Genomic DNA, 264455 nt, shown 5'->3' on the forward strand with positions numbered 1-264455 from the left:
ACTCACCCTTTCTTCTACTTCTTCAGGTATGGCTTCCCTCAGGTCATTTGGGCATATTTGAAATGGCTTACATTTAGAGTGGCAAGATAGCTTAGTGGGTAAAAGCACCTGCCATAAAAGCCTAATGACCTTAGCTCAAGCCCAGAAACCCACAGTGGAAGGAGAGACCTGGCTCCTGAAAGTTATCTTCTGACTTTCATATATGTGTGTGGCAATTGTGCACTCTAACTACACACACATACACAAGCACACACATGTGCGCACCCACCCACACACACACCACTGATAATAATAATGCATAAATATTGTTTAAAAATAGCTTAGATTTCAAGTCTCAAACCATCCCTGCATGCAAATAAAGTCTCTCCTTCCTTCCCTCACAAGTGTCTATAGTACAGTAGGAATTTGCTCTCCTTGTCAGCTCCTCCCTGGAGTCTCTCCTCCCTTCTGCTTTGAACAAGCAAAGATAGCATTTAGACATTTGATACTCTGCCCTCGAACTGAGCTCGCAGAAGCCCTTGGTGAGATGAGTTCCCCAAGAAAGTATTCAGTCCCTGGGGTAGGAGAAGGGATGCAGGTGGCCTCAGATCTCCATGTTTATTGGAGACCATGCCAAACTCTGCTGGGAGAGGACAAGTGTGGGAAGGTTGAAAATCAGGTCTGAAGTTTGAAAAATAAAAGGTAGTTTTTTGCAAAACAATGAAAGTAGAGTCTACAAGCAGGTGGCTGCTGGTTGGGATCAAACCCCCTATTTGGCTTCCAGGTTTTCCTCTGCCCCTGGGAGTACGATACCTCTCCTCTCTTCATGCTCAGCCAGGATCCAAAGCATTTGACTCTTAATCAATTAAGCTTTCCCTCCTTAGGATGGATGTGAGGATGCAAGAGCTGTCTGAATCTCCAGCACCCCTACCTTGCTACCTCTGTTGGTGTTTCTATTAGAGGACATATTCATTACCAGTAACAGCCACACCGGAGGACCTTCCACATGATCCATTTGGGCCAATTTAATCAAAATGTCCTACTTAGGAGAACATTGCTGAGAATGTTGGGATTTGGGGAAACCATATGGTGTTTGGCAGAGGACCTGAAATCAATGTGGAAACTGGAGAGTACAGGTGAGGTGGGGCCATTTATCATCCTGGCTGAATCAAGTCCAATAACCGACCCTTGTTCCTAGCTGGGACTTCATCAAGGCTATGGCTCAGATCCAAAAGGGTTATGTGCAGGCACTTGTCATGGTACCAGAAAGCTCCTCTCCTTACAAATGAGGACCCCGAGGACCAGTGAGACCGGTGTCATCATGATGAATTATGGCTGGGTCCATATGACCTATAAAAACTACAACTCATAAAAACTCTGCACTACTAAGCAAAAATACCTGAAGACTACAGACGGGGCAATAGGATTGTTCCTTTTAATACGGAATCAAGAATTGAAATACATCGGTATGAGATTCAGGATGCTATGGGCTTCATCATGGATTTTGGAAATGTGGCTATGGAAATACGATTCATTAAGCAGGTACACTAGGCCAAGGACAATGTTGGGGGTCTCAAGGACAATTCATGGGCTCTCCTAGCCCCTCTGTAATGATGCTAGTCAAATGGCTTGCTGCTGTGGGATGCTCATTCACACACTGACCACAGGACTCTAGAGAATGACAGACATGGAACTGAGGTCCCAAGGACAGGTCTATCCAGCTTTACAGTCTCAGTTTGGTCTACATGAGCTTTTGAGAGCAAAGCATCCTTTCTTTAGAATAAGTCCCAATCCCATGGGAGCTGCTGGGCTGGAGGCCCGGGTCCTACAGGCTGGGAATTCGGTGTGGGCAGACTCCGCTGGTTCAAATGAGGTACTCCTTCTGGCTTTAAAATGACATGCTGGGGAGCATTCCAGCTGCTGCGGTGCGATTGCCTTTCAGACAGTGTGATGCCCATCAGAGCGCTCCAGCTCATTCCCCACAGCCGCCCCAGCTGCTGGTAGCAATCCATTACCCCTGGGCAGCCCAACGGCTCAATTGACTTGGGCTCAATGCCCCGTGCATAGCAGATGCTCCCCTGCCCAGCTCGCCTTTGTCCTCCTAGTATGAAACCAGTTCTTCCTACCCAGCTGTGCTCATCCTGAAAGCTTTCTCTAGCTCGCAAAGGCCTGCTCAGAATAAGGCCCTAGGTACAAATTATGTGGGCTCTCTTACTCACTGTGGGCAAGGAGGAAAGGCAAGTGAAGAGTGAGGGAGAAAGTCTATCAACTGAATGGCTGCAAGCAAGTTGTAGCTATTACATTACAAGTGACCAGAGCTTTGGCAGGATAGAGAGTGGGGGAAGCACACTTGTAGATACCCAAGAGAAGTGTGAGGGGGTCACAGGTAAAATCGCCTCCCATTACTTCTTGAAGAATCAATTAAATCATGTTTCTTCAAACTCTGAACTTTTGCCTAAGCATGCTGTTTCTTTCTGCAGTACTTTGAAGCTGTGCAGGTCTGGTATCATAAATTGCAAGGTGTCCCCAGCAGAGTTCCAGTCTCCTTCAGTGCTGTATTTACCAGGGAGTAGTACAAAATAGATTCTGGGTGGGTGGACAGGCCAGAAAATACTTTAGACAGCCTCCTCCAAAATGACCCACCTTTATACACATGGTTTAGAGAACACTTTCACCCTGGGGGGATGAGAAAGTTCTAGAAATGGAGAATAGGAATAGCTCCATGTGATATTATAAATGTACTTAAAGGTATTGAATTATACATTTTAAGATGGTTTAAACTGTAAATTTTGCGCCCATTTTCATCACAATTTAAGAAAGACCATTTTTAGAAACATTTGTCTATACATGAAGAAAGGATTGATTTTTCTCCCATCTGTAAGTAAAGCCCAAGGGTACTTATAGTTGGTCTTGGGGTACATGACGAACTCAGGGAGTGCAGAGGAAAATGAGCACTTTCTGCCTTAGGAACTCTAAGACACACAAAGGAAATAAATCCCTAGACCCCACAAGGAACACACCCTGCACAGACCACTATAGCACCCACAGTCTTTCCACCCCTCAGACCTTTTCCAATACCTGGACTCTCCACACCTCCCTGGACCCTGCAGAGGAAGGCCCTTGGAGCTCTAGGCATACATGTTACCCATGCACAAGCTTCTGATTGTGATTTGCCGCCTCCATTTTAGGGTAAATCCCCCAACAGGAGTATCTATGGGGCCCCGTACCTTGTATGCCAACAGGAGGGTCTATGGGCCCCAGAGTATACAAGAGAGTGAGTGTATTGAGTAACAGTTCAAGAGCCAACTGAAGGGAGTCTTGTTGCTCTGGAAGTCCACGGCACCATCCACAGCAGAAACGCATCCAGAAGCACCCAGGAATGCTTGTGTTTTAAAGAGACTTGCACTGAAACCATCGCTGGCAAAGAAAGGCTGGAGACGGGGGAGGGAAGCGCATACTCCAGGGGCACAGGCAGGCTTTGGCATTAAGCTTGCTCTGAGCAGCTCCAGCGGTTGAGTTAGAGCCAGGAAGCAGAGCATACGGCTGATATATCTCCCGAGGGAATGGACCTCACAGAGCACTGATCACCAATGGAGTAAGCACTCCGAGTTCCCTGCTCCTGGGAACAGGAGCAATGGAAAGGATGAATCCCAAGGCTCACAGTCCTGTTCCACCCATCCTGACACCCAATGGAGGGAAAGGCTGCACCCACTTCCCTATCACCCTGGTTCTCTCCTTCCATCCTCTGTCCCCTCCTTCCTGTGGGTCCAATGTCGCAGAGGGAAGCACCTGGCCTGAGTGTCCCCCCAGAGAGCTCTACAGCTTTCCTGGTGTGGGCAGGGGTGCTGAATCCCCGCCAGGGCCCTTGCCAGCCTCTCTATTGTAGCAAGTGGAATTACCAGCTTCACACCATGGGTCTATTTAAGTCAGCCTTTCACATCTGATGGATTTAAAAATATGCTAGAAATTGACGTCTTGCATGCAGACACACACACACACACACACACACACACACACACACACACACACAAACAAGCAGGGGAGGCCGCTCTCCTTCCTCTTTGTCCTCCCATCTGAAACCCTTCCCTTCCCCACCTTGTAACAACCCAAAGCAGTTTCCATTCAAGAGATCTTTGACCCTGCTTCTGCCCATCCCTCTCCTCTCAGGCACAGAAAAATCTATAACCTGGGGATGGCCTCTGTTCAGCTCCATGAGAACCATAGAGAGAAAGCTAAGGTCTGACTGGTAGCCATTACCCAACAGGGGCCACTGGAGTCTCTCATTACTGTTATATTCAAGTGAAGACCCAGATGACCTGCCCTCACGGGTTTCCTTCAGGTCATGGGGACTGTGACCATGTCCTGATCAGGAAGAGGGATTTACCCAGGCTGCTATATCAATGAGCAGCAGCTGGCTCTGGTCCACAGCCCTTGCAGTCCTCAGCCTTCCAGAGTCTTCACTTGGTGTTCTAGCAAAGAGGTTTCACCACCACCACACCCCTCCCTGCCCAGGACACTCACAGAGAGCCTCAGCCCTACTGTTTCTTGTAAGGCATCTATTGGAGTACCGTAGACCACAGCAGTGCTGTTATCACTTTGTTGCCTCAGCTGGGAACTCGTCTAGGGCTGCGATTCACTTTCCTCAGCCTAACCCAGTTTTCTCTTGCTGTAGGTTAAACCATATCCACTCTGAGTCTGGGTATCGTCTACTCGAGGCTTGATAAGTAACTCCATTTCAAATGATTTCTGTCTGTGATGACCACCAGTGACCCAGCTAGCGCATCTGACATTGAAATCAGGAATGTGCCATTATCTGGTCATAGCACTACTGCCCCCCCACCCCAGCCAGCCTTCACCGTGCTGTCCCACAGCACAGCTACTACATCCAGCCCAGGCTGTGATCCTTAGCTCTGCTTCTCCTTAACCTTGGTGTGCATGTGCTCAACTCGTCTGGGAATTTAACTAGCTTAGTTTTATGCTACTTCTGATAGCTTTACTTAATTAAAAATATCAGTCCTTGTCACTCCCCACACCTAGAGATTTTGATTTAATTAGATGTTGGAAGAAGCCCAGCGTGGTGGTGGCGGCATTCCTAATAATCCTTACATCCAGGAGGCTGAGGCAGGAGGTTTAAAAGCTTAATGCTGAGGCTGCATAGATAGAAGCTGCCTCAAAAGCAAGCAAATCAACAACCTCTGGCTAGGTATCCTGTCATAGGCCTGTCATCCTAGCCACTTAGGAGTCTGAGGCAGGAGGATGATCATAGGCTACAAAGTAAGTTCAGGGTCAGCCTAGGCAGCAGAGTAGTACTCTGTCCCAAATTTAAAATATTTAAGACTGAGAGGATAGCACCGTGACAGAGGGTTTGCCTCCATGTCTAAAATCCCGAGTTCCATCTTCCAGGAGGATGCAAAAGTAAAGAAATACAGCTTGAAGAGAATGATAGAGCAACCTTAGAATTAGTAGCAACAATAACAGAATGGATTAAGAGAAAATGAAAGGTCTCAAAAGTGTGTGGATGTCTCCTTGACTTTGGGTTTGCTCTTTGATGTCACTGTCCTTGTCCAGTCAGGTCTAGACCGATAGGTCTCGATCCTTTATGAGAGCCTTGGTGACTTCTCTGTGAAATACAGCAGGTTAGTACAGTAGATGCCTAACAGGGTCCTCAATTTCCCCACACCTGTCTTGCCCACTCCGTGGCCAAGCCTGAGAACAGTCCATTCTGACTGCCCACATACAGTACGGAGCGCTCAGTGCCTGCCCTGAGCCTTGAGTGCGCCACACACATTGATGAAACACCTGCTGACTCCCCTTCTTAGCATAAGGTCATGTCAGGCCACAGGCCTCCAGACAAACTAAATTTTGACCCGGAGGGACACAGGTCACAGTTTCCTGCATACAGGTGAATGATCAAAGCTGGCTGTGGTTTGTGTACCGAGCAGGTGTCATAAAGCCCAGGTGCAGACCAAACTGCAGATATAGGTAGGGCATTGCCACAACATTCTGTGGAGTGGGGCGGGGGGGAACAGCCCTTCCCCAAATAGAGGCCAATGAGCCTCTTGCTTGTTCTCTGTTTCTCCACGTGCACCCCACATTTAGACCTATCCTGCATGGACCAAGCGTCCCTCACTCCGCCTTCCCCTACCCTGGGTACCACCCCAGCCTTCTGACCTCACAAAGCTCTTGAAACCATATCACAGGGTACCATCTCAATGGAAACTCTTGGCAGGGTGACACATGAGTGAGCTTCTAATCAGATAGGCAACACGAGCAGACACAAATTAACTCCCCACAGAAGAGTCACCAGGCGCTGCCAGCCAGTATCCAGCATCCTTAATTCCATTTCCTCTCAGTTATTAAAATGATTTTCCCCCCAGATAGCCTATCTCCATGGAGTCCAGACTAATAAGCAAAACCAAGGCCAGAAGACTCGCCTGCTGACTCATCTCCATTTCCTGTAGCTATGCATCAAAATGCCTCCAGGATGCCCTCCAGCCACCCTGGAAGAAACTTCTTTCACTCTTTGAATCTTTATCTATCATCCATTTCCAGGAAGAAGAAGAAGAAGAAGAAGAAGAAGAAGAAGAAGAAGAAGAAGAAGAAGAAGAGGGGAGGGGGAGGAGGAGGAGGAAGGAGAACAGGAGGAGGAGGAGGAAGAGGAAGAAGATCCCAATACCTATTGTACTTCCTCAAAGTAGAAGACAGGGCCTTCTTGGAAAGGCCTGGGTACACTGTCACAAAATAAAAACAGCAGAATCAGAAAGATTTCTCCATCTAGGTAGGGACCTGGAGATCACTCCAGGTTAGCACCTTCATCCTCATAAATGAGAAAACAGAGGCCAAGATGGTGAGTGAATAACTCAAGGTCACACAGTGGGTTCCCAAGGAGAAATAGAACTATGGGCACAGTGGCATAAGCATCAAGGTGACACTACATCTGCTTATTGGACAAAATTTGAGTGAACCAGGCTCTGTCTTCAATACTGAAAGGCATTGAAATGAGACGGTCTGACTTATGGAGGGAAGACAGACATGAAAACATTCTAGTGAGACAACATGGAACATGTGGGCACCAGGGTAAAGGCCCTCAGAGGGGACCAAGACATGTAATTCCTGGACTCGACCTGTGTGTGTATCAAGAGAGTAGCCACGGCACATGCTTGGGTTCACATTCGGTCCTTAACCCTTCCACTATGGGGTAGACAACAGGGTCACCACCAGTTTCCAAGAAAGAAAACCAAAACAGAGAGTGGCTACAAGGCTTGCTAGTGATTGGTTACACAACCTGTAGTGGGAGAGGAGATTTGAACTACGTCTTCTCACTCTACGTTCTTAACTACGCTTGTGTCCCTTACGCTGAGCTATCCAAGGTTTGCCAAGAAACCTGCCTAGTACCTGGTGGTACTGAGTACTAGGTGCCTCTCATCCCAGCCCTGAGCTGCGTTTCTGACCTAACCCCCCACAAAGTCTGGGCCTGATCTGAACTCATACAGGGTCCCAATCCATTCTCAAGGCTACTTTCAGAATTGTGTCCAGGTGGCAGAGGGTCACATGCCTTCTAGCTTTGCCCACAGCAAGCCAGCCTTCTGACCCACTGTAGGAAGATCTATCTTGGGGTTATCTCCTCTTTCCTCTTTCACTGGGAGATGCTTGAGCATCTATCTGTACTGTCTCACCTGCAGCTTTCAGTTCCAATAACAGGGAGAGGCCCTTTTTACATGCAGCTGTTGTGAGCCACTTACCACACAGGGAGCATCACTGTTCCCTCTCCTCATGCTGTATCACTTGATACTGGAACAACCCCGGGATAAAAAGGTTATTATCATTCCAATTTAACAGGGCAAGAACCCATACAGGAGCAGACACAACAAGCTAAGTAACATGCTGCAGGTCTCACAGACCTACGCTGGAGGAGGTTTATCTCCAAGGCTGGCAAGAGTATGAGGCATCACCCATGACTGTGAAGCTGAGCTGAGTGACTCTAAGAAGCCTGTGCTTTGGCTTCAAGCACGATGCGCTCTCCAGTTGAGCTAACCAACCGTGGCCAGAAAGCAATTGTCACCATATCAGAAACCCATTATGACCCACAGAGCCTCTGAAAGATGCTTCAAGAATACATTCTGTTGGTTAACAGTGATGCCAAGCATTAGACCTCTTTGGAAACAGCTACCTGGGTCTTGAAGATGGCCTGGCAGTCCCCAGATGGAGATCCAGACTTGTACAGATTTGCCTCCCAGATAGATATGCCCTCTGAGCCAAGGGGACGCTGTTCTTTCCCGGAGAACACAGTAACATGACACTGGAAGGGACAAAGCAAGCGAAGTCACACAAATTAGTCCATCACAGATTGCCTCTCTGCAGACCAGGCAATCTTAAGATGAATATATTGCAAACAGTTTTCAACCCCAGCAACCCCTAGGCAGCCTGGTTTGCCACCCTCCACTGAGCCCTGGAGCTTCGGCAGTTGCTTCATGCTTCCTTTCTGGGAGTTCATTTTCTTAAGTCGGCAATGGGTTAAGTCTATCACCAATTTCCAGGGGAAACGGCTGCAAATTGAGCTCATTAGGCGGATTGCATGTGTGGCATGCAAATCCTTTGCCATCACACTCCTGATTAAAATCCTTCAGTATCTTCCTGTTGCCTAGGGAAGAGGTGTCCTTGACACGGTTTGCAAAGCCCTTGACCTTGGAGCTGAGACTACTTGACTCCCCTTCCGTTGGTGCCAGTATGAGTCATTCCTAACATACTAAGCCTCAGCGGGGCCTCGGCAATGCTGTTTGCAATGGATCTTTCCTCCACGTCTCCCCCCATCTTTTACCCTTCTCTCTGCTCCCCACTTTTTTGAGTCTCAGATTAAAGCTGTGCCCTCAGGGATGGCTCTCCTGATCTTACCCTGGGACTTACAGCTTCATACTCGCTCTGCCTCTGGATTTTCTCTTTCATGATTTTGATCGGATCATTCATGTTTCATGTCTGTTTCCCAGACATGGGGAATCCCAGGAGACCAAGCTGCTTCCCAGTTTGTCCAAAGCTATATCCCCTGCGTAGCATAGAGTCTATGAAGACACAGCTCAAGAAGGAGGATGCTGGGAGACATCCTTCAGACATGTCATCTTGATTCTAACAGGGACTGGAAACAAACCACGAGGTTCAAGATAGAATAGTGCCATTGTCCTATACCCCTGGGACATGCAGCAAGGTACCTCCCTCCTGCCTTCAACTAGATCGTGGTGACCCTACTCCCAGGCCAACGTGTTTTATGAACAGTAGTGCTGAGGTTTGGATCTGGAGAGTCCTTTCTGAAGCCTCGTTGTGTTGATGACTTGGTCTCCAGCCTGTGTTGCTGTTGTGGGGAGTAGCAGAACCTTTGGGTGTGGGAAATAATGGATTACTGGGGGCATAGCTGTAGGATAATATTGGGGCCCAAACCTCTTCTTGTCTCTATGATTGTATCCTAGCAACCATAGGCAAGCAGCCTCTTCTGCCTGTACCCTTCACCTTAGCATACTGTTCCACTGTGAGTCCAAAGACAATAGGATCAAGTCAAGACCTCAGAAACCGGGATCCCAAATAACCTTTTCTCTTATTAAGTTGATTCTCTCAGGTATTTTTGTCGCAGTGTCAGTTATTTGTCATAGCCAATATCTATGTCAATCTCCAGGCGTTGATTTTTTTTTTTCTATACACATGTCCTCAGGAGACTCACTCCATCTCTGGCCTCTCTAGCCTTCCCTGGGGTCACTATAGTTCTGGTCTTCCAGTTCTTCTGACACATAATGCCATGTAGATGTGCCTTTGTCACATTACAGTTGGAAATTGACTGGTTATTTCCTACTAAAACTGGGCAAACATGTCTTCAAGGGCTTCCAGGGTTAGTGAGACCAATCAGCATTAAGTTCTCACCCTGGTCCCTTCCCTGCTCCCACCACTGGCTTCTAGAATGAACTGCTGAGCCACTAACTCTGGGCATCAAAAAGCACAAGTAGCCTGTATGTACAAACTCAATGCATTATTAACTGAAAGTAAATGTGCCTAGGGGAAGAATTCCCCTGGGAAGAGCTGCCTGCTCTGAATGCTAATGCCTAATGGTGTTTCAATACGCCTGCATTTCACTGGACGGCTCTACCCTGGCACTCAAAACGACTGGGCCGTGCCCCAGGGTTACAGTAGGTTCTGTGAAACTGGAAGTGGGCAAGGAGCCTGGTGGCAGGTCAGCCCAGTCCACAGTGTCTGGGGAGGATGTCAGAGGCTGACACATGACTGGGGCTCTTTCTTTGTTATAGGAAAGACATATGTCTGTGGATGCCAACCAGCCATCATGTGCAGGAGGCTAGAAAGTGGGTTTTAAGGATGCTACAAGCCTGTGTACTAATGAAGCAAAGCCACAAAGCAGGCCACTTCTGCTCAGGGCTCTGGTTCACTCCATAATACTGCCCCCAAACTCAAGGCCAAGGCAGCAGGCCTGGGACCTCAGCTATCACTGACTGAAGCTCTGCCTGTAATGCCTCTTGCCCTTCTAGACCTCATGAGCCTAGACCTCAGGACTGGCTTCCAGGCTGTGTCATGGAAGTAGAATGTTGCACGTGTATCATCTCTATCAGGACAGTGAGGGATGCCTGGAGTCTCCTTTGTCTTTGAAGCTCCTGAAATGCTTTATATTAATCCCATCCTTGGCCATCTCCTTTGCCAATGGTGAAGCTATAAGGCAATGGTTCTCAACTTGAGGGTTGTGACCCCTTTGGGGGTCAAATGACCCTTTCACAGGGGTCACCTATAAGACCACCAGGAAACCATATATTTGCATTAGAACTAATAAACAGTAGCAGAACTACAGTTATGAAGTAGCAACAAAAATAATTTTTATGGCTGCAGGGAGGTCACTGTCATATGAAGAGCTGTATTAAAGGGTCACAGCGTTATGGAAATTGAGAACCACTGCTCTAGAGTCTCATGAGTAAGTGGTTGTCGCGTCTGCTCTCGACCAGCAAGAACGACACAACACAGTCGAATTCTTCTCAACCGCCTTTATTGCAGGAATGCCTCAATGCTGCTACGGGGACCCAGGGAACCCAGGGAGGTATGCTTATATACTCTCCAGCACAGGGAAAGGCTTCATGGCCCCCTGGGATTGGTCAGTCTGCCGGCACCTAATTTGCATGCACCTGCTCGGGAGGGGTTGGCGCCAGACTCGGGGGGTGTGGGGGGGGTGTTACACCTGTGCTGATGTTGTTTATGACAACGGCACACCTGGCGCCCGGCGCCATCTTAGAGTTGGCTTCTTACAAGTGATTACTTTCTAGAAGCCACTTCACCAGGCAGCATCATTGCAGGGGTTTTTCTGGGTCCTTTGACTCATTCCTCAAGGAGAGGTGTCTATAAACTAATGACTACCATCAGAAAAGGGGATCGCAGAGGTATGAGTTTGGGACCAGCATATAGGAAGGATTCTCTGCTCTGTTTGCTCTGGCTGTCCTGAGGCTGAGGTGCTGGTAGATGTTTGATAAAGTTGCCTTAGCAGATGTTTTGAGAAGAATGGCTTTTTGCTGGCATCCAGAATCATCGCGGGTCTCTAAATGATGGGTTGGGGCACGGGCTTTATGGATCATGGGTGCGATCTGAGCATGTTTCCGAAGTCCCTCTGAGTGAAATGAGCTACGTCTCATGGTCAGTCTTCACTGTCAATCCTAGTGGATTTAGAATCAGCCCTGGGAGCATATCTCTATCTGTGTCTTTAAGGATATTTCCAGAAAGATTTAACTGAGGCAAGGAGGGCCACCCTCAGTGTCAGTAGAACCATCTCGTGGGCTGGAGTCCTGGGCTGAATAGAGGGGAAGGGCAAGCATTCACCCCCTCCCCCCTGTGTTTGACTGTGGATGCAATGTGCCCAGCCACCTCATATCTGCCACCCGGTCCCCTGCCATAATGAACTGTTCACACCCCAGCCACCATGTCTCCCCTGACATGAGGAACCACACATTAAAAATAAATGTATTGAGCCAGGCGTGGTGGCGCACACCTTTAATCCCAGTACTTGAGAGGCAGAGGCAAGCGGATTTCTGAGTTCAAGGCCAGCCTGGTCTACAAAGTGAGTTCCAGGACAGCCAGGGCTACACAGAGAAACTCTGTCTCAAAAAACCAAAGAATTAATAAATAAGTAAAATTTAAAAATAAAAATTAAAAATAAATGTATTTGTTTTTAATACAGCAGGAACCCTTCCCTAAGCTGCCTTTGCCCCCAGTGCTTTGTCACAGCAGTAAGAAATGTAACCAAGCAACTGTGTCTCATACTGGTCCTGCCCAGGGACTGAGACTCGCGTACACTCTCAGGGAGGGAGTAACCTAGGGGACTCAGGCAAGCCAGCATGAAGGAAAGCTGAGTGACTTTATTTCTTGGGATTTGTAAGAGTGAATCAAATCTCCCAGAGACTAAGAGGGTGAGGGAGTCTCATCAAGTTCCTGTGGGCTCAGAGGTTCAAAGTACCCCAATCGGGCCCATTACGTAGCTAACAATTATTTCTTGGGAAATCCTTTGATTAGAGAATACAAGATGTCTTGAGTCTTTGCTGAGTGTGAGCTGATGGCCACACCTGATCCTGGGCCAGAGTCCTTGGAAGCTTATCTTCCAGGCTTATCTCAGAGGCCGCAGGATAAGAGGCCCAGAGCTTAGTACAACAGTCGATAGTCCTGCAGGTTTCCCTCTTCTGTCCCCAGAATGTCCCTTTTCACTTAAATTTCTTTTTCTAACCCAAGGTTTTGTCCCTCTCTTAAGTTTCTTTGTATTTCTTGTCTGGCATATACAGATTAAATTATATAATTCCCACTGATGTTTTTTTCTAAAGACAGCAAGAGTGTGACTGTTTAGGTCGAGATTCTGAAGAATCAGCCCAGGGCAGGGAAGGGCATGCAGAAATGGGATCAAGCCTGATTCAGCTCTGCACAACCTCTGTGGTTTCTCTCTGGGTCCCAACATACCTCAGCTACAAAGTGGGTGATAAGGATTTTGTTTGTATCTTCCAAGGCTTTGAGGAAGTTGACAAATTTCCTAATAGAGTTCTAGAAATGAAAGAGACACTACCGTTGGGTTGCTTGTTATTAATCGAGGACTCTCCATGCAGAGACTTTATGAGACAGAGACTTTATGCAGCTCCTTCCATTCTAGGATAGATAGCCTTTGGGCTAACCTTTATCAGAGAAAAGTGTTAAAATCCCTCTAGTAGGGTACTCAAGAGATTGGAGGTTGAGGTTCTGGAGAGCGTTGTGGGAGCCTCTCATAGAGTCAGGCCATGCTGGGATATGTGGTCCCTGTCACCACCTCATATAACCCATTCTATTCAGACAGTCCCACCTGAAGCAATTCTTCACTGGTATGCCTTTCCCCTGCCTAGCAAGGCTCCCCTCTGCATCTCCTGGGCGCCACCAATCCACTAAGGACTCCATCTTTCAATGAGCCCCTTTGCTCCTCAACACTTGGAATGTCTCTCCTATGAGAGACTACAAAGGTGAGACTAACATTCCAGAGGCCAAAGAATAACCTAGAAACAAAGACCAAGCACTCTACCAAGTCTATCAAAGCACATCTTTCTATCTTGTGGAAATACTGTTTCCATATGCAGAGCAGGCCTGAAGCTTCTCGGTACATGTTCAGACTGTAAGAGGCTTCCAGGCTACATGAAAGCACTATTGGTCACTTTCTAACCCCCCTCCCAGCACCCTCAACTCCACAGCTCCAGGACCCACTTGACTCCTCAGGGCAGGACCTAGGTATCTACAGAAAGGTGTGTTCAGGCTAAGAAAATTATCAGCTGCTCCTTCAGTGAACAAATATAAACACTAGTAGGACCTATGCCCCATGATTTTCTGTCCTACTGTGGCCTCTTACTACCCACCGTCCCCCTCCACCCACCCTTACCCTCTAGAGCATGAGGGAAAGAAAGAGGTACTCATTGCTTCTTTCTCATGTGTGTTTATTGAGCGCCGACAGAGCCCGTGGTACTGTGCTCAGGATTCAGAGCCACAGTCTAGTCAGAACGAGACCAGAGCTAGTCCACAGAATGTTTCATAGCTGTGTAACATCTGTTACGGGATCAGGATGGGGAAAACTAATCACGAAACAAATTCCTATTCAAAAGCAACAGAACCTCCTCTGAGAGTAATATAGATTCTAGGCACACATACTCACCACACACACACACACACACACACACACACACACACACCCTCAGAATGAACACCCAACTATGCCCACTTAGTTGTATATGCATGCATATACAGATGTTGGTGGGCAAGTAAATTAATATATATGCTGTACACACACACACTGGCACACGCACACACATACACTCTCACACAAACCACCACACAGACAGAAAATCTGGCTTATGCTATCAAAGACACTATGTCTCCAGGTTCTAGCGGAAGTAACCTGTCCTAGATGTCTGCAGCATGCAAAACTTGAAAGATCCAGAGAGTCAGTTTAGGAGAACAATGGGGGCACATGGGTATGCTTCCATCCTCAGAGCCCCAGCCATAGCACGGAAGGCAACAACAAAGCCTTTGTGAAGGGCTCCAGGGGCAGAGCAGAGGACCTGGAGGCTCCCTGTGATGGCGGGGGCCCAGGAGAGCCCTGGGCAAGTTCGCCAATCTTCAAGGCAGAGTGGAAAGCTCTGGTTGGTGTGGTCCTCCTAACAGTATTCCTTGGGGCAGCGTGGCAGACTGAAGTGAGTGCCTCTTCTTGCTCGCTCTCCGCAGCTTCCCACGTATGCTAACGCATTTTGTAGTCATTAGATACAGATGTTTCACACAGCTGTCCCTTAAAATCCAAGTCTACTGTGAAATCGAGGTCTCGCTATGAGGAAAGAGCAAAGGGTCACAGAATGAGTCTGGGTAGGAGATTGTAGCCCTTCCCAGGCACAGAACTTCTCATGGTGCCATGGGGATAGGTAGCCACGGGAGTTCTAGCTAGGGGGACTCCAAGACCAGTCCTCAGGAAACCATTCTGGTACCCCATTATCCTCACAGAAAGGGCTCTGATAGCTAACCTAAGCCTTCCTGTCCTCACATGAAAGCAGTCCTGGCTTTTATCCAGGCAGTAACTGAGGTCGGTGGGTCTTCCTTGATATTACCCTCAACCACCCTGCAGACCTTCAGCATCTGTGCAGAAACAGGGGCATCTCAGAAAGGTCCCACCAGGTCAGCTGGAGAAATAAACCAGACACTTGCTTTTCCTGGCTCAACTCACCCTAAATGAAGCAGAACCCATTTATACAACATCCATTCTCAAAGGCTCTCCTGGGAGCTTCCAGGAGCTGTCCTCAAGGTTGAGGTCGGAGTCTAGGAAGCCTCTAGCCATTGGAGTTTGGAAGAGTCAAAGTTGAAGTCACCCAATTAGGCCTTGGTCACCTGCAAACACAGCTGCTGTCTGCCTCCCCTAGAAGTTGGTCCATTTGTACACACGGCATTAGACTAGGTGGGTGACTTCTGAGAGCTCCCTAAGAGTCAACTCTGTGTTTCCCTTGGCCCTGGCCATGCAGGGATTCCTAGACTCACCACATTTTTGGCATTTGGCTTCATGGATATGGTCCCGTAGATTTCCTCCCCTCTCCGGACAGTGAGGTAGTCTTCTAAGTAGAAGACAGTCTGCTTCCAGTGGGTGTAGGGGGCATCAGGGGCTGGAGGTGGATGAGAGAGAGGGAGAGAGAGAGAGAGAGAGAGAGAGAGAGAGACAGAGAGACAGAGAGACAGAGAGACAGAGAGACAGAGACAGAGACAGACAGAGACAGACAGAGACAGAGAGACAGAGATGAACAAGAGTCAGTTGAAGCCAAGAACCTAGGCCTCTGATTTCTGCTCACATCCCAACACTCAGGGCTCAGGTCCAAGACCCAGAATTCTCGACTCAGCCCAATGTCTGACCTCCCATCCCAACCCTAGTCCGACAGACAGAACTCGTGATCTTACTGAGGGGTCAGAGAAGAGACAGCTGGTATTCTTGAAGCTCCCTCAACAACTAACCTCATTAGCATAAGCAAACCTCCTCCCTGTGCTCCTGTGTTAGTAGAGAATCAGAGTGTGAGATGTACAGAGCAGGCCATCCTGTCTCCATCATTTTAGACTTATGACATCATTGGTGCTAACTCTACAGCTCAGCCCGTTTCCCAGCTTTACTGACACTCCCTTTCTTACCCTTCCCTCCTTCAGATAGCCTCCCTTGCCTGTGAGCTTGCCCTGTGTGGTACCCAGCACCTTGATCCAGTCCTGGTATAAGATTCCAGCCCTGCCTTCCCAACAGTACCAGAAAGAAATGGGAGCAGGGGAAGTCTTACTTCAGAGATCACCCCTCCTGCATAATTCAAGACCATTATGATGTGCGCACCTCTGTGTTATTTATCACTAAATTCCATGTAGTTTCCAGCTAACTGGGAGGGTCCTGTGTCCTGGGATGTAGCCCTTCTCTCGGGCAGTGACTGCCTGAAGAGTACTCTTCCTTTCCTACTCACAACATCCTCTTCCTTCAAGGCCAGCCTTCCTGGACCACTCCAACCTAAATCCAGCACTCCAAGGACATCCAGAATTGATGTCATCACAATGTCTGGTCAGCTTCAGAGTAAAGGTCTTCCTCTCAATTGTTTGCATCCTCTGTAGGCTCCTAGAGAGTGGGGCCAGGCCAGCCTTGCTTAGCACTGCTAAGCTCTCTCCACGTTAAATCTAGAAGCACTGAGCCTAGTGGCAAGTGGACAGTGTCAAGAGCCCAAAGCTCAGTACCCCATGATGTGTGATGTGCCCAAAGATGCTCAACTGAAACCTGTGGGCTGCAGAAGCCTCACTTTATAGTGAACTCCTCTTGGCTTAGACCGTTGTCTTCCCCCAGTGGACTTTTCTTCTTGCTTAAAACCAACATGAACAGCAACAGGAGTTGGGAAGGACAGGGGTGCCCTTCAGGCACATCAGAGACTGTTGCATAGGAGATTTATATGTGCCTTAGACGTGGCTTTGGGAATTACTAGGACCCAGAAGTCCGAGTGCAGGAAGAACTGGGGCTGCCTCACAGTCGTAGGAACTGAATTACTGGCTCCTTCCCAGGTGTTGAGGACACCACTGAAAATAAGTTCAACTGTCATGCGTCAAGTCAGTTGGGGTGACCTCAGAGATCTTTCAAAAACCCCAAGATCTATTTTAATGACAGCAAAGAGGCCTTTCCCCCTCCCCCGCCCCTTGTTGTTTGCAATGAGCTAGCTTGATCAAATGTCAGTGGTCAGAGAGAGGCTAGAGCAGACTTCAGTGTGTGCATTTGGGAATCAATGAAAACTCAAGGTCACAGGACAGAGCATCTGGAGGGGGAGTGGAGGGATGAGATGCCACACACAGCTTGTGCTTTGCAGAGGCTTGGGCCTCAAGCCCACCTAGCACCCAGCCTGCAAGGCGTGTGCTGCTGACGGCAGACCACCTGCTCTCAGCACGCCTGCTGCCAATTACCTCTAAATAAACTGTCAAAAGACAAGTTCTGGCTGTGAGTGCGGGAATGCGGAGTGTGACTGACAGCATCCTCGCCCCCATCTCCACCTCCGCCCACTCAGGCAGGTGTCTCTCCTGTTCCTAAAGACCTTCAGTGAAGGGGAGTCAAACTGCCTTCTCTCTCATCCAATAAGAAACCTTCCAGCTTCATTGGCTTAGATCTGCTGGCCAGCGAGGCCAGTCTGCCTCCAGTGAGTGGCCCCAAAGCATACATGCCATCCCTGGGTAGCAGAAACATTGTTTCAAAAGATTAAGAACCTCCTCCAAGCATATCATTTTCATAGTGGAGCCAGTGGCCACAGTTTGTCTCAGGGTTTCTCTTCTGAGTTTTCCACCGTGTCCCATAGAAACAGAAGAATTTAAAGGCTTGCATCCTATCTCTATCATTTGTAGATTTATGGCATGATATTTATCCCCTGTGGTGTCGTATGGGTAAGATAGCCAGTGAAGAGTGACCATATATCCCTCTATGCTTGTGGACATGGTTCCTCTCTGTTCGTGCAGTACTGTAATTCCTAGATCTCCTAGATCCACTTTGCATTTTTAATTCAATAATTCAGGGAAGGTGGGACACACAGGGGACAGATATGGCAAGACAGAATACCTGCCCCCGTAGCTAAAATGGCTGTCTTCTTTTGTGGGAAGAACAAAAGGGCCTGGTCCTAGAGTCTTCCTTGCCGCAGGTTTGTACTCTGACCCTGAAACTCCCGTGCCACCAGGAGTCAGCTAGCAATGCTGGAAGCCTCCTCAGCATGAAGGATAAGCAAGCCTCCTCCATATGCTCCTGTGTTAGTACAGTAAAGACTGGGAATGTGGGATACATAGAGCAGACAGACCATCCTGTCTCCATCATTTGTAGACTTAAGACATGATATTGGAGATGGTGAAGAGGGACTAGACATCCCTCTGTGCCTGCGGACATGGCTCCTGTCTGTTTATGAAGCACAGTCATCCCTAGATCTCCCCTTGGCTTGCCAAAACATCCCTCATTGAAAGCTGAATCATAGGGACACTCCACTTACAACCTATTAGTTATAACAAAGCCACACTAGGGACCTGCTAAGCCATGGCAGCTGGTGGTGCATTATCACATGAAGCGTCCGTCCGGAGGGATGCCCTCAAAGACACACTGCCTGACTCTGGTGCCCTGGAACATGCAGGTTATAACTGGAATGCTGCAGTATGCAGGGTGGCACTCATGTTGTGCCGTGAAGATGAGGCTATGCACAATGGCTCTAGCTCTCTTTATTGGTGATTAAGCTTTCCTCCCTCCCCAGCCCAAACCCACAATCCAGGATGGCACAGCTTTGAGTCATTATGAGGACGAGTTCCTCTCGGGAAGATTCTGGGTGTCAGCCCAGCCACCCTGCTTGTAGATTACTGAGGACTTCCACTCTGCCTTTTTGGGGTGAACATGATTAATACCATCTGCAGTGCTGCCGATATGAGAACAGGCGTTCAAAGGTCTTTGGATGTCAGTTATGTGCCAGGCGTCGCTCTGAATTTGTCCAACAATGCTCAAGGTGAGCCCAGCTTCACATGCCCACCCCGTCCTTCCTGAAGATCCTAGACTCTTAGAAGGCCTTAAGTAGTGGACAGTGCAAGCAGAGCTTTGGGATCTCTGGTCTTGGGTGAGGAGGGACAGCAGGGAATCATGGGAGCCAGTGAGAGTGGCCTCTCTTAAGGTTCTCCTCCTGTATGTTGAGGAAGAGAAGTGTGCCTCCTGTTTCACTCCCAAGGGGCCAAGTGATTAGTATTTTTGTTCGTAGGATATAATAATTGTTCTGGCTGCGCATTTAGAGCTGCATTGTCTAGTGAACATTTTGGAAATTAAAGACTGTGTACTGAGAGGCTGCTTTGACCTGGAAAATGACTCAGTGCCACGGGGTGGTAAATCTGGGAGAAGCTGCTCGAGACCCACAAAGTCTCCAGCTCAAGGTCGTTTCTGGTGCTGATCATCCTACCTTGGAAAAACTAATGTCTGGAGTCAGTTTCTTTTAGGGCCACTGCTTCCACCCACCCCACAGCCATCCTGGACTGTATGGCAGCACCAGATCTCCTCCCACGGCCACATAGTAGGAGTTCAAGGGGACAGGGACAGCTGTGTTCCTAGCTGGCAGAGCCTGGAGCCTTGGGTGCTTCTGCCGTGTGAGATAGCTTCTGCCTGGTGCTGTAAAGCAGCCAGAACCATTAGCGGGCATCATTTTCGAGCTACACAGTATGTGATTTGCTGTTTTGAGTGGGTCCCCCAGAGCTGGCTGCGCTGAGTCTAACATGGAAAACTCAGTGGGGAATCAGCAGGGAGGGGCGCCTGCCAGGGAGGGAGGAACGAGTCCACAAACTCCCACAACCAATATCTTGGTTTCACACATGCATGATTGTGTTAAAACTCTTTATACCATAGCCAGGACACAGGAACACTTAATTTAGGATAATGTTCATCTAGTAGCTTTATCGGTTGGATGAGTAGAAGTGGGACATTTAGGTTTTGAAAAAAAAAAAGAGAGAGATTCATAGCATCTAAGCCACTAAGTTCTGAGGTGGGCTTGCAGGGAGTTCTTCTGTGAGTATGAATTAGTTTATTTACATTTATTAATTATAAATATAGCGATATATCATTTATTCATTATCCATTTTAGCTGATATTTATATTTTAATTAAGTTTGCTCAACAACTCGGGCACTTACATTCCAACAGAAATAATAATAAATTTATTTCTAGCTACTCTTTGCATTGTAGTTAATAATTTAGTTCCATCCTAGTTAATAATTCATCTCCATCCTAGTTATTGAGTTGGGGGGGGGGTTCATGAGTACTCATTATATTAATAAACAAATAAGCCAAAAGTGAGTCATGTGTGGGTGGTCCAATTGTGCTGGGCTGCCTTGAAACAAACATTGGGATTGGTCAACTTGTATGCACCTGTGATCCTAAAAACCAAAAGAAATCCCTGTGCTAGGGAGAGACTGCAAAGTCTGAGTAGAGTCCACTGCCAAGTCCATAGGGTCTAATAAAGAAGTCATTGACACACTAGAAACAAAACTGATTCTAACCTCCCAAGAAGACCAAGAGATGAACTGACCGCATTGTTTCCTCTGGCTCTCAACCAGCAGGATCACCATTTACAAGAGGGATGGAGACTTGGTGAGTGCAGAGGGCATGCCTTGCTGAGGAGACAGGCTTGGCCTACCAGAGGGCAATCAGGCTCAGCTCAACTCTCAACTGCCTTGTTCAAGATGGACTTGCAGGAGAGCAGAGCTTCTCAAACTCAAGTAGGAATCATGGCCAACTGGAGGTTTTGCCAAGGGACAGATAACTGGGCGATGCTCAGAGTTTCTGAATTGATGATCTAGGGTGATGCCTTCCTAGGTAGGAGTGAGGCTGGGGCTATAGTCCACAGACTGCATGTTGCAAGTCACTGTGCAAGACACAGGAATCAGAGACTTGTAGGACTACAAGCATCCTTCCTGAGCCCAGCTTTATGGAGTTCTGCAAAAACAAGAGGGGTTATGGCTCGATACTATCTCAAAGGCAGAGGTAATGAGGGTGGATAGTCAATAGACAGAGTAGACTGAGCTTGGGGCTAGACACTTCAAGCCCTTACCTTCTTTAAGGAACCAGAGGCAACAGTTTTGAGTCTGTCCTGAGCTTTAACCAAATCTCCTGCTCATGGGGCCACGAGAATGTCACCCTGCCACCACAGAGCCAGGGAATCACCTCCAGACAGAAGTCCAGTAGGCAGAGAAGCCTTACGAAGACTGCAGTTACTAGGACTCACGTTTTAGAGACCTAAAGTTTTTTCCCAGCGTGCCCCCACTGGCTCATCACCCACAGGGTACTCTTGGATCTAGCATCATCTGAAGATGGGAGAGACAAAGCTAAATGCTATTGCTGCCTCACTACCAACCCTCCGTACCCACTCTCCCTGTCCGTCGCTACACTGAGTCTTTTTGTACTTCAAGTTAAAGCAGAATCTCCAGGCTGGTCCTGCCCAAGGGGAAAAAGAGCTCAGCTCACCTCCTGGTCCTTGAAGGAGGACTGCCTTCAACAATGGCCAAGATCAGGGGGATCTCTAGTTTTTCCAAAGGCAAGAGAGTACCAGTCCTGGCCCAGATGATACAGCCCAGGAGACGCTAGTCTTTGTAGTCAAAAAAACCCACTGAATCCAAAGCAAGACTTTCTGTACTTTGGCAGGATGTTTTAAGTGTGTGTGAGTTTGTTTGTTTGTTTGTTTGTTTGTTTGTTTGTTTTGAGACAGGGTCTCACTACAAATCCATGGCTGGCCCGGAAAGCGCTATGTAGATAAGGCTAACCTCAAACTCATAGAAATCCACCTGCTTCTGCCTCCCAAGTTCTGGGATTGAAGGTGTGCACTGCCACATTTGGCCAGATATTGGATACCAGGAGTATTCTGCCTCCTGTCTACAGGTTAAAAAAAATCTCCATCCCCACATATCCACATATCTAAGAAATAAATAATTGCGTATGGTAGAACATTCTCTCTGCCACTAGAAACTCATTTAGAGGGCACTCAACCTGTGGACCTTCATCCTGGCAACTCAAGTAAACTACCACAGAAACAAAGGGGTAACAAGTTCCCTTTGATAAAGGATCCTCTTATTACTGGGTCAATTCCCAAATGAACATGCAGAAGCAGTGACCTGGCAATGAAGTCCCCTGAGCCTAAGGCATGGGAGGGAGCTCAGGGTGGCCGTCTTGTGCACAGGAGTGATGGGAAAGAGCTTGGGCATGCCCAGAAAGGAGAAGTCTGAGCACCCACTGGAGGGCTAGGGCCAAATCCTGGAGCCCTCCCCTGCCAGGACCAAAGGCTATGAGGCACCTCTCAAGGCAGACTGGGCAGAGGACATGGTTTGAATGTGTCTGCCAAAGCTCGTGTGTTGGAAATGTGGGCTTCAGTGAGTGTATTGATGTTGAGAGTTGAAATCTTTGGGAGGGAGGTAATTGGTCTCAGACTCTATTCTCATGAATAAGCAAACCTATTTATGGATGAATGAATCTGTGGGTTATCATGAGTCTTAGTTACTGTGAAGAGACACCATGAACAAGGAAGCACTGAGTGGAAGTTCTAGAAATCCAGTAGCGAGCTCACCTGTAGAAAAACCCATTTTCTTGTGGCACTTGGTAAATTCAATATTAAAATAGGTGACGAGGGCATGGACATAGTCGTTGCGCTGGATCTGCAGGCAGAAGGCAGACGTGAAGGACAGCTCTTCCGTCTTCACAGTGTAAATGTCCACTTCCTGCAGCCCAGAGGAGAAAGAAGCCAGAGGCTTAAAACCTCTACCATGCCAGGGCCCGGTAGCCTCAACCCCTAGAAAAACTTGATTAGCCACTACTTTGGGGTGACTTCCAGGTGCACCCACCACCCTTCCAACTACCTCCTCCATCTTTTCTTAAGGTGGAGAATGCTAGGGGAGAGTGGTGCAAATGGAACTGAATCCACATCCAAGCAGAAGTGAACCAGGAAAGTATGTGTGCTGGGGGAGGAAACCATGGGGGCTGAAGATTGAGACATGAGGGGTTTAGGAGACCACATGTCCCTAAAGCAAGTTGGAGTGGCTTCTGGTGGCCAATCAAGCATTGCTACCTTCTTCCAGTCATTCACAAAGTGTGGGGCCCCCATGGTCAGCATCTTTATTACCTGGAGGGGGCAAGAATAAAAATAGCAGGGCCCCAGGTCTCCCAGGAATCAGAAGACTCATCCAACAGCCACCACCATTGTGTGTGTGTGTGTGTGTGTGTGTGTGTGTGTGTGTGTGTGTGTGTTCAAGTTCTTCAAGTCAGGAACACTAAATGTTCCTCAGAGCAAAGCATAACGGACTGAAGGAAGTTCCACTGACCATTTATAATAAGGCTGAATGGGTTTAAAAAATAAATAAGAAGGGAAAACACAAGGTGAGAAGTCTCAGTTTGGACCAGGGAAAGCAGAACACAAAGAACTAATAATTCTCACAAGTTCAGCTGGAGAGTGACTGGAAATCGATGTTGTGCGGGAAGCAAGCATAATGGAGAGACGGTTCCCCATGTGCTGTTCTTCTGTGTGGGAAGGATGCTGATGGACCTGCTGATCATTGGCTGTCCTGAGACAGGAAATCCTACTGGGGGCTTAAGAAGCATCAAGACAGAGACTCAAAGAAGAGCTTCCCTCGTGGTGGGGTGTGTAGCAAGAACCACTCTCTGGGGGACTCTGGAGATTACCAGACATCTGTGTGCCTGGTGACTCCAGGCAGCATTCCAGAGGCCCAGCAACAAGATCCACAAAGAGACAAAATGGCATTGGGTAAAGGGCTTCTTTACCCTTGGGGAAGGGGAAGCACTCTCTCCGATTGATTGGAAAGAGGGCAGATGCCAGATTAGAAAGTGAAGCTCTCTAGTAGTTGGCAGCAAGAGACTGAGATGCAGGGTCAGGTGGAGCCTTCCATGCGGTGGAAACTGCATAGGTTCCAAAGCAAAGATGGAAAATGGGAAGTAACAGAAGGGCGAGTCTTGGGTCAGAGGGAGCACCGTAGGTGATGTAAAATCTCCTATCATGATGAGCACCGTCTTGACCTTACTGACAGCAGTGATGCTGATCCTCTGTGTATACTGTGCGGTGCTGCCTACATGCGAGCATTTTTAGAAGTCATGGAAAGATCCCAGACCCGCTGTCCTGAGTTCCACTCACAGAGCACATTGGATGTCCACTCCAGCTGACGTAGGCCCTTTAACCTTCTCCAAGTGTGACCTGCTCCCAGCTTCCTGCTTGTTTCTTTTGTGATATCCAGCCCCTCGTCAGCCTAACATTTCCAACGTGTAACGTTGACCATATCAGTGCTGCAGGGTTCTGTCTGCATTCAAGTCTGGTCCCCACCCCCTCCCTTCAGCAGAGACACAGCCTAGGAGTGCAGGGGGTGTTGAGGAGGTTGTTCAAGGGAAGGAAACCTCTTCAGGGAAAGTGTCTGACAGACTTTCTCAGTCCTCTCCATCCCTCCAAGCCACACCTCATCCGCAAGTCCCCTGTAACTCCAGAACTCAAGACACTGCCTCAGGGGGTGCTGAGCAGTGATTCAGGGGGTGTGCATATGCACTTGGTGCCTTTCTGCCTCCTTCTCTTCCAGGTCCTCTCAAGGTCCCTGCATCTTTCTTTTGTGATCCTCAGCCACCAGCCTGGCTTGACTTCTAGTTCTTATGCTGGGGCCTCGTCACCTCCATTCTCAACCCTGCCACTAGAATGGATCCTCGTGGGGACAGAAGCTATACCTCATTGTCTTGTGTGTCCTTGGTATATAATTGCGCACCAACAGGCGTAGGCCCACCATCTTCCCAGAGCAGGTCTCCCCTCCTGGAGTCTTTCCTTCCTTCCTGGCCTTTCTCTCACTCACTCACTCACTCACTCACTCACTCACTCACTCACTCACTCACACAAACTGCCACTCCTGGTCTATAACCTTCAGAGGCTCCCTCTGACTTACAGGCAGACTTATAAAGCTTCCCACCTATCACTTTTTTGTGTGTCACTGTGCACATAAACACATGTGCGCACACCTACACACAGGCATGCACACACACACAGATACACACACAGACACATAAACCCATACATGTGCATTACTTAGGCAGAACTTACATAAGCGTCTACCTCCACACCCTCTAGGTGATTCTAAAACCATTCACCTGGGAAGCTATGCAGCGGTCAACGTGCTGCTGGTTTCACATGGGCTTTGCTATAAGTGACGCTCTGAATGAAGCTACCCTGCTGTGCAAAAGTTGCATTTCACTATCTAGTCTGATTATAGTTGCCTGTCTCTGGCCCTCCAGGTAAGGTGTTTTCTCTATCCCCCCTCCCCCCAGGGGCTTCCAGCAAAGTAGTCCCTTTGCCCTCTTTCCCATTCTTCGGGGGAAACAATGCTTTCTACGTTATCATTGTAGTTGCTGAATTAACTTCTCCTGGAAAAAAGAATTTAAGAAAAAAAACAGGAGTCATAGATTTGCTATCTTTGGTTTGGTTTTTGTTTTGGAGACAGGGTCTCACATAGACCAAGCTGGTCTCTAACTCACTAAGTAGATGAGGCTGGCCTTGAACCCTGGTCTCTTGTTTCTACCTCCCAAGTGCTGGAATTACAGGTGTCTCCCATCATACCTAGCAGTGACTTTCTATTCAGTAATTTTACTTTAGGTTTACAGAACCTACAACAGCCAGTGACCACAGCGAACAGCAGGCCACACATCAGAGAAGGTCACTAGTGACTTACGTCCTGAAGTCCACTAACCTCACGTGCCCTGTGTTTCCAATATCAGCCTGCAAACCCAAGGCAAGATGATCCTGCTGATGTTTGTGATTTCTTTTTTCCTGGCGCTAACAACCTATTCTGGCACTATTGGCCTTTCCAGTAGTGAGCAACAAGCTTGGGTTCATGGTTACACACACACACAAACACACACACACACACACACACACACACACACACACACACCACTCACATAAACTACCTAGTGGGAATCCCATCTCCAGACAGTCTCTCGGACCATCTGTCAACCAAATGTCAGCTGTCACATCTTGTGTTAGCTGACAGTGTTCCATGGGTCCTGGAGACATTTGCATCTTAATGGGGGCCTCTGAGGGAACAAAAGGCTTCCAGGCAAAGGGCGATGAAGCAGTGTATTATAGAGACAACAGCAGAGGCAGATGGGTCCCATCTGTGGGAGTTAGATCAGGCCCAGCGCCGCTTTGGGATACAAAGGCCCAGGGCTCAGGTGCACGTCCTGTTCCACAGCTCGGCCACAGTTATCCCCACTGATGCTCCAGAGCCCTAGCGCTATTGCTGAAAGGGTTCTTTGTCTCGAATTTGTACCCTTGAGACCTCAAGAAAATTCACTGCCTTGGCCTCAGGCAACCCCAGATAGCACAGGGATCCTCAGGGAATAAGCTTCAGAAGAGCTCCTGGCCTCTGTTACCCCACCTCTCAATAATGTCACAAATAGATGTCTCCAGGCAGAAGTCTGGTCAAAACAGAGTCTTAATTATAATAAAGTGTCACACTCGGCAGTGTTAATAGCTATGAAAACAGCAATTAAGTGTGTGAAGAAGGGCAAGTGTTTTCCCAGAAGGCTCAGTGAGATAGATACTGCTGCAAAGAAAGAGAGAGAGAGGTGTGGGGAGAGAGCACTGCGGGGGGGGGGGGGGAACGATCTCAGGAAACACTGAGAGGAAGAAGGGTCACAGGGCAGCAGCGAAACTGGGCAAAGGGGCATCACCACAGAGTGGAGTCCGTAGTCCCAAGACATATTCAGAGCACTTCTGGGTTGCAGGGGAGCAGATGTGACACCCATCCTCCCCAGTCTCTTTCTTTATCTAGTCTGGCTGTGTGGCATGTGAGTACGCCCAGTATCTAAGGTCATGGCAAGGATCTTGCTGGTACCCATCTAGGAGGATGGAAAACAAGGAGGAGAAAAAAAGAGGAGACACATGGGGGCTGAGGATGGGGCAAAACTTAACCAACCTGTGAGGCCACCAGCAGGCAACACACAGTGGCCACATTGCAACGGGCAAGGGCAAAAGGCCACCTGGTGCCCCAGAACACAGACAGATTTTATCTCTAAGCTAAGGCTGCGTCGCACAGCCACTGATGGCAGCTATGGTGGCTACATGTGATATCGGAAAATCAATAGCACTTGTTGACTTCTACATATTCTGAAATTAGTCTGTCTGTCTGTCTGTTTGTCTGTCTGTGGTACTGGGGTGGGGGTTTGAACTCTGTGGCTGGCACGTGCTAGGCAAGTGCTCTACCACTGAACCACTGCACTGATTTCTTCCCTTTCTAATTTTGGTTTTTATCACAGAGTCAAACCAAGTTGCTCGAGAAGTCCTTGGGCTCTCTGCCCTCCTCCTTAGCCTCCTGGAACAGAGACAGAAGAACTGAGCCCTGAGGCTCAGCACCTCTTCTGAATTTTGAGGGGCGTGTCCTGCCCTGAGAGTGAGCCTCCCTCATTTTCCTTGTTCTTCTTCAGAGTTCCAAGAAGGAAAGGCCTCAGGGATGCAGGTTGTAGGAAGAGGTGGCTGTATTTCCTCACTATGGCTCTGGCCAGTACCGGGGAAGGGATGTGCTGTGAGCTTGGGAATGAAAGGCCAACACCCAGACAGGAAGCCAAACTCTTAGGCAGGATGGTGCAAACTGAAGGTTATCAGGTGGCCCTTCTCAATGCCATAGGGATGGTCAAGACCAGGGGCTCCAGTGAATCATGTGTCCAAACAATGGGTTCCTTGTGTAGGCAAACAGCAGCCTTTCGAAACTCCCCCTCAACTTTGGAGACTGTGAGTTGGCCCCCTTATTTCTGCTAGAAGTGCCTCAAGCCACCAATTCCAAACTTCCAGAAAACAAGGGATGCCCCCGAGCAGAGGATGCCTCAGCAGAATGAGAGGCAGGTGGGCTGCTGAGGCTTACATAAGGAGCCACAGGTTTGCACCAGGAAATGAACTTGTACTATATGAAGTGGACACCTTTCAACCTGAAAGACTAGAGACAGTCACAGATCAGTTGTATCTGTTTCAATATAATACGTTAGCACACAGGAGTGCTAAAACAGAAAAGATCCATCTGGGCTTGAGCAGTGGTGGGTCCCTGGAGGAGCTGGGATGGGAAGAGTGGTGGGGATGGGTTTAATGCTTATTGTTACTCTTTCTAAATAGGCATGTTTGGGTATTTAATGATGATGATGATGGTGGTGGTGGTGGTGGTGGTGGAGGAGGAGGAAGAGGAGGAGGAGGAGGAGGAAGAGGAGGAGGAGGAGGAGGAAGAGGATTAGAAACCAGTAGAGCAAAGATGCTAACCAGCTAGTCATCTGCATTGAAGAAAACCTTGTAAGAATGTTTAGAGCACAGACCAAAGAGGAGGCTCCAGGATGGGGATGCAGACGTCTGCGCAAACCTGATGTGTACTTGGACGGGCAGTATCATGAGGTCTGAGGGTGGACAGACATTCAGCCCTGAATTGCCCACCTATCTTGAGTCTCCATATCCCTCCTGCCTCCCAAGCAGTGCAGTCTCTGACTCTCCTCCCCTTAGCCTCGCTCGCGTCACCAGGGCCACCACTTTGGTCCCCACTTCCAGCAGTGCCACCCTGGAGTTGCCTCCGCAGTTCTGCTCAGCAAGATCGCTAGCTTCTGACTTGCCACCAGGCTCTGACCAAAGAGGTCTTGGTGCCCTCGGTGGGAAGCCATGCAGGAACTGACATTACTCTGCTATTCAGAGTGGCACAGCTAGGCCCTTAGCATACCCAGGCCCAACCCTGATGAGTCTCCAGACCTTTATTAAACAGGCATTGGTCACCACTTGCTTTGGGTCCACGATGTCCACCAGGGGCTCCTTCATGGCAACATCCCGGATGCAGGTCATGTCAAAGCCATAGACATTCTCCCACCCTGAGGAAATAAAGCGAGTCATGAAGGCAGGCGGCAGGACCTCCAAGCTCACCTGAGCCCCTAGGTGCTACGGCGCAGCCTGCTTAAGACAAGGGAGCAGGGTGAAGCCTCTGTTCCCTTTGATCAAAATACTATAAGCATCCCTCCCCTGCAAGGGGAGCCTCGTCGTGAACCAGTTGCTCATTAACACCCCGTTCTGTTCGATCAGCAGAGGCCAGGCAGGCTGGAAACGTTCCCCAAGAAGTTCTCTAGAAGAATGGCATCAAGGCTAGGGCCATTACCCTCATGGTGTGTTACTTTTTCTGCCATGTGCTTTCTGTCTCCTCTCCAGGCCATTTGCTCTCCTGTTCCTGGGCCTCTGCCTAAGTGTCTTCTCCCCTAAAGGCTCATCTGAACCTTTAATGCAGCTGAGAGAAATCTTAACTCTTCAATGAAGATTCATGCTTGAGACCTGGCACCATAGCATGCTCTCTGGGCACTGGGCGGACTCCCTCCCTGGTCTGGTCTCTCAGAAGCCCAGCTTGCCCAGCAGGTGGATCCAGGAGAGTGCCCACTTGCTTTCCATGTCATTGGGCTGAAAAGGACTCACTGAAGGTTCACACACTATGTGGGTGACAACCATTCTTATGGGGCTCTGGGCCGCTTGGGCTTCTCATGAAATGCTCTGGGAAGAAAGCAGACTCAGGGTGGAGGAGTAGGTAAGTGAATTTGAGTCTGGTGGCCTAAGACCAACCTTCAGTGCTGGTGTTAATTGCTATTACTGATTAATTACCTTTGCTTAATGTACCCAACAACCCCTGGAGGGCACCTCCAGGCTACAGATGAGAAAACGGGCCCAGATAAGTTGGCATCTGGCTCATGCACAAACCCCAAGCCAAAGTTACACGCCAGCCCACTGACACCAACCTGAAGCTAGGAATCATCAAGATGACCCCTAACCTTCCTGCTGTGTGCCAGGGTAACAACATCTGGGCACGCAAAGTTCTCCCTGCCAAGAGAGAGCCTGGGCGGGGGCTCTGTTCACTGGCAAGCTGGGTCTCATTCATCTGTTTATTCTGAGGGGCTTAGAAATGCTTTGAAGTAAAGATGCTTCTGTCTAAAACCTCATTAAATGTGAATTTTCTTTCAGTGTTCATCACACAAATGGGGCCTCGGGGAACTCAGGTCCCTGTGTGTGTATTGAAGAGCGTGGGTGTGGAAGAGGGAGGTACAGAATGGCCAGTGAAAGAATGGCTGTTCTTTTCCAAGGTACACAAAGATCTCTGGGGTAGGGGGAAGCAGTCAGGGAGAACAATCATTTCCCAGAGGGTAAGTGCTGGTGAGCTCCTGCCTGCAGGGAAGATGCCAGTCATGGCCCATTCAATCACCGGAGGCTGGTGCCAAACTTGAGACCCACATTGTGGGGGCTGGGGAGGCAGCTCATCTGGTAGAGTGCTTGCCTGGCACAAGGAAGCCTTGGGTTCCATCGCCAGCACTGCATAAAACTAAGTGTGGTGGTACACAACTCTGATCCTAGCACTCAGGGGTAGAGGTGGGAGACTCAATAGTTCAACGTCAGCCTTCGTTTGATAGTGAGTTTGAAGCCAGCCTGATGACATGAAACTCTGTTTTCAAATAGATATATAAATGTAGAGGAGATCAATCAATCAATAGAAGATAGATAAATATAGATAGATAATAGATGGGTAAATGGATGAATAGATAGATGGGTAAATGGATGGATGGATAGATAGATAGATAGATAGATAGATAGATAGATAGATAGATAGATAGATGGGTAGATGGATGGATAGATAAATGGATAGATAGATAGATAAATAGATAGATAGATAGATAGACAGACAGACAGACAGACAGACAGACAGACAGACAGATAGATAGATAGATAGATAGATTGGATGGGTGGGTGAGTAGGTAGGTAGGTAGGTAGATGCACACATACATAATATACATACATACATACATACATACATACATCACATTGTAGGGAAGAAGCCTTCCAGTGAGAAGAATCTAGAGGCAGCTATCCATCCTCTTTCCAGATGACACATATGTACTGAGACACCCTACCTTAGGTTTAAACCCTCCACGAGAAACCCCATAGCTGTGCACCTTTTCTTTCAGTCCCTCCAGGAAAAATTCTACACAGGTGGTCAACACAAATCTTAGAGTTGGCCTGGGTGGTGGTCAATGATGGCCTGGGTGTCTGGAACTCAAACCTGTGCTCTTCCACTTATTGTATAACTTTACCCAAAGCATGGAGTGTCTCTCAGCCTCAGCCTCTTTTTCTTTAAAATGAAGCTGTTGATGATAGTCCACCAGGGCCCCTATGAGCATTGATGGGTCACTGTATGCAAAGTACCAGAGACAGTGCCAGATATACAAAGAGAGACCTTGATATATGGCAGTCCTCATTATGTGGTTTAAACACGGAGATGGGAAGCCCTGTGCAGTCAAGTCTCTTCTCTAGTCTTATGTGCAAAAGGGAGGGTTTGGCTGAGTGGTTATGTGTTCTAGAATCATCTGCAATGCTTTTTAAAGTACAAAAGCTGGGCTCTGACCAGATCTACTGGACCAGGATTTCCAAATGGGAGACTCAGGAAGCTAGACTTTCACAGAGATGGGAAACTTTCATGCTGGTTGATCTTTTTGAGGTCTTTTTTTGAGTCCTGAAGCCATGAGCTTAAGAGCTCATGTCCTTTGTGAGTCCTCTTCCAGCTACTGTGGGCTCTTCCATGTCCTTGGTCCCCATACCACGTGGTACAGCATGGGCTAGAGCTGGTGCTTTTCAAGCAGAAGGTATTCACAAATGGAATGCTATCTTTCTTTGCATCCTCTTCTTCTAGCTACCCCTCCTGGGGCCAAATATATTTGTCTTATATCCCCAGCTAGACTGTCTCACTCCAGCTATTTGGGGACAGGGCACCCAGCAATTTCAGAAGCAAAATTTTGGGGCTGGGGGGGGTGTCTGCTGTCCATTTATTTCCCATTAGCCTCTCTTAGCAAGAGTGAAGCAGAGATGAGAGGAAGTGAATCAGGTGTGTTAATTTCCTATTGCGAGGATACATTGTCTGTTAAAGTACTGCCAGTGCTTATCTAAGTAACATCAGAGGAGCTTACAAGTCTTTTGTCAACAGATTAACACTTATTCTGAAACAGACCTTGAGACACCATAATAAATCCTATTAAGGCACATCAAAGTCCCTGACCACAGGCCTCTTGACTGAAACCCCTATTCCCAAAGCCTGTCAGAGGAAAAGGCCTCTTTGCTGGGTATAGCTATCCCTCATCTCTCTGTGTTGCTGTTTAAGACAGCATCAGTACCCATCATCAGGGAGGACTTACAAGACACTGAAAAGATAATATTTAAAGGGAAAGAATAGGCCAGGCTCAGCTATAGCAAAGATGCTCTAATTGCCCAACCAACAGAGACTGTAAAGTAACTGTAACAAATATGCTAAGGAATCCTGGGGGAAGAGGAAAGAATGTGCAATAGACGGGCATAAAACTTCATCACTGAGAGGGAAACATAAAGCCCAATGAAGTTCTCTAAACAAGAATCATGTAGTCAGAGAAGAAGAATGCCTTTAATCACCTTGTTAGCAGAATGGATGGACACATTGAGGAAATAATCAATAAGCCTAAAACTGGTTCAATAAAAATAACCCAAACTTAGACAGGGTGAGAAAAAAAATATCCAACATCCACAGTATAATGTCAAACCCATGTGTAATGAAACTCCCTGAAGGTGAGAACGATCAGACAGAGAAAAAGACCCATTAGTATGATAATGCCTACATTTTTTCCAGATATAGTAATCAACCTGCAGACCCAAGCATTGTACAATAACCCCAATCAGGATGCATACACGGAAAAACACGCCCAGACAAATCAAAGGAAAACTTGAGAGAGGGAGAAAGCAGAGGAGAGGAGACAGAGGAGGAGGAGGAAGAGGAGAAGGAGGAAAAGGAGGAAGAGGGGGAAGACAGAAAGAGATACAGAGACACATAAACCGAGAGAGGGGGGGAGAGAGGGGGAGAGGGGGAGAAAGGGGGAGAGGGGAAGGGGAGAGGGAGAGGGAGAGGGAGAGGGAGAGGGAGAGGGAGAGGGAGAGGGAGAGGGAGAGGGAGAGGGAGAGGGAGAGGGAGAGGGAGAGGGAGAGTTTTAAAAGAAACAGAAATACATATCCCTGATAAGCAAACAGAAAACTCATTGCATAGTGCATAGCACAGCAGTTACCCCTCCTCTTTCTCTGATGAGAAAGACCAGAGTTTCTCTGTGAGGGCTGAAGGCCAGGGCTGCTGGCTCAGAATGCCTCAGGGAACAGAAGTACTTTGAAGCTCCATTTACAGCCTCTCTATGCAGAATGGAAGGTGTTTATACTATCCTCATGCATTTTAGGCTGCCAGGAGCAAAGCAAACAAGGGGGCGGGGAGGATTTCCTCACATAAAAACTGTATAGATCCAAGAACAGAGCTCTGGATGTAGGGAGTCCAGAGTGGAAAAACCAAACAGCCCTTCCAAGAGAGCCCATGCTTCAGTCCCCCAGCCAGTGTGGCTGCCTCTACACCAGTTCTGGTGCCCCACCCTCTGGTCTTCCACTGGCTGGAGATTAATGAGATGGATCAGTGACCCAAGTTTGAGACTCCATATGTCTCTGCAGTGGGGGACTGTTTTCTCTGATTGCTCTTCTTTCAGATTCAAGCGCAGCCTGCACATTCCTCTGATGGGTTATTGTATCCAACAAAACATGAAGACTCTGAGCCAGTGCAGGCAAGGCACCTGACCCTTTCTTCCAGCTTCCCCTTTAGCTGGTCAATACACTAAGGGTTGGACCTGTATTTTGTTATCTGTACATGGCCGAGAAAAGGGAGGAGGGGAGCAGAGGGGGAGAGAGGAAAGGAGGAAAAGGAGAGGAGATGGGGAAAAAGCTTTCAGCCATAACAGTTTACTTTCTGTAGGGATGGGCAAGCCTCACTCTTCCACTCCATGTTCACACTGCTCCTTCTGGTTCATGGGCCAATTGAAATTTGCCTGTAACTGTTCCCTTGATAACCAGCAACCAAAAGCTGTTATTTAAAAACATATTTCTGTAAATGGGCCTCTTTCATTTACCTAAAAAAAAATGTATCTTAAAAATAAAAAAAAAATTAAGTAGGAAACCTAGCTGTATCCTAAATAAAGTATAAATGTTAGAATCTTGTTCTTTGGGGGTTTAGGGTTTTGCTGATGTTTGTTGTTGCCTTTGTTTTATTGCTTTTTGCATTTTTTCTTGTGGTACTGGTGGCTGAAGCTGGGTAAGTCCTCTACCACAGAACTATAGTCAGCCTTTGTAAAAAGTACTCATAAGTAAACACTCTATAGGGGAAAATGGGGCCTGGCTTTTGGTTTTGTTCATCAGTTACCAGTTTTTGTTTAATTGGTTATTAATTCGTCTTTCTCCTTTCCAGAACTGTAAACACAGTGATAGGAACTGCAAGAATAAATTATATGTTCTCCATTTCTGTACTGGCCCTAAGTGGCAGCCACTGCCCCTTCCTCCCGTGGGTTCAGAATGGCTCCTTGCAATGTGCCTGCTCCAACTACTTCCAACTGGGTCTTCTCCAACTGCTTCCAGGGAGGGAAGGTGGAGGAGGTAAATTTGTTCTGGAAACTAGAAGGCAGCTCCATAAAGAGCTGTCCTAGGAGCACAATAAATATTTAAGTAGATGTGAGTGAAGAATGTGTTTGAATGTTCTTTCTACATGCTGCCCGGGACAATTACAACTCACAAGCCCCAAAATGTAGTTCTAGTGTGATCTGCATTCATTTTACACATACACTTGACCACCGTTGACCTCTCAGTGGTTTCTTCAGTCTTTGATGGGAAGATGTGTGGCCTAGATTCCAAGCCACCAGAGGCCAGCAGGCTTGGGAGAGTCCAGAGCAGAGTAAGTTTCTATTCCTACACACACCACATTCTGATTTAGCCCCTGTGATTCACTGAGATCGAAGACATCACCGCTCAAAGTCAGGGAACTAAGCTCAAGGTTAATCAGTCAGAAAATGGCAAAGCCCATGTGCAAAATCCTGGGTTGGGCAGGTGTCCCAACATTCACCCTAAGGCATCCCGCGTCTCTTGACTCTCATTCAGAGACTTGTGTCCTCCTTTCTTGGGGTTAAATATTAGAAAAAGCAGTGACCTAGAAGGTTTCCAGGGCATGGAGTTTTAAGCCATTCCTTCGTTTTTGCCTTCTGAACTTGGACTCTAAACTTTGCCCTTTGCCCTTTAGCTTCCAGAAGGGCATATGAATAGGCTGTGAACTGTCCACAGCCAACCTGTGGGCAGAAACCTGAACACACTGGCTTGTGCATCTTAGACCTCTTTCCTCTTGCTTCTGATTTGAATGCTGGTGTGCTGGATTGCTGAAAGGGCTCTTTGTTCCTCTGTCATGTGCAGTTCCTGGAGACATGGTCACATCTCACCTGACAGGAATATACTGGGTAACATTCCACCAAATACCAGGCCCATGTCACTAAGATATATATCTTTTAGAATGAAATAGAATAAAACAGTCCTGTTGAACTAAATAAAATATTGGCAAAGATTATTAAAAATTGTTTTTGTTTTGTTTTGAGACTTACTCTGTAGCTTCGACTGGCATTGAACTAGAGACAATCCTCCTGCCTCAGCCAAATGCTGAGATGATAGAAATGAGCTACCTATCACATCTGCCTCTTCTGTTGGGAGTGATATAGGGAGAGAAAGATGGGGTTTTGCTACGTAATCTAGGCTAGCTTCAAATTTACGATGTTTCCTTCGCAGCCTTCTGAGTGCTGGACCATAGGCGTGTACCACCACACAGAGCTTTTACCTAAGAGAAGATACTCTTCTAACTTGTAAGACATGATGGTTCTCTGCACAGACACCATCCCCACTGCCCAGGTGCCACACTCCACTCTCACCCCCAAGATGATTTACCAGCCACATTGTTTATGCACTCTGTAGAGCTCCAACCCTTGAGAACAGAGAGAAGGACTCCAGAGAGGAATTCAGAAAGGATCCCAGGACATGGACTCTTCATACACACACACACACACACACACACACACACACACACACACACACACTACACGATGAAAGTGCAAAAAACCTGGAATGTGACTTACAGTGGATTTTGAAGTCCTTGTACTGTCTGTCTTCGATTGCTACCACGTACAAAGCTGCCCGGTCTGGAAACATAAGCCCTCCAGGTTTCTGTTGATGAATTGTGGGGAAATGGGTCTCGTAATCTATTCACCTGACAAAGACATCACATTTTTGAACTGCACATAGAGTCACCGGATGAGCACCCCCTTGCCAGCATTTCTCACTCAGTGGACTGACAGTGTAGCTGGACATGGCAGGAACATCCCAAGTTTATTTGGAGAGGGGAGAATCTGAGGGTCCAGGGGAGCTCAAAGGACAAGTGAAGTAATGATGGCAAATCAAAGAGGGGCAGAGAACCAGCCTTGTGGTTCAGAGAAACCAAGGCAAAGCCCTGGTACTCTGGCAGTTGTAACAAATGAGTTTCTGCTCTAGCCAGAGAGGACAAAGTTAGACCTTACTATGTTATACATTCTGACAGTTGGGTACAATTGGACCAGGGTTGGTCACTCGGTCCCCTGAAGCGTTTGTGCTTTGAAGAGACAGGTGATCCTCTAGCCCACTCCTCTCTGAAGTTCTCCTATGTCTCCCAGGCTGGAAGCCACGAGAAATGTGGCGAGACAGCCACCAGAGTGACACAGGGCCAGCATGCGGACCACTTACCAACCACTTGTCCCTGGCAAAGATCACGGTGTTGAGCATGGACTCGTAGAACAGACAGTAGCCCATCCACTCGCTGATGATGATGTCCACCTTCTCCACAGGCAGCTCCACCTCCTCCACTTTGCCCTTAAATATGGTGATGACTAGAAAACAAGAGCCCAGCCTGCTTTTAGGATGTCACTTACCTTATTCTTAACCAGGGGAATTGACTCAGTCATTGAAAAATGCTAAGCTCTTTGAAAGCTACTGGAGTGTGACCCCCCTCACCCCCCATCAAAGGTACTGGACAGTTACTCTGCACCTGACTCTATGCTAAGCCTCCAGGATACACCACGTCCTGTAATCTGCTTTAAGAAGTGAGCACACTATCCTTATCATCTTCTCTCACAGCTAAGGAAACTGAGGTCTCGAGATGAGGTGGTGGCAGTAAAAACAGAGTCTGGGTCTGATGGAATGGGCCTGTAACATCCCTAGGGTGCACCCCTCTGCTCCATGTGAGGTGACCATGACAACTCAGATGCAAATTGAGCAAAGGACACTGTGTGTGTTTGCTCTTGAATGTGCGAACATCGAAGCAAGGCCTTGCACTCAGTGGGTGCCCACCTAGTGTCTGTGAAAGAAGCAAACTGATGTTTTGACAAGACTGTGGATTCAGCAGACAGAGAAAACCAGGATTAAATGCTGGGTCTTCTAATTAGCTCTCTGAGTTCACACACTTGTCCATGCAACTCTAATGCAATTCCCTGAAGAATACCAAAGAACATGAGGTCTCTGTCGGGGCTGGTTGTATTGAAGAGATGAAACAACACCTCAAAGTGCCAGGCCTGTAGCTGTGGCTCACTGGAAGGTAGACATGGCAGACACATTCCTTATTTAACAATAGAGGGAGGAGAGAAAGGGATAGGGCTCCCGTGAGAAGTGACTTTCAATCCCATTGCAGCAGGAGAGTGAGTGATCTTAGTTGGGCTTTCGATCAGTGGACACATTTTTTTTTTTATTCTTTGATGCACAGATGGAGAGAAAACACAAGCATAGCATGTGCTGTGGCACTGGAGGGATGTTGTATCAGCTGTCTGGTCCCTTCTGAACATCTCTCCTGAAAGGCCACACCTTGAAGCTCTCAAGCCCTCCTTCTGTGACAGCCCTGGGAAAAATCACAAAATACCCAAGCTTTGCAAACAGAACTGAAGGGAAGCCCAGACCTCAGAGCCATGGACCAAATAAACCATATCTGCCTTGAATCCAAGGCAATATTGACTGGAGGGAGGCTCCTCTATAGCAAAAAGACCCACAGGCCAGAGCCATTGAGTAGTATCTTCAGGGTCGAGGATGCTATCAGCTGCCTGATGGTAGCTCCCTCTTCCTCAGGGTTAATCAAGGTTTAATCAGACTTTATAAAGTGTGCAACATTACTCACAGTTATCCACCCTCACCACCCACCTGGGATGCCTGTGTGCCCCACCTGGGCACTACTCATGACCCCTCCCCCCCAGAAGGAAGAGCAAAGTAAAGCCAGCCTTCCCTAAAATTTTGGGACAAGTGGGAGAGTCAAGTGTTAAGCCTGTGTTTCTTTGGGGTCTTGAGACCCCAAAGAAAGAAGTTAGCTAAAAGAAGGACCCATGGCACATCTTGATAATTCCCAAGGGAACAAAGCCAAGGGCTTTGGGAAATTTCCACACAATCCCTAACTTACTTCTCACTGAAAAAGAGCCGCCAAGCACACTCACAGACTTCTGCCTGCCTATCAGCTTGCAGAGCCTGGCTTATTTTGCCGCCCACAGTTTTACACTGTTTAATAGCCTTCCTTTTTGTTTTTGTTTGTTTGGTTTTCTTTGCATGCCTGCTAATGGCTCTTTCCTCATGTTTCTATGTAGGTGTGAAGCTGTGGGTCTTTTGTTCCCCTGTAACATGGCATGGCCTCCATAGGCCAAGGATAAAATCCACTTCTGCCTCTGGGATGCTATAGCCCCACTCGGCTGCTTAATGCCAGGCTCTACTGAAGATGACCTCAGAGATACTTAAAGAAGGAAACTACTTAAGGAAGAAAGGGTTTACTCTGGGCTCATCGTTTGAGGACACAGAGTACTGGCAGGGAAACCATGGCGGCAGGAATACAAGGCAACCCATTCCACTGCATCTGCAGGCAGGAATCGGAGAATGAACTGGTTCTTAGATCACTTCCTCTCTTTATTCAGTCCTGAATTCTATCCCATGGGATGATGGTTATCCCATGGCTAATATGGGTCTTCCCACGTTGATTACTTTAATATAGAAACTCCCTCATAGACATGCCCAGAGATTGTCTCCTAATTCAAGTAGATAGTATTAACTATCACTCATTTATGTCTATATGCATGTATATACTATTATATGTATTATCTATCTACCTACCTACCTACCTAAGCTATCTACCTATCTGTATACTTACCTATTGTAACCATATTGATCAGAATATAGTAGCTAAGGAATAAGAAGGCTAGCCCAGGGAGCAGGGAAGGCACTCAAGAAATATTCCATACATGTGTGTGTATCAGACTAGACGAAAAGCACACATCCCCTGCTTCCTATAGCTCCATAATCAACTTGACTGGATTTAGAATCAGCATGGAACTATACCTCCTGGTGTGTCTGTGAGGATGCTTCCAGAAAGATTTAACTGAAGACGGAAGACCCATTGGAATGCTGGCAGTCGTATCCTAGGACTGGTTTCCCTGATAGTCCAAAGGGAGAATGAACAGGAGCGTTCATCTCCCACTGCTTCCTGACTGAAGATGCAACATGATCTGATCTCTTATTCCACCAACAGGCCTTCCTTCCCAGCCAGGATGGAAGTTACCCTCAAACTGTGAGCCACAAACTCCTCCTCCTTAAGGCCGGGAATTTTGTCACAGCCATGAGAAATGTAGCCAGACCCAAATACAGTTCACCAGAGATACTCTCTAGATGTCCATAGCCAACACCTGTAACACCTCAACATCCATGTTCAGTGTCATATGTCACAAGATGTGGCCTCCTGGGACAGGGTTCATGTTAGTGGCTGGGGGACTACTGACACTCATGAAGCATGAGGCTAGCTCATGGGATTGTGTAGTCAGGCATACAAAGCTCTGTTTCCCTTGTCCACAGAGAGGCTCTTTGAGGGGTAGAAGCAGTGACCCCACCCCCAAGGCTCTGAACAGCTGCAGACCCCTTGCCCAGTCTGGACCTGCATCACCAGGGCAGCATAAGTTCAAGGTGGCTTTGAGGTCGCTATTTGGAGCTGTGTTCCCAGGCCATAGTGTGATGGAAAGTTTGCTCGACTAGCGGCGACAGGACCCTGGCTCATAAATTCTGCAGTGATTAATCATAGCTGAGTGTACCGTGGGGAGCCCTCAGCTCTGACTGGGGAGCCTTAACCCTGTGGCTTCAGTCAGAAAATTAGAAAACCAGAATTTAGTTGTTGTTGCTTTTAATGGGCTCTCTCTCTCTCTCTCTCTCTCTCTCTCTCTCTCTCTCTCTCTCTCTCTCTCTCTCTCATTTTCTTTTTTTATTTGAGTGGTTATTATAAAGTAAACTAGACCAGTCTAAGCGAGTTTGGGATTTCAATGTATCCATCAAAATCAGATGCCTCCATAGAGTCTGAAGTTCATGGTCTGCCATTTAATTCTGTTTTAATTATCTATTTAATTTTTAAATTTTACTTACTTTTTTTTTAAAGATAGGATCTAATACTGTAGTCCAGGCTGGTCTGAAACCCACTATGTATCCTTTGCTAGCCTCAAACCTAGTCCTAGGTTCTAGGGAAATTCCAGCATGAGCCTCGTAAGTACTAGATTGTAGGCATTGAGCCAACATGCTAATCCAAGAGCTAATTCTGTCCCGTAGAAAAGTGAACAATAAGGTCACGTTCGCCAGGACAGAAAACCCATTGTGAGTCATGAAGTCCCACACATCTGTCACTGTAACCATCACAAAATCCCTGTTCCTTCTCTCCATGCACTTTGCCTGTCTCCTGGTACTGGTGACACCTACAGTCACCATTAAGCTCTTTAGACATCCGCCCATGGCCTCCTCACCTAGTTGCCTATTTTACCTCCTGTTTCTAACATCTAGCAGACCACATGACTCTTCACAAATCATTCTTAAACTTCTCACATGAGTGAACAGATGAATAAACAAAAACAAACAAGCAAACAAAATCAAAGATCTTCAAACAAGTCCTAATTATAAGAGTAAAAACTTTATCAGTATTTGGAAAGCAGCTTGAAGAACAATTTCCCATGTGTTGTTAACTTAGCCATACTCCCAGAGACAATGTGGCCTGCTTTCATCTGCCTACCAAAAGAACTGGGATATAGAAGAGTCAAGTTATAAACCCCAAACCTGGCCCGCCTAGTCACCTGAGTAACTCACACAGCCTCAGTGGGGCTCCTGCCCCTACCTCATGAATGGGTACAATCATTTCTGACCTTCTACCACCTGCGATGGTTGTGCACATGGAGCAGGTACGGGAGAGATGGAGAGGAAAGAAGAGAAGCACCGTACTGTCCTTCTCATGGCTGCTCATGGAAACAAAAGAAGGGCGGACACAACAATGGCAGGCAGCTAGGCTTAGCCAGAACTACCAGTCTTCCTTGACATTAACTCACACTTTCCCCCTGCGTCCTGTGTTCTGCAGGACACAGATACCCAACAAATCTCCTTCACAGAATCAGAGCCTGCACATAGACAGGACACTGGTGATGGAAAAGAAACCATCACAATCTTTATTTGCATGTCCAGTGGCACTGTATCCAACAGACCCCATTAAAATGGCACAGGTAGGTCCTCATGTCATGCATTCAGCAAGATACCCTTTCCTGGTCCAAATCCCTACTCAGTGGAGAGCAGGGAGCTTGAGATTCCACGCCTCCCGCAGGGCATGCTTCCCATCCTAGCCAACTCTGGATGGCTGCAGGACTTGGAGGACCAGTCTACTCAACTTGGGCTCCAAAGACCTGTTGGCTTTAGCCAGAGGCCTTTTTTTTTAAACTGAAGACAGCACCTGCTATGTATCCTACTAGAAGTGTATTCATGCTCTTCCCATCAAAGACATCCGAGGACTCCTCCCTACCCCAAGCCATCCCTGAACACCGAGAAGCATCAGGGTGCTTTAGTCTGCTTCACACTCAGTGTACTGGCTGAGGGTAGGTGACCTTGCAGCCTGTCTCACATGATTATTAAGAAAGAAATGGTATCAGGCAGAATGGCTTCCACTAGGCTCAGGTGTCCAGAATATCACACACGTGCACACAGACACACACACACACACACACACACACACACACACAGAGTCTCATTCTCACCCTATTAACCAGACCAGAAGTCAACAAAGGACAGAGGAAAAAAAATGCCCCTTACTTCAGGAGATTTACACAGATGAACCTCCACCACTGAAGGTTTTTTGTTTTTTGTTTTTTTGTTTTTTTGTTTTTTTTTTTCTTTTTTGTTTTTTGTTTTTTGTTTTTGTTTTTTTCCCACAGATTGGGCCGCCCAGGAATCGAGATTTGAAAGGTAAGTGGTGTCTGTGCAGAGCACAGATGTTATTGTCTTTATTCCCTAGGCAGCGGTCGTATAACAACTATTTACATAGTGTTTCCATGGTGTTAGATGTTCTAAGGCATGCGGAGAGGATTTAAAGTATGTGGAGGATAGGCACAAGAAACATTCAAAGTCTACATAGTACACACGCTATGCTGCTTTATTAAAGGGACTTGCTCATGCTTGGTTCTTGGTATCCTCAGGGGGTTCCAGAGCTAATCCTTCATGGGCATTGAAAGGCAACTGTACATTAGTCCCCCTTATGTAAAATGCTCGTCCTGTCCCCACAGTCTAGCTGGCCTCTGCTCTAAATCTGTCAGGTCCCTGCCTCAGAGCCCTCTCTTCCAAAAAGTATTCTTTTACAGCTAGTGCTTGTCACTGCTTAACAATCAGATCTGAGGGAGAGCGAGGGGAGGAGGCAGTTGGGGTACAGGGGGTGGTGGTTGGGGTTTTCGTAGACAACCTATCTATCTGCCAATGCCTTCCTGCTGAAGCTGACTGGGAACAGGAGGCCACTCGGGGCAGGGTTAAGAGAAGCGTGCGCAAAACCGGCTCTCTACAGCAGGCACGTGAGCTGCTCCCCCACGTCTCCATGACTGTCCGTGCTACTGCACAGCAGCCCCCAGCTGCCTCTCCTCTTCTTTAGAGGCACATTCACGACTTCTAATGACGCAGTAGTCTTTGTTCACTGCCTTTGTGACCATGCATCTTTTACGAGGCTAGAAGCTTCGGGACAGCACTGACTTTTGTTTTCCTAGTCACATGGTCAACTCCTGTCATACCTAGCATGAGGCCCGGCATATGGGACAATAATGCTCGAAAGGCCGAATCGATAAAATTACTAATGGATCGTTTCGCCGCAGTTAGGAAAAGGAGAGGCAATTGCCTGGAGCTTCGGGTGCAGGTTCATTCAAAACAGTTTTACATGATTAATCTCATTTCTTCTTCTGACAGCATTATTTGTCAAGCTAATAAATGAAATGATAATAATAACAATGGCTAACAGGAATTGGCTGCTGCTGTTCTGTCCCATACAGTGGTGTGCTAGAGATATTTGACTGGATCTCCTTAGAATTTCACAGTACAGGTTGTGGAAACACACAAGGGTCAGTTTCAAGTCACTGAAGTGACTGCATGCTTTCCTCGGGCCTGTGGACTATGGCCCTGCAGGCTCACATAAAGAGCTGCAATGGACTGTGTCAGCTTTACCTAAGTAACCACCCGGTCCCCACAGTGACACCATGAGGTCTGATTCACCATGGTCCCCATTTCACAGAAGAAGAAACTGAGGCGCGCGCACACACATAGTAACTCATCTTAGGTGGCTAGCTGCATTGGCCCAGATGGATGTGAGCCAGGAGTGGCCCCATGCAGTGTCCCAAGATGGAGACAGACAAGCATCAGCTCAAAGGCATCCTCATGAAGTCCATGCTAGCTTTTCCTGCAGGCTCACAAGCAGCCTGCTATTCCAGAGCTGATCACTGTGGCGCACACAACTGTAGGGATCCTGCAAAGACTTCCACATTCACCGTGGGTTGCTACTGAACATGCAGCTCACCTGCTGCTGGGAGCCAAGACCCCAGGCAAGGAGTAAATGAGAGAATCTTGGTAGTTGGTAGGGAAGACTTAACTGAACAACATGGATGTTTAAATGAATAAAAGTACGTCTCAGCTAGGCTTCCACCTGAGAGTCTACCAGGTAGGTAAAGGTTAGGAGACAGCCTGTGGGGAGACCACGCCCACACACAGTCATCTACCTCCCACCAGTAGCAATGCAATATGGACTTTGCCAAGGGACTCGTGAGAACTACCATGGACAGTGTGTGTGTGTGTGTGTGTGTGTGTGTGTGTGTGTGTGGCCCAGAAGAAAGGGGCTCAGCCAAGGCCCAGTGAAGCACAGACCGGGAGAGAGAAACTAGGATGGTAACCTGGGGATGTGGGAGCAGGGACAACTCTTTGGTAGTGTGGTCCAAGAGACGAGACCCAGAACGTCAGGAGAGCAGTAGGGATGTAGAATCCGCTTCAGTGAAGAGATGCTTTCTGATGACCGCAGCAGCCCAGGTGCCTAGCTGTGAGGTTTTGTCAATGGAGTGATCCTAAGATGGCGAAAGTGCCTGTCACAGAACCGACTTAACAATTACAGCAGCATCGGTCTGAATAACACACAGCTAACCTTTTTGGAGTACCTAATCTATGCCTCAAGCCATGCCTCGGGTGTACCTCCTGTATAGAGCTGTCTGTTCTTTCATTGTGCAGTGACGCAGCAGGGTCCTTCAGGGTTGGATTACAGAGACCCTTGTGTCCCCTGCACTGTGTTGTGTCAGCTACACTAAGATCTCTTCCATCTGGGACATGCATCCTTAGGCATACGCCCAAGGTGAAGGAAACAGATTATACCTTTGTGTTCTGTTTACAGAATCACACCAACTTTAATCCCTGCCCTGTGGTCAAGCTGCACAATGAGGGGACTTTCAGCAGCGTTTCTTCAGCCCCCTTCCCCATCCCTGGCTTCTGCCGTGGAGGAAATAATAGTTGCTGGTGTTTTAAGTCAGAGAAAAGTGGCTGAAACAGGCATGAGCCACGTGTGGATCGAGTCGCGTGAAGGTGGCCCATCTGTGCAGGTGGCTTTCAGTAGGTGTGTGTCTTCATGTGAGTAAACCCACCCCAGGAGCCCCCACGGAAGTGGAGAGGGAGCAGGTATTTTGTGTGCGTGTTGTTATTTATGGCCTGCCGCCCACACTGCCGACACTCATACAACTGGCGGCGGCACGTCTAACTCATCTCCATGGAAGCGCTCCTTCAGTCGAGCTGTCCTCTATTGAGGACACATGCCAAGGCTGAGTAAGCTGGTTCAGGGGATGTGGCCTGCTGCGGTGTCACCAGCCCCACCTACCTGTTCTAATTTGTAGAGAGGAAGAAATGAAGGCCACTGGGCCTGGGGCTCCCTTGTTGGGACGGTGTATTTGGGTGGGCAGACCTGAGACATAGGGGTAGCCCAGGGGCTGGGTTTAGTGACAGCAGTCTAGCCTTCACGGGCGTTTGCTTCAGTTAAGCATGAGACCAAACAGAGCCAAGTATAAGCTGTAACAATCCACAGCATGAAATGAATTGAAACAAGTGAGCTGGGGCCAAGCAAACTAGATGTCCCCATGCTGCTGGGGAAAGGAGGAGGCATAGATGCTATGGGGTGCAGTGGGGGATGGGAAAGCCTGAGTCAGGAGACAGTGGCTCAGCCTGGCCATCCATCACCAAGGTGGAAGAGGATGGCATTCTCGGAGGACCACTGTGGGTGGGGCAGTGGTGCTCCGGAATAGGAGAGGCCCCCTTTAAGGTGGAGGATGATGGTCCAGCACGGAATGGCCAAGTGAGTCAGGAGGTGGGGGGTCTCTGAGAGATTGGTTACATGGGAGAGGAGTGATCCAGTAAGCCAATATATCAATAACAGGACCATGGCTTTTCAATGTCAGAGGAAGGAAGTCTGAATATAAAAAAGGAGGAAATGAAGAGTAGACGCCTGGAGCTGCATTAGCAGTAGAGGAGTCACATGAGTTCGGCTTCAACAGTGCATGATGATAGAGATAGGAATGAGAATTGTATATATGTGTATGCACACATTCATCACAGACATGTGTGCACACATATACACATACTCACACAACACACACACATATACACACATGTAACACACAAACACATACATCTATTCTATACATACACACATGTTACACATACACCACACACATATATCAAACACATGCATGCATGCATGCATGCATGCACATACATACACATATTTACACACACATATTTCACATACATACTCAGGCCCTGGATCTCTGCAGTGAGACATCCTGACATTCTAAAGCTAAGAGGCATACCCCTTCTTAGTTTTTGGTTACTATTGTCTAGTCAAGGACCTTGGGGAAATGGCTGATTGAAAACAGAGGCACATGAAACAAAAGATGAGCCTGTAATAACTGGGACTGGGAAATCAGAATCTAGGAGAAAAGGGGAAAGTACTGGGGCCAGATCTAAGATGCTCTCAGAGACCCAGTCAGGGATGGATGGAGGTCAAAGTACAGATAGCCAGATAAAACCTACCAAGTACAGTATGGGTGTACAGTAAAAGTGTTGATAGTAACTAAAAATGTGAATAATTATAAAGAGAAATGATAACAAGATGATAGATGGTGAACAGACAGATCGATGATAGAAATGGATGATAGATGATTAATAGATGATAGATAGTAGCCATAGACGGTGTAGACAATGTGTTTATATGTATATAAAAATACTAGTTTTAATTTGTAGAGAGGAAGAAATGAAGTTAATGAAAGACACATGGTAGAGATGGGTAATACAAAGAAAATAGATACATGATAGATATGATAAATAGATATGATAGATAGACATAGAGTATATAGATAGGTGATTGATAAATAGATGATAGATTGATAGACACTGAGATATGATAGGTAGATAGACAGAAATAGAGTATATAAATAGATAGATGGTAGATAGATAAATGACAGACACAGAGATGAGAGAGAGAGAGAGAGAGAGAGAGAGAGAGAGAGAGAGCGCTACAACACATGGAGAATGAAATGTTTACAGGATTTCAAAGTACCTCCCCCAGAACTAACTTGCTCCAAATATATTGTGACAATAGCAAGAAAAGAAATTATTTCAGCCAGCAGCAAAAGAAATAATAATTAAAAAGTACAAGGGGGAAATAGACCCCAGAGGTTGGAAGTCACATACATACAAAGAAGCCTACAGAGGGATGAGGGTTGAGGGTTGAGGGGGGAGGGGTAGGGGGAGGGGAGGGGAAGGAATGGTCTGAGCACAGTGAAAGGCCCCTGGGGCTGAGGAATGACCAAGATCCCTCACAGTAAATCTGATTCTGTAGCCGGGCATGGTGGCGCACACCTTTAATCCCAGTACTTGGGATGCAGAGGCAGGCGGATTTCTGAGTTCAAGGCCAGCCTGGTCTACAGAGTGAGTTCCAGGACAGCCAGGGCTATACAGAGAAACCCTGTCTCAAAAAACAAAAAAATCAAAACAACAACAACAAAACCTGTATCTATCTACACTTACCCCTGTTCCCACTTCCAGAACAGTGGATGCAGGAAGAAGTGCTCAGGACAGTGTTCTGACTCCCACCCCTTTGTCCCCACCTGTCCTTGCTCCACTGTTGACATCTGTTAACTGGGAAGAATCACTTGCCTATTTAGAAGAATGGAGAAGGGACTGAGGGGAACCTGGGAATGGCAGGCAGGCTGTGTCACTCAGACACAAAAAGTGTGGCCTGGTTTCATTTTTTTTTTCCATATATAGAAAAGACACCTGTCCTCCCTCTATCTGAGTCAAGTGCTTTTTAGAAGAGACATGTCCCCAACCCTGCTGAGGGAGCTAAGAGATGATAGACATTTAGCCAAAGGTCAGGGGTCAGAAGTCAGAGGTTGGGATATTTAAGCAATATTTGCCCTGTTCGGTTTGAGGGCATTGCTCATAGCCATAAGAGCTACTGCCCATACAGTGCCCAACCTTGTACCTGTCACCAATGCCCTCCCCTCCCTTTCACTCTGCTTCCTTCTTCACCCACCTAGATTCTGCTACAGCTTGAAAATGGTTGATGCTTCCCCACAAGCCTATGTATCAAAGGCTTGGTCTCCAGGATAGCATTAATGTAAGGTGGTGGGCCCTTTAAGGGGTGGAGTCAAGTGCAATATCCTTAGGTCACTGGAAGCATGGGCTACATCTCTTGGCACCCTAAAAAGAAGAAAGCCTGTCCCCCAAGCATCCTTCCCCTCTGCTTTCTTGTTATTTTTACCTCCGAAATGGAACCACAAACTTGTGTCATAGATAGTTGGCCTCCGGTATTCCATTCCGGAAACAAAAGCTGACAAAACCACACTGCGTCACCAATTTATTATCATTGTTTCCAGGAGCCTCCCTCACGCTGGCTGCTGTGTCTTCTCATCAAACCCAGGCTGCCTTCAGCCTCAGCGCCACACAGAAGAGCCAGAGAGTGTGGAAAGAGAAAAGTCACAGAACAATGAGAGCTGGGCCCTCTGCACAGCGGGGAGCCCACAGCTCGCTAGGAGAATAGCACATTTCCCAGCAGCCCCCACTACCCCAGCAAGCCCTAGGAAGAGCTCCCAGCCTCTCTCTTCTCCCTTCCCTCCTCCCTATCTCCTCTGTCTTGCATCCACATTGCTGAATAAATGGAAATAACAAGCTAGAGGCCTTGGGCCACCAACCACCTCCATCTAGATGATGCCATTACTGTCTAAACTGTCCCTACTCTGTGGTAAAGGTCACTCCCGCCCCTAGGCTCTGCAGCTAGTTCTTCAAGGTCAGTGTCCTACCACATACCTCTTCCTGTATCTCTGTTGAATCACACACATTTTTTTCCCAGCTTCTTTTCCTCCTTGACCCCTATACCCTCTGTAGCTACCTCTTCATTTTTTTCTCCATTCCCCATTACTGAAAGAGACATCACATCACAGCCTCCCCTAATCTTACTCCAGCTGGATTCTGGCCCCTGCCATACTGAATACTCATTGGTAACTGCCAATACCTACCGTGTGGCCAAATCCCATTGCTTCTCTCTGGCATTACCCAGCCTCACCTCTTAGCGTTCCCTGGGCTGCTCTTGAATATTCACGAACCTCCTAGAAAGCATCTCCTTGGGTCCTTTGCTGGCCCTTCCTTCCTGCAGAATGTCCAAGTAATGAGTGGCCAATCAGCCCTATCTTTGTCTTGTTTCTTTACTCCTAATGGTTTGAGTAAACACCACCAGGGTGATGACCACGAATAGAAGTTTCTGGTGACTCCTCCTGCAGCCCTAAACACATACGTTCAAGTCTTCCTCAAGATATCCACTCGAGTACCCAAAGCAAGCTCTTGGTTACTCTTTCACTCCTGCTGCTCCTGTGAGCCCTCTGCCTGCAGACAGCCACCTTCAGTCTGTTTCTCCCCACAGTCTCTCTCCAACCCAGCAGCAGTGGGTCTTCTGGCCTTTGCTTCTGAGGCTAAGACTAAGACACAACTAATTTCTCTCCACCTCTATGGCTTCCTCTAGTGCAGCATCTCTCTCTCTGTCTCTGTCTCTCTGTCTCTCTCTGTGTATCTCTGTCTCTGTCTCTCTGTGTCTCTCTCTCTGTCTGTCTCTGTCTCTGTCTGTCTCTGTCTCTCTCTGTGTATCTCTGTCTCTGTCTCTCTGTGTCTCTCTCTCTGTCTGTCTCTGTCTCTGTCTCTCTCTGTCTCTCTCTCTCTCTCTGTCTCTGTCTCTCTCTCTGTCTCTCTCTCTCTAGCCTCCGGAAGCGCATTTGTGTTACTTGCGTCTGCAACCCATCCCGATGTGTCTGCCATCGGTGAGACTCCTCCCTTGCTTAAAAACCCTCCAAATGATCTCCTGACCTGAAGAAAGAAATCCAACTGTGTCTGAGAGTAGGTTGTGATCACTCTGTCTTCCCTGTCTCATCTCTTCCTTCTCTGGGCTGTGGCTAATGGGCCTTTTGTGCCCTGAGCATGCCCAGTTCAATCCTGCTCAAAGTTCTCTCCCTCTGAACTTGGTATTTTGGGTTGAGCATGGCCTCGGGAGTTCATGTGCAGGATTCTTCGTTCGTGTCCTTGACAGTGTTAGTAGATGGCACCCAGCAGAATGTCTGGGGTGATGGGAAGGCAGAACCAGAAAAATTAGTATTACTCTGGAGGGAAGGAGCAGTCATGTCAAGAACAGGGTTTTGGCCTCTTTTTCCTCACTCATTTCCACTGTGCGTTGGAAAAGTACAAGTCCCTTACCAGATACAGTCAGCCAGTCTGGGACTTCCAAGCATTCTAAATGGTGAGCCAAATTAAACATCTTCCCTTTATAAATTTCCCAGTTTCCGGTATTCCATTATAGCCACAGAAAACAGACAGTTGGTCAGCCTGTTTCCTTCATGTTCTTCAAACTTGAACATAAATGTGCTGGTCAGAGTGTATACAACCTAACCTGAGTGGCAGGTCCCCAGCATCCCTGCCACCACCAGGCTCATGGTGACACACAAAGAAGTTTGTGGACTGAATTATGCTCCTGTCTTTCATGGAGTCGGCAGCAACTGGGTCAAGCAGCAAACAGCACAGGTGGCAGGCTGGGTCCACACCAAAGTAGTTCTGTGACCTATTTCGAAATAGTGTGTAGTAGGAGGGCCACATGGAGCCTAGTCTCTCAGGTCAGAGCCACGGGGACATCTGGCACCTTATAGGGAACCAAAAGAGTTCTGGGATACAGTAGGAAGTGTATCCAGGGCACTTATAGGATAAGAAGGCTAGGCTAGCCAACTCTTCATTGCGCAGTGTCCCAGCTTTCTGTTGCACCCTGCTCCCAGGCCTGCCAATGAACCCAACCTACTTCCCTCTGGAACGCCCATTCCTTCAGGCTCTTTACTCCCCAGCCTTTGGAACTCTACCAGCCCTGCCTCTGTTCCAACCCACTCCTCACACTGTGGCTTCTGATCTACCTGCCACTCTCCCGACTCCACCTCTACCCAGCACCAGGCGTGTTCCCATAATGCCGAATGCCCTGGAGCCCATAGGGCATGGCAACCATAGTCAGTCCTGCTGATGGAGAAAGATTCTGAGGAGGAGGTCTAGTAGGGACCCCTGCAGGTCTTAACATACTGAGGATGGGCCTCTAAGGGAGGGGGCTGGGAAGGTCACAGATCATGGGACAAGAAGAGAACACATCTCTCCCTGTCATTGGAGTCCAACCCGAGCAAGGCTTCTCTCCCCAACATAACCTGATGGATGGCATACTCTATCAATACTGAGGCTTGTGCCAGACATTCTGGACAATACCCCTGGAAAGGTGACAGAAGAGGATAGAAGGGTATAGAGAATGAGGAAGAGGGAGAGCACCAACTGCCACCTTAAAGACTTGCCAGACTACAGCTGGGCACAGCAGAGGGCGTGGTGATGAGGACTTAGTTACAGACAGGGCTGGCTAAAAGCTAGGGTGAGACAGATGTAACCTGACCAGCACAGTAGGACAATGTCACACTCTAGGAGAAAAAATTGTGAAAGCTGTCCCTCCCCCAAACCACATGTTTTGTGTTCTCTCCTCCTACCCTGCCCATCTGTGCTACCTGGACTGTAAGTGCAACCCCCTAACCCACCACTCAGAGGTGGACCTTACCATTGTCCAGGTGATTGGCCTTAATGATCTTCTCCGAGTAGTCAGAAATACTGGAACATTCAATCTAGAAAGTACACAGAACGAAAGAGACCGGGGTTTAAAAAGCACAGTTGGCGGCCAAAGCTCTGAGCCCTCAGGGTCCCCAGAGGCTCATGGGAAGAGTCCCCCGCACATGACACTCCTGGGAAACAATGGGGCCTAGTAAGAGGAACGTAGGTGGCTGGAGACATGACCTCGGTTCCTCCTCTTCTTCCTCTCTTGGCTTTCTGGCCTCCGTGAGGGAAACAGCTTTGTTTCAGCAAATGATGTACAGTAACATATGCCTCACTACAGGCTCAGCAACAGGACCAACAAGCACGCACTGAGCGAGACCTCTGAAACGGAGTCAAAATAAACCTGTCTGCCTTCTGAGTTGATTGGCTCAGGTATTTTGCCATGGTGATGGTAATCTGACAAAACACCCGGGACCAACTGAAGGGATGGAAAAACTGTTGATGTTCAGAGAGACATACACGATCTTGGCCACAGCCACGCAATGAAAGCTTGATAGCTAGAAAACTAAAATCTGTCCCCTCTAGTCAGGTAGCCAGTGTCGTTTTACTAAATTGGCTACTTTGCCTAGAGACCAACTGTGGAGACCCTGTGCCTATGCTGGAGACTGAGGAGTAGCTGAGTGATCTCAGCATCCTGCAGAGAGGGGGATGAAACAGGGCAGAACGGACTAACCCTCTGAGGAGGGGCGGAGGGTTACCATGAGTCTCCCTCTATACCCCACCACTAAGTCCTGCCTGGGTAAAGAAATTCAGGACAGTTCTCTGGATTGGTCATAAGCTTCCCTTCCACCAAAGAACACACACACACACACACACACACACACACACACACACACACACACTAACTCTGAATCCTTGAGCAGATGTGGGTAAGTGTCCCCTAAAGGCCCCTGTGTTGAAGGCTCAGTCCTCAGCCTGTTGATGCAACTGACACTGGTGGAGTCTTTAAGAGGTTGAATGTGGTGGGAGAAAGTTAGGATATTGGATGCATGTAGTTGAATGTGATATTAGGATTATATGCCCTTCCTCTTCCTTCCCTTTTTTCCCCCTCCACCAGGAAGTGAGCCCAAACCAAGGAACCAACTGACCATGAAATGGAACCTTTGAAGCTGTGAGGCAAGCAAAACATCCCGTCTTTTGAAATTGACAGTCTCGGGTATTTTCTTATAGTAAACTAAGGCTGACTCACATAACCCTCTGTGAGTCTTCATTTGTCTGATAGAATCTATTCCCTTTTTCCTGGAAGTCTTTCCAAGATCCCAACATCTCTAAGAAGGGACTAAAGCCTTTGAGAAATAAATTTTCCATCAGCTGAGAGCAGGGCTTCATGGGGAATGGTTGGAGGTCAAGACGCATCCCAGAGGTTGGAAGCTTAGGCTGTGTTGTCAGAGGATTCTGGGAGCAGAAGGGTATTTCCCAGGACCTATTCTGCTGCTTTACCTGGCTCTCTCACAAAGAGAGTTAAGGTGCTGGGGCTCAGGAAGGGTCTGTAGAGGTTATTGCAGAAGGTCACTGAGGGGGTTACTGCTGGGGCCTCTGCCAACGCCCAGCTTTGGGGCTGGAAAGAAGTGGACATGAGACCTAAGGGACAGATGCCACCAGCTGTGCTCTGTGTCCCAGGAGGACCCACCCTTCCTTGGTTGTCAGGCCTTTGGCTTTCAGGTTTCATTTCTCAATGGGCAGTGTTCCTGTTCTCTTCTCCTTCTTGGCTCCCTGTCACCCCACACACATGTGGCTCCTGAGGTTAGCATCAAAGAACACAGCATCTCCAGATAGACAGCTGGCCACATCCTAACCGCCTTCCAGGCCTTTTACAATAGGCTTCGGCCCCTTTCAGGTGGTTGGATGAGGCTGAACTGCATCCAGGGCCATTGTGCACACAGATACCCGACCCTAGGCAACTCACAGGCCAGGCTGTGGACCTTGGCTCCTATTTTTCCTTTTTGGCTATCACCCTTTCCTCCCCCTCCTCCGTTTCTACTCTCATTGGTTGCTTTATTCTTCTTCACTTCTACTCCATATTCTTCTAGCTTTCCCCTAAGTCTTTCTAGCCCGTTTCTCACCTCACATCTACCTCCTCCTGTGTTTCTGTTGCACTTCCTATCTCTGACCATGGCTTCTGGTGTACCCCATGTCTTCTCTCCCTCCCCAGAGCAGTGAACTGTGCTCGAAGGAGAAGCCTGGAACTGGAGCAATTGATGAGCTATTGAGAAAGAAGCTGGTCAAACCTGGCAGGGCAGAGCCAGTTATGGCAGGCAGGCAGACTATGCCAGGTGGCCACTGCGAAGCACCAAGCAGGAGCCTTGGCAGAAACTTATCTGTAGCCCTGGATGACACAGGAGCCAGGGACAATGTCCCCAGATCAGCCCCACCAAGGTTGGCACTAACTTAGGTCTCAGCCCTGGAAGGGATGGTGTAGAGTCAGCAGATGAGCGCAAGACCACTGAGATTCATGGCACCTGGATTCTGTGCTGATGAAGAGGTTTGAGAGAAGGAAGTCTGAAGCAAGGACGGGGTGTGGCAGTGATGGCGATGGTGCTGCTGTTGATAGCGATAGTGGTGATGGTGGTGATAGTTGTCATGGTATTGGAACTGCACTGTGATTGATTTTCTCTGCTCCTCTAACAAGAGAGATAGACTGAGGCTGGGGAGGTGGCTTGGTGGAGCAATGCTTGCCTATCATGCACAAGGCTCTGGGTTCCATCACAGAACACCATACAAATAGAAAAAGAGGTGGTAGATCAGGGTGGGTCTTTGTAGAAAGGTCCAGAGAAAGCCAGAGTCAGGGACCACTCAGAAGAAGCCAACAGGAGGGGGGAATGACATGCTTACCCCAAACACCTTCTTGGCCCCTGCTTTGGCGGCAAACATGGAAAGGATCCCTGTGCCACTCCCAACATCCAGTACCACTTTGTCCTTGAACACATGCTTATTATGGTACATGGAGTTCCGGTACGTGAGTGTCCTCACCTCGTCTTTCAACATTTCCTGCAGTGGAAGGAAGAGAAAGATACAGTCAGGGGACTCATGAGCATCTGGGAGCACATCTGGATCACAGACAACTGAATCATCCCAGGGACATCTCCTGGAACTACTGACATCGGTGGGTCGATAATGAGGATGCTGTAGTACGTAAAGGTCACCCAGCTCATTCCAAACTGAGGCTGCTTCTAAAGTCTACTTGAAAGACAGCTGAGAGTTATAAGAAAAGGAGTTTGTGTCCAAACCAGCTCCAGGTTGCCCAAAGCCCAAAGGAAGGATCAATACAGTGCAGCACAGGAGATCCAAGAAGGAGTCATTAAGCAGTAGTCCTCCTTAGCTCCCAGCAACTCTGTGGTTCACGTCTTAAAAAGTTAGTATCCGGACATAAACCCAGAAAGATACCCAGAAAGGGACTCTATTCCAGGCTGCTGTCCTAGGCCCAACTCCAACCAGCAGATAGATGCTGAAATTTGGGCTGGTTCTTGGTGACCTGGAAGGTGACCTCCCTTTTTGAAGGCCTCACAGCACCCACCCTGTGTTCCGTTGGAAGTTTTGGGTCACCTTCTCCTGGCCCTGTCCTCTGAAGTCCTCTCTAAGTAAAACCATGGATGGAAGGAACAGAAAGGCCCAGGATCGTCTCTTGCATAGCACTCTTTCTGCCACCTGTCTTGTCTGTATTTACAGAATAAGCATGCTCTGTCCATTCACCCACACTGTGATTCAGCCACACTCTCTGACCGTCATTGTTTTAGTACCCTGTTGATGATCAGTGGACTACAGCACAGCCAGCTTTCTCACTCTGGGGACCTGGAGGCTCTGCCTTGAGTGTCCAGGAAAAGCATCTCTATGAGCCTTCTGGTGGTAAGCAGATCCCTGCTGCTAAATCACAGGGGATAGGTCTCTCTGCAAGGAGCTCCATTCAGCTCATACCTGCTCCTGTCTCCTTTCATATTCAGTGATCCAAGAAAGGGCAGGAATAAAGGCCAGTCACAGGGGTGAAGGCCACCTGTCTAGTCACACTGATATTAAAAGACCCTAGCCAGGTCTGGAGATGGCCTACAGAAGCAATGGGAGGGACTGAAAATGGAGGCACAGAAGCACTTCCCCATGAGAAGGATGCTAAGGTAGTGTTGGGTAGAGGTGTTATCTGTGACTTGTAGACCCTTTTAGTCTGCACTATGGCACATACAAGTTTGGGTTTTCTGCTAAAACACCTGACTGAGGGTACCCGGTCTAGTATCCAGGTGACAGCTCTCTCTCAAACAGGATCAGGCCAATCTCCCACACCCACATGTGACAAGTAGACAGATCATCAGATGATTAACAAAGCCAGTCAGAGCCAGGCTTGGAAGCTTAGTCTGCAATCCCAGCGCTTGGGAGACTGAGGCATGAGAGCTACCCCAAGTTCAAGGTCATCATGGCTATATAATGAGGCTCTGTTTCAAAATGCATACACACACACACACACACACACACACACACACACACACACACAAAGCCTTGACAATGTGCAAGCCCTCCGTCATAGCCAGAGATGTCAAGTCTTGAAAGAATTAGAAATAGTGTGGAGATACAGGGAAGGCTGTCCTCAGTGGGCCTGGGGCTAGTTCCCAGCAGGAGAGTTTCAGGCAGGCCAGCAGCCATTGGGTCCTAGATATAATTCCCAAGTGTGGTGGTTTGAGAGAGAGTGGCCCTATCGGCTCATATATTTGAATGTTTGGCTCCCAGTTGGTGGAGGCTTTAGGAAGGTGTAGGAAATGTGGCCTTGTTGGAAGAGTTATGTCTCTAGGCCAGGCCCAGTCTCACGGTGTTCTCTCTCTGTGTCTCTGTCTGTCTCTGTCTCTCTGTCTCTCTCATTCTGGCTCACTGGTTTCTGGTCTCATACAAAACCACATTTAGGACAAGGACCGGGTTGTTTTGAGGCCTTGGATCACCTGGGAACGCAGCAGCCGAGGCAGCATAGGGATAAGCTGGGGAGTAAATGAGCCAATAATCCAAAATGCTTGGAACAACACCCGATACACAATAAGCAGCTCACAACCTCAAAACCGCTGACTACTGATATTAAAAACCTCCCCAGCAGCAGCCTGGCAATTTGGATGGAAGCAGACCTTCCAGCACCATCTCATCGCCAGGGAGCCTCAGGAGCTGGTTTGCAGAGACATCTTCACAGCTAGAGCCAGCAAATGTTCACGCCTTCCTCACCTCACCACTTCCCTCCGTTTACGTTTACGGACGATGGGGACGTCTTCTTCACGAGGTTCGCAGGATGGAGTACAACAGATACGCAGATGACATGACTGGAGCCATACCCACCACGTGGCAAGCAGCAGACAACACTGACAGCATTGGGGGCGTCTTGGGACAATGTTGGAGAATTATATAATAGGGCATAGCACAGGACTCATCTCCTGTACCCACAACAGCCCTGGGGTTTGCTTCTGTTCTGGCACTGGGGATGGGCATTTGCCGGAGAACTTCCAAAGACGGAACCAGAGTGTCAGAGGCAAGCCTATCCACGAGGTCTCAGCCTCAGCTCTGGAGACACCACCGGGACAAATTAATAGGCATCACGACCTCCAGGAGGCCACATTAGCTTCGAGCACTTCAGCTCTTCGCCAGCATCACTGATGTGCGGGCTCCTCGGGGTGTCTGGGTCTGGCAGTTAGCGATAGACATGGGGCCAGAAGGTAAAAACAGATAGCTGGAAGCACCTCTTGGTTGCTCCCTGACCCTCCCCCAACACTTGTTGCCATTCATTTGTTTTCAAGTTGTAGTTTACTTTGACCAGGAGCCCACGGTGTAGCCCAGGCTGGTTTTAAACCCTCAACAGTTCTCTGACTGCACCTCAGCTCTCAAGTGCTGGGATTATATAGAGATAGGACACACAAACTTACCTGCTCCAGGCCCCGTCTTAACCACAACTGTCCCAAAGGGACCCGCGGGATGGAGAGAAAGTTCAGGGGCACTTTGTGTTGGTAGAGAGTTGGCCATACCTGCTCTGCCACCTCTACAAACAAGAACAAAATTACAGGGCTACACCTGTCCCACTGGTCCCCAGCCTGGGTGCGTTACCTCGTGGATCCCAAAGTGAGCGTATGAGTCGAAATAGTAATCTCTCGATGTCATCTCCTCGGGGTTCAGCAGCTTGGACATCTTGCCCCGTCCAGGGCAGCTGGGCTGTGTGGATACATGGTGGACACATTGCACAGGCTTGGCTGGAATGACAGGCTGAGGGGGCTGAGGGGGGGCGCTGCTCACCTGAAGGGAGAAAAGGTGCCCACATCAACCGTGCTTCAGAGATTTCTATTCTTCTTCCCTCCTCCTCCTCCTCCAGCCCAGTGCTAACTGGCTAAATGACTTTTCAACCATGTGACTGACAGTGGCCTACAGATGCTCCAAACAGACCCTGATTGGCCTCAGTTCCAGTTCTTACAAACTGAGTGGACTAAACTGATCTGGGTCTCAGTTTCCATATCTGTCAAATGGGGAAACACCGTCATCCTTTAGCGGGACCAGGAGGAAACATTCAGCAAAGGGAAGGATGGATATGTGGGGAAGGAGGGAGGTGGAGCTGACTCTCAAACAGCGGTGATTTTGGTATGGCTTATCTTATTACAGGCTTATCTGTGAAAGGCTCGTGTAGTTAAAGGCTTGCTCTGCATTGTAGCAAAGTGAGAGGCAGGGGAATCTTTAAGAGGTAGAGTGGCCAGGTCACGGGGACATGTACATGGACATAATTAACATCACAGTGGGTCTCTATGAAAAGCAAGGCCTTCCCCCGCCCTCCCCTCCCCCCACTGTCTCTGTCTCTGTCTTTTCAAAACAGGTTTCTCAGTATAGCCCTGACTGTCCTGGAACTCCTGTAGACCAAGCTGGCCTTGAACTTAGAGATCCGCCTGCTTCTGCCTCCCGATGACACTGGGATTAAAGGCATAAGCACCACCCCACCACCCCACCACCCCATCCCCAGTCTGTTCTCTTTTTCAAACTTGTATGTTTCTACTGTCAAGAGGCTCTCCTCAGAGCAGAAGATAACACCATGCTCTTGAACCTTCAGAACCACAAGCTAAAGAATTTTTTTTCTTTGTAAAGTACCAGCCTTGGATATTTTATCACAGCAGTGGGAAAATGGTCACTATATAAGTTGCACAATGTCAGGTGATGTTACTAACCACTCCACCCTGTGCCTTAGAGAACAAAATATCCCATACGTCTTAAGACGGCACTGAAAATTAGAGAAATTGGAATTGTTTAAAGAACCTAGAAAAGGGCTGGGTATTTAGGCATGTAGTAAATGTTCATTAAAACAAATCAAATGACAGGACAGGACTGAGCTTCAGAGACGAAGCCCCTGAGTTCATCTTACCCACCACATCATACCAGGCTACGGTCAGACTTGCTATCCTCAAATCTGGCCCTCCTGTGTTCTCCTATGCCAGGGCTGTTGCCTCAGCCCCTGAGGTTAGATTCTCATTCTCAGCCTCAGCACCACAAGCCCCCACATTGGCTGACCTCCTGCCTGAGCATTGCTAATTACTGCTTCTCTGGGTCTTCATCCTGACGGCTCTGCCCCAACCACAGCTACTTGGTCTTCACTCCTCAGGCTAAGGGAGGAGGGAGATGGAAGTCAGAGGTCACCCAAATGAAGGAGAGTAGTGCCAGAGGACTGCCTGTTTCTAGAATGTGTATGCTCAGATGCCAGGCACAGAAAACGCCTCAAAGCAAGACACACACTAGAAAATACCAAGACAAATAGCCAAGTGGGTTTTTCCGAAATGATGGTTTTCTTCAGTTGGGAGTCAGTCCTGACTCCTGGATGTGTGACCTTAGGAAGCTGTACATCACCAGTACATCTCTGTTCCCTCCTCAATAAATTCCTAATAAAATTTTCCAAGGAGCAGGTAAGATAGCTCAGGATATAAAAGGCCTCAGGGCCCATGAGCTCAGCGCCCATTTTACTTTATATTTTATGAATGTAAAATTTCAGTGTAATCCTATCACTGGCAAGGTAGGGACAGGAGGATTCCTGGGCTCTTTGGCTAGACAGCAGCATAATGGGTGAACCCCCCGCACCCAGAGAGAAGCCTCAAAAAACAAGGTAGATGGCTCCCAGGGAATGATGTGAGGTTGACCTTCTGGCCTACATACGTATGTGCATGTACAGGCACAGGAGTTCACTGTGCATGTGCACACACACACACACACACACACACACACACACATGCACACACACGCACATGCACACACACGCGAGAGAGAGAGAGAGAGAGAGAGAGAGAGAGAGAGAGAGAGAGAACCTCTCTGAAAGAATAGTCAAAATACCAGAATTAGTTTCTCAGTTTCTCTTAGCACTAGACATCAGCATAGTATATATACAATAAGGGCTTAACTATTGTTGCCAGTATTATTACTACCATCTGGATCACATAGAATATATAGATAGATATAGATATAGATATAGATATAGATATGGATATGGATATGGATATGGATATGGATATGGATATGGATATAGATATAGATATAGATATAGATATAGATATAGATATAGATATAGATATAGATATAGATATAGATAATTTTCCTGTCTTAATTTGTCCCTCCATGAGCTGGGTCAGCTCAGACTTACAGTCAAGGGGAAAAGTGACCCCTGGAACAGAGCAGATAGAAAGCGACACCACCCACACTCCTACATGAGACAGAGCCTCAAGACCGTCCTGTGCCTGAGTCTAGACAGAAAGGAGCTGTGTGGGGCAAGGGGTTTATCCCATTCTCAAGCTGCCTCTGGGCTGCCACCTCTAGGAAACAGCAGACTTCCCAGGTTAGCAACGTGGGCCTTCGGGTCGAGGAGAGGCCAGGCTGTCTGGCAAGCGAGGCTGCTTCATTAGAATGCTGCAGGTGTGCCCACCCTCTGCTTGGGATGTTGGTCACGGTCTCTGGAAGGCTAAAAATAGATCGTGTCAATTGCACACTCCCGTGCAGGCTGCAGAGTCACCTCCAGAGCTGAAGACAGCTGTGCACACAGTTGACCCCAGTATTGACTCCATTTAAATATATTAGGGAGAGAAAAACGCTTAACTGGTGCAGTCACTTGCGTGTCAAGGTCACGGGGCTTCCAGCACCCTTCAGCTGTCATTCAGCTCTGAGTGCAAGGACTTGTTTTCCTTGAAACTCACTGGCATTCTATCTTCACAGTCAACTTGGGAGGTAGCTTCTACATGTCACACAGTGTACAAGGCAATGGGATGAATGACTACTTGGCCAAGGACAAGGGAAGGACATTGAATTAAATAGCTACAAGACATGAGGACAAAGAGGTGATCATGGCTGGTGCGTAGTCCCAAAGGCTGCCCATCAGCCCAGCTCAGCCTTCTGCAACATAGACTTGTGTTCTTGCCCCTGGACTGACAGGTATGCCCTTCTTATGGTGGCCTTGAATTCCTGAGCATTAAGCTACACGAGGGTTGCTTTGAATTCTTACAGACAACTGCGGAACGCCTGCTGCTATGAGGCACTGCATAGAAGAAATGGACCTGGGAGGAGGCATTGCCCAGAGATTTTGCTTTCTAAACGCTGAGACCTTTAGCACCCTCCCCAGAGGCTTCAATAAAACACACTTGACAAAAAAAAAAAAAGAAAGCTCAAACACAAAAGAGGTGAATTCCCTTCGAGTGGGAGACAAGAAATTCTAGCAGAGTTGGCTATGCCACAAGCAGGGAGCTTTGTCAATGGATTTTGAAAGGGATAGGTGAGCTGGGTGAATTCCGAGAGGAAGAGGGGTGGTTGGAGCAAAAAGGACAGGGGGTGGGAAGGTGGTGAACTTGATGGGGGAGAGGAGGTTGAGATGGCAGAAGAGTCTACTGAGAAAAGACCATCCTCAGGCTAAGAGGGTGGAATTAAATACGGTAGACAATGGAGAGCCGCACCCCACGTATGCAGGGTCCCACATCCCCATATTTGGACACCGCTTTTGGAAATTGAGTGTGATTGTAGAGTACAGTGGGGAACAAGAAAGCAAAGGGCATCTATGGTGAAATGTAGGAGGCTATTTTCAAAGTCCGGTTAAGAAATAATGAACATGTGAACCCCTGGGGTGTTTGGAGGGGCTGCCTGCCAGCGCAGCACAGAAATAGAACCTATAGGGTTGGCAACTGGCAGAACATGGGGGAAGAGACAGGAGCTGGAAACCGAGCTGCCGTCCACATTTCAAGCCTGGATGAGTAGGAAAATAGTGGTGACATTAACAGAAATAAGCAAGTCAGCAGGAAGAGCAGGCTGGGGCGGGGGGAAATAATGAATCTCAATTTGGATACACGGGGTTTGAAATGCCATTGAGCCGCGTGAGAAAAGATGTCAAGCAAGCGGAGATGAAGGAGGGTCCAGTCAATAAACACCTTCTACGAGATGAAAGGGCACACCCAAACATATGTGGCAAGGAAAGGCTAATGTGTGCTTATGAAGAAAGCGCTGACAAACCAGTAATAAAGAGGGAGAAACCCCAACTTAATGGGGAAGAAGAAGAAGCTCACCAGTTGATGCACAAATAAAAACCAACAGCAAACGAACACACGGCTTAAACGCTGGGACCCGCTAGAGAGCAGCTTGATGACAGTTGATTATCGAAAACTAAATCAGGTAGTAACTCCAATTGCAGCTGCTGTACCAGATGTAGTTTCATTACTTGAGCAAATTAACACATCTCCTGGCACCTGGTATGCGGCTATTGATCTGGCAAATGCCTTCTTCTCAGTACCTATCCATAAGGACCACCAGAAGCAATTTGCTTTTAGTTGGCAAGGCCAACAGTATACCTTCACAGTTTTGCCTCAAGGATATATTAACTCTCCTGCCCTGTGTCATAATTTAGTTAGAAGGGATCTTGATCGTTTGGATCTTTCACAAAATATCACATTGGTGCACTATATTGATGACATTATGCTGATTGGACCAAGTGAGCAGGAAGTAGCAACCACTTTGGACTCATTGGTAACACATATGCGTATCAGAGGATGGGAAATAAATCCAACCAAAATTCAAGGACCATCTACCTCAAAATGGAACAAAACCTTACCTTATCCCTCAAACTGATCAATCCTGCATTCGCAAGATTCTTTGGGACAGGGGAAAAGAGGAGAGGGGGGAGAGGAGGCACTTTTGCACGTGTCTTGTAGAAATGTAATTAAGTCGAGACTTTTTAGAAAGCAGCTTGGTAAAAATTTATTAAGGGCATTAAAAAGCACAAATCCTTTAAACCACAAATGCTTTTCTTAAATGTAACACCAGGAGAGGACTATTTATCATCCTAAGTATGTAGCTCTCTGAATTTCACGATGGCCAAAACAAGAGTCAATAGATGCTTCACCAAACAAAATTGATCAGAGTAAGAGGTGAGCATCTTGCCATGAGCGATATGCAGCCCTTGAAAGTGTAGGAAAGGTGTTTAAGACCATAAGCTTGGGAGCACAATAAACTGTTGGTTGGGGAGGACACATGGGAGACTAGACTGTGTGACTGTGTCTTAATTAAAACCTGTTCACACTGGTGCATGAAGAGAGGAGACTTAGAGAAGGTACCAGAATTGTCAGCGGTTGTCACTGGGTATTGACTGGGACCATGAATAATTAATTCTTTCTGGCACCACTTTTGCAAGCAGCAGAAGTTAATATTACAGATGAATGTGAAATGCAACTCCAGACCCATGGAGGGAAACTGAGGCTGAGACTTTGTCTTGGGAGCCATTGGAAGGACAGAGTGAAATAAGGGCCTGCATGAGAGAGACCACAGGGAAAGAATGGGGGATACACCTAGGAAAAAAGACACCACCCTTTGAGGACCTGATTGGGCTCAGGGGACCCAGAGGAACAGGCATGGAGACAGGAAGACAATAGGGAGAGAAGATGTGTCTTCAGACAGCCCTTCTTCTGGGGACATGTGACCCAGGTGTTGACTTCAAGGAGGGGACTCTAAAGCAAAGCCTTCCTTCCTGCAGCCTGGCCAGTGCTTTCATCTACCCTGAAGGATAATGAGCTCAGCGGGCAGCCTAGAGTCACCCCCCAAACTCAAGGAGTTCCTATACATCCAGTTGTCCCCTATATTGACCATAGTCAAATAAAGAGATAGGAGAGACAGTTCCTAGCTTTGCTCAAGCATTGCTCCTGGTCAAGGTTCTCTGTCCTGAGGTCCCTGAGTCCCTTTCCTCAACAGCCAAGCATCTGTCACGTGCTGCTGCTGTACCCACGAGACATAGGAATTCATGAGTCAGGGGAAACAATGAACTTAATAGCCAGTCAGGGAGACAAAAACCAGGTTGTCCCTGGTTCTGAAGTCTGCCAGCCTCCTGAGAGGAGGTCTGCATTCTGCCTATGGACAGAGAGGCGTGCCCTCTCCCAGAAGTCTGAGGGTGAGTGGGCTGTATGGGTGTCGCTTTGCCTTCCACTACTGCCTGCTGAGCTGCAGACACTGCGTGTGCTTGGAAAGATTGGCGAGACAGAGGGGTCCATGGTGGGCTATGCAGACATCCAGTCTCAAAAGATGGTTTAGCCACAAATGAAGGTTCTCTCTGGGAGCTTGGTCAGGGTGCAGGCTCAGCTGTTTGTCCACGTGGCTCTAGAAACATGGAGAACATTGGCCATTGGTCCTGGTAGTCATCTCTGTAAGGTCAGAGGGCCCGACTCCTCCCTAGGAAGGAGGCTCAAAGAGGCTCTGGAATATTCTTTCAACTGTTTAGTAGAGTTTATGGCTGAGACATCAGCAGGGTTTGAGGGTATAGTGGCATGTAGAGTCCAGCCAGCCCCCAACGCCAGCACCTTTGTCTCCCATAGCCTTGGCCATTAAGCTCCAGAGTACCTCCCAACCCAAGTCCCTTCCCCATCTCTACTCCAGTAGGGATGGAGCCCAATCTACCCTCGACCCTGGCTCTATCTGCTCAAAACAGCTGTCCTGCTCAGGGAAAGTGCCTGTGAAAGATGGCCCTCCCTCATCTGGTCCTGACCATGGCTGGGGCCCCAGGTCACACAAAGGGACCTGCAAGGCTTATTTCTGCCTCCTCTAAGATGCTTGTGGTGCCACTAATTCTTGGTACTCTCTCCACACAGCTTATGATCTCAATTTGCTGAAACCCAGGCCCACTGCCTGCCAAGGCTAAGAAGACGATTTCTGGAGACAAAGTTTTGAACGGATCCTTCCAGGGAGGGTAGGACTTCCCCAGGTGGGGTAAGATGGGGGCATTTCAACCTAACCCTACCTCCACCTAGACAGGCAGGGGGATGGCAGGTGATGGGGGTGGGGCGGATGATGGTTAGTTCTGATTGAGGGCCCACTCTGCTAAGCACTTTGCACACATTGCTTGGCGAAGGTGTAGCAACTTGACAAGGTGCTGAAATACACAGACCAAAAAATAAATAAATAAATAAATAAATAAATAAATAAATAAATAACCTAAAGCTCTCAAGCTCTAGACTTACTGGCAAGAGTCCAGAGTTATCGAATCCCAGAGCCAGGCAGTAAACCAGTGTCCACAGCAATGTCAGGGTCCATGCTGTCTGTGGCAACACCACAGCATGCTTGGTTCAGCCCAGCCATGCAGAACCCAGCTGCTGCCTCGGCCAGGGCATGCTAGCCCAGGAAGGAGGCCCAGCACTCGGTGCAGAAACCGGGTGAGAGTCAGTGGGCAGCTCCAGAGATACACTTCAGAGGAGTCAGGCAGACACGTCTCCCAGGTTTCTGGGTACAGGTGGAGAAACTGAGGCCCACATAGGACAGGAATCTGTCCAGGGTGAACTGGAACTGGAGCTGTGAAAAGCAGGAAAGGCATGGAGAGGGGACAAAGGAAATCACAGGGCGAGCACAGGAGGAGGAAGGTAGGGCGCAGGACACAGAACTGTCAGTCTCTCCTGCATCCGGCAGTCAAAGCCGACCTGAGTCCCTCGGGCTATAAATGACTCCTCTTGGCCCTAGCCCAAGCACTCCCTGAAAACAGAGGCCCACTTCAGGATCTGTCTCCTGCTCTATTCTCCAAATGCCAAGAGAGCTTCTAACATCACACTCCAAACAGCCTGCGTGGCCTGTGGTAGCCACGGAAGAAGTAGAGTATGGGAGACAAGACCCTACAGGCGAGTGGGGTGCCCTGGCATCCCCCCAGTCTTCTCTCTCTGTTTCCCTCTTTTTTTCCATCCTCTCATCTGGTCCTGCCACCAGAATCACCTGTAGACACCCTCTGCACCCTCATGCCGCCGTCCTATGCACACTTCTGAGGCTGTGATCTAAGCTGTGACTGAGTCGTTGATAATGACATAAACAGTTAGCTGTGCTATCGCCATCTGTCATCATTATAGGGGCACCTGAGCTCCACACAGAGGGAGAGCATTCTCACAGCCGGTTCCTGGACCGTTCCTACGTCCTAAGATCATACCGGAAATAAAGAGCTTTCAAGAACAAAGATGACCAGAGTGCATTCTCCCATTGGTTGTTCTGCATCTATGTTTCCCATAGACAGCTGGGCTACAGGAGGGATCCCTGGATCCCAGGGGAGAGACCTCGTGGCCTGTGAACTTGGAGGGAAGCAGTGTTCGGTTGGGTTGGTCTCACTCACTGCCAGAACCCCAAGAGTCAGGGGCATTGTTGGGGTGGCAATGTTCAGATACCCCCCAGCTTTGCCTGCTACTGTCACCTCCTCACACCCGGCTACTGGATCTCTGGTTTGCTCAAGATTGGTCACCTGCAGCCTTTCGAATGTTCCCGCTAAATGGACTCCTAGGCACAGCCACGCCCAGATTTTCTCCCTAGGCCCTGAAGTAGGAGTACAGTCACTCCCTCCACACCCTGTCACCCCTATTCACTTGCCCTTTTGTGACCATGGAGTCAGACGCTGGATTCCCAGAAACCACTTCTCTCAAGCGGTCACACCACTTGCTGCTCTCTGTTCTCTGCACTAAACAAGCTGGGGTTAAGGGCATAAGAGGGTAAAGGGCAGTGGTGCTCAGAGTATGTGCCCTGGACCACCAGTATCAGGCTCCCCTGGGGGGGCTTAAAAGAAATATAAACTCTTGGGCAGCTCAAGATACCACTGCCTCAGAATCTACAGTGGGACTCGGCCATTTATGATCAGAAAGCTCCCAGGGAATTCTGATGTGCTGTCTGTCTGGTCTGAGAACTGCTGGTCCCTGTGGGTACTTCCCCACCTGGCATGTTATAGACTAGTGACTCTCCAGGGGAAGGTGGGGGGGGCGGGGGGAAGAACCATGGCCAACTGAGCTGACAGGCTAAAAAGAATTCTTTGTGATGATATTACAATAAAGTGTCAGTCTCAGAGGAAGAGGGTAGGATGTTCGCTGGCACTGAATTTCTGGCTGGAAATGCTCTTTTCCTAAGAGGTTAGTCGGCAGGGTCTGAGGGAGTGAACCTGGACTGTGATTTAGCTTAGTTTCTAGATACCAGTCCTGTGGACCCTCCCGGACCCCCCAGTGCATGGAAGCCGAACTTGTGGGGTGAGCCCCATAATCTTCAAGCATGCCAAGCTCCCAGGTGATGACACTCATGAACTCGGGCATTGACCTGCCTTTCTCAGCCCCTCTGAGCCCCTGAGCTCTTACATGGCCCTCAACATGGAAGCTGAGCACTACCCGGGTGCTACTAAAATTGACACAAGGCCAGAACAGGCCACAGAACCCTGGAAGGGAAACAGCTGAAGGTTCTAGAAAGCACATTAGTTCTGCAGTGGGTGCTTGGAGGCTGGATGGGTTCCATCACATTTGGGGCTGTGTGGCCCGGACTGATCCCTGACTAACTCACTAGAACCCCTTACGGTGCAACTGGAAGGCGGTAGTGGTGCTGCGCACGGTGTCCCGGTGCTTCCTGTCAGCCTCTGGCTGTCTCTTTGTGGCACAACAGCAATGCTTGCCTCAAATCAAAACCACACTGCTCCCACACAGCACTCCCTGTCTCCTGGATCAGTAACCGCTGCGAAAGCATCGCCTGGATTTGTTGGGCCTGACCTATTTTTTAAATAAACCGGGGCTGTTTTCCATTCTTAGTCACTTTTCTCCCAAGCATCCACATATTAAATTCTCCTCTTATCTCCTCAGATATTTGGGCTGCGAACGATGTCAGGTTAATTGGATGCTTGGCTCCTGGCTCTTCCTCTTCAATGGGCTTGTAAGCAGATTTCCCAGGCTAGCACCCCCTCCTCCTTCCTCTCCCCTCTGTAGGTCAACAGGATCCTCTCTCTCCACTGTGGATCGTCTCTCTCCAGGTGGCCTGTGCTCACCTGGCTTCTCCTCTGCCACTATGAGCAGATGCACACAACAGAGACGGTCTCCTCTCAGCCTTCTCCCTGTGGGAGTTAGGGAGGCCCTTCACTTCTAGACTTGAGTCACATCATCCCTATGGGATCTATACTGGACTCCTGAGTCTGGTCCTCTCAGGCTGGGATCTGAGCAAGGGGGGGGGGGGAGGGGGTCTGTCCTGAGACTGATTTCTATTGACACAGACACAAGACCTATGGATTCTGCTCTTGAGGGTCTCCTCAGTTTCATGTGGTCAGCCTTGGCAGACCATTGCCATTATCAACCAACTCTCCAAAGCTGTTTCCCCTCCTCTCCTGCTTCCACTTTGTAATAATAATGCATACTGTCTCTTCTCTGGGGCCAATAGGGTGACTAAAAACTCTGAATGTGCCAACAGATAGAGGAAATTCTCAAGTGTGACATGGGACTACGAGAGAGGATAGTTCCGGCTACCTGATTCCATGCCATGGTGCTGTTTTTGGATGTTCACTGGGCCCTTCAGTGTCACTGGGTACAATGTCTGTGGCTGCCCTTTGTGGACTGTTATGACAACTGTTGCACACACACACACACACACACACACACACACACACACACACACATGCGCGCGCGCCTACATTGTCTGCTCTCCGGGGGTTCATTCAATTCCTCATCCCACTTCCCACCATCTTCTGAACTTCCTGGATTCTCTGGGACTGATCCCTGCAGGAAAGGACCACCACTGGAAATCAGACCTTTCTGATCCATGGGGCACCCAAATTTTACCTGCTTCAATTCTGAAATTGGCTTAAAGCTGGCCTCAAGCTAGTGGTTCTGACTATGCCACAACTGTGGCTGTCATTTATCCAAAAAGGAATCCCTTCAGACTTTCAGACAGATTTCATATGGCTCTGGTTCCCTTGACACTCTATACACAGTGGCATGTTGACGGCACTGGTCTGTCGGCATGGCCATTCACCAGTGAGACCTCCACCTACATCCCTCTGCTCACTGCACTCCATGAGCCTTGCCTGGTCCAGACAACAGATGCCCCTTGAGAAGACAGTGAGGTGGCTGGAAGAAAGGCAAAACTGAGCATCATCGAAAGGAGGCCAGTGATGTGCTCAAATCCCTTTGGAGGGTCTACAGCGCTCAGGAGATTTTACCAGGAGTGTCTTACCCCAGGAAATTTCTAGGAGGCAAATATCTCAACGATGCAGCTAGCTTAGACTAAGACTCCTAACTCCATCCGTATAGACCACAAGTGGCTTCAAGTGCAGACTCAAGTGTATCTGTTAGGCCTTTCCAACCATCTCTTCACACTCCGGTGGCACAGGCAGAGGAGACACATGCTGGCTCAGCCCAGGATCTGGATCCTCACAGCCTCCAGGCTCTATCATTTGGCCGTTAAACTGAGAGCTCAGATTTTACTGTCTTTGGGTTTGAGGGTTTGGTTTTTTTTTTTTTTTTTTTGGTTTGTATTTTGAGACAAGATCTCACTGTGTAGCCCTGGCTGGCCTGGAATTCCTTGTATATATCAAGCTGCTCTTAAACGCACAGAGATCTGCCTCCTGAGTGCTGTAATTAAACGTACACCATGATACATGGCCAATTAATTTTCTTACCACATTTTAGTGTGTGTGTGTGTGTGTGTGTGTGTGTGTGTGTGTGTGTACATGTGTGGTGGGGGTAGTGCTTGCCATGACGCACATGCATAGACCTCAGAGGACAACTTGTGGGAACTGGTCCTTTCCTTCCACTAGATGGGCCCTGGGGAACTCGAGTCTTAAAAGTTGGCAGCATATTATCATGTTGGCCCTTGATAATTTTTTTTTAAAGAAGAGCTACAGGTTATGTAGTAATACAGACAGACATTTCAAGCGGCTGGCCCAGATGACAGCCACACAAGGTTAGACGGTTCCTGGTTCTCATGGATTCCTTCAGACTTGTTCCACCCCATCCACCAAGCTTCTTTTCCTCAAATAAATATATTTCCACCTGGAATCCCAGCAGGAGACGTTGACGTCTTTCATCAAAGAATCTAATATGAATATTTTTTTTGTACTGGCACACACTGGAGAGGAGTGAAGTCTGCCAGGGGGAACACAAACTTTAGATTTTTTTAAAAAGCATTCCCAGACAATCCCAACAACTATTTGAAAGGGCAAATGGAACATAAGAGACAAAAGGTTTAGGCTGAGTGCACTGGTGCGCTCAGGAGGCAGACATAACCTGTCTGATTTATACGCAGTTCCATGTTGGCCAGGGATACAGAATGAGACCCGTCTCAGAAGGAGATATATCGTTTTTCATGTTACTGAACACCAGGCATTGGAAAAGGCGAAGCCTGAGAGATGGATTGTCCAGTGAGGCCTGGGAGAAGGATCTAAGCACAGCAGAGAAGAGTCCACCCCAGGCAGAGCTGATGCACCACTGTTGCTGAGAGAGATGGAGATAAGGACCCCCATGCCGGCAAGGCAAGAGTCCCTAAAGCGAAGTCCAGGGGAAGCACACTCTTCAGAGAATGTGCAGCTCTGCTGAGCGGTCCCGAGGATTCTGCCAAGGCCGAGCACATCAAGAATGTGAAGGAACCACATAAAGCCAGAAGAAGCCCCCAAAGGACAGGGTTACAGTGTTCAGTGTACATCTGCAGTGTTCACAGGGTCTGGAGAGCTTCTTGTCCCTCCAAACCAATGTTGAAAGTCCATAATTTATGAACATGAAGAGTGTTTCATTTATTAACCCCCCAATACAAAATACCTAAAAATACCCACCACCCAACCATGACAGCAAAAAAAACCATAGTGTTCGGCATCCAGTAAAAAGTTATCAGACTTTCAAAGAAGCAGAAAAACACTGCACAAAACATCTACAGTTAGGAGCAAATCCTGCCACATGCATGTTTCAATACTCCCTGGAGGCACATGTATGTTTAGAGTGTATACTGCTGCCCTGTTTGGTTTCTTTTGTTAACTTGAAAAAAAGCCTAGAGTCACCTGAGAAGCGGGTACCACAACTGAGAGAATTTCCTCTATAAGATCTGGCTGTAAGGAAGCCTAGGGGTCTAGGGGACATTTTTTAATTAGTGATGATGTGAGAGTGTCGAGTCTGTTGTGGGTGATGCTACCTCTGGGCATATGGTCCAGTTCTGTATAAGAAAGCAAGCTGAGCAAGCCATAAGGAGCAAGCCAGCAAGCCGCACTTCCCCATGGCTTCTGCTTCAGGTCCCTGCCTTGGACTCCTGCCCATATGTCCTTCAATGACTATGATGTGTAAGACGAAATAAGTTCTTTCCTTTCTAGTTGCTTTAGTCATGTTTTATCACAGCCATAGAAGCCTAAGACAAAATTGATACCAGGTCATTAGCGATTAGGCCATTTATCTTTAGGAAGATTGAACTTAGGGCTGTAGAAGCCATTGAGGACAGGGAGCTCTTCAGGCTGTTTTGTGGGAGCTTTGAAGATAATGGAAAGCAATGCAGACAACTGAGCTACCAAGGCTTGTAGAGTCTCTGAAAGAAATTTGAGAGTTCTCCCATTGAGAGGGGCAACCTCAAAGACTATTGGGACTGGTAATGTGATTTGGTTTTAGTTTTTATTGTTTAGATTAACTTATTTTCTATTTGTGTGTATTGCTTGCAATGTTTGTCTATGGGGCATATGCATGCCTGGTGCCCTTAGATGTCAGTCAACAGCATCTGATTCCCCGGTAACTGATGTTACAAATGATCATGAGCTACCATGCAGGTGTGAGGAATTGAACCCAGGTCCTCTTCAGGAGGAACAAATGCCCTTAACCTCTGAGCCAATTCTCCAGCTCTCATTCGTGTGATTTTTTTTTAATGAAGAATCTATAATCCTGGTCATCTGGGGCTGAAGAACCAGCAGTGATTATCAACAGACCAGCACCACGGACTGGAAATGTGCTTTACTGGGAAGGATTGACGCTGGTCAGACAGTGTGAGAAGGTGGCAGTGATTAATAAGAGTCCAGCATTGTTGGGGTGAAATCTGGGGTGACTTCCTCAGGTTTAGCACACAGTAGTTATGTCCCAGAGTGGTTGTCTTGGCTGCATTTCATAGAGATGGTTGAACTTGGCCGTGTATAAGAGTCTCTCAAGTAGGAATGATTTTGAAGGCATGAAAGGGTCATGGAGAGCAGCTGAGGCTTAGCACTGTGAGAGGTTATTGATGAAGGGGCAGCTTCAATATCCATTGAAGGCTCAGGATTGAAAGAGTCATGGAAAGAGACTTTAGCAGGGTTGGAGTCCCTGAAGAGAACCCAGTAGAATCTACTAGCAAAGGAACAGCCAAGACAACCAACAGAACAGCAGTGGGGGTGGGAGTGGCTGTTCTGAGCCAATGGGCTGTGTGTGCTGTGGATGGCAGAGCTGAAGAGAAATGGTCTAAGCCCTTTGGAGCCTGAAGGATTGTGAGTAGATTCCAGAAGTCAGATACCAAGTTTTGCACTGTTAAACTTTGGGTTTGCTTTGATTTAATTGTGACTGTGCCCTGGTTACTCCCTCTTGGAGCAAGAAAGCATGTAACTTATTTGATTTTTCTAGGAGGTGAGACACTTTACATTTTAGAGAGACTTTGAATTTTTAAAAACTCTTTGGAGTTTGGGGAAAACTTTGGATATTTTAGAGACTTTAGATATTATTTTAAAGAGGCTCTGAACTTTAAGAGAGACTTTGAATGTTCTAAAACAACTTCAGACTTTCAAGATTTGTAAGTGTTGAAAATTTAAAGACTTTCAGACCTTTGAAAGTCAGCATAGTTTATATTGTGATACTAGTATTAGTATGAGATCTTAGGAACTAACAAGAAAGGAAAGGTTGTGGCTGAATAGTGGTGTACTTGTGTGTCAGGTTGATGAGGGTCAAGTGTCCTTGCTTGCTGTCTTTGTTGGTTTGTCAACTTGACACAGTGATAATTATCTGAGAAGAGGGAACCACAATTGAGAAAATGCCTCCATGAAACTGCCCTGGAGGCAAGCCAATGGGAAACATTTCTTGATTAGTGATTGACATAGGAAGGCCCAGCCTATTGTAGGTGGTGCTACCCCTGGGCCAGATATCCTGAGATATATAAAAAGGCAGTCAGTAGAAGCCAGTAGGAAGTTTTCCCTCTGCGCCTTCTGCTTCAGTTTCTGCTTTCAGGTTTCTGCCTTGAGTTTCTGCTCTGACTTCCCTCAGTGATAGAGTATGACCTGAGAGCTCTACAGTAAAATAAACTTCCTCCCCTGAGTTGTTTTTAGTCATGATGTTTTATTGCAGCAGTAGAAACCTAAAGCTATTGTGAACCCTAAAACGACCACTGAATGAAAGTAAATTGATAGACTACATGGTCTCCCCAAAAGGTAGAAAAGGAAGACTTGAGGTAACAAAGAATAGTGACAAAGAAACAAATATCAAGGTAAAAACTTAAACCTAATTGTGACAATGATTACATTAAATGTTAATGGTTGAAACAGCTCTATTAAAAGACATAGGTTAGGACAGTGGTGGTGGCACATGCCTTTAATCCAAGCACTTGGGAGGCAGAGGCAGGTGGATTTCTGAGTTCCAGGCCAGCCTGGTCTACAGAGTGAGTTCCAAGACAGCCAGGGCTATACAGAGAAGGCTACACAGATGAACCCTGTCTCAACCGTCCCCCCACCCCCAAAAGGCAGAGGTTGTCATAATGGATTTTAAGAGACAACCTGTTTGAGGTGAATTTTCATGTAAAAATATGTTAAGTGTTCAAAGCGAAGGGACGAGGGAAGTTCAGCAGCCACACTAACAGCAACACAGACTTGAAAGTCAATAACATCAGGAAGAAATACAATCTTTTTCACAATGGCCAGTTTACCAAGAGGATATTGCAATTTCATACTCTTATCTATTTTTAAAAATGTTGCAAAAGATATCAAGGAAAACCTGACATGATCATTTTGGAGAAAGTGAATCAAAATGCAGCGAGAGCTGCAGCTCAGGGGGCGAGCCCTCAAACAGCACGAGTGAGGTCCTGGGGTTCACCAAGATGGACCCCCAGCACTGGCAAAACAGACTGCAGTGAGTTATCCTCACTCCCACTGAAGACAGCAAGCGGTGATGAAACTGAAAACCTTGTGTGCTGCTGGTGACGGAGGGAGATGGTCTCGCTACCATGGAGAACAGTATAGTGGGTCCTCAAAAAAAAAAATTAAAAATAGAACTATGTATAATGCAGTGATTCATTTCTAGGCGTGCACTCAGAATAACTGAAAGCTGGGTCTGAATGAGATATCTGTGCATCCATGTTCGCTTTAGCATCATTCACAATGGCTAAACTATGAAAGGCAACAAGAGACTGCTGGTTCACACATACGATGGAAGTTTATTTGGCTTTTAAAAGGAAGGGAATCTTGCCCAGGGGTGTGGCTCCATGGCAGGAGGCTTACCTTGTGTGGCGGGCCCTGAGTTCAATCTCCAGCACCATCAAAAGCGAAAGCAGGAAAGTCAGAAAGGAAAGCTCAACGCATGCCACAGCACAGAGGAATTTTGAGCACACTGGGGTCTGTCAACTAAGACAGTCACAAATACCAAACACTGTACCAGTCCACCCGTCTGGGTCACTGGAGCAATCAATGGTATTAAGACAGACAGAAGGATGGTGGCTGCCAGACGCCGGGCAGAAATGAGAGAGGTGTGGTCTCAGGGCTATAATGTTTCTGCTTTGCAAGATGAAGAAAGCTCAGGGAAAGCTGAGTGAGGACAGGACTGCAGCGCAATCTGAGCGAGCTTGGTGCTGTAGTGCCCCACACGAGGTTAAGATGGTAAATGATGTGGCTACTTGTATTTCACCAAAAGAGAGAGGTATAGAGACAAAGTCTGATTGGAATAACAGGGAAAAATAGAGCAGTCCTATTATGGTGGTTTAAAGACACTCAAATAAACTGGCCTCGGATGAGAAGCCTGAAATCACAGCGCTGTTTCAGTCACTTTCAAACTCCCCAGTTAAGGACTGAACACCTTAGGGTGAACTCACTTATCAGGCCTCTTTTCTGAAAGGAGCAGGGAGTAGAAGGACCAGTTTCAAAGACTGTTTTCCCAAGGAATAGCTCAGATCCTGGATGTGGAGACAGTCATGTAGGAAGTGGAGTAAAGTCGGTGCGGAGAAGACCTAAGAAGGTCAGAAGTGACGGTGACAACCCTTGGAGTGTTGAGACCCCAAAGGCATGCAAACCCCTGTATCCTCTACACAACCTTAGGTGTTGCATCTTCCGCACCCGCCTGGGACTGTCTGACCTTTGTTATCCTGCCCTTCCTGCTGCTCCACACACACTACACACTCCTCCGCATCCAGGGACAGAGCACCAGCTACTGTTCTGGTCCAGATGCACTGGTGCTGAGCCCTGTGCCTCATACAGGGTGAGTGTTTGATAAATCCCTGTTCAGTATGTGAATGGATGGGGGATCCCTTAGCTGATTGCCGTGAGAGATGGTGCAGAGAGGAGCTGAGAACCCTAGAGACATGTTCTCGGCCTCAATCGGGACAAAGGACCCTCTTCTGTGCCCAAGCTGGCCTGAGCCCTGCCCTACCCAACAGATACAGATAGATCCATGAAGACAGAGGTGAAGCTGGAGTCAAGAGAAACCCACGGACAAAGTTTGAGTTCATTGGCGAAGATTTTTAAGTTGACTTCTTTCTTGGGCTTAGTCCCTTCTCAAAGGCTGCTCCGGTTCCACTGGCCTTCACTACATCCCCTTAAGACCATGACAGGCTTTGTGGCCTCTGCACCTTCCTTTGCTTACAACCACCACCTTCCCCCTCTCCGCAGTCCACTTACCTGTTCAGCTCACACCTGGATACCCTTGCTGAGTTTTCACGGAGGTTAGTTAAATATGAAGGGGTCACTTCTATGTATGTTACTATCCCCTCTCCACAGAGGGAACATCGTGACATTTCCTCTCCCAGCTGAACACAGTCAATCTGAGGAAGGCTTGCTGTGGCTTTTATGTGTCTCAAAATGGCAAGGACATGGTAGAATACATCTGTAAACCCAGCACTTGGAAGACTGAAGCAGGAGGGTTGCCTTGAATTTGAAGCCAACCTGGGTTGCAGAGTAAGTTCCAGCCTGGATGATAGAATGAGCTGATCTCACACACATGCGTGTGCACCACACACACAGACACACACACATGCATGACATTCTTACACACACAAGCTCGTACTCTTACACACAATCACACACAGACTCTTATACTCAATACTCTCTCTCTCTCTCTTTCTCTCTTTCTCTCTATCTCTCTCTCACACACACACACAAATACACACACACTCTCTTACACCCTCATACATTCATACTCTCTCATACACACACTCTTACACACACATTCTCTCATACACATACTTTTACACACACATGCACTCTTACACACAGTCATACACTCACACACATACTCCACACTCTCATACACATGCACACATACGTACACACACATGAACTCTTACATACAGTCATACACACACACTCACACACACTCTCTGTCTCACACATACACACACACACACACACACACATTTGGGGCATAGGGCCATATCTTAGATAGTTTTGACCATATTCTCTCATCATTAGAAACGACATGGGTGAGGACTCAAATGGATGGGTGGAAAAATAGCCCTGAGGAGGTGACTGAGGCCAAGCGACTTCACTCCCAGCCCCTCATCTTCAGAATCCACCACACCCTCTCTCCCTCACTCCTTGGGCATCATCCCAGAGAGTCAGGGCTGATATTCTGCCCTTTGCTTTCTTTGAGCTTAATTTTAGCTTGCAACCTGGATCTGCTTTTCGAGTCTCATATAAGAGGCAAGCATTTAGCAACCCCGAGCAACCGTCGCCATCACAACCAGAATGGCAGCCGCCCTTCCCTGAACAGCCCTGGCGCTAAAGGCTTTGTTAATGTTCCTTCATCTGACCCTCACACAAATCTTTCTGAAGGAAGAAGAAGGGAAAACGAGATCCAGGGAAAATAACTCGCTAACTCAAGGCCGTAGAGTTAGCAGATAGGAGAACTTCAGCTCCATCTTAAGAAACCACAAGCTTCAAGAACCTGCCAAGGCCACAGTCAAGGCCAAGGAGGGACCTTTCAGATATTCTGTCCCCTTAAGTAGGCTAGAGAATGGTATAATGGAGCCAGTGGGTTCCCATGAAGGCTAGCAATGGGTGCGGATAGATTGCAGTTCACTGTTGTAAGCTGATCATCGAGTGGCCATGAGAACCACCTACAGAGTAGATTTCTGACCCCACCTCTAGAGCTTTTGAATCCAGTCGGTCTGCTCTGGGAAAGATTTTTTTTCTGAAAGCTTCAGAAAATGTTGTTGTGACTGACACAGGGGAAACCAGAGCAACCAGGGACCATGCAGGTTTTAGAAGGTGACCGGCTCTCTTGAATCCAACTACATGACCCTAGATCTTGGGAAATTTTCTGAACCTATCTCGGTCACATCTTCATCCTCATCTATAAACTGGAGTTAGGATGCATATACACTCATGGGATTATTTAAGATTTAAACAGGGTGATCCCTACCAGGTGCTTTGAAAGGCTCCTACTCCTAGACCAGAGTGTGCTAAGTGAGCGAGGCTCATTATTCCTGTTTGTGAACGTGGCTTAGTGGAAGCTGGAGCTGTAGGAGCTCCACAGTTGACCCCTAGGTCTCAGGTGAGAGGAGAGAAGTTGCTGGAACTCAGAGCCCACGTCCCTTGGGGAAAGAGCTAGGTGACTTCACTTCATAAAAGTGGTCTGTAGGGAGCACACAGAGAAGGGACAAAGGGCTATTTACAGTTGGCTGTACTCTCTTCCATCCCTGATGCTGCCCCTGCCCCAGGAAGTTTCACAGAATGTCCTGGTGACAGATGGAGGGTGAACAGGAGGAGCAGACTTGAGATTGCAAGCCTGCTTCATTTCCTTCAGTGAAAACTATGTAGTCAGAAAGTCTCCACTGGCTAGGCCAGCTACTCTCCGCCCTCCCCCGCCCCCCACACTACCCCCACTCTGCAGCAGCAGCAGCCAGCACCAGTCTGTTCCCCAGCATTCCTGGCAGTTCTGACAAGATGAGCCAAGAAGGTCCTGGGGCCACAGCCAATCCCAACACTAAGCCAGCCAGGTGCTAGCCTCGTTGAGCCTCAAAAAAGGGACAAGCTACCTCCTCTTTGCAGGGCTCACTGAGTTCAGAAGGGCCTGGGAGATGAACACAGCACCTGACAGTGTGGCCCCAAAGCCAACTCTCTGACTCAGACAGAGCAATTTGTCATCAAGGGGCAGTCACATCTGCCCTGCCCCATTCTCTGTCCAGATCCTCTTTGTCCTTCTGGACTGAGGCTGGAGAAAGATCCCAAGATCCACTAAGTCACTATAGGCTCCTTAGAGGACACGCCACAGTGCCGTATTCATTAGCTAAAGCTGGATGGGATAAAAGCCTTTCGAAAGGTATATATGGTAGGGCACAGGTCTGCCTGAGCCAGGCATGGGACTGAATTTACCACCCCTATTAAACATACTCCCAGAACTACTGACATTTGATGCTTTCTTTCTTTGGATTCTAGCTCCCTTTGTCAGAATGCTTGAAAGGGGCCAGTAGTGGGGAAATGACATGCAAGAAGCTCTCAGAGCTGGATCTCCAAAGATGCCTGGAAACAATGAAGTACATACAGGCGATCTGATAGACAGCACCACGAAGAGCTGGCTGCTCTACTGGGGATTAGTTGGAGTCGCTGAAAACTGTTCTTGGAAGAACGGATTAATGCATGGGAACTCCAAAAGGGGCCTTCAGAAACCATGGGACCTGTCTTTTGCTCTTGAGTAAGATATTAAGCAGGTCTAAAGAATCTAAAGTGTCTTTACTTGCCAAAATGTAAGGGGACTTAACCAGGCAGAACCCGTACAGAGGACGCATGCTCTACTGAGTACTGGGCTAGCATCAGAACTCTGATGGCAGGCCAGAGGTTTTCAAACCTCAGACACCAAGACCCCTGGCTTCACAGCACTCTGGAGGGCAAACATAGTCTCGGCAAAGGCCTGACAGAGAGTAAGCAGTCGTTGAGTGGGAATCTAACTCCGGTTTCTGAATCCTGTGGACCTCATTCTAAAATTATTTGACTCCTACTAAGGCTTAATGAGCTGGCAGACAGTGGTCTCCCATGACATCACACTTTGCAAATGTTCTGATGCCGTTGTCCCTTGCTATTAAAGGGTCACTCCATAAAGCAGGATGGATAGGAACCACCATGCCTGCGTTTCACAGAGAAGCCACCATGCTCCCTGTCTGATAGCCTCCAACAACAGAATCCGGATCACCAGAGCAGGGCTTCTGCCTTTTAGTTGGTTCTCTGCTTTGATTATAGTATCAGGTACCACATCACCGGAGTGAATGAACTGGGGAGTGGAGGCAGTTCATCCTTGGGGCTCAGGACAGGTCCCCAGTGGCTTTGCCAGATCATGTGGTGTAGCAGGGTGCAGGGTGCAGGCTCAACAGAGCCTACGAGACAAGCCACCAGAGTGGCCTGCGGCAGAGATCACAGTGCTCTGCAGTGCTAGCTGCCCACGCAGTTTGGGTTTCTTTACATGGAAGAGTAGCAAAGATCTATTTTTAACTATGCAGATAAAAGAGTCAAAAAGCAATACTGAACCGAGAGCAGGTATGAATCAAAGAAGCCTGGACCAAAGTAGAAACAAAGTCTGATGGTGTCTGCATGAAATGGCCTCTACAGGCTCCTGTGTTTGAACACTTGATCCCCCAACTGGTTGCGCTGTTTTGAGGGGTCATGGGAACTTGGGGATATAGGCCCTATTTGGTGGAAGTGGGTTGCTGGTGGTACACCTTGAAGGTTGTATTTGACCCTTAAGTCTGGGCTGGTTCTCTCTGCTTCCTAATTCAGCCATGATGTGAGCATCTTGCTCCCACGAGCACAGACCTGGTCCACCATGCTTGTCTCACCATCGTAGGAGGCACCCTCTGAAGCGATGAGACAGAACGAACGTTTCCTCTCTTAAGCTGTATAAGTCAGAATGACAAGGACAGTGACCAGTGTGGGGCATCACATCCGCTTCCCTGGGCAGAGCCTCAGGACAATGCAGATCCCATTGTCCAATCTCTACATGGCCAGAGATGCTAGACCAGCAGAGGAGGCATACGGTAGATTCAAACTCTTAGCCCCTTGCCTCCAGCCAGGCTTTTCCAGGGCCTCTCTGGTTTTCTCCATGCCTCTTGTTGTGGCCAAAGGGCAAGGGGGTCCCAGTCACCACAGATGAAGCACTGGTTCTTGCTGACCCTTGTATCTTGACAGTTCTCCTGGAACATGGAAGACAGACCTGCGACTTTGGGGTAACAAGTACCTAAGACGCCTAAATGAGGTTCGGTTGATTACAAGATGGGTAAAAAGCACTTCCTATGCAAACTCCAGGACCTGAGTTCAAATCCCTAGCACCCTAGCACCATGTAAAAAGTGAGCATGACTGAGCATGTCTGTAAGTCTAACACTTGGAGGGGCTAGGAAGGGATCCCGAGAGCTTGACTGCCTGCTGTTCTTAGCCAATAAGCCTCTAGTGCAGTGAGGAACCTTGCTTCGAGGCAGTAAGGCACAAAAGGACAGTGGAAGACACCCCATAACCTGTCTTGCTCTGGCCTCTGCATATGCATGAGCATAAACCACATATACCTATGAAACACAGACACATGCATGTATACACATGCACATCCATGTACGCATGCATGTACATGTATATATGCAGATGTGTGTGGGAATGTATGCACATATGCGTGCATGCATACAGAAGACTCTGAAGCAGAGTCTTCAGGCTTTGCTGATGAGATAGGAAGGGGAAGATTCTAGGATTCTAGGTTTGATGACTTAATACACAGCTAGATTAGGACACACAGAACACAATCATGAATGAGTTAGAGGAAAGGAAGGCCAGACAGACAGCCTTCAGGAATTTTGGGGTTCCAATGAGACAACTGAGGGAAAGGGCCTGTCAGTGTCAGTCATATGGGGTGACCTCGGAGGAGAAAGCTCAGATGCTGCTCTGAGGTTGAGAAGCAGTTGCAGATGGACCAGAAAGGAAGCTGCAGAAGCCAGCTGTGCAATACTATAACAAAACACCTGAGGCAGGCTGCTCATGAAAAGGGACTTACACAGCTTACAGTTTCAAGCTTCAGAGTCTGAGGTTGGCTGCCACACTGGCTTGGCCTCTGGTGATGGAAGACCAGTTCAAACACACCATGGCCGTGGTACACAGAGAAGTAAACCGCTTCATCTCAAATTAGGCAACAGAACAAGACCATAGTCCCCTAGTCTGCTGAGAGTACTTCCCAGGAGACTCAAATGCCCCCCCACTCTGCCCCATCTTTCTGTTTCTGTAACTGTCGCATAGAGACGGGTTTCACGAAGATAATTTCTCTTACGTCTATCACGCGATTCGATCATCTTTATTCCCCAACCCCACCTCTCAAAAGTCCATCATCTCTTACCACCATTCTGAGGACAAAGCTTCCAAATGCATGAACCTCTGTACGCTAACCACACACAAACCAGGAGAAACCAGGAGCAAGGATGAGGTCACCTGGAGAAAGCCTGGGAGTGAGAGCAGGCAGCCCAGACCCCAGCCTTTACCTCAGGAGGACCATTGCACCTTACGACCCAAAATGTAGATTTAAGGCTCCGAAGCCTTTTGCACCCCAGACTCAGCTTTTTTCCCACGAGGCTGTGCCTCAGCTGTTCTCACTGCGGCCTGTGACAGTCCTTCTTGACTATCAACTTGACAGAGTCTAGAAATACCTACAACGCCACCGGGAGCTTCTAGATTGGTTTAAAAATGGGTGGCAGTGTCCCGTGGGTTGGGGGCCTGGACTGAATAAGAAGGGGAAAGCAGACAGAACACCAGCATCCAGCTCCTTTTCCGGACTGTGGACATAGTGGGACCACTGCCTCAAATTCATTCCTTCTCTGCCCCTTCCCCTCCCCTCCCCCACCCCTTCTCCCAATGCCACAGCGGGCTGTGTCCTCAAACTGTGAGCCAGAATAAACCCTTCCTGTCTTAAATTGCTTTTGTCCGGTATTTTTATCACAGCGACAGGAAAGATAACTAATTCTCCAGCCTACTCTAACCATGCCCCACGTGCGACACACTCCCCCATGCTGAGACATCAGACACCGCCTCTATTCTCAGAGGCTCTCGCCAGCGATTCACACTGCCCTCCTGCGCTGGGTGAAACGGATCTCAAGTCACATAGGGCGAGTGTGTAAGGATGCGAGGGAGCTCATCTGCACCCTGTATCTACCCCTTCAGACTTAGATGCATCTCTCCCCCACCCCCACAGCCCAACAGGGTTCTCTCATTCATATCAGCTCTCCCAGAACCTCCGAAGCAACTGCTCCCACTCTGAACTATAAATCTTCCACTAACAGCAAAACAAAAGCTGGGCGAGTAAAGTTCCAACCGGAAGGAAAAAGAGAAAACATTTGTGAGGCTTCTTTATGTCCAAAGTTGTTATTAAATGTGGTGCTTCTGGCTACCCCATAAAATGTGCTTTATAATCCCACAGGGATGAAAACGAGATAAAAGCTCAAAACTGGTGCCCCAAACCACCCTACTGCACATTGGATCCCTCAGCTATAACTTGAACATCAAAAGAGATTATAACAAAAGGAGGTTGTTACATATGTGTGGGGCTTGGATGCAACACCACTCAGCCACTAACTAGGCCTCAGATCGCCCAGTTTGCCTATGCACCTCTAGGCAAAGGAACGGATGCATGTGCGTTAATATTAACACAGGGTAGTCCTCAGTTAAGATCCTATCTGCACTTGTGATGGGCTGTAATCATTTGTGGATTCTCTGATTAAACCACTTCAGAGAATTGCTGTCATAACTGCTTGTCAGGGAGAGTTGGCGTCCTTGAATGGGGCGCATCTGCGGGGATTCCCAGTCTTTCATTTTCTGGGAGCCCCAGTCTTGAAAGGCTACCACTTTGCTTCATCTCAGGAAATTATCTCCCAAGATGCAGTGGCAAATGGGGCCCTAATTGATGAATTTGCTAATTGCCACTCCCTTTGTAGTGCCATTAGCCCAATTTGGTCCTACTTAACCAGGCTAGCCTGGGCCAGGCCAAGCACACAGTATTTCCTCCTAAGGGATTATGGTCAAGAGGGGAGGGGTCTTAATTCCTTAATGAACCATCCAATCTGTGCTGTGAGACTGGGCTTCCCTCTCCTGTTACTCTTCTCCCCTCCTCTCACGCCTCAGTTCTCTCTGTTAACACGAAAGTGCTACATTTGTACAGTGATGAACAAGCAGGGGTTGCCTATTTATTTGTTTATTTATTTATTTATTTATTTATTTTTAGGGGACAGGTTGGGGAAGGGCATTGTATGCTTCCTCAGGCTTGTCACAGTCTTGGCAGACTAACGTCCCATCTCTATTTCCCTCAGAGTGTGCAGGGATTTTACTTCTGTTGTAGCTGTTACAAGGTACCACAGTGCTGACCCTCCAGAGCTGAATATGAGCCCCCAGTGCAGTAGGCTGGCCTGTGGGTCACAGAGACTCCACATCTTCCCATGGCGAGGCTGTTATCACCGGCCCAGTGGACCCTAGGGCAACAAGAAACTGGAGTCCTGTCTCCAGCTGTCTTCGGCAGGCCTGAATTTGAGCCTTTTCTCAGCTGCTCAGCTCTCCCTTCTGCTGCCATGACTGCATGATGTCACCAGCTAAGGCTCTTTATTTCTCTGCTCCCACTTTAAGAATCTACCAGATAAGCCCAGGTGATTAATAATAGCTCGTGCTTCTAAGCACAAACCTCATGCTAAACACTGTATTTGTATGATCGCGCCCACAACACTCGGAATGGCCCCGCGGGATGAAGTGCCTGTTATAGATCATGGGTGAACGCTGGGCATGGATACACAGAGTCCACCTGTGAGAGCTGACAAGAAGCAAATAGATAAGGTCATACCTCAGGCAGAGAGGCCCAGAGCTGCAGTCAACCTTCACTCGAGGCCAAGAAATCAGTAGCTCGTGCTTTAACTTTTAAGAAGTACTGAGAGGCGGATCCTTACAGTCCAGCAGTAACTGGACTTCTCAGAGAGCTCACAGCTCTGCCACTAAAGCAACTCTACCGGCAAATCCAAAACAAATCCTCTGCCACTCCAGATACAAGGCTCTACAGATTTCAATCAGTTGTGAGCTCTTTCCCAAGCCTACAAATTTACCTGGTGGGTAGGAGCTGGTGGGGGAGGGGAGGGAAAAAAAAGATAAGGCGAGATGGAGGTTAGGAGTGTGAATAAAAGAGAGAGCAGAGTTGGGAGTGGAATTATAGGTAAAGTTCTTGTTGTGCAAGCATGATGACCTGGATTTGGACCCTCGGTGCCTAAGTTAAAAAGAGGGGCTGGAGACAGAGGGATCCCTGGCCTTGCTGGGATCCAGTTGATCTTGCTGGGCTGGCAAGCTCCAGGTTGAGGGGAAGGGTTGTGTTTTGTTTTGTTTTGTTTTGTTTTGTTTTGTTTTGTTTTGTTTTGTTTTGTTTTGTTTTTGTTTTTTCAAAAATAAGGTGGAGAAAGATAAAGGAAGACCCCTGACACAGGCACGTGGTCTCTAGATGTACACACAGGCAACATGCACTTGACACGTCCCCATGCATACAGCACACATGTGCCAAAAGCACAGCGAAGAGGGGGAGACAGAAACAGTCCTGTGTCACACCCAGAGCACATTCCAACTCAAAGCACCACAGCCCAGCTTCCCAGCAACTGTACACCCTTGGTCAAGACAATTAACCACCACAAGCTACGATTCCCTCAACTACAAACTGCAGTTGGTAAGAGCTGCTTTGCACTGCTGCTGCTAAGGAAAATGGTGTCCACACAGCATTTACTGTGCCCAATGGAAATGAAAATATAAACATTAAATAAACATGATAGAGCATATGATAATTGCTATGACTCAAGGAAGAGAGAAAAAAAAGAAACACAATAAGAGACCCTGGGTGAGGTGGGCAGCTTAGTGAAGGGAAAGAGATCACTGGGAGGAGAGGTAGGGGGAGGGGTGACAAAATAAGCTGCTTTGCAGACAGACCATCCAGGCATTCATCAGCCAGGTCTTAGGCTTACTATGCTGCGAGTATTATGTTGGGTGATCAAAAGATGTTTTGTATTTCTGAGCCCTGTTTTTATGTAAGTGACTGTCCTGGATAATCTTAGGGTTGTTTTGTTGTTGTTGTTGTTGTTGTTGATTGTTTGTGTGTTTATTTTGTTATCAACATAAGTTAGAGTTTTCTGGGAGAAGGAACCTTAATTGAGAAAAGACCTGTAGGCAAGACTGTGGAGCATTTTCTTGATTAATGATTGACTTGAGAGGCTCTGGCTCACCATGGGTGGTGCTGCCTTTGGGCAGGTGGTCTTGGATTATGTAAGAAAGTCAGCTTTTGGGGAATGAGCCAATTAGCATAGTTCCTCAGTGAGTGACCTCTGCTTCAGTTCCTGCCTCCAAGTTCCTATGTTAAGTTCCTGCCCTGACTTCCTTCGGTTGATATAGTGTGACTTGGGATTTCTAAGATGAAACAAACCCTTTCTTCCCTGAGTTGTTTTTGATCATGGTATTGTACCACAGCCATAGAAATCCTAACTAAGACAGTGACCTCATTTGGGATTGTAATCGGAGCAGAAATGATCAAGTTGGGATGAAGTCCCACTACAATGGGGGGAGGGGGCTAATCCTATGTGGCACATGGCCTTTTAAGGCTTGCACATACACACACATACACACACACACACTCCCTGTAAAGATGGAGGCAGAGATTGGAATGCTATGTCTACAAACCAAAGAATGCCCAGCACACTTGGCAACCCCACAAAGCTAAGAGAAAGGGAAGGAACAGGAAAGAATGCTCGCCAAAGCTTCCAGACTGAACCAACTCTACTGGCATCTGGATTGCAGACTCCTGGCTTCCAGAACTGTGAAAAAACAAATTTATTCTGTTTTAAGCTGCCCAGTGTTTGGTACTCTGCTACAACACCACTAGAAAATGCAAATATGTGGTGAAACCAAAAAGATCTTTCAAAGACCAAACAAATAGCAAAACTGTCTCTAGTGTACATGGCTTCCCCACCAAACAGCAGCTAGCTTAGAGTCCGGATGTAATGATGACGGCCTTGAGGTTAACTTCCAAAGGGGTGTGCTTTAGTAGACAGGAGTGCTTTTTCCTGGTCCCTCAACACAGTCTCCAGGATGAGTGCATGTGCACATAGAGGAAGGGGAGAGAGTTGTCTCCACCACACGTTATGATGTATCCTTGGGATGTTGTGAGGACTGTGGAGGTGAAGGTGGTAAGACAGGGGTGGAGACCACAGGAGGATTCCTAGCAAAGAGAAGTAGCCAGACATCTCTCTCTAGACGTCTCCCAAGCTCACAAGTCCTTATTTCTTCTAGTGATTTCTCCCTTCCTTTGTCTTCATCTTTCAGTTCTTGTTTAGACTCCTTTCAATTCTTGTTTAGGTTTTTACCATGTTTTGCCAGACTCAAAAGTGGACAAAATATGGGTCTTGGTGATTGGATAGTCAAAGTTTGAGGTCTTGGTCCCATCACAATCTCATTCATAGTAATTTCCACAATGGGAATAGCATGTGTCTCACAGTGCCCTATAGGATGGAATGTGTAATAGAGCATCTAAGGGTCAGGTAAAGATGACGGAGCTCTCTTTGTGCACAATTGCCAAGGTCTTTGTGGGGGAAAAAAAATCAAGCTTTGGATGATGCTATGGGTCAAAATGTACCAGAAAACATGCACAAAAAGTTGGACCCATGAGTCTGATGCTCTCTTTAGAAGGGGCGAAAGCATTATTGCTCTAAGACTAAAGGAGTTCACCAACAGCCATGACATGGAATAGTGTTCTCTCTTTATCTAAATGAGTTTGTTTCCACTTTAAGATTGTGACATTGTAAAAAGGAACAGATCAAACTGTTTGTATTCATCAAATAACACATTAAATGATGTGGATCTTTACTTATGGGTAGCCCATTAAAAATCTGGGAAATCCGTGTTGCATGAGAAACTTCTAATAACAAGTGAAATGTGAAAAGTCATTTGGGGTGTGAAAGAGCCAACCAGCTGGATGATAACGGAGAGAGCAGTCTTCTCACACGCTTCCATCTACAATGCCCCTGTGAAAAGGCCGATCACTGAGTAACAGAGAGAGAGGGTGTGGGATCTGAACGCAATCTAGAAAAGAAGTTAACAGGTTTAGCATGGGTTATGCTTTTAATCCCAGCATTTGGGAGGCAAAGGCAGGTGGAGCTCTGTGACTTCTAGCCCAGCCTGATCTACATAAAGAGTTCCAGACTAGCTGGAAGCACATAGTAAGACCCTATCTCAAAAAGGAAGAAAGGTTAGGAGGCAGTAGCTAAGCCCTTAGCTAGAAACCAAACCACCTAGCTTTACAAAGTTAATTGCCATCAGAATATAAGAGAAGAGACTCCAATTCTGGGAAGAACACCTCAATCAATGAGATAACTAGAAAACTTGGGAAACCATTTTCTCTGAAACCTTTTGACAAGAAACTCATGAGTGGGCCACTAGGTATCTTGGGTAAGAACATTCAGAGACAAGAGCTACAGCATAGCAACTTTTTGGAGGTCCCTGTCCATCCACTGACTGCTTCAGTTTGCATAGATGGAACCCCCGTGTCTCATACACACAATAGCCTCTTGCAGTTACCTTGGCAGCCCACACATTGTCAGTCTGCCCATTTCTTCCCTGCTGGCACAGTACAGTCCAAGGTGTAAGTAGTGTTTTTACAGATTTTTTTGCATGTTCCACACTGGTATGTGAGAATCACTTCACGTCGCAGTTAGCAAAGAGGAGGAAATGAAGCTCACTCCAGAACTGGAGACAGGAGTGTTGTGTTTCACCCTCTTTGACAGCCAAAAGCCAATTTAGGACTCTCTACAAAGCCAACTTTGCCAGAGGGGGAGGGGAGGACATGTGGGTATCTTCTTAATTCTCCCGAGCTCACTTCAGGGTTGCAATAGGTGTTTGCTGAAGAAGGGAAATGGATGTGGGTAATGGAAAGGGGGGGGTCATTTCAACAAGAGAAGCAAGGAAGAGAGAGCCCACCAAGACTGAACTCCTGGCAGGCGAGTTTCTTATAAGCCAGCAGGATAGCGGTCAAACACCAAGTGTTGGCCAGAAACAAGCCTGAATGTATTTAATCATAACAACAATCTTCTCACTGATTCAACCCACAACACATCTAGGGATTCTAGAACTGGATTGAAAAGCCAGCAGCTGGACTCCAGGGCCTGTGCAGGGAGTTGGTGTTTTCAGAGACACAGAGGCAGAGCATCCTAAGAGAAACAGCTACCTCTGCCTCTTACCCCACCTCTCAGTTTTCGGACATTGGTATAATGGGGCCACATACTTCAGCTGAAACTGAAGCGGAAGCTAATAGTTATTAGCCGGACCGTCCAAGTATATATACCACTGTGAAAATCAGCTCACTTATACTTTCACTCTAGGAGCGCTCATGGGTACCCAGACCAAGTCATCACTGGGTCTTCCTCAGCCTGTGATGATGCTCTTGCTGGGTTAGCAAGTCAACAGAACATTCCAAGAAGAATTCTTTGAAATGAGGATTGCTAAAGCTATTCTTTTCATCCCTGGTATTCTCCTTTAGGGTGATGGATCCCCAAACAAGGAGTTACCAGCCGTTAATAACACACCAGGTTTTCACCGAGAATCAGTAAAGCAAGAACAGAGAAGGGCCCATTAACCTACTGGCTCATAAGAGGACCTTGTGATGAGCACATTTATCTTCTCTTAGATGAATACCCCATGGCGAGAGGCAATGATTACCGAGTATTGAATAGGTCCATGAATAACAACAACATCCAGGATGCTTTTGGGTTTGAGCAGTATTTGCTCTGGATTTGCTCACTGATCCCCACTATTTTCAGGCTACACTGTAGATGATATATGAGCTAAAGCTCATTTCGCTATCACATTGGTAGGAGTAAATATAACATTTTCCCCTCAATACTTCCTAGGTCTTTCAGGAATACCCTGATGGTATTCTGACTATCCAGATGCCTATACCACATAAAATACAGTTTCCTCTGTATGGTCACTTATCTGACTTACAACATCTGGATCCCCAAAATCTTTGTCCATTGTGAGTTTTAAAGGACAGGACTAGCTCAAGCACATCTTAAGAGTAGAGATGGGTGCAGGCAACCATGGTGACCTAGCTGCCTTGAGAGCCATAGGTTTCTCATCATGGGGTCCCTTGCTCTTGGGCTACAATGTGCCTTCCAGTTCCTGAGAGACTGACACAGTCCTTGGTCAGTGACATGTTTTGGCCACTTTGTTTTCCTCTATGTTCCCCCAGAAGTCAAGGAAGCATGGAAGCCTGACAGAACAATTGGTCTTAGACTTTAATTTTGTGTACCCTGTAAAGTGTGCAAGCATGATTGTATCCTGGCAACTATAACTGTATTGATCCTAGAAATTGCCATTATATTCTGTTATAAAAAGTCTGATTGCTCTCAGTAAAATTGTCACAGCCTCAGTCTTACTGTGGCTCCTCCAACCTGCCTGCTTTAATCCCTTACAGTCATATCAGATGACCTTGGCCCGGTAAGTAAACACAGGTGCTTACAATTTCTGGAAAGTCAGAAGGCTTTAAAAATGTCTTATAATCCCACAAATCAGTTATTATTTGCCTTGTGGCAAAAACCATGCTAAAAATAAGACAAGTGAAAAAGAAAAAGAAACAAGGTTGCCTATTCAATTGGAGAAATAAACATATATAAAAGACAATTACCTCGTGATAGGAAAAGTCAGAGACAGGCAGCACAAATACCTAAGAAGAATCCATGGATTACTCTCCCTCGGGAGAGAGGTTAAATGAGAGATCTGGGAAGGCTGCCCAGAGGAAGCAACATTTGATTTGAATCTTGCAGGTTGAGGAAGACTTTTTTCCCCCAGAGAGGAGAACGGGAAGAAGCATTTTAGATGGATGGAGGATCACAAAAGTATTCAGCATACATTCGGCTGCCTTGGAGTCTCCCATAGGGCAAGTATTCAAGGGCCTTGTTTACTATGCTAAGGACACCAGTACCCTGTAGGAAATGAGGTAGTTCCTAAGTTTTCAGAGAGCTGACCTACCACAAGCAGATTTGTCCTTTCAAAAGCTAGCCCTGCAAGGATGGGGAGGCTGGACCAGACATGGCCAGATGCTGGGAGCTAAGGTTCTAGCATGGAGATAAAGGGCCTGCATGTGCGTAGGCTGCAGAGAGTGGGAGTGGAGGCTCTACAGATGTCACAGGAAGCCCCAGCACCACACTGAAGATGTAGCTCAGTTGGTAGAGTTTGCCTAACATTCACAAAACCCTGGGTTTAATCTCCAGCACTGTGTAAATCCCACTGCAGTGGGGTCTCATGCCTAAGCACTCAGAAAGTAGAGTCAGAAAGATAAGGAGCTCAAGGCTTGCCTGGGGTATGGGAGACCCTGTCTCGAAAGAAAAAAGTGGCCCTAGGAGATTCTGGGATGGAAGACAGAGCAGGAAGTGAGGTCGGGGACTGCCCTGATGTTTCCCTACACCATACACAGATTATTGGCCACAAACTGAATCAGCTCATGAACAAGTTTAAGAGACCAAAATCAAAGGGGTGGAAGGTGTACTCAAGCCACAACGCCTCACACAGGAGGCTCCATGCCCTAGTATCTCACCTTGTTCCAGGTCTGAAGATGGTGGTCACAGTATATAGAGTCACAGCCTCAGTCTCAATACTACATGCCTCACCACCACCACTACCACCACTGCTACCACCACCACCACCAGCAGCACCACCACCTCCCTCCCCTGCCTGATAACTGCCATCCTCTCTGCCTCCCCTCCCCACCTTCCCTCCCCACTGCCTTTCCCTTCCAAAGCAATCGTCTCCTCCCACTCGCATGCACTCCCATTCACACATGGCATCTTGCTAGAAATAGCAAGAGTGGAGCAAAGAGCAATGGATTGAAAGTGAGGGCAATCCATACCCCAAGCCCGATTTAACCCGCCAGCTGGCCGGAGTCACTGCCTGACCTCAGGCTACTCTGTGGTCTCCAAGAAAATGGGAAACAAATACTAACCTTCGCTTCTCTCATAGCCTTAGTATGAGCACAGAACACAAGTAGTATGCTACCACCTGCAAGACGCAGGGAAAGATGTAACCGGGCTCTCCAGTCACAACTGTGTTCACTAATTTGTGAGCTCTTTGAGGGCAAAAGCCAGGCCACTAGGGTCTTAGAAACCTACTTTTCCGGGTACAGAGTGAGTACCTGCTAGAGACTGGACAGCAACCGTTGTCATTCCCGCCCCTCCCCCCCCCCGCCCACACACTCCACACATCCACAAGTGTGCTCTTGGTACCCCTAAGATGTGCAGGCAATGCAACCCCCTCAATACCCCACTTTGGAAGCACCACTTTGCTCTTAGCTTATTCCAAAAACAGCCTGCCCGTTCCTGGAGGAAAACCAAGCAGTAGTCACGAGGCCTGTATGCCTCACTGGGCACGTTTGACCAAGTCTGGGTTGCATCCTTTCTCCAAGGAAGTTGCTGAGAGCTGAACCTTCCCATGTTCCGCTTTGATTCATTGTCATCTAAGGGGTCTAAGACCAGCTGGGTTCTCTCTCTCTCTCTCTCTCTCTCTCTCTCTCTCTCTCTCTCTCTCTCTCTCTCTCTCTCTTCCTCCCTCCCTCCCTCCCCACTCCGTCGTCCTCCCCCCCCCCCTCCGCCCCTGCCACCACCGCTTCTACTGCTGTTTTCATTGATGCCTTGAGCAGAGCTGGCATGTGCGACTGCTGAGAAGGGGGAGCTCAGAGCAGCGGGGGAAGCGAGTAAAAATAGCCTGTCGCGCGTCGCTCTGCCTGCTCCGGACGCCTTTAACCCTCACCGAGGTGGAGAGAGCCGCAGCCGCCACTGCACACTGCGGAACGTGGCCCGGGTCTGCACTAGACCCCACACGCCAGTCCGGGTGATTGTGGACGAGGACCCACGAAAACTTTTTTTATTTTTATTTTCTATTTTTTTTTAAGACAAGTGAAGATGAGGTGGGATAGGGAAAAAGCAGGGAAGAGCTATAGCTACTGGGTTGCAGGGACTGCTACAAGCTGGCTGGCCCAACACTTCACCAGTGCGCGGCCTTGAGACTCCAAGCTATTTTTAGAAACCTGTTCCGCGGGTGGGCGATCAGAGGGCGGAGGGGGAGGGGAATGCTGAGCGTCTGGTGCTATTACTCGGTTTCAAAGACTCTGCTCCCAGGTTGGGGTGGGGAAGAGGATGGTCCAAGGAACGACATGCAGAATGGCTTTGCCCTAACTCAAGGAGAAGACATTAACTGCTGTATGCCCCTCATCTTCCAGCCCCAGATCGTGTTTGTTTCAAAATCGACAGTTGCCAGAAGCATGCTGCCTCTAGTGTCCAAGGAATGGGTATTCTTAAGCTTTGCTGCCTATACCGTGAGGCGGGGAATGAGTTGTGACCTCTAGGAAAGAAGGCCGGGAAAGGTCTTCACGTTGTTTTTGCTTTCCCGCAAGGCCTGGACAGTCTCCGCGCCACACCCCCATCTCAGCCCCACGCTGCATATGGGTTACCGTATGTGAAATGTACGGCAGCCCCACCAGACACTGGGCTATTAATAGAGCCCCGGAGTTTGCTCTGTGTCTTTTTCCTGCCACCGAATAAGGGATGATCACACACACGCCCCACTCCACCCCCACCTCGGCGCACAGTTCCTCTGTGAAGGTAAGGGGGCTGCCCATGCCGATCCCCTCCATGACTACAGGTGCCCAAAACCAGGGAAAAATCCCATTGTGATGACAGCTGGGTCAGAGCGAGGCGAAAGAACACACTTGCTCGGGACGCAAAGACCCGCTGGGCTCTCTGCAGCTCAAGGCCAACTCCGGAGTAGAGAAAGGGCAGATACGGGGCGGCCGTAAGGACTGCCGAAGACGGAGGGCAAGAGTATCATTTGCGGAGCTAGAGCGGCCTCCTTAAAAGCTGCTGCGGGACAAGTGGCCGCAGACCGGTTTCGCGCTGCAGCCCAGGGCGCACAACCCCCGCTGCTTGTGCGGGCTAAGCTGCGGCAGGCGCGGGCGCTGTCCCTGGTGCTGAATGGGGCCGCGGTCGGTGCGCCCTCCCAGGGTTCCGCTCTCCCTCGGCGCCTTAAGCACCCTAGGACTGCAGACCTCCGGCCCAGCTGTGGACTGGGGACTGCGGGGGAGGTCAGGTGCAGGTGCTTAGTACTGCCACCAGGTCGGCCCCCTAAGGCCGGGAGCTCTCCGCGGTGTTGCAGGGACCCATAGCTTGGGGACCACCTCGAGCTTGAAGGGTAAAGCCCAGGTAGCGGTGGGAGATAATCGGTGCACTGCAGGGAGCAAACCTGGCCCTAATATAACCCACTCCAGCTCTTCGTAAAGCCGGGATCCGGGATCACTATCGGAATCCTGTGCACAGGGGCAGGGGAGCCGGGCTGCCCAAGGTTTGGGACTTAGGGGAACAGGAAGGGAGCAGAGGGTGGCAGGAGAGGGTGATGGGGCTGAAAATTTAGATTTTCAAGGGGGAAAGGAACTGAGACGTGCACCGTCGCCCCCCACACACACTCCTACACTTCTCTCTCTCTCTCTCTCTCTCTCTCTCTCTCTCTCTCTCTCTCTCTCTCTCTCGGCAGGGACAAGCGGGATGGGGAAAGTTTGGCACCACGGCGTTGGTGGTGGCAGCAAGCAGCGGCGGCACACAGGGGTCCCAGTGGGAGGCAGGGTCGCTGAAAACCCCGGCCCGGTCGCCTCCTTACCTCGGTGCTTTCGACTGCATTCTCCGCCATTTTCCTCCGGAGGAGCAGGCAGCGGGAGGAGTGTTTCATGCCCATAAGAGCCAACAAGGGTTTGGGGATTCGAGATAGTAAAGAACGAGAGACGGCTGATGTGGCTTTAAAAGAGAGCCTAAGAATGCAAGAGGAGGGGGGAAAAAATCCCAGCCAGCCCCTCTCCCGGAGCGTCCTCCGCGACAATCGAGCTCTGTGGAGTCCCTCCTGCGGTCGCCACTTTGTTCACGTTTCCTCGCTCTTCATCTGCCTCGCATCCCTTCGCACACTTGCAAGTTCTGGTCGCGCTCACGACCCCCTCCGCGCCCCTCTCCCCTGCGCGGCGGGCTGGGCGGGAGGGAGGGAGGCGGCCCCGCGGGCTCGCCGGCAGAGGCAGCGGCTCCGAAGTCCGGCAGGCGGGAGGCGGACGGCAACTCTCCCAACTTCTGCCGATCGCTGGGCGAAGCAACACGCGTCCTGCTCGGCGCTCCCGGGGGCTGAGCCGGTGAGTGGGGGCGGGGTGGGAGGTGCGCGGGAGCGAGCGGGTGGCGGGGCGCTGACGGCGGAGACCCCCAGCCCGCCCCCGTGCCCGGGACCGCGGGGTCTGGGGGCCGCCTGCGCTCCGCTGCGCTCCTGGCGCGGCGCACACCTGGCGCGGGGGCTAGGGCTGCGCGCACGCTGCGGGGCCGCGCGCCAGGCTCCGGGAAGCAGGCGTCCACGAGGCTGCTGGAGGGTCTCAGCCCAGTGCAAGTCCTTCTAACGAGGGCAAGCACCGGACAAGACTCAGCCACGGTTACCAAATGTCTACGCCCCTCACCCCTCCCCAGCCCCCCCACCCGGTCGATTCCTGGATCCTTCCTGCGCGGATTACTGTTTGGGGCATGAACAGGGTGGGTGTCTGGATGGGAGGGGGAAGTCCTCAACTCCTTCAACTCTAGGTCCTCTCTATCTAGCTTTTCTTCACCCTCAGGACCCAAGACCAGAAGGCCTTCAAACCCCTCTCAGGAGGACCGGGTTGAAGTGAAGGTGGCTGCCTGAGGTGGCTTGGGAAAACAACCAGGAACAAATCAATAAAAGGGTCCGCGGTCTAGCTCCCCTACCCCTGTCTAGCCTGTCAGCCCCCACTCCCGGGGGGACACACATCTCTCCCCCTCCCCTACAGCCCCTCCCCCACCTTCACCCTCTCCTGACGTCCCTTTTATGGGAGAGAGCCGTGAGGATGTCACGTACCCATTAGGATTCTCTCGATCCTTTTTTAAGGGAGAGTTTGGGCGGCAGCGGGGGGTGTGAATTTTTATACAATGCATTCCTGTCTTCACTTTGAGAGCTTTTTTTCTCTCTTTCGGGCCATCTGTCAGGCATTGAGGGATAGAACAATGGGGGAGGGAGGCCATACTCAGGACTCTGTAGCTGGCTATCTCCGGGAAAGCTGAACCTTCAGGCTTTCTGGCCCACAGGTCAAGGTCAGGGACCGCACAGATGTGCCAGGAGCTTTCTTCCCGCTTCATCTCAGTCCTTAGTTGAGTTATTTAAACCAATCGCCCTGTTTAGTCTGATCATAGCCTTTGATAGCCAAGAAGTGTAAGAGTGACTGTCCTCAACTAACCCAGGTTCATTGAGGAAAAGGGCCAAAACCCAGCTCGGCTCACGGTGATAGATACTTCTATCAGACCAAGATCCTCAGGCAAAGAGAAGAGACATGGCCGTGAGCAGAGGTGAGGAGTAAAAAACGGGAAGAGGAGGGAGATGAGAAGGATTAAAGAAAATATAGCAAGAAGCTTGGGTTAACCGCACTGATAATCCCAAAACAAGAGTAAATTCCCCTCAACCTTCTCAAACCACAGACCTGAATTCGAGTTGGGCATGAATGAGCAGTCTTTGGCAATGCCTGATCCTTCTTCACTCCCATCCTGCCATCCTGCCATCCTGCCACACACAGTATGGAGGAGGGGACATAACTGCATCTAAAAAATGACTTTTACCTCCTGCTTTTCTTCCCCTACTCGTCTTCTCTCAGATAAGGCTCTGAGATGCTGGATCAAAAGAGGCTTAGTACGTATGCAATCAAATAAGACTAGAATAGCAAGATTCCCCACCCACACGTTGGTCCAGTCCTCTTACAGGTAAGGACTCCGGATGAAAGAGAAGGGGGCAATTGTCTAAGGTCCCTCGACAAGCTGCAGGAGCTTCAGTAAACCAGCTCCCCAGCCTCTTGACTTCCAACCCAACCCTGTCCCCACCCCACACTCCTTCTGCTTGTTCATCCATTCTGTGACTAACAGGGGAGGAGGGGAGCTGAAACAGGCTCCCACCGAAATAGGCTGCTGTTGTGCGTGATTATGTTGCTATGAGAACCTCAGTGGGGGTGTTTCCTCAGTTCTCTGTTGAAATCTTTTTACTGTGCTTGGCTTCTCCCCAAGTACAGACACAGCTCCTGTTGGAATGGGAAAGGGACATGGAGAGCTGTGTTTTTACAGCAAGAGTTTGCTATGCCAACTCAAAGGCAGCCTGGGGCACAGAGGTATCTAGGCCACTAAGGTTGCTCTGCAGCGACCTGAGGAAAGCATGGTGACCTATCACAGGTGATGCTCCGACCCTCCTCGAACACTCTTGGATCTGAGATTTGGTCCCTGCTGTGCACCCACCTAATTACAAACTCACAAATCATTGAAAGGTAGAGTTTGGGGAGCCGTGTTACTCTTGAATGTTGCAGGTAAAAATGTAGAGGCTCAGGCCTCCATGTGCACGTGCGCGCACGCGCGCGCACACACACACACACACACACATGTATGCCCATACAAACATACAAGAATTACCTGAAGACTCACCTCCCGGGATTGTGAAAAATCCATGATGTATGAAAAACACACAGTAGGACTATTAGAAGCCAGCCCTTTTCTGTCTCTTTTGCATGAGTATCAGAATATTCTCTTATCAAGTTAGCTTAATTAATTATCTCAATTAATCCACATGATCCTCACTGGGCATCTTTTAGTGCTTCGTTCATAGCAGGAACTGGGCTTAACAAGGCGACAGAACACATCAGACTGTGACAAGTTCTCAATCTTTCATCACCGTGACTGTGAAGGGCAGAATGGAAGGCTGTTGGAGAGAGTTTAGTGACAAGTGCGAAGACAGAGGATGATAAAGGGGTTCAGCATTTGTCATGGTGTGCGTTTGATGTGTCCTGTGGCCAAGTGGTCCCCAAGATCCATTAGCTCGTTCCCCTTGCACTAGGCCTTCAACGGAACAGGCTGTGTTGAATGGCACACTTAATGGGCTCTGAACAAGGCTGACCCGATGGCAAGAGTACAAATATTATGCGAACATTTGCTGTGACTCGTCCTGTAGCCTGAGTCCAGCTTCACAGAGGGCTTTCCGCCTGCTGCAGTCTGCATCTGCACACCGTTCCAGTTGCTGTCCTTTTGGCTACTTTTTGAGATTTTGTGTTCTCCATGAACACAACACAGAGAAGATTCCCCCAAACAGACAAAACTCAAAAAATACTGCCCTCAGAATACAGTCAAGATGGAAGTCCGGGTTGCCTGACTCCATATACAACTCTAGGAGAAGGTAAATCAGCTTAAAGAACAGGACAATGGCTCTCAACCTTGGCTGCATGACAGAACCACCTGGGAGATTTAAACACACCAACGTTTGGTTTCCTCCTTCGGGGATCAGGGCATCAAGAGTTTTTAAGAGTTTAATTCTAGTGGAGTGCCATGTTTAGGACAAACATTCACAGATATTTGAGGACAGGAACTGTAGATGGTCTCTGAGGTACAGAAAAGATCCTTCCCACCACAGGGGCTACCCCACTATTGGAAGATCTGCCTCTAGCACACATACCTTCATGTTTTCCTCCAGTGCTGAGTTCCAGCCAGAGGAGGTGCTAGATCGGCACTCTACCACTAAGCCACAGTCTCAGCCCTGGGTTTTTGAGATAGGGTCTCTCTATGTGGTCCAGATGGGCTCTTCCTTTGCTTCCATGGTGCTGGAACTGCAGGCATGTTCTGTGATGCTGATACCAGTACTGGTTCTTGAGATCTGTGGAGTGAAGTTGTGTTGATGACTGGGGTGACATGTAGGATTGGAATAAAACCCTTGGGGAAGGGTATCATAGGAAAAGACTCTCTAGTGTTGTGAGATGCCACTGAAGAAGTGACCGGTAACCAGAGGAGCCCTATCTGTTCCCACTCTTCCTATTCTGGAACTCTATAATTCTGCCTGGGAGCCCATGCTGGGATCCCAGAACCAAACATTTCCTTGTCTACCTTTCCACTACTACCAATCCAGTGAGCCAGCATCAGGGTACAGCTTCCCTAGCCTACAGACCAGGCCACTTAGGAAGATTCAGGTGCAAACTCTGGTCTGTTCTGGCATGTAAGTTCAAACCATGCTATCCTCCTTGTCCCGTCATACATAGCTAGGGAGCACACACACTGTCGTGCTGCGTCTATGTCTCCTCAAGAATCAGGCCACAGCCATTATCCATCACCACATGTGGCAGCTAACCCAGCAGCGAGCATTCCAAGTATTGTCTGGGCCAGATGGCGTCCAGCCAAGGCTGCAGCAGCCCAGCTACCTGGCTAAGCTTGCAAGCAACCGCACACCTGGGTAGTTCTCCTGCATAAAAGCCTCTGCCTGCCTGTCTTTCTCCCTGACCTAAGCCCCACTGTTTTTTAAACCACATTCCAAAGAAAAACCTGCAGAAGTGCCACTAGGGCCTGCAGAAGTGCCACCAGGGTCTGCAAAGCAATTGCGTTTCCTTTTTTCCTTTTTGACATTAAAACCAGAGTATGACTTCTTTCTTCCCCTGACAGTGTCTGGTTTAAGTCATTGTGGTTTGGTGTTGCATGTGGCACTATTTGGTTTGGAAGCTTGATATTTGGGAGGCATTTTATTATAGCTCTGCACGGATAGGGTAATCTTTGGTGCTTCGCTCTCTTAAAAGTCCAGCTGCTCTGGAGATGAAGTGCAGCTCAGGGAAGAGGGTATGCCTAAGCCCTGGCTCCAATCACCAACACCACAAAAATAAAAAGAACAATGCCAGAGGCTGGTGAGATGGCTCACTGGATGGTGCCTGTTGTGTAAGCATGGAGACCCCAGTCTGGACCTCAGAACCCCATGTACAAGCTGGGAGCACTGGCAGGCGTCTGTAGCCGCAGTGCCGGAAGACAGAGTGGAGAGAAACCGGAGGATCCATGGAATTTAGTGGCAAGCCAGACTAGCCAGCTGATAAGCTCTGAGCTCAATGAAAAACCCTCTCTCAAAAATCAAGTGAGGCGTGGTCAAGGAAGACATTTGATATCCACCTCAGGCCTCCACATACATGTAGACATTCATGCATATCCACGCACATGCAGGTGCCCCCACGAACATGCACATAGAACACATCCCAACCACATATACCCTCTGCAATCTAATACCCAGGTTACCTACCTTTCCTTCTGGATGAGAAAAGCCCAAAGATACATATTCATTTTTCTCAATGGTTTATGGTGGAGTCTAAACTTCACTGGAGACACAGAAGAGCCTGAAGGCACCAAAATATTCCAACATGCTGCCACAACAGACGTGGCTTTTTCTACTTGCTGAAACCATGTCTTCTTTCCTTTTCAAGTCATTCATATTGTTTTACAGCAAACCCAACCACCCCCTATCACCACCAATACCAGCTGGCAACCATTTGCCACCCCCGGGGTGAATGCATATTTTTCTTAAGAAACCTGTGCAAAAATGACTATGGGTCACACATGTGTGAGGCCCTCTGGACTAAATGATGTAAAGCTGGGCACCTAGCCTGGTGGCACTCTTCTGGGAAGACTTGGTCAAATGGCCAACTCTAGTACAGTCTGTGTTCTAATAGGCTCTTATACTTCTGGAGTCTTGTGAATTAGTTCTTATTGCTTAAATACAGCTATGATCAATGGCTTATCAGGTGTTGCAATGAACGGGGAGACCCTAAAAATTATAAGGTCTGTACCAAAAACATAATTACTCCTCTGTGGTGGATTGAATATGCTTGGTCCAGGGAGTGGCACTATTAGGAGGTGTGGCCTTGTTGGAGTGGGTGTGGCCTTGTTGGAGGAAGTGTATCATTGTGGGCATGGACTTTAAGACCCTCCTAGTTGCCTGGAAGCCAGTCTTCTCTCAGCGACCTTCAGATGAAGATGTGGAACTCTCAGCTCCTCCTGCCCCATGCCTGCCTGACCACTGCCATTTTCCCATCTTGATAATGGACTGAACCTCTGAGCCTGTAAGGCAGCCCCAATTAAATGTGGTCCATATAAGAGTTGCCTTGATCATGGTATCTGTTCACAGCAGTAAAACCCTACTTTCCATTATAAAGATATAATCCTAGGAAGTGCTGCAGCCTTAATTCTCCAAAAAGGACTCTGATTTTGCTTGATCATCACACACGCTGTAAGACTGACCTCAGGTAGCCTGAAAACTCAGTGAGCCCATGCAGCCAAATAAAGTCATGAACGAGCTCACCCGTTTTCTTCATGGACCATCTAGATACCAGGATCAAGTTCTTCTAAACTGTGTTAGATTTTCATTGAAGACTTCACCACACTGCCACACTGGAGAGATAAGTCAGTGAAGTGCTTGCCTTGCAAGCATGAAAAGCTGAACCTGATCCTCAGACCTTATGGGGGGAGAGGAGAGAGAAAGAGAGAGGAGAGAGAGAGGGAGGGAGAGAGAGAGACAGAGACAGACAGAGAGAGAGAGAGAGAGAGAGAGAGAGAGAGAGAGAGAGAGAACTATTTGCTTATAGCCCCACACTGCAGAGGTAAAGGCCCAAAAGACCATTTGGACTCACTGTCAGCCATCCTAGCCTACTTGGCAAGCAGCAGAGAAGTGAGAGACACATCCCCCAAAAGCAAAGTGACAGCTACTGAGAAAACCCTGAGGTTGTCCTCTGGTCTCCACATGCACACCTACATGTACACACACGTACACATGTACACACACACACATATCTCTGTGTCACCATTGACATTTTCCTGTGTGGAGTTTAATTCCTGAAAGAATATGCAATGTGGGGGACACATGTGTGCATGTATGCATATTGTTTGCATATGTACATATTGTGTGCATATGTGCCTGTTGTGTGCATCCACACATGAATGTGTATGTGTATGCATGTATACACATGGGCTTATGGGCATGTGTGCAGAACACACGATTGCTATGGCAATTGCATCATTTGGAACTTGCCTTCCTAACAAGCCCCTTTCCAGGTTGTCACATATGCAATCAAGATAATTTTTAAAACTGTAAAGCTCTTGCATAGATGAACCCCACTTTTTAAAAAACAACCCCTTATTTTGTTTCAAGTTGTTCACTGTTTCTTGTCATTCTGAGAAATTTATAGTAAATGCTGATTTACACATACCACGAGAATGGGAGCCTTTATTTCCATGTGATGGTTTCCCCAAAGTAATATTGTCTTACTATAGATTTTCAAATCTTAACCACACTAATATCTAGAGGTAAAGCCTGAATCCTCAAAAGACAAAAACTCCACCTTGCATCCCTATCTGCCCTAAAGTCATATGCAAAAGCATACACTGCACTCAAAACTGAGATCAGGATCTAGAGGCAGAAGATCCATGACATCACAGTCGCAAGCCTGTCTGAAAGGAGTGTCCATAGCTCGAGCTTCTCAGTGCTAAGAAGATTCCGGGGAGCCATTAAGACCTGTGGTGCTTTTCAGTGGCCACCTTTCCAGAGTCCCAAGTGTTCCCAAATGCTGGACAACAGGTTTTGATCTTTCCAAGTCCTTCTGTGATCTGAAAAACAATAAAAACTTTTTTTTTAATTGGCATTCATCTTTTATGTCAAAAGATAGCCAGAACCAGTCAGGCACTCCCTGCTGCCTTTTCTTCCAGGCTAGGCTGAGGCAATGTCTAGATCAATAGTGGCTTCCACTAGTGTTTGTACCTAATAGAAACTTCACCACTGAGAACTGCTTTCTACCTCCGGGAGAGCTGTGCTCCACCCCTCTGTGGAGCAATGTTCCCTGTATTTAGGGTGGCCCTGTCAGGTGTGACTCACCTGTTATTTCTCCATACAAGGAAAGCTCACTTGAATCTATGCCTCAAAATAAGAGGTCAGGCATAGAAGATGGTAAGAGGAAGGAGACATTCAACAGAGCCTTTGAGAAACAGTTTTATGGCTTAGGCCAGTGAGTCAACTGTGCCCGTGTGCCGTGGGAAAATGACAGACATTGGCAATCAGAGGGTGCAAGGCACAGCGAGCTCCCAGGATAAGGTGCGCAAGCAGTACAGATCCTCCTTGCAGTGTTTCCTTCCTACTTTTGATTCTCAGAAGATAATATCTACTCTAGAGGGTAAAGGAAAGAGCAGTTCATCCTGACAGCAAGGCCTGTGTGCTGGCTGAATCTGGGAAAGTCGCCTGACACCTTAGAACCCATTTCCAGCTCTTGAGAATAGGGGTTTCCCTGAGAAGAGCCTACACTTCTGTTTCTGCTGTCACCTTATGCCTTCTGTGACAATCACAACTCTTATCATATGTTCTAGTCACCACGAAGACTGACCAGACACATCTTACACTCCAAGTCAACCCCAGTAGTACAAATGAGGGATGAAGATCAGAGACCCTCTCTCCCTCCCAGCTGTCAGGGCACTTACAGGCTCCGGGGTCTTAACACCTGTTTGCCAGCTGGTCATGGACCACTAGGCAGTAGAGCCTTGATGGAGGAAGTGGGTCACTGACAGCAGGCCTTGAGGCCTATCCACCTGCTCCACTCCCTCCCCATCTGATCTCTGCCCCATGTTCTGCAAATGCAAGGCTTCCCAGCTACAGGGTCGCACTGCCATGGAGCTGCTGTCACCATGACATCCCCTCCACCATGGACTGTGTATGTACCCTCAAAACTTGGGCTAAAATCTTTCTCTTCGGTTGCTTTCGTCAGTTATTTGGTTACAGCCGTGAGAAGAAAGGGAGCAATACAGAAAGGAAACCCAATTCCAGTGTGGTCAGAGGCTGATGGAGGCCCCGCCGCCTGTTAACCAAGGTGTGTATTCTCAGTGAGCCATGCCTTAGCCTTTCCCAAGGTCAAAAGGCTTTTCTTTTGTGTTACGAGAAGTATCAGTAACCAAGCTTCCCTGTGGCTGGTCAAGAGTCGATTCAGTGGGAAAACTGAAGGATTTCTCTGCAGGAAGGGCTATTGGACCCAAGAACAGCTCCTGATGAGACAGGTTGACACACAAAGTAATCCACAGATTAACTTGTTTCAAGTATCTGGGTACATAAAAATAAAAGTTGTGGCTGTTTTTTGTTTTTTTTTTTTAACTTGCCAATCAATCATTGTTGACATCAAAACTCATCGAGGCATCCGTATTGCCCTGTGTACACAATGAAAGCCATCAAAGATGCTCCCAGTAGCAGCCATCTGATGGTAAGGGAGTTGGGCAGGGATTTCCTTTTCTGGAAGCAGTGTTCCTGTAGCTAGCCTACTTGAAGGTGAAACAGACATGGCTTACTATCCTTGCTAAGCCCTCAGCCAGCACTCCCAGCCTGGTTAGGAGTAGTTCAAGTTATTCCACGGTAGAAACGGCACGACAATGTGAGGATACTCGAAAGCCACACAGTAGAGTAACAACATTCTGTTTCTTGGGCTTACCTGTATCCACGGAATCCAAGTACATCTCCAGTTCGCCGTAGCCAAGGACTGTCTTCTCCTGGAATGGACGCTTTCCAGGTAGATCTAAGCTGTCTTCCATGGCTGGGATTCTCCCTGACGCCCACCCAGAGGTATCATAAAGGCGGAGAGTGCCGTGTGTGTGTGGGGGGGGGGGGGTGGCAAGGACTCTCTGCAGCATGTCCCCCAATCACTCCCTGCTTCCAGATCCTCTTGACAGTCTAAACGGTCACTGTGTATGTCAAAGGCAGATAGATGGCTGAGAAAGGCTGAGAGGAGAGGCTTGAGCTAAAGGGCCAAGTCACATTTCTCACATTCCTCAAGGGGTCAGTTTCCCATGATGTCACAGACTTTGGAGCCACACTAGCTTGGTCTTAAATTTGGGCTCTGGTGTGTAACTCTGACCTTGAACACATCACTAACCTCTCTAAGCACTGTCATGTTGTCTACGATAGGGAGTAGAGGGCTGAGAAAGCCTGCTGTTTGCGGCTGCTATGAAGTACATAACCCAGAACCAAGCTCGTCGTGATCCCTAGTAAATGAGAGTGGGGACACACAGCATACAGTTGGATGTGACAGATCCACAAAGCTGCATCTGCTGTTGGACTATGGCACACAAGGACAAGTGAAAAAAAAAGTCTACCCTATCCCCAAGGCCAGAGCACCTGTCAACTTAGGAATGGCTATAGACAGAGTAACTGCACCTAACTGACACCTATCAACCTACATTCCTGCCCTCAGCACTGTCTGTCACATCTGCTTAGTAAGTTCCTGCTCTCAGGGGTGTTACTCAGATTGCATAATATCTTTGCAGGTATGGAAGGCATTGCTTGAGATATATATATATATATATATATATATATATATATATATATCTGTTGGGAAAATTCAGCTTATACAATGCCCATCCAAAGACACCAGAATTTAGCTAATGTATACTGAAAAATGTGGAATTTGTCACAAGAAGGAAGAAAAAGATCCAGCACGTGGACAAGAGGGTGGAAGAATGAGGATGGTGGTGTCGGGACAAATTGTGTGCCTGCGTGCCCATTCTCAGCTTGCAAAGATGGTCCTGCTACTTGGCTTATTTCTTATTTCTTCTCTTATCTCCCTCTTCATTCTTCTCTTCCCACTCCTTCTCCCCTCTCTCCTCTTCACTAATCTATCATCAACCCTTGCAGACACCATAGGCTACACTCAGTATCTGTTAACTTTTCTTCCTGGTCCAAGAATAATACCTTGAAACATTCGATTCAAAGTTTCCAACCCAAAGACTCTCCAGATCTTGCCTTCTCCCTTCTGCCTCTTTTAGTCTCTCAACAGCAAGAACAAAGAGGAACCGTTTCTCTTCCTTCTCCTGGTTGTGCAGTGGAGTCTTTGAAACCACTCTCGGCACGCCTCTTCCCCAACCTGGCCAGACCTGTAGACTCACAGCCTGCATTTTTCTCTGTGAGGAGTCATGCAGGTGAACAAATGGGCCCCTGGGTCTTTTTCTTCCAACATCTCAGGTACAGATCTATGACATCAGTAGGATACTAGAGCTTGTATCACACTAAGTAGCAATGCTCCAGGGACCCCCTCAATCCCTCTTCTGATGTGGTGCCTGTAAAGGTCTTCCTGGGGGCTTTTAGGAGACTCACGCCATGCATATTCACAATGACCTTGAACTCCCCTGGGTCACCTTCTGTAAATTTAGATTTCCCGGCTGCCACCTGCATTGACAATGACCTTCATAAGAATGTGGAGTCCCTTAGCTGCTGAATGGCCCAGTGAGGCTCCAGCATCCACCTGTGTGCTGAGGCTCAGAAAGTCTCCTGCAGAAACTACCGATTTCATCCCATCTCTGCCCCTAACCCATTCCTCAGAACAAGTGCAAATGCCACAGTCCAGAAGACACACAAAGAAAACATGTGACCTTTCTCATGGACATCTCTCCTGTCTTCTATTTACACAGTAGACTCAACACAAACACTGCTCTTTTTCAGCCACACCCAAAAGTGCCTTTAATGGTTCATCTACCTTGTCAATGCGACTGGACTTAGAATCACCCACGAGACATACCTCCACGTGTATCTGAGGATGTTTCCAGAGAGGTTTAACAGAAAACCTACCCGGAATGTGGGCATCAGCATCCTATGGGCTGGGATCCTGGGGCAAAGGAGGAAGCCAACTAAATGCTAGCTTGCATTCACCTCACTCCACGTCCTGGGTATGGAGGCAGTGGGACCCACTACCTCACACTCCCTCGGCCACTCCTTCAGCACCATGATGGATTGTACCCTCAAAACCCTTCCTGATGCTTGCTTTGTCAAGCACTTTGCCATTGAGCAAAGTAACTGATGTCATGCTCATACAGGGCAATTCACAGAGGATGACACTTTGGGTTGAGGGGAGGCCTGGTTCTCATCAAATCTCAGGCTCAGAATGTAGGAGCTAGAGCCCTGGGAATCTTCTGGTGGCCTGTGCATGTGGCCACTCCTTTCCCTCTGGGTTTCTGGTTTGCTCAGGTTGCATGTAAGTTATCCCCCCCTCTCTCCAATGTAGCTGAGTTACATTCTATGTTATATTTCTAGGGTGGTAGGTGTCCCCATTTGTGGGAAATCCTAGAGTGGGGACCGTTCTCTCTTAAGCTCTGTAATCATTCCTATTACAATTTCCAAAATCCTCTTGTCATGGCTTCTTCTCTGTCTCACCACCACCAAGGCCTAGTGACTCCCGGGGAAACAATCCTTTTTATCTGCGAGCTGCTCCCATCTATCTGCTGCTGATGGGTCGACATGTAATGAAGACATTTTGGAGGACTGTCCAGCTTCCACAAAAGAATGAATCTCTAATGGTGGGGTGGCGTAAAGCATCAGATACAGGGTGGTGCAACCATACCTTGGAGTGCTCCCAAGTGATCCCAAACCCATAAAAGCATCTTATACTTGTATATAATTGTAGTTACATAATTCTAAGTCCTTTTGCCAACTGCTAAGTTGTACCCTGGTGAATGAGCTTCAGACAAAGCAGGAAGCTATAGGAGGCTACTGTATAGGAGCAGAGAAAAATGTCAAATTACAGTCCCAGTTGTATACCACACATAGCTGAAGTCCCCAAGGTACTGGGTCAGTTAAGACAGAAAGACCCCCTGGGAAATTGGGACTGGCAGCAGTCTGGGTCTGCCCTTAAGGTCCTCTATACTACCAAGTTTCACGTCTTCAACATTTAGAGGTGTTTGGTCAAGCCAGATTTGTGGATCGTATTCAAGTCTTCAGTAGTAGTACCATGAGCCCTGTGACTGATGTTCAAATTACAGACACTGTTTCAAGCTCTTAAGGCAGGCAAAGGGAAGAGGGAGGAGGCAGTATTTAGGAAGCTTGACTACCTGGAGCTCAGGTATTGGGGTCTCAGAAGTATTCAGCCATACCTGTCTTCAAAGTTTGTCTTTAAAAAAAAATTAGATACCAGAAAAATAATCAGTCTTGCTGTCAAGTCAGACTTGAAGAGATGGACCCTGTGGAATTGGACCATTGTCCATGTACACTGGAAGGGATATTAGAGACATGCATCTGGAGACTGGCGCTTCTGGGTATCCATCCTACAAGGCAGCCCCTTTCATCTTCCTACTCCACTTTACAGCGCCCACTACCACATTGTATTCAGAGGCTTTTCAGTGGGGCTCAGGCACATTGAAGCATGCCTACAAAGCCGGGACGGGGAGCAACTGCAATAACCAGGAGGGCAAAGCTGGCAGGAGACCATGCTCATGCCTTCAGTCAGTCCTCTTGGATAGATGGGATAATTCTAATGCAGGTCCTATCCTAAGTTATAGTGGATCTTCACGGGAGACATTCAATTTCTCCATTAACAGCAAGAAAAGAGGGCGAGCTTTCCCGGTAGATACTGTAGCAACTGCTTCCTTAGGAGAGTTTCAAAAGCCAAAAAGCAAAGGAGGTGATGACGTGGCCAAGGGAACTGCTTTCAAGTTGATTCTGCCTGGAGCTAGAACAAGAAATCATGGCTCTGAAGCCTCCTTCTACAGTGTACATAAAAAATATTGACCAAGGGCACGGTACAACTTGGAGCACAACTAGTTATGGACAGTGTCTGCTTGCCCTCACATCTGGACAGGTGAGGACAAAGTGAATGGCTGGGGCCAGTGACGAACTGCAGAAACCGTCAGGGACCCACAGATTCAGGCTGGAAACACAGCTCCGCTTGGCTCTCCCAAACACAACAAACGGGAAGCAGAGGGCAGAAATTTGAAGGTGAAGAATTATTTTAATTAAACAGTTAAAAGTTGTTATGGAGCCTGCTCTGTGGAGAGGCTTCCTCAGGGATCCAGGAGGAATACTGCACCCTTCCTGGCAGCTCAACATGCAGCCAGACCAGCCTCCTTTCCATTCACAGCCCCAGCCAGTGGGTGCCCAAGGGGCAATGCTGTGGGTCAGCCCTGGACCAGCTTCCAGAGGCAACATCTCCCCCAAACAGGCCTCACATCTCCCCAAACCACTTTTTGACTGGCCTCTGCCTCCATCCAGCAGGGCTGGCCTTCTCCAGGATGCTCAGCCACTGGGTGTATTAAAAAGCCTCTCTTGATGCCTCTCTCCATCCAGTGCTGTACGTACCTATGGTCCTGGGCACTCAAGTCTGCCTCTATGCTTCATTCAATAAGAAAAGCTATTGAGGTGTATTTACTGCAAACCACAACTTCCATCTTGGGAGAAACATTGTTTTCCAATCTTACTTCTAGGTGCTCCAAGTAAATTTAATGGACAGTAAACATCTAACAAATGGTACAATTCTAGACAGGCAGTTGTAACTTTTTTCCCAAAGTATCTTTTATTGTTATTATTTTAATTATATGCACTTGTGTGTGCAGGAATCCTCTGGACCTGGACTTGCAGTTGTATGAGCCACCTGATGTGGGGACTGGGAACTGATCGCAGGTCCCCTGCAAGAACAGTATGCGTTCCTAAACACTGAGCTGTCTCTCCAGTCCTTTCCACACCAGGTGCAAAAAAATCCTAAGTGCTAAGCCAGAGACAAATCTTTTCTACAGTTTTCATTCATACAGTGCGGCTGCAAGACTGGCGGAGACTAAGACCTTTTACAAACACTGCTACAGTCTAGTCACTGATCTTGAACAGAACTCAGTCCGCACCTCCTCAGCCATCATCCCACTGCGGAGTACAGAAGGCTGCCTTGCTTTTGCTGTCTGTAAAGCACAAGTGTGTACAACTAGCAGAGTGACCTCTTGACTCCTTTTGATTTCCATGGTTTTGCTCTTAAATAATGACCTTTAGTGATTTTGTGTGTGCAAGCCAAGGAATGGTAGGCTCTGAGCCCCTGTTAGTGGACGTAACTTTTCAGTCACACATTTGGCGATCATTTTGATGTCTTCCCCAGTCCCACTGATTTTGTGGTTCCATCGCCCTTTTTCATGGACACTGTCGAAGGTCTGTTGTCACTCTTCAGCTTGTTTCTTCTTGCAAGCCCTTCCTGCCTCAACCCCCAACGGCCCCGTCTCTCTCACATTGTCTTGGCACCGTGATGTGTTCAGACATGGTTATATCCTTAAGCACACTACTTGGCTTCTTGGTCATGCTATTTATGCTTGGATTTCATTTCTGCTGCTTCTGCTTTTACTTCTCTGCTCTACCCTACTCTCTAAAACTCCTTACAGAGAAATGATGAACTGGCCAGATATACTTCCCATCTCAACTCTGAACTCTCCAGTCCTATATGTCCTCATCTTCTCAGGTGACATAGTCAAAGAGACTATGTTTCCACAGATTCTCCACATCTATTTGCTCTGCTATCTGGACGGATCTGTTGGTTCTCAATGTTGAGCTGTTTGGTTCCCAAGGCCTCTCTGTGCATCTGCCAGCCACGTTTATCTCAAAGCTCCATTCTGCTTACACTATTACCTTTTCCTCTGCTGCAAACTCTGATTAATCAGTACATCCTCACACATAACATTTGTGTGCATAAAAGGTTCTGTGAGCCTCGCAACCAGGAGAAAGGTGCTGTATGTACTGTGAGCAAGTTTTGCTTCCTTCCTTCCAATATAAGCAAGGTGCCTGTCACTGGTAGAGTGAGGAGGCAGCAGGGGTGTCTGGTTTTGGCTTACGTAGACTGAAGAGCTCCACTTGGATCCTGTGACCCAAGGTCTGAGATATCCATGTCCAGGGCAGTTATGGGACAATCACTATCTGTCTTGACAGCCACAGCCACTCACTCCATCCTGTGCTCTGGGCTCTTCCATCCTACCTCTGTCACTTACAAGCCCAACACACATTCTTCACGTGTGTAAATGGTCTGAAGCAATACTTCCTTCAGAAACTGACTCCATGGACTTTCCATGTTTCCGATATTTCTCCCAGTTTTACTGCATCAAAGACAGTTCCTGCTTTCTCTCCCCTGTTCATAGTTTTAAAACCTACACTGCTCTTCCTTGGGGGAATTTGACTGGAAAGGTGAGGCTGTCACTTTTGTTTAATCCCTCCTCTAGGGTGAAAATACTAGATATGTTCTCAATAAATAGTTGTTGGATGGATAAATGGATTTAACGCTTCCTCACCATTTAAAAGTTGTTCACCTTTGAAAAAGAATTGTTGCTTCATTAATTTACAGAACTGTTTTTTGCCTCTCTTGCCACTCAAATTAAGTGCAGAACTTAGTAGGATCCTAAGAGCCCAGGTAGGCAGAAGGTTTTTTTTTTTGTTTGTTTGCATGAATCTCTAGAAATTGCTCCAAGGATTTCTGGATTCCCCATGGATAAACCTGGCAAAGACCCTAAGGGCACTAAACAGGTGACCTGTGTGTTGGCTCCCAACTGCAAAGCCAACTTTTAACTTTCCTAACGTATTAGGGAAGTTTTGGTTCCAGAGGTGAGATGGGTCTTTGGCAGCACAAGAAGTAGATGAAACCAGTCTCTAGCCTTCAGTTTTGAGGTACACGTCAAAGGTCATGTCTCACTTTGTAGCATCTGAGCAAATGTCAAAGGTAGGCTTTCTTTTTTTCTGTCATTCACCTTCCCTGACCAGGCAGCGGTCAGAACCAGCTGATGTGCTGTGGCATCTCACAGAAGCGGGGGAGGGGGCAAGCCAAGGACCAAGATGTCCCAAAAGACAGATACGCACATACACGCACTGAAGGAAATTGCTCAACAAAAAGTGGACATATAACTACTTTTTTGCCGAGGAGAATATGAGGGGCACGCTACTCAATTTGTAGGGAAATTGTAACATCATTTTCCCCAATTCCCAGAATCTAGAAGATGAACCCTAGCTATGGACCGGCAACATGGTGGCATAGTATCACTTTGTAGCTCCACGAAGGTATCGATGAACATCTTGCAGTGATGCCATCTGATTCCATTGGAGAGTATAGTCTACCCTTGTCTTGAAAATGTGAGTCACTCCTCTCTCAACTCATCTGGGCCCTGTCTTAGTTAGATCCAGTTAGTTTCGTTTCTGTAAATCCTTCCCTGGGGCTGGCTTCTCAGCACATGAGGGTTCTCTCCTTGCCCTACTTGGCCCATCAATATAGATGCTACCACAGTCACTTTGACACGACAAGAGTTGGGGAACCTTAGTCTAAAGTTGTGTCCTTCAGCTCTGATTATGGAAAACATGGACAGTGGGGATGAACTAGACAGCACACACAGGGAGGGGAGATTGGCTATGCTTATCCATGAAGCATTCATCATGATCAAACCAAAGCTCCTTCACCTGGCCTTGGATACAAACTTTAAGTTTGCTCTTTAACCAAAAACAGGTTTCTCATAGTTGCGCCTCCATCGCCATTTCTTAATGGGGATAGTCCGTTGGGAGGTAGCCACGGTGAGAGCCGTATACAATGAGAATACAGTGGCTGTGCTTCTCAGACTCACGGAACCAACAACTGAAAAAGTTCAGGAACATTCAAAGAAGGGTTGAATTAGGACCACATCATCTAAAGCAGGTAAGACTGTCCTGAGAACTCTGTTTTCTAAGTCAGAGTGGGGCGACCTTTTTTGAAGCTCCCATCCTACGTCTTTGCATAAAATGTTTCTGAACTTTCTTATATGACAATTCGACAACTAGAAGACAATAATATCCACTGCAGAAAAAAATCAAGATGCAAGAGGAGATGAAAGCCTAGCCAGCCAATCCCTCCCTGTGTTGCACAAGCTCCTGGTCACAGCCTCAGTTATAATCTCCAGAGAGCAGAGCCACACCTTCGTTTTATCCATCTCAATACTCAAAGCAGCATGACGCACATAGTAGGTGCTTTTAATTTACCAGTTGAATGAATGAGTGAATGAATGAACACATATCAGTAACTTAGGCCCTCTGCCTCTCCTTACTCTAAAACACTTTTGGACTAGGAAGCCTTGTCAATAAAGCAGCTTTAAGAGTATTGATTTGAGGACCCCATAGCCACCACCACCCCCCCTCTCAAACCACAGAGGCTGATGATTCCCTTTAAATTGCCACCCCAGGTTCCCCAGGTGGGGGTTCTTGAGGACCAGCTCCTACAGAGGCAGAGCCTTTTCCTTCCATCTCCCATCAGATAGACAGACTCTCAGCCCAGTTCCCATCAGCTCACAGTGTGGCTACATGCTCAGATGCTCACAGTGTGGCTACATGCTCAGATGCTCACAGTGTGGCTACATGCTCAGATGCTCACAGTGTGGCTACATGCTCAGATGCTCACAGTGTGGCTACATGCTCAGATGCTCACAGTGTGGCTACATGCTCAGATGCTTACGTCCAGAACCCCAGCCGTAGCTGCAGATGCTTTACAGGTAGAAAAGACAAGCTACCCCAGGAGTTGCTGTCAAATTTAATGTTCTGTCTTCATGGGGTACGGGAGTACGCTTAACAAAAAGTTGTTTTGCAAGGACTTGTCTGTTCTGCCTTGTCTTGTGACTTCTCTAAAGAACACTAAGACAAACTCTTAACTTTAAGAGATTATGAGAGAAAGATAGGGAATGTGTGTGCCAACAAGATAGGAACAAGGTCCAGAGGCCAAGAGAGTTTAAAAGCCGTGGCATGGACCTGCTAGCAGGCACTTCCCTGGTTCACTGTTTATGGGCCTGACTTCTTGAAGGAAATGGTCTAAAATGGTCTACTTAGGACTGGCTGGTTCAGACACCATGGCCCAGAGAAGAAAACTTGTGTTCTTTATTAAGGACCTCCAGAGAAAAGGACTCCCCCATGCCCAGACACACGACTGCCCCAGCAAGAAGAGCTGGTGTCTCTAAAGTGTGACGATCCCTTAGAGCTGAGATCCCTTCAAATACTCTTAACACTCGGCCTCAGAGGGACTGGAGAATGTTTAGGTCTTTGTCCTGGACATTCAGAGTGTTGGGAAGGCAGAGAAAGTGAGTTTGGAGTAAAGCTGCTCTTAGGAACAGCTACCCAAAGGAGGGGCTTCCCTCCAGATCATGATTATTTTAAAGCATCTAGACTCGTCTCTCTTCTTTATTTATGACAGGTAATAAGGCTCTTTCATGGAGAAAGGTGTCTAAAAAGAGAACTCGAGGCACAAAATTTCTGACTCTTCAGCCCCTCTTCCCCCACATCCCTTTTCTGCAACAGTACGATTTGGTTGGAAGAGAATAAGAGGATACTGGGATGAAACCCGACGTACCCGTCCTAAGAATCAGCTGCCCTAGCTGCTCATTCCAGGGCAGGGGGTAGCTTGGCTTTCCCACTGTGGCCAGAGGCTATCTCACCACTGGGGCCTTGCAAGGCAGTAGACCTAAAGGCAGACAATATAGATCAAGACTTGCTTGCCATCTATCTGTCCCTAACTTCTGCTAGAGACCCAAGCAGCAAAAACCAGTCATGTCTAGCAACATGGAAATGATATAATTGCCCCCATAGGGTGGGGTCCGGCAAGGAGGCTTAGCCAGATGGCAAAGCTGAAGAGATTCCCAAGGGGGAAGGCTTAGCAGTGGCTAGCGTGGCAGAGACTCTCAAACCTTTTAAAACAAAGTCAAAGTCCAGGATGGAGGCTTAATAACCTCTGTGACAAATTGTCCATGGGAGAACACAGAGGCAAATCAAGGATCTGCCAGGCCTCCAGAGAACCCCAGGCAGCCAGCAGGTGAAGCCCCACTCCGCTCTCCAACACTACTCAGTCTCTCCTCAACCCTCAAGTGTCTATGCTTCTTCCTCCCTGCACCCATGAGCACCACCTTCCTCCAACCCTCTCTTGGCCACCCCAGGATCCCTCTGGAGCCACTGGATTCAATCAGGACAAAGGTTATATAGAACTCGGTATCACCAATCAGGAGTTCCCTCCTTCCTGGGACTAACCAAGCAGTCAGTAATGGGTGATCTGAGTCTCCCATTGCCAGTTCTCCAGGTCACCACGCTGCTGCAGTGGGCCTGGCCCTGGGGGACTTGCCCTTCTAAAATTGAGCTGATATGGCAGTTCCTTCACCTAAAGTTGAGCTGACGGTTCTTTGCCGCCAAGGGGAGTAGAAAGGTGAGTAAGAAACAATTGAGCAGAAGTTTGAACGCCTCCTAGAAACATTGCCAAGTTGGAACTGCTTCATTTTCATGTGTCTGATAGCCTAGCATGTCCAAGGACAATGCCAGGTGTCCTAGGGATATAGAGATAAATAAGACATGATCCCTGTCCTAGAGAGCCTTTGCCCATGCGATAACACTTGACTGAAAGGTAATTGCCAGATAGGGAAGTGAAGGTCTTGGGAGGCCATCTAGGAATAGCATCTCAGAGAGACTTCCGTCGTGTAACTCCTGAAAACTACCTTAAGCAGTGAGGACAGTTAAGAAGAGGAAGCTGCTGGACTAAGCATGGGCTTGAGGTGGATGGGGTATGGGCATGGGGCCTGCATATGGATGGAGACAGGGAAATGTCCACTCCTAGGAAGGACCAACCCCCTCAGGGTAGAAGCAGCAGAGGGGCAGACATTGGGTGCAAAGCTACCAGGAAGAGTGGGCCCCACTCACTGTGCACTTACAAGTGAGGCAGATGCAAGCAGAGTATACAGAAAGATAAACACCTACGTGACTTCATTCTCTTCTCTGGGTGCTCGGGAAGGCAGGCACCCTAACCTTACCCAGAGATTCAGCAGCTCCTTCGAAGACACCCAGCACAAATGTGGCTAGGCTAAGAAATGGGGTCTCTTTGAAGCCCATTCTCAGGAGCACTGTGTGGTGGGGAAGGCCCTTGGACATCCCCATGGAGGAGTTTACACTTCATCCTGATGCCTGGGAGCCCCAGTGGGTTTTAAAGAGAAGGGAAGCGCTATAAGATCTGCATTCTTAATGACACTGCCCACTGTGCTGTGGGTAAACTGAGGGCCCAAAGAGGTAGGGGGTGGCTGTTGTAAAGAGGCTGTGAGCTAGGAAATGCAGACGGGCATACAAGAAGAGCCCTTGTGAGCAGTCCGAAGGGGAAACCAGTGAGACAAGTGACCACATAAGAGGAGTCACCAAAACGAGAAGGAGCTGTGAACTTGGCCAGCTGGGCTGAGCACTGGTCAGGGTCCCCATAAAATGTGGACCTCGAGCGGCTGGAGACAGTATTTACCAAGACCACAGGTAATAAAGGAAAAAAAGACAGAGGTGTGGAGTTACTCCAGGCAGGGAAAACAACTGTGATTCATGTCACAAGCACTGCAGACTGAAGCTGCCAGAAGCTTCCACAAGATGTCTGCAAGCTTCTAGTCTTCCAGTGAGGCAGGGAAGAGAGGACGACAGGGAGACGGGAAACCGCCAGCTAGAAAATCACAGGCAAGGGCGGAGGTGGCGCTGTCACGTGCATTTTGCAACCAGTCCTCCATGAGCCTTTCTGGCTTTTGAGACCTGAAAACTAGAGTCCACCGGACCTGTGATGCAAAAGTCAGTCGTGGTGCAATCCAAAGGGTCGACAGAGAGTACATGAGTCATAACGGTTGAGAAGGGGCGGGGAATCCCCCAGAGACACCGACTGCAAACAGTACTTGTAAGTACTTGACTTTTATAAAAGGAAGTGGTGACAGGCCAGTGTCACAGAGTTTAGAATGGTGAGTCGGAGCCTGGAGAAGAACAGGTAATGAGGGGGACATTAAAGGGGGTGAGGGGAGGTAAATGATGTAAGCTCCCTAAGAAAGGGCTAGCTTTAGTCAAAAGAAAGAGAACTTTCTAGCAAATTTTGGAAGGAGATGCTACCGGGAGGCATGGACAGGAAGGGGCCCAGCAATTAGAAAGCTCTTCCTCATACAACTAAAGTGACTTTGGCCTTGGGATAAGGGGGTGAAATCTGTTTGAATCACAGGAGCAAGCTGGCTGAAAGTGGGCTGAGAAACCCAATGAGAGGGTCCACTAGCTAACGCAGGGGACAGATGCAGAGTTGCCTGGATGGAGGATGAAGGCTTTGGGCAACTCCAGGATAAGCCATGGTCACAGGGTCTGCACTGGCCACAGTCACTCACACTGTGTGATCTTTGGCAGCTCTCAGTCACCCCAACAGGAAGCAGAGGTTATCTGAGGGCCGGGACCTCATGTCTGATAGCACAGGGATGAGGACAGGGGGCTACCGCAGACACAGAGAAGTCTAGATCATCTAGGCCTCACTGGTTCCGTGCCTCTAACCCAGAGACCAACCTCTCCTTCCTTGCCCACGGCTGGCATTGTCATAGATGTTGGTCTGTCATGGGTGCATTCTCTACTCCATCCCCGCACTGTTCTTCCCCCCAAGATCTGGCTCCCTCAACACATTTTCTCCCTCTGCTGCCAGGCACCTCAGTCATGCACCTGGTTATATACTTGTTGCTTCTGTTTGGGCCTCTACAAGTCCCTGAGTAGTGAAGATCAGATGTGTGTCTAGGTGACAGGCCTCCCCTCAGCTCCCCCCTCCTTCCTCAAACTGCCCATGAACTGAGCAAAGCAGGCTCCATGGGCTGAGGAAGCTGCTCCTTATCTCTATCCTCTTCTGCTAGCCTATCATTACAGTGCTGTATAAACAGCCCCGTGCTAGGGGTCGGAGAGAACGCCACTTGGACTTTCCAAAGATCTTTGGCATGGACAAAGTTGAGGAAAGGGAGGCTCAGAGAAGTTAAATAGCCGGTGTCCTGTGTCACACAGCTTGTTAGTGGCTGCCCTGGGATTCAAATCCAGGCCTGACTTCTACAAAGGCAAGCGCTCGTCAGCCTCTTTGCCCACACCTGCGTCCCCAGGCAGAGCTTTTGACAAACTCATGCCGCCATTCATTTGTCCATCCACATAGCTGTTGGTTCTTTGGTCAAGGCTGGGCATTTCCAAAGCTGGCTGCAAACACTATCTTAAGACTCAGAATGGTCAACTCTCTGAAATAGAACCCATTTCTTAGGGTTATCTATACACCACCTTCCACATCCGGAAAGGACTCCACAGACCCTTCCAATCACCCTTTGTTCTTGCTTACAGAAGATGAGAGTGTGAGAGAGAGAGGGAAAGAGAGAGAGCTTATAGGAACTGCACAGTATGGTGCTATTGTCCCCCACACTCACTGTGGAAGCTTTAAGTTTTCCCAACAGTTTTTCCAAAAAAAAAAAAACCTCCATAATTTTTATTGCTGGGACAAATCTTCAGGCCTTGGGAGAGCAGGCCTTGGGAGAGTGTCAGTCTCCCACTTGCTTAGCATCCCTGCTCACAACCCCCTCCACACTCCCACCTTCACCTCCACCCTCACTCCCACCTCCACCCTCCCTCTACCCAGACTTCACCTCGAAGGGTCCTATCCACCTAAACTGGGAGGGGCCCTGAGCCCCTGCTCTCTACCCTCCAGGCTTGTTAGACAAACTGGAGAATTGAGTTCCAGGATGGGGTCTGAGCATCAAAGTGGCTACTGAATCAGTATGGCCAAGAGGCTCTGTTTCCAGAGTGAGGGAGATCTGGGGAACACCAGAAATCACAAGATGGAGAAAGATGGCTGAGAAGTATTCAGAAGCAGGAGAGGCTCCTCCGCCATTTGATAACAAAATATTGTGGGGGTTTTTGTTTGTTTCTTTTCCTGGCAATCCTCTCCAGATCCAAATGTTGCTTCTTTGAAATCTCTGCAACCACACTGGTCACACCTGGTCCTTGGGAAGATAGGCTAAAGAGGGATGTTGTTCTGGCCACACCAGCTGACCTGCACCTGCTTTGCAGGGACCACTTAGCTCTACATCATGAATCTGCCTGTCCCAAGAGTCCAAAATCTTGCTGTTGCTGGGCTAAATGCCACGTATTCTCCCCAGCCAGGCTGTGCATGCACTGGGGTCATGGTTAATGTAGACATCAGGCTCAAGGGCTTCTGCCAATACATTAATGTATCTTATCTGCCCAGGACAACTGTTAGAACCAATCGGGTGGATCCAATCACTGTCCCTCCACTGGCCTCGGCGGTCATTAAAAATGAAAACGTCCAAGAACCTCCGCCAGAAGGAGCCACATGAACCATGAGAGGACTACCTTTGCTTACTGTGACTTCAGTTCCCACAGCAGCTATTAATTCAAGCAGTAAAGATAGTTTGAATTTGGTTCTGATCCTGCCAGACAGCAGCATATAGGACACAGCCTCTGCTGGAGGCGGGGCAACAAATCAGTTTCAACTTCATGAGCCACGGTGGCTGATCCCAGCCAGCCATGTCCCTCTGCTGCCCTTAGGTCCTGGGATAGAACCCTCTGCTCCAATACTTCCTGATGTTCTCATATCAACGCTACAAAGTCAATATGGCACTGAGGACAACTTTACTAGTGAGGAGCCACCTGACTCTCTAAAGCAGACCCAGACAGATTCTTAAAACACTTTTGTTGCCTCAAGTTTCTGATTTGAGTTGTTGGCACAGGGGCAGATCACTCTTTTGCTCCTCATAGTGGCCTGTGTTGAAATCAGATGGTAAGGGTGGCTAAGGGTCAAATCAGAAAGTCAACTCTCTCCCTGTAACAAAAGCTACCAAGGGTGGACCCTACACTCCAACTATGCAAACTATACTGGAATCACTTCTGGGTTTTAAGACAAAGCATTAGCTGCAGTCAAGAGCTGGATGTCAAAGGTGAACGACTCACGACGATACTTTTTCTCCTTTGGCTGGGGTTCGGGGCTAGGAGTGAGAGTGACATTCCTTGTTTTTTTGTTTATTTTGTTTTTGTTTTTTGTTTGTTTTTGTTTGTTTGTTTGTTTTACAAAAGCAAACAGGCTTAGGGAGATTTCGTGGCCTTCAATAATGTGCAGATCTGGTCAGGGGCAGGGACAAATATGTATCTTGTTGTATGGTCTCCCTTCTCATCACTGAAAGAAAAAACTGGGAGTCCATCACACCTGCCATGCCAGACCAGCAAGCAGTCTCCATCAGGACTCTAAGCCCACAGACAGCATAAGGCAACATTAAAGGCCATCCAGCCTTAGCCCTCTGTTTACAGATAAGAGGACTCAGGCCCCAAGAAGAAAAGTGACTTGTTCAAGGTCACACAGCAAATTAGTGGCAATGCCCAGGCTTCAAGTCACATTGGCAGAGTGCGGTGTATGCCAGCAGCCAACCTTCCCCTCCAGCAGATACACCTAGACTCTGTGCCTGGATCACATTACGGTCTCCTGTTTCTCTGTCACTCTTCTTGGGGGAAGGAACAGGTCTGTACTGGAGTAGCTAGGGCTTCCTTTTCAACCAGGTGAAAGCCCCCTCTCCCAGTCTCTCCAGACATTTTAGGTGGAGGCGTTTACAGTTCTTAAGTGTCCATATCTGTCTCCGCCCCAGAGATAAACCACAGAAGAATCCAGATCTTCCTCTTTCATGTTTGCAGCTGTCCTTGCTGCACAGAGGGAAGGTAGGTAGGAAATAGCCGATGCCTTTATAATTCAAGACGACAAGGTAGACTGCTCTTCCCCGCTGGACAGCCTCAAGTCATCCCTAAGTCCACCAGTGGCGTTATCGTTTATAGTCCCCTCACAGAAACAAAAGTTCAGATTTCAGGATCTGATGTCACACCTGACACTGATGCCACTCCCGTCTAGAAAACTAAATGTCCTTACTCTGCCTCCTGAACCTAGTTGTGTCCTGTAGTCTGTCACTCACTGATTCCATGTTAAGCTTGCCTGTCTGTCTACCAGAAATCCTAGAATAAAGCTCTGCAATCCCTCCTGACCCCGTCCCATCCCCAAAACCTTTTATCTCCCTCTTGACAAATCACTGTCTACCCGGATTCCGTTACAGTGTTTGGGTTTGTTTTTATTGCTGTTGTTGGTTGCTTGGTTTTTGTTTTGTTTTTTCTTGGTTTTTGCTTGGTTTTTTTTTTCTTTTCTCCTTAAATGCAAAGAAAGCCTCTTGGATTATTTTCACCATCCACACCTAGCAGGGAGCTCAGAGCATAGAGTAGCCCTGAATAAATAGTAAATAAAGGAATTAGTATGTACTGTGGAAAAAAATACATTCTCCCTCTATCATTCAAGGCCTGGGAAGAATCAACTACTACAGAAGAGAAAATAGGTGTGGGAACCTACAGAAAAAAAAAAAAAAACTCAGATGAGAGAGCAGATCAAAGGAAAGGAAGGCACCTCCTCATGCTTGGTACCTCCCTTAGTCTTTCTTAAACACACCAAAAAGTGAAACCCCTGTCCCATGGGTTGGAGAGGAGAAGTCGTGCAGCTTCAGTACACTTTGTAGCCAGCATCTGTGTGGTTAAGGAAACAAAAGCCATTCCTTGGTCAGGGGAAATGTGCTCTCTGACCCCTTTATGGCTTAAAGAGGTGAAATGTGCTCCACCCCTTCTGCTGTGACCTCCGTTTTGTTTTGTGCTCCTAAACCAAAGTCACTCACTGTTCACAGTGCCCCCCAAGCATGAAGGGATCCACCCCACGCCTTCATTTGGCTCAACAGCCAAGATCAACAGTGCAACAGATGGGGCCTCCCTCTGCTCCATCCCATGTCTCCTGCAAATGAAGCAGTAGGTGGTGGGTCTCATCAAGAAGAACTCATCATCTTGCTAAGAAGAATTCTCTCCTTTAGGAAAGAATGTGCACCAGCCACACCAGGCTCTTGTGTAAAGAACATCAAGACTGGGGGGGGGGGTCCTCTTTATAATTGACATCTCTTCTCCTGGCTAGTCTCCTCCTTAGCCATTAAAGAATCTTCAGAACACAGCTCTCCTACAGTACAGGCTTAGCTGAGCCAAGAGGAAAAGTTAAAACCAGGGCTTTCCCTCTACGTTGCTTTGAAGCCCTCACTAGGATTTCATGGAAGTCCAACTTCTTTAGGTTATGGAGAAAAAGCAACTATAACCTTCCTTGATATTTTAATCTACCTCCTAATCTCCAGCCTGGAAAGAAAGCTTCATAAGAAGAAGATAAGGACACCCATGTACCAGTGTGTGTGTGTGTGTGTGTGTGTGTGTGTGTGTGTGTGTGTGCGTGTGTCCTTGCCCACAGCCCACAGCAAATGAATGACTCAGGAGACACTCTCAGGACATCTTCTTTGTCTGTCATATTGAAGTCTACCTTTCAAAGCCAATCATTAACAATATTGTCTCCATCCTCCCAGATGGCTCTGTCTTAACAAAACCAAACCCTGATCCCAGAGCTTTTCTTCTGCTAATTTCACTCTTTCTAAACACATTTCCCCAGATATGTGCCACTCACTGCCTTCCAACGGGAACTGACTCCTATTGGCTTAAAGTAATGAATACTTTCATCTGCCTCCAGTGAGGCTACTAGATCACTAGGGAGAATAATACATATATTCATCTGACTTAAACTGGTTCCCACTTCTCTCAGCAGGAAAGTCAATAAAGCTGGTTGAAGCTGGAGGACAGGTGACCCCTGGCTAAGCATTTTTTTTATCTCTTTGCTCTTTGACCACTCTCACCAGCCTCTCCTATATGGCATCATTTGTATACTTGGTATGGGACAAATAGGTCCTTCACAGGAATAAATGAATAACTCCTTCTCTGTCTGATGCTTGTACCCCACACAAGAAGACTGCCTACTCCAAGATAGTGGGGAGGCTACTTCAGAAGAAAGAGAAAGAGGAGTTGGTGTCTGCTGACACGGTGGGTTCTATCCAATGAGGTCAGAGGAGGGCTGTTGGCAGCTTCCGTTAAATTCTGTTGGGGCAGGCAAGTGGCCACTGGCAGTTAGTTCTGTGGTGAAGCTAAGGATGCTGGGATAGAGTAAGTGAGAAGCTGGCCCTTACATCATGAGCCTCACACAAGTGCCCAACGAAATGGAAAACAAGAGTGAAGGGTAGTCACAAATGATGCCAAGGCCTCTTGTTAGTCTTTGGCTTCCATATCCTTCCTCAAAACTTCAAGTGCTCATGACCCAGTATCTCCATCTCGTGCCAAGGCCTGGGTGCCAAGGCCTGTAGGTAAAGCTGAGGAGCAAGGAGGACAGAGGATGCAAATATCGCCCCTAAGCTACAAAACACATTGTAGTCAGGACACGGATGTCTGTAAATGAGTCCCCTCAGGCCAGATCTACTGAGAAAGTGCAGTCTCTCAGCCTCAGTAAAGTGGGCAAGTTGAAGTAAGTCCTGACTGATTTCAGGGGACATCCTGTACTCCTTCCCACTTAGTGCCAGAAAGTCTCATGAAGATCAGTCCATCAAATAGCAAGCTCTGAGCCTTTTAGACACTAGTCTTCTTGGAAAGCTGGTTAAGTTCTTTACTAGTGTGTGGTACTGGAGCTCCAGCTCTAAAATAAGAAAGCCCTGAATTTTTATTCTGGATCGCGTTAGGAACTGGATAAAGACTTTAAACAAGTTACTTAACCTGTCTAAACCTCAGTCTCCTCAATCTGTAAAATGGGGATAGTATTGGGTAAAGCACTAAACAGTGTAAGGATCCTGTTCAATCCATGGTTACCTTCCATACTCCTGTGTCCCACTCTGCTACTCTCTCCTTTCTTCCTCTCCACAACTCCTAACTACATCATTGCCTATAGTCAGCAAGAAGGGTTCCCCCTCCAAATTAGGCAGTCTCAGACAGTCTAGAAATGTCTAAGCAGACCTGACAGTCCAACCAGCTGCCTGGGTTTTTGAAAAGCCTAAGAAGCTGGTGATGTCCAGAATGTCACGTGGATTTCCCACTAAAGCTCGTTAGGTCTTTTAGAAAATGACCCTCAACCCTTCCTCTAAAAGAGCCACAAGGTCATTTTGCTCATTTGGTACCTGAGATGGGGGCTGGATTGTGGAAAGGGTCAGCTGGGCAATGAGTGACATTACCCAGCACCCAGCCTGTGTCTGTGAGCCACTTCCGAGTGCCTTGATCCCTTGACAGAATCTTCACACTTCAACACTTCAAGTTTAAGTGGTTCAGTGATGGCCAGATGGAGGTCACAAACAAAACCCTGATGGGGCACAGGGAACGCTTTCATTAATGATTCATAGTTAATTGGTGTGTTTGTGTGTGTGTGTGTGGTGGTGGTGGGGTGTTTCTCTCCCTCATCTTCAATACGATGATTCCTTTTCCAAATTTATGTAAATTTGTGGGTAGGTAGCATTTTAGAGACATTGTTTCTAATTCTTTAGGAGAAAACCACAATGGCTACCTACATTCTCTATCAAAGAAGGTTTTCAGGAGACTATGCAAGTTGAGTGCTGGTGACTGGCACGCACAGAGGCTGGGCTGATAATTGGTAGGGACAATTTGGTTTTCTGTGTTTCTTCCTTCACCACTCAGGAAATCTCAGCTCCTTCAGTATTGGCTTGAAACGAGACTTAAGAGGCTTCAGGGAGGGACTGGCAATACAAGGAAGAACGTGGTACCCTGTGTTCCACTCAAGAGTATGAAAGGATTATGGCAAAAATGACTCTGGAGTACTTCTCAACAGTGAACGTCTGCTGTCGCCATCCTGATGTTCTTCAATTTCTAGTTCACCCACCCAGGGTCTGATTTCTGAAGTAAGGAAGGCTAAACCCTCCAATCGTTTGGGAAATGAAGGTATCTGGTGAAGAGACAAAGAGTCAGAGCAGCTCCTTTGTCCTCAGCTCTCAGGTCCTCTGCCCACTCCATTGAAGAGGAAGCACGTGAAGGGAAGAAAACAGAGTAGAAAAGCAAGTGACGAGTGCCAACCGAAGAAGTCTAATCAGCTATGTGTGGAGAACACTATTGAGCAACTTGGAAATGAAAACAGGGCTCAATGCCCCAAGCCCCCAAAACGCTTGAGGCTAAGAAGAAGCACCTGGAAAGGGGGAACTGCCTATGGATCCCAAGCAGGGATGACTGGAAAGAGGCTCAAACCATGGGAGAACCCACAAAGGCCCACCCAAGCAACTGACAGCAAAACTTCAAACTCTTCCCCACAAAGGGGAGACCCATCTCCCCTTTGAGCTCATGGGTCCTGTCTGAACCCAATGCAGATGAGAGAATAATAGAAAAGGGAAAGATTTGTCTACAGTTCTGATTGGCTCAAAGGACAACTTACACAGGCATTTATTTAGGCCGGGGCTTGCACTATAGCAGCACAGGCAAATCTCTCAAAAGTATGTCTTCAATAATGTTGCAGGGTCTCTTGTGCCTTATGGGGAGATATTTTTTCTTTGACGTTCAGTCCAGTGAAAGGATTCCTGAAGGTTCTGGGCGTAAGCGGGCTGCATAGCTCAGGGTCTGTTGCTTCAGCTCTCATCCCCACTCAATTCTCTGGTGGTTGGCGAAGTGTCTCTCCTATGCAAACATTGGCTAGCTCTTGATAGTAGAAATGTTCCTAAGCAGCAGAACTGGAGGACAGAGAGTCTCAAGGTCCAATAGGTTGAAGAATGTATGATTGAAATGCTAGTGAGTGGAGACAAGGTGGAATTAGAGCTATCAATGCCAATAGTCTCTAAATCTGGGTATTATAGGTAATAGTAATCTCTTCTGTAATGTTTATTTGGTGCATCAGTTCAATGTTCTAATATTTTCCCTGCTTTCTACAAGGTATGATTTTGAGCTCATGTAAATTTGTTGATGCAGCAAGGATGAGCTCAGGGTTAAGGTGGAGATAGTCAAAGGTGTGCTTAGCAAAGTCTAGACATTGCCTTAGCCCAGGAGTCAAAACAATTCAGGTCTTTCTTGGGAGGCCCTTTGCTGGCCATAGCCCAGGGTGTCATCTGAAGCCTCTCTCTCTCTTTCCTGCCTCTGGAAACACAGCTACTCACAGCATGAAAACTGGGATGTCTGCACACTCACTCTTACAAAGCTCACTCATCTACTGACAGATGAACAAAAGACAACAGAATCACCTCCCCCTCAAAAAGAAATACTGAGTTTGTGTTTAAAAAAGAGGGCTCTTCTCTTTTCCATAACTGGCCACAGCACAATCCCATGAAAACCCTATTTCTGTGGCCCTCATGCTGTTAAAGCGGCCCTGCCAGGAGAGCAGCTTCTTGCCCTGCCCCGCCAGGACCTTGCACCCAGCCGGTCTGTCCCCTTGAATTAAGAGAACCCACAGCTTCTGTTCTTTTGTTTGCCTCCTTTCCCTGCTGGAGGATTTCAGTTCCTTTGACCTGGTGACATATTTTTTTTCCTTCTTGTACAATCCTTGGAGGAGGGGTGGCCATTTTGGGTGTTTCAGTCCCTTCTCAGCTGGTCCTCACTGCTACTATATCTCCTGGGGATGGGTGGATGCGTACAGCCCCATTCTGCAGCCTTCTCTCCAAGGCGCCTTCCTGACCCCCTTCACTTGCACTCCTTACTCTTTGTGCTCACCCCACAGGGTCACTCCCTTGCTTTTGGTGTTCACTTACATATCAGGGTCACCCCCTTGCTTTTAGTGTTCACTGTATCCAGGGTCATGCCCTTTGCTCTTGATGTTCACTGTATCGAGGCCGATCCTCTTGCTCTTGGGCTTTACCTCGTCAGGCTAACTCAAAAGGATGGACCGCGCGGCCAGTTCCTAGGGAAAACACTGAGTTGGATCCTGAGCGGGCAATGCAAACCAGGCACTGGGCTCTGTGCCCTCACGGACTAACAATTATATATGGGAACAGATCTTTGCACTTGGTTTCAGCTTTCTGGCATTTCCCAAGGCTCTGCTGAAAACAGTGTGGATGGCAAACTTTGGAGATTTTCGAGTGTCCCTTTTCTTCTTGGCAAGGGAAGGGCACAATCGTTAAATGGTTAGATCTTTGGTCACCCCCTAAAATGTCCAGGACATTTCACTGAGGGACTCTGCTCTCTAATCACTGTGGCAAAAATTATAGAGCCCAAGGGAGGCTGGATCAGGGTGCGGGGAACGCTTCTGTGGAGGTGTGGTAGGCATGGCTTCCCTAGGATGCGTGGATATAGTCACAGGGAGGAATGCCACACAGACTGCATATCTAGCTCGTGCTCTACACTGGGACCAGTGGTTATTCTAATTCTTCTTCACTGTAAGACAGGCAGGCAGGCCTTATTATCCTCATTTTACAAATGAGGAACTAGGCTCAGGGACATCAAGGAGTCTCCTTTATGTCACAAAGCTAACAAGAGACAGACCTGGACTAGGAAATTGGACCAATGGACTCAAAGGTTCATGTTCCTTTATTCCCTTACGTACTAATCACTATCCATCCCATGTCACTGGTGGGGCCTACAAGGCACAAACAGCCTAGGCTGATCACCTGTTCTCATAAAGGTTTACATTCTCATGTGTTTAGTAGAACTTCTGACTGTTCCTCTTCGTTCCTCCTGTCTGGCTATTTTTAAAGGAGCAATTAAGGGAAGATAAGAGAAAGCTAGGCATAACTCTACCTTCCCTTTGGCAGACAAAGGATGCTGCAGGAGAGGGACTGGAGGTGAGGGCCATTGGCCAGCTATATACTCAGGACAGAGCTTGGTGACCAGGCTGTGTCTCTCACCCCCTCTTCTGTGAAAATAGGTGGTGGGAAGAGCCTGAAATGGGGTGGGCAAGGGAATAAGAGCCAAGGGAGCAGGCATTATGCCAGGCATGTATAATATAGATGACGTAGTCTTCCTCCAAAGTCAAGGTGGAACAGAGAGAAAAGTGTCCACACAGAGGCCAAGAAGCCAGTGTGGCCACTGCTAGGGATCTGATGACCCAAAATGAGCTTCAAACCATGCTTGTTGCCTGAGCTGACTGACGACTGAGCCCTCAGAAGGCTTTGACCCTGCATCTTTTGCCTGGGCCCTACGGGCACCTTCTCTTAAAACCACGATGAAGTCTCTCCAGTGCATGCTCCACTCCAGAGATGGCAGCACCGGCATCCCTTAGACACTGGCCACCATGCTTTGTACCCTGTGACACCACCACCTTAGTTAACATAGATTTTCTAGTAGGCAGCTGGCATCTACGCAAGCCACCTTGTGACCACCCAGCAGAGTGACTGTGCCAGAGCATCTAGTGCGCAGTCCCCAGCACATTCTCCCTCTTAGGAAACTGCACACTGAGACCCAGCAGAGGAGCAAAACCAAAGACAAGAGGTGTCCGGTGGGAATGGCAGGCAGTGGGGTTTAAAGGCCAACGAGATGACCATGCTGACAGCAAAGCTGAAGGGCTGAGTCATTGTGGAGGGTGGTGTTAATGGTGCCTAGGGTTCCCTGAGGTTCCCGCTTGAATTTCCTTGTCTAAGTCTATATCCTTCAATAAGCCCATGTCACCTAAAGAAACCCAAGTACAGCACTGCTCTGTGATACTAGAGAAGGTCCCAGTGAGTAGCTGTAAGAAGCCCACCGCAATGTCTATGAAGTGACAAAGACAGACCTCCATTTTAACATCCCGCCCCCGCCTCCCTCCCCGCTGGAGTAGATGGAACAGGTGCAGAAGGACAGAAGAGAGGACACAGCCGTATGAAGGGCTGGCTGGCCAAATCAGAACTCAAACTAGCGTGGCCCTAGCCAAGAGGTGTGAGCAGAGCAAACAGGCGAAGATGCTGACACCATCCCGGAGATCAGAGCTTGCTCCACTCGTGCATTTGTGGAAACAAAGATTTCCCTGTGAGCTGGACAAGGGCTGGCTCCCCTGGGCATGGAAGGGTATCCTGAGAAGTGTGTGACAGTTGGTTACCCAGGCGAGCTATTCCCCCCCCCCCCCCGCGCGCCATTTCAAAGTGATGCTGGAACGTGAAACACAGCATCTGCATTCTCCCGGAGAAAGGGAGGTCTTTGAGGTCAGAAGCCAGAGCTCCAAGCCTCAGCGTAGTGGCCGCAGAACGACCGAACAGCTTGAATTCAACAGGAGCTGACATGGGAGTCTAGACTCACAAGCATTCTCTACTGCCTACACTAACACTCAGCAACATTTGCAAATCTCTGCGCTTAGAGTTTAGCCACTGGGCTCCATTCAGTGCCCGCTGAGAGGCATTGGGTCTTCAAGAGTTTTTTTAAGGGGGGGGGGTTATCATGCAAGGGCTGTGAACAGAGCCCTAGACGGGGGAAGGGGCAAGGAATGGAAAAAAGTGATGACTTCCTCCTTACCCTTTGAGAATCTCCCATTCCTCTTGATTGACGCCTTAAATCCAAGGGGTTGCCATCCTCAAGGCTGTCTGATACCCTCTCTTCTCTGGCCTTCCTGCCGCAGCTCACTGAGTCTTGCTTTAAATCACCCTGAGGGCTTTTAGTTGTTCTGTTGTACAAGTTTGGAAGCACTGAGCAGGCAGGTGTTTTATCTTCCATGGGCATCCTCCCCCAACCTCACCTCCACTCCAAGTCATAGAGTGGGCCCAGGAGTCCTCTTAACTCTCCTTTTGACCCTGCTCTTAAAGACACAGCTTAGGTTTCTCCACAGTAGCCTTAGGGGAGCCAGGCCTAGCTCCATAGTGGCTGGAGCTGTTAGACTGTCTTCTTTAAATACCTACCCCCAAAGATCAAGTAGTTTTGAAGTCTGCATCTTTACCATTTGGGGGACCTATCCTAGGAATCCCAGTTTAATAAGGCTGACTCCACAGGACTACATTCCCTGTTCCTGAATGCAGGGAATCTAGAGCCAAAACTAAGACAGTGTGCTTCAAGGTACAAGGCTGCCAAGATGTGGGGTCCTTAGTTACCAGTGCTGGACATGGCTAGAAAAAACCACCTAGCCTAGTCCTTACCACCATAGATGATTCTTAGCCTGAGGAATTTTGGGAGAACACCTAGGACACGAAGTCTTGGATCCGTGTGGAGAAAGAAATGTGGTAGACAGAATTCTTGGAGGTCTCTGTTAGCTCACTTCTTTTCACGCCACTTGCTTCTTACTTCTCTAAAGTTGTGAGCACCGAACAAGAGGGCTGGTGTTCCTATGACTGTTGCCCGGGCAACACTGGCTCCCAACCAGGAGCAGAATGAGGATAGACATTGGCTCACTTTTCCTGTGGCAGCCAAGGGGTCCATGTCAAAGAGATTTCTCTCCGCTTCCACTATTTAAGTACAACGAGAGCAGGATGTGCACCAGGACCCATAAGACTGACTAATTGTTTTGGAATGCCTCGGAGGAGGGACGTTTACTTAAACCATTTGTGCATGCCCACCAAGTGGTCTAATGGGCATAAAGTATTGCTGTGGGTCAGAATAACTGGGCAAGAAAATGGAAAATTGGCCTAGAGCGTGGAAATGGCAAGCACTGGAGTAAAGCGAGGACTTTAAGTCAAGAAAAGGCCTGGAGAGCAGGCAGATTCCAGCTCCCTGGATGTCCCCCAGTGTTAGCTTAGGCTGGCCCATGTTACAGTTGGCTTTACTTATTGGTGAACTCATGATCTGCTTGGTCCACCGCCCTACATAGTAAGGGGTCAAGGGTTCAGGCACAGCCAGCAACCCTGACCAATTCCAAGCTGGGAATGGTTAAGTAAACAGTGAACCTTGTCAAGAGTAGAGGATATAAAGGGTTCCCAGCCCCAGGGCTGGTGAGAACTAGGGTTAATATTTTTGGTGTTGATTAGAACCAATCTCATGGGAGGAACCATTGGTCAGGGTTGGGGCTTTCCCCTCAAGATGTGTAGGAGGCCTGTTTTGTCTGGGGGCCCGGGGAGGTTGCCTCCTCTAAATGGTAAACTTAATCCTTTGGGTCCCTTTTGGTAGCATAATAGAATCTTATTTCCCAGGTTTTTCCATGTACCATAGAACTGGACATCCCTATATTCTCCCCAATCTCTGTCTTACTGTTATGGGCTTATAGGTAGGTCTCTGTCCTGAAGTGTTCCAGAGGGAGCCCTATATGTAGTTGCTGGTATGCTTCCAGGGAGTCTCAGTTTCATAACTCATTTTCAAATTCAGTTTGGCACGATTGGAATGCTGGCCCATCCTGGCCCCTGACAATAGGAAGGGATTCATTTGCAGGGCTGAATAGAACTGGATTTTCTATATTTTTTCAAAAGTTAGGTCCTCGCAAGCACTCCTTCTATAGCTTAACCAAACTCCAAAGGTGGGCGTAAAAGAACAAATGTCAACATGGAACCTGGAGTTGCTCAAATTGACTGCCACCTTTCCTGTTTCTATTATTCCTGATTCCCAAGTTCAGATAAGGGAACAGGTGAGGCTCCCATGTCCATATAAAAAGAAAGGAAAGGGGTTAATTACCTTACATTTGTCTTTAAGAATCCAAAGTCCTAGCAATAGTACACTTGTCACCAATGGCTTAGGGTTATTATTGCTATGATGAAACACTATGATCAAAAAGCAAGTTGGAGAGGAAAGGATTTATCCGGCTTACCCTTCCATATTACTCTTCATCCTCAAAAGAAGTCAGAACAGGAACTCAAACAGGGCGGTAACCTAGAGGCAGGAGCTGATGCAGAGGCTGTGGTGAGGGGCTGCTTATTGGTTTGCTCCACATTGCTTGCTCAGCCTGCTTTCTTAAAAGAAACCAAGACCACCAGCCCAGGGATGGAACCACCCACAATGGGTTGATCCATTTCCCATCAGTAACTAAGACTATGTATGCCTTGCAGCCTGATCTTATGGAACCAGTTTTCTCAACTGAGGGTCCCTCCCTTCAGATAACTCTCTCTAGTGTGTGTGTCTAGTTAACACAAGAGCAGCCCGAACAGTCAGTCATCCTCAATGGCTTTCTTTAATTGGGAGTGATAACTTCAAGGGACGACACTAGCTACTTTCACAGCAGTTGGGATGGTGAGGATGACAGGGCTGGGTCCCTTCCAGGCAGGTTCTAGAGTCTGGACAGGTATCCTTTTGATCCAAAGTTTCCCCGGCTGGACTGGTGGGTGGGTTTAGACATGGGAGGTGGCAGGATTTCCTTCACAGTCTGGCCAATCGCCTGTCAAGATTCCTGCAAAGGAGAAGGGAGGGATTAGACATTTCTACCTGGGGAATCAGAGTTTGGGGAGAATGGGAGGTGATCTTGGAAATATAACTTTGAAAGGAGGAAGCCTCTTCCAGTGAGGAGCACGTCTGGCCCGAAGCTGGGCAAAGGAAGGAGGTCGGCCCAATTTGCTCCAGTTTCCAGAACCAATTTGGTCAGAGTTTCCTGAAGAGTTCTATTTATCCTTTCTACCTGCCCTGGGCTCTCTGACCTATATACACAATGTAATGTTTAATTAGGATTTAATGCCTTTGTCAGATTTTGAGACGCTTTGACTGTGAAGACTAGGCCATGGTCTGATCCCAAAGTTAGGGGTAGCCCAAACCTAGGAATTCTTTCCTGAAGAAGTTTCCTAGTAACTGCTAGAGCACTGTCTGGTTAAGCGGGGTGGAACTCCATCCATCCTGAGAGGGTATCTGCAAACATCAACAAATATTTACAGTTTACAAATGGTGGGCCTGATTTCGGGCAAGTCCAACTCCCAATGTTTCTAGGCCCATTTTCTCAAGCTTGGACTCCTTGTGGGATCTATCTCCCTTCCGAAATTTCCCCTTTGGAGTTTATCCCTAGGGAAGGTGGCATATCTAGAAAAATGGTGTCTTTAATCAGACTTTCCAAAGTTGGAACCTTAATATCCGAGTCTAAACAGCTGAGCTGTTTTTATAGCCCCGAGGTGAGTGGCTAGATGGAGATGCATAACCAGTTGCCTTAACCAGACTCCCAGGGAGGATGGCCAGTTCTTGGTTAACCCGGTCAGTCTTGCCTGGGTGATCTGGTAAATGGGCTCTGGCAGGGCTAACAGGACTTGGAGAGACCCCACTAGTTCTAAGGGTATTTCCTGAATGACCAAGTCAGTTGCTCTGTTGTTGTTTCTGGCCTCTGGGGAATCGAATCCCCTCTTCTGTGTCCATTGCAATGGGCAATGGCCATCCTCTTGGGGAGCCAGATAGCTTCCAGTCTAGCTAAGATTTCTTGTCTATTTTTAATTTCTTTTCTTGCTGAGGTTAGCGATCCTCTTTCCATGTATGGCACACCACGGGCATGGGCTGTCGCTAAAGCTATGGTATCTCAGTAACAGCACCATATTGGAGTATATGGTGATACCCTTGTCTCCCCACCTCCCAACCCCCACGACGTGCTTGAGCCAAAGCTAAAAGCTCAGGTCGTTGAGCTGAAGTTCCCCTGCGTAAAGATGGTGCCCACACAGTCTTATCTTGGGTCACCATCCCTGCCATTGCATACCTGATCCAGTCTTTGACAAAGCTGTTCCCATATGTGAGCAAATACCTCATCAGGTGTCACTAATGGGACATCAGTAAGATCAGGCCAGATGGATTGGATTAGGTCAGATACCTCAAGACAGTCATGCAGAGGACCTGAGGAGCCATTGTCAGGAGCCTTGCTGAGTAGAGAGCTGGCATCTTATGGAGTCGAATGCAGGGTTGATCCAGAGCAGAGATTGGTGTTGGGTCACCTGGGCATTAGACATTCATCTCTTGGGTGTACCCCTCAAGAGGACCTCAACATAGCATGGGGTTGTCAGGAATAGTTTGTGCTCTAAAGTTAATTTGTCAGCTTCTTTTACCAGTAGGGTGGTGGCAGTTATAGCTCTTATAGATTCTGGCCATCTAGCTGTGACCAGGTCAAGTCTCTTGGACAGATTGCTACCATTCTTTTCCAGGGTCTCAGGGTTTGCATGAGGATCCCCTAGGCAATGACTCTGGCCTCATCCACATGTTACTAATGCCTGAAAGGGCTGGGAAAGTCAAGTCACCAGGGCCTTTTTCAAGGCTTTGAAAGCCCTCTGCTCAATTTCAGTCCATTCCAAAGGCTGCTGCATACCCTTGGTGTTAGCAGAGGGGTTTGGCTATCTCAGCAAATCCCATTATCCATAGCCAGAAGTATTCAACTGTACCCCACACCGGCTAGAATTCCCATGCTTGTCTTTTCAGTGCGGGAGGGAGGAGGTAGAGCATCTTGGGAAACCTTTCTGTTAGGTTGTACAGCCCAGGTATATGAAATTAGGGACCCACAGCTGACCCTTTTTTGGCTGAGACTCTGTACTGCTGAGCTTGGAGGGTTTCTAAAACGCCTTTTGTTGCCTGTCTACATTCTTCCTCAGTGGTCAAAGCTATGAGGAGGTCATCTATACACTGGAGTGGAGTGCTTTGTGGATGTCTTTATCTAAAGTCCATCAGACCTGCCCTCAGGTTTTCATCAAACACTGTTGGTGAGTTTTTGAACCTTTGTGGCAACTGCGTCCACATGAGTTGACCAATAGAACCACCCTCTAGGTTGGTCCATTCAAAGGCAAATTTGCTTTGGTTGACTGGGGCTAGCAAGAGACAGAAGACAACATCTATTACATTTAGGACCACATTGTTATTCCTTTCAGGGGATGGGGGCAAAAACCTTAGGAGAGTATAAAGGTTTAGTATCATGGGGTGGATGGTTTTCACTCATTTATTGACTTCTGTTAAATCCTGTACTGATCAAAGTCTCAAGTATTGTGTTTCAGGACAGGGAGCAAGAGGATGAATGTTCCATGAGGAGTGGCAAGGAACAAGAATTCATGCCCCCTCAATCAATTAGTGTTTTTGGCGATCCTTTGCTTGGCTTCTTGGCCCATTGGGGTACTATTTGACCCATACTGGCCTTGCAGAACATAATAACTGAACTATGATGGGTGGCCAGTATGATGCTAATACTGGTGAGTTCCACTCAGCCTAAACATCAGGGTACCTTGCTTTGAGTTCCTGCGGGTAGCCTGAGGATAGGTCTTCCTTTCTTGTGACCAAGTCCTCGTATAAGAAGTACTCCTTGGTGGAGGACAGGTGACCAGAATACTGGTAGGGGCTTGGCCTGAGTCCAGAGTTAGACTGGCCAAATCTTTCCCCCAAAGAGATGGTGACTCTGGGTTTTTGTAATAGGTCCCTTCTTGATCAGTGGGTCTGAGCAGTCTGGCATAATGAGAATATCTCACGGTATCTTGTCCCTAGTTCTACTGTTCTACAGGTTGTCTATGAAAATAAGCCATTTGGCCTATTGCTCCTTGGACTGCTGTCTTCCAGATTACAGAGCTACAGATTACTAGGGATCCTGTTAAAACAGGAGTGTGCTGTTTAGTGTCTATTACAAAGTTGATGGACTTGCCCCCTATTCTCACTCTCATCCTGGGCTCCTAAGGGCTAAGTCACGTGGAGGCCTGGCCCCATCCGATTTCAGCTAGCTGTAGGATTGGGCAGCTCGCCTTCTCTTTCTTTCCTGCTAGGGCATTCCTTCTTGCAGTGGGCCTTCTGCTTACAATAGGCAGACTGGTTCTTTCCCCTTTCTCCTGGTCTAGCTCCCCTATTTCCTCTCTTGTCTGTTTCCCTGAGGGCAGTGATCACCACCCAGAAGAGTTTCTTTCCCTGTCCTCAGCTGAATCTCAGCTGTGGTAAACTTTGAAGAGTTTTCAAAGTTGAGAGCCATTCATTCCTCCAAATTCCTCTAATTTCTGGAGTTTTCTCTTTATGTCTGGCTGACTGCATAACAAAGGCAGTATTAGTGGCTCTCTAGTCTCTGGGGTAGGGGTATCTAGGTCTATGTGGGTAAGTACTTGCTGTACTTCACAGAACCTTTCCAGAAATCCAGTGGGTGATTCAGCGGGTCCTTGAGTAACTGACTTACCTTGGGTAAGTTGGTAGATTTTCTGACTTCTACATTTAACCCTCCCAATAAAGTTTGGTGAAAAGTATCCAGTGCCCCTTATCTGCATGAATATTAAGATCACAAAAAGGTCAAATAAAGGGAAAGGTTTGCTCTGTCCGGGCCTCTGCATCTGGAAGTGTCCTGTTGCCCAACCCCAGAGCCAACTTTCTACTTTCTCGCTCCTCTGCTTCCTTCAGGGTGGCCAGGAGGTGCTGACAGTCATCCCAAGTCAACTGGCTTGTATAGACAACAGTCTCTTAACAGACCAATGAGGACATGTGGCTTCTAGGAAAAAGAGAGGCTTGTGGGTCTTCCAATTATAATGAATCATTGGTGGAGAAGGGAACATACCCCATAAATAGAGTCAGGGGACCTTTCCCTGTTTCCTCATCTTCCTCTTATGTGTAATAGGGTCCCAGTTCTTCCTTCAATGGGAGAAAGAACAATGGTCACGCAGCCTCAGACAAAGCCTGCCTGACCTCCCCATAGGCAGAGCTGCTCCTTGTGCACAGCGGACAGAAGGATCGGTAGTAGTAGAATTGGCCCTCTGTCCTCCCTGCTGCGGAGAACAATTTCCTCAAGAGCTCTTGAATTTCCCACTGGTCCACTCAGAATATAAATAAGAGATGTACGTCTATCTCTTTGGGTGGAGCAGGGGAAACCTTTAGTACTTTCTGCTTCTCTGAGTATTCTGGCCTGATCAATAGGAACCCTGACTCCCAAGGAAAGAGAATAAGTCTTCAACCATGGGGTTGGATGAAGGAAAAAGGTTGCCGATCTAAAGATTCCTCAGGCAGCCATCCTCCTTCAAAAGAGGGCCACTCAAGTTCACAAAGAGGGTGGAGTCTTACTGGAGATAAATGAACACTATCATTGTCCCCAGGCAAGAAGCCCTTTCAAGAGTTTTTAACATATATTTTAGAGGGGTCCTTGGGAAGCTCCCTTGATTCTCCTATGGCAAAGGCGAGTGACAAACTGACTTAAAAAGACAGGGACAATGCAGATACAAATAACAGCCACCAGATAAGTCAGACAAATGCAGGTAACCAGCTACCAAACATTCATCTGTCCAATAGACCAGGGGGCTCCAGTGATGTCTCACAAGGACCCCTGACATGGGATCTACAGTTTCACCAAATCTTTCCTCTTGTGTCCTAGTCAGATGGTGCTTCCACAGACTAAACTTAATCTCCAGAGGTGTTCAGAGTAGATGACTTTCAATTTGCCTTTTTGGGTGGTACTGTTGGTTGCCTCCAGCATGATTATCAATGGTTGGTTGTGGGGATTTGGGTTATACACAGACAGTCTGGTCTCCAGTCGAGTTGAGGTTTGAACCCCGGTAAAACCTGGTGGTGGTAATTCCCAACTACATGGGACGGAAGGCGGTCCCTCGTGTCTCCTGGACCCCTGGCTCCTGTTGAAGTTACCGCTCCCACAGTCCCCACAAGAGAAGCATGTGGCTAGTAGTCATGTAGACAATGTCCCAAGCTTCTGACCTTCAGGCTAGACTCCTCCCAGTTACCTAGCAACAACAAGATAACACAGCCCATTATAAGAGGGGCTGCTTAGCCCCACCTCGATCTCTCCCTCTCACTCTCTCCTTGCTCTCTTACTCTCTCTCCTTGTCCTCTCCCCCTTACTCTCTAAACTCTTACTCTCTAGCCTCTTACTCTCTAGCCTTTCCTCTCTCTCTTTTCCCCTTCCCTCCTTTCTCCCTGCCTTTCTACAATAAAGCTCTAAAACCATAGACTGTCTCTGTTCATCAAGGACCAGACTAAAGACTCTGGCCTGCATGGGAATCTCTCTCCCTCTGCCCTCTTCCTGTATCTCTGGGGCCAAGAGTGTCACCCTGGGGCCCCTATTCTGTTCTTGTGTCCTCTGCTATACCCAGTGTAGGATGCAGGAGATTGAGACAGGGGCTGGTACAGGGGCTGCCCCTTGTCTACCCCACCCCCCCCCGGCCGAGTGGGGTCAGTGGCTTCACTCAGCCAGATGCCCACCCGGGGCCAAGTGGAAAGCATCCTGCAGTCCTCCCGAGTCCACCTGCCCAGAGCACAGGAACTCTGGCCGGACATGGGCTCTCCCTGTCCCCTCTTCCCCTACACCCACAGCCCCACAGTTGGTCAAGAGAGGATTTTGCTGGAGACCTGGAATGTCTCAGGATATGCAATGTCTAGGAGCCCTCCTCAGCTGGAACACTCTTCTGCTCCTGGGGGTCCCGAGGCCTCTAAGTGCCAGAGTCCAGTCTCTGAAGATTTCAGTGGGGCCTTCAAAATGCTACAGAGAACTCACCAGAGATGGTTACTCAGACACACTGTGTAGCCAAGCTTGGACTGCATTCTGGTATTCAGGACCCAAAGTATAGAGCTGACTGTTTAGAGTAAGGAGATTTTAAAGGCAAAAACCACATCCTGTTATCTCATTGGGCAGCTGCATTGGGGAGGTTTTGTGCAAGCGGGAAATTTAACAGAAGACAAAATAGATTAGTTGAGAATTTTGACCTTGGTTGCAGAAAAGAGTTGGGTAATTTTCCACAGGACTTTCCATCAAGAAGATTAGATTCCAGTCAAACCTAAAATGGCTTCAGCAAGAATAAAAGATGGAGGAACCTCTGCACTCTCTTGCCCTGAAACAATACAAAACTATAAGAAGCCAAAGTATGAGGGCACCAGGTATAACAGACATGTTGGGGTTTGTCCACATGACAAAATACGCAGTAGTCTGCTTCTCCTCTCCAGATCCCTGACCTACAACTAACTATTTGAACTGGCCACCAGGCATATATGGTATACCTTGAAAATGATTGTCCATGAGAAAGAGTGAATACAATAAATATGGAAGTTGGGTTTCTCAGGCTGGGGACATACCTTGAGGAGAGAGAGGTACGGGTGCTTGATCCCAAACCTTAATAAACCGAGTTTAATTCCTAAGACCCACACAGTGGAAGGAGAGAACCTATCCCTGCAGGTTGTCCTCTTGATACATATGCACCCACATGTGTACACGTGCACCCACTCATGCATACACACAAACTGTTAAGCGTGTTATGTGGGTGGGGCAGGCTGGAGAGATGGCTCAGTGGTTAAGAGTGCTTGCTGCTCTTACAGAGCATCCCACCATGTCAGCTGGTTCCATGTCTGCTGTTTCACAACTACCTGTAACTCCAGCCTCAAGGGATCTGATGCTCTCTTCTGACCTCTGACCTCCTCAAGCATCCACACAGCGTGGCATACAGATCCATGGACCTACCCAAAGAGATAAGCAAATAAAAATAAGTTCAGTTTCTCTTATTATACTCTATTTCCTTCTGGTGCCAGGGAATGGAAGTCAGAGCCTTATGCTTGCCAGGCCAGTTCTCTCTGGCTGACTAGACCCCAGCTGTAAAATTTTTAAAATAAAAATAAAAATACCACTTGTTGAGTTTTGGTGTAGTAAATAAGAATCACTGCACTAATTTTCAAAAAGTTATCAAAACACTATTATCTCTCCCTTTTCAAGTGTGCATCGCTGGAAAACTGAAGTTAAATTGCATGCTTCAGCCAGAACAAGCTCAAGACAGAAGCACGTGTAAAAGCCACGTGTCGTCTCTCAATTGAGGCATTTAAAATATTTACGAAATAATCAAACAGTTTCTCCCATCTGATGTGATGCTCTCTCCCTCCTCCTGCCCCAGGGACGTTGGGCAACCCTTTGGTTGTCCCCTGAGATCCAGGAGGAGGGTTTGCTGCTCACTTGTGCAGAGAGGTGGCCCTGCACCTGGGGCCTCGCAGAACAAGAAATACCTTGTCAAAACTTCAGCCCTGCAGAGGTAGAAGGACATCCTGATGAAAACTGACCCCTCCCCCAACACCCTTCTTGTTCAGTGTGTGTTCAAATATATAGGAGTATGCAACAGGATTCTCTTTAAATAACTTCACAGTTTAAAAACAAGTCACTATTTGAAAGTGTAATGTCAGTGGGTATAACCCACATAAACAAAAGCTCTTTGGGGGTTCTCAATATTTTTTTTAAGAGCTGAAGGGATCCCAAGACTAAAAAGTTCAAGAAATTCTTAAAACTTATGGAGACTATAGATTACATGATGACACCTATTGAATGGCTCTTACACACCAGCCAGGTTAAAAACAAGGTGTTCACAGCAGGCATGACAATGAGTGACATGTGGCTTCCTCAGAAGGAGGTACACTGGCCAATAAAGAGCTCAGATCCAGAGGCAAAGTGTGCCAATCCAACTATCTCTTGGATGCTCCACCTGAGCAGACACATCCGCCAAGAAAAGTCACCTGCGGTTCCCAAGAGAGCTACTGTCTAGAAGGGACAAGGGACAAAGGACACAATGAACATTTCCATTCAAATGGAACTGTATATGGAACTGGAATGTGAAACCCGGAAAGTGCCTTCTCAGGAGGAGGGACAAGGAGGAGGATGAGGATGCCCTTAGGGCCCAATGTGACACCAAAGCTGAGTCTTGAAGGATGAGTAGGGATTTGGTCACTTAAGAAGAGCAAGGCATTTCAGGAGATAACTGGGGTCAACTGTGCCTTGGGCAAAGGCCCAGAAGCATAAAATCACATGGTGTATTTGAGGTGGTTATAAAAGGGTATAAAAGCGAAGATGAAAGGCAGTCTGTGCTGGCTAAAGAAACTCCGATTGGTGCTGGGCATCCATCTTCATACCCGTCAATCATTTGTCTCTGACTGCAGTCCTGGAAGATAAGTTCCCAGTAACCCTAGATCAGTGACCCCACTCCACTCCAAAAACAGTACAGCTGTGACTATCCACTTGTTATGACTAACTGCTCTCCCCCGCCCCCCCCCCCCCCCCGCCACACACACACACAATTGTTTTGAGTTGCCTTAACCACGTGGCAGAACAGAATAGTTTTTGCTTGCTTGCATAGATATTGAAGGTCTTCATGTGTTGGGCTTTAAAAGTCCCTCCCCAGACCCTTCCTTCCTTCAGAGCAATCTCAAATCTGGCTCGGAGTCTGTTCCCTCTTTTAATTGTAAATGGATTGAGTCTGTAGTCTTTTACAAGGGGTCACAAACTCCATAACAAGATGAAGTATATACCACCCAACAAAATAGTCTCCAGTAGAAGCAAAAAAAAAAAAATTAAAGAAATAGAAGCTTTGAGTTAATAAACCTCTTCTGTCTTTAGAAGCAGCTGGACTGACTCCTGACTTCCCACCCTGGGGCAGCATGAAAGGGTCCCTGCCCTCCCTCTGGTAGGCTTCCTTGTCTTTACACTAGCGCTTTCTCTGACTCGGGTGCAGTCGGGTGGTGCTGATGGTAGTAGCTGAAGTTCCTTCGGACCAGAGAAGGAGAACAGAAATGGCCTGTTCCCTATCTTGCATGTGAAGCCAGAAAGGCTGGACATTCCCTGGATTAAGTGTCTTTTAGGTACCCTGTCAGGTGTCATTGTGGTTCCCATTGTGGGGAATTGGCCAAGATGGGTGAGTGTTCATTTCAGAAGCGTCCATCGACCCCTTTCTGAAACCGCTGGAAAGGCAGGGAGGGGGCATTAAGCCAAACCAGAGGGGAAGAGAACAGAAATGTTTTTCTGGTGTGCTGGGCTCCACATATCCTCACTGGCAGTCTTCATGAAAGATTGAGCCAGTCTCAGACACCTATCTATTGCCCAGGGCCCTAGGAAAGGCCTGCCCCATAGATCAGGCATTGAACAAGGAGCAGAAGCCATGTAACCGTGGCTGGGAATCTTATTTCCAAAAGTCTGGTGGGATTTTAATTCACAACTGTCAATGGGAAGGAGACAGCAAAATGGGCAGGGGCTGGGCAGTGAGCTGGGTGTCAGGGAGAGAGTCTCCCATCAGTCTATTGGTCAAGGTTATTCTACAAACAGAAGAGAAGCAGGAGGCCCCAGAAGCAGATAGAGCTAGGGAGTCCCCCAGCAGACTGGGCCGACAGTAAGTGAGGGCTCCTGAGGGGAGCTGGGGACCTGACTTGGTCTGACCTGAGGATAGTAAGCTCTTGAGGGCAAATGATGCTTGGGCACTGTACTGTACCGCTCTGGCCAGCAAACCTGGGTTCTGGTACAGCTATATATAACCATCATCATCTGTGGGTCAAGGCACACGAGAACCCAGACTTTCCCTTTCTTTTACACATGTGGGCATCCAACACGTGAGCAAGACACCCATTGGGTGCAAGCTCATTGTAACGCCATCTAATCCAGATGAAACCGCATCAGAATCCCCATCGTTAGGGCCACGAGGTAGGAGCTGCAGGAGAGTGCTCATACCTAAACCCCAGTAAATTTGTTTTGTTTTGTTTTGTTTTGTTTTTGCAGAGAAATGGGTTCTTGCTTCAATGCACCTGAACCACTGAGTTTGGAGTTCTTTACCAAAGACCATCTATCCACAACAGCCCTGGTCACTTAAAGTGCTCCCAGAGCTGGTTCCTCACACTGGTTACCATAAGTTGGCAATCTGGGTGCCACAGCTGTTTGAATACTTTGCTTTTGATACAGGGAGAGCCAGGTGCCAGGCACTGTTATTGTAAGACCTTACAAATATTAGTCCGTAAAACTAGCAGTAGTTGATAAGGTGTTATAATAAGCAGGTGTCTGGTTACTCAATAAAACAAATTATAGTGTCAACTCAGCCCTCCCAAGAAGGCAGTAACGAAGCCACTGGCCACCTCTTCCTCACCTGGCATGGCACGTGCCTCCTTTGCCAAGGTCCAGGACAGTGCCTGTGTCTCCCTTTACTGCCTTTCTCTAAGCAGCAGCGGTGGCCCTGAGAGAAGCCTGTGTTTATTGTTCACATTTTTGGTCCACTGAGAGGACACGGGGAAGGATTGCCCACCCCTGCAGGTCTCAGCCAACCAGCTCCCAGTAACATTTTTTTTTTAGGCTGCACTTAGTGCCTCTTCCTGAGAACCATTCCTGGATAACAGAGCCTACCCTCAAACCACACCCAGAAACCTTCCCCCAGGGAACCAAGGAGCCTCAAGGTGTGCAATTTGGAATCTCTTTTTTCTTTTCTGCCTCTCCTTTCCTCCTGCCTTGGAGGAAGGCAAAGCCCCTAAATGAACCATCAGAAGGCAGAGAAGCCCGATCCCTCTGGCCAGCTTCATCTCTCTCCCTCGCTCAGCGCTCCTCACGTTGGCAGACTCTCGCACTGACCTGCCTGGGTCTCTCCTCGTTTGTTTTTATATGTCTCGCTGCCTAGTGCCCTGGGCAGCTTCTCTTGGGATGCCCACCCAGCTCCTTTGGTGGAATTTGGGAAACCTAACATAATCTTGAATGTACCCCTCTTGGGGATGACAGATGAGACCTCCAGATGTTCCCTCTGAATGAGACTTCTACTTCCTTATTTACCTATCACCAAACATGGGTAGTAGGTGACTTTGAAGAGAATTTACTTCTTCTAGGGTTCCCCACCCCCACCCCCGCCCCGGCAAGGCCAGTTCTGAGGTTGTGGCAAACAAGGGATCCTAAGGCCGATACCTGGGCCGAATAGCCTGGTCTCCCATTCCCTTTAGAGGTTCATGAGGTGAAAAAGAACAGAAAGCAAGACGGCAACATTAGAACCAAGATAGTCTTGTTTACAGGGCTCGAGGGGCTGAGAGTTTTGTGGTCCAGAAGAGACGTACTCTGTGGGTTTCTGGGGGCCAGAATGTTCCTGGATCTAGAAGGGCCAAAAGAGGGCTCCACAGCATATCTGATAAGAAAGGAAATTAACCCAAGCCCTTGCCCTGGCTCTCGGCAATGAGGAATGAAGGGAAACGAAGTGACCATCAGTGACCATGTCTTTGGTTTATAGTGAACGGAGAGCTGAATATGGCTTAGTGCAAGGCGTGCTGAAAACAGAACCGGAAAAAGTATGAGGATAAATGGGGAGGGGAGAGGAGAGGAGGGAAGGGGAGGGGAGGGCAGAGAAGGGGAGGGGGAGGGGGAGGTGGAGGGGGGAGGGGAAGGGGAGATGACACAGGAGGCTGAAGTCTGACAACTCAAAGAAATTTGCCACCATGGAGGCTGATGCAAGTTCCCAAGGCAGGAATAAACTTAGGGAGCAGACACCAGGGTGATTGAGGTTGGTGCCTGCTATGGAAGTCGGTGGAAGGCAGATGCTGCACTGCCTGACTGGACCCAGCCTTGTGAAGCCAAGGCATTTACTTACACACTGGGGGGGTGGGGGGGGTGGGGGGTGGGGGGGTGGGGGGGTGAGCCTTCCTTTGGGAGGCTTTAACCAAAGAGCCAGTAAGTCCTTTTTACAATAGGTCCATGCAGAATGGGGAAGAGGGAGGTGAAGGAGGAGGAGAAAGAGAAGGAGGAAGAGGAGGAGGAGGGAGGAGGAGGAAGAGGAGGAAGAAGAGGAAGAAGAAGAGGAAGGGGGAGGAAGAAGAGGAAGGAGGAGAAAGAAGAGGAAGAAGGGGGAGGGGAGGAGGGGAGGGGGGAGGAGGAGGAAGAGGAGGAGGGAAGACTCTCTAGGAGGCTGCTGACAGCACCAACAGGGGAATGTGGATGGCTTTGCCTAGGATGGCAACAATGACTGTGGTCACTTGGTAACTACTGAGACCCTCTGGTGGATTGGATGTGAGATAGATAGGAGAAGGAAGTCGGGAGTGAAGACTACCAGGGACACTGAGCAGTGGTGGGGCCCCTTAGCTAGATGGGAAAGAGAAGGGAAATAAGCGTGGGTGAGGCCCTGACGGAGGCCATAGTGAGTTTGGGCAGGAGTGGATTGGTACCTACTATCATAGGACTCACTTCGCCTCACAGGGATGGTGGCATTTCTCTGGTGGTTCCAGCTCCACTGGGGAAACCATCAGCTGAGCCTATAGGGCATATGCCATGTTCAAGGTCATAAAACAGTGACTTTGTGCATTCACTCATTCTTTCGTTAGTTTGTTCATTCGTTCCACAAACACACCTATGTACATACCAGAAGGAATAGCTGCACTTGCCTTGGTCTTCAGAACGATCAGCCCATAGAGGCCTTCCCGCCAGAATCTGCTGCTTCTTTTAAAAACAGTCTTCTTAGTAGACACAGCCTCAGGAATTTATAAATAAGGCCGAATTGTGACTTCCACTTCCACAATAGAGAAACCATGTCTACAGGGCAACCCAGGACCTACTGCCAGGTGTCCCTACCTCTGACCCACTGCCAATCCTGTCACAGGCAGTGTCTGGGACTCTTGTACTTCCTGTCTCAGGAAACCAGCTGAGTTATCCGTAAGGGTGAATCCATAAGAGGTGAATGATGGAGTCACTCACACGATGGCAGGCTGGATCACAGGATGGCAGGCTCTCCCCTGGTGGAGATCCCAGGGGAGAGCTGTTCTGACCACCCAGCCGTCCTTCCCACCTTTAGGGCTTAAGAAGTTATTTGCCTCCAATACTTTGGTTTTTATATCCTTTCTTTGTTCCAACTTTCCCTTTTAGCCCTTTCTAATAAACAGAAACCAGAATAGCAGCCCAGTGTCTGCTCTGGACTCTTTGCTCTGCCTTTAAAAGGATCATTTCGCTTGGGGGTGGCTCCAGTGCTGTTCTTCCTTGTCATTCTGGCTCAGGTTGTTTACTTGTTTGGGCTTTCTGTCTTTATGGTTTTTTTTCCTGGAAGCCAGACCGTCTGGCTCACTTCCACACTTGCAGTTTTCATTGTTAAGTATCAAAGGCCCCTTTGGATAGCATTGATAACAGTCCACAATCTTGCCATGGTTGCAGGGAGGGGGGTGGGTCCTCTTCTTGCTTGGGCTAGTTTTAGAGGCACTCTTGTCCCACGTTCATTCTGGCAAGTTGTGAGACTTCCACAGTTACTGTTTTTGCTCCATTTTTGTTGTCTCTGACTTTTAATGTGATTTGGGAGGAAGACCAACTCTGTTAGAGACTTATATTTTCCAAACACATTTAAGGTTAATGTAGTTTAAAGAACAAATTTCAAGGGATGTATGTACAGGGTCGTTCATTTTGGTACATAATTTTGGTTTCATTGCACAAAGACTCTATGTTACAAGAAGTTTTAAAGGATTCTGTTGGAGTCATCTGCTGAGCTGCAGAGCATTAAGTGTGACTAGAACTGTCTCTACTTCAGTCACTCGCTCATTCATTCATTCCACAAACAGGTATGGAGCACAGAGAGCTGGGAAGGGGGGAAAGAAGCCCACTGGGCCCAGCGGATAAGCCGCAGCTGCCTGTGTAGATAGTGACAACCACATCTTTCCAGGGGGTGGAACCGGAACGCAACATGGAGTCAGGCCAGAGTTGGGGGTACAGGACCTCCCACAGCTTTCTAGTCTCCCTACTTCCCAGGTGCCCTGTGACCTGGTTGTCTGCTAGTGTTAGAAGAAATCATGCAAAGCCCTCTGTCCAGCTGGCCTTGGTAGCTACAGGGCACTCCTTAGGTGGCCGGAGCGAGGAAGCATCCTGCTGAGACCCTGTGCTCCTGGGGAAAGACAGTTCCTGCAGGACTTTGTGGAAGAAATGAAGTATCTGGCCACAATGGTCAGTCGCAGTCCCCACTGGGGACTTTAGCGAGGGGTGGCAGAATGACTCATGGCTTCCTGGTGGTAAAAACTGTTTTGGACAAAGAGTTGAGCACAGTAATAGTAGGCCAGCATTAATGAACACAGCTAGGAAAACCCTAAGCCACGCACAAGTGGTCACCTGCAGTGGAGAAAAAAAAAAAAAGCTCACAAGTGCTCAGCATTGGATGTTAGCAAGAACAACAAGAACAACATGGCGGACTTTACTTTTTTTTTTTTTAAGTGTTTTGAGATGCACCAAGCCAAGCATCTCCAACTATGACACTGTTATTGACCCGTTATTGTCTTGTTTTCTTCAAAGGACTGTGACAGCTGACATAACAATGCACAGTGGTCAGTGCCACACAGATGAGAGGCTAATACACGAAGCCATGTTTTCAAAGGCTGAGGATGTTTCAAATCAACTCCTTGTACGGCCCAATTAGATCTTTTAAACTCATAACGAAGAAATTGCTCGGGGTGCAGGAAATGGGTGGATTCTGCCCTGTTTTGTATTGTTCCCCAAGAATCTTTAGCTATTCAGCTCTCATGAAAGTCCATTTGGTTCAACCTCGATGACACATTGCAATGGGGTGATTCTGCACAGTGTTGCCATATATGTATGTTAACAAAGGATGCTCAGGAGGTCACTGCCAGCATTCTGCAAAAAGAAACTTCTTTTGGTCACACACCCAAAGTGACTGCTTGGCACAGGCAAGCAACAAGTCATTATACTGTATATCCTTTTAAAGGTTAAATAATTACCAATAGATAATTGTTATCATATCGTCATTTTGCAATTGCATAGCTTTTGGTGGCTTTTGTTACAAGTAAGGGAGCCAATCTGTCTTCCAGATATGGAAAGATGGGACACAGAGATGTGGCCTCTCACTCCAGGTTACATGATTGGACATCACAAACACAGAGCCCACTGAGCTAAATGCAGGTGCTCTCTCCTCACTCTGTGGTGCCAAGTCCCTTGATCCACAAACACGAATGAGCTGTTTCTGGCATTGATTGGGGCCCTTGGTTCCCATGGAAACAACTCCAAAATGAAAGCATCACATTTCACACAGGGGAGCTCTCAGATGGAGGAGAGTGGGTCTGTACAGCAGCAAAGGCAGGGGAGAAGGCATTGGTTTTGATTCACTATCAGATTAAGTCAACCCTACCCATCTCTCAAGCAAGCCATTCTTCAGTTAAATGCAAACAATTGTTGCTTTAGTTGAGTTTGACAACTGAAAAGTACAAGTTATAGCAGTTGTTGGGTGGGAACCTTATAACAAGTAAGCTAAGAGTGGCATTTTATGCTAATGAATCCATCAGAAAAGACATTGGGGTGTGTCTAAGGCTCCAGAGAAGTGGAAAGTAATTAGATGTATTCAATTGATTTGCTTTTAAGGGATCACATAACTGACAATAGGACTAGGTATAGCATTGTCACCTCCCAAATTTCTGTAACTTGTCAAAGGACCTGTGAGCCTATTCTATTGACACCAAATACTATTAGAATAGTATTTACGAGACACTTGAAATTTGAAAAAAAAATTAAATCATGAGCCTTTAGGACCCTACCTAGAATTACCTGCATTTTTGATCTGTCTAACGACTTGAAAACAAATTGGCAAGTGGAGGCAGTATAGTTCAGACTTACTATGGGTAAAATGGAAGTGTTGCCCAAGCTTGAAACACAATGGGAAATGCACTTAGACCTTGCTTCCACTGCTCTCCCCACACAAACTATGTAAAGACTTTGTAATAAATGTGTAGCATCCACAATGTGCACTGAACAGTGTATAAAATACGTAAAGTCAAGTGATAATGTGATATTCTTGAATATTCCTTAGGAGTTAATGCTTCTACAACAAAATACCTTGCAAATCAGCATAAAAAAACATCAACATCCAGGAGGATACAGGCAGAATTCTTGAGCCAGAAAATAATCACAGAAATTAATTTTAAAATAGCCTTTAAAATTAAACACTTCCATTTGTAAAAGAAACTACTACATTTAAAGTGGGGGGAGACATATTAATGCCAGGAAAGCAATATGCATCCCAAGGGCCATAAACTCACTCAGCATTGTGGAAATATATCACTCTGTCTTTATTTTTCTCATTTTACCATGAGCCAGCAGCTGAAGACAGTCTGTGACCTGCTATTTGGATCAGCTTTTTTGTTTTTTGGGTTTTTTTTTTTCTTCCAAGACAGGGTTTCTCTGTATAGCCCTGGCTGTCCTGGAACTCACTTTGTAGACAGGTTGGCCTCGAACTCATCAGTGATCTAGAAAATTCTGGCCACATAGAAAAGCCTCTACAAATTGAAGAAGGAGTCATGGATAGTTGAAACAGTAAAGGAGACCACCAGGAATCAATCTCTCTCTCTCTTTCTCTCTCTCTCTCTCTCTCTCTCTCTCTCTCTCTCTCACTCACACACACACACACACACACACACACACACACACACACACACACACACACACACATACACACACACACACATTGCTAAGGAGGCTTCCAAAGTCAGCACCATGATCTTGGTAAGAAAGCAGTTGTGGTCAGAAAAAAAAAAAAAAGCCCATCTTAAGCCATATCCAATCTATTCTAAGTTTTTCAACACAGTAGTCTACTGAAACAGGATGGGTTTTAATGACACTTGAGGGCTATGGAAGCCGAGTAAATGTTGAATGACAGACAGCCACGGCCAGACAGAGCCATTGGCTTTGGTCATTTACACAGGTGTTTGACAGTGGCTACAGCTCACCAGCTACCTGAAAAGAATATAAGGTGTCTAAAATCGTGGTGTGAGGACCCCTCCAGAGGGTCCTTTCTCTGATCACAGATTCCCCTGTCCTCATCCCCAGGAGAGGTGGAACTCTTTAAAGTGAATCCTAACTGAAGAGAGGCAGGAAACCCACCTCCCATCTAGAGCTGTCCAGGGACAGCCTCCCTGGCCTCTGCTTCACTTTGGAGGCTGTGCCTCTGGAGATAGGGTAGACTTAAATCAGGCTGGACCTGTGCTTCTCTAACACCGCCCTCCTGAGACCACCCCCACACGATCCTGGGCCCTTCCAGCCATATACAGCAGTGAGAACTTTGGTGAGGCAGCAGAAGGACTTAACAAAGCCCAAGCCACCACAAGGGCTGACCAGGGGACATCTTCTCCTTCCAGTACCACCATGTCACTGCAAGCTGGTTAACACCCTCACTTTTGCAGTCAGAGACATGGACATTAATTGGGTTTAAGAGGAGTTACCTAGTACCACACAGTAGATGCCAAAGATGTGACTCAAGCCTGCTTCAGTCTACTCCCAAAGTCCTCATTATAGTCTCAGAATAGATGAGGTGGGGGAGTGGCATGAACACCTAGAAACAAACCAAATGGACACCAGAAGGGGCATGACTAAATATATATCGTGTGTATTGTGCTCATGGCGTATAATCACGGGCAGGGGAAGTAAGAGAAAGGGCAATAAGCTAAGATTTCTTTCATAAAGTTTGATCACAACAACTGAGATAAAAATGACTACTATATTTAAACAGTGTAGTCCAGTGATTGGCTCAAATAGTACGATAAGGAGATTCATCATGTAGTCAACTCCCTGTCAGGTCTTAAATTCTACTAGCCCATTTGGATTGCAAAGAGACAGACCCATCCCTTCCCTAGTGTGGTGTCCCTCATAGACACAGAACTTAAGCTTAAATGAGAGCTGGAATTGTATCAGAGTCTGAAGGAGAGAGGTTTCTGATGGAGTTTGTCCAGCTACGGCCCCTAAGTCCTGGTCTGTGGCTGCAAATACTTCCCCAAGCCAGTTTGCTTCTTGTCCTGACACCCCCTCACTTCTTAAGCAGTGTTCTGAAGGTCATCTTCTATCTCCCTCCTCCCCATCCTTCAATGTAGGCAGGGAGTCCATATCTGAGTTGCTATCTCTGAATGATCCAGAAATCTTTGTCTTCATCATATGTGCAACGTTCTGCAAATTCAGGAATTTTCTTGGTCTTCATGCCCTCAAGCCTTGAGGCCTTGGAGTGAGGGAGTTAGCAGTGTTTTCTTGTAACTCTTGAGGAATTTTCTGGAAGGAAACTGCTTCTGCTCCAACTCCAGTAGCATAGCACTGTGAGACAGTCTGTCAACACCAGTCTCCATTGACTAATAAAGACTCCACCAGCAGGACCCACAGTCACATCTCTCTCTGCAGCCAGCAGTGTGGACAAAGTCCGCATGTCAAGGCCATGATGGGATAAACACTGAGTAAGAGTGGGAGGAGCCTTCTATACAGACAGAATCCAGAAGGCTGGAGGGGTTGGACCCTCAGCTTTACATCACATACAGTGCATTGAAGCTTTTGGTAACCTGATGGAGTAGGCTCTTGAGGTTGTGGGATCCCTGTGCCACCTAAGTAGAGGCCACCAGTGGAAGGAAAAGGCATCTCACCTGCTCAGTCCATTACCTAGGTCTCAACCCATTGGCTGAAAACCCGTTTGCCTTGGTGAGGTGATTTTTGCATTTCTAGGCAGACCAATTAATTATGTTATCTTTGAACACAATCAAAGCTATGCACACAGGTGAGACTTCTCCATGCAAAAGGAGGCACCGAGCAGGGCCAGGACTGCATTACTGCCTGTGTTGCTTTTGGACAAATCTTTAGTCTATTAATAGAGATCCTAAACGTGGACAATAGCGGCTCCCAGGGCTGTGCTGGATGAGACTGGAGTGGCATCCCCAGTGGCTCAGCCCCTGGCTTACTCAGGTCTACTGGTGGGGAAGGGAAGAAGAACCCTTGCCTTTCAAAGACCTGGCTGAACTTAAAAGTTGCCCCCACCCCCACCCCACCTCTGGAGTTCTATAGTAACCATAGAAAGCTGTGTGCAAAGCAAATGCCTGACAAAGACGAATGGGATGAACGGGAAGCCAGGGTTTTCTCCAGACTCTGAGCTGAACTTAACACATAACTGGATCCTAATTGTCTTCAAATAACTAATTAGAACATTCAAGCAAAGCTTGAATAGCTTCCTATAGTTGATAAAAAAAAAAAAGTCATTCCAGGTGTCTCTAATTCAACATCACAGATGTTAGGGTCAAGGCCTACAACCAGTCACACCACCTTTGTAGACTCCATAAACTCAAGGCACCTCCCTTGGGCTGCAGATCAACCCTACTTCTGGAGCAAAGGATGGGGTCTCTGTTTCCTTGCTGACCCAGGAATCATCTGGGACATGTTCCTTCACATCTTAGTGACAAAATAAAACAAAAGAAGCACCGTGCTGCACCTGACCTCGTCAGTTGGCAGCTCACAGGTCACCCACAGCGGGCCGAGGAGCTCCCCAAACTCAGATGAAACACAGCAACCTCTGCCTCGACACAGAAAAGAATTGTGGAAAGAGCTGGTGAAAAGCAAAATCGGAATTTATTTTAAAAAAGAAAACAAACTTTTTTGTGTCTTTTTTTTGGGGGGGGGAGTTATTTTGTTTTGTTTTGACATAGGTACTAAGCATGAAGTTAAGAGAAAAAAATTAGGAGACAGATCCACTTGAGAGCATAGGTGTGGCCACCTTAAAAGAGAGATCTATTTCGTTGCCTTTACAGTAGTCACATATATAGTAGGTAGAGGGGGGCGGGGGGGGGCATCTCCAAAGAGTTGCTAAAAAACTTAAGTGAGATTACAGGTGAGGGCTACTGTCTAAGTCACTCTGATTTAGAGTGTTAGAATATTGTTACTGTAAACAAAGGTACTCTTGTTTAGAAAATATCTGGGTGTAGTGAAAATGTTGTTTTCTTTGAAAAACACAGAAATATTATGGGAATATATTTTGGTTTTAGTCCCAGGTGGGATGTGAGGCTGCTTCAGACTGCCTCTGCAGCACGATGTTGCCAGCGGACAGGTAGTTTGTGCAGTTGTGTTATGTGTGTGGTGTTTGACTTCTCAGAGAGTATATAAATGCCAGGGCCCCAACAGGCTTGGGTTGTTGTTGGTTGGTGGTTGGTGGCTGGTGGTCAAGGTTTGTTAAGTAGTCATGCGCAAAGAAGAAACAGGAAGAAGAAATTAGATCAAACTTGCCACAGGAAACTTGACGCCCACAACCAGCAGGAAGTAGTCTAATGATAACCCTTTCCCCACCCCTATCCTTTTTCTGGACTATGTCGAGTTAGGGTGGAAAGGGGGTGGAGAAGGGTGGAAGAAAAAAGAACCCACAAAGTAGCCATGTGCTGGCTACACCTGGGAAAGAAGTAAAGCCATACTTGAAGGTCACACAGACATAAAACATAAGGAATGGCAGCCGCTGTGCTCGTAGCCTTTATAGGAAATGTTCCTTGTGCTGGAATTCTTGGTTCTTGGTTGCCAGGAAGCTTCCACACAGACTCTCAACCGAGGGACTCTTTCTTTCCTTCCTGTGACCCATCCTTCTTTCTGTCTTTCTATCCTACCTTATCGTGGGATATGACCTCCAGTTTTTGTGGAGCTTGAATATGGTAAACACGATTTCCTCCTCATTCAGACTTGTAATGAACCCGTGAGCCTATCCAACACAGATGAGCAAGGGGTGTGGCACTTTACTGGTTGGGAAGCCTTTCTATTCCGTGCTCTGGGTGACAATGACAAAATGCCCTCTTCCCTGGAACAACAGGCAGCTGTGGTGTCATGATGCCTGTTTGATACACAAAAGGCTCAAAAAACAAAACAAAAAAACCCAAAAACCAAAAAACAAACAAAAGAAGCTGAACCAACTCTAGAGCTCCTTCTATTTCCCAATCCAGTGTTCTTCCTATCACACAGAAGGAGCAGGACCATGCAGACTTCTCCAAGGGTGCACCCAGCCCTACTGCTGACACTTCGGTCTGGCCTGCACGAGGGCACCTGGCCCCGGGTGAGGCATTGAGGCTAGCTTGAATGCCACTGAGAACGGCCATTCCCACTCCTGTCCTATTGAACCTCAGACCCCAATTTCCATTGCCCTGGAAAACCACTGGTTTTAAGAAAAGGGAAACATTGCATTGGGCTTCCTTGGGATTGGAAATGCCAAGTGAGAGGCAGTAGGAGACCTCACAGCTGCCCTCCTTAGTAAGGGAAGGAGGTGAGGGCTGCTGGGCTGTTGATGCCCATGAAGAGACAGTCAATTCCTCCTTGTAGAGCACGGCTATCTTACAGATTTGGGGTTTTACTTTGGGGTATTGCTGCTGTTTTGTTTGTTGGTTGGTTGGTTTTTAATCTGTTGCTAGCATGAGTTTTGGTCAGAAGAGTGGGATCTGGGTTGTACCCTTGGCCCTGGGTGGAAACATGGAACTCTAAGCTGCCCAAAAGGTTTTAAGATGACAAAAGACATTGCTTCTGCCCCCTCCCTTAAGAGTTAGTCCAAATGAACCAGCCAATCACCTGGACAGGAAAATGCTGCACAGAAAGCCGAATTTTGAGGGCTGGAGATAAGGCACTGAGCAGTTAGGATGCTTGCAATCATGAAGACAAGGATTTGAATCCTATTACCCAAGTAACAAACCAGGCATCCCACAGGCAGACAGACAGACAGACAGACAGACACACAGACATCAGTATTTTTTTCTTGTTTTCTTTTTTTAAGCTGTATCTTCAGGAAAGATAATCTAGCTGAAAACGTGTTAAAGAAGGTGGAAAGGGTAGCTTCTCCTTCATGAGTTGGGTACATACGCTCCCAGAAGCTCCTGGCTCCACGGAGCTGCTTTCAGACCCCCCACTGCTAACCCTACCCAATTTCCTAGTTCAGAAAGCATAAAACTTCTTTCCCTCTTTCTGTCTCTTTTTTCCAGACACCAGTAGAAATGCTAAGCCTGCTTGCCCTAACATTCTGCGCATCCTCACTCTCCAAAGACTCTGCATGCAGAGGCTCAAAGACATGCATAGAGCATCCAGTGTTATAATCTGTTTGTCACTCAAGGAGCCACCCAGCTCCTCCTCCTCCTGGGAATCAGGTCTCCCTCCTACCTCAACTCCCAAGAATCTCAACAAAAGGAGTGGTTCTGGGGACAGACAGCCTTGCTGCTCACCCAGAGCACCTCTGCCCTTTTCTTCTACACTCAACCTTTTGCCATCAACTACGTGTCTATGATTTCTCCGTTGTTAAAAGTCACCAGAGCACACAGTAACACAGCTGGCTAGCCAGCCAGGAGGCAAGCTCCCCAAAGGGGTCGTCATAGCTCATTCCTCTGACCACTTGCCTTTCTTGTGGCTATCTGTAGAAGGCACAGAGTAAATGGTTAAAAACCCCTAGACTGTTCACCATTTAAAGCTATCCATAATGGGGCATCCAAATATTAGATAGCAATATAGGCTTTGCCTAGCACAAGGCAGATGCACACATCAGCTGAGTCTCATTCTGTGAGTACACATAAGTCTGGCACTAAAATGGAAAAAGAAAAGTATTGCTTGCTTTACTTTTCATTCATCAGAAATCCCCCCTCCCCCACCCCCCACGCGTGCCTCTTTTCTTTTCCTCTGAATCAAGACATGGGTTCCCAGTTTTCCAATTTCACGTGTAGACTGAGATCAGAAACTCCGTTCATTGCCTTTGTTAGAAGGCCCCTGTAGCCACTTGCAGCTACAGGGTTCTTGAAAGGGAGGCTGGGACCATATGGGAAAGAGGTGAGAGAAATAGGAGACCAAGACAAAGATACTGACCTAGGCCCAAAGTTTACTGAGTGTGAACTTATAAATGGAGGGGGCCTATCCCCCACCACGCCAGGCTCTCTGTGCTTTGTCGCCAGGCTCTTGTCACTCTGTCCCCAGGCTGATGCTTATTCAGGGTGGCCTCAGGAAGACAGGTCTACCTCTCAGCCGGTAGCAGCCTCTTGGCGAAAACCACAGAGGCTACAAAACAATAGCTCCATCTAGGTTGGAGACTCCACCCTAGGTGGGCCAGCTGACAATGGTAGAACAGGTCTGAACCAGCCTGCTCAAGGCTGGGGGAGGCTACAGGCCCCAATTATTATCCAGGTCCAGAAAAAAAAATTACCTTGCTGAGTTAAACTTACATGCCACCTTCTGAAATCCCCATCCCAAACACGAGTGACTCTCAAGAAGTAGGAGACATTAGGATTTACGGCTGGCTAAGTCTTTTGGACCTGGCAAATGAGTTCTTCCTACGCTGAGGCAGAATGTTCAGTTCTTTTGGAGTTGAGGTTGTTTTGTTTATTTTCACTTAAATGTTTTTGTTGAGGGAGAGAGGTTGGGGGACGGGCAGAGGATTGGCACAGGCGCCAAGGTAAGTCTGTGGAAGGAAGCTAGGGGATGGCCTACAGGAATTGGTTCTCTCTTCTGTCCATCTGAGTCCCAGGAATCAAACTCAAGTTGGCAGGCTTGGCAGCAACTTTGCTCACCTCACAAGCCCCTGAGGCCCCTGACTCAACCTGTCATTGCTATCTATTATAAGAGCCACCTGGCTCTTGTCTTCAAAAGAACAAATTCAGTCAGGAGGCAGGGACAGTCTGACAAAAAAGTTTATTTAGCAGAGGCTTAAGCAAAGCAAGCGTTCTGAAGACAAAGACACACAAGAGTCTGAGTTGAGTAGGGATGCTCTTGTGGATATTTATGAGGTGGGTGCCATATTCAAGGGTAAGGTGACCCTTTTTTGTGCCCCAAATCGTAGTTGACAAGATGTTCTTTTGGGAGTGTTTTTCTCCCCACCTCATTTTCACAAAAGAAGGGGGCATCACAAATGGTGATGGAAGTAACAGAGTGATATCAGGTCCTTTGAGGACTCTATCCTCTGCTAGGGTATGGGGATAAGTGGCCCCAGTGGCCCCATCATAGCTCTACTGCTCTTTAACCATGAAGGGGACATTCTGACAGTGGGAAGACACAGTCACCTGGGTGTGTAACAGCAGCTCTCCCCATGACCTCATGTCTGACTCCTTGCCTTGGGGTGGTCTCTTTCCTGGACGAGGTAGAGGCCTTCTGAGAAGTTGTTCTTACAATTTAGTCTGTTGCAATTAGATACATTACTCTGTGAAAGGACAACAGTGTCTTGTATATATTCTTCAGGTAGAAGCCTGCCAAAACTAATTGTGATTTTCTCGGAACCCTGTCTTTACTTTGGTCTGATCAGCTTGGCTATCTCATACCCAGATGCTAGCCTTCTTATTTACCTTTTTGAGTGCTTGTGACTGGCCGTTTGACTCTGGATATCTTAGCATTCATGTTAATCCACACATTTGTTTGTGCTATAACACTTCCCACCTCTCTCTCTGACTATCTTAAGGAATGGCACCGGGAGGATGTCAGGCAGTCAGGTTGCCATTGTACACACCCAGGGATGTCCCACCTGGAACAAGAAACGAGTAATGGGGAAACTTCCAGATAAGATTGGAGACTCCCAACTAAGAGAGATTCCAAAGAGGGGAGCCCCTGGCATCTTCAGTATGACCTGCTTCCCCAGCCCTTCCCCGGCGTGGGAAAAAGGCCTCCAAATGTCCATTCTCCTCCTCTTCTCTTCCAGCAGACTCCACCCTCAGGTTTCTCCTTAGCCACTGGCGAAATTGTGTTTTACTACAATACTGTCTTGCTTCCAAACAAAATGGGGGATGGAAAGAAAAGGCCTCAACAAAACAGTCTCAGTGAGAATATTATTCTGCAACTAGATCTATTTCATTAGGAGGTGAGGAAAATGGTCTGAGACTCTGTGTCCAGGCCTTCATGATTCTCTATCAGGATCCATTGGTCTGTCCAGGACACAAAGAACCAGATGAAATGGGGAGAGCGAAAATCTTGGATGTTCTAGACAACCCACTCCTTCCACTTAAGAGTCTGTCAAGGGGAACTCCGGTTCTCCCTCACCGAACCACTCTAATCACCACGCCTCCTGAACCTGACCCCCGATGTCTCTTTTCAAGTTCCCAACATGTGGATAGTAGAACCCCACATTCACAGGCATGAACAGAGCCCCTGCCACTGAAAGCGGCAGCTGGAACTAGCAGGGCTGTTTGGTTGCAGGTGCCCTTTCTGATATCCCGCTACGTAAGGGGAAAAAACCAGAGAAACTGCCTTAAGAACCCAGAGACGTTTCCCAGTGGCTTACAGATCCGTTTATGCTGGAAAATGATCCTCTTGATCCACAGAGATTCCTAGGACTGTTTAGACTTTACTATTCCCACCCCCTCACCCCCACCCCCACCCCCCGCCCCCCACACACACACACACTGGTTTACTTGTTGCTTGCTTGTTACTTTTGTTTGTGAAAGCTTTATTGACTTTAGCAGCCAAGCCTCTTTGCCAGGGAGAAACTTGATGATAAAATTCAAGGTAATTTTACAAATTTAAACGGTCCCGGGGGAGTGGGAGAAGGAGCTCTCCTGTGGTCAGAGGCTGGGCACCCCCGCACCCCCCCCCCCGCACCCCCAGATAGACATCAGGCTGCTCCTTGAGCTTGGTAGCCTGGGTTTGGGACTGATAAACACAGCCACGTCCATTCAGATCTCCTTGCAAGACCTCTTCCATTATCCTGCCAAGTCAGGAAGACAAGAAAGGGATTTCAGCCTGCCCTAAACCAGTTCCTAAAGTTTGAACTGCAAACCCCCTGTAATCCTCACTCACATCCTCCTCTCCTGGCCGTGAGACTATCAGTTGTTCCAAGAGCTGCGCATAATGAGTTGAAGCCATGGTCCCTACCCACCTCCTCTGATGATCTTCATATACTCCTAAGGCAGGCAGGCTCTCAAGAGACACCTGAGGGTTTTCAGGGTCGGATAGAAAAGATGCCTTTTTATTTCTCTACTCCACTACGTTCAAGACTCCAGTTCCTACTGGCTTTTGAATGAGAAGCTCCACTGACTATGGAAAAACAAACAAACAAACCCAAAGACGAACCATAATACTCATGTGCAGTAAGTACTTCCTTGGGTCTTTGAGGATATCCCCCCCCCCCACACACACACATACACACATACACACACACACACACACTTTTGTGTCAGGGGATAAGGAAGAAATTTCAGAGACTTGAGATGCTAAAAGAGGGGACAGTCTTACAGGATGCAGGTGGTCTGATGATCTCATATTATTAAGAGCCCAAATTTCTTGGCAGAGAGGGGATAGAAAGTGTCATTTTTTTAAAGGCATAAATCTCAAAAAGGTAACAAACCTGGGACACACCTTTGCCCTGCCCTGAGAACCAGGCAGCTTATACCTGACTATAAGCAGCTTATACCTGACACACAGGGTCTCCAGTCAGCCATAACATTTCTTTGGAGGGATGCAATTTTCTAATTTTGGTGTCCCAGCTTGGGGCTTATAGTAGAGCCCTATCTGAGGTTACTAAAGGACAAGAAATTAACCCACTTGTACTATAGACTTCAGAAATACAGACAGCCCTCCAGAAATTCAAGGCCCTAGAGCAGATTTTGTTTGGGTTAGGACCTTGTTCAGGGAAATACCTGGCCCAACAATACCTTTCACTGTTTTTAGCCATTTAGAGCTCTATCCCTGCTGCTAGGTCCCAAATGCTGGAAGGTGGCCTATATAGTCTAGAAATCTAGACAAAATCTAGGCAGAGATGGTTTAACTGCCCAAGGGTGACAGTGCCCACTCCCCTCCACAAGGCTACCAAGATATTTCCAAGACAACCACTGGAAGTTCAAAGCTCCGTTAGTTCAGAGGCATCCTAAAAGTGACATGGAACATCAGGAAAGCACAGGAAAGATTTGCTTGATACAAGCCACTCTCCCCAGATAGTTACCCATATGTAGCAAGACTTTAAAACCTGCTCACTTTACACACCTGTCACGGGAAGCCAAACATTCTCGTGGACAGGTTCTCTCTCAAAGAGACGCTCACACCTGACACAGGAGAGCAACTCTGGTCCACTCCAGAGGAAGAAGGGTACACTGGTGGCACTAGTTATGCTCTCCAGGATAAAAAAAAAAAAAGCTGGATACAAGCTGACCCAGTCATGAGCTCTATCCTCTTGCCCCAGCTGGACTTCAGCTCAAGTGGCTGAATTGATCACCCTGACCTGAGTCCTTACTAGGTAAGGGGGAAAGACTAACATTTATACTGACTCCAAATATGCCTTTATGGTGTTACCCACCCATACACCCATATGGAAGGAACGAGGGTTGCTGACGAGGAAGCAGTCCACGCTAAAACACCACAAAGAGATTCTTCAGTTGCTGGAAGCTGTTAATCTCTCAGAGAAGGTGACAGTGATCCACTGGAGGGGGCATCAGAAGGACCACAGCTCAACCTCTGAGAGAAATCAAAAAGGATGGCAGAGAGGCAAAAGCAGGGGTGCTGACACGCCCCCCACCACCATGCCTGTCCCTGTTACCTTTCAATAAGACACGACTCGATGCACTGTGACTATGGCCTCCCAAGTTAATGTGTATGTTGCATTGCATTTTTGTGTGTGTTCAGGGATGCTCACCTGTGTGCACATATACAGAGACCACAGCAGGACATCTGGGGTCTTCTCTTGCTCTTCGCCTTATTGCCTTGATGGTCTCTCACTGATCCAACAGCACACTGGTTTGTCTAGGCTGGCTACCCAGCAAACTCTCAGGATCTGCCTGTCTCCGTGCCCTGACGCAGAGGCTACAGGCACACACAGTCATACCTGGCTTTTAATGTGGATATTAGGTATTCAAACCCGGGTCCTCCAGCTTGCACGGCAAGTGTTCTCCCTACCTACCAAGTCCATTTCCCGAGCCCACCTCCTGTCTTTTGATAGGTATCAGCTTAATGACAACCACAAGCTCATGTGTCAGACATGTCCCCTCCATGAAGTTAACAGCCCAAGACCAAGAATACCCTCCCTGATGTAACTCTATTAAAAAAATAAATAGTTGTCCAGGGAGGGGCTGGCCTGACTCTAGGCACTACAAGCAATTCCTAGTATCAGCAGATACTATATGGATGGAAAGGCTAGAAGGTGGTTAATGGATTCCTCAGAACAATCATTTTCAGATTCAGCCTCCCACGATCACTCCAAAGCAGTCATGGGCTATCACCCTTGACCTCTCAGGGAACCCCTGGGGGTTGTTACAACAGTAACACTTACACTCTGCCAGCACACCTCAGTTTTCTGGAAATGCAGAAAGGGCCAATCAGACTTTTAATTGTTGGTTGGCTAGCTTGTGCCAGGAGACCTTAGAAAATGGTTCACCTATTTTCCACAGCCTCAATGAAGATGAGAAACACACAGCATGAGCTTAAGGTTGACCCCTCTGAAATGCTGTGCAGGGGGCTCTCTCTTTGTAGAGGTCTGCTCATTGACCCTGACGCCACCCACCCACTAAGGTACCTTATTGACTTCGGTCAGTGAGTACAGGACCCCAAGCCCCTTCAGCTCTAGACCCTAACCTTATCACCCCTGGTGGTCAGACAAGGGGAGTAAGGGGGAAAAACTTGGGAAAAGGGTTCTCTAGCTGTTTGTGGCCACTTTGGCAGCCATGTAAATTGCTGAAGTGCTCAGCTGGATTCACCTCTCTAGAGTCAAACCACCCCCTCCCAGATGCTTCTGTGCTGGAGGAGCCTACCACGGGGCCTCAGATAATGTGCTCTTTTGAGCCACAGACAATAATAAACTTCTTCCTTACATGGCACAGTGACCAAACAGATGAATGACGGTTGGTCAGTGTGCTCTGAGATGGCCTCTATTCGGGGCAGAAGTGTCACTGGGATTGTCCCCTCTTCCACTAGATTTGATTGTGAGTTCCTGCTCACTTCCTCTGGGGTTGAATTGTTTTTTAACACACCAGGCTTCCCTTCAAAGAGCCTTCCTCTGCCTTTTGTAATCACAAACACCCTAAGAAACCTTTCTTTCGACTCTTCTATTCCCTCCCATGTTACATCTTAAAGAACCCACTGCTTATGGCCTAGACAGTCAAACTGCTTCCCTTTGAAGTCTCACCCAACCCCCTGGCTTCAGGCTAGAACTACATACAGCCAGCGTCAGCCCAAGAGTGGGCTTTAGGAAGCACAAGGACAGGGTATGTGAGGCTCGTCTTTCTGGTCTTCTGCCAATTGGTGGCTACTGTCCCAGAAAGAAAGAAAGGGAAAAAAATTACCGGTCCACTCCCATATGAATTACAAGTGGAAATCTTTCCCTCTCTACAGGACTGTTGTTCATATATCTAACCTGGGAAGCAACTGCCAGGTTCCCTTCCTATATATGTGATATGGTGAAGGTGGGACTGGCCTGTGAGTGGGACTGCCTTTCTTTGCTAAGCTAGTTTCCTGCTGAGGATTCCACAGCTATGTAATCATTCCACTGGGGTTAGCCTTAAAGATAGCTGTAACAGCTCTTATCTTTTCTCTCTGATGTCTTAACAAACTTCTAACTTATCAATAATTTAGTTCCCATTTTGTCCTGAAAAAGGCCTACCTTGAGGTTATCCTAAGCCTACAAAAAGCTACTAAGGACAGTTATTTTCTCTTTACTGATAATGGGACAGGCAAGCATAGGGGATAGTTTAGCAACCTAGGACTCCACTTGACTTAGGCTATGCACACGCCCCTCTTCTAATGCTGTACTTATCAGCCAAGACCTACTTGAGCTGCGTGCACTGTCCATACACATCCCTCTCTATGAACATTGTCCTTGCAACTTCTCAGCAACCCCAGACCCTCATCTTCATGGACCTTCATACACACTCCACTCTGAACAATGGGGTAAGTTTCTCTTCCCACCAATGACCAACCTCAAACTTAGACTTTGTTTAATCATATTCTTCTTGTGTCCAGGAATACAAAGGCATATCTGACCCGAGCTAGTTTGGGGATGAGTATGTGGTAGGCAAACTGTGTCCTCATTATGAATTTTTAATGAGAATCCCCAATTTACCATTTTATGCCTATGCATTAATTGCACCTGCATACAATTAAAATCAGATGCACTGTGGAAAGGGGCAAAACACAGTACAGAAGTGGCGAGATATCTTCAACTGTCCATCAAAAGAGAGAACTGCCCAAACTGTGCCCCTAGAACCAAGTTCTTCCTCCTCTTTCTCCTCTTGACCCCCATAAAAGGAAAGTCTCCATAGTAACCAGGGCCCTTGGCTTGCAGGCTCCCGGTCAGTCTTAAGAATGCAGTCTTCCTCTTGTGTGAGCACCGAGTAAAGACTCCTTGCTACTTTGCAGTCTGTGTTCTCCTTTATTCAGGCTTGAATAAGATACCAAGGACCCGGAAGCACCTGGCCCAGAGCCCCACCACTGCGGCAGCTATGACTTAGGTTCCTCCCAAGTCCCATGGGGTCCTGAAAGAGGTACTTTGCATTTCTAAAGACTAGAAAACCAATCCCAGCCACCACTCCTAGAGACATTTTTCCCCTTGGTGGAGTCCAATTTGACAGCTCACAGATTAATTCTACGGGGCCAAACTTGGGACAGTATAAACACACCATTTACTCAGATCCATATTTGGTTGGATTTTTGTTTTGTTTTAAGAATTTCATACAAATACATCATTTCCACTCTTTATATGTGTATATAAATACGGACTGATGCACCCTCTTAATGCTGCTAGTATATGTTTATGTTTGGGGATGACGAGTTGAAACCGGTGAACCTATCAGGTGCTCATCCTTAGAAAAGACTGATTCTTCTCCTTTCAGGATCTACTATCTACTCACTGCCTGAGGCTCTTCATCTAAGGGCAGGGCCTTATTTCGCCCATGTTAACTGGTGGTGTCATTGTGCAGGTCCTGTTTAGGCAACCATATTTTTGAGATTTCATGGGTGCCGTTTCTCTGACATTATATAGAAGACATTATCCCACTGCAGATATTCTGGTCCTCTGGCTCTTAGAATCTTTCCACGTCCTTTTCTATAGAATTTTTTGATCCTTGGTTGAAGGGGGTGTATTGTATCAATTGGGCTTGGGTACCCCATAGTCAGTTTGTCTTCTACTTGCTGACTAGCTTGTGGCTATAAAACAGTGGTAGATTCTCCTTTAGGATCCATGGCATCACCAGCCATGGGGTATTTTACAGTACCAAGCATGTATTCCCTCCTACTGAGCAGGCCTTGGGGCCAATCAGCAAGCCGTTGGTTGTCCTCTAGATGTACATACCACTACTGCACCATTCTGGCCATTGCTGTGGCTCATAGACTCTTTGGCTACAATGAGAGCTAGTTCTCAGGGAAGAAGCTCTCAAACCAGCTCCACCTTAATTTCTCTACATTCTGTGTCCAAAGTGTGTGGTGTCTTCCGCAATAGGGCCTTGCCTTCAAGTTCTTCGATTCAATCAGGGTGGGGGTGGGGGGGGAGGCAATAGAAATAGCCCACGTTTTCTTGGGAGTCCTTTCACTTCACTGACCAACAACTCAAAGAGAGGTTTCTCATGGTCAACACTAAAGATTTTCTTAGTCTATGGCTTTTGTGGATAGCATTCTCACCCTACATGAAACAACTTTATTCAAACTATGTCTATATGCCTATATATGTAACACACATGCGCATATGTATGGATCTTTAAATGACTAGAATTTCACGTGTACAAATGTTTTGCCTGCATTTAAGTACGCCATGTGATAGATACAGTGCCTGTGCAGAGACCAGGAGAGGGCATCAACCCCCACCCCCACCCCCACCCCTGGAACTGCAGACAGAGGTGGCTGTGAGCCACCCTGTGGGTGCTGCGAATTAAACCATCCTCTGTAAGACTGCAAGTGCCCTCAAGTGCTGAGTCTTCTCTCAAGCCCCTACATTTTATTTTCCCCCATGGCTTTTGCAAAATACCCTTAGTGGTATATTCTTCCTCCATTTCTCACCTAGTATCGGCCTCTCTCCCCACTTCCAGTTAACTGCCCCGTTTTTCTTATCTCCCCCGTAACAGCCTGTAGGCCTTCTTTTCTTCTGTTGCCCTTACCCATGGTTCTTGCTTGCTTTCCTGGTTTCTATGCTGACTCCAGGAAATATTGGAAGCTTGGATCCACAAATGAGAGACTGTGTGGTGCCTGTCTTCTGAGGTCTCGGTTACCTCAGTATAATAATTAGGGATTCATCGGAGAACCTGACCTTATTAAGACCTTGGACTATTATCATCTCTATAAGCAAAAAGCAGCAGATTTTCAAGGTTAGTACTGGATATGTGGATGTAAGGCCTGTCCCGCATGATCTTTCATGTGGAGTAGAGCTTGCTCCTTGGAAGTTAAGACACCAGACAAGTCCTTGACCAGGAAAAGGCTTCTTTATGTTTTCCTATATAGAAACATTCCCTCCCAGCTTCCTCGTGGATGCCTCTCTGGGTGGATTACTTACTTACTCAGCCTCCGGCTAGCAGCCTATCCACTAGGAGAAGTTCTCCAGGAATCTAACAGCAACAACTACCAAAAGAGACAGCCAGGGGCTTTTAGAGAAATAGCATAGAGGTTCACCTACATCCAAGATCAATTAGATTTCCCTTGCAGAGGTTGTCCTTCAAAGTAGATGGGGCCCCGGGGATGGAGCAATAGCTCCGCTAGCAGTTAAGGGCCCATATTGCTCTTTCAGTGGACCAGAGTTCAAGTCATAGAACAAGGGGCAGGCAGCTCACAAGCTCCAGTACCGGAAATATCAGACACCTCTAGCCTCCAAAGGCACCTATATTTGTGCACATATGACACACACACACACACACACACACACACACACACACACACACACACATTTTTAAAATAACAAAAATCTGAAACTAACAGCAGGGATGAGCCTTGGGCTGACTTCCTTGGGCTGACTTATAGGAGGACATGAGGTGACCTATTAATCCCCCCAGGTGAGAATAAGACCACTCATATAATTTTGAGCCAATTTTGAAGTAAGCTTTAATTAAGCACTGGCCAGGATGATAGACTCTGGCCAAGTCCATTCCCGGGTTCCCAGAAAATGGTGATGAGTCACATTTTACAGAGGCTTACAAAGGTAAACCCATAAGGCCATGCATTGTCCATTTAGGTCCAATTGGACAAACGTATACCCTGACATACTTCTTTTTCCCTACCTCCTGCCTCCATCGGTTTGGGGCAAGCATATATCCTGGCATATTTCCTGCCTAGCAGGATGTGATCAAGTACATCTGGTGCAGTTGGGTCAAACAGACTCATTTAGGGGAATGGAAACATGTGACCTGGTATCTTTCATAAACAATAGCCCCCAGCATCTCAGGTGGTGTCTGTCCTTGGCCAAGTGGCTTATAGGTTAGAAGCACTCTTGTTCCATGGATCTGTTAGGCACAATAATTAAAACTTAAAACTTAACTTTGGCTCTCACAACCTGCTTGTTGTGAGAAAATATTGCTTCTAAGTTAACAAGTAAAGTCTAATAAAATGTCAATAAAATGTCAAAAATATCCCTGAAGGTGGTACCGTCAAGCACTTGAGTAATGGACCTTCCCCAGCACAGGTTGGAGAGCTGGGATCTTCCCAGCTCCTTCCTCTGGTTGTGTCTGATCTATCCTTAATTCTTCTGCTGACCCTTGCCCTTCCCCACGTCTTCTCAATAAACAGTTCTCATTTCTTCCAGGATTCAACAACTCTAGCTTCCAATGACATTATAACAAGACCTCAGCCCAATTCCAGAAAGAAATCCAGAAACATGAATGGATTATCCTCCTGGGCCAAAACAGCAACCTGACAGTTCAGCAAGGAGAACACCTCCCCTCCCCCCCCCACCCCCGTCCCCGTCCCCAAGCTTGACCCCCTGTCAAGGAATGCAAGATGCAAGGAATGCTTGGACAATTTTCAGTCCTACCCAAGGGAGCCTCCCTTTAGGAATGGTTGGAGAGACTGTCTGCTGATTGTTAGAGTCCTCATTTCAATGAAAAGCAGCTACTGAAACTTTACCCTTTTGCATGCTTAAAAGATGTAAGGAGCGAGTTCTCTCTGGGGGGCAAGTTGAGGCAGGATAGTGTAGCAGCAAGGCCAGAGACTCAGTCCACTCTGTCTGAAAAGAGTATGTTGTGTGTCCCTTCCCAGCAGGGCAACAGTTCATCAGCAACTAGTATTTGGTTGGGTACCTGCTCATAGAAAAAGGGGGGCCAGTGTAAGCCAGTATTTAGTGCAAAGAGGACAGGTGGGGCCCTTGAAACAACCTGTCAAGGGAAAGCTCTCATTACCACCTCATGAATATGCATGAGTAGGGATATTTGTCTAAACTGAAGAGCCTGTACCCACATGGAACATCCAAAGTAAGTACGTTTACAATGATGGGGTTTGCACAACATCCCAAGTTATGCGATAATCCATCTGCCAGTCAAGCCAAGGGGCCACCCAGTTTCCACCCCTGGGGATCAGCTCCTTTCCCACCCCTAAACTCAAAATAAAAAAATCTTTGAAAAAAAAACAAGTAAGGAACTCAACAGCTGTCTGGCTAGATCCTGACACTGGGCTTGCAGCAAATCTTCTCTAGTGTTTCTTTCTCTCCTAACAAAACCATTATCAGTTGTGTATACTTTCTCGATTGTTTGATAAAGTCTCCAAGAACCTGGAACTCGGCAATCACAAAACTCCGCAGTACCAGCACTGCTTGTCCCCCCTGAGACTGGTCCCTTGGAGTGAGGCTCCAAAGACTGTTCTGAGTTAGGCTCTAATTGTCCATCCATGCAAAGCCTTGCCAGTCAGTGGCTCAGACTCTGAGCAGTTATGGTCTGATCACCAACGCCGCCATCTCTAGCACACCCCCTGTGCTCCTGCCTCTGTACAGTGTCTGAGAGCAGCTGCGAGTCCTGGAACACTCCATCCGGAACTTAGTACATCAGCCGTGGCCCACAGTGAGAGAGAGAGAAACACCCACATCACGGCTGTGCATCTGGAAGCAGAGCCGCTCTGTGTTGTGTGTGTTGAAATAGCCCTTGCTCCTTAATTTTGTGTTGCTTGGGGTTATGTTAAAATTAGTATGTCCAGAATATAGCAGTGAGGAAAGATGGCCCAGAAACCTTTTTTAGACAGGAAAGGGAATGCTGGCCTGCTTTTCTCCGTGTGCAAAGAGACAGATCACAAAGTGAACCAGAACTGACAAAGACGTGTATTTCTTTGTTGCTGTCTTTTTGTGCCTGGCAAGAAGGGTCTCCCTACAACACATTACGGTCACTTTTCTCTAAGGGCTACCTTCCTGCATCCCTCAGTGTCCCAAATGGGCTTTCAAGGCTGTGGCTTTCCCAAATTCTGAGTCCCTTGTGCCCTCTAGGCCACAATAGATACACAAGTCATTGTATAAAATCTCCTGTTTTTCTTTTCGTCTTCCTCTTGCCCCACCCCCACCCCCACACCCTTCTAGGGACTCGTTCAAATGCCCTTGGGAATATCTCCAGCCTCTGGATGACAGTGACTACTGCATGAGGGTGACACCAAGTTATGTGTGCTGCTTAACAACTGTTTGCTCACTCATTGGTTCTCTCCTTCCACCCCACGGATCCTGGGGAATCAAACTCAGGCCATCAGCCTTGGTGGCGAGCGCCTTTACCTGCTGAGCCAACTCAACAATCTATGCTTCACATTTCTATCAGTGTTATGATTTCAAGAGTTTGCTGCTGAAGCTTCTGGCTGCACAGAGCACAGTCACCTCCCAACCTAAGAGGTCGTCTTAGTTAGGGTTTCTACTGCTGTGAAGAGACACCATATATATACACACACACACACACACACACACACACACACACACACACACACACAAATACTGTGGTGGTCAGTCTTGTCACCTTGGCAAGATATAGAAGTCACTCTGTCAGTGAAGTTGTTTCTACCAAGGGTTGACTGAGGTAGGAAGACTCGCCCTGAATGTAAGCAGCGCCATCCCACAGACTGAGAGGAAAAGGACAGAGCAAGCCGAGTACCAGCATTCTTCATTGCCTGCTTCCTGACAGCCGGTGCGACGGACAGGCTGCCTCACAGTCCTGCTGCTCACTCTCACTGCCAAGAAGACCTAAGCCAGCCCTCACAGTAAACCTTCCCTGCTCCAGACGCCTTCTTGGGCACCTTTGTCACAACAATAAGAAAATTAACTAAGAGCCACATACATATATGATAAGAGTTTAATTTTTGTTTTTTAAATATTTATTTTTAATCATGTGTATGTGCCCTGCATGTGTGGATGTGACTAAGGATGTCCAGTGAGGCCAGAGGGGGACATCAGATTCCCTGGATCTGGAGTTACAGACCCTTGATATGGGTAGTGTATGTATTCAGTATGAACAAGCTGGACAGAGGACGGCTCACTTCCCAGGAAGGGCATTACAGGACAATGTGTAAATTGAAAATAAAATTACAATGTATGTATGTACTGTTTTCTTGTAGAATTTTCCACATTAACGTCTTCAGGCTGCGACTATCACCACGTGGTAACCACTACCACCTAATCAGGTAGCTAGCTGAGAGACAGCATCTTGTTTCGTTCTCTGGTCACTGGCGAGTTTGAGCATCTCTCTGTGTGTCCCTTAGGATCTTGTGACTTCAGGTTAGTTGCCTGACTTTGTAGCCAGTTTCCTGTCTTTTTCCTTCCTGGTTTGTGGTAGTCACTGCTGTGCTCCTCAGACCTCCAAGTCTTGGCTCTTGCTGTCGTCAGTGTTCTTTAATTTGTTGTCTTTTGGATTTTGTTTGTGTTTCCGTTGCAGTGCCGGAGAGTGATGCACGTGGCTAGGCACGACTCTGCCACTGCCCCTTGTTTATATTTTGAAGTGGGGGGGGGGGGGTCTCCTTAAGTTGGCCAGGCTGGCCTTGAACTCGCTCTGTAGCACAGGCAGGCTTTAAACTTTGGATCCTCTCGCATCAGCTTCCAAGTAGCTGGAATTGCAGGCCGGTGCTACAACAACCCAGCTTTCAGGTTTAAAAGTTGTAAAGAACTTCATTTCTATCACCCATCTGTCACCTTGGTCTTTTATTAAACACCACTCCTCTGCATTTTATTTGCCCCCTATCTCGCCCCCTTACCATCACCACCACCATACACACAAAGGGACGGACAGGCACAGAGATAGCACCTCCATCATCGCTCATAACAAGAACAAACCTTCTTCCTCTCGCATACAGATGTACCTCTGGGGATGAGAGAATATTACCTGCGTGCACGCCCCCCTAAGCCTTCACTAATGACCTCCACACGCTGTAGCACATTACACTGAGTGACAGGGGAGTCTCATTTCCACCTTTTCAAAATCATCCGAGGGGTCGACAGATCCTTGTCTCGAGCGGTTCAATATTTGGTAAGGCACTAGAGAGACGGTTCAGCAGTTAGGAACACTTGTCCCTCTTGCAGAGGACCGGGGTTCAGTTCCCAGCACCCTCATGGCAGCTTGCAACCATCTGTAAACTCTGGCTCTGAAGATCTGATGCCCTCTCTGCCGTCCATGGGCACTAAACACACATGCTACACATGCGAACATCCAGACAAACACACACATTCGCATAAATAATCCTTCTCGCTGTCTAAACCAGTCCCCCACCCTCTGCCATTCACTGTTTTTAAAGTAGCCCTCTAGGGTGGCTTCATTTGGGAAGTTTCCCACATTGCTATGAACATAGTCCTAGGTCTTATCACCTTTAATAAAAGTTAAAATTTCATCATTAAAAGTCACATTCTTTGTTAGACTTTCCCCAAGGAAATCATTTCATTTTTTTTTTTTTTAGTCCTGAAAGTAGCACCCATTTCTCCTCTTACATATTCTAGCTGGCTTGAAAGAAAATTTGATGCTTTTTCTTTGTTGTAAGTGATCTTCTTGGCTAGTAACTTTGCCAACATTTTATTCTAGTGATTTCTCTCTTGATTCTGTTGGATTTCCCATGTCTCTAAGAGACTTTATAGTATATTAAAAAGTAACCCGTGTTTTGTTCCAGGTCATAAAATAAGATCATTAATAGCCTCCCTATAAATGTACACACTCACAGCAAATTTGTGATATGTCAACTTTATCGCTGTTTCCTATCATAAATTTCATGATTTTGAATGGCACTTGATTGTTCACAAATTTACTTCTAGAGTTAATCTACCTGACCATTCTATACTTTAAAATATACTCTTGGATTCAGGAGTTAATATTTAATTAGGAAATCCAAATTAAGTAGACAATAATATTCTTTTGCTACTTTATCTGATCGTGAAGCCAATGCCAGCTAGTACTGTAAAATATGTGAGGCAGAGAGATCTCTTCCTGCTTTCTGAAATATTCTGGTTCCTTAAATTTGGTGAGACTGGCCTAAAAACTGTGGGTGTGGGCCTTTAATCCAGGGAATAGGGCATGGTCTCAGTTTTCAATTCCTTTCATAGCTCTATGCTGTATATATTTTGTTTTCCTAGATTATATATATTGTATATATCCTAATATGTAAATGCTTATTTTTTATTTTTAATTATACCATATAAATATATATTTATACGTAACTATATATATATATATATATATATATATATATATATATATATACCTTCTCATTCCTGGCATTCTCCCACCTTTTCTAGCTTGTCATGTGTGCCAGCCCAACTCCTCCCTCACACTCTGCTTTGTTTCTGTGTCACTTGTTCCTGGTCACTTTTGCAATTGATGTCCTCATTTTCATTGCTTGGCAGTTTTATCTGGTGATGAAAATGCATCCTTGTAAGCACTGGCTGTCCCTGTTCCTTCCTGGCTTCTTTTCTTTCTTTACTCTTCTTCGCTGTTTTGTATTTCCCTATAGAAATGCCTCTTTAACTAGAAATTATTTCCAAAGAGGTGACCATTTTCATAAACTGAACCTTTATTCATAATTACTAGTTCATGCCATGGTGATCTGAGGCTCAGGGCTCACCTCGCTCTCCTTACCCTTAGAACTGTGGAAATTTAATAGAGGTTTGCTGCTGATGACCCATGTTTGGCTGTTTTGGGTTTTGGGTTTTCGGGGTTTTTGGCTGTCATTTGTTGTTGGTTTTTTTGTTTGTTTGTTTGTTTTGTTTTTGAGGCAAGAACTGATTATGGAGTTCCCGCTGGCCTCGAGCTCTCAAACCTGCCTCAGTCTAGTCTCCTACGTGCTGGGATTACAGACCCAATCAGAGCCTGTGAAGAGTCCCTGTCCACAAGACAAATGTCCATCTGACTCTTGATTTTGAGGGAAGAAGTGTTTGTTTCATGTTTAGCTTTGTTCTATTGGGATTGTTAAGGTTTATTTTCCATGTACGGGTGTTTTGACACCCACCCACCCCACCCCCGTGTGTGTGTGTGTGTGTGTGTGTGTGTGTGTGTGTGCATGCACATCACCTGCAAACTAGTGCCCTCAGAGGTTCAGAAGGTGTCGGAGACAGCTGTGAGGCAGGGTTTAAATGCTGGAAACCCCAGCCCCATTGCTTGTTTTTCTGTCTGTTGGTTAGTTGACTAATATAAGAGAAGTTGGTGGTAGTAGTTTGGTCTGGGTTGGGTTGGGGGGGGTGTAGTTAGTGAGTTGTTTGCATATTCTTTATTCAAGTTCATATTCCTAAATTTTATCACAAGGGTATCCACAGAATTTTTTTTTTAATTTTACCTATAGCACCGGGCATTCTATGACCTCTTCCAATATGAAGTCTTACATGCATCTTTATTTTTTTAAATGTAGTCATTATATACACTTGTATCTCTTTTTCTGAGTCATCTTTCATGGACCTTGGCATTTCTTCTTCATCTAGTCTCCATCTTCTGTTTCCCCCTTATCTCTCCCCCTAATCCTCTAGGACACTTCCCAAACTCCATCTTCAGGCTCATGGAAGTGTTCTTGGTGCCTTTCACTGAGTCTCCCTCATAAACTAGTGGGTCTTCCAAACTGCTTGCTTTTTCTGCTTCCCACTTAACCACATCCCCAGGGGGTTCTTTGAAGATACAATGTTCATTCCAAATTCTTATTTGCTCAGTGCATCACTCCTGTTCCTTCTAGTTCTAACAGCCAGCTCCTTTCCTATGGACCCCTTGACCATAGGGGAAAGTGTACTTCTGGGGTTCCACTGCTGAGTCATCAGAGAAGGCCAGGGGTTCTTGTCTTGAGGCAAAGCCTCCAGGAGGGTGGCTTGAACTCAGAGCAAGAACCCGACTCTCAAGGAATCTCCCAGTTCAGTACTTTTCTTTCTTTCCAATGGTTTGGGGAAGAATCAAAACGGAAATCGCAAGAATGTAACAATTACTGTTACATTGTTAACCTGACAGGATCTGGAATGGCCTAAAGCAAGCCTCCAGGTGCACCCATAAGGGATTATCTAGATTAGGTTAATTGAGGTAGAAAAAGGAAGAGGCTAACTGAGCTCAGCAAAGCATTCACCGTTATCCTTCAAAATTCAGAAGCAATGACCAGCTGCTTCAGGTTCCTGCCGGGGGTGACTTCCCAGCAGTGACAGATAGCACCCTTGTACTGTGAGCAGAGGTCAAGTCCTTCATCTCTGAATTGCCTTTGTTCAGGTTATTTTATCCCAGAAAACCAAACTGTGTATATGAGGACTCAGTCCTGTTCCTCTTGCCTTTTTACTCCACTCCAGTTCACTTCACCCTGTCTTGATGCTGATCTCCACCCAGAGCCAGGAGTGTGCATCTGCAGAGCTACACTTCCATCCAGGGTGACAAGAAGAAAGTACAATCTCATATGGAGAAATGGAGAGTGGCTTCTCCTCTCAGCGCAGGCCCATCTCTGCGCATGTTCTTCATCCTTTCTACCTGCACTTGCTACTTCTCTCCCAACTCAGATCCTCTGAAGCCCTCAAACCTAGCAGCTTCAGTTGCATCCTCAGTTGCGCTGGGAACAAGGACCAGCTTCCCGGTCCGCTTGGCCATTTCTCCTGGATTTGAGATGGCTCCTTGTACCTGTGCCCATCAAGGTCCCTTTTGGAGCTAGAAATCAATTCAGATGAGGTCACCAAGTCCAAAAGACAAGGAGTCCCTACAGCCTATGGCCTCTTACCACAATAGACTTTCTTGCTTTTCCACTTCTCTTTCTATCCATGTTATAACCCAACACTTAAGTCCATAACCCACTGCCTCGATATCTAGGAAAGTGAAAGTGAGCATGTGTCTGACAGTCTGATGTTTTTATAAGAAGCTGTGACCAGATGAGACACGAAGATTTGGCTGTGCTAGTAATCACTTGTTTTCCGGGGACAAGGTGACTAAGCCTCCAGCAGCCTCCCTTCTCAAATTGCCAAGTCACACTATTACAGCAGCCATCCACCAAGCAGTATTTGCGTGGCCTTGGCTGCCCAAGGCCACCAGACTTCCCTCACAGGAATCTCCACTCTCCGTTGCCTTTCACATAACCCCTTCTGTCGTTGGTGCCTTTCCCCAAACCAGAATTCTCTTTAAAAGTTACTTGGGAGGTCTTTACTCCCTCGTACACAAAACTGTGGCATCCACATGGTAATTTAGTGTGTGGTGGTGGGTCTGGAAGTGAGTGTCTGGAGTCAGTGCTCTCTGGTGGACTATCACCTTCTCAGGGCCTCTCCTGCCTCCTAACCCTTAGGAAGGAGTGTTCCTCAAGTCCCCAACTCCTCCCTGCCCTCTGTGCCTCTTGATCCTAATTTTCTCAGCACTTCCTCACAGTGACTTTGCAACCCTGAGCTGCCGCCTCTGCCTTGAATCTCTTATCTACCTGGCCCTCTCTGAGATGGCCACTGTCTTAGAGTCCACTGTCATTGTGACTGACAAGAGCCCCGAGAACAGCTGCTGTAATTTCCCCAAGTGCCCTTGAAACCTCTGCTCTTAGCTTCTCCCTGCCCAGTCTCTGAAATGCAGGTAAGTGGATATTTCTCAGTCTATGGCACTCTCTCCTGTGTGAGGCTACGTATCTGTTGACTTCAAAGTTGTCAGGAGCCATAATGGGACAAGCTAATAACTAGCAGGTGATCGCCCTGAGATGGCCTGCTTCAGATTATTATATAATCTGTGACAGGTTCACCCTTATTAAGCGAGGCTGTAAGGAATTACTTAGTGATTGTTATATATATTTAATAATAACAGTAAAAGCATACTAGTAGCAGGAATCTTCCCTAAAATTATTATTAAATATATATAACAATCACTAAGTAATAGCACACTTATTTGGAGCAGATCTCTGCAGATCCACGAAGATGCACTGTCTTATAGTGATGTCATATAGACAAATAGATGACTTAAGACAACTATGATCCTATAAGAATTTCTAAAATTGTATCTGTGATCATTAAGCTCTTTTATAATGTGACTGCTATTAGGTTCTTTTCTGATAGTCAAAGCTGCAAAGAGAACTCTGTCAGTCTCCCAAGTGTCACCAGTTAACTGCTCTTAGATGGTAACCAGACTTTCTCCTACTCAGAGCATACTCCAAGAGGTTGTAAAACTATTAACCAAAGGTCATTAGAAGGGAACTAATGATTTATTATAGGTGCAAGTCAGAAGATAAAATATTGACTGAGTTTTGTATAAATAAACCAAGTTATGGTTTTAAACCTTCAGTGAACCCGTGGAGCGGAGACAGGTGATGGATGTTTAGCCAGATAATTACTCCGTGGATATGCATGTCAACATTCACTGTGGTAAACTTCTATTTCAATTTATGATTTGATTTTTTGTGTGAACTTGTGAACTTGGTTATAACATGTGATCATGTATTCTGAAAGATGTATATGTACAGAGGACAGAGAAGGAGAGAGAGAAGAATTTTTTGCCTTTCCCCTCTTAGAGTAGAAATGGTTTCCCTTTCTCCACTTAGACAAATTTTTCCGTTTCCTCACTTAGGATCTTTCTGCTTTTCCCCTTAGATCGCTTTCATAGGAAACTTTTCACAACTTCATAATAAATGCTATAATCATTTTCCAAGTGTCCTCCTCTGTTAGGCTACAGGTGTTAATCACCTAAGCCAGCAGTCTTTCACCCTCAGAAAGAGCAAGAAAGTTTTTAGGACTTTTTAGAAGTTATCATCAGCATTTCGGTACAGTTCGAGAACTAGGACGTCCTGGGACCCTCAGATTTTAAAGCCATCACCAGAGTCCTACTCTGTGCCCTCATCAATACCCTCTCTCCAGGCTGGGGGCTCCTGGCACAAAGTCAATTCATTACAGGGCAGTCCCAGCCCGGGGACTGAAGCCTGAGCCCTGACACCTTCCCTGAGTCCCCTCTGCCTCAGGGGAGGAGAGAGGTTGTTCTTCATCTCCCAAGAGGCCATGGGCCCCGCTTCTTTCTGGCACCACATCCTGAGATGAGGATGTCAATGCCTTGTCCTTTGCTTCTGTTTGTCTAGCAAGTCTTGTAGAGCTGCGATCTACAGAAAGATTAGGTGAATGGATGAATGAATGAGTGAGTGAATTAATTAATTAATTAATTAATTAATTAATCAGTGTTCTGCTCTGTAGCTCAAAACCTGCCTCCAGTGTACTAATAGTTACAGTTACAGCTTGGAACCGTATCTCAGAGTGGAAGGTTAGGTATTTTGTTTTAAAATTATTTTATTTGGCAAGTTCAGGAGATGGGGAGGACGAGGATATTGGAAAGGACTGGACTACTTATCGGCCAGCTTCTTAGAAGGGGTCTTTAGGAAGTGCTATAGCACCTAATCATGGAAAACTCCCAAGAGGGTTTGGTTTTGTTTTTTCGTTTCTTGCTGTACTGGTGAACAGAACTCAGCACCTTGTGTGCCAGCAAGTTCTCCAGGAGAAGAGGCCTGTCCAGCTGTGATACCTGTCACCACTTGGATAACTAGGATTGACGTAGATCATCTGCGGGGCTAAGGTTTCCCCTTCCTCGGTGCTCATGCATGGCTCTTGCAAGCCGAACTCAACTGAAGAAGACAACCTTTCCTAATAGGAGGGGACAACTCTTTGGTCTAGGGCACGTGAAGATCTGAGTTCTCCTGCCAGAACCTCTAAAGAAGTACTTGAGATAAGTGTCCTACTACTGAGTTAAAGCTAGAACTCCCTAGAATAGGTTGCAACCAGCGTTTTCTGCATTTTGTAGATCTGGGATTAAGAAACAGAAAAGGTATCTCTGCGGAGGACACACAGCTAAATGGCCACACCCCCATATTGTGCCTGCACAGGTTCCTGTGTAGCATCCCTAGAACCATGCTCTTCCAAAATGTTACCTCTCGTGATTGCACAAGGGGCCACACAGGTTGAAGAGTTGGGGAGTTGCTAGAACGGTCAGAGGCAACACTAATGCCAGGATCTTGATAAGAGTCCAGAGGTTTCAGCTAACACACTCACAGGGATTCAGACATAGTTCTGGGAACGGCTCAGAGGCCGTGCTGCCCAGCTCTGTGTCTAGCTGGATATGCCCATGAGAACAGGTAAGGTTATGGTAACCTCAGGGGCCTGAGATGTTTCAGGGTGTCATTTCAGAGAGCTGTCTTCCATGACTTAGATAGGGGTCAGATTTCTTCTCTCTACAAGGAGGAATTTTCTCATCTAGGCACAAGGAAAAGTCCACAGAAGTGGGAGGAGACAGACTCTGTTCATCACCCCTGCTGGGACAGAGCCCTTCGGGTACCAGTATTTGTCAGGCTGGGGGAGGAAGGGCAGAGTTGGAAGCAGCAAGCATCACTAGGTTTGCTCCTGCCAGCAAGCCTGTGGTCTGATTCACCGGTGGGCATTAAATAGGCGATATAAATAATGATTTTTTTTCTTCTACTTTTTTCCCAAGGTGACAAGGATGAAGGTTTCTAAGTGTGGTTTGAATGGATCGATTTTTAAAGCTGAACTACCTTCTGTGAGGCAAAAAATGGCTGCCCTGGGCTGTTTAGCACTAACAACAGGCTTTTTTTCTGTTTACGTTTCTGCTTGGAAGAAAATCAATGACCTTCGACAGCACTTTTAGATCCGATGGTACTATGCATATAACCAAATAAACTTACATCATTGAAACAGGATATTTCGGAAATGGTTTCTAGAGATGTGTTTCTGTTCTTGTTTTTCTTATTTTGTTCCTTTTCTTACTGTCAATCAATCAAACGGCCCTCTGGTACTGCCTTACTCTCTGATGGTCTGAGACTGGGGACTCGTAGGCATCTAACCCTCCCTCACCAGTTGGGTGGGAGACAGCAGCAGGTAGCCAGTGATGTCCAGGTAGCTGCTGCTCCTGCTCTCCTTTATTACCCAATAAACCCAAAGGCACTGAGGCATCTGTCCTGAGGGGACCTCAGGCACAGCCTATTGTAATGACTGATGATGGAGAAAGCACCTGAGAAACCACAGAACTGCAGTCTGGCATTTCAGAAGCATGGGAGACGTAGATGCTAGCATTAGAGATGAGCTTGGGGAATGTCTGTTCTTCAGCATTTCCAGATGAGGGAACTGAGGCCTGCACAGCTGAAGAGAGCACTGCCACACCCCAACTCCAGGTGTGCATGTACCAAGGTCAGCACCCCAGCTCAAACTACCTCTAACTCTCCAACCCTACCACTCCTCAAGAGAGGGCAGCCACTTCCCCGGGCTACAGCTCAGTGATATTTTCCACATAGAAACAAACCTTCCAAATGTTCTGCCATGAAGGTAGCCTTGGCCTTGGCCCCTGGGAACACTGAGTCTGGACTTGAGGTACCATGATTGCATACAAGTGCCCCTACGCTTTGAGCCATCTCCTATCTCTATAGGTTTTTATCTGTTTGTTTTTGTTGTTTTTTTTCAATGCTTGAATTAAATACTGTACCTTTGAAGAGTTTCCTCTCTAGCCAGAATAATGAAGAGAAAATGGATGCCAGGGTGGGGACCCCAAGGTACATTTTGTCTCCAGGGAACGCACCTGTGACTCTTGCACCTAGACATTCTCAGATGTGTCAGAAGAAGTACTCAGACCACGAGAAAGGCCCCACCAATCACAGCCAACCCCACAGCAGCCTGTTGTTCTAAGAGCTGAGCATCTGGATAACAGGAGCTCACTCAGCTCCCAGATAGGGTGGATAGGGTAGACAGGATGGAGAGACGGCCCTTAGGGATCCATGCTTCAATATGGGAAGGTTTCCACCATGGCAAAGCCTGGAGCATGGGCAACCAGTGGAGTGTTGTTCTGTCTTTTTGGACCACAAGATAAAGGTAACAGAGGAAGCTGCAAAGACAAAGGTCCTTGAAAGCTGAGCGCCCCACTGCAGGAAATGAATGCTGACGTCTATAGCAGGAGTCTAGTCAAATGGACATGTGCCTTTGCCCATTTTGGTTTAGCCAAGGGTGTTCTTACGCTAAATTTAAGACATGGAGGAGGAAGAGTGGGTGGGCTCTCTACTGGGAAGATAAGAAGGATGCCTTGTATCTTCCTGTCCTTCTCACAGAGCCTCCACAATACTTCAGCCCACACTAGAATAACGGATGTCATATGGGCTCATTCTGTTTTGTCTTTGTTCTGGGTTTGGGGGACAGGCTCTCACTCTGTGGCCCAGGCTGGCCTTCAACTCAACAGATATCTTCCTACCTCACCTCCCAAGTGCTGGGGCCCAGAACTGAACTGGATGTATGGACCACCTCACCTGGCTTTGATAAGATTGTCGGCTTGGTCATTCGAACTGCTATCATTTCAGCTTTTTGTTTATATGCATGTACAATAGATGCTGTGGGCTGAACCCAAGGGCTTTGGGCCTATACCTCACTGGAGTAGCCTCACCTACAGATCTTGTCCCGATCCAGGCACAAGAAAAACCATGAATGTTTTGGCCAAGACTCTTGGGTCTATCACAGACTTTGACTCTGGTCAATCCTGGGAGACACCAGATTTCCTCCACAGAATTCTATTTGTAAGTTGGCCAGACACATAGAGAGGGATGGGCAAGGGCAGAAAAGGCTGATGAGGAACTGAGGTAGTAGACAGCAGTGGTAGCAGAGAGAGAACAGTGGGGGAAACAAATAGTAAACAGATACCTTAAAGAGTAAACAAAAGCCTTAAGCACTGAAGCTGGAGAGATGGCTCAGTGGTTAAGAGCACTGACTGCTCTTCCAAAGGTCCTGAGTTCAATTCCCAGCAACCATACAGTGGCTTATAACCATCTGTAATGGGGTCCGATGCCATTTTCTGGTGTGTCTGAAGACAGCTACAGTGTACTCATATACATAAAATAAATAATTCTTTTTAAAAAAACCCACCACATCAACCTTAGTCACCAATGACACATAGGGTGGTAGTTGTCAGAAAAAGGAAACACTCTTGGTCTGCAGTGACATTCACAAGAGCTAAGCAGGTGAGTAAATAAAGGGTTTATGAGAATGAGGTTCAGAAAGGGACTTTAGACTCTGTCTTTCAGTCTCCTGTTGCTGCAACAAAATGCCTGAGATTATAGACTTATAAAAAAGGAAAGGTTCCTTTGGGCTCACAGTTTTTTATGTTCTAGGACATGACCCATTTGGTCCCTTTTCCTTTTCCTCTGACCTCATTGAACAAAAGAAAAAAACAAACTCATTAGGACCCCACACCCCATTCAAGGGAACCCCAATGACCTAAACTCCTCCTCTCTGCTGCTGTCTTCTAAAGTATCACAAGCCCTTCACCCCACAGGTCCCTTGGAGTCATTCCTGATCCACATTGACGATCCTGGGAAACCTCTTTCCTGGTCAGTGTGGAGCTCTCCCCCACTCTCCCTTCATTCCTCCACTAAAAGGCACAGCTGGCCAGCCACCTAATCACTGGGTCAGACGAAGCTAAATAAGCAGGCAAGGTACAGGTACAAGTCCCCTGCAGCTAATCATACCATACAAGTGGACCTGGATCCTCTCAGCTCTGCAACAAACTGCTTCTGGCCATGAGTAAATCCTTCTTGGGTCTCTGTTTCCTAGCTGTTGCCAATGTTCCAGGGCTCTGAGGACCTGTATGTGAGGAGGTGAAGGGCTGTATAAATGTTGACTGCTAATAACAGCTCGTCCACAGAACGTGTGCGCATCACCTGGGCAACCCGGTGGCTTTGACAATCCTAAGTGGCTCTTGTTCTGATTCATCGCCTCAATCTACGCATTTCACTTCCAGAATAAACTTAGCCCTCGAAATATCTTGGTACATTTTCTACCCACCCCTTAACATTTAAATACTCCATTTACCAGGACACTCCACCATCTCTTCTGCATCACCTGCTCCCTGGCACACCTAAATCCCTTTTCTCCTCCAGCCACCAACCTGGCCCACCCAGGTCCTCCAGAGAGGACCAAAGCCACCAGAGCAAGACTTGCTGGGCCAGCAGGACACCGGTAGGGGAACAGAAGAAATGGTGGAACCCAATGAGCAAGGCTAGAATTAAAGCCAGCCATTAACAACAAGCCCCACCCCCTTTTGCTGTAGGCTTGTAAACACAGACTATATGAAGACTGACACAGGATATAATTTTCAGCGTCTGTTTAATTCTTTCCAGTCACTGACTTGAGCCCTGGCATCGGTAGCAGTGAGGTCATCTCGCGGGCTCACACGAAGCTTATCAGAACACTGTGGGGTGGGCTGCCTTATTGGAAGCGTTTTCCCTAGGAATGCACAGTCCATGCCCTCCCCCACTTCTTTTAATAATAAAAAAAAAAATTCTTATCAGCTCCAAGATCGTAAGCACTGGGGTTAGGAAAAGACGACTGAGTTGCTAAAGAGAGGGCTGAAGAGCCTTTCCGAGTGTTTGCTGCAGAGAAATGAGAAACGGGAACATTTCCTCCTCTTGGAGCCTTAGCCACAAGCTCCTCCACACTTGGCCAGGGCTCTGAAGGGAAATGGTTTCAAAACAGCAGGGGACCACAGTCTCTGAAGCTAATGAAAGGGATAGAAAACACATATGTGCTTGATACACACCAGGAGCTGTTCTAAGCATTGCACATGAATTAACTCAGTTAATCCTCGCAACCCTGCAAAGGAGGAAAGACTATTTTGTCTCTAATCTCCCCACCTGTCTCTCCAGCCGCTGATCTAAGCCCCTCCCTGAACAGGAAGAGTAATTCCACAAGTTTCCTTTGAGGGTGGAGTGAGGTCAGGATGTAGCAAGTGCCGCCTAGTGAAATTCAAGCCTGGAAAAGGTTATCCACCCCTTTCCACTGTATCAAACTGCTTTGCTTACAAGGCGCCCGAAGTTCTCTCTGTCCTGGCACCTCGGTCCCACTTGTCTCAAACATTTCTATCTCCAGAATGAAGCACTTCTCATAGTCTTTAAAAACCACTTCCCAAACCCACAGAGTCCTTGTTTTTAGGTAAATAACCTGAGAACAGACACTCTTCCCTGTTCCCCACACTCTCTCAGATCTACTTAAATAGAGCAGCCAAGGTTTTTGAAAAGTTAACCCTTGATAGCCTGGCCTATGTGAATCTGTCCAAGTCCTCCAGCCTGGAGAAAGGTCAGATTCACCCTGCCATTCCATCCCTATGTTGATGTGAATGAAATAAAACTCTCTTCTTTATAAGTTGCCTGGCCTTGGGTGTATCGAACCCACTCTCAGAAAGCAGAGGGATGGCGATGAATGCAGCCTAGTACTCAACCCACTTTCCCCTTTTTATCCCATCCAAGGTCCCCTTCCTGTGGAATGGCCACACCCACGATTCAGTTGAGCATGCCCGTGTCAATCAACATTATTGACAACAGTCTCAGAAGCTAGCTAATCGTCACAGGTGTGCCAAGAGGCTTGGTGCATAGATGATTCCATGAACACCACCCAGCACACTGCCTAGCTTTCTGATGCAGTCCATCCATCCTCCTCGCTAGACACTTCCACCACTGCACACACTGTGCACCGCATTTCCTTATCTTTCCTGGGTTGCCTTGGGTTGCCTTTTTGTTCACTTGACACAAGCTCCGGTCATCTGAGAAGAGGGGTCATTTTCAATTAAGAAAATGCCCCTATCAAATTGGCCTGTCTGTAGGGTCAATCTATAGAGTCTATAGGTCATTGGGGGTGGGGTTGATTTATGATTGATATAGGAGAGTATCCACCACTATGATGGCACTACCCCTGGGCAGGTGGTCTTGTGTTTGGAAAAAAAAAAAAAAGAAAGAAACAAACTGAGCAAGCCATGAGGATTAAACCAATATCTGGAGGCCCCTCCACTGTCTCTAACGCAGTTCCTGCCTTGAGTTCCCGCTCTGCTTTCTTTTCACAATGATCTCCAACTGTAAGGTCAAATAGACCCTTTGCTCCTCACGTTGCTTTTGGTCATGGTGTTGTATCACAGCCAAAGAAACCCAACGAATACACTCCTCTAGGGGACCGCAAGCTCCATTCGAGACATTGCGGTCCTTTTTTCCACTGCTCCGCTTGGAACAGCATCTAACACATAATGGGCATGGTGGGACACCACCCAAGTGTCACTCTGTTGGGAGAAGGGCTCACTCAGAGGGATTCAGCAGAGCACAGTGCCCTGCTGTAAGAAGTCATCCCATCAGCTCGCCTCATAGGCAAACAGATGTTCCCTAATTGGCTTAGACTGTGTCGTCAGTCAGCAGCAGGGACAGAAAAAAAAAAGCAGCCAAGACTTGTCGCTCCCAGTGCCTCAGTCTAATAAGCCCTGCATTCTCTGTCCTGCCTGCCTGTGTAGAACAGGATCTGGGCTTAGTATGGATCCCATAACTAAGGAGCCATTATGTAGTGTGCAGCCCAGCAGGCCGGGAGATCACAGGGCCTCCTGCGGCTGTGGCCACAATTAGTGCCCTCAGGCAATTATGGCCTGGCTCCTCCTGGCTTCCCCCACCCTCATTACTTCTTTCTTGGCTCCCACACCAGGCCAGCACAGGACACGGTTCCAACTCTCACCTAAATGTTTGAACTGAGCAGAGCCAAAAAGCTGCTCTTCCCTTCCAGTGCAGACAGCCAGAGCAGAGGAGCGCTATCAGTTCCACAGGGTCTGCGGCTTAGAGCACTGCTTCTAGACTCTTCCCTAAATCTCTTAATGCCCTATATTTCTGTGCCTTGTCTCCTGTGTCTTATATCCCTTTGGAGGTACCATGTTGCCCGGCCAGCTCAAAAGTAGCATCCTTTCTGTTCTGTGACTCAAAAACACTAAATGAGTGGCATCCAGAACAGCTCGTGGCAACGGGCTAATGCTTGGTTCACTGAATCCTTGAATTCAACATCTGTGGATCCAACCACCATGAATCTAAATGTTCTAGAGCACTGTCTGTACCTAACACATGAGGCTTTCCCCCTGTTACTTCTCGCTTAATAGTACAGTGTAACAGCCTTCGAGTTGTATTATGAATAACTTAGGTTTAAAGTGTACAGGAGGATGTATGTATGCAATGTGCAAATGCTGTGCCATCTTATAGAAGGGACTTGAGTGTCCTCAGATGTAGCTGTCTAAGAGCCAGTGTCCAGTGGATGCTGGCTGGTGAGTTATCTCTAACCCTCTCAGCACAGGCCCCTAAAGACTGGCACTGTTTCTCTTTGTTCTGGTCTCTTATGCCTAGCACGAGATTTGGTATCTACTAGAATAGTAGATTTGGAGTTCTAGTTACAAGAGAAGGAAGGGAGAAGGGGAGGGAGAAAAGGAGAAAGGGAGGGGGGGGAGGGGGAAGAGAATGAATGTTTTCGAAGCACTAGTCCAAAAATAGTAGACAAGGGGACAGGGTGACAGAAGAATAAAGCCTGAGAAAGCTGGGCAGTGGTGGCACACACCTTTAATCACAGCACTTGGGAGGCAGAGGCAGGCGGATTTCTGAGTTTGAGGCCAGCCTGGTCTACAAAGTGAGTTCCAGGACAGCCAGGGCTATACAGAGAAACCCTGTCTCAAAAAACCAACACCTCCCCCCCAAAAAGAAAGGGGTTGGTTTTTGTCCTGGACAAGGGTCAGACAGGGCCCATGTGACATGTGAGCCTGGAGGCCAGCAATCCCAGATCCTTGTTTACCAGGCTCCCCTTTGTTGGACTCCTTTGTCCCCTACAGCTCTGTCACCTGCATAAGTGGCCAGCAGCTTCAAGCAGCTATCAGAGCCCTTCCAATTTAATGTGTTACAGCTTTCAAGCCCAATTTTTAGCTGGCAAACTTGATACTGTTAGGAAAATATGCCCCTGTCCACATTTTAGGGTACCCTCCCCCTCCCTCCCGGGGGGGGGTGTCCTTTGTAGACAACTAAGGACAAGGACCCTGCTCCCTGCTGCTAGTCCTATGGTCTGAGTTATCCAGTGAATGGAAACCACCCCTAGGTGATATTAGCACTCAGAGTGGGGCTGGCCAGGACTCCATAGTTTTGAAGCCTTTGCACAAAGGCTTCATTGATTCTTCATGTTCTGGATACTAGAAAGGAAGGAACTGAGAGCCATCGTACTTCAGAGGGGGAAAATACCTGGGGAATAAGAAGGAAGAGCTTGCAGAGATGAAATGAATTGTGTCTTATATGATCTCAAATATCACATTTTCCTTGTCTTGCCTGGAGCAAAAGAGATGAGAAGCTCGCTCTACGTAGCACAGTAGTGAGAGGAAGGACTAGACACTGCCAGACCCAGGGGAAATCCTGCCTCTGACTCTCTCTAATCAGCAGAGGGACCTTGAGCAAATGTCTCAGTCCTAAGGATCAGAGTGTGGGTAAGGGGGTCCTGGAGGGTGGGGTGGGCAGTGACATAACATTTGCCAAGTATGAACAAGGCCCTGGCTAGCTTCAATCCCCAGCTCCTCGTTGAGAAAACAAAAATGTTCTTGCTGGGTTTGGTGGCACGTCCCAGGACTCCAGAAGCTGAAAACGGAGGGTTCCAAGTTAGAAGTTAACTGGGCTACAAAGCAAGAACAAAGGAGTGTATGTTTGAGAGAGGTCCAGGGAGATTATACATCCCATAGTGGTCTGATAGCCTTGCTGGTAGTATGTGGACATTCTATATCTAGAATATGGCCCTGCCATCAAGCAGCATGTGACTGATGACATGTGGGTGATTACAGCATCTTCCTCAAGGGGTTATGGTGAGAGACTAAACTGTGGATACACGGTTGTTCTGTGTAGATGCCAAGACTGTCGGAGGGTAGACACACAGCGGCAAGTGGCTCTCCCCAGACTACTCACTAACCACAAAGCAAAGCACCTCCATCATTCAGGCTTCCGGGAAACAGCCCCTAAGCCCAGGGAGCCCAGCATCATCGAGGAGGGGACACGGTGACATTTTACACCTCCTGAGGTGATACACTGAGAAGAATAGAACACTCACGTGGCTTCTGCCGATAGTATCTGATTGGATGTATCCTGTGAGATAGCATCGCACAAATCCAGACCGCAATCTGGCAGAGTGGCTCACGTGCATGCTTTGAAACTTCAGGGCCATGCAAAGCAGGGCGTTGGAAAGGGTTCTATCTAACGGCTAGAAGCACGGGGGAAAGCGTGCCCAGTGTGATGGCAAGATCCTGAACTGAAAGAGTAAAACAGAAGAAGGGAGAAAGAGAGGGAAGAGCAGAGGTGATGGTGGAGAAGACGTTAGAGATTGGCGTGAGAATCGATGTGGTTTGGAGACATCCTCCAAGTTACCTTCTTCAAAACTGAATCCCCACCCTCCCCCAACCCCAGGGCATGGAGCCTTGCAAAGGTGGCTAGGTCACAAGGACTCTCCCCAGATACAGTAATGGTGGATTCCTGGTGAAGATGATTCACCCAGTGTCTAGCATTTTACCATGATGACAGACATGGGAGGTTCTCCCCCAATTTCAGAGTTCCCAAGCATCAGAACTATTTGTAATACATATATTGCAATATAGGTAATTTATAAACTATATGTGTATATACATATACATACATATATTTAATATGTATCTCTGTGTCTATATAATATATATGTGTGTCTATATATGTATGTATATGTATGTGTGTATATATGTATGTATATGTATGTGTATATATATATATATGGAGAGAGAGAGAACAAAATATGAACCTAAGTATAAGTATGGGTCTTTTGACTGCATGTATGTTAAGCCCATAGAGGTCAGAAGAAGGCATCAGATCCCCTGGAGCAGTAAAGTGGGTGGCTTTAACCCCACTCTCTATAGCTCTCTACATCACAGCGTTCTGTAGTTTTGTTGTTTTTTTGTTGTTGTTGTTTTTGTTTTGGTTTTTTTGATCATTTTGGAATAAAGACTTGAGGGCAGGGCACATATAAAGTTCCTATCACTTAGCGAGGGCTGGATTGGTATAAACACGACATGCTGAAGTCACAAGAGAGTAGAACACTCTAGTATCCTCTTTCATGTGCTGACAAAAGCACTGTTTTTCTATGGTTTTTAAATCTACCTATGGGGGAAAAAAAAACAGTGTTTTCTTTTAAAAGGAAAGTATGCCCCCTTGGGTAGACAATGAAAGAGCATCCCCATATACAGTGGAGTTACATTTGTGATCTGTCTCGTGAGCGCTGGGAACCAAATCCAGGCCCTCTGAAAGAGCAACAAATGCTATAACTGCTGAGACAGTTCTCCAGCATATAGATATAGATATAGATATAGATATAGATATAGATATAGATATAGATATAGAAATAGAAATAGAAATAGAAATAGAAATAGAAATAGAAATAGAAATAGAAATAGAAATAGAAATAGAAATAGAAATAGAAATAGAAATAGATATAGATGATATAAAGATGGAGGTGGATATATATATATATATATATATATATAGAGAGAGAGAGAGAGAGAGAGAGATGATATAGATATAGATGGTGCTGGGATGTCAGGAATCTCACAGCGCCAGCTATCTCTGTCTGGTTTTATTACTCACTCTCCTTTTCGATCTGTTCCAGTCTCTTGCTCTCTGCTGACTTCAACCGTTCTAGAACATTACCCGTGAGGCATTGTCTCTCAGAGACAGCCAGGTCATCTTCTGTTCTCTGCTGTCATCTGCCTTCACAACCTGTAAGCCATCACCTGGTTAGGAGCAGCTCAAGTCTTCTGTGGGTGTGGCCTGGGGGGATACAGTCCACCCACTGTAGTGGAAGAGAGGAGGCTGGATCCTACAAATACTTGCTGTACCTCCCTGCTTCCTTGTAGATTCTTACACCCTTTTTGTAGGTTTTTTTTTGTTGTTGTTGTTGTTTTTAAATTAAGATTCGACGGCAGGACAATGGATGTAAAGTTCTTACCACTTACAGGAGGTTGGATTGGTAGTAAGTAGGATTTGCTGGCTATGATGGGATTAACATAATGAGGATCCAAAATACCTGCCACATGCTGACATCACAGCTACTCCCACTTCTCATGGGGTGTCTCAAGCCACTGGTCTATTCTGGGGTTCAGTTTTCCCATATGTGGAGCAAGGGAACCATCAGAGTTGTGCATGGGGTGGCAAAGAGAAAAGGAATTATGGGAGGTTAATAAGATGAACTGTGTAAAGGGTACATCAAATTATTGGAGGAGTAGACGGTAAATCCGCCCACCTCGCTGCAATATTACGACCCCCCTCTGATTATTCATGAGAACAGCATCCTCATGTGTTTCACTTTCTCAAATCCTTTTTCATGCTCTGATAAAAGTATTGTCTCTCTGTGCTTTTTAAATGTCCTATGAAGCTTCAATGGAGAAAAGCAATGTTTTAAAAGAGAAGAAGGGAAGAAGGCCCCACTGGACAGACAATACAACTCTGAAAACACCAGCTGGATAAAGGAAGAATTGTAGGGTCTCTCTCTCTCTCTCTCTGTCTCTCTGTCTCTGTCTCTGTCTCTGTCTCTCTCTTTGCTATAATGGATCACAAGTTATCAGGGAAGAAATGCATAATCAATAAACCAGGCAAGCCATTCCATCTCATTGCTGAACACTGTATTCTGTAAAACAGAATAAGTTCATTGTAAGCAGGTGTCTATCTACTGGGGCTGAAGGGATCCTCAGCCGCTAAAAGCACTGGTTGTTCTTCTATGGGACCCAAGTTGGAGTTCCAGCACCCAGTTGGTGGCCCACGACCATCAGCAACTCTATTCTGAGGGAATCTGACACCCTCTTCTGACCTCCACGGGTACCAGACACACATGTAGTGCACATACATGCAGACAAAACATCCACACACACAAAGATAATAATAGAATAATTTTAAAAAGAAGGTATCCACTAAATTATGGATTAATAAAAGACGAGATGAATGGGTAGATGGGTGGGTAGATGTATTAATATTGATAGATGAGTGGGTAGGTGTATGTATGTATGTATGTACGTAAGTAGTAATGTCCAGAGAAATGTTTCCTTATCAATATGTCTACACCAAAACCTACAGTAGCTGTCAGAGCTCCTGTATTTTTGCACAGGGAAAGAGGCTCACAATTCCTAGAATCACTTGGGAAACAGAAGGAAGCCAAAGCTTAGACACAGCATAATTTAAAATGGTGCTTGGGTGAGAAACTGATACTTGGTGCCATATCTTAATTTTGTACTAATCATATCTTTTCCTAAGAAGTGCAAAGCCTGGGTTATAATTAAGACATAGCCTAATAGTTACACTGTTGATCTAATAATGAGTTTTCTTTCAGGAAAAGCAAAATAATATGGCTGAATCATCCTCTTCATTCCTTACCCCTCCCGAGTCCTGCAGAGCCAGAAGTAAATTCATTCCTCTTCCTTCTTAAGGGAAGAGAAATGGTTGTGTACACCCTGGGAGGAATCACTTGGCCTTTGGAGAAAGTTTGCTGCCACGCGGAATGCAGGACAATGAAGACAATAAAGGCTTCTTCCACTGGGGGACCGTGCAGTACAGTAACAAAGGAGGCTGATTCTAAAGGAAACGCCGGGTAATCTACTCAGCCTTTCTTAACATCAGTTTCTTACTGTAACGGCCAATCCTCACTGTCAGCCTGACGGGCTTTAGCAGATGGTGAAGCACACCTCTCGGCCTCTGAGGGCCTGGTCAGAGAGGATTAACTACAGGAGCAGAGTCACTCTGATCTAGAGTGCCACCATCCTGTGGATTCCCCGAGAGAATAAAAGGAGAAAGGGAAGGGTCAGTGTGTGCCTCCTGCCCTACTCTCCTCTACACCTGTTCCCTCCCCCGTTCTGTTCCACCTTAGCACCCGGGCCAGGCAGCCATGGACTGGATGCTCTAAAACCCCAAGTCAAAGAAAACCCTTGCTCATGTTGGGCCATTGGTTATAGTGAAAAAAAGTCATTAAAACATTTACTCTGTGAGATGGGGGAAATGAAGACATATCCCATGGACATGTCATAAGAATCAGAATTATAGCCGGGAGTGGTGGCACACACCTTTAATCCCAGCACTCGGGAGGCAGAGGCAGGAGGATTTCTGAGTTCGAGGCCAGCCTGGTCTACAAAGTGAGCTCCAGGACAGCCAGGGCTATACAGAGAAACCCTGTCTCAAAAAACCAAAAAAAAAAAAAAAAAAAAAAAAAATCAGAATTATAAAGAATAGCAATTGCTGCACTGTATCACACAGTAAACCTGCCAAAATGCTAGACATCACCAAAACATGAAAATGAAAACCTAGAAGCTAGAGGAATGGCCCAACAGCTAAGAACACTGGCTGCTCTTGCAGAGGACCTGCATGGTGGCTCATAACCATTTGTAATTCTAGTTGCAGAGGGTCTTACATCCTCTTCTGGCCTCCTCTATACACACACGATGCACAGGCGTGTATGCAGGCAAACATTCATATACATGAAATAAAACGAAATACGCCTATTTCTTAAAAGAAAGGATAGACAAACATTAGGAGCTCCACATACACAATTCAACTAAAAGCGGCTTTGGGTTGTCACTTCCTTGGCCAATCAGGACCCCGCTGCACTCTTGGTTCAGAACCTTCACCGGGAGAATAATTCTCACCACCTCCAAGGACCCTTCAGAGATCACTGTTAGAACACGATCCCAGAGGAAACGAAACAAGCCTGATTAAGAAGACACACCCAGGGGTTAGAGAGATGGCGCAGCAGTTAAGAGAACTTAATGTTCTTACAGAGGATTGGAGTACAGAGCCCAACAAAAATATTTTTCTCTCATCATTCTTTTCCAGCACAGGACTAGAGGCAATTCAATACAAGAGCAACATATAAGACAAAAAGTATCTGACAGGAAAAAGAGAGAAGTCTGCTTTGCACATGACGTAGTGGTAATAACTTCTGAAACTCTTCCAACCTGTGGCTCCAACAATGTTTCAAGTGGCAAAATAAATGCATTATGCTTCTATCTGCTACTGGAGAATACCTGGGCACCTGAACAAAACAACGGCCATCTTTACAGTCACTCAATGAAAACAAAACAAAACAACAACTTTTTGGGTGTAACTGTAACAAAGCACGGTCAGGACTTTGGCTCAGCTCATTTGGGATGTTGTAGTAAAACCCATCGGCCAGGGTGGAATCCATTTTTCATGGTCTGGGAGGCTGGGAAGTACAAGATCAAAACACCAGCAGATTCCGCAGACGTCTGGAGATGGCTGCTCTCTGCTTCACAGATGGCAGTCTCCGGCTGTGTCCTCACAGGCAGGACAGTAAACAAGTTCCCCGTGTCCTGTTTTGTCGGGTTATTATTATTCCTGTACTACTCGGGGTTCTCTGGGAGAACAGAGCTGATGGAATTGATGCAGAGGCTATTTATCAATTCAGCTTGTATGATACAGTCTTGGATAGTCCAACGGCCACCATCGACATAGCAGAAAGGCTGAGCCTAGCCTCCAGTCAACAGAGCTGGGTTCTGAAATCACTGACGGGGTGCAGACAGTGTCAGCAGTGGAAGCAACAGAAGTACGTGAACTCAACTCACCCGTTAGATGTGAAGCCATGGGAAAACAGCAAAGCTCTGCCTTCTGTCCCTCTGTAATCTAGACTGCCATAGAACGGTACCACTCTCACTCAGGGTAGGCTGCCCCCCTTCAAATAATCTGGTTAATAAAATTCTCCAGCAGCTCATCTCTCCGCTGATTGAAGATCCAGTCAGGCTGAAAACCAAGACTAACCATCATCACAGGCACTGGCCCCAACCATGCCCTAGTCATCTCCCAGAAGCCTCTGGAACCTCTTAAGATGATTATATTCTCGATTGTCGACTTGACTGTATCTGGACTGAGCTACAATCCAGAAATGGAGGGCTCACCTGTGATCCAGATCTTGAGGCAGGAAGACAACAAGCCTTTGATCTGGACTGTGAGGAACACAGTCTAGATCTGGGTCATGCCTTCTGCTGGAGGCCTACAACGGACAACAGAACAAGGAAGGGTTGGTTCCTTCTTCACCTGCTCACACTCACTCTGCCAGCACATCTGCTGGAGCCTCAGCCTCAGCCTTGTGGGACTGAGTAAGTACTAGATTCTTGGACTTCCCATCCACAGCTGGCCTTGGTTGGATTAGTCGGACTGAAGACTGTAAGTCATTCCAATAAATTACATATATAAACATACACACATATTTATATAATGTAACATATATAGACACATATATATGTGTGTGTGTATACAGAGAGAGAGAGAGAGAGAAAGAGAGAGAGAGAGAGAGATTGATTCATCCACACCCATAAGTTCTGTGACTTTTTTTTAAAGATTTATTTATTTATTATATGTAAGTATACTGTAGCTGTCTTCAGACACTCCAGAAGAGGACGTCAGATCTTGTTACAGATGGTTGTGAGCCACCATGTGGTTGCTGGGATTTGAACTCCGGACCTTCGGAAGAGCAGTCGGGTGCTCTTACCCACTGAGCCATCTCACCAGCCCGTTCTGTGACTTTTTGAGAGCCCTGACTAATATACATTGAGAGCCAGGCAACATATTAATTTATGGAGTCTATTTACTTTGTGTTGCTATGGCAAATATACTTAAGGAAGAAATGGTTGGTTTTAACTTACAGTTACATAGAATTTCAGTTTATCTTCAGTGGAGAAGGTAAGGAAAATGGTGGGAATATTTAGCAAAAGTTCTTCACATCCTATGGACCAGGAGGCAAAGAGCATCAGCACAAGTGCTAGGCTCTGAAAGGTCTTGTGACTTCCTTCTGTTAGCCAGGACGCCCCACCCATTCCCAAAACAACATCATTTACTGGGAAATACAGGTTTAAAACATAAGCCCTTTCCAGACTTAAACTCTAACCTATCACCTTTGTTGTTTAAAGTTTTATGTCACCTCACAATGCAAAACATACGCAGGAAGAATTCATGAGTCACCACGGTCCTGACCCTTGGACGCTGAAATCCAAGTCTCCTGAGACTCAAGCCCCTGTGAAGTCACAAAGGGACTTGTGTGCTTCCACCCTAAAGTGGCACAAGGCACACATCCCCATCCTAAAGGAGAGGAAGAGAAGGATAACAAGGAAAGACTGGACCAAACCCAGCAGGAAAGACAGTAAACCCATCAGCTCTGTTTCCAGCACCAGAGCACATTGGTTTGGGACTCCATCCATCCACAGCATTCCCGATCTCCACAGCCCACTTGGGCTGGCTCTCAGTGCCTGCAGTGTCCTGGGAAGACACCCCATGATCCGGCATCTAACTCCAGCATGCTCAGGTCTCCGATGCAGCTTAGGGTTCACCCTCAGGACTTTATTCATCTAGTTCTCACGTGTCTGTGCAGGAATTCTGCCCCCCCCCTAGGCTTTTCCTCCCAAATCTACAAAACTTCTATGGCTCTATAACTCTTGTCATCTTCATGCCTAAAAAATTAACATCACGCCGGGTGGTGGTGGCGGCGGCGGCGCACGCCTTTAATCCCAGCACTTGGGAGGCAGAGGCAGGCGAATTTCTGAGTTCAAGGCCAGCCTGGACTACAAAGTGAGTTCCAGGACAGCCAGGGCTATACAGAGAAACCTTGTCCAAAAAAAAAAAAAAAAAAAAAAAGTTAACATCACATAGATACTGCCAAGTTCTACTGCCAGCTCAAGACATAGCCAAAGCCTCAAGACAGCAGCCACAGCCTTGGAGGGCTTGCGTGTCTGAACATGAAGAAGATCCCTGGGTGGCCCTTTTCCAGAAGAATCTCCCAATAATAAATAGTCCTTTCAAAGGAAAAGTTCCAAGTGGGTTTGCCTTTTTTTATATCCCAGCTTTCGATGGAAAGGGGTCTTACCCTGAAGGCACCCTGCCTGCCACCCCAATACAAAGTACATGGCTTGTTTTTGACAGCACTTAGCTCTTTGGCAATACCAGATGCGTGTGTTTATCCTTTGTCTACAGCTGTAAACACATTCCCTAACTATGTGTTTATCAGAACCTTCTGGTTTGCTTTTGTTCTGACTCTCACCATAAACTTGACTAAAAGTGCCCAGCTGTAATCATGCCACAGTCCGAGTATTGTACTGTCTTAAAATTCCCTCCATTAATTTAATCGGCTTCTCAATGAAATTTTCAGGTCACAGGCAGATTATAGCTATTGTTCTGGTTAGAGTTTATGCTGGCTTGCCCCATGCCTCATAGGAGGAGAGGGAGCCCCAATGGAGAAAATGCCTCCATAAGATCAGGCTGTAGGCAAGCCTGTTGGACATTTGCTTAATTAGTGATTGATGAGGGAGGGCCCAGCACATTGTGGGTGGGGCAATCCCTGGGCTAGTGGTGATGGCAGACTGAGCAAGCTATGAGGAGCAAGGCAGTAAGCAGCAGCCTTCCATCAGCTCCTGCCTCCAGGATCCTGCCCTCTGTGAGTTCCTGTCCTGACTTCCTCCAGTGATGAACCATGTTGTGGATGTAAGGAAAAGAAACCTTTTCCTCCCCAAGTCACTCTGGTTTTGGTGAGTTGTCCAAGCAATAGAAAGCCTAACTACGACAGCCATATTCTTTGCCAGAGCATAATACAAATAACCACAGTTTGAGTCTTAAGAGACTCCTTGCTCTCATCGGAAACCTCATTAGCACATTCTTTTCTGCCCACATTTCTGCCCATGGTTTGGAATACTGATCTCCCATCAGAATCACCCATTAAGCTCTGCTTACAGCATCCTGGGGATTCTCTAGCCTGCATCTCTAAACTCTCCCATGAACCATTTCCAAAGCCTAAAGAGTGCAGAATAAGATGTATTACAGAAACACCTGTCCCCTAGACAATTTGTCTGTGTTGGGTTACTTCTCAGTTGCTGTAACCACAATACCTGACCTACACAGACACCTTAAGAGATGAGCAATTCCTCTTGGCTCCTGCTTCAGAGTGTCTCAGCCCACGGTGGTGGAGAAAACCTCGTGAACACAGCAACGGAGGCAAGTGATAGAGGCTGCTCACGTCACCGCAGACCAGCAAGCCAAGAAAGAGCCCGAACTGGTAGACTGGACCCTTCAAAAGCCTAGTAGCTACTTCCTGCAATGGGGTCCCACCTCCTAAAGACTCCACAGACTCCCAGCTGGGGATCAACATCCAAACACACGAACCCACAGAGATGCAAACCATACTGGAAGAACACAGATGCAAACCATACTGGAAGAACACAGATTACAGCAAATTCGCATACTGAAAACTGTGAGATTCTGTTAGGAGAAAGCAAAGATCTAAGCAAGTGCAGAGACGTGCTGTGTTTATAGTTTGGAAGGCTTAATAGAGAAAAGGATGTTAATTATCTTTCAAATGTATATACAGGTTTAACATAAATCCCATCAAAATCACAGAATTTTCTTTATGAATATAGACAAGCTTACTTTTCATATGGAAAGGGAAAGAAACCAGAAGAGCTGGAACCACTTAGAGATGGGGAAATGGAGTGGGAGGAACACAACTTAAGACTTACTATCAAAATAGAGAGCTGCAGCCGTCAAGACGGGATGGTGTCATCGGTGGGACAGGCATGCGGCAACCGCACAGAACCAGAGAGACCCACGCAGCATGTCTGAGTTTGAGATGGTTGTGGAAGCAGTTAGATACAAGGGAGGAAGTCTCTCCAATGGGTGGTTCTGAGCAACTGGAAAATTTCATGGAAAATCAAAAGGCATCTTACCATATACGAATTTACCTGGAAGACACCACATGCTTCTATACAGTTGTAAACCTCCTAGGAAGGACAGGGGGAGAAATACTTCTATGTTCCTTCACACTCTAAGGTTAGACAGAGAGCTCTCAGCCATGACACCAAAAGCATGAACTGAAGAGCAGACCGATCATTAAGCGTCACTTATTTCCGACAGCTAGCCTGTGTGTGTGTCTATGTGTGTGGTGTATGTGTGTGTGTGCACTTGGGTGTGTGCGTGTGCCTGTGAGCGTGTACTCCTGCATATGTGCACACGCATGTGTAGTCCACAGATTGATACCATGTGTCTACCGCAATCACTCTCCAACTTAGTTTTGAGCCAGGGTTCTCCCTGAACTCAAAGGTTCCCCCAATTGGCTGGGCTGGCTGGCCAGGCAGGCTAGGGATCCCAGCTGTCTGCCTCCCCCGGACTTGGGTCACAGGGTCGCACAACCTTCCCGGCTTTTATGCAGATGCTAGAATCCAAACTCAGATCCTCGTGCATGGTTCAGTGCAGAGCAGACACTTCTGACAGACCCCCAGCCCAGAGAGAAAAGGAAGAAAGAGGAGGAGGGAGGGAGGGAGGGATGAAGGGAGGGAGGGAGGGAGGGAGGGAGGGAGGGAGGGAGGGAGGGAGGGAGGGAGGGAGGGAGGGAAACAGAGGAAGTCAGGGAGGAGGAAAGAGAAATTATTTGAAAACCACTTGTCTGAAAGGGACTAGTATCTAGAAAATATGTAAAATTGTTTAAGATTCAACAGGAGAAAAAAATCCTCAATTTAAAAACATGCAAAAGACAAGAGCAACCCTCACACCAGAGGCTGCCCAGACAAGAAAAAGGAGACTGCAAAGAAACTGGTAGGAAAGCTCATTCAAACCACAGCACACACTCCTGTCAAACGGACAGAACCAGGACAGCACACAGAGGTTAGATTCTCTACACAGAACTGTTGGGGTTGCGAAATGGGACAGTCACTTGCAGAGAGCATTCTCCAGTTTCTTTAAAAGTGTAACTGGTGTGCGACCCAGCAGAGGCACGCCTGGGCATTTATCCCAGAGAATTGAAAATTCACGTTCACGGGGGAAAGAAAACACAGGTCTTAGCTGCTTTATTCATAAAAGCTCAAAATAAAGATAGCTCTGATCCCTTCCACGACTAAGTATCTCAGCAAACTACAGCCTACCTTGGCATGCTACTCAAATGGAAAGGACTATTGACACAGGCCATAAGCAGAATGAGTGACAGTTATACAAAAAGCCAATCACAGACGGCCCTGGGCCATATGTTTCCATTTGTGGAGTGCTGAGTTTGGACAAATGTTGCCCAAGGGCCCACATGGATTTGTTCCCACAGTAGCACTCCTGAGAGATGGTGGAACCCTTACGGTTGGAACCAGAGGGGCAACCTTGGTCACTGAGGTCATACTCCTGTTCTTTCTCCCTCTTTTCCTTCCACAAAGTGACTGCTTGGCCAGGAGCTCAAAGAACCTTGACCCATCAATCATGGAACCTCCAAAACATTGAGCCAATACAAGCCTTTTCTCTTTCTAAGTTGATTGTCTCGGGTATTTTGTTACTGTAGTGAAAAGGTAATACACAGTTGTAGCTTTCCAGAAATGGCCATGTGGCAGTTGCCAAGGATAAAGCAGGGAGACAGAAGGAGGAGAGAAGTGGGCATGGCTATTTTACTTTACAGATCCTAGGACAAAATGCTGGTTCTTGACTGAATCAAGGTCTTTGGTCTGGTTGTGCTATGATTTGTTAACACCAAAGGGAGATGGATGCAGGATCCATGAGACCTCCCTTTGTTGTTTCTTACCATTGTGCCTGAATTTACATTTACCTCAAAATTAAAAATTTAATGTAACAAATTCCCCCAATATGGAACCATGAAACTCACAGCAGTTCTGTCAGAACTTAGAGACAAGGAGACCATGGAGGAGACCAAGGGGAACCCAACAGCATCAGCCAGTTTCAGGACCATGGGTGTCCTGGTTTTCACCTGCTGAGAGACGGCAGGAAAGACATTACCACAAGAGCTGAATTAGAAATCTCTCCCAGCCTGAACCCATCCCAAGCTGGCCCAGGTCAGAAACAAGTCCCCACCCCTCCCTGGCTCAGGCAGGGGCCTCTCTCTGACGCAGCCTGAGTAATTGGATCCATTGCTCCACATGTGTTTGCAATCCAAGGGCTTCCTGTGTGTTCACGGACCCTTAAATAACTTTGCTTACGGGAAAGTTTTGGTTTGGAAAGCCAAGCCAGGCTGGAGTTGGAGGGAGAGGCAGCAGTTCAGAAGCAATGGTTTTTAAGGCCCCAGCCAGGAGGCTGGACAAGAGACAGGGGTGGGGTGGGGTGAGGTGGGAATGGGGGCAGATTCAACGGCATGCACGTGGGGGCACAGGGGCGCAGGAATGCAGGGCAGGGGGGAGGGTGTGGAGATGACTAGTGGGAACAGCCTTTCAATAGGCTTCAGAGAAAGAGCACTTACTGTGTTTCCTGGGATCTGAGAAGAAAAGTCAGTGTTTCTTTTGTAGTTCTGCACGCCTGCCTTTGCACCCCACCTGGCCAGAGCCCCTAGTCCTCCTGAGCCACAACCTGGAAGACTTCCCTTCTCCAGCTAGAATAGCACTGTACCCCGTGCAGCCTGACCTTTGCACACGGCCCATTTTACTTGATTCACAAATCAAGAGGCACATGGGTCAGAGATTTCTTCTCTGCCAACTTCTAACTCTTAGGACTGGAGAATTGACTCAACACTTAATAGTGCATAAAAGGGTCTAGAGTTCTGTTCCCAGTACCCACTTCAGAAGGCTCCAAATCCACTGGGATATGCTGCCCTCTTCTGGTTGCCATAGGCACCTGCACTTATGTGTACATGCACACACAGATACCTTCAGGTATATGTAATTTTAAAACAAAATAGGGGCCAGAGAGACGGCCCAGTGGCGAAGAGCACTTGTCCTTGCAGCAGAGCGGAGATAAGTTCTCACTAGACACATGGCAGTTCACAGCCATCTGTAACTCTGGTTCCAAAGGATCCAATGACCTCTGCTGGCCTCTGTGGGCACTCCATACATGGAAGCAGAAACCTCATACACAAAAAGCCAAAAATAGAAATAAATAATTTAGAATAATGATAAGATGAAATAAGAGATAACTCCTAACTGATGAGTAGCATGGTCTGAAAGCTGGCAGGCTGCAGGCAGCCGGCATGACCTTCTTCACGGCATCAGATCTCATGTCTTAGGCACAGCACAGGAGTTAAAACAAGGAAACATTGTTCTGTGAGGCTGAGCAAACCACCACCAGGCTGGTTAGCCACCGAGAGCCTGGCTATGAGTCACACGATGGAATTCCGTGTTCTGGCAAGTCAGGTAAGGGTCAGGGATCAGTGTGACTGACTGTCCAGTTGTTCAGCCCATCCCTTAGCCATGGCACGAAGGTCATGTGTGGGTAGGAAAGCCACACAACAAGTGAGTTGCTCCCCTGAAAGCTCAGCTAGCCTTCCTGATCCATATTAGGGAAACACCTTCAATGGTATGTCTTGAAATACTGATTGTATTTACCATGAAAACCAGGCTTGCACCAGGAGCTAGACTGAATCTTCCATTCTCTCCATCCTTAGCCTACCTGATGGAGTGCCTTGCCTCGTGGTTGCAAAATGGCTGCTATCTGCCAAGGCATCGCATCTGTATTACAGGCAGGAGGAGAAAGGCAGGAACGTAAATCAGGGTTTGCTCTTCTCAAAGCCTTCTCTTTTGAGTTAGGAAGAAATGCTTTTTATGAATTTTTGCTTATATACCATCACTTGTATCATGCGATCGCCATCAGAGCACTGGGAATGTTACAGCACAGATTTCCAGGCTGTGTAGAAGAGGAAGGTAAGCAATGTGGAAGGGGATATTTCAGTAGTAGATGGCTCCCCGACTGTGGACGCAGCTGTGGGTTCTACCCAGCATTGCAAAATACAATATAAAATAAACATTTTAATAGGGAGGAAAGGGAGAAAGGCAGAGTGGGCCAATCTAACATATCTGCCATGGTCTTTTAAATCACTGGCACACTGTGGCACACAGTGGGTGCTCAATAAAAGGTCATACACAAACATAAGTGCACATGATCTGTGCCGGGCAGGGCAGGCTAAGCCAGCTCACCAAATGGCTTCACTCTGGGGAAAACTGCAGACGATTCCATGCAGAAGTGACTTTTACCAGGAAGGCACGCTTCTCAGCTCCCCAGCTCTGCAGAACTGCTTCACAAGCCTTGTGTACCTGAAGAGCTGGGGACGAAACGAGTCAAAAATTGTTTGGCCTTCCTCATCGATGAGCTGCCATGACTTTCTTCCACCAAGAGAAGCCTAGCCCCCACCTTGGCTGTGTGGTGGTCGCAGGTCCTGAAGCTACCCACTTCTGCCAACTTCACTGGGAACAGTCTGTGGGCTGGCATGCGTGACTCAAGCTAAGACAATAGGAAAGGGGTTGGCAGCTACCTGCCTCACATGCGTTAGCTCATGTGGATCTGTGAGCAGGGTCTTTGCATCCCATATGCCAAAGCTGGATCTTATTGAAACTGGGAAAATGGTCAAATCATCCAGCCGGTAAGCAAGGAGCAGAGACACCAGCCTGTCTGGAGCCTTCCTGCCTCCAAAAGTATCGCTTTGTTTTTAGTTCTCAGTTTTAGGCCAAAAAAAAAAATTTTTTTTTGTATTTAATTGCAGACATCTCCTCCAACATCAGCATCTGGTAGGAGGGTTGTTATAGTGATGTGAGAACTGGAAGAGCTACAGATTCGGCCACCCCAGAGCCCCTGGTCCTCCAGGAAGGCTGGCCTCATGTGTGGTAGAGGGGACACACTGGGTGGTCTCTAAGGCCAGATTCCATGAAATCCCAGTCCATCAAAAGGAAGAGTAAGAATCAGAGGCCCTGAGAAATCGGGAAATGGCACAGTTGGTATCAGGTTCCACAAAACGTAAAACAAACTTTAAACTACAAACCACTATGTCAACTTGGTCATTTGCTATGAGGTGAAGTAAATATGAGAAATAACAAAATCTAAATTCATCAACTCGTGCTCCTTGGAAAATGCATTCCCTCTTTGGTAACCCTCAGTCTGGATCATTAAGGGAAAACCATTCGCGTGTTTATATTGGGTTTAAACTCGCACCCAACGAGCACTTCCACATAACACGTGCTCAGTAGCTGGACTCGTTACTCTTCTCATCACTATGACAAGTCACCAGACAAGAAGCCACTTAAGAGACAAAGGGTTTATTTCAGCTCACAGTTGGAGGGGAAACAGTCCCTCCTGGTGGGAAAGTCCTGAGTGGGGAAGCTTGGGGAAACTGGTCACTGTGTCCAGTCAGGAGGAAGAGAGAGTTGAATGCCCACACCCAGACAGCTTTCCCAATTTCCTGAAGTGCGGGTCTCAAAGCGGGGAAATGGTGCTACCCTCCCTTAGAGGAGTCTTCCACCTCATTTAACCTAACCAAGATCACCAAACAGCCTGCTAGCAAAGGCTCACTTAGTCCAAATAACCTCAAACAGTTGATTCTGGAAGGATCTCGTCAAGTTGACAGCATTAACTACCACAGCCATCTGCTATTTTGGGTTATATCATTTTTCAAACTGATCATCAAGATTAGATAAATGACAGACAGACAGATGATAGACAGACAGATATAGATAGGTGATAGGTAGGTAGGTAGGTAGGTAGATAGATAGATAGATAGATAGATAGATAGATACGATACGATATGATACGATACAATATGATAGATGATTGATTGATAGACACACACACACACACACACACATGATCTCTGACCAGGTGTGATGGTACATACCTGTGTCCCCAGCACTTGAGAATCAGAAGTAGGGAGGATGACAAGCTGGAGGCCAGCCTGAGTTGCACAGGAGACTCTGTAGCCTGGGTTCCTTAGGAGACACCCACTTCGGCTGCTTGGAATAAAGTATGAGTTAAGTGAACTGTGTAGGCAGGCACTGCTGGGACTGGTGTGCTTCTTGCCATTGTAGACCTGGCAATCTCAAGGCTTAGGTATACATCAAGCAAGGGGAAAAAAATGTAATAAGGAACTGAAGAGGTGGCTTAGTGTTGTCTGCTCTTTCAAGGACTCAAGTTCAATTCTCAACACCCACATTGGGTGGCTTACAACTACCTGTAACTCTAACTTCTGGAGATCCCGTGCTCTCTCTGGCTTCCCTTGGCACCTGTACCCCTGTGCACATAACCTCCAAAACACAAATTGTGGTGGTTTGAATGAAATTGTTCCTTATAGTCTCATCTATTTGAGCATATGGTCCCCAGTTGGTGGAACTATTTGGGGAGATTTAGAAGATGTGGCCTTGTTAGAAGAAGCATTCACTGGGGGCAGGCTTCTAGAGTTTAAGGACCCATGCCATTTCTAGTTTGCTCTCTCTGTTCAGTGTTTTCAATCCAAGATGTGAGCCCTCCCTCAGCTTGCTGCTCTGGCAGCCACGGACAGCTTGCTTCCAGGCACTCCTATCCCTCTGGAACCACAAGTCCAAATAAACCCTTTGTTCTGCAAGTTGCCTTGGTCTTGGTGTCTTATCACAGCAAGGGAAGTGCAACTAATACATACATGCATGCATACATACATACACATATACTTACACACACACACATATATACACATGACTAAATAAATCTTTAAGTTTTATAGTAACAATTACTGTAAGCAATGGGAAAGAACAGGGGAAAGTAATTAAGATAGCCCCTCTTCACTCACAAGAGTTGGGTAGAGCCTCTGGGGAGGCTTTATGAGAGCCCAGGGCCACCATGACTGCTCATATAGATAGCCCATTGCCACCACGAGGGATCATGTCAATAGCCCAGGGTCACCATGATGGCTTGTGTCGATAACCTAGAGGCAACATGACGGCTCGTGTCAATAGCCCAGGACCACCACGGCGGCTCAAGTCCTGCCACTACCACGCATTGTTCTCCTCTCTCGTCTATCTGCCAAGGGAATACTTGCCCGGGGCTCACAGTCTTTCACAGTTATCCCTCCTCTCAGTCCCCTGTGACTAAACCCTATGACTTGTGACTCTCAGTACAGACTGGGGTGGGGGTGGGAGAGGTATCCTTAGTGAAGGAATGAATGGAAGACAGAAATGTCCTGGGTCTCGGACAGGCATAGAAGCCCTGGCTTGAATTTCACATTGAGTTACATTGCATTTGTGACCTTTATAATCACTCCCAGGAGGCTTGGATTCTTCTATCTATGAATTAAAAGGAAATCCATGTTCCTGGAATCCCTAAGCAAGCTCCAGAGTCCACCTTCCTGTGCAGATGTCCTTGGAAGTTCCCCCAGCAGAAAAGCTGACTCCCAGGGCCATAAGAGCAAAGAGACAGAGCACAGGGCTGAAGATCCCCGAGCCCTGACATAACCCTCCATCCCCTGTGCCGTGGCACTGCCAGAGCCCATGTGTACAGGTCTCCAGGGATTCCTTGTAAAGCCTGGGTACCGGCCCCTCCTTGTCGCCATCAAGGTCTCAAGCCACACAGGAGGAGATGAGGCACACAGTGGAGTTCTGGAGCTGAAGAAAGTGGGCGGATTTGGCTTCTCGACACTATACTTGACCCTCAGGACCCCCTGCCTCCTCTGCAGTCCTCTCCCTGAGTTGGCCCTCCCTCGCCCCCAGCCTCTATCCAGAAGGCTCCGCTTATCAGGACAATCTAAACGATATCATATGATGACTCTAGAGAGAAGCCCAGGAGGCTCTTGGCAGTGCAGGGTGGGAAGGAGCCAAACTCTGCTGCCATTGGCTAGTCTTCTGGTCCTCTGCTCGCCCGTCTCGGAAAACAGACTTGGGAAACAGATCCAGATGTGTAAAGGAAGCTGCAGCGACCAGAAGGAAAGGAGGAAACGAAAGCACGCAGCATGTCAGCTTCTCTCCTGGTTCCATGGTAGAGACAACTTAAGGGAGCCAGGGCTTCCTCTAGCTCATTCCAGGTTACACCCATCAGAGCACGGGGACCCTAGAAACACATCACATTGATAGGCAGGAATGGAGAACAGCAGACCTTAGCACCCACCCTGCTCGCTGTCCCCACCGCTCAGCCCACGTCCCACCCACAGTTAATAAGGGTCTTCCCACATCAGCTAATGTGAGCAAGGCAACCAACCCCAGAAGTCCACCTCCCAGGAGATTCTAGGTCCTGCCAAGTTGACAAGTAAAACTGACTATCATACTTAGTCATGGGTGGTAAGGGATTGGCAGCCCTAAGTGGCTGCTGGCTGCCGTTTGATCACTGGCTGACAATTGCTGTCGCCTTTCTCTCTTGCTCTCTTGCTTCTGGATCATAAACGGTCTCTCCGTCAAGTTAAGTTCACGAAGATCTCCAAACACGCGGTGGATGGTTGTGGTGCTTGCCCTTCACGATCAACTGAGAGACACCTAGGACACCCTGGGTAAGTCCGTGGGAGTGTTTACAGTTTTACTGATAAGGGGAGACCCACCCTGATCATAGAAGGATCCTGGATTAAATAAAGGAGGGTAGAAAATCAGATGAATGCCAGCATTTGTCCCCCTCTATAAGCAAGCAGCCCCCGCACTCTTGCTTCCTGTCAGCTATGTAGTTTACTTCAGTGAGAACAGGCCTCCCTTCCACATTCACCCTTATGTGCAACAGAGGCAACGGAGCAGGGACTCACCATCCACAGATTTGATAAAGAATGAGTCAATGCGGCAGCCCCAGCCTCTCACGCAATAACAACGACCTTGAGAACGATGCCCACCGAGAGCTTGGCAGGCATGCTGCTGTGGATTTCTGGGAACTTCATGAACATGAAGGATCCAGGGCCACGTACGACGTGGGTGGGCTGGAGCAGACTGAAGAGTGGAAAGGACAGGAATCTCCCACGTCCTATCAGTGTGCTGGACATCATGTTTAGGAGCCAGCAGACCAGCCTGGGAAACGCCTTTCAGCAACAGCCAAGTCACGCTGCAGTGTTTTAGCAGAGTCTGCTTGAGCACTCTATAATTCATTCCACATTCGCCAGCCCATTAGCAGCCAGCACTGGACTGGAAGAAGAAAGAAAGATGGGTGGAACCCAGGCTTTGCTCTGTATCAGTTCCCTACTGACCTGATGTGGTCCCAGAGTGCCCCGAACCAGAGAGGTCTCAGTTTTGAATGCCACTCCTGTACAACATTTGTGGGTAGATGTAGTCCAGTGGGAATAGCCTACTAAGCACCAGTACTACCTATTAAGCACAGTACTCCTGTGATTCAGAGCCCTCTCGCAGTTAACAACCTCTGCAACCGATCCTGATCACAGGGGGCTGCTCCATTTCAGTCAAAGTCTCAGCCATGAGTTTGTTCTGTATGTTAAGTAGCGGTAGCTCGTGCAGAGCCACATGCGTTGTCACCTGGTGGAGGGAAGCTGGGTGAGCTGACTTGATTGGGACATAAGAAAATGAAGCACACAAGACACGCAAGCACGTATTAAAAACAAGACAGCCGGAAGAACGAGGGATAACATGGCATAGTGGATGCCTTGTAGTCTCTATGAGACCCAGTCCTACTGAAGCAGTGGGGTGGAACTATGGGTAAACACACTTGTCGGGCAAGCATGAGGACCATAGCACAAATCCCAGGGACCCACATCGAAGCTGGACACATGGTGTGAGCATTTGTGACACCAGGGCTCCTGTGAGGAGACAGGAGGCTGAGACAGAGCAACTCCCAGGAGGCCATGGGGCAGCTGGCCTGAGCATACAGCCAAAGCCTCAAGATGGGAGACAATAACCAAAACTGTTCCCTGACCTCCACGTGCACACCACGGCGTGCGTGTGCTCCAGCTCCTCCCTCCCCCACACCCTCTCTCTGTGTCTCTCACTCACTCTCCCCTTCTCTCTCACACACACTCATATTGGAGACTTACTGTTTTAGAAATCAGAAAGCAAACAAACAGACATGTCCTAAGCCCTGCCTCACAAGGTCAAGGTCAAGGAGAACTGACCATGCTGACAGAGCATAAGGGTATTTCTAGACACAGGAGCCAGCTAGACAAACAGGGAAGACAGGGTGAGTTTTCTGTTCTGAGCAGCCTGCGGTAGGACAGGAACCTATGGCCCTGAGAGCAAGCAGATTCGACAAGGAGGACATGTTACCGCTGAGCACCCACAAACTCAGCCCACAGCCCCACCACAGCCAGTCAGGGCTTGTGTTAGCTCACTCTGCAGCCCTCATCTTTGGCTTGTCACTGGGATAAAGAATGCATGGCGCCAGCTAAGGGGTATGAAGCTGTATCAGGACAGGACACGGCCTTTATTCAGGACCAGTTTCCTGGTAGTTACAATGTGGGTTAAAAGGGCAAAAATGGAGACTTTTGCTCAAAATTGTCAGAAATTTCAAAACAGTCAGTGGAGGTCTGGGTGCATCTGAGCCTGGAGCATTGTTAAGTGACTCTGTGGCCGCATGCCCACAAAGCCAGCATCACTTATAGTTGAGACCAGGGACCTTAGTGGAACATTTGATTAAGAAAGGAGGAGGGGGAAAGTTAAGGGAAAAGGGAGACAATTAAGTTATTAAAAACAAACAAACAAACAAAAAAACAACAATAACAACAAAAACAACAACAACCTGTAATGGTTTGAGTAAGAATGACCCTGATAGACTCAGATATTTGAATGTGTAGTCACCAGGGAGTGGAACTGTTTGAAAAGATTAGAAGGATTAGGAGGTGTGGCCTTGTTGGAGGAGGTGTGTCACTGGGGGTGGGCTTTTGAAACCCACAGCCCAACCCCTGCTGCCTATGGCTTAGGATGTGGCTCAAGACTACTACTTCTCTCCAGCACCATGTGTACCACCACGATAATAATAGACTAAGCCTTTGAAACTGCAAGCAAGCCTCCAATTAAATGCTTTCTTTTGAAGAGTTGCCTTGGTCATGGTATCTCTTCACAGCAATAGGACAGTGAATCCCTTTTTAGGTGAAATTCCAAAAATTCTGTTCCTTCTCATGAGATGACTCCATGATTAAAAAAAAAAAATCCCTTGCAGCCATGCAGTTCTTCCGAGTACTGTGTCACTGAAACACACACGTATTCTGCATTGTTCTTCATGATACAGCAGGGCTTACTGCACTGTGAAACTGTTATTAGGGAAGGTGACTGGTTCTAAGATAAATATCCAAATCGGCATCTTGACACAGAACAGAGATTATATTGTGGAAAAGGAATAAACGTGTAGGGTCTGAAGAGACCGTTTAGTGGTTAAGAGCACTTTCCGCTCTTCCGGGGAAACATGGGTTCAGTTCCCAGCACACTTATCAGGCAGCTCATAGCCACTTGTAACTTCAGCTCCAGGGGATCTACTGCCCTCTTCTGGCCTCTGTAGGTACTGCATTCAAGTGACAGACTCACACAGGCACATACATAAAAATAAAAATGAACCGTTTTTAAAAAGAATAAATGAGTGATACAGCTGGAAATGATAGAAGGCTGCTGCTGCTGACTAGAAATACCAATGTTGGATACTTAGAAAGTAATATTAGATTAATGAGGGAAAAAACCTCCAGCCAAACATGAATAAACTTCACAAGAAATGAATAGTGTCAGGCAACCCCCAAGTTTGAATTGGAAGGGAAAGCCTTGAAACTCAGTATCATCAACTGGATAAGGCAGAACACGTGGACCGACCACCAATGCTGCCCCACCCACCGGTGCTGCCCCGCCCAGTTCTCACAATAATGAAGAAATCCACAGACAGGTTCTTCCCAGGCTAATCTGCTATCATTTGCTTTGCTGAGGGGCCTTCAAAAGCAGCATCAAACCATGTGAGTTGGGAACACAAGACAGTGGAGAACCTCGGATAACTCAGTCCTGAAGAGAAGCAGAGCCTGATCTTCAAGGTCAGGCCACAGACTTTGCCCTGAAAAGGCCGGTTCTCAAAGCCACCGTGGAGGGCAACAGTCCTTCAACACACACCAGGAAGGTGCATTTAGCCCAAGAAAAAGCATTGTGGTTAAATACCACAGCCTATGTAGGAGCTATTTTTAGACACGTTTGAGATGGTCCTATGGTCAGGTAATGGATCAATTTATAAATGTTACTCAGAGGAAAAATGTGTAAAAATCCAAGTGAAAAATGTTCTTCTATACAATTTCCTCATTTCTCACTTCATGTCAGTTTAAACCCGTTTCCTTGCTGCTCAGCCAAAGAACAATGTGAACAGTCTTGTTTTTGATCTCTAGTAACCATTCACACTCGAAGAAGAAGGAGGAGGAGGAGGAGGAGGAGGAGGAGGAGGAGGAGGAGGAGGAGGAGGAGGAGAAGAAGAAGAAGAAGAAGAAGAAGAAGAAGAAGAAGAAGAAGAAGAAGAAGAAGAAGAAGAAGAAGAGAAAGAAAGAAAGAAAGAAAGAAAGAAAGAAAGAAAGAAAGAAAGAAAGAAAGAAAGAAAGAAAGAAAGAAAGAAAGAAAGAGAAAATGGCAGGGCAAGATTAATTTGAAAATGTCTTGCTCAACTCATACCTAAATTAAGACCTTTTCATTGAGTGATCAATGTTTTAAAATATTAATGAAAAATGTAAAACTTGTTCCAATTTGCAGACATTTGCTGTGTATTTTACCCCTAGGGTGCAAATCAGCCAGCACTCATTCCAATGTGATCAGCAACGTGGTGGCCAGCTACTGGCCAGGCTATGTGACTAGGGGCTGCTCAGCTGGACAGTGTGTCCCTGAAACCTTTGGTTGTGTTAGGTCACTTGCACAGCCATCGTTGCTGTGTTGCCGTTGGAGCTACTGTGGAGTTTGCCTAATGAATGACAGACTCTATGGCTGTGACGTGCCTTGTGATTGCTCCCTGTCTGTGCCTCTGGACATGTCACCCTCTCGGGCATATTGTTATAGCAAGGGGAGAAAAGCTGATGTGTTACCTAGTCAGCATTGGAATCATTTTAATCCTGGGTACTGGTATATTGGGACTTATGGCTTTACACATTTGAACTTCCTGTCTGTGGTGTTTTTCTGTTCTCTTCTCTTTCTTCCGTGCCTGACTCTCAAATGGATTAAAAGTGAGATTTTTAGGCACTGTGGATTTTTTTTCTTTTAACAATTTTGGTATTTATGTAACTTAGTTATAATTCTTTTAGTCATATTTAATATTTTTCAACAGATAGCTTTAATTCTAGTAATGAGTGACCATCAGTGGATAACGAATTCTTTGGTATATATATATATATCCTCTCATACAACACACACACATACACACACACTTGAGTGTCTAAGAAACAAACCATTTCTCTCTTTCCATTTTTAGGAACTTATCTGAAAAAAAATTTGATAAGCTGCCAACCATGTGAGACTTTTAATGTGATTTACTATTCAAAGGATGTTTTCTCAGATAACACAGCACTAATCTTTGATTCAACCTTTTAGATCGATCAGATCTCCTGCAACATACATAGGTAGATGTTGCTCATTATGACTTAAAAACATTGTATTCATATATAATTAACCAGTAGTAAATATATTTTAGAATATTTTTGAAAACCTTCTTTAAAAAATAATCACATAAAATGTTGTGTAGCACAAAGTTCCAGGGAAATTTGTGGGGTTTACACAAAAGCTTCCCTCCATCTCTCAATTCCTCCCTTCCTCCTTCCTGATGGCTTATGGACAGAGTTTATGGCTAGTGGCTGTTCTACACTTCCTCCCTCTTTCCATCCTTCCTCTCTCCCTCCCTTTCTTCTTCTTCTTCTTCTTCTTCTTCTTCTTCTTCTTCTTCTTCTTCTTCTTCTTCTTCTTCTTCTTCTTCTTCTTCTTCTCTCTCTCTCTCTCTCTCTCTCTCTCTCTCTCTCTCTCTCTCTCTCCCCCTCCCTCTTTCCCTCCCGTCCCTCCCTCCCAGGCATGTGACCCTTGTGACCGTTGATACAGAACGCTTACAATCCAGTTGCAAGCCATGGGAGCTCCCCAGAGAAGCTAAGAGTGGGTGAGAGCATTCCCCAAACTCACAGCTGCATGTATTTAAGCATCATTTTGCTTATTATCTATACATTTGCTTTGCTGTCTTGTTTGCTGTGTCTACATGTGTTTTTCCTATGTTTTGCTTTAAAGAATATGGGAAAAGCAGACTGGGAGGTATTTCATGTGGAATGCCAAGAAAGAAAGAAAGAAAGAAAGAAAGAAAGAAAGAAAGAAAGAAAGAAAGAAAGAAAGAAAGAAAGAAAGGAAGGAAGGAAGGAAGGAAGGAAGGAAGGAAGAAAGAAAGAAAGAAAGAAAGAAAGAAAGAAAGAAAGAAAGAAAGAAAGAAAGAAAGAGAGAAATCAGACCCTTCTGCTGTGCTCTTCATATTGCTAATGAAAATCAATAATTATTACAGTACTGACTGATCAGTGCAACTAATTTTCCTTGGTGTCACAGAAGCGCACCGCAGAGCAGCTCTGGCTTCTGCAGGAACATCCCTCTCCTGGAACCTACACCAACACCGTGAGACTGCGCTCCAGCACCATTTCTTTACGCACTAAGCATTAGGCATAGGTAGAAAACTGAACAGCTTCCAAGTTCATGGTCAAATACAGGCGGGTTGCCACTGGTCAACAGTTAGGAGCTGATCACCCCCAGTCTTCCTGGAAGAGCGGAAGTTGCTGAAATCAAGTCCCACATGTACTGTGGATGAAGAAACCAAGGCCAGTTTCATCTGCTCTGCGAGGTCGGGAGGAAGCACCATCACTAAGGCTAGCAAGTTATCTGTGATTTGTGTCTGCATTGCTCCCACTGCCTCCAGGAACATGACTGGTTTCTCCTAGAAGGGATGGGCACGAGTCTACACACAGCAATTCAGGGGCCATAGGAGCAGCTTAACCAAGCAAGGCTGGCAGCAGGGCCGGAGTTGGGTTGTCAAGGAAACCTTCTTTGCCTTGCAAGTCTCCTAGGTAGTGATGGGAAGAGGTTCTGAAAGACAGGTTGATGTTCCAGGGTGGAGAAATGCAAGTTGTACAGTTCCTGACCTGTGAATGCTTGAAGGTCCACAAGTACTCAAGAGAGGGCGCGCGGGGAAGGAGGCGCTGCTTTCATGTTCTGTGCCTGCCTGTTCTGATACCACAGCCCTTAGGCACGTGCAGCTGTTAAACAACCCAGATGTGTTAAGGTCCAAGTGCTCAAGCCTGGATGGGATCCCAGCGCTTGAACGATGGGGAAGGAGGATCAGAAATTCAAAGCCCACTGGGATGTAGCCAGTGAGCAAAAACGGGTGCAGAATGGAAGTCAAGAACATCCGTTTGTGTTTTTTTGTTGGTGGTGATGGTGTTTGGGGGGGGGGGTGTTTGTTTTGTAGGGGGGTGGAGTTGGTTGTTGGTTTTAAGGGGGTGTTTGGTTGGTTGGTTTGCTTTCTTTTATTTTTTTCATTCAACCTAAACTTTAATGTAAAAACTCAGTATTTGATTCTGCAACTGGAAAGCTCAAGTGTTCACGTCGCCTCTGAGTGTCAGTCCACTCTGCTTTCAGATGGCTCTGCAGTCGGAATCTAACTCTGGTCAACCCAGTACCTCCACTCAGATGCAACAGTACACGCAAACAGTTGGCACCCCAAGGGCTGGGGCTACCGATTGATGGACCAGCACGCACGTCAAGGGCTGGGGGCTACCGATTGGTGAGCCAGCATGCACGTCAAGGACTGGGGCTACCGATTGGTGGGCCAGCACGCACACCAAAATCCTGCATTCCCTCCCCAACACCACCCTCTCCCACAACCAGTGAACGCCAGAATTGGGACACGGAGTAAGCCAGCGTGTAAATGAACACACCATTAATTTTTATATTAACACACATGAACTGATACTCTTTTGAATGCATCACGTTAAATAAAACACATCACAAAAATTAATTCCGCCTGGTGTTTTACCTGTTGAATTTGCACAGACAAATCACAGCTGCGTATTTTTACAGGCTAGTGGGAGATATTATGATTTTTTAATGCAATGTGAGATGGCTTGATAAAACCCAATTAACCCACCCGTTCAGCACCCCCAACACTTGACTCTTTTGTGCGATGTGAACACTTTGAAGGTTTCTCCCTTCACGTTATTGAAATGTGCTGTGTTTGTTGATGGGCGCCTGAAGTTTGAACACGGTTTTCTGATTGAGATCTGATGGTAGTACAGAGTTCTCAGGAGGGGCCTTTAAGAGGGACCTTTCCTGAGACCTGAGTTCTTTTCTTTGAGAGCATGATGGTACAGTGTCTGCCCTGTTCTGCCCATCTTCTCTTTCATAGCCCCTTCTAGCCTTATCCTACCAAGGGGCAAGCAAATACAACCACATCATTCTGGACTTATGTCGCTAAAGCCATGAGTTAATAGATTTCTTTTCAAAAGTAAATTACCCAGTCTCAGGTGTTATGTGACAGCAACAGAAAATAAATTTAGACATTAGCAATACCCGCCATGCCACGCAACAGACCCTCTCCCAATGACATTTCCCAATGTCTGAGGGTCTGTAACCTTAACCATTACCCCTCTCCACCTCTCTATCTTCATATGTTTAAATATGGCTCCCAGAAACCTTCAAATTACATATTGCTGGGGTTTTATTATTGTTGTTGCTGTTGTTGTTGTTCTAGATACTTAATGTCACTAGAGAGATTACTGGAGACGGAATATGTTAACCCAGATGTTTCCTTATATCCTGGTGTCCCAGATCATTAAAGGAATCTCCAGGACGTTTTCTAGTCTTCTCTCTCTAATTACTGTTATCTATTAATAACTCTCATGAGTATCAACTCCCCTTCATCCTTACCCCACACACCACACTTCTCCCTGCTTCAGCCTACCCCACCCTTCCCCAGATGGCCCCCAAATTTTCTCACCCTCTTTTTGGTACCCCTCCTCTTTACTGTCCAGTCTGCCTTGCATTTATTTACTTATTTGTTTTCATGTGTCTGAGTGTTTTCCCTGTATACGTGTCAATACCACATGCATTCCTGTGCCTGTGGAGGCCAGAAGAGGGCACCATATCCCCATGACTGGAATTGCAGATGGTTTTGCGTCATGATGTGGATGCTGAGAATAGGTCCTGATCCCTGGAAGAGCAGCCAGGACTCTTAACCCCTCTCCAGGCCTGTCTGCCTTGGATTTTACTGGCAGCTTCTCTGATCCTTTGTGACCATCCCTGTTCCTTGGAATTGCCTCATTTGAGTCAATCCAAGCCCTGCTCCTGGCCTTTATGCCATTAACCCTTCCCCTGTGACCCCATAGCCAAAAGGCCAGAGAGATGAAGCCTCACTATCTTTGGCCTCCAGCCTGTGCAACCATGTGTTAAACAAGCCTCTTTCTTTTAATATAACCTCATCTTGAGTATTCTTTTACAGCAACAGAAAATAAGCCAAGACCTTATCTATACTTGCCATACGGCACAACAGATGGAGATTTGCATGCAGGAGACCACTAGAAGATACTTCTGGTACAACACCTTAAGACAGAAGCAAACAAGGTTAGGCAGAGAATGGACTTGAATTAGGGTTTTCTTTGGGAAGCTGTGGAATTGGAGTGGATTTCAGAGCCCTCTAGAGCAGAACCAAGAGAGTCACCTTTGTGTGCTCTGCATTCGGCCGGTGGGTCCAGGATCCATATCCGAGCACCCCTCCACCTGCTGTATCTAGTGTGTCACCCCACTTTCCATCCCTGTGGTGAAATGCCTGCTATAAAGGACTTTGAAGGAGATGGAGGTTTCCTTTGGCTCATGCTGCCCCTGGTCCCCATCTCACAGGCTCCTCCTTCTGCTGCACAGCTCTGTAGACCTCTCTGCTGTGTCTTTTCCTTTCACCACCTGCATCCCCAGTTCATCTCTCAGAGAGATTACAGCCATGACCTCCTCTGAGTCCCTCCGTCCCACTTTCTTAGCCCATCTTCCATTGCTTCAATGAAATACCTGAGACTGAACAAAGTATAAAGAATTAAAGTCTATGGCCCATGTTCTACGGGTCAAAAAACAAACAAACAAACAAACAAATGGCCATGTCTGGCAAGGGCCTCATACTGTGTAAGGTCATGGTAGCAAGTGAAAGAGGGGAGTTATTTCTTTCAGAAATAAGGGGCAACACCATGCTATACAATAACCTCTGGTCTGTACACACACATGCTCATGCATCTGTATACACACGAACACACATCTGTTCACAGATGAACACATCCACACACATGGACATACATTCACACAAATAAAAACGAAATAGAAATAATCCACCCACTGGAGTAACCAGTCCACTGCGGGAACTGAGAAATGAGTCCTTACCACTCAAATGCTCTGAAAGGCCCCATGTCCCTGAACCCTAGCCGCCAGCTCTCAGGATGAGTTCCGAAGGAGACAGTCCCTATCTCATCTCTGCTGTGACAGGGCATTCTTAGCAGCCAGCTGGCCTCCGTAGCTAGGAACCCTCAGCTTTGCCTGCTTCCTGCGACTGAGTGGTCAACCTCACTGAATTTAGAGTCACCTAGGAAACGCACCTTCCGGTGCTTCTGTGAGGATGTTTTCAGAAAGGTTTCACTGAGGGATTGTGTGTGAAAACAGCTACATGGGAATCTGAATAACAAAGAAAAACAAAGCAAGCAAACTGAGCGCTTACATTTGCCCCTTCTGCCTCCTGCCGTCAAACACTCAGTGACCAGCCACTCCTGCTCTGGTGGCAGTGCCATTCAGTCTGTGATCCCCTGCACACTCGAATTTCCAGACAGAACAAACCCTTAAGTTTCTCTTGTCAGGTATTGTGGCATTGCGAGGAGAAAAATTAATAAGCTACCAAGCCTTGCTCACTGCAGTCAAGGCTGGCTAAGCACGGGCTGTTCCTCTTAGTAAATCACACAGGGTGCTCACCCACTGGCCGGGCAGTGTGTGTGTGTGTTGGGGGGGGGGGGGAGGGCGGTCAGCAACTCTTCACCCTCACCCACTGGCAGAGACTGGGTCTTGGTTGTCTGTCCTTCCACTGTGTTCCAGTACGGAAAGGGATCTGGCTTTTCTTTGGTTCCAAGGAGGGTAAAAGAAATGATGGTCCGCAGGATTTTGACTCCCCACCCCCACCCCACCCCACCCCCAAAAAAACCGGTTCCTGTGTCTCAGGAGTGAGGAGAGAAGTGGGAGGCTTGTCCCTACATCCCAAGGAACCTGTCATGGATTCAATTCTTCCGGGATCCTGGAATTTCCCCCCACTTCATGAGGATAAATCTAAGTCTGGGACAGTGATTACTGATGAGTGGGTGGGACGGGACAGAGGGCCATCCGCCTCTCTTCAGCCCCACCCCCTCCTCACAAGTTTCCTGGAGCCACTTCTGCACAACTGCCAGGACCGAGTGCTCAGTGTGCTCTGCTTTGGGTGGGAAAAAAAAAAAGCCAGCTCCAAACAAAGAGCAGCCCCGGTCCCGCCCGCCCCGGGCCTGTGGGCGCGTCCCCCAGTCTGAGTGAGAGGGGCAGCCAGCAGCCACCGCGGGCCAGTGGGCAAGGAGCGCAGGGTGGAGCGGGCGGCTGTGGCCAGGACAGCCACAATCACAGCTCCGGATTCCCGATCCCTCGCTGCATCCAGCCTGGCGGTTTTGGCCGGGTAAGTGCAGGTGGCGGCGGGAGACAAGAGCGCCGGTGGGGTTGACATTAAAGCACCAAGCCGTCCTGGCATGGCTCCTCCAGCTCAGCTGCCCGTCCCTGGCACGACCCCAGAGGGGCTCAGTGGCCAAGAAAGTTGCCCTTGGATGAGGATGAGGCAGCGGTGGGTGCGCGCATGGGTGTCGCACTGTGCTCAGCGGGGTAGGGGTGGGGTTGGTACTACTCTGAATGTCTGCCTTGCCTTTCTTGACTGGGTTGCCTTTAACTTTGTGCGCCCAGCTTTGATAGCTTGGGCCATACAGAGTGTCCTGTGTATGACTGGCCCTCCGTCAAATGCCCCCCCCCCCCGCTTTGTTAATCCCAAATACTAGGGGCTGTCTCTTGTTTGTTAGCAGAGGCAAAATGCCAAGTCCGTGGCTGCTGGACCCCATGCAAAACAGGGTCTGCTAGCTGCTGGCAGCTGCTGAGTCTAGGACACTGGGGGGTTGGTTGTTCCTAGGCAGTCTGCCGTCCCAGGCTGAGCTATCCACCTGGGCCCTGTTGTGTATCAGTGGAAACTGAGTTAGGCAGGCCTTGTCACCTATGTCTACGTGCTTGGCTTCCTGTGTTGAAGAGAGAATGAGGGGGATTCTGGAATGTAGGGGTTTTGTTTGAATTATGCAGTGCCCACATGTGACTAGTTGTAAAGCAGGGAGAGGACTAGTTGGCGTCTTAACTTGGGCTTAGATTGCAGAGAGCACAGGAAGAAGCAACCAGAGGCTGGCAAGTGGCACATATTGTGGCAGGAAGTAGGAAGGGGTACCAGAAGAAGAAACAATTTCTAGAAAATTCCTAAGTGCACTCCAGGGTGTAGAGTTACAGTATCGTAGGGTCTTGGGGAGAAAAAGAGGGTAGGATTGAGCAAGACTAGATGGTCTGTGTTTAATTAATGAATCACTATGAGACAGCTGGTGGAGTTTGGCAGCCTGGGCTTAGACCAGAACTTAGTAGGGAGTTTAGCTGCCATGACTATGTCCCAAAACTGTATCCCAGGAGAGTTATCAGAGCTCCATGGCGTACTGTACACAGTGGGGCCACTGACCAGGTCCTACTTGTCACCTAGGTGGTTGGAGGAACAATGTGGAGATGCCTGGGATGGGGCTCTAAGCAAGGGGGCGGCGCTGGGAACACAAGTACCCGCTAGTAGCTTGGGAGTGTCCTAGTGGCCTGCATCTGCTTGGTCAGTGGTGGTAGAGGGAGCCCCTACCCTCAGCACAAGAGGGGTGTCTGTCTGGAGCCTGTGTCTGGACTCTTAGTTGGAAATGTGGGAATTACAGACAGGCCTCACATAGTTTCTGTCTAAATATCTTCTGTGACACAGGAAAAAAAGAAAAACAGGCTTGCATGGTCTTCAAATACTCTGAGCATCTTACCTCTGCAGAAAGCACACTTTCAGAAGAGTGTAGGTAAGCTGGTCTGCCATCTTGCTTTTAGCCATAGGACCCCCTGCAGTTTGCTCCCCAGAAAAGTAGAAAGCAAAGAAGTTTGTTCCCCAAGCTCACAGGTTTAGGATATTACCTGCAGAATCCTGCCTTTTGTGGTATAGGACTCTGGCATGGCTTTAGACCCAAGTGCAGTTAGGAGGTGGGAGGGTTTCAGCATTGATATTCAGACAGTACCCAACACCAAGACATGGTTAGGTGGCTGTGACCCTTAGATGTCACCTAAGACTTCACAGAGACTTCCTCACAGTAACTATTTAGTTAATGTTTGTGGAAGGAAAAAGCCCTGGGTATGGGGGCCTAGAATCACAGAGTTAAGTATTATCTGGGATTCAGTCTGTGGCTGTTTCCCATTGGTCAACAATCAACCTCAGTACCATTCTGGTCTTTGGTACTGTGTCAGCCAGGTCCTTGGGGCCTTTCTTTCATTCTGGGTGGTTTGAGAGAGCAAAAGAGTTGAGCAATGAGAACAGGGATGTTCTACGAATTCCTCTGAGGGGCCACCTTTGCTGCTCATAACCTGGTCCTGTTCTGGCTAACCCTGTGGGCTCCTGGGTTCTGATAAAACACCACATACAGGGCAGATAAAACCGGGGAGGAGGTGACTTGTATAGTGTACGCATGCCCCATGTATTCATCAAGTGTCTGCCATAAGCCTGGCACTTGCAGGTCCTGAGGAATCTATGAAGATACAACTGCTTCCCCTAAGCTCTGGTCAATGATATTAACCTCACTCCCAGGAAGAGATGGAAAAACAACAGGGTGGAAACCACATGACACTCACAGGCCCGTCCCGGCTTTGCCCTTCCTCCTGTGTGACCTTTTATGAGTCCCCTGACCTCACTGTGCTTTAATTTCCCTCTCTGTAGATCTGGGAAGGGATCTCTTCCAGTGCAGTGTGGGACTGGTTGAGGACAGCTGGGACGATTGGCAGAGGCCTTGGGTCTTGTCTGATGACCTCAGTGAAGTAGATGGAAGATAGCTTTGTGGGCAGAATGGCGTGCATGAGGCAGGCAGGTACTGCACACTGTGGCTGACGTGGGAATGGTGGAGTCCTATGAATTATGCACAGACCAGCCTTTTTTTCCTTTGGGACATCTCCTCTGGTCCCTGACTATGGTAGAGTTGGTAAATCCATTGGGAAGGATTCGGAGATGTCACAGTGTGGTGTTGTTGGAGGAGACATATCACTGGAGGTGGGCTTTGAGATTTCAAAGGCCTATACCAGGTCTGGTGTCTCTTTCTCTGCCTGCTGCCTGCAGATTAGGTTGTAAAGTTCTCAGTTACTGCTCCAGCACCATACTAGTCTGCTTCCTGTGTGATGGTCATGGACTAACCCTCTCAAATTGTCTAAAAGTATAAAAATGCCCCCCTCCCCCGCTAAACACTTTCTTTTATAAGAGTCACCTTGGTCAGAGTGTCTCCTCACAGCAATATAACAATAATTAAGATGCTATTCCTCAAGCACACCTGCGGGGTGCAGCCCCCATCCAACAGCCTCAACCTGCCTTTTCTACGACCCTCTTGAAAAGTGTACGCTCTCCAGGAACTGAGACTATTACACAGGGTTCTGGAAATGTGAGGCAGACTTCTCTGGGCAGGTCCTTGCTGTGGTCTGAAGCATTGAGCAGGCTCCCCTTATAGTGAGGCTGTAGGATGGCCCCTCAGGGCTTCTCAGCCTTACCCCATGTGACTTCATGTTTTAAAGGACCTTTGTTAATCGATTTTTAACCTACACAAGATATTTGTTTTAGTTTTAAAAAACCTAAAAGACCTGGCACCCGGTGGTTTAATTGTGCCATGTTTGTATTCTTTTCTATGTTATATCATTTTCATTTTAAGCCATCAGTTTAGGCCCTTCACTAATAGAGCAGGTTCGAGGATGTTTACAGAGAAGGAAAGCAAAGGTTGGGCTGGGGACAGCAATTTTCCAGTATGTCTGAGGCCTTGAGGAAATGGAGACTTAGTCAGGTAAGGGTCTCCATTTCTCCGAGCGTTCTTGAAATATTGCAATGAAGCATCGCTCTCAGAGCTACCTCAGGTGGGTGGGCACCAGCCTCCCGGCACCTGGAGACCACCTCAGCCTTCCCTGGCTTTGAACCTGTGTCCCTCCGAATCAGCTGAAGACGAGATGGGATGATCTATCCTTTTAGCCCTACGAACTAGCAGAAAGCTTGACTAACAGAGAGTAGATATCCACTGAAGGCTTATGGCATGGGCATTTCAGAGAGAGTGCCAGTCGTAACTGGCGATGTATCTTGGGAAGAGTTCTTCCACCAGTCAGAACCACCGTATAATTTGGGGGACACACTTCAGCACGGAAACGCAGAAGTCCACTTCGCTGTGCAGGAGACACCAGTAGGAACACAGAAACCCAAAGCCTTTCCTTTCTCCTTTGTTCTCTCTTGGCTCATCATGTTATTATCTCCTAACACTAAATGACATTCTGAGTAAAGAAGGATTGATTTTAAGTGACCAGTGTGACTTCTGCCACTAAGCGTTCGGCCATGCAATTCCCAGTTAAAAAAAGCCAACATCAAAGCATTTGACTTGTTTGGAAATCACCCAGCTCTCACAGTGCACAGGTTATGGGTGTGCTTGGCTCTTACTGAAAGGATAGCGATGCACAAAACAGGTCCAGCTGTAGCTCATGTCCTTCTACAGACACAGACTGCGACAGCTTTCAGCCTTGTGCTCCTACAGAGGAAAGAGGGCCCGAGGAGAGCTGGGGCCCTGTCAGGTTCTGTCTTCTCACCCACTGTCTGTGTTGGCTTCATTTGCCATGCAAACAACTAGCTCTTGCAGGAAGCAATCCATGAGGAAGATGGGGCACGACAACCTGCTTCTCAGGATGCTGGCCCTGCCACGTGCATTGGAAGCAGTTTCTGCTTCCAGCACAGGAACCTCAGGACAATTACAATGGAACACCTTATCTTATGCGGACTCTCGGAATCCTGGGCTTGTGCCACGTGAAGCAGCAGGGAGGGACGAAATGTGTGCAAATGTGTCCCTTTCCCACATCCATGTCCCGCTGGACCATTGGGCTTTACGAATAAAACTCAAGTTCAAAGGTGGCATTGTTAAGCATCTCAAGCTACCAACAGCAGAACAGTGACCCAGACTAGGGTCCTTCAGAGCCCATGGCCTTGTGAGCTACCCTGATTGCATGGCCATGAAGCTGCCTGGACCCATAATTTGGCTTTCATTGGGGTCATTTTAAGATGGTGAGCTGGCTAGTGTTATGCCAACTTGACACAGGGTAGAGTCATCTGAAAGGAAGGAACCTCAACTGAGAAAATGCCTCCAGAAAAATCTGGCCAATGGGCATTTTACTAATTAATTATTAATGAGAGAGGTCCCAGCCCAATGTGGGTTGTGCCATCCCTGGGCTAGTGGTCCTGGATTCAATAGGAGAGCAGAATGAGCAAGCCATGTAGGCAAGCCAGTAAGCAGCACGCCTCCATGGCCTCTGCACCAGCTCCTGCTCTGAATTCCTTCAGTGATGAATAGTGATATGGAAGTAAAAGCCAACTATCTTTTCTACCTAAGTTGCTTTGGTCGTGGGGTTTCAGCACAGTAATAGTGACCCTAACTAAGGCAGGTGGTGTCCCAGTTAGGACAGAACAAACCCTTCCAGCAGAATGGGGACATGGTGAAAGTTTTTATTTCTATGTCCAGGTCTCTGTCTTTCTGATTTCATCATTTGCATTTCTGTTATGCGTTGTGTGTTGGGAGAGGGGTGCATAAGTCCAATCCTCAATGTCACTAATACATACATATATACATGCACAAGAAAATACATAAATGGCTCAGAAGAAAGCCAGGTGCAGTGGCACATGTCTATAGTGCCAGCTACTCAGAAGGTTGAAGCAGCAGGATTATTGAGATTCAAGGCTAGCCTGGGCATCACAGCAAGCCCTCTCTCAAAACAAAACTCCAGGAGAAAATAAGAAAGGGTAAGGAGGGGGGTGAGCATTGTACACATGGTCTGAGGTTTGAAACAGACTGAGAGCAACACTGTCCTCGCTCTTGGTCTTAAGGATGCTTGCTCACTGTCTGAGCATGCTCACGTTTGCACCAAAGCTGAGCAGATAAGAGGGATGAAGGCTTTGTCGTCGAGCGTACATTCTTTTCGTTAAAGAAAAAAGATATGAGCAGAGAAGGGGCCGTGAAAAAGTACCAAGGAACTTCAGCTTGGGCACTCAGAGCCATAGAGCAGCGGGCTTTCTAGAAGCTGGAGACTGCTCTGTGAGGGGGCAGAGCTGGTGAGATCGGAGGTGTGAGCAGAATCACAGGGAGGGAGGGAAATCACAGGTAAGTGGCCAGGTGCCTAGGGGCTTTCAATTGCAGCAAACCTGAAGTTCTATTCAAGTTCTCAGAGAGCAGGTACCAGTAGTAGAGTGAGCTAGGTGGGGGTGGGGTCAGGGAAGGCACCGCCTCCCTTTGTAATGCAGAAAGGACAGTGGTGCAAGCTAAGCCTGGAGAAGCCACGTTATCATTGCCCGGGTTTCAAGTACTTTTCTAATCACTGTATGAACTATTTGACAGGTGAGACCCAGGGGAAGAGAGGTCCACACTGCTCCTGTTTCAAAGCAAAGCAGAGTGACTATAGAGGCGTAGCCTCAGATTGCCTCCTGTCGCTGGCAAAAAGGAAAGAGGCTACCATTCACCACATAACACAGTCAGGAAGCACAGAGCTCAGGCAAGAAGATTCAAACACTTTTCTTAGGAGTTATCAAGTCCTTAGAAAATACATTTCCGGTGACTTGGGATGGAACGCCACTGTTTATTTACCAGGAGCCTTGGCAGCTTCCGTCCCCGATTCAGTGAGTGGCATCAGCAGATTCACATCTGAGTCCCCAAGTGAACACCCAAATTGAAATTTAGACTCAAGACTGTTCTTACATTCACAACACAGACAAGCTATCTTACACATCTGTGTTGTGGGGAGACAGCAAACCCAGCCAGGAGGCTGGACACCTGGGATCTCTGGCTGCAGAGGAAACCCTACCTCTGGCCGTGACTCTGAAACTGCCAGATCTGGCCTTGTACTGGAGACATGGCCATTATCTTTGGTATGGGCAGGCTTGTCTGTTGCCCCTAAAAGGAAAAGAGTGTCAGCTGCCCTGTGAGGTGAGGGAGTCTTCCAACCTTTGGTTCTATGGAATCCCTTGGAACCCAGATAATCTGATGTAACATTTTTCACATGACTACAGAGTCACACACACACACACACACACACACACACACACACACACACACACACATACCCTTTCTAGGAAGGAATGGTCTTTGGGCTAACCGCTAAGCCATGGTGCCTTATTCCAGACATAAGACAGACACTACTTGGAAAACAAAGGAGAAATTGTGCAAATCCCAGTCTGGAAAGAAAGACGAGTGTCTGCATCACTGGGGCACTTTTGTCCCATGCCCAAGACTCAGAGGGAGCGTGTGTCCATCTGGTTCACAGTAAGCAGTCCATGGCTATGCATAAGCAGAGAGTAATGTACACACTATGGAAGCCTGTGGGGACAGTCCTTCCTCCTCCCCAAAATGCACAGAATGGATGGAGAGACTGGGGATCTCTTCCTGCTGCGCTGAAACTGGGGGAATCTGGATCTGGCAAATCACTACCAAGTGTTATCACCTGCTGGAGGGTGTGGTAGACGGCAGGGCACTGCTTCTGATGCCTTAGTGCAGACTCTGCTCTTGGGGGAGTGCTGGAGAGACAGCTGGAAAGGTACACAGCAGCTACCACGTTGGAGTCACATGGACTCAGAGCAGGAGGCCCCAGCAGCCAATCCACTCAGTGACCTCAGCCCAGGATTGGGTCCAGAAAGCTGTGGCAGCACTGTGAGTCCATCCGGGAGCTGCCTTTGGGGGGCGGAGGTGAGCCAGCACCAATCCCTGGGCCGCTGATGCTGGGGTCTAAGCTGAGGTCTGAGCACAGGGGTGCTGCCCAGAAGAGTCCTGAAAGTGTTGTGGTAAGAAGCCAGATGCAACAGACCAGAGGACACGGGGGCCTTGAAGATAGGAAATACTTGAAAGAAAACCACAGTTGGGAAGTAGAGTAGAGGTCTCCAGAGGCCGTGGGAGGGGCAGAGAAATGGGTATTTCAGTGTGCCGGGCTCTCATCTTGGGTGATGAGGAAGCTCTGGAAGTGTAAAGGGTGAGAGGAAAATGCATATGAATATATTTAATACTGTGGAATCGTGTGTGTTAAAATGGTTACCATGGTAAATTTTATATCGTGTAGATTTGACCACGATGAAAATGGGTGAAGTAGGGGTGGCTGGAGTCCAGAGATCCGCAGCAGACGAACCATCTATGACATGAACGGCTTTCAGTGACCTCCTAGGGCCCTTCAGTTCCTGCTGCTCCTGGGGTTGTCTGACCTTGGACACCTGTGCAATGATAATACTCACCAAAGAATTAGAAGACATGGTCTCAGAGCCCTAGTGCTGAGGCTGTGTTGTGGTCCCAGCTTTGGGGGTGCATTGGAAGAAGGAGATAATGATGAGAGGAGCTTAACCTGGAGGGGTGCTCAACACCCATCTCCCAGCAGCAAAAGTACGCTTGACTTACAGTTCTGTATATTGGAGTCTACTGAAAAAGTCATTTGGAAGAACATACTTCCAGAACACCAACTCTGCCCGGTACAGATAAAGAAACTGAGGCACAGAAAGGGATAGATAGCACCTCAATCACCGACAGCCAGTAGGGAGCAGAGGGGATCCCTGACACACGGGCCTCTGCTTACCCACCCCAATACTGCCTTGAAGCCAGTGGAGTTCCAAGCGGGCCCCATAAAGAGTCCCTTTCCTTGGCAATCCTTTGAACCAAGGAATTCCCTCAGCCCCTCCATTCTCCCGGGTCTAGGAGTAAATTGCCCCATCCTTCACCCAAGGCAGGGAGCAAGCAGCTCCTGAGGGTATGGGCTGTGAACAGTGCCCACCCTGGATGAAGAAAAGAGTGCCCTTTCTTCCAAGGAGACCTAGCTTCTTTTAGTGCAGACAACAGGGAAGTTACAATGTATGCACATCTCTGAATGGGGCAAGCATGGGCTCTGTCTTCAGTACAAGTAGGCTGGTTTGTCAAGAGTGCTCAGAATATGAGGCAAGACCCTAAACTTTCTGAAGAGTGTGGTTGAAGCTCCAGATGCGCAAATCCAGCCTGCTGTGCAGTGGTTTCCCTAGGTGGGGGTCAGGGTTGGCTCCTCACCCTAAGCTCCATCCACTTCCCTGGCTGGATCTACACATGCAGTTGCCAGCCTGGAACAGTTGCCAGGGACTGATGTAGTTGTTGGCTGGTCCTTTGTGGGCTCTCTGCTATGTCCAACAGAGGCACAGGACATCAGTTAATATATACCTGATGGTCCCTTCCGATAACCATATTTTCAGAACTCATTTAAATGAATGTTCGTTCTCCAGCCTCAGACTCAGATAGCCACTTGAGTTTGTTTAACTTAACCTCCTAAGTGGTGCCTGTAATTCCTATCCCTGGACCAGAGGAACAGACCCCAGTACTTATGAAATCCAGGTCAAAGCCTTGAGCGTGGCATTCACTCTTATCCAGCTCCTTTTCCTATAAACTATCACCAGAATTCCCTCTTCAGCACCCCTGCAAGTACGTCTTGGCCTTGACCTTCATACACTCTGATAAAGTGATATAACTCTGCCTGTTGCCCCAGTGCTGAGGGTTTGGAGGTCAGAGACGGCCTCATTAATTCTTTTCATCCTTTTTCTATCTCTACCACCTACCATGTGTGTACACATATGGGGGCCTTAGACATTCAGTGAATTAATAGACTCATTATCTAATCTCAGGGGAAACTGATACATAAATAACTACTCAGTGCTGAGTGAGGAGAAGCCTGAGGCAGAGCAGTAAAAAGGGGGGGAAGGATGGGTTCCCAAGATGCTCACTGAGGAGGATGCAAAGGGGGCGCTAGGACGTAAGGACAAGGGATGACATTGGATGGGTAGGTGGAGGGTCCCTTCAAAGGGAGGCCTGAGGGGTGGGGGTGGCAGGGAAAACTAATAACTTTATTTTGAATGGACTGTGGCCCTGGGTGAGTCTGGATCTCAGCAGGCTCCGATAGCTGTCCCTAAGTTTCCCTGAACGGAACTATATTTAGTCACGGTCCTTGAAGGTAGAAGGTTCAAGAGCATCACATGGCTTCTGGAGGGGGTACTTTATGCTGTGTGCTCTCATGCTGTAGACAGAAGGGTAAGAGGAGGTGAGGGACAGTGAGCAAGAGGAAGCCCAATCTTGTTTCATAACAAACCACAGGAGACAATTAGGCCACCCTGTGAGAGTGCCATTAATGGCTCTTATCTGGCTCTCTCTCTCTCTCTCTCTCTCTCTCTCTCTCTCTCTCTCTCTCTCTCTCTCCCCCCCCCTGCTCTGCTCTGCTCTATTGAAGATTAAGTTTCTAATACATAATCTTTGGGGCCATCTTCCAATCATGGCAATTACGGCTCATTGGAGACACTCAAGAGGAATCAAAAGAGAATGAGACCATGAAGCCAGTGAGGCCGTCTCTTAGTCACTGATCTATTGCTGTGAAGAGACACCATGACCACAGCAACTCATAAAATGAAGCATTTAGTTGGGGTTGACTTATAGTTTCAGGGGCTCGGTCCATTATCATCATGGCAGGGAGCATGGCAGCATGTAGACAGGCGCTAGGGAGACCTATACATCTATCTGAGACCTGTACATCCTGATGTAAAGGCAGCAGGCATCAGTTACACACTGGGCCCACATTGGCTTTTGAAACCTTAAAGCCCACCTCCAGTGACACACTTCCTCTAACAAGGCCACACTTCCTAATCCTTCTAATCCTTCTCAAACAGTGCCACTTGTTGATGAATCAGCATTCAAACATAGGATCTATGGGAGCCATTCTCATTCAAACAATCACAGGCCATATCAGTGCTTACCAGTGATGGTGTTTCAGAAGGAAGATGTGGTCGGGGTTTTGGCTTGGTGGCTTTAACGTAAGTCCAGTATCATGAAGCTCTGGGTCCCATCCCCAGCAAACATACAAAAAGAAGGGAGGGTTTGGGAAATGAAGGTGGGCCAGTGTCTCAATTTCATGAAGAAGGCTGAAAGCCATCTCTTTTCTTGGCAATTAGAAGTGACTTTGAGAAATATGGAGAGGTGCCCATCAGACAGTAGAGAGTTCAGAATGTCTGGGTGAGGGAATGACCTCAGACCTAAGTGGCAAAAGGAAGGTTAATCTTTCTTGTCAACATGGCTGGACTTAGACTCACCTAGGAGACTTGCCTCTGAGTGTGCCTTTGATGATGTTTCCAGAAAGGTTTAATTGATGAGGGGGAAATTCACCCTTGAATGTGGACTTCACCATCCAATGGGCTTAAGTCCTGGACTGAATAAATGAAAGAAAAAAGAAAAAGGAAGCCAGCTGTACACCAGCCCCCTCCCTCCCTCCCTCCCACCCTCCCTACCTGTCTCATGATTATGGATACTGCATGACCAATCGTCCCATACTTCTGCCACCATGTCTTTCCCACCATGATGGAGTCTATCCTTCAAACTTTGAACAAAAACAGCTGTCTTTCTTAAGTTGCTTTGGTCATATATTTTATCATAGCAACAGGAAAAGTGATATGTCATCGAATAACTAGAGGGAGACAGGACCTGGGAGCACATGGGAGGCCAGAGATATAGGGAGACTGGGAGTAGACATAGCATTGAACCTGACCTCACACCAGCTGTCGTTCTTTCTAAGGGAGGTCAGGTTCCCCTCATCCAGAGGCAGAGCTACCGCAGAATTTCATTTCTTCTTTTCTGAGAGAGACATTAACCAGAGAAGACTGACTCCCAGAGAAGCAATCCAGGGAGAAAAACAATACTGAGCTGCTGAAACAAAACGCAGCAGGACAGTAGCTTGAAACATAAATTGTCTCCCAGGTAGCAGTCCAGGATGGGTCGGCAGCTCCACTGCACAGTCATTATAGATCCTGATCACACAGTCTCATTTCTTTCCCTGTCATGCAAGGGACACTGTGTGTGCCGAGACCAGCTGCACCAGCATCAGCTGGACACAATGTTCACTGCCTGCCTCAAGACTTTGAATGATATTTCTAGAGGAGGCTCCAGCTCCCAGTGGTGTCATGGTGGCAGTTGTGTGGCTTTTACAGTTCTGGGGACTGAGACACATGCCCAGCTTTCCTTGTGTTACTGCACAACTCCTGAACCCTCTCTATATGGTCTTTGTTACAGTCCTTAAGCTGCACCCACAGCAAACACTGGGGAAGTCTGGGACGCCGAAGGCTCACCACCAGGAGCTCTGAAGGCAGTGTTGACTACAATGGCAGGATGTAGCTTGGGCTTCCGGAGGGGACTTGATGACTGTGGATTTCAGAGCAACACACAGTTGGAGAAACCCACCAAGGTGGAAAAGATGGAGTGGGAAGATAGAGGCTGGGGAGTATGGGAGATTGCAGACAGATGGCATGACACTAAAGCGATGAGCCTGCATTTAGCATCCACCCAGGACTTTTTTTTAAAGTGAACGGAACATTACTGATAATTACAATAGCAAGACAATAGGCATCACTGGTATTGTCCCAGACACAATAGGTGTAAACATGACATTGGGTGAGAATATGGAAACATGTCACCTGCTAAAACTGCCTGAGCACCTTCAGCTTGCTAACCGTGTGACCTCTGTCTGACCTCAGTGGCCCTTTCTGCATCTGTAGCAGGAGACAGTTCTAATACTCATCTCCTGGGGTGCCTGTGAGCCCTAAAGAGATTTACTTATGACAGACTCTGAGTCACACCCAGTGTGTCATGTGCGAGGGCTGCTGGGCACCTCTATCAGGGATGCAGAAATGATCCGAGATAACCGCGATCAAAGCACTTGAAAGGGACACTTTTGCCTGACTCAGTAAGGGAGGCCGTCCTTGTAGTCCATAAGAAAGCTACAGCTTGGCATCAGAGAGAGCTACACACAGGACTGGGGCCAGAGGCTGGGTGTCCTTCAGCCTCCTTAAGTCATTGGGGTTGAGGAAGGTGACATAAGCACCGAGATAGATGTCACCATCTGCATTTGATGACCTCATGCCCACTGTGATGGCCAAGGCCATGTGGGTGGCACCTGCTGGAGCCCTGGCTGTAAGTCACCCAGGCTGCAGCGTGCCTTTCAGCACCCACACATGTAAAGTGTGTGCTTCCTGCTCTCAGGTTGGAAGCCATCAGTGCTATCTTCCTACTTGTTTTAAAAAGACTTTCCTGCCCATACCAGTGTACTTCGCTAAATAAAGGTCTTGGCTTCTTGTAAGGGGATGATAATGGTCAGCTGGGAGCAGGGTCTCTCTAGTAACCATCTTTCTGGTCAGAGACACTAGTAAGCAAAGTGGACACCGGAAGAGAGGACCTGGAGCTAGCAGACACAGACAGTATGTTACTTGGGGTAACCCAGATGCTGTAACTGGGGTCTAGAATGTTCCCAAAGGCCTCTGAGTAGAGGTCTCAGCCCCCAAGGTGGTGTTATTGGGAGGGGCTGATACCTTCAAGAGGTGGAGTCTAATGTAAGAAAGTTAGGTCACTGGGATGTGTCCTTAAAGGGGCTATTGAGACCCTGTCCCCACACTGTGTTTCCTGGGCACCATAAGGTCAATAGAACTGTGTCCCCCCTCCACCAGAGGCCCAGAGTGACAGTGCCTAGCAGCTGTGTGCATTGGAACCCCTGAAACCATGAGCTAAAATTAACCTTTCCTCTTTTAAGTTGACTTTTCCCTGGCATTTTTGTCACAGCAACCGAGATTTGACACACCACCCACTTTCCACTGTGTCCTTGCTTTCTCCCTGAAGGCTGTTGGCCACCATAATGAGGGGAGAAAGGGGGCAGAGGCAAAGAGCAGGGTTGGGATGGCTGTGTGTATGGCAGAATGACCTCTGGAAACTGCTGCAGCTGAGACAATTCTACTTTATTGTGTCAGGGATAGGGTGTATATGAGTGTTTTCAGGGGTACCGGTGGAAAGGGCTAATTGGTCATGGCATCAAGCAAGCAGGAAAGGCTGACTGCATATAGTACAGCACCTAATTATCATGTGGGCAGGAAGCCAGAGCGGGATGTGTGCTGAGTGCTGCAGCTTGCAGAGAGCTCTGTACAAGGTGATATTTCAGACAAGGCCAGCGACCTGTGTTCAAAGGCAGGCAGAGACAGGGAAGTCCCACTGATAAAGAGGGACTTTTTGCACTGATAGAGTACCATTTTGCATCCAGCACTGAAAGCCATCTGGTCATGGGGATTGCTACCTTAATAGCAAGGTTCCCCGACATCCCACTGTCCTTCGCTGAGGAAGGCCTTCAAGATCCGGATTCAATCATCCCTTGAGCATTTCAGGACATGAAGTATTTGCAAGTTCTCCAGTCCATTCAATCCTCAAAACTACCCAGAAAGGAGACAGAACTGGCCCAGCACCATCTCCAATTTACAAAGCAGGATGCTGAGTCCCTGGAGGCCATTCGGCTTGCCAAGGATCACAGTGCTGGAGGTGACAGCTGGTGCTCACACCCAATGATTAGTGCTGCTCTTGTGTTTGTTTATTCACTGACACTTGTCATATGTGTCAGGAAGTTCCTGTTTCAAAGATCAGACTACAATTTTTTAAAGGAAAAAAGTCAGAACCACTTAGCAGAAAGTGACAGCAAACAGAACCGGAGGAGACTGTGTGCACATGCATGTGCGCACATGTATATTCACATGTGTGTATATATGAATCTGTATGTACTTGTGTGTGTACACTGAGTGTGCATGTGTGCATATGTGTGCACACATGTGTGTATGTGTATATGTGTGCTTATGTGTGTGTCAGTGTGTGTGCATGTGTGTGTGTATATATATATATATATATATATATATATGTGCATGCTTGTGTAAATGCTTATGTGTATGTATGTATGTGCATTCATGTAGACACATGTATGTGTACTTTTGTAAGTATGTGAGTGTGTGTGATGTGTGTGTGTACAGTGTGTACATATAGGTATATATATATATATATATGTGCACATGTATGTATATATGTGTATGTATATGTATACATGTGTGTGTGTGTGTGTTTGTCTAGGTCTATCTCAGTGTGTATGTGTGTGTTGCATGTGCATATTCATGTGGAACCTGATGGGAGCACACAGCTAAAAACAGGGCAGGGGGTGGATTCCCACATATAACACACGTTGGTGCTGCAAATGAGGCCAAAAAAGTCCCATCCTGTCCTTACTTAGGAAAGCATCAAAGAGGACTTAGAGACTAAGTATTCTTACTGCCAGGATCTTAATTCAAGGTCCACCTACAGCACCATCCACGAGACTCTATAGTTAGCAATCAACCCTTAGTCTGATCCAAACAGTGGCCCACATCCATCCACGTGTATGCAGGAGCTAACATCAACACTCTGACAAAGTAGTGCCTCCCCAGAGACGCAAGCTCATGCCTACATGCCTCACTGTGGAGCTCACAACCAGACGATTCCAAGTCTCCAGCTCAGGCAGCCAGAAGCAAGGAAGCGCTCAATCTGGAAGGTTCTATGAGCATCGGCAGTTCCTTTGTAGTTCACGGACTGCCATCTTAACTCAGGGCTGCTGCCTCCTACGGTCCCAAGTGCAGTCTACACCCAGGACAGACACCATGATCTTACCTCTCACATGAGATCATCAAGCTGAAGGAATCGGAAAACAAAAGTTAGAGCTACAGGAGACCGGTCAAGACACACTGTCCTGCTAAGGCTCACCCTCAGCATCCCACCAGGGGACTGAGCAGCAAATTAGGGACACACAGGGACCCTCAGCTTAGCTTCCCTCTCTAGTCCTCAGTCATAACTGCCAACCAGGAGTAGGGATCTTCTGTGGACCGCAAAACCACAACATGACCTGTGGCTCCTCCTGGTATCCAGGGCTTGGCTTCAGTTCTCAGTGAAACAGGCAGACTGGAAAAATGGCTCCATAGAGAAAAAGACCCTGCTGTGAAAGCCTGAAGGCCTGAGTTCAGATCCCCAGAACTCACATTAAAAAAGAAACAGAAAATAGTATACGGGTCTGTAATCTCAGCACGATCCTACTGGAAATGGGAGGCGGAGGCAAGAGAGCTGCTGGAAGTTTGAGAGCCAGAGATAATAAATAAGAGCCCTGCCCTTGTCTCAAAAAAAAGGTAGAAAGAGCATCAATACCTAAAGTTGTCCTTTTACCTACACACACTAGCACACACACACACAAGCACATACATACAAGTGCACATATACATGCATACACACACACAAGCACAGACATACACACACACACAAGTACGCACATACATGCACACACACAGAAGCACACACACACAAGTGCACACACACAAGCACACACACATGCACACACATATCTAAGCACACACACACGTGCACACACACAAGCACACACACATGCACACACATATCTAAGCACACACACACAAGTGCACACACACATGCACACACATATCTAAACACACACATGCACACACATATCTAAGCACACACACACACACATCCAAGGATCATGTGGCTCCTTCCAAACACCCCTGCAGCTCTCAGCTCTGAAATGACTGAGAGCCCTCCCAGCTTCTTGGCCTTGTCAGAACCATTCCTGACTCCACCAGGACAGCAGGCCCATCTGGGCTCCATCTATGGCTTCTCATCCTCTGAGCTCTTTGAGACCCATTCCCTGGGAATGGGGGTTGGAGGGGCAGGCTTGCAGATGAGAGAGAAAGAGTCATCCCCAAGTCTTTCAACTGGTGACATTACATATCCAGTCCTCAGGAATGGCCCAGAACATGACATCAACATGACATCTGCTCTTGCTTTTCTAAGAAGGCCTGTGGCATGCCTGTGAACTTAGCAGCCCCTGAATCCAGCTTTGTTCCTCTGTCAACACCACCACTTAGGAAAGGCACTTGAAGCTGCTGCTCCAGAGATCTGTGAAAAGGTTTCAGCATTTTGGTGGAAACTGTCTTAAATATGAGTCCCATGAGAGGCTATACCCACACTACATGATTCCTACCACACCTGGGTGATATCTGACTGTCCCTAGACATGGCTCCCAGGATTCTGAGTCAAAATGAGATGCTGACATCAGAAGCATCTTGAAGCAAGATAAGACAAGTCTTTCCTGGTTCCGGCCTCAAAAATCCCGTCTTCCAAGAAGCATCACTGTCCTAGGAAATCGGAGTCATTGGTCACTCTCTGGCTGAGTATTGTTCCAACCCTGAAGAGCTGGGACCCTGGGACAGGTTAGTCATCTACATGCCAATGAGTCCCCAGGTGTCCATGTGATCTCCAAGCAACCTGGTAGGAACCACTCTAAAGTTACCTCCTGAGCCCAGTAGGCAATATTCACTAGGCACAGTGGGAGGGGCCATGAATCTTCCAGGCCACAGATGTCCCGTTTCAGTCCTTAGGGTCTTAGCATAGTCCCCGCCTAGGACAGGCAATAGTCAGCCTGTGAGCATCCACCAATTGCTAGGGCTCTGAAAAGGCCTAATTCCTTCATGAGGCCCTGACCTCTGTTATGGCATCCTGATGGCCCTCTGATGTAGCGATGCTAGCTTGCAGATAATGGAAGGTTAGGAAAGTCGCTTCAGTGCTGGGAGCTCTCTGAGCCTTGGTGCCTCTAGGTGGGCAGGGAATACAGTTGTTTAGGATTCTAGCCCTCTCAGAGGACAAAGAGGCAGCTTGTTAAAACGGGGATTCTGGGAAACAATCATCCCTTTCATACCCACATGCTTGCTTGTGATTCAGCATCAGAGGTTGATATAGAAATGATAAGAAACATCTGTGATGCTCTCATCAGGAAGGCAGAGGCAGGAGCATTGTGACTTCTAGGCCAGACTAGGCTACATAGCAAGACCATGTGGTGGTTATCGTTATTGCCAATTTGGGCACAACCTGGAATCACCTGAGAAGAAGGGTTTGTCTACATTGGATTGAACTGAGAGCCTGTCTATTGGGAATTATATAATTCATTTAGTTGATGCGGGAAGAACCAGCCTACTGTGGGCAGTACCATTCCCTAGTCAAAGAGTCCTGAAATATGTAAGAGTGAAGAAATTAGAGTGAGCACAAGTAAGCCAGCAAGTGAGCATGTGCAGATTCATTTCTTTCTGCTCTTGACTATGGATGTGATGTGACTAGCTGTTTGAAGTTTCTGCCTTCACTTCCCCAACTTCCTCACAATGGTTGGCTGTACCCGGAAACTCTAAGCTAATATAAACTTGTTTCCCCTATACTGCTTTTTGTAGGGTTATTATTTATCATAGGAAAAGAAATGAAACTAGGACATCCTGTTTCAAAAAAAAAATGGTTCTCTCACCCTTCCATCCCCAGGTAGTCCCACATGTCCTGACAGTCTGACCCCCAACCATGGTACAGACTGCCTCTCACCTCCTCAATCTCATTCTGACTCATTTTAAGGAAGTTATGGCTGAAGCTCATAACCTCTCTGTAGATGTAAAGAAAGGGAAAATGGCCACTTATTGAAGTTTGGAGTGTTGGATGGCCAACGGAAGGGACCTTCCATCTCCCCATGATGTCAGCAGTAGAAGACAAAGTGTTATCCAGGAGGCTCTGAGAAACATTACAGAAAATAACAGCATCCCAATCCAGAACCAAGCCAATACTGATGAGGGATTTTCCCTTAGGAGACCACACTGGTACTTCAGCATAGCTGATGGTAAGACACATAGCTAGGTCTACTGCCTAGCTCTGTTGGTAGGTTTCAAAGCTGTCACTAGGTGACCCACTGATTTGGCCAAGGTTTCTGATGTTAGGTGGGGAACTGATAAAAGACCAGTGGCATTTCTCAAACAAGTCATGGAGGCTTTCTGCCACTACACACACATAGAACCCAAGAAAACAGAGAAATCTGGCATGGTACCCTGACTTTCATCAGTAAGTCAGCATCAGACATCAAGAAGAAGTTACAGAGATAAGAAAGATGAGGAGAAAAGTCATTGAGAGATCTAGTGGAAATTGCAGAAAAGGATAACAGAGAATACAATAACAGAGAACATATAGAAGAAAAGTAGATTAAGACAGGAAAGACATTGAGTAGAGATTTAGCCAGAGTCCTTCTAGTCAACAACACCTCAGATCCAAGGGAAAGGAAACACTAGTTCCAACAGATTGCTGGAGGGAAGGAGTCTAAAGAAGCTGCTGACCACCATTAGGTAAGAATCAATGTGCTTACTACAAGGAAGAAGGTCATTGGGCTAAAGAAGAAGCCGCACACTAAGGTCATGTTTGCAGAGAAAGAAGACTGAGGGAGTCAGGGTTTGGACCCCTTTCCCAAGCCCAGGGTAACCCTTGGAGTGAAGGAGAAGGCCCTGGACTTCCTGGTAAATACTGGAGCTCAGCATTCAGTGTTCCTGAAGGTCAAAAGGACAATGTCTTCCATAAAGTCCTGAGTCCAAGGGGCCACAGGTGCTAAACAATCATTATGGACTACCTGAAGATCAGTAGACTTGAGAATGGGATGGGTAACCCATTCATTTATGGTCATCCCTGAATACCCCTACCCTTTGCTGGGGAGAGATTTGTTAGCAAAGATGAGAGCTCAACTTCATTTTAAACCTGAAGGGGTCCAATCACTGGATCAGAAAGGTAACCTAATCCAGGTTTTGACACTGTACCTGGCCTCTGAGACTGAGTACAGACTATATGAGTCACCAATCACCCCAGAATAGACTTGGATATCTGGTTGAGGAAATTTCTCCAAGTGTGGGCAGAAACAGGGGGCATGGGCCTAGCAAAACATCAACCTCCTGTGTTTGTTGAGCTTAAACCAGGAGCTGACCCAGTCCAAGTCCACCAGTATCCCAGGAAGCACAAAAGGGGAATCACATCCCATATCCATAAACTGTTGACCCTGGGAGCCCTCAAGCCAAGCCAGTCGTCTTGGAATACTCCACTACTATCAGTGAGAAAGCCAAATTCTAATGACTACCATGCTGTCCAAGACCTACAGGAAGTTAATCGCAGAGTGATGGAAATACACCCCACAGTGGCTAACCCCTATACTCTGCTGTGCTCATTGCCGCCGGAATGAAAATGATATTCTGATATAAAAGATGCCTTTTAAGCTTACTCCCAGCCCCTAAGAGTCAGGAATACTTTGTCTTCAAATGGTACAACACAGAGGAAGGCATAAACAGACAACTTACCTGGACTTGCCTTCCCCAAACTTCAAGAATTCATGCACCATCTTTGATGAAGCTCTGCACGAGGACCTGGATGAGTGTCAGGTTAACAACCCAGATATTACCCTTCTCCAACATAAAGATGATCTTCTGATTACACCAGAATCCAGGGAGAGTTGCCAAAAAGAAACTCAGAGACTCTTGCAGACTCTGGGGGACATGGGGTATCCAGCATCAGCTAAAAAGGCACAGCTTTGCAAGACTGAGGTCCCCTACCTCAGTTACATCCTGAAGGAAGGCCAACCATGACTCTCAGCAGCAAGGAAAGAGGCTGTTCTCAGTATCCCCACCTCCTGTACACCTCAGCAGGTGAGAGAGTTCTTGGGATCCACGGACTTCTGTAGACTATGGATTCCAGGCTTTGCCAAGATGGCTTGACCTCTACGAAACTAATGATTTTTATCTGGACTCAGAAACAACAGAAGGCCCTTGAAAAGGTGAAAAGGCTCTGTTATCAGCCCCTGCTTTAGGGCTACCAGATACCACTAAGCCATTCCATCTGTATGTTGATGAGCATGGACAGGTAGCCAAAGGGGTTATGACCCAAACTCTAGGGCTATGGAAACAGCCGGCTGCTCATTTATCAAAGAAACTGGACCCAGTGGCAGCAGGATGGCCACCTTACCTGAGTATTATTGTAGCCATGGCACTGTTGGTTAAAGATGCAGATAAATTAACTTTGGGACAGAATTTGACCATGACTCCTCCCATGCAATTGAAGGGGTACTAAAGCAGCCTCTTGATCGATGGCTCAGTAATGCCCACTTGACTCAGTATCAGACTCTACTGAATCACCCAGGCTGAGTTACTTCCCAGCCATCTGTTTCCCTGAACCCCTCGACTCTCCAACCCAATCCTGACTTGGACCACCCACTCCATCAATGTGATGAGGTTCTGGCTCAATGACATAGTACCCAAACTGATTTGAAGGGCTCTCTTCTGCTGGAGGCAGAGCAGACCTGGTTTATGGATGGGAGCAGCTTCATCCGTGAGGGTCAGAGGAAAGCAGGGGTGTCAGTGGCTACAGAAACAGAGGTAATCTGGGCTCAGTTTCTTCCTTCAGGCGCTTCAGCTCACAGAGCTGAACTGATAGCACTAACACAGGCCCTCATCATGGGGAAAGGACTGGCTGTTAACATCTACATGGACAACCGATGTGCATCTGCAACTGCTCATATGCATGAAGCCATTTACCAGAAAAGAGGACTCTTCACAGCAGAGAGAAAAACTATCAAAATTAAAGATGAAATTCTACAACTCCTTAAAGCCCTCTGGCTGCCAAAAAAAAAAAATGGCAATCATTCATTGTCCAGGGCATCAAAAAAGAATGGAGCCAGTAGCTAGAGGTAACAATCTGACTGACAAAGCTGACAAGGAGGTAGGTAGCCTTACAAGAAACAGCCATCTCTGTGCGGGCCACCATCCGACCTGAACCACTCAATTCCAATCTGCCAGAGCAACTGGTCTATACAGAAGAGATTAAATAGGCTACAAACCAGCCCAGGAGTCAATGTCTAGGGGTCAGGTGGCAGTGGACTGAAGGTAAGCTAATAATACCTACCTCTTTCACAAGAACCATTTTCAGAAAAATCCAGAGTCACCCACATGGGCATCAGAAGAATGGCAGATGCGGTCAGACAATCCAAAGTAACTTTCAAGGATATACAGAGCACTCTTGAGGATATAGTGACAAACTGTAAAGCTTGCCAACTGACCAATACCCAGAAATCCCAAACATCCAGGCTCTCTCCCTCTCAACTGTGCTGCCTAGAGATGTGAAACCTCCATCAGCAGAAGTTGGGGATGGGGGGTGTTAAAAGAAGATCTTATCACAGTTTCCCGACAAGGAGACAGCTCCAGTGTTCTGCTCAGGATCACTGACAAGGGAGAACAAGCCAAGGGATGGGAAGTCAGAAAATCTTGGTGCCTCTGGTTCCACATTATCCGGGGTTACAATCCCAGGTTACTCTTTACACTCAAACTCCTAATAAGGCAAGTCATCAGCGACAGACGGCCCAAGTCAGATTCTAGCACCCCCTAAATCAGTACTAGTCTCAGCATCTTCTAGACCAACAACTACCGTACCACCAGACATCCATTGGCAGAGCTTCTCTGTTCTAGAACTCCCTGCTGAACAACCGGACCATCGCCATCGTCCATTCCAAATGGGTTATCCCCCAACAGAACAGGCATGGTGGGCCTGTTCAACAGGACTGACCCCTTGTGTGAACTGAGAGGTTCTTAATTCTTCTACCCCAGATGGGTTCTGTATCTTGGTTCAATGAATGTCTTGCGTAACCAGAGGAAACAGCGCTGAGAGCATTCATAGGACAAACTTGGGAAGGCCTTATGAGACAGAAGAGAGAAGCTATCTCTTTAATCTTAGCATTGATTCTGAGGGCAGGACTAGCTGGAGCCAGCACTGGAATTCCAGGAAAAGAACTTTATCAATTTAAAGGCAGACATAGATGAAGAAGATATCCAGTGCCTAGAAAGGTCCATTTCCCACCTGGAGTATAATGTAGATGCTCTAGCTGAAATGGTGTTACAAAACAGGTGGAGATAAGACTTAGTGTTCCTACAGCAGGGAGGGCTTACGTGAGGAGTGCTGCTTCTATGTCAACCATTCTGGCGTTATTCGTGAGTTATTGGCTAAGGTCAGGGAAAACCTGGACAGGTGTCGAAGAGAACGGGAAGAATCCAGAAGTTGGGGCCATTCATTATTTGCTTTTTCCCCTTGGTTAACAACTCTTATTTCCAGCCTTATAGGACCCTTAGTCATTCTTTCACTTCTCCTTACCTTCAGACTGTGTATTCTAAGCAAGCTTCTACAATATATTAAACAGAGACTGAGAACTACTCAATTAATGGTAATGAGATCTCATTATCAACAAATTACCACAAAAAATCCAGACCTCTGGGAGCCCAAGATTGGCCTCCAAAGCAACGAGTAAGCGAACGAGTAGCAGAATAAACTCCATTTTGTTTTTCAGACTTCGTTTAAGTTGACTTGTCCTCAGAGTAACGTGGCTCCTACTCTTGAGTTCTGAGAAAACCCATGAAATGTACTTGGCAGTTGCAAATAGATATAGCAACCATGGCCAGCCAATAATAACAGGGTGGGTCAAGAAAACGTAAGTTGTTCCCAAGCCAAGAAGCTCCTTTTAGATGTGTGGTCCCTCCTGGGGGTTCCACAAGATGCTTGAACCAATCAGCTTAAAGGCCAACATTCCTTTACCCTCTTACCCAATCATGTAACACCAAGGCTTGGAAGTCCCCATTTGTGGTTTTTCCCTTTATAAACCCCATCCCCCTAGACTTCAGGGCCACTCTCCTATCTAGCTGCATCAGGAAGGTTTGTGGTCCAAGCTCGAGCTTGAATAAAGACTCGTGTGCTTGCAATGGAGTTGTGGTCCCGGGTGGTCTCTTAGGGGGGTCCCATGATCTGGGCATAACACTGGCACAGGCTGGTGTGTGCCTTGGTCTTCACTGTTCGCCCTATCAGAACAGAGAAGAAGTAGCTGTGATTTATTACACATTCACACATGTGGCTTAAAGGAACTCCCACGTCTGCTGGAGGTGACTAGCTTAGGGATGGTGTAGCAGCTCCAAAATGATCAGAGCCCCAAGTTCTTTGAACATGCTACCTTGGTCTTTTGTTTGGGAAACAAAGTGGCTACTTGAAGTCCATCTGTAACATCAGTATGCCAGGAAACCAGAAGGACGGGGTAAAGAAAGCTACAGCCTTTCTCACTTTAAGGCTGAGTCTGGCTTTGACAGAGACAAAGGCTGGTGCTTCTTGATGGCAGAGGGACTGATCTATCAGAATGATGTCACAGCTCCAAATCTGTATGTACTCCAGAGCATAGCTGGGACGTATGTGACCTGAAAAGCAGTAGAGTTAGAGAGGAGCGTGACAAATTCCATATCAATGCAGGAGTCTGTGGAAACCTCCAATAACCAGCAAAAAAGCTAGCAGAGAGTCAGGAACAAGGTGAACTCACTGACCTCTAAAAACTGATCCATGTTCTTTCCAAGTACAAGGGAACCCCTTCCTCCACAAAACCAATGTCTTCGAGAAACTGATCTGAAGCCGAATGTGGTGGCACAAGCCTTTAATCCCAGGACTTAAGTAGGCAAAGCTCTGTGAGTTCAAGGCCAGCCTGGTCTACAAATCAAGTTCCAGGAAAGTCAAACTGCTCTGCCCCCTCTGCTCTCATACTGTCTGCCTGCCACCGTAACCAGACCTCACAGAAAGAGAGGCTGGGATATAGCAACACACCCCAAGGGGCAAAGTCCCCGGCTAAAACTGAAGGTTTCCAAGAGAACAGAGTGTGTACATTTCCCCAGCTGTCCTCCATCCAGGAACTACTGCAAAGCCTCCTTGCTTTGTGTTCCTGCACAGAGAGGTTAAGTAACTTGTCGCAGCCTAGGAGTAGAGGCTACCTGCTGTGGCATGTACCTACTGAGAAGAAAAGAGGGTCAATGCCCAGCGGGTCTTCTGGAGCCCCGCTGATTTCACAGCTCTCACGCCATCCATCCAGGGGTCAGAACAAGACAAGGTGGTGCTGAGTCAGAGATGGGGCATCTGGGGAATGGAATGAGGATCTCAGACACCATTTACCAAGCACATACTGTGTACCTAAGCCTAGTTAGACCCTGAGCTCAAAGGATCCCACGGATCTTTCTGAGCATCCCACAACAGGGCTATCTATCATCTGTGTGCTTACAGGTGAGGATGCTGGGTGGGAGGGCATTGGCTTGCCCACAGCACACAGTGGGGACTTGAAGCTAGCAGTCAGCATGCAGTCTCCCAACTTCTTCTGGCAGAGTCACTAGTGAACTGGAGCTGCTTCCTCCCCTGGGAGCTGGAAGTTGAGGACAAGTGAGGTGGCCCTGGGAGATCAAGGTCCCTTCCAGATAGATGCTTGTGAATAGTGACACAACAGGTAGAGGTCAGAGATCCTGCTCAGATCTGCAGCTTTGCCAAACGTGTGAGTGTGCCTGAGCAAACATAAGTAAGTGTGCATATGTGTGGATAAGGTATGTGTGCATGTGCGTGGATAAGAAACATGTCCTGCGATGGGGAAGAAAAAAAGGACCCTAGACACCTTGTGTCATAATAACAAAACTGAGATCCAGAAGTCTAAGAAATTCTACCAAGATCACCCTGCCTTACGTCATACTTCTTCACCTAGGGTCCAAGTTACACATATACATTGCGAGCCTCAGCCTCGAGCCCGCTGGAAAACACTGGTTAAGCCTTTCAGGTGCTGGGGTGAGAAGGACAGCAAGGATCCCTGTGGTGTCCCTTACTCAGCATGGTCATGTCCTCCACAGGTCCAGCCGCCATGGCGCACTGCAAGACAGAGCAGGATGACTGGCTGCTGGCCCACCTGAAGTACCTGCTCTTCATCTTCAACTTCTTCTTCTGGGTAAGTGCAGGCTAGGGCACACCCCTCCCCACACCCACAGTCTGGCCATACTCACTTTTGGGTCACTGCCAAGGTTGGCTTCTCCCAAGCTGATGACCACACAGGAGCCCATCATGCCCTGCTGCTCAGAGCCAGCCCCGCCCTGGCTAGAAGAATCCAGGCTCTCTTGGAGTCCAGGATACCACATGTAGACTGAACTGTGTGCAGCCTCATCTCTCTTCCCTGCCACCAGCACACCATGCCCATGTTATCCTGACTGCCAAAATGATGCCCCCTCCCCACTGAAACCCACCGTGGGTTTGGTCTCAGGGCTGCACTGAGGCAGGAATGGTCTCTATGGCACCTGACACAAGTTTCCCACAGCAGCGTGGCCTCTGCTTCCAGAGGTGATTGATTACCTGGCTAACTAGGTACACAATACAATCAGTCCCCAGACAGCCAGTAGAGATGTCACCTTTCATTCCAATTTACTTATTAAGAGGATGCCTCCCTCTGTAGCCCAGGCTGGCTTTGAACTGGTGACCTTCCCGCCTCACTCTCCCACCTGTTAGGCTTATAGAGGCTTGCCACCACATCTGGTGTTTGTTGATTGTATGTTTCATATTGTGGTCTCACTGGATGTGCGAAAGAGGGCAGGTTTGCATCATCAGGGATCCTGGCAGCTGTGGGTGCTGTGGCTCAGGGCAGCTTAGCTTAGATCTCCGAGTCTTTCCTTAGCTATAATTTGGAGATCACCCCTAGCCTCTAAGCCCGAAAGTGCTCCCAAAATATCATCCTGATGAGGCAGGGCTAGCCTCCAGGTACCAGGGAAGGGATAATTACAACACACACACACTCACACAACACACACACATACACACCACACACACAGAGATATCCACATGCACACACACATACACTCCACACACTCTCACACACACTCACACACACTCACACACACTCACACACAGACACGCACACATACACACATACACACACAAAGAGACACACATAGACACCCACATGCACACACACACATACACTCAACACAGATACTCACACACACACTCATACACACAAACACACATACACACACTCACACACCACACACACATACACACCACACACACACAGACATCCACATGCACACACACATACACTCCACACACACTCTCACACACACAAACACACACTCACACACATACACACACAGACACGCATACATACACACATACACACACAAAGAGACACACACAGACACCCACATGCACACACACATACACTCCACACACACTCACACACTCTCACACAAATACACACTCACACACAGACACGGACACATACACACATACACACACAAAGAGACACACATAGACACCCACATGCACACACACATACACTCAACACACATACTCACACACACACTCATACACACAAACACACACTCACACACCTCACACACACACATACACACACATACATACCACACATACACACACATACATACCACACACACTCACACCACACACACACACACACACACACACACACACACACACACACACTGAAACACAGAGGAACCAAAGAGTCACACTGGCCCCAAGCTCCTTCCTGGCCAAGACAGCAGCCCAGGATGGGTTTCAAAGCCTAGGAAAATCTGACAGCATCAGATACTATGTGTTAAAATGATAGACACAATGTTTGCTTAAATATGTTTTTTGCAAAGTTCCTGTGATCAAAAAAATAAAGCAACTTGCTCTGATCTTCCCAGAAAAGAGTTTTCTGGAACAGGGATGCCCAGGGGTACAGATCCTGGATAATTAAGCTCTGGGGCTGAGGACTGACAACTAGGCCACATGCATAGATCTGACCCTCAGATAAATCACTCAGGGTGTTTAGAATTCTTGCCAAGTTTTCATTCTCCCTCCCTCCCTCCCTCCTTCTCTTCCTTCCTTTTTCCGATTTTTTCCCCTTTTAAGGTTTTGTGTTTCTTTTAAGTTTTTGTTTCTTTGTTTTCTGAGATAAGGTCTCACAGCAGCCCAGGCTGTCCCCAGACTTGTGACAATCCTCTTAACCTTAGCTGGGATGACAGGCATGCTTCACCATGTCTGGGTCAAGTTTTTTTTTAAAGATTTATTTATTTTATGTATATGAGTACACTGTAGCTGTAGAGATGGTTGTGAGCCTTCATGTGGTTGTTGGGAATTGAATTTAGGACCTCTGCTCTCTCCAATCAACCCTGCTCACTCAGTCTCTGCTCACCTCGACACAAAGATTTATCTATTATTATAAATAAGTACGCTGTAGCTGTCTTCAGACTCACCAGAAGAGGACATCAGATCTCATTACAGATGGTTGTGAGCCACCATGTGGTTGCAGGGATTTGAACTCAGGACCTTCGGAAGAATGGTCAGTGCTCTTACCTGCTGAGTCATCTCGCCAGCCCAAGGAGTCAAGTTTTTTTGTTATTGTTGTTGTTAAGATTTTTTCCTGACCATACAAGTCTGTGGCCACTCCAGATAATCTCCAAAGATTGACAAGTATCAGACAATGAATGCCCCATCTTACTAGTGGGTTCCAAGGAGCCTCAGTCCACAGAGGCGTAAACCAGCAGGTTGGTACTTGAAGTTCTAGACCGAGAAGTCCATGACCCAGGGCCATACTCAGATCCCTCAAATTGAGCAGAATTTACCAAAGAGAATATACAGAGAATATCTCTCCTCCCCACAGAGAAGGTCCCCTCCTATTGGAGACCCCCCCCAAAGTCCAATTGTTGTGACTTATCTGAACCTGGTCATAAGACAGAGAAGTGTCTGCATGCCTCCCATAGGGTCACCACAGCTCTGCCATCACTGAAGAACTACAATGCAGGGCAATGGGGGAGGGGGATGTCTTTCCACATCCTCCAGTCTGCTGTCCACTGCACCTCCAATACAGAAACTGACACAGAGCACAGCCCAGCCACCCAGGCTGGAAGTTCAGTAAAACACAAAGTCCTGCTACACTAATGTAAAGCGCCTTGAGTGTAGGTCCACACTGCAGGGCTCTGCCAAAAGCCAGCATGGAGCAACAAGCCCAGGATGCCAAACCTGGTGGCCATGATGCCCAGCACTGAAAGGCTGCATCGATGCCCCTGTGACATTCCATTCAACTCTAGCCCTCAGTGTCACTAGTACCCCTATTGTGTAGATGGGGACCTGGCTCACCAAGTTCAGTCATTGACAGTTGCCTCTGTTACATTTCCATTGCTTTGAATAGACAACATGAACAAGGAAACTTACAGAAGAAAGAGTTTATTTGGGATTTACAGTTTCAGAGGGTGAGTCCTTGACTATCATGGTGTGGAGTATGGCAGCAGGCAGGCAGGCACAACGCTGGAGCAGTCGCTGAATGCTTACATCCTGAGCCCCACGCATGAGGCAGAGAGAACTAACTGGGAATGGATGGGCTTTTGAAATGGCTATCCATTTTAAAACAGGTTTTAAAAATCCATCCCCAGGGACAGACCTCCTCCAACAAGGCCACACCTCCTAATCCTTCCCAAATAGTTCCACCAACTGAGGAGCAAGTATTGAAACAGATGAGCCTGTGGGAGACATTCTTATCAAACCCCCACAACAATCCAGCTGCTAGGCAATTCACTTTCATATATATATGTATGTATGTATGTATGTATATTGTGTGTGTGTGTGAAATGCATATATGAAATATATATAATGCAGGGTGATCATCATCTCTTCAGCAGCTTCCTCCATTCCTACCAGGGCACTTACAGCTTCTGGCATCATGACTTGCATAGAAAACAAGGACTGTTCACAGGAAACATTGCTTCTGAAGCTAACCTTGCCTGCATGGGACATGACACCCTCTGAGACCTTTCTGTTTTGTCAATAGCACTGCCATCATTACATGCAGGTCACAGTCCTGAGTGGGTCACATTCCCTCATCTGAGAAAAGCAGAGCAGACCTCACTCTATTCTCGCTGGGCAGGCCTCAGAAGCTACCTACCCCAGCCCATGTCACCAGGTCCCCCAGTGACATTTGGATTAGTTCTGGCCAGGGATCACAGATGCCACCATTGACATATCTCCTGGGTGACCCTGAAAAGCAAACATGCCCCGCTTCTCTGTGTGGCTGCCAAAGAGACACTTTCCCTCCCCCTCTTCCTAACACAGCTCCCATCATCCCTCTGCTCACTAATTTATTATTTTAATTAGCTGCTTGGCTGTGTCAATAATCAAAACATCCCCAACCTCCCAGAAGCTCTGCCAGGGTGTGGGAGAAGCCTGGGAATGCTACCTCAGCGCACAGCCTGCCCTGCCTTGAGGGGACACCCAGAATTTGATGCTACAATTGGAGACCCCACTTAGAGAAACATAGGCAACTGAGAAGATGTCCAAGTGAGTCAGAGCACTTGCCGTGCAAAGCAGGAGGTCCTGAGTTTAAATCCATAACACTTACGTGCAAAACCAGCCGGGGAGGCAGGGTGGAAACAAGAGGATTACTGAGCTTGCTGGCTGCAGGCTAGCTCCAGGTTCGATGAGAGATCCTATCTTGTGGGACCAAAGGAGGAGTAGAGCATCGCTGTCCTCCTGTGGTCTCTGAGTATGTGTGGGCTTGTGGGCTTGTATACCTTCACACACACACACACACACACACACACACACAGAGAGAGAGAGAGAGAGAGAGAGAGAGAGAGAGAGACAGAGACAGAGACAGAGACAGAGACAGAGAGAAACAGAGAGAGACAGAGAGACAGAGAAAGACAGAGAGAGACACAGAGAGACAGACAGACAGACAGACAGACAGAGGCAGACAGAGAGAGACACAGAGACAGACAGGGACTCAGGCTGAGACTGGGAGCAGAACTGTGGAAGACTTGAGCACCACCCGCAGGGGAGGTCGGAGAACGCCCCCTCTTTAGTCTCTCTTGAGATCCAGCCATTTACAGCTGCCCAGTCCCACAGGGCCTCAGAGGGTGAGAAAGCCATCTCCTCTACTCCAGGCAGGACGCCTCAGTGATGTAGCTGTTTGGGTCTTGGGTGGAATTGCCCCTTGGGTCTGGCATCAGGATCCTGTTTGGGGAGACTTGTTCACATCTCACAATGCAACCGTATCAAATGGAACAGGAATGCATGATTCCTGGATCTCTACGTCACTCTGTCAGTAGCCAACTGTGTGACCATAATAAATGTCACTTCAGCCTGGACCCTAACTCCTCCCTCTAAACTATGAAATTTTCTTTTTCTCTTTCTTTCTTCTTCCGTCTTTTCCTCCCCACCTTACTTTCTCCCCTCCTTCCATGATTCTTTTCTTCCTCCCCTAAGAACATTACCTGTAGTCCAGCACTCTCCACAGTGTGCCAGGGTAAATGAAGATTAAGAGGCATGCTTCCCAAAGAGAAAGATCTCCAAGTATCCAAGGAGACTAACCCAATTTGTCTCCTCTGCCTGGTCCTAACCCCTCTACAAGAAAAATAGCCAGCAAACAGGGGCAAGAAACATTCACTGTTGCCCCAGGAGTCTGGCAGGCAGAGGCTGATGTGGTCACAGCTCCTCACCTAAGCTCCTGCATGCCAGGAGTAGGTAGGCAGAGCATTATCAGAAAAAAAAGAGGACAGAGCTCTCCTGCAGAACTGGAAATAGGTGCACACTTGTAACAGGCTTAGAAGAAGTTAACTGGAATAATTAGCATAAGAAGGACGGGAAGGAGGGGGGGGTGAGAAACGGGTGCCTGATGAGTGGTGGTACCGTGTGTCCAGATACATGCTGTCAAATATGTCACCTAATCGTATATGTCTTACCAGGCATCCAGCCCCTAACACCTTGACCAAGTCCACAGTCTTGTTCACTGGCACAGCCTTACTTCAGGAGCATTGGCCATGAGTTCAAGAGCAGTAGCCATGGGCTTAGAACATGGATCAGGAGTTGGCAGTGCACTTGCCATGCAAGCGTAAGGACCTGAGTTCAGATCCCAAGAACCCACGAAAAGCCAATCACAGCAAAGCATGGTCTGCAGTCCCATTACTCCTACATCAAGAGCAGGAGACAGAGACCGGAGAACCCCCTGAGCCAGAGGGCCAGTTAGCCTGGTGTAGGCAGTGGCAAACCAGAGACCCTGCCTGTATCAGCAAAGTGGGAGAAGACCAATGTCTGACCCAAGGTTGGCCTCTTGCCTCTAGCCTCACACTGAGGAACCACACTCGCAAATAGGCACACACACACACACACACACACACACACACACACGTATCACACCACACACAGAAAGATTAAGAATAATAGAATAGAATAGAAAATAAAGAGTGAACACTTCCTAAGAGGCTGTCAGAGCCAGGGTATGAGAGAGGGAAACCTACCCAAGTGAGGGAAATATTTAAAGGGGGGGGGTGCAATTGCAGGAGAGTCTGGGCTCTGTATGGGGGTGGTGTGCAGTTCAGTAAGGGGACCAGCCCACCTCTGGGTAGAAGGAGCTCAAGGATGATATGGGACCGGAGCCAGGGTGGACCTTACAGTGAGGATAGTGACGTGAGTCTAACAGCAGGAGGAATCACCATGCAGACATCACAGAGAGACATCGGTGCTCTTGCAAAGGCTGATGGGTACACGGGTGGTGGTGGCATTGAGGAAGCTGCCCAAGGACAACTCATGAATGAGGAGCGTGGTCCTGAGTGAGTCAGCCTTTCCACCTAACCCCAAACCTTTCCAGAATGCCACAGAGCACATAGCAAGCAACCCTGTTCTGCCCCACCACTCCCGACACATGGCCCTCCACCCTGTGTGTTTCCTGCCTTTCAAAGCTGCAGGCAGTCCATTACAGGGAGCAGAGAACCCTGCCTTCTTAGAGATCCCATAGCTCCCTGTGTCTCCAGCAGAGAAACCCTACCTGTGAAATCCTGAGCAAAAAAAAAAAAAGAAAAAATTCCATAATTGCTCTCACACCCTCTGCCTGCTTCCCTCCAGGTCTGCACCTGAGTCCCCTCAGGCCTTAGGCAAGGATGGCTGCTCACGATAGGTTAGGTGTCCTGGATTGCACACACACACACCCACACACACACACACCACACACACACACAGGCACATGCACACACATAGTGTTTTCTGGTGCACTAGCAACAGGTCATAGCTGAAAAATTCAGCTACTATTTAACAGAAAGCCATCTCTGTCCTATGAAGAGCTGATGCTACAGAACCAAGCTGATGCAAATGACTGGGGAAACCAGATCTGGGCTCAGTGCTCTACTCCACAGTCCCTGCCCAGTGGCTTAATCTGCAGATAAAGACACTGGGACTTAAAAAATTTGTCCCACCCCACACCCAGTTAATCATACAACCCAAAAGACTTGGCCCAGTCTTTCTGGCTTCTACCTCCTGTGACACCTGGTGACCCATCCCAATAATGAACATTTTTACTTATTGTTTAGAGGTGGAGGTGACCAAGTCCAATACAACAAACCAAAGTCCCTGAAGGAGTTAAGACCCTCCTGCTCCTCATGGCTAGTTACAGTACCTTTTAGCTACCTTCTCCTCTAGTTGGAACTCTCTGGGAAGAGGGACCCTGGGGTCCCAGAACAATTGATTCATGCCATTCTCTTGCTTTCTATGGATTATCAGACCCAGCCTAAGCTTGTCTTCTAGACCTTGATTAGGCAGGATGGCCCTCCAGACGCTCCCAGATCCTGTGTTGTGGCTGGAGACAGCTTCCCTACCAGATCTGATATTTTGTAAGATCTACAAGTACGGGGTAAAGCACTGCTCAAGCTCTGAACCTTAGTCACCCTGGCAGCTGCCCTTAAGGAAGGAGGCAGGGCTTTGAGAAGCGGCACTAAGCCAGTTGTGTTCTATGGGACTTCACAGCGCCATCTACTGGGAAGAGAGGGTAGGACGCTTGGACCTGTGCTGTGATTCTCAAAGGGGCACCTGGGAACTTTCTAAAAAGCCCCTGCCTGTGTCTTACTCCCAGGGGTGCTGATTAGTGCGGGCTTCTGGTTTTTTCATAGCTCCTCTCGTTATTATGCTGCCACGACTCTGAGGACGTGGAGAAAACTTGGAGACTTATCTGGACACATGCATGCAGGCAGACTTCAGCCCTTGATCCCAAATGCATTATTTTATGTGTTAAATGATTCTTTTTTATTCGATTCCGAGTTGCTCCATGTACCCCAGCAGATTACCTGTCCACAAGCCAGTCTGAGCTTATTCCTCTGAGAGTCCTAGATGTGGGTGCTCATGTTATTGGTTTGGGGATGGGTGGGGCTCAGCATTAGCCTACCTAGTTAAAAAAAAATGTATGCCCCTTTTGATACAGATTGTACCCATTAACTATCTTATGATGTTCAGAATTTCTGCTTGGCAGTATCCTGTGCTTTTAGTTAATTTGTTTTGAAGGAGAGTGAGAGAGAGAGGAAGAGAGAGAGATTATTTCTTAGTTAATGTACTGTGTATCTTGGACTGAAGTTTGTCGGTACACCATGTACAAAGCACACATCCAGATAAGTCCTTGCAAGAAAGTAGCTGAAGAGGTCTTTAGGAGATTAGATTAGATTAGAGCCACCAATCTAGTGGGGCTCTCTCAACTTAAAAGATGAAGAACTGAGGAGTCAAAGACATGAAAGGACTGTCTCCATCTCCCACAGGAATTGTTCAGAGTTGAGACCCTCACTCAAGCCTTTCCAGGCAATACAGTTATATAAGGGAATAATGGGGAGATGTTTTACTCCCAGTTCCCAGTGGTCATGGAAGCTGACCAACAAGGATAGCCACTAGTCATTCGCATGTGTTGTAGCTCTACCCACCCAGACTCAGAACGTTCACAGGAATTGTGAGGGGCACAGATACCCCTTACCCATGGGGTCTCTGAACTGTGTCCTGGGATTCCTGACTCGAAGCGTGATTTGTAGGCTACATCATTGCTGTCATTAGTACCGCTAAGAGAAGGTGCTGGCATGTATAGCATAAGATGCTATTCATCAAAAAGTACACCCTGAGGTTAGAGAGGTTACAGTGGAAGGGGGGACTGTGCCTCAAGTGGTAGTGAGAAGGTTAGCCTCTCCAGTTCCATTTAGCAGCACAGCCGTGGTCCTGTGTGGTGCCCTTACGCTGACTTCCCTTGGAGCTGCCAATGGAGATAAAAGAGTGCTTGAAAGGAATCGTCCATTTGAACAGCAGACGTGGAGGATCAGGCACACCCACTTTGTCGGATCCAAGCACAGTCCTGCCTCTGTCCTCAAAAGACCTGGCCATGAATCTCAGTTCTGAAACTAACGGTGTCATCCCAGGCATACTGCTATTCCCTACAAGCCCGTTTCCTTCTTCATCTGCCACTCAGGATAATATGCCCTGCCCCGTCCTCCCCGGGTGATTGTAATAGGCAAGAAACTGGCAGAGTACGTGTGAGTCACATGATGTAAGTGCCTGGGGTGGACTAATTCCTAAGAACCCCCAAGCTCTGCTCTCCTGAGGTCTGTCACTGTGCCGAACGGAGAATGGGAAAATGACCATGGAGTCACTGTGGTCCAGATGGGGAACCTTTTATAGGAATGAGCTCCCCAGGTGTGGGCAGAAGTGGAGTGGGGGAGGAGCAGAGCCCTGTAGCCGTGACCACACTAAGACCTCTAAGGAACCCTCCATTATTCATCTGGAGGAAAGGGCCCATTCTTCAATAGGGATCTGAAAACCAGGGGCAAGAGGAAGTTGACCTTCCCAGGATCAGATGGCAGAGCTTCTCAGAAGTCCCCAAGTCCTGAGCAAATAGCTCTCCTACTCCATGTGTGGCACCTGTAGTACCCGCATGGTGCATAAATGTATTCTTCAAAGCATCACCCTACCAAAGTGATTCTTTGGCCTCATGATCCCTGGAGGCTGAACTCCTAGCTGTGCTCCATGGCCCTCTTCCTCGGCAGTGAGTGAGCCAGGGTCCCATCCCAGACCCTTCTCAAGACCAAACTGGAATATGACGGGTAAGTCCCTCCCCATCCTCTACAGGAGTGTGAGGAACATAGAGCCTTTCCAAGGAGCAGGCACTGTGGACACGCCCTAGCTCCACATCACTTCTGTGTCTGTCCCTCCTAGAGCAAGACCTCAGGCAGGGCACTTTTTCTCAGTGGGCCTGTTTCTTCAACTGCTGCCCAAATGTGCACATGGGCCAGCATGAAAGGCCCTCTGGGAAATTTTGGGAGAGTCCTGGGAACATGCTGAGAAAGAGAGCCCAGAACGGCATGGGGAAGGCAAAGGGTCTTCATCCCTGGTCAGTAAGAAGTATAGATTTGGGCTCAAACTTAGACTGGAAATCCCTCTGCATCTGTGAGGGGGCAGAGGCACAGGGTGAGGTGGGGGTGCTGGCAAGTCCACCGAGTACCTGAAACCTTCATTTGCTCGTTTATAAATTGTAATTGTATAAACTGAAATCCCCCCCCCCTTGAAAACTAATTGGCAGGGAGCCTGAAAAGGTTCTGTTGCCCAGTGGGCACTAGACAGATGGCAGTTGGCAAAGCCTCAGGCGCCACCTGATTGGTCTTGTATCTCTGCAGGTAGGTGGGGCAGCCGTCATGGCCGTGGGTATCTGGACACTGGTGGAGAAGAGCGGTTACCTCAGCATCTTGGCCTCCAGCACGTTCGCTGCCTCTGCCTACATCCTCATTTTCGTTGGTGGTCTTGTCATGACAACTGGCTTCCTGGGCTTTGGGGCCATCATCCGGGAGCAGAAGAGCTGCCTCTCCACAGTGAGTGTCCCCCCCACCCCGTCCCTATGTGGAAGCTGTCTTTCCACAGTGAGTATCCTTCCCTAGAGAGTGAGTGTAGGCCTGTGCTATGTGGGGGCAGAGAAGCATCTCACATGTCCCCCCAGGTTGGACACTGAGGATACTAAGTAGCCAGAGCAGGGTGGCTTCTGGGGGTCTGTGGTGGCTCTGCTGTCCAGGTATGTCGGACCTGAGCCAGGAGGTCAGCCTTAGCAAATACCATAGCAACTTCTAGGGTCTTTTTTCCTTCTCCTTCTCCTTCTCCTTCTCCTTCTCCTTCTCCTTCTCCTTCTCCTTCTCCTTCTCCTTCTCCTTCTCCTTCTCCTTCTCCTTCTCCTTCTCCTCCTTCTCCATCTCCATCTCCATCTCTTTATCCTTATCCTTATCCTTTTCCTTCTCCTCCTCTCTTTCTTCTTCTTCTTCTTCTTCTTCTTCTTCTTCTTCTTCTTCTTCTTCTTCTTCTTCTTCTTCTTCTTCTTCTTCTCCTTCCTCCTCCTCCTCCTCCTCCTCCCCCTCCTCCTCTTCTTCCTCCTCCTTCTTCTTCCTCTTCTTCTTCTCCTTCTTTGGATATGCACCCATATGTTGTTTAATAAGTACTTATGGCAGTTCCATGGAAAGGCTTGGTAAGGCTTAACTGATTTGATCATTTGTAAAGAGTATTTATTTCATGGCTGGCATTTGTAGTCACCATGTTCTTCATGGCAGCTTCTTCCTGGGGGTCTGGAGAGACACACATAGCATATACCCAGGGTCAGGATAAAGGCCAGGGAGGAGCCAGCAGGGACCCTGAGGCCAAGAACACCTCAGACTCCGCACACCCAGCTCTCTGCCACCCTTTGACTGTGACTGACTATGGCCTCTCTGTACCCACCCCAGACTAAGCCTCGTGTTCAGAAGAGAAGAAACAGACAGAGAAAACTGAAAAAAAAAATAATAATAAAGCTTAGGCTTTGCAAGGAAGCCCAAGCTGCAGAATAGATGCAAATTTCAAAGAGAAATCAGGCTGAGCTTGAAAGAAAGCAGGCGACGGAAAGGAACCTCAAAGAGCTCTTGAGCTGCCTCTACCCACCCTGCATCCCAGCCCCACTGCCCACCCCAGGCTGTGCAGTTCTGTTTTGCACTCATCCTAGGGAGTGGAAGGCGGGGCTTGCAGTCGGGGATCCTGAGGCTTGGCCCCTGTAGCAGCTCTCAAAGCAGCGACCTAGTTTTTGGCCTGGATATAAAAGCTGCTCTGTGCAGACCCAGCTGTGTGGTGCTCCCATTTTGAAGAATTCCTTCATTTGACTCTGAGGGAGAGCTTGGACCCAGGGTGCTGGCAGGGTACATGGTGATATGTAAGCTAAAGTGCTCCAGGAGGTGTACTCGGAGGCACCTTCCAGAGTGGGGCAGGGGTGTGGGGAGTAGCTACAGCCTGCCCAGTGATCCTCAACCTGGCCTGGCAAGATCATGGTCATCCCTTGAAGCCCATGTGAACTGGCTCTGGACACACACACACACACACACACACACACACACACACACACTTAGGGCCAGGAGATGGTCAAGTGCCTTATACAGAATGGTGCAGTATTCACATATAGTCTATATCCATACTCTATCTCTTTAAAATCATCTCTGGCTACTTATAATTCAAAATACACTGCAAGTGACACACAAATAATTGTGCCTTGTCATTAAAGGCTAATGGTGTTATTCGGTACACACTAAGTACAGACACACCGTAGCAGACCCTGTCTCCTCCACGTGTACCCAAGGCTGGTTGACTCCCTGGATGTAAAGCCAACTCTTTCACCAACACATGGTGAAGATTTGGCCACTTAAGGTCCCTGAGAGTCTTCTGCATGTCCCATATCTAACCATTCTGCTGGAGGAAGACACTGGGTTATAAGAACTCAGGCAGTGAACTGCCCTGTACTTCAGTGACCAGCCCTCATGGGGACTGTGTCTTATGGAAATGGAGCTATCAGACCCAAAGAAAGACCTCTTTCCATGAGAGGCTCGGTTCTTGGGTCTGTGTACAGCTGTACTCTGAGATGCCTGCAATTCTAGATGCGCTATTGTCCTGGGTCCCTAGGACCTGTCCCAGGAAGGCAGGCTTCTGAGTCCTGCATCTCCTTCCCTCCTACCAAGGACTGCCTTGTAGGGCATCTCAGGGAACATGAGGCGGAGGAGAAGCCATCTGCTGGGGAGACCAGGGCTCCCTCTTGACAGCCTAAGAAGGAATACAGACACTGTCCCTTGAGGACCCAGCTTCTGACTCAGCCATCCATCTAGGGGGTGAGGTGTCCCCAGAAGCCTCAGGAAACAGCCTCTGCTGACTAGGCACAGCTTGCTGACGACACAGATGGCCACTGTTCGCTGAGCACCGCCGCCGGCTGCTCCTCACACTCCACCAACCCTGCGAAGGCACTGCCATCTGCATTGCTCCCAGCACTGGTGCCTGCTCTCTCACTAGGGCTTCACCCACCCCCAGAGCTGCTCGGGCTCCTGATGTGCACTTGACAGGAGCTGGGGAGCAGTTACAGGGGAAGCCACCTACCGAGAGGGGTCACTGGGAGGAGCACCAAGGGAGCAGGCTCAGCCAAGCAGGTAGGAGGCAGAAAGCAATCGCGTTGTCAGGAAGGGGTAGGACACACAGAGAGACCAGAGGTGCCTTTGAATGTTAGCAGGTTAAAGCCAAAGGATGTTGGGAAGGGAAATTATGGTAGGACTGAGTCTTATCTGCCTGGTCCTCCTGTTACTACTAACTGGGATGCTCACAACCTGATTGTGGGGGTGTTGAGGCAGTGGAAAACTATAACATACACCTATAGGAGGGAGCAAATAAATGGTCCATCTCCTATGCTCTGACCTAGCATACCTCCTGTCCCTCTTTTTACAGCTGAGGCGCTAAGGCCCAAAGATGTGGAGTGACTGAACCCAAAATGCAGAAGTCCCCTCTACAGCCCACTTCCCTCGGAGGTGGGAGCTTCATGGTTCACCAGTCAGGTCTAGAATCTTCCCAGAAAGCTACATAGAAAAAATAAGGGTAGAGAGCATATCTCCAGATTCACTCTCAGATTAGAGATACAAGACGGGGCAGGCTGTTGGCCCATCTATGACTGCATGTGTGTGTGCACTTACACGGGTGCTTGTGTGCGTGTGCACACATGCATTCTGAACCTTTGCAACACATCCTGCAACTCTCTCAGTGTTCCACCTGGGATGTGGGATGTAAGGGCCCCCTTCCAGGCTAACCCACCCACACATTACAAAGTCACCTTTCCTAATTGCATGCTGTCACCCTAGCAGCCCTGACGTGGGCCACATGGCCAGTATTTCCACTTTGGAGTAAATCGGGGAACAAGCTACCAGAAGTCACCTGCATTCTTTTCATTTCATTTGGAAAGAGACCAGAGGTGCTAAGTCATGGAAAGGACATTAGCCCGTGCCTCAATAAGAGGATCATAAGTGGAGAAAAACTGTCCGTCTGTGCAGGAGACAAGGCCCTGCCCCAGAGTTGGGAGTTCATCAGACTTTGTGGGCCCAGGCAAATGTCTCTGGCTAAGAAAAACACGGCGAGTAATGTCTATGGGTAGGAAAGTGTGCTGAGTGTGAGAGGAGGAGGGCTCATGCCTGCTGGTCCCTGGCTTTTCCTCCATTGAAATCTGAGCTCATTTCAAGCATAGGCCTTTCTCAGTGAGCCCACCAGAGCCAGCTGTGTGACTCTGGACCTCTGTGCCGTCACTGCAAGGTCTGCTCTTTAGGACACCGGTGCTGATCTGAAAGTGGAAAAAAAAATGCTCTCCCATTCTATTGGGAGGGAGCTACAGGCTCCCAGAGCCTTGGCTGTAGGGTCTGATTTCCTGGGTCACTGTTTCGAAGATTTAAGCGCCACCAAATAGAGGAGCACAGAGGATCACTCTGTGGCCAAGCGGAGGGCAGAGCAAGACAGATTAGCGAGTCACGGGAGGACACAGTTGGGCTATAGGGGCTGGGCCCTGGTGCCCTTCTAACTTCTCATTGGAGCAGCTTCTATGGGGGATGCCTTCTCACCCAGGCTGTGGGCACGTTGGGAGCAGCGCCCTAAAAATAACTGCTAATTTAGGTCCCTTCTCAAAGGAGTTGTGCTATGATGTGTTGATTAGAACTGTGCTTTTATGATCTTTACATAACTCGGCTTCCCGGACCTTAGGATGCTTGCCCGTTACCCCCACATCAAATCGCCTGTAGCAACGGGGTTACTACTGTGCCTAGGAGAGGCTGGGCCATGCACCCAGGTTGGAGGTTGCACAGCAAGCTGGGCAAGCTGTGAAACAAACAAACAAACAAACAAACCCAAACCTGCTTTTGAGCACCAGCCCAGATACATCTGCCATGGATTCTAGACTTTGTCCTCCTAGCTAACAAAACTTCAGGAGACCAGATGGAAGGAAGCATTGTGATTCAGGGTCCCCTGGCTTTCAGAAACTGGGTTCTAGAACTTACTTTTTTTTCATCCATCCCCTCCCTAAAAATAAAAATAAAAAATCTCCTGACAAAGACCCAGTTTAGTCTGAGACATCCATCACGATCTTCATTTGGCTGAAGATATAAAAGTTTGCAGGGCCCACATTCCAGATTCTAAAAATAGGTTCCTCCTTTGATCTGGATGACATGGGCCCTGGTCAACAGCTTTCGGCTCAGATGGCCTGAATTCATTCTCTCTCTCTCTCTCTCTCTCTCTCTCTCTCTCTCTCTCTCTCTCTCTCTCTCCCCCCCTCTCTCTCTCCCTCCCTCCCTCCCTCCCTCCTTCCCTCCCCCTCCCTCCTTCTTTCTCCCTCCCTCCCTCCCTCCCTCCCTCCCTCTCTCCCTCTCTCCCTCCCTCCCTCCTCTCCTCTCTCCCCCCATCTCAATATCTCTCTCTCTCTGCTAAAATAGAAGACCTGATGTGAATAATTTAAAGTCCATCCCTTTCCTTTCTTGGTTCTTACACCAAGCCGATCACTGCGACCATGTCCAAAAGGATAAGCTATTCCTGTCCCTGAGGACTGTTGCCTTCTTAGGAAAGTGACCTTTAGGGTCTGCAGACAGGCCAGGACAAAGGGTCCAGGAGGGAGAGATATCCAGCCTTGGTGCAAGCAGGCCAGCCGCTCGCTAGACTCTTCCTGGGGACACTTGAGGACGCTCCCACCCCCACCACAACCCAACTTGGATGCTCATCATTCCAGTGCCCAGCTTTGATCTTTTTCCCTTTTCTCTTTGGGGACCACTGTGTGGAGAGCTGGACTCACTGTGCTTCTTCTCCTGCTGCCTCCATCTGATTAAAGATTTCAAAAGGGAAGTGAACACCAAGGGGGGAGATGAATAAAGGCAAGGCAGCCACCTCCACAAAGCTGAATACATCTAAAGCAAATGATCATCTCTCTACACCAAAACTGGGCTTCAACGCTGCCTATGTTAGCCCAAGAAAGCAGTGAGAGTAAGTTCTTAGTTAAACAATTCAGAGTTCAATGCCTGAAAGGACAGTGAGCCAGGAAGTGGGTGGCTCAGGGTACTCACTCTAATCTGTCCTCTGTCCTCGGCCACTTTAGTCATTGCTTCTTTCATAGGCAGGACACAACAGAGAGCAACAAGGTTCTAGGCTGTGTTGGTTATAAGTCTACCGGTGGAAACGTGAGTGTCTCACTACTTGTGTTTGTATCATACACACACACACACACACACACACACACACACACACACACACGCATGCACTTTTTCTGTCCTCACTGAACAGTGACGCCAAGCCAGGAAAATCACTAGTATGGTGTGGGATGCCCATAGTAGCAGGCAGGTGTCTACAGAGGGCACGAGGCATATCTGTGACAAAGCACACAATCAAAGCAGACTGTCTAATAATATCCGCTGGCCCCAGTCTCCAACCCCAAACTACAAAGCTCTGTTTGGTGATCCTCCCTGGCCCCCCTGAGGCTCAGAGTAACATAGGGACCACCTCTAAGCACAAGGCACTCACTTTACAGGTTACACATCTTTCCTACACAGCCATTTATGGACTCGGACCCTTCTAGAAAGGCCATCTAGACTAAGGGACAGTTAGACTATATTTGAGGAGGCTGGAGACCTTGGTCTTAAAGACGGGTGGGTGGTTGGACAGATGGTCATGTGAACCATGGAAGGAAGGAGGGAGGGAGGGAGGGAGGGAGGGAGGGAGGGAGGGAGGGAGGAGGTAATGACAGTGGTATGGACAGGAGTCAGGTGTCATGCCATGGCTTCCTTCCAGCCTGTGAGATTGCCTAGTGGAGAGTTTTTATGACAACTTGATCTCTTAAGATGCCAACTACTCTGTACCTAGTACTGACCCACACTGTCACCCAGGCAAGATCCTAAAAGTGTCTTGCATGGGTATTAGACACCTGATCCTAGGCAAGTGTGCAACAACCCAAGAGCATTGCTACATCTGATCACTTCTGATAGTGCAAAAATGGATGCCTTTGGTAACCTTGGATGTGTCTACGTCTTGCAGCCAGGTTTCTGACTCCTTCCCTAGGACCTTGGCTGGAGCATGCAGGAAGCCCTCTCTTGAGCCTAACCATATCTGTGTGTACCTCTTCTGCACCCTGGTCTCAGAAACATGGGCAGGATTGGTGTACACCCCCCATGCCCGGCAAACCTGAAGATTGCTCCCCTCTCTGGGTAGCCAGCCCTCATTACTAACCTGTGAGCCAGGCTGCAGAAAACACCCCAGGGAAGATAATGAGACCATCAAGGAAGAGGTGGCCTGTGGAGAGGAGGGGTCATTTATAGAACTGCACCCCCCCCCACACACACACACCATTTGCCTCTATCCATGCAACTGAGTCTTCACCCCACACCCGCCCAACCCCAGGAAGCGGCACAAACAAAGCTGCTGTATTCTTTCTCCTAGAGAGACAAACATTGTACCAATGACACACCAAAGAAATAAATCCACCCAGATCTATCTCGTGGAAACAGTGGGTACACCCCAGTAACTTACTGTTCCCCCAATTACTCACAGGAACACAGGTGACCCTCAGCAAGCTACTTCACTCAAGAGCCCACCCCCATCTGGATGCCAACTTAAAACTTGAGTCCTTGAGCTTCCGATAACTTGCAGACAGCTCCGCCAAAGAAACTCCTCTCCTTCACAAATGCTATTTTTATAACCTCAGGGTACGACCTGATGCATCTTGAGTCTCCTGATCCCTGTAAGCTCCCTGCGCTTCCGGACTCTTATGAGTCAGCTTGCCCCTTTAGGAGGGAAGGCTTCAATTTGGAGGAAGTAGCTACACAAAAGGGAAAGATTGCCTTCCTTTGGAGACACGGCAGTGGGCCTTGGGGCTGAGGGCTTCCTCTACCTTGGGACCAGAAGAGGAGCGGTGGTGGTATTAGATGTCTGGCTGTGTCCCCTTCATGGTTTGTACTGGACTTGTCTGTGGGAAAGCTTTCATGTTGACTGTCCATGGTCACTGCCCTAATTAACACTGAGGTTCTAGGGACACTTCAGTCAGGTGAAATGTAACACCCCAGAAGCTAGAGGGCTGAGCGTTGGCATCCCCCCATGGTAACTGACTGAAACACATAGGTTTCCAGCAGCAGCCAGCAGCCTTAGCCCCTCTAGATGTGACAAGCACACATACCTCACTTAGCCCACCACAGAACAGAGCATGGGACATCCCAAGGGCAGGCTGGTCCTAAAGCAAGGACACAAGACCCGCTCACCAAGCAGAGAACCCTGCACCAAGCAGGATGCACTAGGGAGGAAGGAGGACTTCTGACTCTTTCAGGCCAGGAGAGCATGTTGGACAAATACCTCCCTCTCACTCTGCTTGCATTTAATGCCCAAGACCCAAAGGGTAGTATCTTCACCCTAGTCACAGAGGCAAACCAAGCCACCTTCTGTGCCACTACCTTCCAAACCAGGACCACCTTTCTCTACCTGGTCATTGCCACCTCCAGCAGCATGCTTGATAAATGCAGTTGTCTGGTTGGTTGGTTGGTTGGTTGGTTGGTAGGTTGGTTGGTTGATAGGTTGGTTGGTTGGTTGGTTGGTTGGTTGGTTGGTTGGTTTTTTGTTTACAGCCAGTTAACTTCCTCCATCACCCCTCACCTCCACACTTCTGCAGCCAGTGCTGCATCACACATGGAAGGCTGGATGCTCAGCCGTCAACCTCAACAAGGGGTTTACACTCCCCACAGATGCTTTCTCCTCCAAGGGCTTTGACGTTTCCCAACCCCCAGGCTATCTGTTCCCTGGAGCCTGACGTCTCCTCTCTTGATCCTGGTAGAAATGTCTCCTTCTCGGTTCCCCTTTCTCCATTACTCTTTTCCTAGAATTCTCACCACTAGCAACCACGCTGTAGCCCCATCCTGGACCCCTGCCACCATGCCCTGCCCTCATTACAGGTTTCTCTATCTCCCTGTTAGCCTGTGAGAAAATGGGAAAGCCCAGACCCTTCCAGGGGTTCTCAGGCAGGTTAGTCAGGTCCTCATCCATAAATCTATCAGCAGGAGGATCCTCGAGATTCCTGGGCTATGTGCACCACTCCATCCCCTCCATGGGGAGCCTGCTTCTCTCTCTGCACCCAGCCGCAGGCCCTGTACCCATTCTGGATCGTGTTGTCACTCAGCCCATTCAGATGGAACTCCGGGAAGTCCCGACATGAAACTTGGTAGGCACCTGTCTTTGGCTGGTCTCACAGGGACTATGTTTTGCTTCCATGGTGCCTGGACACAGGCAAAGTGGTCCTCTTGGGCCCCAGCAGTTAGCCCTGCACTCTGGATGACCTCTGCACTTCTGGAATACCTCCTTCCTCCTCAGGACCTGCTAGCTCCCTCGCTGCACTGTCTCAGCTACCTTCATGCCAGTTCTGGTGCTGTCTCTGCCCAGCCCCCCTCCCAGCCACCCCCCAGCAGAGACTGGCACCACCTCCCAGCTCTCAGGTGGGATGGCTAAGGCCCAGCATCTAGCTAGGTAAGGCTGTGGCCCGCTGACCCAGTCTGTGAGCACTGGACTGGCGCCAGGAGGACTAGAGGTCACCTTTGACCTTCCAGCAGTGACATCTTGTTAGAGGAATGACTTGATGCTCCCAAGTCTACATCCTCTCTCTTCTGCAAATAGCCAAGTGCCTCCAGCTGGTGGGTAATTGTCAGAAAATAATTTGCCCCAAGGTCACTTGCTGCTTAAACAGCTGGCTCTGTCTTTTCCGGTTTGGCTTGGTCTGAAGTCCCTGGTCCTCCCCCATTCCCTGCTGCTGTCATCTTTCACACTCAGCTGCTGAGATTTTCAGTGGGGGAGGAAGGGCTTCTCACTGCCGGTTAACTTTGGCCACGTCTTGAGTCTGCTTTTTCTTCAAGACTATTCTGAGCATAGCCTCATATCTCCATGAGTCCCGGCCCTCCTGGACCAGCACCTTAACGGTTATGTGGTGGTCTGCTGGCAAGCCTTGCAAACTGATTTTGTTTTTGCTTTTAAATCTCATGTGCAGAATGGTGAGGGGGACCAAGGAGGAGCACTTTGGTAAAGCTTCCTTGTTTGTGGCAGAGTCCACACAGCAGCGCAAGTCTGAGATGGCAATTTTATAAAAGTCTTAAAACTGACCTCAAAGATAGCAAAATAGATGCCGAGCTGCCGCCCTGCGTCATTTGCCCCTGCGTATCTGACCTAGAAATTACCAGGCACTTGGCTTGCCCCAGTGTGGGGTGAGTCCATCTGAAGACTGTTTCTAATTAACTGCCCTAATGTCCTAGGGAGACGTATTTCTACATGTTTCCTGCAGAGCCTCTCATTATAAAATACACTGGTTTCGTTCAGAGACTACTGTGCAGTCCCAGAGTCCTCGCAGCTCTGTCATTTTAAAAAGTATCTAACTTTTTTTTGAGTTAAAACTGTTCTATTAAAGAATTATCGGGGGTGGGGGGAGGTGGGGAGATGGTTCTAAGAAATAAAGACCTCGCTGTGCAAACATGAGGATGGGGGTTCGATTCCCCCAGATCCATGCAAATGCCACATCTATGCAATTCCCATGGCAACACACCTCTTCCCCAGGTCACCAAGAGCGAGAACATATGGAAGAAACAATTCCACCCGAGTCCACCTTGGCGGAGCAATGAGTTTATTGGTGTTTGTCACAGGAGCGTAGGGGACCAAAAAGCAGCTTTCTGCCTGGAAAGCTCACTCCAGTACAGATGAGGCTGAATCCCTGGCACTCCACGCACATCTTGCAGCCAGCTCCACCCAAATGTTCCCCTGTCCAGCAGTTGCTTCCTGCTTATGTAACCTTGGGCAGAGGCCTATGACTCTTGTTGCTTTTTGTGTCCTGAGAGGATGCTTCCCTTTGAAGGAAGTAGTTACACAACCCTAGGCATCACTCCAGCCTCCTGACCCTTGCTCAGGTCACACTGAGTAGTGCAGATGTGTCCTCCCAGACAGGCAGAGTCAAATCCTTCTAATGCTTGTGTTCCTGGGTCCCATCGCTCGCTTCTTGGCAAGTGAATAACTTTCTCCAGTCTTCTTTTGTGCATTGCAAAGTGCCTAGGGACACATATGCAAATTAACTCTCAGCATCAGCCTGAGAACCTGAGGGGGAATGTGTCTCAGACTTCCCCAATCTCTAGATCATTGACATGTCTGCTGGGTAGTTTCGCACTGTAGAAACTGTCCCATGCTTCAAAGGTCAGTGGCACCCTGGTTCTGCCTTCTGGAAGCCCATAGTACCTTCTGTACCGCCTGTGACAATTGAAAAATTGTCTCCAGATTTTGCCAACCAGTCCCTGGAGGCAAAGTCTTTCCAGAATAAGTGAACCATTGGGTAACCTGAACCGAGGTAGCAGCTGTGTTGCCTTCCAGACAGAAGATAAAACAACTTTTCAGCACAGACCCTGCTGCGGGTTCCTGTTGTCGCTCACTCCTCCTGTAACCCAAGGGTGTTTCCCGAGCATACAGCTAACCTTACCAGGCACAGTGGAAGAGCCAGGGAACTCCAAGATGTGTTTCCTTTCCCAAGAAGCTCACAGTTACTCTGGGGAGACAGGACTGAGCTCTTCGGCAGAAGCAACTGAGACAGCCATGAGCCATGAGTCTTGCTGTGTTGAAGGTGAAGACCTCCCCAGAGCAAAGGAGCAGTGGAGCAGCAAGGGAAGGGATCAGAAGCCACTGAGTCCAGACAAGAGGACCAAGGAGACAAGGCTGAGTCAGGCAGGTGTCAGGAAGGCAGTGCTGTGGACATCTTCAGGGGTTGGCACTGTAGATTCAGGGCTGAGCTGGGAAATGAAGGACAGGTAGGCACTGCCAGTGGCAGGGGCAAAAGCTTGAAGGCTGGACAGATGGCCTGGGGTGCAAGGGGAGGCTCTCTGACTCATACCAAGGGACTGAGATGATCGTGCTGTGAGTCTTCAAGGGCTGAGTAAAGTGTAGAGGAGGAGGCAGCAGGGTTAAGGCATTCCTAGGGCTCATGACCTCCCATCACAAATGCAGCAAACTACCAAGACCAATCAGTCCTGTGCTCAGAGCTGCAGGGTCCATTGAGCCCTTTGCCTGCCTCCTGGAAGCTGTCACAGGGAGCTATGACTCAGGGCTTATCTCTCTCCCAGGTGAGTCACACATCTGCAATCTTCTTGCAGTAGGAATGGCTGCCTGAACTGTCACCTGTGGCCAGCTCAGTCCCCTCAAAACGCCAGGCTCCACCCCTGCTTCCTGGGACACCTGATCACGCCAGGGCATCACTCCTTGCTCCCTTGGCATTTCACACAGTACCAAGGTGTCTCCTCCGCATGACACCTTACACATGTCACATGGCCTGTTGGATAATCTGAGCAGTCCCAGTTTCACCTGCCATAGAGTCCAGAGATGGGACATGGTTTCATGTCTCTCTCCTCCCTCTTTATACCTGTTCTGAGGAGCTACCACAGTAGTGATTTCCCCAGGGGAGCAGTATGAAACAGCCACCTCCTCAGGTCTGGTACCCATGAGCTGACAGAGAAGCAGGTGGCAGGATGTGATCTCCTAGCTGCCAGCAGCCTAATACTGCTATTCAGGGACAGGCACTCCATCACCTCTTTCCTGATATCTTGGAGGACATGCTAATATACATTTGAGAGGTCTGGGTTGACCAGTAGTCCCTGCCTATGGGTCCTGTATGGCAAGACAAAGGCTACCCTTAGTAAAGGGTAAAGAGAGTGGAGGACAACCTCAAGCCAACCAAAAGGGAAAACATATTAGAAGCATTGAGGCCCTGAGGACTGTGGAGTAGTGGGACAGTCTCCTGAGTGGTGACAATGCATCTACACTCTCTAGTGGGCCAGGCAGTTCCAGGACTGTCCTCTGCTTATCTAGACTGCTAGTCCCTGACACTGTCTGGAATCGTTGCTTACCTCAAGCCTACACTTGGCTATGCTCTGTGAGGAAGCACGTCAGAGCTCTGGAAAGTCAACTTCTTTAACCAGTCGGGATGGAAAGGGCAGGCGATGCCACCATTGCCACTGGCAAGGGATTGAAAGCCCAAGTCCATGCTCAGGACTTCCACAGATGCCTGGAAGCTCGTATCCTACGTACAAGGACCACAGCAACCGCATGGCTGTTATGGAAGTATACCACCCTGGTCTGAGAGTATTTTTGTAATTTGCAGTGGTGCCCATTCAGTCAGCCCCAGTGAGCACAAGAGCCTGACTTGTCACAGATGCCAAGCTTGCCACCAGCTCTCTCGGTGTCTTCATGCCCTTTCCTGAGAGCAGACACAGGCATCATAGACCTCTTAGATGCATCAGCTTACTCTGGGTCTCATTCAGTACCATCTATCCTAACAGGTTGAAGAGTCTTGGTGCCAAGGAATGTGTCCTGGGGAGCCTATAACCCCTCCCATACTACGAGTCCCGAGTCTCATACCTGGAGCCTGGAAAGCCCTGTTTAGACAAACAGAACCCTAGACAATGCCTACCGCAGATGGGATCACAGAATGTCTAGTCTGTACACTCATGGCACCCCACTCTTGTCTTTTCCATATCTTCATCCATGGAATGATGGGGTGCATCTGGGAGGAACTGGCAAAGCTTGAATGTTCAGGCCTTGTATTATTTTCTATGACAACATAGGAGAAAACAGAAAGGGTGATCAGGAACATACTTTGTCCTCTCTGCCTAGGCTCCTTGGGTGACAGGCAGTCTAAACCCCCATCTAGAAAGACTAGCAAGTTTTCCTGGTCACCAATGGTAGCTAGCCACAGTGCTGAGAGCAGAGAATGCAAAGATATTACCAAGGGCCGAGACTTAATTGAAAGGGCAGCTTCGCCAGGGTTCTTTCCTTAGGAGATGAAAGAAATCCCACGCCCTTTGTGTGTGCTTCCCAAGCCCTGCCCATCAGGCAAAGAACAATGGCTCTGTCTTGCCCTCCTGAGGGCCCATTACAGCTGTCTTCTCCTGCCCACATACCTTCCCCTACTTCATCTCAGATGTCACCCAGTGGTGGCCTTCCTAAATCCTGTGATCTCAATACACTTTCGTGGCTGCCCCTATGTGGCCTAGGGAGAGGGCAGATATTCTTCTTAGTGGCCATCTGCTCTCACTTCTCTATTCTCTTCACCTCCCTCTGTTCCTTGTCCCTCGGGTGCCTGTGCTCTGCCGACACTCCCTGTCCCTGTCTAGTCCTCTCCCAGATCATATGGGCCTAACCTGTTGGCTCCCATGAGGCTCAGGAGTGCTAATGATAGTTCACAGCCAGGTGGGAGCCAGGAGACAGGCTCACAGTCAGGTACCTGAAGCTCAGGGCTGGCACTGAGGAGCCTGGGAGAGGCAGGCATGGTGAGGGCAGCCAAGAGCCTTGGGGGAACCTATGTAGTATAGGAAGCAGGCATTGGATCTGGAATATATAACTCAAATCACCACCCGTAGGCTTCTATCTTTGCCTTCTCCATGGCCCTATTTCCTTGGCCCAGCCTGAGTGTCTGCATTGTCAAAACACAAATGTTCCACACTTCTTGGGGTACTCTTCTGCTTGGAGTATGCTTCTCTCCTTGTGTCCTCTTTAGAGAGGTTTCATAAATGTCATCTCCTCCACAAGACCTGTTCTGACACCCCTCCACACCAGGAGCCTCTAGAGTTGTCCCGCTGAATACATGAAGTTCTAATAACTTCATAATGCCCAACACCCATGAGTCAATAGTACCTTACCCTTACCCACAGTGCCTAGCACCTAGCGTCAAGTCAGTGTCTATTCAATCCTGGATGGGGAGGTGGATTCTTGGGCTCCCCATGGAGTAGTGAGCAGAAGGGTGAGTGGGAAAATTGGTGGTGGTAGCCAGCAGGGGTGGGGTCGTCATGTCCAGATACTAGATGTAGATAAAATGAGGAGGGTGGGAATGACAGGAGCCCTGGCAGGTGTCCCTGCTGCCCCATGCTTCTTCTTAGAGGGTTTTGTTACAGGGGAGCCCCGATCCCCAGGGTGACCATTTCTCTCTTTGCTCCTAGTATTTCTGCCTGCTGCTGGTCATCTTCCTTGTGGAGCTGGTGGCAGGGGTCCTGGCACATGTGTACTACCAGAGGGTAAGTACTAGGTCCTGATGCAAAGTTTTCTGTTGGTGCCATGACGAAGTCACAGCAAGAAGTTGGGGTTCATGCTCCCTAGGCAGCTGGGGCAGGTGTCCTTATAGGTGGCCTTGTTTCCTGGGCTGGTGATCCTTGGCACCCCAGTTTCCTGTCCCAGATCTGGTAGATCGCTCTGTTTCTGTTAGCACTGCTGTGCTTCATGTAGGAACTGGGTGAGAGTTTCTCAGGGAGTCTGGTTCATCCTTCTCCCCTGACCCTCTCAGGGACCCCAGAACAAGAACACCGCCTGCTAAGATGGCCATTGAGAAGAGATTAGAAGGGGTCAAAGGGCAGACTGACACTGTAAAGACTGGCGTGGGCCCTGCCTACCTGGATAGGTAAGAGTCAGACTCTCTCTCTTCCTGAGCGTATGGCTTCAGATTCAGGATTTGAGGACAAGAACAGGGTGACATGGGGATGAAATAGACAGTGTGTCCCAATCAAGCAGGTCATTTCGAGCCAGTGTCCACCTAGGTTCACAGGGTCACAAGTGCCCACAGGTGCAGTGATGCTCATCATCCCCAGATGTATCCCCTAATCAAAGTATCAAACCTCATCTTGCAATCGGAGTTTAAACCCACAAGTTGAAGGACGCTCCTAAGAGACACAGCCTGGGCCATGTCCTCCTCAGCCCCACTGTCCACTCTTCCCTTCCTGTCAGCTCACAACACCGATTGAGTCATTATTCCAGTTTCCTGACCCCAGCTGGTGGGGATTTGGGGACACCTGGGGGAAGGTGGGGGGGATATGCTGACACTCCATGCTCCCCTCCTCAGCTGAGTGACGAGCTGAAGTGGCACCTGAACAGCACCCTGACTGAGCACTACGGACAGCCCAGGGCCGCAGAGATCACAGCCTCGGTGGACCGGCTGCAGCAGGACGTAAGCCACACAGAGAGATGCAGGCTTACACCCTGCCTCTGTCTCTCCCAGTCTATGCCATCCACTTCGGGACAATTTACTCACCTTCTCTGAGCTTCTGTTGACACTTCCCTAACCTAAGCTATATGGTGGAGAGGTGCAATGATGGTCATAACTTCTAGATGTGTCCCCCAACACCATGGAAAGTACTTAATGAACCCTGGCTTCTCCGAAATACCTCTTCCACTCTGTCCACCCCCCCCCCCCCACTGCAGCCTTCCAGTTTGTGCCTCCTGGGACAGAAAGCTGCTCTCAGCTCCTCCTGTCTATGAACTAATTTCATCCTTCCTCAGAAAGATGGG

General features: G+C 47.8%; 2 protein-coding genes, 9 long non-coding RNA genes and 1 other non-coding gene across 16 annotated transcripts in view; 4 read left to right on the forward strand and 8 right to left on the reverse strand.

Annotated features, from left to right (window-relative positions):
• Window positions 1-13924: 13924 nt before the first annotated feature.
• Window positions 13925-94383, reverse strand: Prmt8 (protein arginine N-methyltransferase 8). Of its 4 annotated transcripts, XM_030255490.1 has the most exons (11): window positions 93589-94383; window positions 57373-57736; window positions 56681-56833; window positions 54326-54481; window positions 51441-51504; window positions 36698-36840; window positions 36058-36145; window positions 28793-28908; window positions 22601-22751; window positions 15526-15647; window positions 13927-14824 (listed from the first exon to the last, which is right to left on the reverse strand). In XM_030255490.1, the coding sequence occupies exons 4-11, from the start codon at window positions 54476-54478 to the stop codon at window positions 14741-14743; spliced, it is 921 nt and encodes a 306-aa protein (XP_030111350.1). In that variant the 5' UTR covers window positions 54479-54481; window positions 56681-56833; window positions 57373-57736; window positions 93589-94383; the 3' UTR covers window positions 13927-14740. The 4 variants fall into 4 exon arrangements, 3 of the variants coding, with proteins under 3 accessions (NP_958759.2, XP_030111350.1, XP_006506415.1); NR_157230.1 differs by lacking the exon at window positions 56681-56833 and having other exon boundaries at window positions 13925-14824; window positions 36058-36188; window positions 57551-57736; window positions 93589-94071; NM_201371.2 differs by lacking the exon at window positions 56681-56833 and having other exon boundaries at window positions 13925-14824; window positions 57551-57736; window positions 93589-94075.
• On the reverse strand, window positions 48083-51434 carry Gm38900. Its single transcript, XR_869462.1, has 2 exons — window positions 49682-51434; window positions 48083-48974 (listed from the first exon to the last, which is right to left on the reverse strand). It is a non-coding gene; the product is annotated as a predicted gene, 38900 (long non-coding RNA).
• Window positions 94384-100998: 6615 nt separating the features above from the next.
• 4921513H07Rik (RIKEN cDNA 4921513H07 gene) lies at window positions 100999-103581 on the reverse strand. The gene is made up of 2 exons (NR_153846.1): window positions 103253-103581; window positions 100999-101396 (listed from the first exon to the last, which is right to left on the reverse strand). It is a non-coding gene; the product is annotated as an RIKEN cDNA 4921513H07 gene (long non-coding RNA).
• A 530-nt stretch (window positions 103582-104111) lies between these two features.
• Gm40402 lies at window positions 104112-139224 on the forward strand. Its single transcript, XR_001785370.2, has 3 exons — window positions 104112-121380; window positions 132543-132650; window positions 136648-139224. It is a non-coding gene; the product is annotated as a predicted gene, 40402 (long non-coding RNA).
• On the reverse strand, window positions 113000-113059 carry Mir7233 (microRNA 7233). The gene has a single exon (NR_106092.1). It is a non-coding gene; the product is annotated as a microRNA 7233 (primary transcript).
• Gm38902 lies at window positions 130148-143507 on the reverse strand. Its single transcript, XR_869455.2, has 2 exons — window positions 143019-143507; window positions 130148-130387 (listed from the first exon to the last, which is right to left on the reverse strand). It is a non-coding gene; the product is annotated as a predicted gene, 38902 (long non-coding RNA).
• A 32076-nt stretch (window positions 143508-175583) lies between these two features.
• Window positions 175584-187301, forward strand: Gm46976. Its single transcript, XR_001785372.1, has 2 exons — window positions 175584-175835; window positions 186837-187301. It is a non-coding gene; the product is annotated as a predicted gene, 46976 (long non-coding RNA).
• Window positions 187302-188288: 987 nt separating this feature from the next.
• On the reverse strand, window positions 188289-198242 carry Gm40401. Its single transcript, XR_001785371.2, has 4 exons — window positions 195126-198242; window positions 193012-193182; window positions 189409-189503; window positions 188289-189253 (listed from the first exon to the last, which is right to left on the reverse strand). It is a non-coding gene; the product is annotated as a predicted gene, 40401 (long non-coding RNA).
• Window positions 198243-201166: 2924 nt separating this feature from the next.
• Window positions 201167-202246, reverse strand: Gm38901. The gene is made up of 3 exons (XR_003956522.1): window positions 201921-202246; window positions 201459-201663; window positions 201167-201244 (listed from the first exon to the last, which is right to left on the reverse strand). It is a non-coding gene; the product is annotated as a predicted gene, 38901 (long non-coding RNA).
• A 10178-nt stretch (window positions 202247-212424) lies between these two features.
• Tspan11 (tetraspanin 11) overlaps window positions 212425-264455 on the forward strand; it is a 65523-nt gene continuing 13492 nt past the window's right edge. Inside the window, exons 1-5 of one of the 2 annotated variants that reach the window (XM_017321722.2) lie at window positions 212425-212794; window positions 237866-237960; window positions 248468-248659; window positions 263117-263191; window positions 264010-264114. In XM_017321722.2, the coding sequence (XP_017177211.1) occupies window positions 237877-237960; window positions 248468-248659; window positions 263117-263191; window positions 264010-264114 (456 nt within the window). In that variant the 5' untranslated portion in view covers window positions 212425-212794; window positions 237866-237876. The remainder of the gene's footprint in view (window positions 212795-237865; window positions 237961-248467; window positions 248660-263116; window positions 263192-264009; window positions 264115-264455) is intronic. The other variant, NM_026743.3, reaches the window with a different exon arrangement.
• Window positions 253537-262351, forward strand: Gm38903. The gene is made up of 2 exons (XR_869464.1): window positions 253537-254117; window positions 255675-262351. It is a non-coding gene; the product is annotated as a predicted gene, 38903 (long non-coding RNA).
• Window positions 259605-264455, reverse strand: part of Gm15870 — a 10165-nt gene continuing 5314 nt past the window's right edge. Inside the window, exons 2-3 of the long non-coding RNA XR_003956523.1 lie at window positions 261592-261731; window positions 259605-260057 (exon numbers count right to left, since the gene is read on the reverse strand). This is a non-coding gene — a long non-coding RNA (predicted gene 15870). The remainder of the gene's footprint in view (window positions 260058-261591; window positions 261732-264455) is intronic.

This window comes from Mus musculus, chromosome 6 (genome assembly GCF_000001635.26).
Source record: "Mus musculus strain C57BL/6J chromosome 6, GRCm38.p6 C57BL/6J".
NCBI classification, from domain to species: domain Eukaryota; kingdom Metazoa; phylum Chordata; class Mammalia; order Rodentia; family Muridae; genus Mus; species Mus musculus.

Bases quoted from the DNA above. Each gene is read 5' to 3' on its own strand.
- Prmt8 (NM_201371.2), bottom strand. From the start codon at position 93,663: ATGGGCATGAAACACTCCTCCCGCTGCCTGCTCCTCCGGAGGAAAATG. The intron at 51,505-54,325 runs GTAAGCATGTCA...TGTACTTTCTAG, and splicing joins GGGCCAAGAAGGTGTTTGGG to ATTGAATGTTCCAGTATTTC. The intron at 28,909-36,057 runs GTAAGTCACATT...TTATTTCCTCAG, and splicing joins CAAGGACTTCAAAATCCACT to GGTGGGAGAATGTCTATGGC.